Below are 282,786 nucleotides of genomic sequence, written 5' to 3' on the forward strand. Positions count from 1 at the left end.
GACAAGCTCCTGAAACTTTGTGCAATCACATATTTCTCAGGAAAATAGCAAATTGCGGCACTTCATTAATATACAATACACCCACAGTTTGCGTGCATACACCCACAGATAGCGCAAACTTTTCCACACACAGCCACTTGCACTTTGCGCCGGCACAAAATTTGCATTTAGAATTAGCACTCTAACGAAAATGGGATAAGACGTTGTGCATTGTGCTACGCTTAGCGCACACACGAAAATAGAGCCCCTTTGTATGCTTTCATGCGATTGTTTGCTTTACGAAGAAGTTAATATAGTCAATGTCATTCATTTGCATTTGATTAATGACCTAAAAGCAGAACAGAATATTTCTTCTTCATCTGATGTCATTCGAAATCCTAAAACTTAAGGATTAAATTACAAAATCTTATGTGATTTCAAACTGTATATTTCTCTGTGTCTTATGTTCTGGCAGTTTCAGGCAGGTTTTGGTATAATGTCACGCTGTCTGTGTTTTCTCATTACGCTCTCTGATCATCTCTTCACTTCTGAGGGATGCGTGACAAATTGCTAAGCCATCTTCTTTAATTGACTGATAAAGTGAGTTGTGTGTGTATTTGTTTGTGTCTTGAAAAGAACTAAAAACAAAGAAGACAGATGTAAATCTAAATGCGTTTTCATGATCCGGATAAGTAAGTAATTAATTATTTGATGAGGTTATGCAACCGTCAACCGTTGTTAAAGTGCTGTGTTGCGCATTCTTGCCTTTTTCTAGTCATGATTTGTGTGCCACTCCAATATGGTGAACAGAGCCTACATCCAAATACTGAACCACTTTTCCATGTGTATTAAAGGAGCGTGTCACTGTCATCGAAATATGACTGACATTCAACAAGGACGCAGTTAATGCACAGAATAATGTTAGTTCATATTTTTATTCTTCTAATTCATTACATACACTCGACTTACACTACCAACTTCTTATTTACATTTATGCATTTGGCAGATGCTTTTATCCAAAGTGACTTACAGTGCACTTATTACAGGGACAATCCCCCCTGAAACAACCTGGAGTTAAGTGCCTTGCTCAAGGACACAATGGTGGTGGCTGTGGGGATTGAACCAGCAACCTTTTGTTTACCAGTTCAGTGCTTTAGTCCACTATGCCACTCCATTCATTTCTTATAAATGTGCTTGACAGGGGCTGGAGTATATAATAAGACACAGACGTTGACTTTGCACATATGACTTAAAGCATAGTATTGTACCTAGCGTTAGTGCTCTTGAAAAAGGGCCTGCTAGCTTGATATTAAACTGAAGAAATAACAAGCTGATTCACAGTTGAATCAATCTATTACTCAATATACAAACAGGTATCACGCAATCTACACCAATGAGGATATTTAAAATGTAAACATATGGTTTATATTTGTGATTTATGTTTGCCATTTGAAATGGACAGCGCTGCCTTCACATTTTTACTGCCAAATTGCAGCCCAGCACGATCTGCAGCTAATTCACAACTGCTTGAACTGAACTGTTGACAGACGCACTCCCCACTGATAAACTACACTGTGTGTTTATCTCACCACATCCTACATCCCACGTCGCTCACACACACAAACAAGCCCTTGAGTCAAAAGCGTACTTATTTTTAAATACTACTGGGGGGAAAACCCCACAAATGAGATCTTGTTAATATCTCAATTACTAAATATAGACAGCTGAGGAATACACCCCAGTAATCTCACATGTGTCTCCTCTACAGTTTCAGAAGAGATCTCAATAATGTCTCAAACTGTGTTCTGCGTGGTCAAAAGTCCTCTACATGAACTCAAACATTTTCTCATCAAATTCTCCCAAGATCAAATGATCTAAACAATGCTAGTATCCACATTAATGTTTTAGCTCTTTACTCTTTACACCGTAGTAAGAGGCTAAATAAAAAGCTTCTTACTATGAGGATGGTGACCCGGGGCAGTCCTGAGAATGACAGATGACAGAGTGTTAAAAGGACAATAATTACATTTCAGAAACGTCTGTAAATCATCTACTTCCTCTTTACCATTGATGGACTGGTGTATCTGTTCAGCGTTCAGCACGTGTACCAAATGTTGCGTGTGCTTAAATGATATTTACCCCACAGCTGCTGCCCGCATTAAAAGCTGTATTGTAAACTCATAAAATACAGTCTTCAGTCTAAAAGATTGCTTTTATCTTCCAAAAAGCTGAATATAATCATATACATTTCATATGTAATGTCAATTGCTGTTTAGTTTAATATATTCTCACTGCTCCAATTAACAAACAGAACTGTAAATGAAGTGCACATACAGTATATATCAACATTTGGATGTTATTAAACCATGTCATCATCATTATTTCCTCCAAATTCAATTTTGCATTTGACGCTTGGCAAGTTTTAGTTTTGTATCCTGGTTATACCTAACTCACTTTTGTGCCATTATCTATTTAATCCTATTTTTGTGAACACAAATGGTCAGTTTTGTGAGAAAATATCAGATTTCTTTTAATAGTAGGTATTGTATTGTTTTGCAGCTATAAGGCAGCTATAGATTGCATAATGAACAACTTTGTTTATTTCAAATAATCATTACATTTCTGTTTTTTTCTGATTTTAACCTGTTATACTCATGAAAAGTAGTGATATGAGTTTATTTCACATGTGATAATGATGGTACTTTTGGATCCATTTTTCTTCTAAATAAAATATATGAAAGAAGATTTATGAAAACATTTGCCATTACAGTCAAAGTGATGAATGACAGTATAACCGCTGAGGAGAAAAATAACAGTCAAAATAATAAATGTGCCAGTTTAACCCATATTAAGTCTGCTCTTGATTTCAGGTTAAACACATCCAGTGAAATGTTTAAAACAATTTTACTCAAGTGATTTTTTAGAGCAGTGGCATAGCCAGAAATGAGGCTCTGGGTGTGTCAAGCTCAGTAAAGTGACATGTACCATTGACAACCATTGCACTGTTGTTGTTTTGTTTTGTTTTTTTGTTTTTTTGCTCTAAATACTTTTTTAGCCATGCAATTATTAATTAATTATCAATTCAGTAATTAATGTATCGAACTGTCATTTTCACGTCAATGCACCACAACTATTAAGCGTCAATAAATAAAAATGTTTGTTTAGATGTGCTGGTTTTGGGTGCCATTTGCACACCCTGGCACACCTGATGCTACGTCACTGTTCCAGAGGACAGCGTTATTGCTCAGAGATCGCTCTTTCACAACTCTGTAGAGTTAAAGGAATGTTCTGGGTTCAGTACGAGTTAAGCTCAATCGACAGCATTTGTCATGGCAACGAAGTTGTAAAATTGGCTATAACTTTACACAGAAAAGGTTAATAGGTGATTTTATCACACTAAAACACACACACATATTGTTTATGTCTTGTGGCTATACTTTTGAAACAGTATTTTAACATTTACGGATTGGCCTCACTGTAGGAAAAGGAGGGACGAGTCAAAATTAATTTTTGTGGTAATCAATATTATTACACAAATGCTTTTGATTGAGCTTAACTTGTATTGAACCCGGAATATTCCTTTTAGTGGAGCTGATGTAATTTTTGCGCCACTAGCGCCACCAAACACAATTGCAAAAATAAACGTTGTTTTCTGAATACGCCCCCATCTGCCATTGGTCAAACAAAGAGATAGTCCCGCCCCCAACTCACGCCATTGGTTGAGTAATATTGTTGGGGCACGCCTAAGCGGGTTGCTCTAAACAAACATTTTGCCACAGAAAGACAGATGCTTACAGTTTTCGAGAAAATTAACCTATGAATGGCTTATTAATAGTTGTCTCTGCATATTAAGCTTTGGATAGGAGAAGGTATTTTATATATCAGGTTTAAGTCTCAGTTTTGTTTCTGATGTTTCTCCTAAATCTCTTGGAAACAAATAAAGACAGTTGTTAACATATAGTAAGATTATAGAGCTATACAGTTAATATAGAAAGCATCGCTGTCTGACAGTGCTCCATCAAACCCGGGCCGGCTTCTCGCTCTTTGTTTCCATAGAAACACCAGTCTGTGGAAAAGTACAAGGGAAAAGATGGAGTGAAAAAAAGTATGAAAACAATAGTTGATGGACTCGCCATATTATTAGCGGAAAACACAGTGACAAAGGTTAAGCATAACAGTCAAATGCAAACATGTCTATATTTCTGTAACCATTCATTCTACTGTATGTCTTCATACTTCTCACAATATACAAAATTACAGATCACATACAGTTTTGGCCATTGCTAATAGAATATTTTACTCAAAAGTTGTGCATGCTATGTATTTTTATGCACTTTAGAGTAATATGTTGTTTGATAAATCAACATCCTACCATAAAACTCTATAGAGTGCAACAGTCTAGCTCGGAAAGTAAAAATCCAATTCATTTTTTACATAGGCGAATTGATTTTTGACGATAACTTATAAACCTTTACAGACAGACCCTACCGTGAGCTCTGAGGTAGTTAATTAATGGTATATGCTTCTGTTGAAGCCATAAGTGTGTGTTATTTCATCTTCATTTAAAAAAAACTGTGTTTCATAGCAGATCTCCTGATGAAGATCTACACTACCCATGATCCTGAGGGGGGAAATCAACCAATCAGAGAATCACAGCAAACAAAGTGCTGCAAAAGAGCTCTGCAGCGAACGCCCACTTCCATGCAACTGAGTCGGTCTCCTTGCACTTTCAAACTACTTTTATATTTGCATATATCTGAGCATTTTGCCTTAGAATTAAAATATAGTTTCTATACTTATAATTAATCATTCACAGAACTTAAAACTCTTTATTTAAGCATTTTATGAAATCCCTATGGAAGATAAGTTTTCAAATCAGTCACTTGCGATGTTCCATTTCCGTTAGGCTGCTGCCTTAGAAAGTAGCTTCATATGTAGACAATAGACAGTTAGGTAGCTCACTAGGTTTTGAAACTGAGCTACTAAAGAAAATGAGTGAGAAAATAAACTAGGTGAAAGGTAGTCAAGCAATTTATTGCCGTTGGTGACGGGACGGGCTCTGAGAAGAGCCACAAATCTCCTCTTGGCTCCGCATGTCTCGCAGCAGGTGCTGAACAGTGTGTGTGTGTGTATGAACTTTATTGGCAGATAGCTGTTATAAACACACAATCTCTCGCAAGACAGTGTGATATTTAGAGGTCAGGGATCATCTTCCTGTGTCTCAGTAGATCTCTGTCCAGATCACACATGTTCAGTGTCACGAGTTTGTCGGCTCTCTGAGATAGCCAGACGTTTGACTAGAGCGCTGTGTGAATGATTTAATTGTCCTTTGTGTGTGTATGTGTTTAGTAAGCTATACTTTGGAGACAAAACTGTCCTCGGAAGTAAGCAAAATCTGACAAAACCTACTTTTGGGGACATTCAGGGATGTTCTAAACTGGAAAATCAATTGGAAGATCATCAGACGAGTAAAGCATTGATAAGACAACTCAAAAAGTGGCTTTAGAAGTCAATATATATAGTTTATTTCCATATTACTGAACAAAAGCCTATCAATGGCAATCCATTTCACAACTGAATTCGTCAATCTGTCTGAGATAGATTTATTATAGGGCTTTTCTAAGGATGCATCAATGTACACATGTCAAGTTAAAAGTAGTTTAAAACTTAGATTAACACTTCTCGAGATCCCTGCGTTCAGATCTTGTGCACAAGATTCTTATCTTGCGCTGTTGCTTTAAGCAAGCCTGAGTGTTGTTTGTTCTCTGTACAGCTGGAGTTGCACTTACTGCCCCCTGCTGAAAACAGGTGCTATTCAAGCTTGAATTGCTCCGATGGTAGGACCTTTCCATATAACGGTCCAGCAACATTAATTGTGTTAATGCATTATTTTTTATATAATTAATCGCACTGAATTAACACGTTAAATCTTTTATTCTGAAAGAGCAAAAAGTTATCTTTTAGGGGTTGGTTTAGTGTCTGTAGTCATTGTTTAATAGCATTACATATAAAACAGTATTAGTCTATGGTATGTCCTCATATAGATAAGTAAATATGAAAAACGTCGACATATTTTATGCAACTTTTGCAAAATGCTGGATGGAAACATCAAGATGCAAATACACTTTCCAAAATGTGCATACACAAAACATCCGCTCGTTTGAGGTGCACTACATTTTTTATTCGGTAAGACAACATGTGCATAAACTACGATGGGAACACATTTAATCAAATATAATATATTCCTATAGAACTTCTATAGATGTGCATATATAGACACCTCAACAAGCCATGTGAATACATAATTCGCTTAGAGAACATCATCAATATCATCGCATAGCACCTCAAATGTTGTTCTGGTTTTTCTGAATGAATGGCTGTTACCTCCCAGAACTGTCTGAAAGGCTTTCACTCCCAGACATAAGACTTCTGCCACTGAATGCTCGAAAATATGAAGTTCGTCAGAGAGTTTTGTCTGCACGCTTGAAACAGCAAGTAATTTATCACATTAAATTAAAGAGCCACAGTGGCTTCAACTTCAATTTTCATTTGTTCATGAGTTTGTTCTCTTAAACACATGGGATGGAAGCACTGCTTTTGAATAAATTCAATTTGCAACTTGGATGGAAACATAGCTACTGATATGTTAAACCAACATGTGTGTGTGTGTGTGTGTGTGTGTGTGTGTGTGTGTGTGTGTGTGTGTGTGTGTGTGTGTGTTTGCAGCTGGATCTGATGGGGTTTTTAGAGGGCTCTTGGTTAAGCCTAATGACCTCCTCTCCTCTATCTCAATTTCCCAGCATGCACCAGGATGCCACATCACCCCCCTCTAATCCACTTCCTCCTCTTTGATCTCTAATTGGCAGCATGTGCTGCGGTTTCTCAAAAAGTTTTCAGCTGGCGGACAACAGTCAAGACATTACTGCCAACTTAGTGTACAGTGTGACTTTTTCTACTGTAAACTTGGAATAGAATACTAAATTGCTGCATACTGCACAGTATTTATGGGTGTTTCTTCAACTTTGGCACGTTTAACACGGTGGACTTTCTAGAAGTCTCGTTAAAAAAAAAATTCACACTCTCATCAATTTCTTTTCATTTTCCCAATAACAATGTCCAGTAGTGTATGTACATGCATCGCAGGAGATTTGTGTAATGTTTTTCTGAAAGTCATGAAAATTCCCCAGCACAGTGTCATTTCCAGCATATCTCAAATTCTGTATTGTGTTTAATAGAATTCTGTGCTGGAAATGACGCTGATGGAAATGACATTTTCAACATTTTTTAAATAAAGGCTATTTTCATAGCTTATAGTTTATGCATCCTTATTACACACAATTAAATAATATTTTCAGGCTTTCGGGTAATTTGGCCAAACTGCAGCTTGATTGGAAATGACAGCCATTAAAATATAGATATTTCTCTTGATTTTTCTTTGTTTTGTCTCATATTTTATCTCAAGCATGCTCTTCACTGACACTTTTGTCCACTTGGTAAACATGTACTTTTGAAAAAACTTTCTTAGGTGCAAAATTGTATGTTGTGTTGGAAATAACGCTTGCAGTTAATGATATAATCATTTCACACAGTAAGTATTGAAATGGCTTATGTTTACTTTACTCTTTGTTTACACTATCATAGTTTTAAATATGTAAAAATGTGTATTTTCGTGATGGATTTTCATAGTTTATTGTTGAAAGTCTGGGTCTGGGACAAGACTAAAGCAGTAAAAATGGATACATAAAAGGCATTTGAAAAGTACCAAAAATAAATGAAGGCCTGGTGATAAGTTTCCAAGTCAGTTTTAATGTGAGAAAAGAAGTTTAAATCTGTTCGTTTTATACAAATGAACCGATGGGACATGATATTGCCTGAAACGATACATGTTACAAGTCTTTCATTGTCAGAAATCCTTACATGTTCAATTTAGCCAATGGCATCCAGTTATCATTTTAGTAATACAGTTATGTTGTAGTTTTAATCCATATTCCTTGAAAAACATTTGGCAGATTGATTAAATAATCAGTCAAGCAGATGTTAAATTGCGGTTAATATCACTCACTGTTCATTCGTCACACTGGAAATGGAAGGTCAAGTCAGTATTCCATGTATACGTAAGGGATAATCCATGGCTAGGTGTGCGTTAAATTATTTTAAATGCACGACGTGGAGGCGAAGAACCACCCGACGCGAAGCAGCGCCTGTTCTAAATTAGACACAGAGAAAAAGTAGTGCGACACTTTGGTCAAAGTTGGTCAAAACTGTGAATTTAAATGCACAATCCAGAAATAATCATTTCCACAGAATGTAGAGGGGTTGGCACTCCAGATAAAATGTATTATTTAATTTTTATTAATTGTCATTTTCATATTAATGATGAAAAACCGACATTACAAATGTGGCAGTGACAGTAAAAGTAGCACTTACTGTATAATAAGGGGAAAACCATTCAAAACACACTCTGGAACCTGCAGATTTGGACCTCTGAGACATCGGTATGGTATCCATTAAGGCTGCAAGATTGACTGAATTAATGAAATCGCAATTTGTCCTTGCAAAGTAGCGCTTCACCGCAAACAAACAGCGCTTCTCCTTCAGCGTTTCAGTCAGAGATGTGTGAGCGTGAGGGGGCCTCTAGTGGCTATAGGCAGTGCTTCAGCACAGCAACATAACATTAAACAACACATTACAGTTAAATCGCCTTGCTGGATAGCGAAAGATGCATTTAATAGGTCCTGATTTCAATCTCTAACCCTCTGTGCAAAACAAGCTGAATTCCATTATATTACTCTGTAATATTATTTTGCTATGGTTACAAACAGCGTATTAATCTCGAACGGTGATTAAAACTGACCGGAACTACCTGTGCATTCAACGGTTTGAACTGCACACATTCCAGCCAATCCGAATCAAGTATTAGAACAGACCATGGTATAAAGTAAAGTATACAGTATTTTGTGGGAAATCGGCATGTTGTTTCCGAGAGTTCAGGTACCCTAGGATCGGTCACATTATGCCGACTCATCGACAAGTGCTATCCACTATAAGACATGTTTGCATCAGCTCCAGTGTGTTTAACTTCCCCTGTTGCATGACCGGAAGCACGTTGCATCAGCCATGTGAGAGACCCGGATTTGTATCCCGTGTTGACACCAGGAAGTATCTGCATTCGCATAATCAGTGTTGAACATGATTCAGATGTTGCATTTTTCTCCCTAACATTACATTTTTACTCACTGAGGATTAGGTTTAATTTTGGGGTTTAAGTTGGGGGGTATAGTTTATAAAATACTGCATGCATTCCTCTTCACTATATTACAGCTTATGCAGCTAAAACACTCGCTTCACCACTCGCATTTGGCACCCCTCTGTGGATATTTCACCCAGAACATGGTGCTCACATGTGCCCAAACACACAACACCATGACCACTTTGGCCACTGGGGGCAGTGTTTCACATTTCGGTAAGCACAGACCAATTCCAGCTAATGAAAAGTCAACCTACTGTTTCCCATTTCAATGTGAGATCAGTCTGGGCAAATGTTGAAGGTCATTTGGGTATTCTATGTGTACAGAAAAGCTAACATACTATGCACAGCATACATATGCAGAAATAGTAAGAGAAGCAAAACAGAATGCTACTCTGAACATAGCCACTGTCTTCTAAAATTCAGTTTTAGTCACTTCCTCACACACCTTAAAAACAAACAGCGAATTCTTATCAGGTTTATGACCATTTCCACTGTATCTCACCCCATATCTGATGATCTCTGACTCTTATTTAAACACATCTCACAGTGCTAAAGCAAACAGCACTCAATGCTTCTGTTTAAGACAGAGCAGATAATCAGAGGTCAGCTGACCCTCGACAAAAACCACATGATTCTTCCCGACGTCTCTCCTCTGAGCGCTGATCTTATTAGGAACGCTTCACAAGTCTAAACAGACAGTTTGACCAAAAACGACAATTATTGTTGAAGAAAGTCATACGTGTTTAAATTGACATGAGGCTGAGTAAATAATGTTAAGAACTGTTCCTATAATTTTTGTGATAATGGTAGCTGCTACAACCATTTTTCCAAACTATCATCTTAGTTAATCCTCTTGTCCTTTATGAATAAAGATATGAATGTATTATCTAAGGTCAGAGAGGGACTATATATATATATATAACGATTAGCATAGCCTGAGGCCAGCATTCTTTCAAAGGTGACGGTTATGAGTGGGAGACAATTGCAGAGGAAAGGGTGCGTCCATTTCATCGAGTTTACACACACCCATCATTCACAAGACTACTACTACTGTATAAACAATTATTCAACCCCGGTTGAGTCATAACCACAGCATTGCACATAAAGATCTCATTCTTTAAAACCAATGACTTAAATCTAACATCCACCAAAGTCCTGTCTTAGGGGCCAATTCAAAATTAACCGTTCTTGCGTTAAAAAAGCCAGACGCAGCGCAACAAATGGCAAAGAACCAGACTGGTCTCATGAACATAATGTGATCATGGTACCATTTTTGCAAAACAAAATTACATGCTTTGTTACACGTTTTGCTGCAGTTTCCCAGTGAAATGTCCAGCAGTGGGCGCCAATAGCGAGTAAAATGGTGTCGTAATCAGACGAAGTTTTTAAGGTGACTATTAGATGGAGGTTTTAATGAGTAAAATGTACCCCTCTTACCTAAAACTTTCACTTAATCTAACCAACAGTGATCTTAAAGCAAACGAGAGGTGAACCAAACAGACATCCTTAACCAACCCCTAAACCTAACCGACAATGTCCTAAAAGCAAATGCGACGTGAAAACACATTTTCTGAAGAAACCAAGTAATTTCTTGTTCTTCTATGCCACTTTCATGTCATGTGTCAGCTTGCATGTTTGGCTGGTCTTGAACCGAAGACTTCCGAGTCCAAAGTCCAACACTGTTTTAGGTAAGCTACCATGGAAGCTAATAGCGTTGGAATAAGTTTGTAAATTTAGGGGAGTCTGTAATACAAGCGATCAAATGTATCATTTTTCAAATTATGCATTACAGTAAAACAATTTTGATATCAAAACATAACAATGTAATAGAGCGAAAGATAAGTGTTTATAAAGTCATTATCAGCTGCTGTTTTTGTGATTTGTCTGAAATTGAACAAAATGCACAGTTGTTGTAGCACCTCTAGTGTTCATTGCACCAGGAAACTACAGTGAAGCGTAGAACGTGGCACATAAAAGTCAGCTGTTATCGTAACGTTCATTCTATGATGCAATATTGCAAAGAACACTGGTTTCTCGAGACGCGCTTTTAAAAGTTGCACTTCTTTGAACATGACACGGCTCAAAATCATTTCTGATTGTTGTGCATGTTTCATTTGGGAAGACACAGAGTTGACTTTGCTCAGCAACAGAGATGTGGCCAGTTTCCGTGCGTTCAAGGCAATGTCTGTTCTTATCAGTGACCATGAATAGTTTGCTGTGAAATATGGAGTACTCATCCATTAGGAGTGAAATAAACAGAATCACAAGTAACACCTGGACTATGCGGGTGTGTGAAAACACTGATAATGAACACACAAACACACGCTCTCTTTACAAAAGAAGCACTTAAACTAAGTTCTACTGACAACCTCAAAAATTAAAGTAAAACAAATGCTTGTTCAAGTCATTTTATGGTGACTGAACTTTGTGTGCAAAATAAACACAAAGCTCCAAGCAGGCAAATTAAGAACTTTGAATTTCAAATGAATCTTTTTTCCCCCAGCTAAAAAACATTGTTGATTTGTATGCCCATAGAAAAGAAAATTCACAATTGAAATCTCTCTAAAATCTCAACAGTTTTTCAGACATAGCAATGAGATTAAACAAAGATCAAATGGCAACTTTGCTTTGGTCTCCTGATTCTCAGATGTCTCTCCTGAAGAAGAAAGATCCAAGTAATCTCACATGTGTCTTTAGAGTTTCAGAAGAAATCTCTCCAATGTCTCAAACTGTGCTCAGATTTGGCAAGATACCTAAATATAAATATATTTATATATAAAACTATACAGTATATTTACATTTTAAAATTAAATTAAAATATAAATATAGAACATATTACATATTATTAAAAATATAAATGTACATATTTTATATTGTAATTAAATATTATTTCATTTTAAATATGTATAAATATAAATTTAAATTATAATATTATATATTGAATATTACATATAAATACAAAGTATTATATATATATATTAAATATTACAAAAAGTATTAGATTTGAATATTAAAATTAAATAATTAATGCTGAAAAATATTATTCATTAAAATCAAATATTAAAATATTTATAAATATCTAATATTTTAATATAATTTATAATACATATTATGTAACACATATATAGTATTATATACATGTACATTTATTATTACAAATATAGGTAATTATGTGTAAATTATAATATCATTTGATATTGTTATAAGAATTAAATATTGTATTTTAAAATTAAATATATATATTCAAATATATAATATTTAATTATATTAATATATAACCATATAAAAAATATTTCTATATGTATATGTTATATTCATAAACATAAATATATTTATGAATTCAAACATTTCTTACAAATCATCTGAGTTATATTATCCACATTTATTGTAGAGCTCATCCTCTCATTGTATGCCAGAAATTGTCTCATTTATTTTAGAAAAATATTATTATATTATAGTTATATATATAATTACGTTATTACATTAATTATGAATATAATTAATATTGTATGTTATAAAATTATATATATATATATATATATATATATATATATATATATATATATATATTATACATTTGTGCTCAAAAGTTTGCATACCCTTGGAGAATTGGTAATATATGTACCATTTTTAAAGAAAACATTAGTGAGCAGGCAAAACACATTTCTTTTATTTCTTATGGGATTCATATTCAACTGTAGGTTATAACAGAATGACACAATCATAAAACAAAACATGGCAACAAAGAAAAAAATGAAATGACCCCTGTTCAAAAGTCTGCATACCCTTAGTTCTTAATACTGTGTATTGCCCCCTTTAGCATCAATGACAGCGTGCAGTCTTTTGTAATAGTTGTCTATGAGGCCCCAAATTCTTGCAGGTGGTATAGCTGCCCATTCGTCTTGGCAAAATGCCTCCAGGTCATGCAAAGTCTTTGGTCGTCTTGCATGAACCGCACGTTTGAGATCTCCCCAGAGTGGCTCGATGATATTAAGGTCAGGAGACCGTGATGGCCACTCCAGAACCTTCACCTTTTTCTGCTGTAGCCACTGGAGGGTCAACTTGGCCTTGTGTTTAGGGTCATTGTCGTGCTGGAAAGTCCAAGAGCGTCCCATGCGCAGCTTTCGTGCAGAAGAATGCAAACTGTCTGCCAGTATTTTCTGATAACATGCTGCATTCATCTTGCCATCAATTTTCACAAGATTCCCCGTTCAGCTCACACACCCCCAAAACATCAGTGAGCCACCACCATGCTTCACAGTGGTGATGGTATTCTTTTCACTATAGGCCTTGTTGACCCCTCTCCAAACATAGCGCTTATGGTTGTGACCATAAAGCTCTATTTTGGTCTCGTCACTCCAAATTACAGTGTGCCAGAAGCTGTGAGGCGTGTCAAGGTGTTGTCGGGCATATTGTAACCAGGCTTTTTTGTGGCACTGGCGCAGTAAAGGCTTCTTTCTGGCAACTCGATCATGCAGCTAATTTTTGTTCAAGTATCGTCGTATTGTGCTCCTTGAAACAACCACACTGACTTTTTCCAGAGCAGCCTGTATTTCTCCTGAGGTTACCTGTGGGTTTTTCTTTGTATCCTGAACAATTCTTCTGGCAGTTGTGGCTGAAATCTTTCTTGGTCTACCTGACCTTGGCTTGGTATCAAGAGATCCCCGAATTTTCCACTTCTTAATAAGTGATTGAACAGTACTGACTGGCATTTTCAAGGCTTTGGATATCTTTTTATATCCTTTTCCATCTTTATAAAGTTCCATTACCTTGTTACGCAGGTCTTTTGACAGTTCTTTTCTGCTCCCCATGGCTCAGTATCTAGTCTGCTCAGTGCATCCACATGAGAGCTAACAAACTCATTGACTATTTATACACAGATACTAATTGCAATTTAAAAAGCCACAGTTGTGGGAAATTAAACTTTAATTGCCATTTAAACCTGTGTGTGTCACCTTGAATGTCCGTAACAAGGCTAAATTTTCAAGGGTATGTCAACTTTTGATCAGGGCCATTTAGGTGATTTCTGTTATCATTATGATTTAAAAAGGAGCCAAACAACTATGTGATAATAAATGGCTTCATATAATCACTATCCTTAAATAAAAGACCTTTTGCCTGATCAGTGCTATTTTCAAAATCAATGCCAAAATTTCACAATTTCTGCCAGAGTATGCAAACTTTTGAGCACAACTGTATATACACACACACACACATATTCATATACATAAATATATTTATGAATTCAAACATCACATCAAATTATCTGCGCTATGTTATCCACATTTATTTTATAGCTCATACTCTTATTGTGTCAAACATATACTCATTTCTTTTTTGTAAGACCATCTGAGACAAATACTTAAAAGTAAGACACCTGAGGTCTCCGAAGCTATGAAAGTGCAATCCTTCAGCAATAAAATTTTCCTTGCCTAGAAAGTCTAAAAATATTAGATTTTTTTTTTTTTTTTTTTTACAAAACCTCTAATAGAGCCGTATTTCTATATTTACTCATGAGATAAGTCTGCTGTACTGAGTGCCTCCTCACTGTTGTAAATGATCAGCGTGATGTGTCTCATTCTGACACAGTCACCAGTGCTTGATATGGGTATCTAATCTAACTTCCTGTCTGTGGGTTGAGGAGCCGCAGCAGCTGTGCTAATGAAGACTGCTGTGACTGAATCCAGCGTGGCTGGAACAGGTGCAGGCTGGGAAAGAGAGAGAAAGGGCCCTCTGTTCTCTCAGGATCATTCACCCATTACAGACTCAAAAGCTGTTAGCATGACAAAGTCAAGTTTTAGGACATGGAAGATTTAAAGAAATAGTTCACCCAGAAAATGAAAATAGTGTTATTTACTCACCCTCATGTTGTTCCAAACCTGTATGACTGACTTTCTTCTGTGGAACATGAACACATTAGCGAATAATGACTTTGAGCCTGATTTGATCAAAATGATGTTACTGTGGAGACATTCTTGTAAAATTATATTACATGGCTTCTTACACATATCGCAACAGTTCTGAGGTGAAAATGTCCACTGTGTGGCACTAAAAGAGAGGTTAATGTTCTCTCAAACAGACGAGGTTTGTAAGGTTAATGCTCTATCAAGTTTTAAATCAATGAAACCGACCTCCCTACCCTAAAGCTTAAAGGAACAGTTCACCCAAAAACTAAAATTCTCTCATCATTTACTCGCCCTCATGCCATCCCAGATGCGTATGACTTTCTTTCTTCTGCAGAACAGAAACTAAGATTTTTATAAGAATATCTCAGCTCTGTAGGTCCATACAATGCAAGTGAATGATCATCAGACCTTTGTAGCTCTAAAAATCACATAAAGGAAACATAAAAGAAAACTCTAAATCTCCACTTTCACTTTCAGATGTGAAAGTGAAACTAAACAGGCACCACATGTGCCTTTCAGATGTAAAAGTGAAAGTGGAGATTTAGAGTAAAAAAAGTACTTAAATATTGATCTGTTTCTCACCTACACCTATCATATCACTTCTGAAGACATGCATAAAAAACATGCCAGGTAAAAATAAATTTGCAAAAAATGTAGATATAGTAATGTGATTTTATGAGACCAGGTTGTAAATTTTGGGGCTGTTCCTGACTTCAAAAGGCATGGAATATAGCATACTAGTCATATGGACTACTTTTAAGTTAACTCGACAGCCCCAGTCCCCGTTAACTTTCAATATATGGAAAAAGAGATAACAAATACAAAAGAAAGTCATATGCATTTGGAACAGCATGGGGCTAAGTATATAATGAAACATTTTGGGATAAACTAAGCTATAACTAGTTGGCCACTGAAGAATAGAATATTTTTATCTGTTTCAAATAAACAGTTCAGGCTAAGTAGTTGCATATAGTTTTCAGGAACCATTTGATGTTTGTTTTTTTGCCTGTAAAAGTTAACCTAAAACACATTGACTGTGTCTCATATGACCGGCAGCTGATTTCCAACAAGCACAGGAAGAGAACATAACTGGCGTGTCTTGGTAAGCTCTTTAATCAGTCATAAAGTTAATAACAAATATCCTTTCACAACCTTCTTTGGCAAATCTCTAACTAACAGCAAACTGAATTTGGTTAATGTGATAATCATCAGCTGACACTCAGGAGGGTCATCGTAAATAGCAGTTTGGCCAGAAAAAGTATCTGGAGCTAAAACCTAATTATAGCCCTGTTCCAAACCCTAATAAGACACCTATTTAGACAGCATGTGAAGGGATCATAGCATTGCAACAAGCACAGAGAAAAATATCATCCAAGATGACGGACAAGAGAAATGAATATTTTATTCAATACAGAAAAGTATTGTTAATATATATATATATATATATATATATATATATATGTGCAATGTGTTTTTATGGTTATTAGAGTATCGCGTAGTTAGCACAACAACATGAGTTGCTGCCAGTGAAGGGCGTTAGGATGTTGCCTTAGAAGGTAACACCCTACTGTGTGTAGGCAGCAGACAACAAGGCAGCTCACTAGATTTTGGAACAGAGCTTTTTGAAATAGCTAAACTCTAAAAAGTGGACAAAGTCTAAAAAGGAAGTCAATTAAATCCTTGTTCTTTGGGTCTTTTTGGATGTTTCAGTGTTAAAGCTGCTCTGTTATGGGTCATTTTCAGAGAGTCTCTCTATCGTACACCTACTGCTCTGATAATAAGCTTCCGTTTCATTCTAAATGACCGCCATGAGGAGTAAATGATTACACTGATTAACTAGCAATTAGAAAATGACACTGATTTTGCAGCAATGCTGAAGCTCTGGCAAACTGAAAAAAGTAAAAGTAACGAACCAGCGATTTCTGCTGCAATTTTGTTAATGGACGTTTGATTGTTTTACAAACCTTTCTTTTTTTATTTATTGTAATCAAGGGGATGTGTAAACTTCCTCTAATTTTGTAAGAATGAATGATATTGCTGGATAAAGAGACACTGACCATGTTTACATGCACGACTTTACGCCGATAATGCTTAATAAGCCGACAATGTGTGCGGTCATGTAAACGTCTTAAACCGTGTTCTTTTATCAGAGTAAGGTCATAAATGGTTTAGGCATAAACCAATAGGCACAAATACGTTTTTTTTTTTTTTTTCTAATTACCCCACTTTCGCTCTGCATGTAAACACCTTTACAGGCATATCCAATGTGCCCAAGTGTTGTGCGCATGATTCGACTTTTGACATCAATTGCAGAGAATAATCTGAATATTTCAAGTCATGCAAATGCAGTTTTCTTGCATTGTCAGATTTTTTGAATAAGATGATTTTTGGTAGTTATCAGCATATTGGTGTGCATGTAAACACGCTCATGTCTTTTACCGTGTTATTCCCAAGGTTTCATTATCTGATTTTTTGGAGTATCTGATTCAAATCCATTTATTTATTTGTCTGAAAAGCAAAATAAACAAATTATAATAAAATAAATAAATAAATAAATGAAATCTTAATTTTACAAACACCATCCAAATCACATTTGTATGTACAGTAGCTTAAAATCCAAATAAATTCTGATTTTTTGGAAATGGCTTTCTGAACGGTCAGATTAGATTTCAAGTGCTACGTTCGAAATAGCATACTACTACTCTTGACAATATCCTGTCAAGAAAATATCCTGGTCATATTTAACCCTAAACCATTATAAAAAAATATGAAGTTATGTTATATAAATTGAAGCCTACATTTAGGACCATTCAGATGTATTGTAACTTTTTCCATTGTTTGTAATGATTCACATTACCGCAATAGCAATTATTTTTTAATTGTGTAACAGTTATAAAGCTGCTGCTGTACGATGATTTTTAAAACTAAGATCAGCGAAGTACTACTATGATGTGAAAATACTTTTTTCATGTTCGGTAATGAGAATATCAAAAATTATTTTATTTATTTATTTATTTATTTTGCATTGCTTTAATGAGAATTTGGGGGGGGGGGGGGTAAAATGTAAGTAACACTGGAAAAAAAAAATCTTAGTCTCCCTAAAAATAGGCGTCATTTTTTTTATATGCTAAATATAATTTATTTAATAAAAAATAACTAAATAAAAATAAATAAAAAAAATAAAACAATTCTTTTGATTTTGGAGTAAAATGGGACCAGAACATTTTCTTGACAGGTTTTGTGGAAATCAACCTCATACTATTTCTAAAATATACATTTATAGATACTGCAGAAATAGTATGAGTAATATGCTGTTCCGATCTTTGCCAGACATTGTTTTTCATCATTCAGGACGCAACGTGTATTTAACGTCATATGATATGTGCAGTTATGTTGCTAGTGGTTAGTAAACATCAGACATGATTTTTTTCAAACCCGATCCAAATGACATCTATATGGCTTAAAATCCTACTATTACAAATGCGTTTCGGTCTAATAATTGGATCAGATTTCAAGAGGGCTGTTTTTCCATCTTTTGTGATGCAAGAAGCAAGTACGTCCACAATGCACAATGCACAGTCAAGTACTGAAACCGATGTAGATATCTCATTTCATTACTTGCAAAATAACAGTGTGGACAGTCAGTCTTAAAAGAAATTCATCTTGGGAAAAAGAAAAGAAAAAAACATTGGCTGCAGTGTGAACAAAGCCATAATCCCGCTAGAAATACCACAAAGGCTGTGACTCCCATACTGCAGTAGTGTGACAAACGGATGTGGTTAATAAACATCAGCAGCCCTGGCAGAGAACTTAATGACACAGAGAAAAATAGGTGTGTATGGGCGTAAAAATAGATAATTGGGTGTGTAACTGTGTGTGTATGCAGTGAGCAGAGAGTGAGTCAGTCTGTCATTTATACACTCTTCCAAAATGCAATGCAAGGCCTTTGAAAGAATCTCAGCCATGTAAAGTGTGGCAGTCGCATACACTGCAACACAACACACAGTCGCATCTGTCAACATGACTTCATGTGTTTCTCCCACCCTACCAGTTCCTGACGGCACACATGCTCGCTGATCACAAATACATTTTCAGTTTCAACATCATCGTTTTCCGAACTATATGGCAATGGAAAGCGTTTTAGGAACGATTTGTTTTCAGTGGAGGAAAACAAATTTTTTAGTGTAAACGTTGTGAAATTAATGCATTTTCAAACGAAAATGTACTGTTCATGGCCTTAGTATCAATGTCGTCTAACCTTCATGAAGTATCAACATGCCATTTTGGAACCTGAACGCAAATGAGATTTCACAGCTTCGGCGAAGGGGAAGATTTTCAGTTAGTAACGACTTAAATTTCGGACTGTTCGTCACACAAAGTTACCGTATGACTTCAGAACACTTGGAATATAGCACATAATTCGTAAGGACTACTTTTGTGAGGTGTTTTTGCCCTTTTTGGTGATCAACAGCCGTAGTCGCTATTAATGGTTGTTGTTCGGAAAAGAGCTGCAGAGCTACATTAAGATTCTTAAAAATGCCTCTGTTTGAGTTTCACATAGAAAACTAACAGCATATGGGCTTTCCATGTCATGATTTTTCATTTTCGGGTTAACTATTCCTATGAGGTATTGAAGTCGTCCTCGTCTATAAAGGTCACGTGTATTAAGTTACACACACACACACACACACACACATATACACTCCTCCATGGTGGTCTTGCATCGGTTGCTCATTCTGATTTAGTGTCTGGGTTTTAATCAAGTTAGCCGGCTTCTGTGGGTACGTTCAGACCCATAGATGCATGTCCAGCACTTCGTCTCAGTGACAGCTCTGACGGTGAAATATTATTCTAGGACACGACTTCTTATAGCACAGGAAGATGTGTGAGCACTTCACAGAGCAAACGGCAAGAGACTCTGAAGAGGAAGAATGAAAAATAAGGTCCGAAACGCTCTATAAGTACATAACTGCAAATGTTTTTAGCTATGCAAGCTTGATTTTACACATTGTTGCAAACCGAAATCAGATAGGCCATGCATAATGCCACATGAATAATAATGCATCGGTTTAACGTCACATCACCTTGAGTACTGAGGTTTGTTACCACTATAGTAACGCAATACTGAATGTGCAACAGGACTGCACGCTTAAAATGCATTAAGACCGAAACATATCTTTGCAAGTATGCGATCGCAGGGGCTTCTAGCTACGCAAGCTCAATTTCATGCTTTGTTGCATGCCAAAATGTGACCGCAATTCCTGACACAAGTACGCGTTGCATTCTCAACGTCGCCACAAGTGGCACTACATCGAGATCACTGTGAACTGTCCGCTTCTACAGTGAGTTTCCTCTTTCAAGTCAATTACTGTCATGGCGGAGCAACAGTCTGAAGAAAATATTTCTGAGCAAGCATTTATAGCAACTTAACCAAATAACAAATTCAGTTTAATGGCACGCACATTTGAAGGCAACCATATCACCCCTTTGAGTAATGACGTTTGTTACCGCCACAGTAGCGCAAGAATGCACATTAAGATGTTCAACCGAAATGCGGGTTGGCAATGCACTGGCCAATCACTCGCATTTGCATACAAGTACATTTCTGCCCTAAGCTGAGCGTTCGCGTTTGCATACTTGCGTAGTGTTTCTGGCCTAACAGTGTGCAGCATGGTTTGATCTTCATGTAATACAAAATCTTTCAAAATCACTGAACCAAGCAAAGACAATGAGGCAGTTTTCTCTTGAAATGGAATGTGTATTTCAAAGGTATGAAAGGGGCATTTACATCAGATCAGGGAACAATACCGTTCCATCAAAAACCAAAACCAAAATCTTCACACAGCAAACAACAGCTCAGTCATTCACAGTTCTCCATAGCAGCTGTATATCGTTACAGATCATTGGGGCATTTCTGACAAATGAACAATATTTGTGTTGGTACTTTCGAGTTCATACAGTGCATGTAACAAAGAACAGTTGTATGTAACATAATATCGATCAAAATCCGTAATCAGGGCAATGCCATATTTATTTAGAAACTAATAAAAAAAGAGGCTGTGTTTGTACTGTTTTATCCCTTGCCATTGATCATTAAATCAACACATAAATGAATGTCATTTTCGTATTGTATGCAGGGCTGTTTCTAGACTTAGGTTAACCGGGCGGTTGCCTTGGGTGGGGGGGGGTGGCCAGATGAGGCGGTTGCCGCGCTAATACACCACCGCGTCTGCGCACTCCCCCGACAATTGCAGTCTCGCCTAGGTTGCCAGGACGGTCAGAAACAGCCCTGATCATATGTATCTCGTTTTCATTCACATCAAATATTTCGTCTACGCTGATTAAGGTCCGTAGCCTTCCATTATTAAAATATGCAGGCATTTGTAACCTTAACACTGTATTATTTCTAAATGATCAGAGTTATTTAATGTCAACATGGCACAGATCCACCCAGTAAAAAGATTTTACAATGATGAAATTCATTCTTTGGTTTGAACAAAAGAAATGTAGTATAGTCAATGAAATATTTCCACTATACCTTCAAGATCAGCGGTCTAAAATGTGTCTTTTTTGGGGGGGGGATTTTTCTCCCCTTTTCTCCACAATTTGGAATGCCCAATTCCCAATGCGCTCTAAGTCCTCGTGGTGGCGTAGTGACTCGCCTCAATCCGGGTGGCGGAGGACGAATCTCAGTTGCCTCCACGTCTGAGACCGTCAATCCGCGCATCTTATCACGTGGCTTGTTGAGCGTGTTACCATGGAGACGTAGCGTGCGTGGAGCCTTCACACTATAAAATGTGTCTTTCTTAAAAACAACAAAACAAATTCTGACTTTGTGGCAGTTTCATAACTAAAAAATGACATTAAATGCTAACTACATTCTAACTATTATAGCATGTGTACTTTCAGAGACACAACCCAACATTCAGATATGAAAATGACCTTATTAAAAACAAATGAACAAATAAATATAATCAAATTGAAGACTGCATGGTGATAGATCTCCATCCATTTGCAATTTTTTAAGTCGACCATCAGAGAAAAAAAAAAAGAAAAAAAGATGGACTCCTGAAGAGTGTCTCCATGGATACGTGCCAGATTGGGGCAGCTCTGGGGGTCCAAGGATTTGAGAAGAGTCCGCAAAGATCCAAAGATCATCCGGTGAATGTCCATTTTACCTCTGTTTAACACAATACACGACACCGACACACATCTTTCAGGGGTCCCGCTGAGGTGGTCTCTTTATTATCCCTGCACACACACACACACACACACACACACACAAATGCACTGAAGTATCCAATCTGGGTCCCATCAGCATTTCAGGTCTCCCTGAAGATATTGATTACATGTCCAGGGCCACAAAACTGACAAATGCAACAGCACTGAATTGGAAAATGATGGTGGCACTTCTGTTACAGCCAGAAAAATTATGCCGCACAGAAGGCAGATCACATTGCCAAGCCATAAACGTATAGGGAAGACCGGGGCTAGTTGTCATACTTTTAACTCCAGTGAATATTTCTCAGGGTTGAGTGATTTGTAAGTACATTTTTTTGGGTACAAAAAAAGTGATTGAAAATTTCCATCATAATTAGGCAGAAATAAATTATACAGTTCATTTAAAGCACATTGCCCATGGGACAACGGGCCAAGCCAAGGGGCAAGTTGTCCCAATAGGAACCTGGTCATATTTTTGTAATGATTTGAGAATACCTTTCTAAAACATTAAATATACTTTCTTACTGAGCATTTTGTCATGTTTTTTTTTGTTTGTAAAAATTTCAAAATATTCTTAAAACAAAATAGTTTACAAAGCAAAAATGACAAAGACAAAATGAAATGACGTTTAAGGAAAAACTATTTGCCAATGGGCTAAGAAAACAAAAACAAACAGAAAAGTTTATTTTCCTTACAGGATTAGCAGTTTTTGTCTTGTTATAAACATTAACATAAATAGATTTAGTTAGATTCCTCTGAAAACAAGACAAATTTGTACAAAAAGCTGACATAAAACACAGGCGACAACTTGCCCCAACCTGACAAATAAAAAATCTACTTGTCCTGAGAACCCAGTTCAACCTTTCTTTTAACAAGCAAGCATTTCTCCAATTAGACCTACTGTCCCTGTGACAACTTGCCCCACTCCCCCCATAATCTTTGAGGAGATATTCCTTGCTTGGTTGGTGGTAATTCAGCAATAAAGTCTTTAAATGCATAATTGCATGCATCTGTGTGCGCAACAAAGCGCTCCAGGCGCGTAAAGGCGTGATAACGCGCACAAGGTGACACGAAATATCCACAACCTGATCGTGCATCAAAGCTCTGCTCTGGTGTAATGCATCCAGCACCTTTTTTTACGCAAGGGATATCCCCTTTTCTCATGCTGCAAACCCCCTCCGGTAAGGCTTACCGACTCTCCGGTGTTCTATTGCGCGTTTCGGACCATCTTTTGCGCGGACACCACGAGCAGCTGCTGCTTCTGGCGGCTGGATTTGACAGCCAGGATGGCTTGTCGGTTCTTGTACTGGACCATCTGCAAAGTGATCTCCGCGTTCCAGCCCTCATCCTGCGGGCACCTGAAGTCAATCTCTCGGCCCTCCGACATCACCACCGTGAAGTACACATACTTGCCCTTTCTCTCTACGCAGTCCACGGTCTTTATGTTGGCGAAGTGGAGCTCTTTCACCTTGCAGCCCGTGTCGTGGTGGTGGTGATGATGGTGTTCCTCGTGGTGTTGCTTGAGCGGGTGAAGCATCAGTCCGTCCTCGGTGAGCACGCAGCGCTTTTTCTTCCACAGCTGCAGCAGCCCGTCGCTGCGCTTCTCCAGCACGCCCTCCTTCAGCACCTTCACGCCGCCGGAGTCCAGCATTGCCACGAATCACGCCGAAACCACGCGAGGGTGATGGGGCTCGCGCATTCAATGTGTCTGTGAGGGTCTAGAGAGACGGGTTGAGAGGGGGATGGATGCGTTTGTCCCGAGCGGTCGCTGGAAGGACTGTGAGTGCGTGTAGAGCGGGATTCATCTCGCAGGCAGTTTTTCTTGCACGAGTGGACCGCCCACTGCATGACTGAAGCACGCGCGCTGAACTCAGCAACATCAGCAGCGCGCACACGACCTCAAGAGCTGCGTACCTAGACAGCATTTTTAAGCATGGTATATTATGTTATAAAAGTAATTACATTTGTATGGTACTATAAGTGTGAATATTTAAAAATGAAATAAAGCTGATTTTTATTACAAAAATTAATATTTAACATGATAATGACAATAATAATGTTGTGAACATATGTGCAATATGACAACGATATAATGCAATATATCAAAGTGTGAATAAGACCTTTTTCAGCTTATAACTTTATAAACACTTTTTTTACTTTTAATTTTACTGTTAACCTCGTGCGACACCACGTCCACTTGTGTGGACATTGTATTTTGACTTACAATCAAAATAGGCAACGCATTTAAATGAATTCAAACCGACTGAACACTGTTCGCACTGTTCACAAGACTCTACACTGTCATTTAAGGGTTAAACTTTTGGCACACCGCATCACGTGACATAACAGCATGACGTCGATTTCCGTGAAGTGCTCCTACGTGCGCAATGCCAACAAAAGGGTGGGTGAGTGGGGCCCAGAGTGATTTTTCCAGCCCTTTTCCTCAATCTGGAAGCGTACAGTGAAGTGAGGGCAGGGGGCAACCAATAATCCTCTCAGCAGTCCGAACTGTCCTTTGTAGTCTTCTATTGTCTGATTTCGTAGCTGAACCAAACCAGACAGTTATTGAAGTGCAGAGGACAGACTCAATGACTGCTGAGTAGAACTGTATCAGCAGCACCTGTGGCAGGTTGAACTTCCTCAACTGGTGAAGGAAGTACAACTTCTGCTGGGCCTTTTTCACAATGGAGTCAATGTGGGTCTCCAACTTCAGGTCCTGTGAGATGGTAGAGCCCAGGAACCTGAATGACTCCACTGCTGCCACAGTGCTGTTCAGAATGGTGAGGGGGGTCAGTGTTGGGGTGTCCAGGTTGTTTTGACTGCACCAGACAGCCAGCTGTTCAACCTCTCTTCTGTATGCAGACTCGTCATCATCTTGGATGAGGCCGATGACAGTAGTGTTGTCTGCAAACTTCAGGAGCTTGACAGAGGGGTCCTTGGCAGTGCAGTCAATTGTGTAGAGGGAGAAGAGTAGTGGGGAGAGCACACAGCCCTGGGGGGCACCAGTGCTGATTGTACAGGTGCTGGAAATGAATTTCCCCTGTCTCACAAGCTGCTGCCTGTCTGTCAGAAAGCTGGTGATCCACTGACAGATAGAGGTGGGAACAGAGAGTTGGGTTAATTTAATCCAAAGAATAGCTGGGATAATGGTGTTGAAAGCCAAACATAAGTCCACAAAAAGGACCCTCGCATATGCCCCTGGTCTGTCCAGATGTTGCAGGATATGATGCAATCCCATGTTGAATGCATCATCCACAGACCTGTTTGCTCGATAAGCAAATTGAAGGGGATCAATAAAGAGTCCAGTGTTGTCTTTCAGTGGGCCAACACCAGTCTCTCAAATGACTTCATGACCACAGATGTCAGAGCGACGGGTCTGTGGTCATTAAAGAGACCTATTATTGCCCTTTTTACAAGATGTAATATAAGTCTCAGGTTGTCCTCAGAATGTGTCTGTGAAGTTTCATCTCAAAATAACCCACGGATCATTTATTATACCATGTTGAAAATGCCTCTTTTTAGGTGGAATTAAAAACACGCTGTTTTCGTGTGTGTCTCTTTAAATGCAAATGAGCTGCTGCTCCCCGCCCCCTATTATTATACAGACAGTTAGCATAAAAATAACGTCATAGCTCTGGTCTCCGTAAATACAATCACAGACAATGGTAACTGACAGTAAGCATTTTCGGGTTCAAAATTAAAAATAACGACATAGCTCTGTTTTCCATGAATACAATCAGAGACAATGGTAACTTTAGCTACATTAGCCATGGAATCAGCTAACAAGCACATTCGGAAAGGCGATTTGCAAACATTCACAAAATATAAAGTGAGATACTAAAGCTGGAACACGAACAGTTGGTACTGATTCATGCTTGAGAATCACATTTTTGGAAAATCCTGATTTATATTTGTGGCAGTGGGGGCATGGTCGAGCGCCCATCCGGAAAGAGAGAAAGCGGTAAGGGCGCTTACACTGGAGCTAAATTATGTCTAACACCTGTCTCTAATTCCAGTGAGCTGGGGAGAGTGACATATAAACAGCCACGCCACCGTCAGAAGCAGAGAGAGAACAACACGTCAGTCCAGTGTTGGCGTGTGTCCTGAATGTCAAAAAAAGCTGCATGTCTTTTAAGAAGTTTATGGAGAGTTTTTGTTATTGGTGAAGCTATCTGAGTGAACCCAGGAAAACACTAGAGAGAGTGTACAGGCTGTGCAGAGGGCAGAAAATAAAAGCCTTACTTTGACAGTGTCTGAGCTTCCCGACTCGTCCTTTCCCGTGCAACCTTAACAATGTTGATCCTCATTCACAAAGCAGTCCAGTGTAAAATTATTTAAACATACACAAATTTTTGTATGTTTTGGGGCACATTTGCTTCAAAAACAAAACTTGTCCACTGCGTCTTCAGTGGCTCTGATGCTGGGAGTATATGAAGACTCTTATGTTCACTTTTACAGCCAACAACAGAACACTTATGACGCTTACGAAGCTGAGACATTATTCTTCCCACCGTAGCTGCTCCAGCACGGAAAAAAATGGCGGACTGTGCATAATCACTCGGAGGAGGATCTAAAATAATAATATGGTGGAGTCCGTCACCAGTCGTGGGCGTGGCCTGCTCTAAAGTGACATCACTTTAGAGCAGAAACGAAAACCGATCATTTTGAGACTGTTTTTGATTAATAGAAATATAAAAAAGAGGAGTGGGTGGACTTTTAACATTGTAGGGTGGTTGTGTACACACACTGCCGACTCACATTTATGTTCAAACACCATGTAAAAGTGAATTTTGCATAATAGGTCCCCTTTAAGTCCTGTGATTTTGGGTTTCTTTGGGACAGGGATGATGGAGTGTTTGAAGCAGCAAGAAACTTCACACTGCTCCAGTAATCTGTTGAAGATCTGTGTGAAGATGGGGGCCAGCTGGTCAGCACAGGATTTTAGACAAGTGAGTTAAACACTGTCTGGGCCCTGTGCTTTGCTTGTCTTTTGTTTCCGGAAAACCCAGCACACATCCTCTTCAGAGATCTTAAGTACAGGTTGAGTAGCAGGAGGGGGGAGGAGGATGGTTGCAGGAGGTGTTGTGTTTTTGTGAAGTGAAGGTCAGACTGGGTGTGGGGTGTGAGAGTGGGCTTTTCAAATCTACAGTAAAACACATTCAGATCATCAGCCAGTTGTTGATTTGCCCAAGATGACCCTTGTCCACCATTGATAGCACCTACAATGGACACACAAGTGTCAGAACTGGACCTTGGAGTAGTGGAAGGTCACCTGACCTGAGTCTTGTTTTCTTTTACATAGCGTGTACGGCCGTGTACATGTGCACTGTTTACCCGGGGAAGTGATGGCACCAGGATGCACTGTGGGAAGACGACAAGCCAGTGGAGGTAGTGTGATGCTCTGGGCAATGTTCTGCTGGGAAACCCTGGGTCTGGCCACTCATGTGGATGTCAGTTTGACAAGTGCCACCTACCTAAACATAGTTGTAGACCAGGTACACCCTATCATGGCACTGGTGTTCCCTGATGGCAGTGGCCTCTTTCAGCAGGATAATGTGCCCTGCCACACTGCACACATTGTTCGGGAATGGTTTGAGGAACATGATGAAGCACTCAAGGTGTTGCTCTGGCCTCCAAATTCCCCAGATCTCAATCCAGTTATGCATCTATGGGATGTGCAGGACCAACAAGCCCGATCCACGGCGGCTCCACCTTGCAAATTACAGCACTTGAAGGATCTGCTGCTAACATCTTGGTGCTAGATACCACAGGACACCTTCATGGGTCTTGTAGAGTCCACACCTCGGTGGGTCGGCGCTGTTTTGGAGGCACGCGAAGGACCAACAGCCTATTAGGCAGGTGGTCATAATATTTTGGCTCATCAGTGATATTTACTGTGTATTTTCACATTGAAAATAAATGTATTCATGTAAAAGCTGAAAAATGCTGCTTTCAGAAGCTTTTTATGGAGTTAGAATGAAAATAAGGTGCATTTCAAACTGTTGTGAGACCAGTGCAGATAGACAGCACACTGGATGTTCAGACATTCACTAAATAGGGAGCAAGGATGTATCATTTAGCTTTCTAAGCAGCTAAGGGCATTCGCTCCTAAAATCCGACCAAAAGATCAGTTTCAGGCTGCAGATGATGACCACTGAACATGTTTGGCAGACATGGAACAATGAGAAAGTCTGACTTTCTATAGCTTGGTATTACTTAAAACTTAGTCCCGCTGTCCACAAAATTATTTGCCCTAGAATTTTTGCATTATTTATTTTTTGGCTTGTTTATTAGGTGGCTACTAGTTATAAATCAAAAAAGGAAATGGAAAATGCACACAGCAGTCCCAGGAGGTTAAAACGTGTGTATTAGAGGCGTTAAGTTGCTGAAATCGTTGTTTTAGGTTTTGTGACATACGTCATCATGGACATACATCAAGTTGACTTCAATATAAACTTGGATTAAACTTCACGCAGAATAGTTTAGTATGTGATTTTATCAAACTAAAATCATGTAAATATGGGTATTGTTTACGTCTAGTGGCTAAACATATGAAATGGTGAGTATTAAAACATTTACGGATTGGCTCCATTCACTTCCATCACCATTTCTTCTAATCACCCTTAAGCATTTGGGTACTGAAGACACACATTTGTTAAGTTCAGCAAGCAGAATTTGTCCCCATTCATCCATTATGCAGATCTTCAGCTGCGCAACTGTACAGGGCCTTTGTTGCCATATTGTTCACTTTATAATGTGCCACACATTCTCAATTCGAACCCGGTCAGGACTGCAGATAGACCAAGCTATCTAGCTTTTGTCTGCAGGAGTTCAGATTTGCATTAAAAGCCATTTTACGTGGCCTCTAATTCCCAACAATATGCATAATTTAAGTTGTTCACCCTGGCATTTCTCATATTTAAAGATATTAGAATTTCTCAAAGAAAATGGCCGGTCGATTAAAGGAAACCAAACTTAATTATTTGAGTGGTCAAATTTGAACACTTGGGGAATTGAAACGCAATGATGCCACCAAGTGGAATCATCAGGTAGCGTTCAAAACATTCACTTATTGGACCACATTTATCATGAAAATTGAGGCCAATCACCCACAGAAATATGCAACTTTTCCATTATGAAACTTATATTCCATTGCAAAAGGTAAGAATTTAAGATCCTTAAATCAGCTGTATGGTGAACAAAACTGTATAACATATTACAAAGTTAATACATTATTTTGACAATATTACACAGTGTTTACCATTGTCAGTAACTATCACAAACTCCCTGTAGTAATGGCTTGTCTAATTTAAGTCCAACTTAACACCCATTTCAATTACACAAAGACAGACAATGAGACCAAGGTTTGCACATTTTACCAATTTATTTGATGAATATACATCCACGTACAGTTATTGAGTACATTAGTATTTTTTAGCATGGCATTTTGTTTTGACAACAGCTGCTGAGGGGGAACAGAAACCCCTGCTGCTTCAACCTGCTTCAGACAGAACTAAATCGACTGCACAAACCGTCTGTGCTAGACATGTGCACAGAACATGGGAATACTGCAGTGTTTGGGAACTCGGTGGGAATATTGCTCTTTCGGCTTCATTCCTGTCCTGCTGGGCTACGAGGAAGAGACCTCTAAAGACGTTCCTCAGTGTACAAACACACACACGTACGTGCGCACGCACAAACTCAGATGCGCCCCTTCACAGTGATAGACCTGCCAAACAGAAGGTGGTATGTTGCCACAAACTACTCAACAAACATCACTCAGGGCCAAGCTCAAAATCAACCAATCACACAAAACTGGCTCCTCCAATCAGGTTCTCTCATTCCGAGCCTTATCGTCCAATGGAGGTTGTTTGGGGTTCTGTTGAATCATTCAAAGTGCATTCCAAAGAGGTGCGCTGACGTTGCGTGTACCTGACTGACAAAGAGCCAGTTTAACATTAAGGGCTTGTAAACTGGTCTTTGGGGGAATGTGGACTACTCAACAACAAGCCATTTGAAAAAGAAGCTACTGATACATGACAAACATACAAAGTGCTCATAGAAAACAAGTCATGCAACAGAACGTCTATTGAAGTACGACACTTTCCACATGGATGTGGAATGTTGGTCAGCCGTCAGTTTTCTGTCAGAAATGATCCGTTTCTACCAGATAAACAAAACTTTGCTAACAGATTGTAAATTATTCTCCAAGCACAACCATTTAGAACCGATTTTCTTAAGGAAATAAAAGCTTTTTGGAATGTTAACGGAGAATTAGTCCTGCTTTGCATCAGGGGGCAGTTATGGGCTTCAACAAACGAAAAAGCACCTTCGTGCCACCCTGCTGGGACAAACGTCAGTCTGCGTCGCAAAGATGCTGCCGCTTTGGTTGCACAAAGCATAAAGGAATCACACAGGACATGTATGGTGAACATTTTCTTGTAAACCTTACCTCTGGACAGTCTTTCCACAGCTGTTGTCTAAGAGCAATACAAAAGACTTTAAGAGAACCCAACCAGTTTAGCAGTAAAGAAACAAATGTCATGCTTTAAGGTATTTTCTGCTTTATAACTATTTATACAGAGAAAAAGAAACCGGTCTAGTAAAATTCTATGTGTCATGAGCATCAGCTCCCAATTTGAGGTTGTTTTTTTTGTAACAAAAATCTTGAAACCATTTTATTGATTTATTTTAATTATTTCTACCAAGAAAAATACAAAACATTGTAAGGCGGTAACTATGTTTGTCTGAAGCCGTTACGGTGTAGAGGATCCTGAAGGAAGTGGGCACCGCCATCACTGCTGTTTGCACTCCTCTGGGGGGTTGGCATCCTTCTGTAACGCACCAAAAGAAATTTATTAAAAAAAATGCAACTCTTACAAAAAGGGTTCAGCATTTGCACTCATTTCAAATGTGATGTATGGAAGCCTGTTTTGACCAAATGGGAATAAAAATAAATAAATAAATAAATAAACTACTTTGGTAAATCATTAAGGTACCAAGACAATGACATTTAATCTAAAAATTCAGGGGGGGAAAAAACTCAGTGACTTCTCATATTTGACTGCCATAATTATGATCATTGACTTTCAAATCTCACAATTATGATTTCATTATCTACTCAATTTTGACACAAAAGACTGAAACAGATTCAATTTAATTATTAACTCTCAAATATGATTTAAGTCATCTCCATTTCGACTATCAAAAATATGACTATGAATCAGGTTCAATCTCGTAATTGATTCAAAACTATTACTTTTAATCTAATGACTATTAAGCTTTGTCTCATAAATATGACAAAGTATCTTATAATTATGACTCAGTTTGATTTTTTTTTATTCCCCCATGTGGTGGAAACAGGCTTCCATTGTAATGTGGCACATTTCCAAATAATAAAGAATATTAAAGGGATAGTTCACCCAAAAATGAAAATTCTCTCATCATTTACTCACCCTCATGATATCCCAGATGTGTATGACTTTGTCTTCAGCAGAACACATTTGAAGAAAAACAGAAAAATCTCAGCTCAGTAGGTCCTACAAGTGGATGATCAGACCTTTGAAGCTCCAAAAATAAGTCAGCATCGTCACTGCATTCGAATCCAGTCTTCTAAAGCGACACGATCGCTTTCGGTGTGAAAAATATCAATATTCAAGTACTTAACTATAAAGAATCGCTTCCAGTCAGCAGCATGCCCATGTGACGTAATCGCATTGGCATGTTTACGCGAGAACTGACGCACGTGCATCACACCCGGAAGAGCAGTGCTGTTTACAATGGAGGAAGAACACTGTACAGAAGCTTTGCTGGTTTTGGTTTAGATCTGTATTAGGGATGTAAAGGTACGACATTTTCACGGTATGATAACAGTCACAAAAATTACCACCATTTTACGGTATCACGGTATTGAGGTGCATTGATAATATTATTAGCAGTTTAATATTTGGTTATGAAATATGTCTGATTAGGTGAAACAGAAATATTTAAGTTATAAGCAATTCTTGAACTTAATTTTGGATTTCTTCAAATTTTATCCTTTAACTTTTGATCTTGAACATCAGGACACTATCTTAATCCGACATGGTAAAGACAAACAGGTGAAAGAATAATATATGTTTTTTTAGGCAAATGTACAGTGTCAAATGATTATAACTAAAAAAAGTTTATTTTATGATTTATGAAATGTAATTGTAAAAATTTGTAATGATTATTGCCCAGATTAACACTTCAAATATGCATTTGCATGCATTCAGTAATTTGTTGCATTTGTGATTGTTTAATTCTAAACAATATCTACTAAAATATATTATTAATTTGCAGTTTATTTGTCATTTTGTCCAATACTGTCTATTTTCTGCCACAGTTTCACTGTCAATTTCCTGCATGCATATTGTCAATGTCAATTTCCTGCACACCAAAAGACAAACCTACAAACCCTATTTAAGTACTATGTTTTACAAGTAAAACATATTATTAGTAGTATCAAACACATTGTTGGCTAACTGTTGCGCTGCACTTAGGCAAATGAACAAACAGCTGGCACATCGTAATGTTGAACAAGTGCTTAAATCAGTTTGCAGCATTTGTGAATGTTAAGGTTTGAAGTGTTTCCCACATGAGCAGATACTTTTTTGCAACAAACTTTACAGACTGGGTAACCATCAACATTGATGGTGCTTCGTGGGTCTTTAACATACCCAAAGTAATCCCAGACAGCGGACTCAACTGCTTTGGTGGTGGAAATAAAGGTCGGTTCAGGGTCGGATTTGTCTGTATGATGCGCTCCGCTCATGCTGCACTCCTGATGTGCTCATGATGCACTGCGCTCGTGACACCGGCATGTCAACTTTAAAATTAAGTGACAGTCGAATGTAACAAAGAGATTTCAACGGTATGATAACCGTCTGTTTTAAAACAGAGGTATATTGTGAAACCTTGAAACCGTTACATCCCTAATCTGTATTTGTATCTGTTCGTTTACTCACAATGTTGCGTTTGTGTGCTCATTCTGGATGTCTCAAAGGAGAGAAAGATGAGATTACGTCCGTAACATGCCAACGCGAATACGTCACACAAGTGACCACGTGAACTTGCCGCTCTTGTGAATGCTCATACAGTTGCTGACCAGAAGCAATGTTAAAAAGTACTTAAATATTGATCTTTTTTCGCACCAAAAGTGATCGTGTCACTTTAGAATACGTTAGTTTAACCGCTGGAGTCGTATGGATGACTTTTATGCTGACTATCTGTGATTTTTGGAGCTTCGAAAGTCAGATCACCATCCACTTGCATTTTAAGGTCCTACTGAGTGGAAAGATTTTTCTTTCTTTTTTTTTTTTTTCCAAATGTGTTCTGGTGAAGAAAGAAAGTCATCCACACCTGGGATATCATAAGGATGAGTAAATGATGAGAAAAATGTACTTTTTGGGGTGAATTATCCCTTTAAGCAATAAATAAAGGGCAGAGCCTCATTTTACTTGTCTGGATTTGATTGTACCGTGAAGTGGCTATGATATCGTTGGGTAATATGTGTCACCGCCCATGCAGGTTATGTCAAAGAAAGGTCTTCAAAAGGCAGAGAAAATCTTTTCATTTTGATGAAAGATTATGCCAAACTTCTGTTAGAATAACGTGCACTGACGAGTCTGTCTGACCACACTGAAAAAAAATACTCAACCATGTATGAAAATAAAACTGCTAATACTCAGAAACGCAAATATTTATAAAATTTTTAGCTTGACTTAATTTGCATTAAGGTGTTCAACACAAAATCAATTATAAGGTGAACTTAAATTGGTAATATAAAGTAAATAATTTATTGTGATTAACTTCTTTGGCTTAAAATTCATACATTTAAGATTTTAAGTACTTAAGTACAGAAACTGAGGTTGTGGGGGATACCCATAAACCCTTGCACTTGAATAATTTAAGCATGTTTGTTTGGTCAAATGGAACTTATTGGGCCATTAAGCTAATTAAGTTGAATTTACTTAATATATGTAGCCTTTTTAGTAAAATATATATATATTTCAGTGCAGAAACTAAGTAAATTGGGTCAATTCTGATTTTACGCTGTATTCCGGCTTAAATACAAACCAAGCAGCTTGGTTCACACCTCAAAATGTATCCCCTTCCTTTAAAAACAGGGCTTTGAGTGCGTCAAGACCTTAAACTTTGATACAAATAAAAGCCCAACACACCTTACATATGATATTAGATGGCCTTTTAATCCAGACAATTTAACAGTCTGATAGCCTATTGAGGTCGATTTCCATCAAACACACACACACACACACAAATGCATTCATGGAAACAGGCATCAGAATATCTTCAGCCAATCAAATTAAACTGCCACACACTGCGGGATGGCACATTAATGACTGAGCTGGGTTCCACCAATGAAATTACAGAACAAGTGCAGCTGGTCTTTTCCCCCACGTCAACCAACCTGAGGCAGTGTGAAAAGACTCCAGCAGGGACAAGTAAATCAGAGTTTTAATTTGCAGAGTAAACCAGATACTTAAACAACCAAAAACAATACAGATGTTAAATGGCAATGCACTATGGTTATAGAGAAAAAAAACAACAGATGAGCATGTTAGTTATTAGTGTGGAAATGGGGTGAAATGATGGGGAGGAAACAGGATGAACGGGGAGGGATACATTAATTTATGAGCGTTACCTACCAGGGCAGGGTTACTATAGACACCATTTATACCTAGTGAGGAGAAATTTAGAGAGGAACTCACAAGGTGCCAGAGTTCTAGAAAATTAACATGAATTGCTTTCAAAAATAGTGCAACAGGCAGAAAACTATTCTTAACCGGATATCCTAAATGACTATTCACTATATTCACTGTGTACGATAGACCCTTTTCACAGACCTGTTATGACAGTGTAAATGTAGTAAGCGTTTTTATATTACCAATTCGTGTAAATTTATAACATTGTACTTTGTATTATATTACCCTGGAAGAAGTTTTAAAAAAACGAGTCAGCACAGCTGCAAGTGTCTAACAGAACTGCTGAGGGAGTGATAGAAAACTGCCCATTTCTCACTTCTTACTGCAGTTATCCAGCGCGCTCTATATTTATCTTGTTTTTCAAAGCTGTGAAAGTGTAATAGTTGATTTTTTATTTTGTGGTTGGAGCAAACGGGTAAGCAACAATGTAATTTTCTGTGGTCCCCCATTCGCCACCATTCACGTTTACCCTGCTATGCATCTACTTCCACTCTGCAAACCCGAATGTGTGAAAAGGGTCCATTAGTTATCTGCACAGGCAAAATGTTGGCATGCTAAAGAGATGTTTGTGAGAAAATCCCCTGGAATCATTGTCCAACCTGCTAAGATGCTAAACGACTTTAAGCAGTGCTGCCTTCATCACAGAGCTATATAGCTGATCCATAAAAATAAAATACAAAATATTTCCTAATCCAGTTTCTCAGTGGGATAAATATATACTTAACTTGAGGGGTTTGTTGCAACTAGGCACTACATTTTGGCACTTTGACAGTCAGTAGAATGTCAAATACAGACACCAAACTGCTGTTCATAGGTGTCAGGAATACTACATTATTTTACCTACACAGCAGCATGCAAAAACTGAAATGTATTTTCCCCATTAAAAACACCCTATACATTTTTCCCAAGAAATGGATCAAAGGCAGCAGTGAATAAAGTGTTTAAAAAATGTAAGTAGAATAATTTTCATTTGAGGGAGAGACAGAGATGCAGAGATGCATGAGTGGAGCTGAAAGAATGTGTTCTTCAGACTGACTCCTGCCACAGTGAGGAGCAGTGGAGGAGATCCATCTTACCTTGGGTTCATAGTCTGGATCATTTTCTTCATCTGCCTCCTCTTCACCCTCCTGTCAATCACAAACACACCAGTTCATATATAAACAAAGACACTACGGATGTGCACAAGTAATCGACTAATCGAGTACTCGCTCTGCACCAGCTATTCGACTATTAAAAACAGTACTCTAATATCGCAAACTGATTTTCCTTTGCGCATTCGCCTGCCGTGAGCAACACTGAATTGTTCCGTTTTCCCTTTGAATCGCTTAGCAAATTGTGCAGTTACAATTGAGTCCACTGGGGGGCGCTGTGGATATATGTCGTCGAGTTGTTTGTTGAGAGAAGATATCACGGAGTTTGGGTGAGGGCATATGTTTTTTTACTGTCATTTAAAAAAAAAAAAAACTTTTAAAATGCACAGTTCATTTAATTATTTTTTTTTTTTTGCAAAAAAGAACAGCAAAGTTAGTCTAAGTTTGCTTAATTTGAAACAGTTCTTGATAACACAGACCTGCTAACCTTAGGAAAATACTGAGTACCACAATAGTGCAATGCTTCGTTCACATGCTTTTGCACCACTTCGCTTTGCACATGGTCATTCCCCACTCACCGCCATATCAAGTTATAAATCGGCTATGAAGAAAACAATACAATCATATATTATTTAGAACTCAATCTTTTACTCACTTGCACTGCATTGGGCTATATTATAATATACAGTGAAAGTCAAAAGTTTCAGTACACCTGTTTAAAACCATTGATTAATATTTCACTGTATGATATGTGTGCTTAAACTTATAACCATAAGTGAATTGCATTTGATTATTTAATAAAAATGGAAATAATTTATTTTGTATATTGTAACGTTTTCATTTTCAAGTATTTACAGAAACTTATGTTGTGATGTAAAACACTGTCAATTATGAATAAAACCCAAGTTTCTGTTCAGGATTTCCATTTTATTTAATAATTAAATAATTGAATCCGCTTATATAGGCACACATCATATAGGCCTAATGAAAAATATTTAGCCTATTCAATTAAAAAAAAATTATCTAGGAATGTAGGCCTTTGAAACTAGAGGTTTAGCTACATTATTACCTGAAGCTCCTTGGTGGCTAACGTAAAAATCATAATTGCACAATGTGCAAAATGCATGATTTGGCAGTTTTGAGGGGTGGAGGCACAGTCATTGCTCCTGATACTTTGTGAGGAACTTCTGGGGGGCATAGACTCGCTTCTTTTTAGGTCTGCTTCTCTCTCTCTCCCTGCCAGTTCCTCCTAATCTGATGTCATGTTTATTTTAACTGCAAGGCACACATACACCTCCCAGTAAATTTCTAGGTAACGTTATTTATGCGGCATGTGCACTTGCTTTTTTTAAATCCTGCCATGATCTGCTCCTCTCATTACGGTGATGAGTTTGCCTGCAATAATAATGAATACGGTACTATGAAATGTCACGTTTAACAATCTGCGACACACCGACCATATAACTTAACGTTACTACCAACTTAAATGCCTGGTGAACAAGCAAGCTAGCTTGCAAATTATATAATGTTAGGCTAACGTTACTAACGTTAAATATTTTCCCAAGGTTGGCAGGAATGCGTTAACTCAGTTCACAATTTCAACTTTCCACATCCACCCCAGCCTGTTTACCTTTGCAAAGGAGTTAAAAGCACCGTCCTCACTTGAGGAACCAGCCAGACGGAATGAGGAGGGGGAACGAGAGGGATAAAACCTGTCTCTTGAAATGACTGGCATTACGCATTTGTCAATCATCCCCACTTGATATTCGGGGGAATGAACCCAGCGCTATGATTGGTCAAACTCTTCTTCTTCTTTTGCTTTTCGGCAGACTAGACGCAGCTGCCTCTTGCTGTAAGACTTGAGTACTGCACGTACACAATTGAACACAAAGGCATCACCAGCTTTTTGTGTAGTTTAGAGTGACAAATCGTACCAGCGTACTTTGATGTCAAAATGCGTACCTGCTACACAAAATGCGTACAGGTTGGCAAGTCTGATAACATTTGTTAATAAAACAAAATATAAGTTTCATGTACATGTCATACTTGTTATTTTTAACTTTACATGTAATCGATTACATTTTTAATGGCGGGGGTTAGAGTACTCCACCACAAAGTCCCTGTAAAATACCCATCCTTAAGACACAAATGGTCAATGAAAATCAGAGGGACTGAGGAACAGAAAGACAGAAGATCCTCACCTCATCATCAGCTTCCTCTCCCTCCTCATCATACTAAAACCAAAACAAACAGACGTCAGATCTTTGCAAATAAATCATAACAGCTCACTACCAGACAGAGGATGTGTTCCCTTTCACTCACATCATCATCGTCATCTTCGATAGCCTCCCCTGTGAAGTACAGAACCGCCCTGGGCACGATGCGCTCGCGGATGAAGTGACCGATCTCAAAGTCTGCAGCTAACACGGCCTCGGAGTCCTCATCCTGAACACAGCAAAGCAAAAACATCACATACTAATCTATAATCAACACGGGTTTCAATGCCATAATCACACTTACACAATATGTAATCAAATGTATATTAAATTGCACATTAACAAGGCTGTGTAAATACTGAAAAGCCTCAAGGGGGGACCAACATTAATGGAATAAGCTGGAAGGTTAACCAATATTCTTAAAATAGACAAATGCTGACATTCACTCACCAGTTCACCACTCTCTGGAACTGAAAGAGTAAAGAAACTATAGATTATCTTGGGTGGTCAAACCATCACAATCAGCACCAACATTTTGCAACCAGTAAATAATCTTCATGATACATATAACTTAATTGTATCTTATTGAACCGGCACTACAAAAATGTTAACACGTCACCAAACTTGCTGTGTACAGACAATAATCAGTTCAGTGGTGATTCTTGAAGGTTTTCTACCTTCAGGCGGAGAGAAGAAATTGAAGAATGAATCATTGGGGACTGTCTTGGTGACCGTCCTCACTGTACCACGACCCTTGTGCTTCTGTTTCTTTTTGATGGTTTTCAATGTGACATTTTTGCCCTTACTCCAGTCGATCGTGCACCTGAACATAAATGGAGAGGGAACCAAAAAGAGCAAATGTGTGAGCTAGTCATCAAGCTTACAGAGCACACTACTGAAGGCATCATATTAGCTCTGCAAAACTGCTTTTTGTTATTAAACGGCAGGAATTTCATAAAGATGCGAGTCAGACACACACATAGACAAACACAGAGTCTTACCCTGTGCAGCCCATGATCTCTGGCCCGTCGAAGGAGAATGGATCAGACTCATCTGGCTCAGACCTCATTTTGTAGGTCTTGGTCAGAACTGTGTTTGTGAAGAAATCGTTGGGCTCAAAGTGGAACTCTAACGTGAAACTCTAAAAGAGAGCCAAACACACAGAGCAGTGAGGGAACTGTGAGATTTAAATCATCAGACTGAAGACATCAACTTTCAGACTCACCATCGGCTGGCCTGCATCAGAGAATTTGACTTTAATATCTTGTAAGTGCTTAAGAATTGGTTCATCGTGTTCCTGGACAAAAGAAAGCATCATATTACTCCAAGAATGTTGAAGACAAAAAAATAAATAAAATTACTTAAGCGTAGCATCTTTTTATGAAAATGTAATCCAATAAAAACAACATTCCAATTAAACTATGATGTATCAAATACATTTTTGAAAACATGTCATTATGGATTTTAGATGTGAATCTTCACGTTTCCCACAACTTGAACTTTACAAGCTTTAAGGTGCTCTTCTTTACCACTAGATGGCAGCAATCACCAGCTACCATTTTTCCAAAGCACGAAATCTTGCTGCAAATACCCACATTGCATGACCTGCTTTGAACACTCATTGTCACAATCCATCCCTCATGTGCTGCTGTTTTGGTGTTCTCTCTCTACCTGCAACATTTCACTGAGTAGGTCGACGTTCTTGAAAACTGTGAGCCAGAATTCTGGGATTCCTTTAGGGTCTTCCTTCTCCTCGTCTTTCTTCTCTTCCTCAACTTTGGCCTTTTCCTTCATTTCCTCCTGAAAGAGACAAAGGGAGTCAAAATTTCAATACAAAACATTCTGCTAACTGTTAAAAAAAATCAGTGCAACAAAAGAGTTTTAGACACCAGGTAAGGACATATAAAGCCATTGGTGTGTTATATCTTGATAATGAGTTGGTATATCAAGAGCATGCAGGTATGGATCACCTGTACCTGCTTACTTACGGTCAACTCTTCCTCTTCATCTTGCTTCCACTCACACTCCTCATCTGTGGGCTCGTATGCTGCTCTCACGATATCACTCCGCTGAAAAGACAAACATTAAAAAAAATTTCTCAGCCATGTTTAGAAATCAGAAGTCTTTGCTCCCATACATTGTCTTTATAAATTAAAAAAAGAACAAAAAAAAACAAAAAAAGTCAAAAGTATTAGTCTCAGCCCGAGACACCATGCCAACGGACCACGAAGACTGATGATTATGATAAAATAAGTAACTATGCAAAAGGACTATATTCACACTGGTTACTGCCTATCAGATTCTAATAGTTTCCGCCAATTAAACCCAGTACATTTCATATGTTGAAAACGTGTGAACACAACTGGCCCTGACATTTAATCAAGTCTCGTAGACACCACAGCAGGAGCTGATCTCCACTGTGAGAGGGGGGAATAAACAGCTACAGCTCAAGTTTTATTTTCTGTAAGACGCTCATTTGGCTGCCATTTGTCTTTTGTGTCCTGGATTGACCAGTCTTTCAGCACAGAACAAAGGGTGTTCGCTGCAGTTGCAAATGCTGAAGCAGCAATTCAATACTACAGCTTAAAGATACGGCACATCCAGCTTACTACAGCTTTAGCATACGGCACCCCCTGCATGCATTTGAATGTGAAATGCAGACACTGAGGTAAACAAAAAAACAACAACAAAAAAAACAAAAAAAAACAAAAGTGATCCATCTAAAACTACACCTTTTCCAAGAATACAATTATCTTCTCATTCTGGAAAACCAAAATAAAGACCATAACTGTGTCATGAAGCACTAAATTCTCACCTTGTCAAAGAGAGGCTGATACAGCGCGGCGTATTTTCGTTCTAGTTCGTGGACTTCTTCATAGAACTTTGCTTCAATGTGGGCACATTTGACCTGGAGGTTTTTAAGGGCATTAACACGTCGCTTCACCACCTTTGGTAAGCTGGACAGACACCAAAAACACAGTCACAAAAAGTATATTGCACAGTCAGATCAAATGTGGTGAAACAATAAGTAATGAGCATGATTCATTACTGTCTCAATCATAGTGTGAGAAGAATTCAGCATTATGGTGCAATTTAGGGATGCCTAAAGGCTTTTAGGCTCTGACTGTGCCTGTTTTCATACCTCTCCATGTACCCTGAGGGAGATCCCACAAGCCCGTCCAACCTTTCCTGAAGCGCTGCGAGGATCTGAGGGTTTTGCATCATCTGCATCGTCAGCTGACGTGCTAAAACAAGAGCAAACAGAAACATCAACCAGTGTCAGACATTACTCGCACTCACAGCAGAAAATATTACAAATCAAATTGAGGACCACTAATCTGTGATTAGGGATGGAAATCAAAAGGAATTAACAATTCTAGATTTCAGTTTCTTTATGATTTCTTTGGCGATTCTTTTATATTGGTAGTTTAGGAACCAGCGAGGCCAAGGCAATAGAAATATGTGTTGTCTGTTTATTGTTTTAATTTACTGTATTATTTTGCAAGTCTTTCACGGCACATTCAATTCCCACTGTGTTCTCACTACTCGGCTAAATGTTTTTGCCATGGCTCAGTAAATCTAGTAGCAGTGCAGCACCACTGTACAGAAAAAATGAAGTACTGGTTTACAATTTCCAAACCAATGAAATTAAGAACTAGGCCTACATAACAAATTGTTTTGAAACAGAAAAGTAACAATATTAACCCATCTCCTATCAAAATAAAATCAGCTCATCATGAGCCAAAACAAAAAGCACCTTCACAGAGGACCAAAGAAGATGGTATTTGTCTCCCAAAAATAAACTGTGGCAAAGCGAGGTCAGTTGTGTGACCGAGGTTACCGCAGCCACTGAAGCCAGTAATGCTGGTATTATTCAATATTAAACAATCTTTTGCCAGCACTAATACTGGAACGCTTCCGCCTGATGGCCTCCTACTGCTCTGGCCAGCTGCTAAACACAGTTAAGGTCATGGAGGTTACGGATTAATATCGTGTTACCCAACACAAAAAGGGGTAGCACAATCTGTGACCGACTGACAGTGTGTGTGTCAGCGATAAGAATCCATGAGACAGAATGCATTTAATTCCCCTCTACAGCAGGGAATCAGACCAAAGAGACTCGAAATTTGACAACGCAAAAACAGTTTAAGCCATGATGGAGGAGGGGGGTGACATTTTAGTCCGATTAATTTAAGCAAATCAGTTCGATCAGACGTTTCAGTGAACTGGTTGAAAACGATTCATTGTGACATATGAGTAATCACCCAAAAGCATTCCCATTTGTCTCTGTGTGGCATAACATTTTGTTGGGAAAAAACTAAGATACATGAGGTTGGCATGAAATTGACAACTCATTTTAATTCTTCATATAATCATGTATGATTAAAATGGTGAAAACCTAAAAGAAATGGTAACCAATCACAGCACCTTAAATATAAAACATTTCCCTACACATTCATATACATTTTAACCTAAATTCTTGACGTTGATAACAGCTTATGGACATGGAGTCACTTTTCCATAAATATTTTAGTTGTATAATGCCGTTTATTATCATGTTTTTAATTAAGTTAAATAGACTGGATCAAACATTGCTTTTCACCATGCCACCTTTATAGCCAAACAAAGTTATTTCTTTGCAGTTAAGTACAAATGCTTTGTGAATCATTTTTGGACAAACACATTTATGAAAATCACATCAAATATTATTAGTCCATGAACTGTGCATCACTGTGACAGTTCTGTCTGGTTGTACTGATTGGTCATTCAAATTGATGAAGCAGACAGGAAACAAGAAACATTTAAGTGCAAGCAACATTCAGTGGTATGTGCCGGAATTAAGTGCAAGTTAGACACGTGTCAAAGGTGATATACCTTTACTGTTATCTTCCCCAGTCTCCTCTTCCTCCACCTCTTCAACATCTTCCATATCTGCCGGGTCCATTTCAGTCTGCTCTTTACTGCAAAATCAAAGAGAGAGAGAGAGAGGTGTGTGAGTCAGTTGGACAATCACAGACACCATAACAAGGTCATTTATAATCTCAGGTCACTTCAAAAACACACGACTTTCTCTCTTCCATGGAACACACACACACATATATATATTTTCCCCATTTTGGAGCTTAACAGCCCCAGTCCCACTTTACTTCTATTATATGGGAAAAGAGTGAAAATCCACCTTGATTTCAATAGAAGAAATAAAGTCATGCAAGGTTGGAAAAACATGACTTTATTTTTTATTTTGGGTGAACCATTGCTTTAATGTTCGGTCAGGTTTATCCAACATTCAAACATTTCTGAGAGCTTCTGTTTTCAGCATTAAAGGCTGCATGAGGCCTAGAGCTGTCACTCAAACATTTCAGCTAAATCAATCTGCAAGATCTGAGCCACATCTAGCTGTCGTCACATCACAGTTGAGATAAAAATCCAGCTCTGAAGAAACAGGAAGTGTTTGTGGTAAGCAACAGGTGTATAGTAGCCCTAGAAGCTCAAGTCAGAGAGGTGATGAATTGGCACGTTTGGCATGGCATAGATGCTTGGGATGCCACACTGAGCATGATGGCATGCAGAGCAAGTGTCGCTGACCTCAGATCAGGTTCCACAGAAAATAGAAGGGTCAGAAACACACAGATCTACAGATCATGTTGAGGTAGTAGTTCTGATCTAGAATCAGCCAAGAGATGCCTTTGTGCAGTAACCAATGCATAAAAACCCCACAAACAATAGGCATAAAGGGAACTGAGCTGGGAATGTGAATGGGCTTCAATCAAATTCACGAGTCAACAGTATAAGCTGTGAAAGAGGGGAAATAATCAAGATAAACTAACAGACAGAGTGCACAATTTTGTTCTTTAATAGGCAAACAAGCACTTACTTGTCAAGATCTGCCATTTTGTTTCACAGTTATTTCCTAAAGAGAAAGTAGAGAAAATGTTAATGTTGTCAATTACGTTCAACAACAGCATTAAAATGCCTCAAGCCAATCGCAGTCAGTAACCTAGTTTCCATCCACTTGTCACACTGTTTTGTAATGGACAAAGTGAAAATGTTTAAAAAAATAAATAAATTGCTACATTTCCCATCTTCTGCCTGTTTCCATTCAAATGGCCTTTTATCGATAAAAATGGTGTGCGTGATGACGTCATGCTTAAAAATACACTTTGTCACATACGTTTTGATTTATCGCATAAGAAATCTGCCCTTAAGCCGTTTCCATATAGAAATGCGTGTGTATTGCTAAATGTGTACCTTTCACCTCCCAGATGTCCCTAATCTCTACCCCCCCATTGCAATCAGAAGAGGAGGGATTGCAATCAAAATGGAGCTGTTGCCCTTTGGACTGTAATATTGGTCCTGATGTTGTACCTATCGCAGGTTGCCACCGGTTCCGACCCGAAAGCGAATCGTCATGGCCCTGTTCAAGCTGGCAACCTGCACCAAGTCATGGGGGAAACTTTCAGTCTTATTATAAGGACCATCCATCGATGTGTATATGCTGTGCACAACTATTAAAGAAACACTAATGCAGTTCAATATCAGGGTTTACATATATGATACATTCCTGATATTCAATAGGCTATTTAGAACAATCATCTGATCTAAAGCATTGCCATCACAACTGCATTATGGCCCGTATATTTGTCCAGCAACTTTTAATGACCAACTGAACTTGATTGTCATCTCAAATTAATTTTAGTGTCATAAAGCAATTTACATTTTCTGAAGAAGCTCAGCAAATGTGATCTGAGGTAAAGAGGGTTAGATTTAAAATATTTAAAGGTTTTAAAATGTTCAAAAGCTCATTTTCCGAATGTGAACTCAAATAGTTTGGACAAATAGTTCTGATAGTTTATAGTCTTGAAAAAAGCGTAGAACATTCTGAGAAACTCGTCTACAGATCAGGGTAAGGCTCATTTAAGTTTGTATAAAGAAAAGGCAATTAAATAGGCCTAACAATATTATTTTTTTAATTTGGTAATTCATTTTTTTTTTTTTCATTTAATGCTTTATTCGTTTGGTAATTTAATACAGGGAATTTTGCAAAAGTAAACTAAACAATAATTGTATAGAATTGGGCTATATGTTAGTGTTCCTAAAAAGCACACTGAAGCTTTTCTCTTAGTATTGTGTATTTATTTTGAATTTAAAACATCTTTGTGCACAGAAATATGTTTTTTGTATTGTGGGCTAATTCCATGACTGCCGTCTATTATTTTGAATGGTGTGGAAAATCAACTTTAATAAATAAACAGATGTCTACCACGATTAAATTAATCAAAGAGTGGCCATTCATTTGTTCCCGTGCACTTGTCGATGACAGGTGCATGATACGAGATATTTGTGTTGGCACTCCTGGAAATGTCATGATGCAGATGTGTTTGCAGCATCAGATCTGTGCAGGTATGCCGTTAATACCAATCCATAACAGTGCGAGTAATGCTTCACGTACAATAAATTGGCTTTCAAGCATGCATACCTTGTCGTCATGATTAACAGTTTAACGACTGGTGTAAATTCTATCAAATTCTCTCTCTCTCTATCAAGTGTTTCCAAACCAGTTTTTCATGACATCTGAAGTACCGACATAGTTTATGCACTAGAGTTAAACGGAAAAATATTATGTCCACACTTGTGAAATTTTAGCAATAATTTGGGTTATATATATGAGCTATATATCTGTCGCAAAAAAAAACTTGGATGGAAATGTGGTTAGTGATGTACTTCTCAGTCAGGTGACAACTTACCCACTTAACTGCGGTCATTGAGACAGTCAGTGAACAAGTTTAATTGTCCATTTAAAGGGACATTTACAACCATAAAAGTCTCACAGCAACCAAGTAAGTTTTACTTGAGAGGGAAAAAACAACGGCAAATCAGGCTTAGTTGTGTGGCACAATTGTATCAGAAACCAGACGTCCACCAAAACATAATCTTGATACTTCATATTCTATGAATACGCTCCAAAACCAGCCCCTGTGGTGTATGGCCTATTAAGTAATTTAGCTGCAAACAGGCCAAACCCAGCACCTCCAAATATAAAGTCTTTAACTCTGACACCATCACACAGACCTCCAGTACTGAGAACTGAGCAACTTCATTCAAGAGCTTCAGACTGGATGTTCTCAACCTTTTCTGCTCTTCTGTTGTAGAAGATCAATAACAAAGACATGATACCGCTGTGATGGCATCCACTGCAGTGAGATTAATCTTTTCCGCTCTCTTTCTGTATCGAGACAGACAGCTGTTTGAAATCCGTCATTGCGGAAATGGCTCAGAAGAAAGATTTAAAAGGAATATTCGTGGTTCAATACAAGTTAAGCTCAATCGACAGCATTTGTGGCATAATGTTAATTTGTCGTAATCGTTTCTATTAGTCACTCTTTCTTTACAAAAAGAAAACGCAAAAATCGAAGCACTTAAAATGGAAGTGAATGGGGCCAATTTTTTGGAGGATTTAAAAAGGCAGAAATGTGACACTTGTAATATTATAAAATCACTTACATGAATTCTTCTGGTAAAAGCTGAATTATTTGAGCTGTAAGGTTGTTTAAATTGCTGTTTTAAGGTTTATGGCATTATGTCGTCATGGCAACGAAGTTCTAGCATTGGATATAACTTCACACAGAAAAGGTTAGTAGGCGATTTTATCACTTTAAAATCACGTTAACACATTATGTCTATGTCTTGTGGCTATAGATGAAGTTACCGTTTACAAACAAACGCTCCGCCCCTTCCGGGTTCTTTTGGTTGGCCAGAAAAGAACTGCTGTCTATGGGCGCTTCGCTCAAACTGCGCTGAAACTGCCCAAAAAGTGCTGTTTGTGAGGTTGAAACACCGTTTCCAACAGATTATTGGAGATAAGCGCTTCTTTAAATTTACACCAGATCACTGCATCAGGAAAACTCAGGATTTTACATAAATGATGATGATGATAATAATTCACGGGTCACCGTCATTGTTATCACGTCTGCTCTATTAGACACAACTAGCAGCTGTTGTTGGATATTAACTTTTTTTAATGAAGAAATTACGCAAACTCTAATCACAAACTGCTGTCGCAGTGACAGATATGGAGTCAAATATGATCTAACGATTATCTTAGATGATCAAGACAACCAATATATGATATAACGGGAGGAACGGGACCCGTCTCCACCGCCGCCGTGAATAGACTTACTGTTTCGGAAAAGATACGTGAATAAAAAATAATGTCACACAGTGAAAATTATGTCTTTAATTTATTTTGAATGCAGTAAATAATATTGTTTAATCAAAACAGCTGTTATTAAGTTTTGATATGAAATATGATCACAGTATTTAAGTAAAATATTATTTACGCAGGTTAATAGTTTAAGCAGTTAAGACACATATTGCATGTCTAGTGGTAGTTTTTATTTTTATATATCACATTTCTTAGGCTTTAGAAGTGTGTTACACATGTGAGAATGTGTATTCATCAACCTGTTAACATGTCTGACATGAACATACAGGTTCATTGAATCAAGTCTAAACTTGTTTTGCTGATATTTCAGAAATCCACATAATTTCTTCACTGTAAACCATAGATATTCCTTTATAATAACTTTTATTAGCATTAAAAGGCATTATTACATTCTATAAAGGTTAAAAGATTATTAAAACTGCAGCACTGCCTATTTCCACCATTGAAATCTGTTGCATTGTGGTTTCCTGCAGTGTGACGTCAGAGTAATTTCATCCATACTTTTGAAACGGTAAGTATTTTAATATTTACAGTGGCTGGCCCCATTCACTTCCATTGTAAGAGCCTCACTGTAACCCAGATTTTTTCTTTGTTTAAGGGACAATGTGTGGTAAACAACATTATGCTTCAATTGAGCTTAACTTGTATTGAACACAAAACATCCCTTTATGACTTGCATTCATTTTCCTGGTATGGAAAGCACTATTTTAGGATTCCCTGATATTTCCATGCAGGTGGGAACAAATTAATGGTTGAACAAAGTTAAAAGGAAGTAGAATTAACCAAACACACAGTGGTATGTAAACACACCCTTCCCAATAGAAATGTGCCTGTCCTTTCAACCACGTGACACCTCTCAATACATCACTGAAAATGAATAAGCTATACAGACAAATGCAATAAACAGCTCATAATTACATTGCCTCAATGAAAAATGCCTACTTAAGAGAGGTTCACTAAATGTCAATGCTCAGTCATGTCTAAGCATTCTCAAACTCAGTGTTTAGAAGAGCTGTTTGGCGTAAAACTAGGTTAACGATCTTTGGCTGGTCCAGTGAGTCTTGCGTGGGTTCTGATCCACAGGACAGCCTAAAGTGGTGAAACCCCACCAGGCCCGGTCCCACATCACCACGTGTTTCCTCCACAGATGCATCTGCTAAAGCTGCTAACAGACCAGCATCCTTTAAACAACCCCCCCCCCCAAACAAGAGAAGACCAGGGTGTTTTATATACAGAAATCCATGTCCCTTACCACTGAAGACTTTTACAATGATTAGAATACTTTAAGACTGCAGAGTAGAATTTAAACCACCCCTAGATAGTTTAAACACGAACAGCCATTTTTATCTCCGTCATAGTGGAGTCTTTCTGAATGGCTGCTGACTGACTTAACGGTTAGCTCGCGAGCTAAATGTCCAATTCAGTCGGTTAAACCCGCCTGAAATCCCGCTCAAACCATCTAAACACGACTTCATTTTTATTGAATGTGTTATTAACCCCGGATAAAGACCCCCCTCAGAGGTGTGTGGTCTTACCGAAAGCCCGATATGTGTGGCGTTGAGTCCGAGGAGGAGATGCAGCAATGAACAGCGAGAGACTCCCGCTCTGATGGCGCTGAAAGGGAAAGAGATCCCGCCGCGTGCGCTCATATACATCTGGCGTCAGCACGTAACCCAAGACGCGCTTTTACCAATGCTACTATGGGAAAGGATTGCTTCATGAATATTAATGACGCACCGTGATGGTCGAGAACCAGAGCTATCTGATTTGCTGAAAGGCAGACGTTGGCGTTTAAGCGCTAGACCGCTGGTGACTCATTACCGAGGAACGTCAGAACGACTTCTTTAATATTTATGAGCATGAATTTGCCATAGTAGGATAACAACGAGAGCAAAGGGAGGGGTTGATGGAAGTGGTTTGGGGGGGAATGCCATTGTTCCAGAATGGGCTGGGGTGTAGGTTCCCGCTAAAGCGTTTGCCACTAAATGTTTAAGACTATGAGTTGTCAACTGCTTATTTTTGGAAGTAGAGAGATCACATGTTGATTTAGGGTGTTGTCTGTCTGTCTGTCTGTCCTCCTCACAGATGCCATTATGTGATATAGGACTTATAAACACTATGAATGTGTCCAAAAGCTAAAATACATGATATATATGATTATCAAGATGTCATTTTGCACAGTAATTTTTCCATGAACTGTGCAGCTGTGGTGTGAACTGTCTGTCTTTCCAGCCCAATGGAAAACTGCATTAGGACGCTCATTAAGATGAACTTGAAAACATTAGGTTGATTGGATTCTGGTAACGCTTTGGAACATTTCCTTGTTTGTGGTCTAATAATGCATTCCGGGACATTATCAAATCTGTAAGACTATTAATAGGGTCTTTGTTCTATGTGCTTAGAAGTAATATGCCAGAAACTCAAGCAAAAACTATACAGTTTATGATTGTTCAGTGTTGTATGAATTACTATTAAAAAAAGTGACTTCACACCAAGATTTAAATAAATAAAACAAATCTGTAAATATTATGAGTCTCTTTAACAAAATGCACAAAACCTTATCTTTTGTAATAACCATGTGTAAAAAGTTTGTTCTAGAGTTCCAACAAAACCCAGTGACCTTTGACCTGACCTTTCTGGAGACAGTGACCTCTGGCACTCACATATTGTTTCCCTCTTCATGAGGCAGATTGAACTGGAAAAAAGTGAAGACAAAATGAAAGTACTAAGAATCTAACAATGGAGAGCTTATTTTGGGTTCACGAGAGCATCATTAAAGGAATAGTTCACCCAGAAATGACAATTCTCTCATCATTTACTCATCCTCATGCCATCCCAGAAGTGAATGACTTTCTTTCTTCTGCAGAACACAAACAGAGATTTTTAGACGAATATCTCAGCTCTGTAGGTCCTCACAATGTAAGTGAATGGTGACCAGGACTTTGAAGCTTAAAAAACACATAAAGGCAGCATTAAAGTAATCCATAAGACTCTAGTGGTTTAATCCATGTCTTCTGAAGTGATATGATATGATATGTGGGTGAGAAACAGATCAATATTTAAGTCCTTTGTAACCATCAATCTCCACTTTCACTTTCACATTCTTCTTCTTTTGTTTTTGGCTATTTGGATTCTTCGTGCATGTCGCCACCTACTGGGCAGGGAGGAGAAATTATCTTACGAAAAGTACTCAAATATTGATCTGTTTCTCACCCACACCTATAATATCGCTTCTGAAGACATGGGTTTAACCACTGGAGTCGTATGGATTACTTTTATGCTCCCTTTATGTGCTTTTTGGAGGTTCAAATTTTGGTCATCATTCACTTGCATTGTATGGACCTACAGAGCTGAGATATTCTTCTAAAAATATTAATTTGTGTTCAGCAGAAAAAAAAGAGAAAGTCATACACATCTGGGATGGCATGAGGGTGAGTAAATGACAAGAGAATTTAATTGTGGGTGAACTATTCTTTTGATCATTTTAAAGACACTGTCACATTAAAAATATGATGTTAGAGATCTAAAGAGATCAAACCAATGCACAGCTATTTATATGTTTATGTATTTATTATATTCTTTTCATTATTCATCCCATTCTCATTGACCATCTTATCAGCTTATGATATGCAAATGAGCCCAGAATCTAAAATCAAGATGCTTTCTTGATGGTGAGTCAGATGCTAAAACTTATTATTTTAATTTAAAGAGAGTTAAGCGATAAGCAACACAGCGTAACTGTAATTAGTTTTACTGTATACAGATGCAGCAAAACCATCAAACCCAACATTTTAGTGTGCCAATGTGATATAACATGACATGTTGTAATAGGACTGATCAACTGATGCCACTAACAAAAAAGTACCAAGGCACTACTATCATTTTGCATGTTAGCCTCAGTTACTATTCACTTTCACTGCATGGAAAAATATGCAATAAAAGTGAATGGTGACTGAGACTAACATACTCCCTAAATTCTCCTTTTGTGTTCCAGATAAGAAAGTAAGTAACACAGGTTTAGAAGAACAGTATTAGAGTAAGTAACGAGATAATTTTCATTTTGGCAGAACTATTCCTTTAACTGAGTATATTTTAGCTCACATTGACCGAGCATTTGAAACAGAGAGGAGGAGAGCATGTGTATTTGCCCTTTCACCCTTTACTGTTCCTCTGTTACTATCATCTAGTGCTGAGACGTCAAGCCTGCCCTCTCGCCTTACAACTGACAGTAAGAAGAGATGACATAAAGATGCCCACAGTCTTTAAAAATTAATGCCCTGACAGACACAAAGTTAATTCCTCACTTGCAGCTCTGCACACATGCACACACTGATAACTTAGTGACAGGGTTACATTATCAAAAGTCATCCGTGGAGGGCAGGTGTTCAACAAAAAACACAGACTTCACAGACAGATAAATAGGCACAAAACACCTGATTAGTTTGAGCACAACAGGCTGGATCTGTGTCAACAGCTTATTTAGTTCTGATTAAGGGTGTTTAATAAGGCAAGCGTCACTATTACTGTTACTCATACTGATGGGTTTGAACAAACCCCTTACCCCATGTACAGACATGAATGGAACCTCAAATCAGTGCTATTACTTTTCTGTTGTGTGCTATTTTTAGCAAGTGGACAATAAAACAGGCAAAAAGCCAGTGAGTGACTGCCTAACAACCTCTCAGAACACCCTAGCAACTGCATGGCAACATGCTAAAAAAAAAACGTAGAAAACCGAAGCAACTGCATAGCAATGCCCTGGCAACCACCCACAAAACCCGGGCATCATGGCGGCCAATTCTGCACAGGCAAGCACTACTCTCACACACACACACACACACACACACACACACACACACACACACACACACACACACACACATATATATATATATATATATATATATATATATATATATATATATATATATATATATATATATATATAGTCACTGTTACATGAATGCAAACGAGAACAGCTGATTGGCAAAAAATATTTTATTTATATATATATATATATATATATATATATATATATATATATATATATATATATATATATACAGGTGCATCTCAATAAATTAGAATGTCGTAGAAAAGTTCATTTATTTCAGTAATTCAACTCAAATTGTGAAACTCGTGTATTAAATAAATTCAATGCACACAGACTGAAGTAGTTTAAGTCTTTGGTTCTTTTAATTGTGATGGTTTAGGCTCACATTTAACAAAAACCCACCAATTCACTATCTCAAAAAATTAGAATATGGAGACATGCCAATCAGCTAACCAACTCAAAACACCTGCAAAGGTTTCCTGAGCCTTCAAAATGGTCTCTCAGTTTGGTTCACTAGGCTACACAATCTGCTGATCTGACAGTTGTCCAGAAGACAATCATTGACACCCTTCACAAGGAGGGTAAGCCACAAACATTCATTGCCAAAGAAGCTGGCTGTTCACAGAGTGCTGTATCCAAGCATGTTAACAGAAAGTTGAGTGGAAGGAAAAAGTGTGGAAGAAAAAGATGCACAACCAACCGAGAGAACCGCAGCCTTATGATTGTCAAGCAAAATCGATTCAAGAATTTGGGTGAACTTCACAAGGAATGGACTGAGGCTGGGGTCAAGGCATCAAGAGCCACCACACACAGACGTGTCAAGGAATTTGGCTACAGTTGTCGTATTCCTCTTGTCAAGCCACTCCTGAACCACAGACAACGTCAGAGGCATCTTACCTGGGCTAAGGAGAAGAAGAACTGGACTGATGCCCAGTGGTCCAAAGTCCTCTTTTCAGATGAGAGCAAGTGTTGTATTTCATTTGGAAACCAAGGTCCTAGAGTCTGGAGGAAGGGTGGAGAAGCTCATAGCCCAAGTTGCTTGAAGTCCAGTGTTAAGTTTCCACAGTCTGTGATGATTTGGGGTGCAATGTCATCTGCTGGTGTTGGTCCATTGTGTTTTTTGAAAACCAAAGTCACTGCACCCGTTTACCAAGAAATTTTGGAGCACTTCATGCTTCCTTCTGCTGACCAGCTTTTTAAAGATGCTGATTTCATTTTCCAGCAGGATTTGGCACCTGCCCACACTGCCAAAAGCACCAAAAGTTGGTTAAATGACCATGGTGTTGGTGTGCTTGACAGGCCAGCAAACTCACCAGACCTGAACCCCATAGAGAATCTATGGGGTATTGTCAAGAGGAAAATGAGAAACAAGAGACCAAAAAATGCAGATGAGCTGAAGGCCACTGTCAAAGAAACCTGGGCTTCCATACCACCTCAGCAGTGCCACAAACTGATCACCTCCATGCCACGCCGAATTGAGGCAGTAATTAAAGCAAAAGGAGCCCCTACCAAGTATTGAGTACATATACAGTAAATGAACATACTTTCCAGAAGGCCAACAATTCACTAAAAATGATTTTTTTATTGGTCTTATGATGTATTCTAATTTTTTGAGATAGTGAATTGGTGGGTTTTTGTTAAATGTGAGCCAAAATCATCACAATTAAAAGAACCAAAGACTTAAACTACTTCAGTCTGTGTGCACTGAATTTATTTAATACACGAGTTTCACAATTTGAGTTGAATTACTGAAATAAATGAACTTTTCCACGACATTCTAATTTATTGAGATGCACCTGTATATATATAGATATATAAAATAATTTTTATATTTTATATTACATAAAAATTATATATAAGATTTTATATATATACAGTACAAGGCACAATTACAGAACATATTACACCTAATTTATTTACAAAATCGAAATTACATTTTTCATGCATTTTTTGAATAATTAAGATGTTTTGCCTTGTGGTGTTTTAATTCCACTACAGTAATGAGAATTGGGAAGGACAATTTTCTTTCATAAATATATTAATATCTTCCTTTTTTATGGGGAAGTATTATGACCAGAATAAGTTCTTGTTTGGTTTTATGACATTTAACTTTATATATCTATAACTTTGCAAAGAAAATAGAAATTACTAAGTATTCATGTGTGTAAATATCACCTGCCATCTGAAGATGATGTAGAAAGTAAACGTCAGACAGAATGATGATAATCTTAGAACATCTGGAACACTGGCAGAGTGGTACTACGCCATCCCCATGGCAACATGCCCAGCCTATCAACGGAGGACAGAGAGAGAGAGAATGAGATGTGTCATCACTGTTACATGAGTGCAAACGAGAGCAGCTGATTGGCTAAATGTACAATATTATTATGAGAGACCACAATATTTATATTTGAAATCACATTTTTTGATAGCTGGCTAAGATATATTGATCTATATTGTGTTCTGTTCTATACCACGTCTGGACACACTTCTCCGTCATTGTAACACACACCCAGTCAATGTGATGGTACCATTAAAGGAAAAAGTATGAAATCAGCTGAATTGTAATACTTTGGGTTAGAGGGTTTGTTCAAATCACTAACACTTAGTATGAGCAATGATAAAAGCGATGCTTGGTTCAGCAAGCACCACCATTACTGTAGAATACTTGAGTTTGGTGTACGATCGAACAGATTTGGTTTGCTCATGAGGGTAAAAGGGTGTTTGGTAGAACAGATTTTGGCTGATAGTGTTGGTTAGTGGAGTTGGGTGTGGGCAGGAGCTGTGTTAGTAAGTAGCACAGGTGGGTATACATCAAGGTTTGGGTGGGTGTTGTTTTATGGCATGATATTTATGCAAATGCTGATGATATCAGGTGGTTTTTCCCCGTGAAGATATGCCTGCAGATACCGTGATATGTCAAGCCCCCACTCACTGGTCGAGACCTGTTGAATTATTAATCTATTTTGCACTCTCTCTCTCTGCAGAAGTCACATTTACCACTCACACTTATATTTTCCAACTGAAGTGTGAACTTCCTTCCTCTGTATGCACACCACAATTGCTTTAGCACATAGTTCACAGTCCAGACCTCTGCATCGCTGTAACAGTCTAGCGTTGCAAATTTCAAGTCCGAACACTTGGTGACATAATGTCACACAGGTCGATTTGTTTATAGCCAGCTAACTGAAAAACAACTCTTCTGGTTTAGTGGCACAGACATTTAAAGGTAACTCTATCGGCCCCTTGAGTGCTGAGGATTGTTACCACCACAATAACGAAAGAACACCCGCTACAAAGGGATATAAAGGCCAAAACATATCTACACCCAAAGCTTAGTTTTGTGCACTGTTGCGTTCCAAACAGGGCCGTATTAACGCAAGGGCTTACCGGGGCTTAAGCCCTGGGGCCCGCAGCTGCAGGGGGTCCGGAACTCCCTGGGGGGGCCCAGTTGCTGTATTCTCCTGTTGACGTTCTCGGGAGGGCGCATATGTAAACGCGTTCTGCGGGAGACGTTGATGTAAACACAGAGGGATAGTTCACCCAAAAATTAAAATTCTCTCATTATTTACTCACCCACATGCCATCCCAGATGTGTATGACTTTTTTTCTTCTGCAGAACACAAATGAAGATTTTTAGAAGAATTTCTCAGCTCTGTAGGTCCATACAGTGCAAGTGAATGATGATCAGACCTTTGTAGCTCCAAAAATCACATATAGGAAACATAAAAGTAATCCATATAACTCCAGTGTTTAAATCCATATCTTCAGAAGCAATATAATAGGCGTGAATGAGAAACAGATCAAAATTTAAGTCCTTTTTTCCCTCTAAATCTCCACTTTCACTTTTATATCTGAAAGTGAAAGTTAAAGTGGATATTTTTCAAAAAAACTTTGTTTGTGTTCTACAGAAGAAACAAAGTCATACACATCTGGGATGGCATGAGGGTGAGTAAATGATGAGAGAATGTTCATTTTTGGGTGAACTATCCCTTTAACAAGCCCGAAATACACAGGGTACCCTTATTTTGATATGACAGAGACTTTTCCATTATAATGTTCTACATGTAAGTATTTACCAAATGAAGGTTTATTTAGCCTCTATATTCACCACATGAAGAGTTTTGAATATACAGTATATAGCCTATTTAACCAGATAAGGTTTATTAATGAGGAATAACAAAACTGAGGAATAATAAAAAATAAAAAAATCTCAAAAGAGCAACTATTGGCACCGATTAATCTGTAAAACCGATATATCAGTCTACCCCTATACACAAGTACGCTATAGTGCCTTTTGAGAATGTAACAAGTTCTTGCGCTGTGTTATGAATTGCGTCTGTCACATTTTGGAATGAAATAACGCACAAAATCAAGCTCGAGGAGCTAGAAGCATCTGCATTCATGTGCTTACATTTCAGCCTTAACTCTGAGTATTAGCAATAAAAATAGTGGTGCTTGAATTTGCAAACACCACTTCATATCCCCAAAATACACAAACAATCAATTCTTTAAATAATCTGAGATGAGCTCACAGGACCTTGTGCACAGCAGCCATAAGGAGCGTTCGCTCTCACAAATGCTGGGCTCAAAATAGCTGCCAGCATCAGCATGAACAAGCAGTTTGAACGCTGGATCACCATTCAAAAGAGCCCTTCATACCGGAGCCTGTGTGTGTGTGTTTTTCATTTTACTCATCGTGCATAATTCATTTAGCCCCAGAGTCTGCAAAGTCCATATGCCACATGAATTAACACATTACTGTGGTGTTAATTATGGACTAATTAAAGGACAAATAGTCATTCTCAGCTCAGCATGTTAATGCCAAACTGTACTGGGGCGACTAGTAAAAGAGCAATATCATACGAGGGCTTCTCAACTGGTTTTGCCATTAACTTATTCAACAGGCCATAAGGGCTTTAAAGGAATATTCCAGGTTCAATACAAGTTAAGCTTAATCAATTGCATTTGTGGCATAATGTTGATTACCACAAAAAATTATTTTGACTCGTCTGTCATTTTCTTAAAAAAAAAAAGAAGCAAAAATCGGGGGGCCTGGGTAGCTCAGTGAGTATTGACGCTGACTATCACCCCTGGAGTCGCAAGTTCAAATCCAGGGTGTGCTGAGTGACTCCAGTCAGGTCTCCTAAGCAACCAAATTGGCCCGGAAGCTAGGGAGTGTAGAGTCACATGGGGTAACCTCCTCGTGGTCGCGATTAGGGGTTCTCACTCTCAATGGGGCGTGTGGTAAGTTGTGCGTGGATTGTGGAGAGTAGCATGAGCCTCCGCATGCTGTGAGTCTCCGCGGTGTCATGCACAACGAGCCACGTGATAAGATGCGCGGATTGACGGTCTAAGAAGCAGAGGCAACTGAGACTTGTCCTCCGCCACCCGGATTGAGGTGAGTAACCACGCCACCACGAAGACCTACTAAGTAGTGGGAATTGGGCAAGCTAAAATGGGAAGAAAGGAGGATATATATATATATATATATATATATATATATATATATATATATATATATATATAGATATATATAAGAAGCAAAAATCAAGGTAACAGTGAGGCACTTACAATGAAAGTGAATGGGGCCAATTTTTGAATGTAGAATTTTATAAAAGCACTTACATTAATTCTTCGGTGTAAAACTGGATATAACTTAAACAGAAAAGGTAAGTATGTGATTTTATCAAACTAAAATCATGTTAACATGCATATTGTTACATCATGTAGCTATACTTTTGAAACAGTGAGTATTTTAACGTTTACAGATTGGCCCCATTGACTTCCATTGTAAGTGCCTCGACTGGAACCCAGATTTTTTTTATTTTGGGTTACAGTTAAAATACATTTTTATGGCATTCAACATTATGCCTCAAATGCTGTTGACTGCACTTCGCTTTTTTTTAACTTGGAATATTCTTTAACATGTTGAAGAAGTATTGAGATTCTGTAGAGTTTCTTTTTTTAATTTAGGTGGGCAGAGTTTGCAATATTGTGTTTCATCTGTGCTACCCATGGAGGTTGGCTCTCTCTCTTGCCATCTTGTCTGTGCCAACCAGAATTTTCTTTCTTTGTCATTTTGCACTCACCCACTCTCAAGCGTTCCCCTATTCCAAACCAAAAAGCGGGGGATAGACAAATGTGAAGTGACATGAGAGAACGCTTTGCTCTCCTTCGACACACAGCCTCCGTGTGGTTTTAAGAGCTGAAGGTACGAGGAGTCTCTGTCCAAAGCCACATGAGCAGACCAGGTTATTCAGTCACAGTAATTCACTTGCTCTACCGTCAGTGCACACAATACAGTACAGCACGCAGTTCAAAGAGAAAGAGAGAGAGTTTGCAACATGACTGTTCCACAAGACAGGAAAAAAACTTTATCATTATTATTTCTGTCTGGACAAACATTACAGACAGACTTTTTTTTTTTGTGAAAAATTAATTCACTTTAGAAAAAGAGTGAATCTGTTAAAAAAGGTTACATTTTTACATTTTGCAGTATACAGTATGTAATAAATCATGAGCACTCACATTGAAATGAAGACTCCAGTCATATCAGTAACCTTATAAAAGCTGTTTTATTCTACATGGAGAGGTTCCACACATGTTAGAATCACATGATCAGACGAATACTACTGGCTTAATCTCAGTTACCGTCCTGTTATTTGACACTTTCACTCATTGATTAAAGTAATCATGGCTGACTGTGAATGCTAAATCTCTATAATGGCATCTGAGACTGAAAACTATTGATTTTAAATGATGCTGCATCCAAGCTGCTACAGTAGGTGTCAGTGTAAGTCAAAGATGACACAGACAAAAAGTTACTGAGTGCACCTTTAAAGGAATATTCTGTGTTCAATACAAGTTAAGCTCAACTGACAGCATTTGTGGCATAATGTTGATTACCAAAAACTTGTTTCAACTTAAATAAATCTCAATTCCGATTTATTTAAAAAAAAAAAAACAATTCCGATTGAGGCGCTTACAATGGAAATGAATGATTCAGTCCAAGAACATTAAAATACACAATATTTCAAAAGTATATCCACAAGACATAAACATTATAAGTGTTAATATGATTTAGTGTGATAAAATCGCTTACTAAGCTTGTCTGTGTAAAGTTAATATCCAATATTACAACTTCGTCGCCTTGACAACGTAATGCTGGTAAGTTCTGTAAGTGATTTTATCACACAAAAATCATGTTAACATGAATAATGTTTACAATGTATGGCTATACTTCTGAAACAGTGATTTTAGTGTTTATTTTAGTGTTTATAAACTGGCCCCATTTACTTTTTTAAATGGACAGTTCACCCAAAAATGAAACTTCTCTCATTATTTACACACCCTCATGACATCCCAGATGTGAATGACGTTCTTTCTGCTGCAGAACACAAATGAAGATTTTTAGAAGAATATGTCAGCTCTGTAGGTCTATACAATGCAAGTGAATGGTGACCAGAACTTTGAAGCTCCTAAAAACAACATAAAGGCAGCATAAAAATAATCCATAAGACTCCAGTGGTTAAATTCATGTCTCCAGAAGTGATATGTTAGGTGTGGGTGAGAAACAGATACATTTTTAAGTCCTTTTTTTACTGTAAATCTCCACTTTCACTTCCACATTCTGGTGTGGGAGTGACTTTCACTTTCACATTCAGCCACCTACTGGTCGGGCTGGTCAAATGTGGAAATTTATTGTAAAAATAGGACTTAAATATTGATCTGTTTCTCACCCACACCTATCATATCACTTCTGAAGACATGGATTAAACCACTGGAGTTGTATGGGTTATTTTTACATTTACATTTATTCATTTGGCAGACGCTTTTATCCAAAGCGACTTACAAAAGAGGAACACATAAGCGAATCATTTTAAGGAGACCAGTGGTACGAAAAGTGCCATATTACAAAGTTTCACTAGCATCAGAATAGCATTCAAAACAGATGTAAAAACAGTGCAACAATAATTGTTTTAATTTATTTTTTTATTTTTAGTGACTGGTTAAGTGCTCATGGAAAATATGTGTTTTTAGCTGTTTTTTGAAGACAGAATGTGAGTCAGCTTCACGGATGGAGTTGGGAAGGTCATTCCACCAACGTGGTATGATGAAGCCAAAAGTTCGGGAAAGTGTTTTTGTGCTTCTTTTGTGTTGGTACAACAAGGCGACATCTCTTAGTCGACCACAGGTTTCTAGTGGGTGCATAGCTCTGCAGAAATGATTTTAGGTAGGCTGGAGCAGACCCAGTGACTGTTCTGTGTGCCAGCATCAGAGCTTTGAATTTGATACATGCATCAACCGGCAGCCAGTGAAGAGAGACAAGGAGTGGTGTAACATGCACTCTCTTTGGTTGATTAAAGACCAGACGTGCTGCTGCATTCTGTATCATTGGCAGGGGCTAATTGCACAACAGGGAGACCTGCAATGAGAGCGTTACAGTAGTCCAGTCTAATTATGACAAGTGACTGAACAAGAAGTTGTGTGGCATGTTCAGAGAGGAAGGGTCTTATCTTCCTGATATTGTAGAGTGTAAATCTACATGATCGTGCTCTCTTTGAGATGTGGTCTGTGAAATTTAGTGTTATCGATGGTTACCCCTAGATTTCTGACTGTTTTGGAAGGCGTTACTGTAGTTGCACCCAGCTGCACGGTGATGTTGTGTTCAACAGCAGGGTTGGCTGGAAAGATGAGGAGCACAGTCTTCGCTGGGTTAAGTTGCAGGTGGTGTTCCTTCATCCAGACGAGATGTCTGCCAGGCAGGCAGAGATTCAAGCATCACTGTGGTGTCGCTGGGCTGGAAAGATAAGTAGGGTTGCGTGTCATCGGCGTAGCAGTGGTAAGAGAAACCTTGTGCCTGAATGATGGGTCCCAGTGATGTTGTGTATATAAAGAAGAGAAGTGGCCCAAGCACTGAACCCTGAGGTACCCCAGTAAGTAGCTGATGTGACCTGGACACCTCACCTCTCCAGGCTACCTTGAAGGACCTACCTGAGAGATAGGAATTAAACCAGTCAAGCACAGTTCCTGTGATGCCCAGTGAAGAGAGGGTGGAGAGTAAGATCTGATGGTTGACTGTGTCGAAGGCTGCAGAAAGGTCCAGTAGAATCAGGACGGATGATCTGGATTCAGCTTTCGCCTGTCTCAGTGACTCAGTGACAGACAGCAGGGCAGTCTCGGTGGAGTGTCCACTTTTGAAGCCCAACTGATTGTCATCCAGCAGCTTGTTCTGTAAGAGATAGGCGGAGATTTGATTGAAAACTGCCCTTTCAAGTGTTTTTGCCATGAATGAGATGAGAGAGACTGGTCTGTAGTGTTCTACTTGAGTGGGGTTAAGTTTTTTCAGCAGCAGGGTTACTTGAGCCTGCTTAAATGTAGTGGGAAAAACGCCTGTAAGTAGAGATGTGTTAATTATATGAGTGAGTGCAGGTAAGATGAATGGAGAGATGGCCTGGAGAAGGTGAGAAGGAATGGGGTCAAGGGAACAGGTGGTGGGGTGGTTGGAGAGGAGGAGTTTAGAGACCTCAGTGTCAGTCAGAGGAGAGAACATACAGGAGACAGGTGTTTGACAGGGTGAGGTGCTGAGAATGTATTGCTGATGGTTGTAAACTTATTAGTAAAAAATGTGGCGAAGACATCTACTGTCAGTGATGTGTCAGGCAGTGGAGGGGGAGGACAGAGAAATGTGTTGAATGTTCTAAACAAGCTGCGAGTGTCTGTGGTGCTGTTGATCTTGTTCTTTTTTTTATCGTTATCTGAAAAAGTTGCATGCAGAGACTGATACTTACACTACCTAGATCTGCTGGATCTTTAGATTTCCACCATCTCCTCTCAGCTGCCCTGAGGTCAGTCCGATGTTCACGAAGGACGTCAGAGAGACAGGGGCTGGGTGGTATAGTACGTGCTGGCCTTGAGGAGAGAGGACAGATGTTGTCTAGACAGGTTGTTAAAGTAGAGCTTAGTGTGTCTGTGGTAGTGTTTACATCAAGGGTGGAAAATACATTTTGTGTGGGAAGAGAGGTAAAGACAGCAGTGGAAAGGCAAGAGGGTGAAAGAGAACCTAGGTTACGGTGAAAGGAAACCAAAGGTGGAGTCTGTTTTAATGTAGATGGGAGTGTCATGTTGAATTGAACAAAGTGGTGATCAGAGACATGTACAGGAGTAACAAGAATATTTGAGTTGGTACAGTTACATGTAAAAATGAGGTCCAGCTGTTGCCCGATCTGTGAGTTGCTGTGGTGCTTAGTCTTTCCAAGTCAAATGAGGCCAGAAGAGCATTCAGTTCAGTGGCCTGGGGCTTGTCTTGGTGTATGTTGAAATCACCAAGAACCACAAGTGGTTTACCATCCTCTGGGAAGGAGGACAGCAGGACATCCAACTCCTCAAGAAAGTTTGTCAGCTGACCTGGAGGGCGATAGATGACAACAACATGTATTTTTGTTGGTTGCATTGTAGTAATAGCATGGAATTCAAAAGTAGTATTGTTACATCCAGTTGTTATGAATGAGCAAACCTGTTCCCCCACCCCTACCGGTGTGTCAAGGGGTGTGAGAGAAGGAGAAGTTGTTGGAGAGAGCAGCATGTGTTGCTGTATCCTCTGGACGTATCCATGTTCCTGTCAGTGCCAGGATGCGGAGGGTGGACTGTGTGGCAAAGGCTGGAATGAAGTCAGCTTTGTTCACAGCTGATTGGCAGTTCCAGAGTCCCACTGAGAAAGAGAGCGGAGCAGGTGCTGAAGTGCAAAGTGGCCGTAGGTTGTGTGGGTTGCGTTTTGTCTTGCATCTATATCGTGTAAACGGTCTGTAACAGATAACAGGGATGTGCTTGAAGGCATATGTTATTTGTGAAGTAGACATGTTAGTATGTACAAGGAAAATAAGAAAAGAGATAAAATTAAAAGACACTTAAGTGCTATGATGAGTGAAGCCTTGTCGGTGTCCTTGCTCAGTGGACTCGCACAGGTAGAATCGCTGGTATGTCTTCACACGAGGAGGGCTTTAAACGAGGGCTACCACTTCCGCTGCCGCTTCCGCGTCAGCATTCACGCCAAATATATACATGATGCTAACGAGCCGTACAGTGAAAAAAGCAGGACACACCTTAATGCTACTTAGCACAAAGCTAGTCACTTGGGCAACCAAAACTACAGGTCGCTCGAGGTGAACAGCACGAGAACAAAGGCGACTTCAGTACACCATAAATAAATTATGCTACACTTTAGCAATAAATAATACTCTAAAACAAGTGAAGCACTGTTTATGGACTCTAAAAACAATGATGGTTTTACACACACTGGACAAACAACTCTAAATCTAGCAGTGAATACCCTGGGACAAGTCAAAACAATATAGCACACACACCAACTCACGTTTAAGCGACGTGAGTTCAAGACAGTAAACAAACAGCACAAGTCTAGCAAAGAATACCACTCTACAACAAAGTAAAACAATGAAATAAACACACTTACACGCAACTGCAGACTCCTGTAGATAAATCGCTTCTCACTTTTATGATGCCTTTATGTGCTTTTTAGGCCTTCTGAGTTTTGGTCACCATTCATTTGCATTATATGGACCTACATAGCTGAGATATTCTTCTATAAATCTTAATTGTGTTCTGCAGAAGAAAGAAAGTCATTCACATCAGGGATGGCATGATGGTGAATAAATGATGAGAGAATTTTCATTTTTAGGTGAACTATACCTTTAAATAAATTATTTAAAAACTGTGGATTCAGCTTAACTTGTACTGAACCCGGAACATTCCTTTAATGAAAATATAAAATTAAACAAATCATGAAAATTTCTAAATTGATAAAAATGTACCAAATTTGTGTCATTTAATAATTTAATACAACGGTATAAATTAAGAGTAAATTAAAAGCAGTACAACAAATACTACCATTATGTATACATTTAAATACTATATCGTTGTTGTTTTTATTTTTAGAGTAATAAAAAAAAAAAAAAATTGCATTATGGAAATTGCAAAAATAATGATTGTTTTCAAACAGGTTTCCCAAGTACTCCCCATTTGCCTTTGTTCTACAGTACAAACAGATAGACCCGCCCCCAACTCACGCCATTGGTTGAGTCACTGTTGCTGTGTCGGACTTGTTGTGTGATTTAAACAAACAAAGTAATGATCTGAAAGCACCACAGAGTCATAGTGTTTACAGTTTTTGGAGAAATCAACTTATGAATGTCTTCCTTGTAATTTTATCTGCAAATGACACTGGGATATTTGAACATATAAAGTATACACTTTACTTTTAAGCAAAATGTAATATCTTCTTTAATTTCTTTTGATTTTATCCAGACATTTCACCCCAAAAGCTAGCCGAATATTAGGTGAGGATTGCAGTAACTGTGCTTTAGTCACCCACACATACTAATGAATGAACTAAATGTACTCCAAACATGAAACAAACTTCTTTTTTGTTGAACAAAATTGAGCCAGTATGGAAGAGTGATTCTGTTTCACGTCCTGCTCATTTCAAATCGCTGTGAACTCATGAACTGAACTTGGACTATAGAGAGTACCGCAGTCTAAAGCGAATAATGACCTCATATAGCTCATCTGCTATTTATAACATCACAAGAGCTCAGCGCTGTAAAATGGAACAGTCAGAATCCATCTTTAATAAAAGATATTAAGCATGAAGTGAGATGCGCTCTAAGCATCAGTGCAGTGTTAACACTGGTCAAACGAGCACCATTGTGTGTGTGTGTGTGTGTGTGTGTGTGTGTATGACAGACGTGCATAGTAATGCTTTTTTAATCCCTGCACTGAAAGAGAGCTCGACTGCAGCACTTCTTTTATGTGTTGCGATTCCACAGTGGATAAAGCCTCTGCTGAGACAGCGCAAATTCTGCACGATATACCGTTACCCCTTTTATGTTTGTTGCGGGCATTCTTGCTTTTTAAAAAGGTATGTATGTGGGTGTTCTGTGGAGGAGAATCCCTCTGCTAAAGTGTCAGATTCAATGTCAGATAAAAAGGGAAGAACAGAAGATATGAGGTGTGGACTGTAAGATAAATGTCAGTATGGCGTATATATCGTGCAACAGTACAAGTGTGTCAACCGGTAGAGATTTGTTTGTTAACCCTGAGTGCAATTTAACTTATTAAAGTTAATTTAAGTTAACTTATCAGTGCAATGTGAAGGATGTGACAAAAGTTGCATGTTTTCTGCATTGCATTTATGACAGTATGTGATGCGTTTACATAATAACGCGGCTGCATAATCACAACTCTGCTCCATTTTCCTCCTCCAATGGGGGGTGTTCCTCTTTACCACGCGCAGGAAGCTGTGCATCGGGTGTTTCCCCAAACGCTCTCCTCTGGCATGCTCTATCAAGCTGTGTCATGTGGATTTTGTCTGGTTCAAGTCTCCATATGTCCTCCAGGATTAGACAACAGCCCCAACATCTCAAGATGCTCCCGGAGACTGTAACTTAGCAACGGTGGCACTGGAGACAATGAGCTGAGTGCTCCAAACATGGACGTGACAACCACCTACAACAATTCTAAAACCACCTATAAACCACCCACAGCACCCTAGCAACCACCTAGCATCCACCCAGAGCATCCCAGCAACCACCTTGGACACCCTAAAAACCACTAAGCAACCACCTAAAATACCCCCCAAAAACTACTCTAGCAACCACCTAGAACCCACTGAAACCACCCAGAGCATTCTAGCAACCACCTAGAATGCCCTAAAAACCACTTAGCAACCACCCAGACCAACCTAGCATCTATCTTGAACACCCTATAATACACCTAGCAACCACAACAGAGCACCCTAGCAACCACCTAGAATACCCTATAATACACCTAACCACCACCCTAGCAACCACCTAGAACACCATAAAAAACACTTAGCAACCACCCAGACCACCCTAGCATCCATCTAGAACAACCTAAAAGCGACCTACTGTAGCAACCATCCAGAGCATCCTAACAGCTACCTTGAACACTGTAAACCACCTAGAAACCACCTAGACTAGAGTATCCTAGCAACCACCAGAAGCATCCTAGAAACTACCTAGAACACCCTAAATACCCATATAGAAACTACACGGAGCACCCTTGCAACCACCTAGAACACTTTACAGAACACCCTATAAACTATCTAGCAACCACTCAGATCCGGTTGAACACCCTAAAAAACTACTCAGAACACCCTAAAAAACACCTAGAACACCCTAAAAACACATAGAACACCTTAAAGAACATCCTAAAAAACACCTAGAACACCTTAAAGAACACCCTAAAAAACACCTAGAACACTCTAAAAAAACACCCTAAAAACACCTAGAAAACCTTAAAGAACACCCTAAAAACACCCCAAAAACACCTAGAACACTTTAAAGAAATTCCTAAAAAAACACCTAGAACACCTTAAAGAACACCTTAAAAAACACATAGAACATCCTAAAAAACACCCTAAAAACACCTAGAAAACCTTAAACACCCTAAAAAACACATAGAACATCCTAAAAAAACACCTAGAAAACCTTAAAGAACACCCTAAAAAAACACCCTAAAAACACCTAGAACACCTTAAAGAACATCCTAAAAAACACCTAGAACACTAAAGAAATTCCTAAAAAAACACCTAGAACACTTTAACGAACACCCTAAAAAACACCTAGAAAACCTTAAATACCATTAAAAAAAAACACCCTAACAACAGACAGAACACCTTAAAGAACATCCTAAAAAACAGCTAGAACACCTTAAATAACACCCTGAAAAATACCAAGAACACCTTAAAGAACATCCTAACAAACACCTAGAACACCTTAAAGAACACCATAAAAACACCTAGAAAACCTTAAACACCTTAAAGAACACCCTAAAAAAAACACATAGAACACCCCAAAAAACACCCTAAAAACACATAGAACACCTTAAAGAACATCCTAAAAAACACCTATAACACCTTAAAGAACACCCTAAAAAAACACCTAGAACACCCTAAAGAACACCCTAAAAACACCTAGAAAACCTCAAAGAACACCCTAAAAAACACCCTAAAAACACCTAGAACACCTTAAAGAACATCCTAAAAAACACCTAGAACACTTTAAAGAACATCCCAAAAAAACACCTAGAACACTTTAAAGATCTTCCTAAAAAACACCCAGAACACCTTAAAGAACAGCCTAAAAAACACCAAGAAAACCTTAAACACCCTAAACAACACCCTAAAAACACATAGAACACCTTAAAGAACAACCTAAAAACACATAGAACACCTTAAAGGACATCCTAAAAACTACCTAGAACACCTTAAAGAACATCCTAAAAACACATTAAAAACACCTAGAACACCCCAAAAAACATCATAAAAACACCTAGAACACCTTAAAGAACACACTAAAAAACACCTAGAACACCCTAAAAAACACCCTAAAAACACCTAAAGAACATCCCTAAAAAACACCTAGAAAACCTTAAACACCCTAAAAAAAACACCCTAAAAACATCTAGAACACCTTAAAGAACATCCTAAAAAACAGTTAGAACACCTTAAAGAACACCCTGAATAACACCTAGAACACTTTAAAGAACTTCCTAAACAACACCCAGAACACCTTAAAGAACACCCTAAAAACACCTAGAAAACCTTAAACACCCTAAACAACACCCTAAAAACACAGAGAACACATTAAAGAACACCCTAAAATCACACAGAACACCTTAAAGAACATCCTAAAAACACCTAGAACACCTTAAAGAACATCCTAAAATATACCTAGAACACCTTAAAGAACATCCTAAAAAACACATTAAAAACACCTAGAACACCTTAAAGAACATCCTAAAAAACACCTAGAACACCTTAAAGAACATCCTAAAAACACCTAGAACACCTTAAAGAATATCCTAAAAAACACATTAAAAACACCTAGAACACCTTAAAGAACATCCTAAAAAACACCTAGAACACCTTAAAGAACATCCTAAAAACACCTAGAACACCTTAAAGAATATCCTAAAAAAACACCTAGAACACCCTAAAAAAACACCCTAAAAACACCTAGAAAACCTTAAAGAACACCCTAAAAAACAGCCTAAAAACACCTAGAACACCTTAAAGAATATCCTTAAAAACACCAACACCTTAAAGAACACTCTAAAAAAAAACACCTAGAAAACCATAAAGAACACCCTAAAAAACACCAACACCTTAAAGAACACTCTAAAAAAACATCTAGAAAACCTTAAAGAACACCCTAAAAACACCTAGAAAACCTTAAACACCCTAAAAAACAGCCTAAAAACACCTAGAACACCTTAAAGAACATCCTAAAAAAACACCTAGAACACCTTAAAGAACATCCTAAAAAACACCTAGAACACCTTAAAGAACACTAAAAAAACACACCTAGAAAACACCCTAAAAGAACCTAGAACACCTTAAAGAACATCCTAAAAACACCCAGAACACCTTAAAGAACGTCCTAAAAAACACATATAAAACTTTAAAGAATATCCTAAAAAAAACACCTACAAAACCTTAAAAAAAACCCTAAAAGAACCTAGAACAGCTTAAAGAATATCCTAAAAAACACCTAGAACACCTTAAAGAACATCCTAAAAAACACCTAGAACACCTTAAAGAACACTAAAAAAAACACACCTAGAAAACACCCTAAAACAACCTAGAACACCTTAAAGAACATCCTAAAAACACCCAGAACACCTTAAAGAACGTCCTAAAAAACACATATAAAACTTTAAAGAATATCCTAAAAAAAACACCTACAAAACCTTAAAAAATACCCTAAAAGAACCTAGAACAGCTTAAAGAATATCCTAAAAAACACCTAGAAAACCATAAAGAACACCCTAAAAAACACCTAGAAAACCTTAAAGAATATCCTAATAAATGCCTAGAACACCTTAAAAACATCTAGAAAACCTTAAAGAACACCCTAAAAAACACCCTAAAAACACCTAGAAAACCTTAAAGAACATCCTAAAAAACACCTAGAACACCTTAAAGAACATCCTAAAAAACACATAGAAAACCTTAAAGAACATCCTAAAAAACACCTAGAACACCTAAAAGAACACTAAAAAAACACACCTAGAAAACACCCTAAAAGAACCTAGAACACCTTAAAGAACATCCTAAAAAACACCTAGAACACCTTAAAGAACACCCTAAAAAAACACCTAGAACACTCTAAAAAACAGCACCTAGACACTAAAAAACACCTAGAAACACCTTAAAGAACACCCTTAAAGAACACCCCAAAAAACACCTAGAACACTTGACCTAAAGAAATTCCTAAAACAGCCAAACACCTAGAACACCTTAAAGAACTACACCCTTAAAAGAACCGACACCTAAGAACATCCTAAAAACACCGACCCTAAGAACACAGCACCTTTAGAACACCCTAAAAAACACAGCTAAAGAACATCCTAAAAAACACCTAGAAAACCTTAAAGAACACCCTAAAAAAACACCCTAAAAACACCTAGAACACCTTAAAGAACATCCTAAAAAACACCTAGAACACTAAAGAAATTCCTAAAAAAACACCTAGAACACTTTAAAGAACACCCTAAAAAACACCTAGAAAACCTTAAATACCATTAAAAAAAACACCCTAACAACAGACAGAACACCTTAAAGAACATCCTAAAAAACAGCTAGAACACCTTAAATAACACCCTGAAAAATACCAAGAACACCTTAAAGAACATCCTAACAAACACCTAGAACACCTTAAAGAACACCATAAAAACACCTAGAAAACCTTAAACACCTTAAAGAACACCCTAAAAAAAACACATAGAACACCCCAAAAAACACCCTAAAAACACATAGAACACCTTAAAGAACATCCTAAAAAACACCTATAACACCTTAAAGAACACCCTAAAAAAACACCTAGAACACCCTAAAGAACACCCTAAAAACACCTAGAAAACCTCAAAGAACACCCTAAAAAACACCCTAAAAACACCTAGAACACCTTAAAGAACATCCTAAAAAACACCTAGAACACTTTAAAGAACATCCCAAAAAAACACCTAGAACACTTTAAAGATCTTCCTAAAAAACACCCAGAACACCTTAAAGAACAGCCTAAAAAACACCAAGAAAACCTTAAACACCCTAAACAACACCCTAAAAACACATAGAACACCTTAAAGAACAACCTAAAAACACATAGAACACCTTAAAGGACATCCTAAAAACTACCTAGAACACCTTAAAGAACATCCTAAAAACACATTAAAAACACCTAGAACACCCCAAAAAACATCATAAAAACACCTAGAACACCTTAAAGAACACACTAAAAAACACCTAGAACACCTTAAAGAACATCCTAAAAACACCTAGAACACCTTAAAGAATATCCTAAAAAAACACCTAGAACACCCTAAAAAAACACCCTAAAAACACCTAGAAAACCTTAAAGAACACCCTAAAAAACAGCCTAAAAACACCTAGAACACCTTAAAGAATATCCTTAAAAACACCAACACCTTAAAGAACACTCTAAAAAAAAACACCTAGAAAACCATAAAGAACACCCTAAAAAACACCAACACCTTAAAGAACACTCTAAAAAAACATCTAGAAAACCTTAAAGAACACCCTAAAAACACCTAGAAAACCTTAAACACCCTAAAAAACAGCCTAAAAACACCTAGAACACCTTAAAGAACATCCTAAAAAAACACCTAGAACACCTTAAAGAACATCCCAAAAAACATCTAGAAAACCTTAAAGAACACCCTAAAAACACCTAGAACACCTTAAAGAACATCCAAAAAAACCCATCTAGAACACCTTAAAGAACATCCAAAAAAAACACCTAGAACACCTTAAAGAACATCCCAAAAACCCCACCTAGAACACCTTAAAGAACACCCTAAAAACACCTAGAACACCTTAAAGAACATCCAAAAAAAACACCTAGAACACCTTAAAGAACATCCAAAAAAACCCATCTAGAACACCTTAAAGAACATCCAAAAAAAACACCTAGAACACCTTAAAGAACATCCTAAAAAAACATCTAGAACACCTTAAAGAACATCCCAAAAACCCCACCTAGAACACCTTAAAGAACACCCTAAAAACACCTAGAACACCTTAAAGAACATCCAAAAAAACCCATCTAGAACACCTTAAAGAACATCCAAAAAAAACACCTAGAACACCTTAAAGAACATCCAAAAAAAAAAAACACCTAGAACACCTTAAAGAACATCCCAAAAACCCCACCTAGAACACCTTAAAGAACACCCTAAAAACACCTAGAACACCTTAAAGAACATCCAAAAAACCCATCTAGAACACCTTAAAGAACATCCAAAAAAAACACCTAGAACACCTTAAAGAACATCCAAAAAAACCCATCTAGAACACCTTAAAGAACATCCTAAAAAAAACATCTAGAACACCTTAAAGAACATCCTAAAAAAAACATCTAGAACACCTTAAAGAACATCCTAAATAGCACCTAGCAACCACTCAGATCACCCTAAAAACTAAAAATCTCCAAGCAACCACCAAGAGCACCCTAGCAACCACCTACTGCTAAAATATTCAAACTACACAAGGCATATACAGTATAACCTATAAGCCTAGATGTAAACATCAACCTGTTTTAAACCTCAAGGCAAAGATTTTTCAAGCCAACTCTGAAGGTTTGTCTTGCCAAACTTTCCTTTTCTAGTTAGTTTATAATCGAAATGGATACAACACTTATTCTACGCCTTTTGCTAAAGCAGTTTGTTTGCCAAATCCGAAAAGAAATGGCAGATGTCTCATCCCAAGTGCCACATCAAGATTTAAACCAGGCAGTTTAGAGTTTTCTTTTGATGGAATGCTCCAAATTTCCAGAAGACGAGATGATGTTTCCAAACCCAAAATAAATGACTAATTAATGTCTTTTAACAGGATGGAAAGCTAGCTGTTTGATCTCAGCATCCATTATGGCTTTCATCTCTGTTAGGCTGCAGATATAAGTCGCCGTGTGTGTGTTTCTGTATGCAAGCAGTTTCTGCTGCAATCAAAAGCAGAGAGGCAATTAACTGCGTACATTCTCTTTCTGGTCCTCTCAGCACTAAAGCCATTCACACACTCATCTCATTACAGACAAACTGACTGTACACTTCAAATATATGCAGTAAACAATGGCATTGTTCTCACAGTCCATCTATATTCTGCTCTAAATTAGGAATCCACTTCACTTTGAATCCACAGTCCTTGTGGCAACATTACACTCAGAAACATGATTCATTATTGGTGGTGGTCACTTTTCAAAAGCCATTACTTAAGCAATGCTCTTAAAAGAGTTACAGTTCAGAAAACATCTAAATAACTGTTGTTGGGTGACATACCATAGAAAACATTACCATGGTAACCATGTGGTATTAGCCAAAATACTATTGTTTTATGTTTATTAGTAGTATCTGCTAAGACAAACATCATTATTACTATGTTTTTTTGGTGAGACCTACTAGATATGTTAGTTAAAATTGTATTTAGCGTAAAATAAACCTGGCATGAAAAGTAGCTAGTTTAAACACATTGCATGTCTATATGGCCTGTCCTAGAAGGTCTTGACCCTCTCGACTGTATTCAACAATTAACATCATACAACACATAATCTATTAGTTTGAACTGATATTCATTGTAGTAAAAAATAATAATAATAATAATAACACAATTTTTTTAAAGGCGCTACTTTGTACCCTAAAAGTGACATCAGCACACTCTAGCGGTGAATATGAGAACTACACTTTAGAGTGCATCAGTGCAGCGCCGGTCGTCATAATACCACATTATACAACAAAAATAATTAATCAAAAAAGATAATTAATTTAAAAGAGATCAGAATAATGTATGTAACGAGCTTTGGTTTAGATCAGTGGTTTTCAGTCTGTCCTAGTCCTGCTTCACATCCAGGTCAGCCAGTTCATGGAGTGTCTGACGAGTGGAATCAGATGTGGAATCAGGGAGTTCATTTTTTTCTTTGACACGAATCACTAATTAATACTGATTAATATTATTTAATCAAGGGAAGTATCTTGGCAAATGAGGTAAATGCTTTTTGTTGTATGATTTAGGAATCTTTCATAATTACAGGCGATTTTTTTTTGCCGTGTAATTCTAATAATCACCACTAGAGTGTGCTAATGCTGCATGTTTCAACAAAACAATCATACCCGTAGAGTACACTGAAGTTTACATGTCTTCTACCGCCCTCTTCAGGCTGTTTGAGTAAATCAGAGATTATTTAGCAGAGACGGGCCACTTCTATTAAAATGAATGGGAGAAATTGGAACGCTCAACCAAGAAGCTCTGAGCACCCAACGGTCAACGGATGTAGAAAGGAAGTCCCGCCTTATTGGTAAAAGAGCCAATCACCTTTTAGATACAGACATCACCTGTCAATCAACTCTAGAACGCGCATGCGCATTAGCTATACAAGCCGGGAAAATTGCGTTTTTTTCTTTTACGTAATATGAGGTAAAGAAGCACAATTAATGATTCCAGTGTTGTCAGATTTTATTGCTGATTTGAAATATGTTCTTTGATCGAAATCTTGACCAACCGTCAAAAGAAAGACGTGTTGTCTATTTATTGTCTTTTTATTATTTCATGGCACCTTTCTTTCTCATCACAAACTCCAACTCAAGTAAAATATATTTTTGCGTGCCGCTAATAGTGATGCCCGATTCGCGAAAGAAGCTTTCTTTTGTACCGATTCTTTTTAATAACTCGATCGAACCGATTCGCAAAACTTTGGAATCACCCATGACTTTGTTTAGGAGTAAAACCAAAGATTCTTTTAATATGTTAAATAATAAAGCGTAACGGTCAACTAGTGTCTTACGACAGTAATTAACCGTTTGCGGATACCTTACAAATGAATGGGGAGAGCCGTAAAGTGACGCCTACCTGCCGCAAAACCGTCTGTGACTTCTCTTATAAAACATAAATGTATCATTGTAAACTCCACAAGTGGTTAATTCCAAAAGGATTGTTTAGTGTAAAACACGTTGAAGATTAGTTTAAAAGCAGTCAATTCATTAAGTGATGAGCTGTTTCCTCACAAAAGCAGTTTATTCAGCACACTGAAGCATCTCCTCCATAGACATCCATTCAAAAGAACGGCCTCTTGTCTCCTCGACAGTACCGCCATAGAATGTCTCTCTTAAGCGTTATGCTATTTTAGGCTAAGCTTAGAAGCTACACTAGAAGGGCTCTGGTAAAACTGTAAAATGGGAACAATTGTCACCATTAAAGTTATTATTAATATTGGCAACACTATGGTTGTTAACAATGTTGGAACAATAAACAGCATATTCTGAAGAAAAAAACCCTGATAAACACCAATTACATAAAATTCAGCGCAAGGACATGGTTGCAAATCATTTGTTTTAAACCGTTTTAATACAAATGAACCGTCCGATTTAACTAATTAGCTAAAATTAATCCCAATGAAAACAGGAACTTGATAACACATTAATTAATGTTCACATATGCAAAAGACAAAGAGAGGCCAGAAAGACAGTTTTCCATTTATTTGGTGATGTGTCACAGGTGACAAACTCACAGGAAGTTATTGTAATACAAATAAAGCATCATCTGTACATAGACAAAGGTGTAGGAGATGCTCTCTGGTGTGACAGTTATCCACAACAAAAACCACTCGGATCACCTGGAGTAAAAACGGTTCTCAAATGAGAACACATGTTGAACAATGAAAGAACAAAATGAACAATGAACAAAACTAGAAGCTTAAAGTGTGCAACATGGTGAAGAACAGATATCACATCTGACGTTGATCCCTGGTTTGGTGCCTTGTTTGGGATATAAACAGAGACGACATCCATGGCAGGTTTTAGCTCTCGGACGAAAACTAAAAAGTGTGTTTGTGGACACAATTCACAGTGGGCGACACTATGATACACCGAGCTCGAAACAGACTCAATATGGCACATTTGTATTCGAAAAGAGAAAACAACAAACAAGAAATATGGTAGAAATTAAACAGTCAGGCTCAATCCCTTAAACTCCGGCCCGTCTTTCACTTCAAGACCTGCTTATAAAGGCACATTGTTTTTTAGTAGTTATTATTCACATGAGCACATTCAAACATCTGACCAGGCATGTGCAAGTTATCAGGTGACCAAACAAACACCCACAGAACAAAGACACGTGGGCTATGAAACACACATTTCTCTAGATATAAAAAAGGATATCGATTATTTACTATGTACAGATGTGAAGTTAATACTCTATTCTACTCTTAGACTATTTGGCTTTGTAAATGTACATCTAGTCTGGCGTAATAGTGGCAGACGAGGTCTAGCAACTACAAAAGTACGCAACAGTATTTCCTGCTACATGCCTACATCTACTACTTTCTTCATAGTAATATTGAATGCGATGAATGATGCTCTGCATACTGTACACGCCTCGTTATCATAAACAGTTCAAATAAATTAAACAATCACGACTTAAGAACGTGTGAAATGTTGAATCCACGAACTGGTATTAAAATTAAGATTCCTAGTTCATGAAATTGTTCCCAAAATGCTTTTAAATAATACAAAATTGACCTCAGCTCACAACGTCCCTCATTCATTTAATAAAGTTGCAATAAAATATCAGTAACATCCGCGATGCTGAACCCTTTTTAAGCTTTATATTTGGGCGAATCTCACCAAAAAAAAATAAAATAAAAAAATAATAAAAAAGAAAATGTTCGGGTCACATTTCACCCCAAAAATCATCAAAGATTTTTTGCAATGTGAAACTATTTTCATGGCAACCAAGCACATTTTTGAGAAAATACTCACTGCTGAAATACGTTGAAATTAGTTTTTTGTAATTAACGTTATTTTACAATGGTGATTCTAATTAGATTCTCATTAGTACAATAATTTTTTATTTTATTTAAATTAGCATAAATTAAAGGCAGTAAAACAAATACTGCTATAATGTATAAATACTTTACACTTTAAATAATAATAATTATTTTATTTGTATTTTATTTAAATAATTTTTTTTTTTTTGCGTAATGAGAATGCGATTTGGTGGTAAAATGCGCTTAATTATATTAAAAAAATGGCTTAAATTTTTTTTACATTTTGGGATGAAATATAACCCGAACATGTTCTTAACAGATGAGATTCATCCATAAGGTTTGTAGCTTTACTGATATCCTCCAATACATCTGTGGGTGCTCAAAGAGGGTGAAAAATATAAAATAAACATTTTAAAACAATGATTTGGGGGGCTACTGTGATTGTCCTCTTTTTGAACAATAAAAGTAAACAGTTGTTTCCTAAACATCCCACAGTGCATTTCTCCTCAAGATGAGCCAGCATGGCTGTCCTTTTGCAGCGATCACAACACAAATTCATATAAAAACAACAAATAAAAACCGAATATGTTGTGAGGATGAGGGGAAGGACTGGAGTGATAAAAGGATGGAGAGTTTGTTTCCGGGTAGATTTCCTCGACTGTCGAGCCGAAGGTTTGAAGACAGCTGGACTAGGGAGGGTCTCGGCAGTTTGTGGCGTTATTTAAAGATGAAGTTGAGGAAAACCTGGAGGACGATGAGGAAGAGGATGATGGCGAAGTCTCTGTGCGTGAGAAACGAGCTTTCCGCCGCTGACTGACTCGCCACTCGACTCCTCAGAGCAGTCACACTCCTGAACGATCACATGGATCACAGACATGTTAATAATAATTTTGAAATTTAGTTTGTCGTTATGAAAAGAGAAATGAGTATTTTCACATGCAGTGTGTTAAAAACCTGTTAATATCCTCCTGGGTTTGTCTGATCGACTCAATGGCACTTTGGATTTCACTTAAATCTGTTGTTTTCTTTCTCAGGCGGCTGTTGTGTTTGCTTTTGTGCCCTGAAACAAAGATGATGTAACAAAACATTGTTAAATACATTATATATTTAGAATAAAATGTGAGTGGTGCTTGAGTGTAAAAACTCACAAACTTCACACGGAACACATGTGCAACTGATTTTCAATGTAAACATGCACTAGACAGATGTCTTTGTTTTTCAGCATCTAGCACAAGAGCACCGTGTTTTTTAGACATCGGGTCTATTTTAAGAACGCTAAGCACATCGCTATGCCCTAAGTCATACGTGCAAAGTCAGTGTGCATGGCCATTAAGTTTGGTATTTTCATGCAAGCATGCGCTAAGTCTAGGCGCAAGTGGATTTGGCGAAATTGCAACAGGTGGAAAAATACCAATACAAATTGTATAATAAATACAACTGTAAATATAAACACAAAATTATGATAATAACTGAAAAATAAACCATGACCTCTAGAAAGTTTTACACAAATCTTATACATTTTAGTTTCATAAAATGGCTACAACTGTGATTGTCATAATTTGATGTTCCACTATATTTTCAGAGTTTGGACATGAACTTTATCACCACCTGCTGGTGGAATCTCCAAACTGCAAATGCAGAACTGAGTTTAAACTTTGCGCTGAGATTAGACGTGCTTCTGAAATGTCTTAGCCAGTGACCAATTTCTCAGGAAAATAGCAAATTGCACTTTGCATCACTTCATTAACACACAATACACCCACAGTCTGCGTGCATACACCCACAGATAGCGCAAACACTCATGGCCACTTGCGCTCTGTTCTGGTACGAAAATTGCGCTTAGAATTAGCACTCTCATGAAAATAGAGCCCATCAACTTTTAACGCAACGACGTGTTTGGTGTAAGCAGCCCCTTTTGCACTAAATTGTAATACTAATACAAACTAATTTTATTTTGAATACAGTGTGCGTGACGTACTCTCGCTGCCAGACGAGTCCTGTTGGTCCGGTTCTGGAGACGAGCAGCCACTTTCTGGACTTTTTGGTTTGTCGCTCTTATGTTTTCGTTTTGGTCCCGTCACCTAAACACACACACGCAAACAAAAGCAGAACATTTTATACATCTTCACTTTTAAAATGCAGCTATGATATTTTTAATTATAAATACATTTTTCAGTAATTTCTGAAAAGTACATGCACACACAAATAGGTCAGGCATGCAAGTGTGTCAGCTGCCAAAGAGCACATCAAAACCAAAAAAGGAAGTTGAAGATGAGGCAGAGTGGTCATGTGACCAGTTCAGACAGCCAGATGATTGGTTGCTTGGCAGTATGGTGATTGGGCGTTTGGAGAATGGACAGAGCGCAGGCGGCGATGATAAGATGGAAGCAGAGAGAAGGACTGTGGGTAGGTGGGAGGGTTTGAGAGGTGGGAACGTACCTGGCTCAGGTAATTGTCCCTCCGGGAGCCCTGCTGGGTACTGAGACTAACTACACTGGCTGAACGTACCATAGGCGTCCTGTGGCGCACTTTGGTCTGAATGCAGCCATCTTTCTCGAACTGAATCAGATCGTTGAGCGGGTCCCATGGACGCGTGCTAGAACACAGAAACACACCAGCCTCACAGTAAACAGGCTATGGCGCAATGCACTTCCTGTCCAGGAGGTCGCAGTACAACACAACTGTCTGTGTGAGAGTCAGTTGAAGGCATACAGCATCAAAACAAATTGTTTTCAGTACATAAAGCATAAAATAAAAAGGTATGTTTTATTTTGAAAATATTAAGTTTTAAAAGCCTCTTCTGATACTGATACACACACAGACACACACACACACAAAGCTTCTGTACACCCTCTTATATAAGGGAGGATGTTTTAAAAAAGATATCTAGACACATTTCAATTAGATGACAAATTTCCATCAAACTGAATTGAGTAATCATTAAATAATCAACATTATTATGTGAAGTATTTAAGTATTTCACATTATGCTTAATTCATAATATGTAAAACATTTTTTAAATACAATTTCTTTATATAAGAGGGTGTGTAGAAGAGGATCTATATTATCTCAAAGTTTCTCGTTAGATTTACTGAATAAACATAGTCTGATCATTCATTATGAAGTGTCACTTCTTAACAACATATTTCATCTCCTGAACTTTTAGGGCTGTCATGATTATGAAATTTGGCTGACGATTAATTCTCAAAAAATAATTGCGACAATGACGATTAATTGTCATACATATTCTATTTGATTTTTTTTCCCCTTTTCTCCCCAATTTGGAATGCCCAAACGCTCTAAGTCCTCGTGGTGGCGTAGTGACTCGCCTCAATCCGGGTGGCGGAGGACAAATCTCAGTTGCCTCCGCGTCTGAGATCGTCAACCCGTGCATCTTATCACGTGACTTGAGCACGTTACCGTGGAGAAATATCACGTGTGGAGGCTTCACGCTATTCTCCGCGGCATCCACACACAACTCACCGATAATGTGCGCACATTATAGTGACCACGAGGAGGTTACCCCATGTGACTCTACCCTCTCTAGCAACCGGGCCAATTTGGTTGCTTAGGAGACCTGGCTGGAGTCACTCAGCACACCCTGGATTCGAACTCACGACTCCAGGGGTGATAGTCAGTGTCTTTACTTGCTGAGCTACCCAGGCTCCCAAATGTTCATACTTTTTAAGCTGTATTCACCTTAAGACATCTATTCATATTTATGTCAAAATAATATAAAAAATAGGGATATAGGATTTAGGAAAAATAATATTTGAAATATCAGAATATTTCCAAATACTTAAAATGTTTTTAGTCTTGGTCCATTTTACAGTACATTTACACCCAGAAAACCTGAAAAGCTATTATATTAAATTATATTATATTATATTATATTATACTTAGGGTTGGGAAATTTATAGCATTAATTTCTGCGATTAAGAGTTGACTGTTTCAAGCATAAAAAAAAATAACACAATCAATGCAGTATCCGTTTTTTTCACTTACTGAAAATTCACTAATGTTTTTCCCCACTTTCTGTGGCTAAAATTGCCATATATACATTTTCAGGAGGTGCACGCTCGACTCGACTGCACATCCTAGCACAGAAACTGATTTTGTAGAGCAGTGCATGCCTATTCATTACGCATGACGCATGTCCTGGGCATAATAAACACGAGAGCGGGTTTACTGTACGGAGAATGGAGACTTCACCCGCAAGCAGTGAACCAGGAGTGGAAGCAATATGGGCAAGCTGCTGAATTTCTTTGCATTGCCCAAAAACGCTCATTTACGGTCAACTAACTGAAGGTTTTAAAAGTGAAACCGTGCGAGAGAGACCCAGAGTGTGCGCAAAAGAGACTAAACAGCGGAAAGACAAAATAATAGTTTTATGATATTACACTTCAGCATTCAGCTTGTTTTATATCTGTATAGTGTCTAATAATGCATTGGCAGTGTACACTTAAGTTTCTCTTGCCAATAAAGTTTGATATGAGTTGAATCTGCCCATTTGACCATATTATTAAAAAAAAGTCCACTGGGAAATGGCAGAAGATTTTGCCCAACTTTTAATTACAGCATGTCCACTGATTTTATGGCATGTAATCACATACTTGCATCAAAGATTTAGACCTGTAAAATGTGTCTAATTAACTCTAATTGCAAAAAACACTGAACATTTTAACATGCACATTTTTAATTAATTAAAATAAAGATGAGTAACCCATTTCTTGCAAGTTCTTTGACACAAAGTATAAAGTACGTTTATTTATGTGTTTGATTTAATCACAGAAAAATCTATTTTTATTTATATCATATAATATTACAATAACATTAATCACAGACGCCACATAAAAACTTCTATTTGTTGAGTGATCTGATGTCGTATCAGAGTGTTTGACTTACTCAGCGTATCGGTAATGCCACTCTCCGGTGGCAGGGTCTTGTTCGAACAAAAGGGGCGTCCACTCCTCACATTTCATCTTGCGCTCGCGAGCCGCCTTCCTCTGAGCCTCCTCCAGGATGAACTTCTCATTGGTCGCCTCCGTTTGGTCCTTGTTATTTATGGCCCGTGTCACATGCTGCCACAACCTGAAGATTGACCGAAAGAGAGAGTGTTTTGGTCAATAATTTTCATATTTTGCTTAATTTGCAGCATGCAGATCAGACAACGGCGTAAATGCACCCACAAAATCGCTTTTGAACGCAATTTGCATGCGCAATTCTGATTTAAATGCCTATCTAGATATATGCTAGGTAATAACGCTCTTCACCATCATTTGATCATTATTTGATGAACTACTGCTGATATGACTGATAGAAAATGTACACAAACATCTATTTTAAATTGAATTCTTATTACCGCCTGCTTTAATCTGGAGGTAATAGCACGATGTAAATTGCACGGGGCAATTTTTGAATCTATAAGCCCAATGTACATAGAAAGGAGGCGTGTTTGCGTGGAATGACAACGACTTATTTTAAAAACTCAAGATGAAGAGCAATTTCAGCACTGATTGCGCCTGTTTAAACTAGATTGTGTAAATAAGACGCAGGTATTTGTGCTGAAATACCATGCGCAAAAGTGGCACAACTTTTGAATCTCGATCTCAAACCTGTGACATTTTGGTAACCAGCTTAGATCAGGATTTCCACACATTTTGACTAGCGAAATTCCATTATTTTTCCTGGTGCTCGCAAAAACTGAATAAGGATTTTTAAATGTAATTTTACAGAGATTGCATGCACACAGAGCTCACAAAATCAATTTCTAGGCACTGAAATATTTCAGCTGAGCATAACTAGAAAAACCTACATTCATTATGTTTTTCAGGCCTGTAAATCATAATTTTCTAATTCCCTGATATTTTCAGGTTCTCCATGACTGTGGGAAACCTCTCCAATCTTCAACAATGACATCTCCAGTTTGCCTGACATCAACATGCAGTGACACAGATCACATGACGCATACACATTTTATTTTGAGAGGTTATTTCTCATGTAAGTGATCATGTAATGAGTTGCGTTACCTTTCGGACTCAAACTTGCCCTGTTCCTCTGACGGTACAGTACAGCAGGTCAGTCTGCTCTGTCTCAGCTCGGGCGTCGGGTTCCAAAACATCTCCACCTCGCCCGTCTTCTTATCGTTAATGAAGATTTCACTGTCCTATAAACAAAACACACGCCTAAACAATACTGATGACACTCTGACATATCAAAGAGATAAAAGTTAACTTTCCTTCATGCATAATCATATTGCCAAACTTTCGACTATTCATTACAAACCTGATCCACTTTGCAGTTTACTGTGACCAAGAACCACCCACTTAGACAGGAAGAGACCGTCCGACTTGCATTTAAAGTGACCAAACACTTTGCCTTTTTTAATGTAACCTTTACAGGCAACTTCAGACAGCCTGTGGGCGATCTGTCTGCGGTTATGACTATAATAAACACAGACATGCAGAACTCACCCAATGCCCCTCCAGTGTGGCCAGCACCTCTTTCCCAAGTTTGATCTTTCCGCTGATCTGATTCACGCTGTCACTGCTGCCGAGAAACGGCTAAGAGAGAAGACAGAAACATCACAATCATACAAATGAAAAATACAAAAATAATGAGACAAAAGAGTGTTATTTCACCAGATGAGTTTTTTTATTATTATTCATATGAAGTTGGAGACACGATGTATGTGCTGACGGGGCACGTACCCACATAGTCAAATTTGTCTTTGCATGCTCTCACTTCAATTAAGAACACTTGATTTATGTAAACAAAATAACAAAGTATGCATTGAAGTGAGGATAAAAATATGGATTAATACTGTCAGTGAACTGAGGAACACAGAGGAATAATAAAAAAATAAAAAACATCAGCAAAAAGATTTTTGCTGATTACGATAGTTCAAAAAAGCAACAATCGGCACAGATTAATCGGTCAAACTGATATATCGGTCTACCTCTACAAGGCATCCTTCCCGAGATGCTTTTTGTTTGGTACAGTCAGAGTGCAGTTATCAGTTTGGCATTTGGTTAGATGTGTTGTGGCCTTTCTCTCTGACTCCCACTGTTGTTCTAAATGTCACAACAGCTTAAATAAACTTATATTAGCACAAAACACACAGACCTTGAGTTTGAACTCCAGTTGAGCGCTGTAGCCCGTCTTCTCACAGGCGATGGTGATCTGACCGCCCAACTCTAGAGTCATAGTACCATACAGAATACCTGCACACAGGGAGACAGAGAAAATGTGTCTGTTTATTTGGATGAGCGAATATTGTATCTAAATGTGTGTTTGTGTATGCATGGATGATTTTTTACCAAAGTGACCAAAAACCCCCCAAAAAAACAGTGCACAAATCACGTTACTTGACAGACAGCCGAGAATACACAACGCTTGCTAAGCTAGACCTTGGCTGCACGGTAAAGGGTGATAAATAGGGCTGTCAATCGATTAAAGTTTTTAATCGAATTAATTACATAATATGCCGATTGATTAAACAAATTAATCGCAATTAATCGGTTATAATAAACATTTGCTGAGAAAGCCCCTCAAATAACAATAATTTAATATATAATTATTAAATAGTTATTTTTTAGATTAATATAGATATAATATATATTATAAAAATAATATTTCAGATCATTAATATTTCATTTTAATTCAAATTAATAAGCATTACATTATTGTGGCAGACGAGTAAAGCTTTGATTTATAAGTCAATATAATGTTTATTTCCATATTATTGAACATCAGCCTATCATTGGCCTACAGTCCACAGCAATCCATTTTGCAACTGAATTTGTCAATCTGTCCGAGACAGATTTATTATAAGGGCTTTTCTAAGGAGGCATCAATGTGCACATGCATCAGACGGATGCTTTTAGAATGTCTCACTTTGGTTGCATTGTGTCATGAAGTTTTTATGTCGGTTTGTCAAGTTAAACGAAGTCTGAAACAGAAATACAAGTCATGAGATTCCTGCATTCAGAATTGCGCTCTGTTCAGCTGTGTTTGAATGCAGGAGCACGTCCTCATCTTGTGCTGCCGCTGCTGTCAAGCCTGAGTGTGGTTTGTTCTCTGTACAACTGGAGTTGCGCTTACTGTCCCCTGCTGAAAACAGGTGGTACTTCAAGCTTAAATTGCTCTGATGGAAGGAATATTCCTTATTATGGTTCAGCGACATGATTAATTGTGTTATTTTTAATATAATTAATAACACTGAATTAACGTGCTAAATCGACAGCCCTAGTGCTAACAAAACTTTGGTAACACTTTATATACATAATTTACAAATATCATATTATGTTTATCAGATCAGTAGATCATGTACAGTATATTCAATATGTAGGAATGTATAAATCACTTTCATATTTATAATGTACATCAAAGTGCCAGTCCACCCGAAAATTTAAAAATAATTCATTTTTTTACTCACCATCATGTCATTCCAAATGCATTTGACTTTCTTTATTCAGTGGAATACAAAATTAGATGTTAAACAGAATGACAGCCTTAGTCACCATTTTCACTGAATGGAAATAAAATGCAATGAAAGTAAATGGTGACTGAGACTAACATTCTGCTTAACATCTCCTCCTGTGTTTGGAACAACATCAGGGTGGGTAAATGATGACAGAATTGTAAAATTTGGGGGTGGGGGGAATGGGGGTTACATTATGACCTGTTAAGCATTATATGCTTTTTTAATGTTATAATATATTATTAATGTTATCTATTTAAGATTGATTCTTATAAAGTGCTACCAAAATGTCATATGCTAACTATATTCAAATTCTAAATGGGATACTGCACATAACTAGTCCTTAAATATTACTAGACGAAAGCAAACATACCTAGATGTGTTCCTACAGAAGACAATGAGGACAGGGTGTTAGTTGTGCAGTATGAGGGTGTTTGAGTTTTAATAGTGTGTGTGTGTGTGTGTATGTTTGTGTGAGCAGACAAACCTTTGCAGTGAGCGTAGGGCATGTTCATCACATAGTCTTCTCCTCTGTTGAGAAATGTCAGTCTGGCTTCACCGTCCAAGATTGCCGACAGAGAGTTTCCTGAAACACACAAACACAATTCTTGTTCATGTGTGCATGTGCTGACAGTTTAAACAAAATGTATTTATGGTTATACTGTATTTATTGTCACTGCATCTCATGTCTCACCGTAAAACTTGGACTTGGCCAGAATGCTGCCACTGAGACAAAAGCCGTCCTTCCTGTTACTGACATAAAACGCTGAGACAGGGGGATGATGGGACACCTAGAGGAAAACAGACACATTGAGTCCATTATCCTAAAGTTGCAAGGTTTAAGACAAAATACATAGAATAAAAATGAATAATATTGCCGCACCTGTTCTGCGATGTAGAAGGTTTTGCTGTTTGTCTTGTTGTGGAGCCACACACAACGAAATGTTTCTCCAATAATGGGGTTGTACGGTTTCTTTAAACCCTGACATTGACATACGAAAATATGACGTCAAATGATAGATTCAGGACATGTCAGTCACACTTGAAAGAAATGTGTGTTTTTACCTTTGGCTTCTTGTAGAATCCGGAAATGTACCATTTGACCACTTTCTTCAAACGGTTGTAGGCGTTCTCCTCCACAGCAGCTCTGAGCAAGCCAACAAAACACAATGGAAAATTCTAGTTTTTTTCCCATTACAAAGCATTTACTCACAAATAGTAAATTATAAAACGAATAATTCCAGTTCCTATAATCTGACTGGATTTGCTATATTTAAAGCCACTGTAAAAAAGCTGTTATAAAAAGGATAGTTACAACTTCTGATTTGCCACTTCCTTTCACAGTTGTTGCAAAATGCAGATAAGTGCACACACTTTATAATAACAATGAACCAATGTCAGAATTTGGTTAAATTTAAGTATTTGATATAATTATATATATATATACATATAATTATATCAAATACTTAAATTTAACCACATTATTAACATTAATTATTTGAGTAATTATATCTCGGGTTATATTTTCCTGACCGTGCTAAGCACAGCGCCACATGCAATGACTGTGCGCTAGGTGTTATCCGATTTTTGTGAGAGCGCTAATTCTAAATGCAATTTTTGTCCAGCGCAAAGCGCAAGTGGGCGTGGGTGGGAGTGTTTGTGCTATCTGTGGGTGTACGCACGTGAACTGTGGGAGTATTGTATGTTAATGAATACAATATCGGTCATTGCGATAAGACATTTCAGTAGAGTCACGTCTAATCTCGGCGCAAAGTCTAAACTCAGTTCCTGTATTTGCAGTATGGAGATTACACCAGCAGGTGGTGATAAAGTTCATGTCCAAACTCTGAAAATATAGTGGAACATCAAATTAAGTCCCTGACAATCACTGTTGTAGCTGATCAATGAAACTTTCTATCGGTCACGGTTTATTTTTCAATTATTATTATAATTATGTGATTCCAGTCAGGCTCCCTAAGCAACGTATTGGCCCGGTTGCTAGGGTGGGTAGAGTCATGTTGGGGTAATCTCCATGTGGTCACTATAATGTGGTTCTCGCTCTCGGTGGGGCGCGTGGTGAGTTGTGTGAAGAATAGCGTGAGCCTCCACATGCGCTAGGTCTCCGCGATAACGCGCTCAACAAGCCACATGATAAGATGCGCGGATTGACGGTCTCAGACGCGGAGGCAACTGAGATTTGTCCTCCGCCACCCGGATTGAGGCAAATCACTTCGCCACCATGAGGACTTAGAGCGCATTGGGAATTGGGCATTCCAAATTGGGGAGAAAAGGGGAAAAAAAATCAAAAAAAAAAAAAAAAAAAACTTACATTTTCTATTATTTAACGTGCATAAATTCAAATCCTGAAGCACATTTTTCATGCATATTAAAGAAGCACATCACTGTCATAGAAATATACCTGATATTCAACAAGGACGCAGTTAATGCACAAAAGAATGTAAGTCCATATTTCTATTCTTCTAATTCACTGCATTCAGTCCACTTACACTACCAACTTCTTATAAATGTGCTGTCTTTTTTTATATCACTGGTGCTTGACAGGGAATGGACTATATAATCGGACTCTGTCATTGAAATAACTAGAGAAGAACCTCAGAATTAAATTGGACTTGACACAGCCCACTTGCACCTAGTCTTAGTGCATACTTGCATGGAAATATCAAAACTTAATGGCCATGTCCACTGATATTGCGCTTATTACTTAAAGCATAGCGTTGCGCTTAGTGCTCTTAAAATAGGGCCCCTTATGTTTTATGCAATATGTACAGTATATCCAGGCCTAGTATACAATATGAAGAAAGATATTAGGTGTTACAAATAAAACAGAAGAATTCATTATTTTTGAATTTCGGGGGCATTTTTGTCCAGAGCCCCTGTTAATTTCTGACCCTGCAATGAACCATTTACGAACATCAGCTTAAAGCTTAAGCTTTTCTTTTTCTAAATAATAACTCTAAATAAAAATTTCTAAATCTAAGTTATTGTCTCCATGTCGTAGCTTCTACTAAGTGAATAAATCTAAATGTAATATTGGCTACAATTTGGTCATTTGCCATAACTTAAAAATCTTTAGCAATTATCGGTACTTGCCAAAATTTTTATAGAAACAGAAGTGCAAACTACATTATTTGGCAACTGTAAACTGCTGGTTGCAAAGCTTTCCTTGGTGGAAGAACAGGTTTTTTTTTTGTTGTTGTGATAATTAGAAAGAATTCCCTGAGATTGGTGGACGATCTGCTTATTGTGTTTGATTATTTGTATTATTTATTATTATTGCAAGTTTTTACAGTATTGCTGTTGGTTCACATTGTGCCTAACGACACAACCTTGGTAAAATCACTCGGCCTCTCAAAGCTTATTGCTTTATTGAAAGCTAAAAGCATTACTCTGTGTGTACGTGTCTGTGTTGTCTTACTCTGACAGGAAGTCAGCGTGGTAGTAGTAATCGGACAGTTTGTCCAGGAAGGAGCGGGGCTCCAAAATAAAGGTGGGCAGCACCACTTTGGACAGATCCATACCAGGTCGAACCTGCTTCAGTAGAGTCCAGATCAGAGATTTATTCTCTTCTGATACCGTCTCTGTCTGTGACGCCTCGCCAGCCTGAAACACACACAAAGACTGAATGAGCAGATGGTGTCATATCCATCACAGATTTCACACACATTCATCTCACCAGTTGTCTGCGTTAAAAATAGACATTTGAATATTGTGTATCTGCATTTGTGCTTCAACAAAACTCCCCTACAGCCAAATGTGTGTGCAGAGAGGACTTTAATAATTCATTATGATAGTTCTATTATTTACAAAACACTAATACTGCACTACATGACTCTTCTGTTTTGTTTTGTTTTTTATCCCCTTTTCTCCCAATTTGTAATGCCCAATTCCCACTACTTGGTAGGTCCTCGTGGTGGCGCGGTTATTCACCTCAATCTTATCACGTGGCTCGTTGTGCATGACACTGCGGAGACTCACAGCATGTGGAGGCTCATGCTACTCTCCACGATCCACGCACAACTTACCACGCGCCCCATTGTGAGCGAGAACCACTAATCACGACCACAAGGAGGTTACCCCATGTGACTCTACCTTCCCTTGCAACCAGGCCAATTTGGTTGCTTAGGAGACCTGGCTGGAGTCACTCAGCACACCCTGGATTCGAACTCACGACTCCAGGGGTGGTAGTCAGCGTCAATAGACGCTAAGCTACCCAGGCCCCCTCTACTGTGCATATTTAACAATTTCCTTGTTATATATACTGCTCAAATTTTCAGTTGCAATTAGTCAATGATTTTAAACTTTTGAGTATAAAATCATTTACACACACACCTCTCCGAGTTCCTCGTGGCTCTGCTCTATGTACGGCGTCTCCCGCAGCGTCTCGTTCGGGTCCAGGTCGATGTACGAGTCTTCCTGGCGCTCTGACGTGTCACTGTCGCTCTCTTCGCTCTTCTCCATCACTTCATTCTCCCATTCCTCCGGCTCCTGCTCATTCTCACGGTCAGACTTATCCGAGTACAGATCAGGATCCTTAAACTGATCACTGTCATTAAACCTGATAAATCATACAAACTCTGTTATTATGCCCACAGAGGGCAACTAGTGATGCAAATGTACAAATTTACTTGACTTTATATGACATACATGTTCATATGCGATCATACAAGTATTTTTAATATACAGTATATACTGTATATGCATATATATTTTATTTATGCATTATATATGCATTAATATATATATATATATAGACCTGAACCCCATTGAAAACCTCTGGAATGTGATCAAGAGGAAGATGAACGGCCACAAGCCATCAAATAAAGCAGAGCAGCTTGAATTTTTGCACCAGGAGTGGCATAAAGTCACTCATCAGTAATGTGAAAGACTGGTATAGAGCATGCCAAGATGCATGAAAGCTGTGATTGAAAATCAGGATTATTCCAACAAATATTGATTTCTGAACTCTTCCTAAGTTAAAACATTAGTATTGTGTTGTTTCAAAATGAATATGAACTTGTATTCTTTGCATTATTCAAGGTCTGAAAACACTGCATCTTTTTTGTTATTTTGACCAGTTGTCATTTTCTGCAAATAAATGCTCTAAATGACAATATTTTTATTTGGAATTTGGGAGAAATGTTGTCAGTACTTTATAGAATAAAACTAAAATGTTAATTTTACTCAAACGTATACCTATAAATAGTAAATCCAGAGAAACTGATAATTTTGCAGTGGTCTCTTAATTTTTTCCAGAGCTGTATATACAGTATATATATATATATATATATATATATATATGCATGCTCCCAGAGGTAGGGTGTTGATTTTGTTAAAAAGGGAGGTGCCGCACAAGGCACAGCACAGATCAAGCTTGGTGCCTGGAAGTGATTGGTCAATGATGATCGACCTTGGCCAGCAGCTAAAATTTCCTACCGAGGTTGCCATTTCCTCCTTGAGGCCAGATGTAATGTTGTGGTCGACTTCAGCTAGGAAAACAGTAATTATTTTTTTATCCACTTTTCTCCCAATTTGGAATGCCCAATTCCCACTACTTAGCAGGTCCTCGTGGTGGCGCGATTACTCACCTCAACCCGCGGGGCAGAGGACAAGTCCCAGTTGCCTCCACTTCTGAGACTGTCAATCCGCGCATCTTATCACGTGGCTCGTTGCGCATGACACCGTGGAGACTCACAGCATGTGGAGGCTCATGCTACTCTCCTCGATCCACGCACAACTTTCCACACGCCCCATTGAGAGCGAGAACCACTAATCATGACCACGAGGAGGTTATCCCATGTGACTCTACCCTCCCTAGCAACCAGGCCAATTTGGTTGCTTAGGAGACCTGGCTGGAGTCACTCAGCATGCCCTGGATACAAACTCACGACTCCAGGGGTGGTAGTCAGCGTCAATACTCGCTGAGCTACCCAGGCCCCGGAAAATAGTAATTATTGAGCTTACTGTTCCATGGGAAGAGGGTCTGGAGACAGCCTATGAGAGGAAGAAGCTAAAATATGCTGATCTGGACACAGAGTGCAGGAAAAATGGATGGAGGACTGCCATCTACCCTGTGGAGGTTGGGTGCCGAGGATTTATGGGAACATCAATGAGCACCTATTTAGAGACATTGGCATCATAGGAGCAGCAAACTACTTTTAAAAAAAGTCTTTGAAGGAACTGACAGAGGAAGCTGAGAAAGGGAGTTTCTGGCTATGGTTAAGAAGGAAGGACAAAAAGTGGTGGGTTCAGAAGTAGGAAACTGAGGAATAGGGAACCTGGGTGATATGTGGTGAGGGCTTGTGCTGAGGCAGTATGCCATACGGAACCGGTGGCACTGAGTTACCGCGAGATACAGTGCCAGTGCCAGTAGGGCACTGAGTACGCATCTAGGTGCCAGTTGGCCAACAGGTTGGCTCATATGGTCATGTTGAGGTATTATGACATATAGAAACCTGGTTGCAAGTAATTTGTAAAGGAAGGATGTCTGGATGGGAAGACAAGGATGAGAGGCATTGGAGGGGATCTGGTGTCCAGCTGCAGGGGGTGGCAGGGAGACGTCCCTGACCGCTGCCCCACCACCAGGAGACATTTCGGGATTAATGGGGTGAAACACTGAAGACAGGTGGCTCCCGGCTGATTACCCAGCAGCTGGGCTGAAGGCATTGGTGGAGGTGCGACAAGCAATAATGCCCGGCAGGTTATTACAGCTGCATGTGCATCTGTTTATATATATATATATATATATACACACACACACATACTGTATGTTGAAAGCGATAATATGAGAGCTTATTTTGCTAAAGCCAACAGTAAACAATTTTTCTGTCATGTTTCAAGACCTTGTTATTTGTCTTTTCTACTGTACATTATTATATTTTGATGGCTGATTTCACATTAAACATAAAGGAATATTCTGGGTTCAATGCAAGTTTAGCTCAACCGACAGCATTTGTGGTATAATGTTAATTACCACAATTTTGTTTTTTTAGCTCATCCCTCATTTTCTTTAAAAAGCAAAAATATAGGTTACAATGGAAGTAAATGGGGCCATTTTTGGAGTGTTTAAAGGCAGAAATGTGAAGTGTATAATTTTATTAAAGCACTTACATTAATTCTTTTGTTAAAACTTGTGTATTATCTGAGCTGTAAAGTTGTTCAAATCGTAATTTTTACAGTCATTTGAGAGTTTACGGCTTTATGTTGCCATGGCAACAAAGCTGTAAAATTGAATATAACTTTACACTGATAAGATTAGCATGTGATTTTATCACACTAAAATCATGTTTACATGCATATTGTTTACGTCTTGTGTCTATACTTTTAAAAATTTAGTATTTTAAAGTTTACTGATTGGCCCCATTAACTTCCATTGTAAATGCCTCATTGTAACCCAGATTTTTGCTTTTTTTAAAGGAAAAGGAGGGAAGAGTCAAAATACAATTTTGTGGCAGTCAGCATGCCACAAATGCTGTGTATTGAACCCGGAATATTCCTTTAAAACTTTAAATTAGAGCTTAAGTGTAAATGATGTTCTTTTTCTTTATAGTGAAAAAGTTAGATTTGTAATATTTGCCATATAATTTTGAGTCCATATAATAAATCGCTTATGTTGTGGCTTCTACTATGTGAAAAAAATCTAAAAGTTATAAAATAAAAATAATGATCAGCTATCAGTACTGGCCAAAATGTCTATAAAACCAGAAGTGTATGCTAATCTGAACCTCAGCTACGAGTACAAGAAAACATCATAGTGCTCACTTGCCGTACGTTCTACATTAAAAATGCATTTGAAGTGTATGAACTGTCACTTTTGATCAACACGGAATCAAATATTCATGTGAAGAACATAAACATGACAAGATTTTAAGATACTTAAACTCTTACTGAAAGCCCTGCATGTTGTGCGCTCTCAGCAGACTGTAGAAGTTGATGTGCGAATGTTCTGTGGTCTGAGTCGTCTCCTCTTTGCCATCTCTGATCATCGTTCTCTTCAACAAACTCGAGCATTTCAGGGCCAATTCAAGAGCATCCATCCAACAGCGACCTACACACACAGTTTTATTAAAGGCTGCACCATCAAAAGATACACTTGATAATATACATGGTTTTACAGTGTATGTGATCGCATTTAAGTCTATCTTACCATCTGATTCTGAAGCTGCTCTGAATATCAGGTGGCTGCTGGGTAACGGCTGAGTGATGGACCCCACCGCTTCGCCTTTAGGACCCTGAATCAAACACAAGCACATAAAAGATTAAATCCATCGATGCAAACCAGAATAATATTAAGAACTGTTATGATTGGCTACCCTACTATGTTTACCTAGTTATAATTGTAAATAATTACTAGATAATAAAGTTTGTAGAGACAAACTTTAATGTTGGCTTATAAAAACTTTGTCTGAAAGTTTAAACTAATTTTAAAAGTTTGAAGTTTATACAGACATTACAGTAAGACAAACAACCAGCTAGCTAGAGGAACCATCAGATAGACAGATATATACAGGTGCATCTCAATAAATTAGAATATCGTGGAAAAGTTCATTTATTTCAGTAATTCAACTCAAACTGTGAAACTTGTGTATTAAATAAATTCAATGCACACAGACTGAAGTAGTTTAAGTCTTTGGTTCTTTTAATTGTGATGATTTTGGCTCACATTTAACAAAAACCCACCAATTCACTATCTCAAAAAATTAGAATACATCATAAGACCAATAAAAAAAACATTTTTAGTGAATTGTTGGCCTTCTGGAAAGGATGTTCATTTACTGTATATGTACTCAATACTTGGTAGGGGCTCCTTTTGCTTTAATTACTGCCTCAATTTGGCGTGGCATGGAGGTGGTCAGTTTGTGGCACTGCTGAGGTGGTATGGAAGCCCAGGTTTCTTTGACAGTGGCCTTCAGCTCATCTGCATTTTTTGGTCTCTTGTTTCTCATTTTCCTCTTGACAGTACCCCATAGATTCTCTATGGGGTTCAGGTCTGGTGAGTTTGCTGGCCAGTCAAGCACACCAACACCATGGTCATTTAACCAACTTTTGGTGCTTTTGGCAGTGTGGGCAGGTGCCAAATCCTGCTGGAAAATGAAATCAGCATCTTTAAAAAGCTGGTCAGCAGAAGGAAGCATGAAGTGCTCCAAAATATATTGGTAAACGGGTGCAGTGACTTTGGTTTTCAAAAAACACAATGGACCAACACCAGCAGATGACATTGCACCTCAAATCATCACAGACTGTGGAAACTTAACACTGGACTTCAAGCAACTTGGGCTATGAGCTTCTCCACCCTTCCTCCAGACTCTAGGACCTTGGTTTCCAAATGAAATACAAAACTTGCTCTCATCTGAAAAGAGGACTTTGGAACACTGGGTAACAGTCCAGTTCTTCTTCTCCTTAGCCCAGGTAAGACGCCTCTGACGTTGTCTGTGGTTCAGGAGTGGCTTAACAAGAGGAATACGACAACTGTAGTGTCTGTGTGTGGTGGCTCTTGATGCCTTGACCCCAGCCTCAGTCCATTCCTTGTGAAGTTCACCCAAATTCTTGAATCGATTTTGCTTGACAATCATAAGGCTGAGGTTCTCTTGGTTGGTTGTGCATCTTTTTCTTCCACATTTTTTCCTTCCACTCAACTTTCTGTTAACATGCTTGGATACAGCACTCTGTGAACAGCCAGCTTCTTTGGCAATGAATGTTTGTGGCTTACCCTCCTTGTGAAGGGTGTCAATGATTGTCTTCTGGACAACTGTCAGATCAGCAGTCTTCCCCATGATTGTGTAGCCTAGTGAACCAAACTGAGAGACCATTTTGAAGGCTCAGGAAACCTTTGCAGGTGTTTTGAGTGGATTAGCTGATTGGCATGTCACCATATTCTAATTTGTTGAGATAGTGAATTGGTGGGTTTTTGTTAAATGTGAGCCAAAATCATCACAATTAAAAGAACCAAAGACTTAAACTACTTCAGTCTGTGTGCACTGAATTTATTTAATACACGAGTTTCACAATTTGAGTTGAATTACTGAAATAAATGAACTTTTCCACGACATTCTAATTTATTGAGATGCACCTGTAGATAGACAGATAGATGGATAGATAGATAGATAGATAGATAGATGCTAGCATGTTTTAACATGTAGCTAGTCGTTTCTAACATGTTTTAGCATGTTGCTAGGCATTGCTAGCATGTTTTAGCACATAGCTAGGTGTTGCTAGCATGTAGCAAACGTCAACACAGAGCTGTCGTTCTCTCTCCGGTACCTTGACGGCCCATATGGACTGTTCTAGCGGGTGGAAGAGCTTGAAGCAGAACCCGTCCTTTTTAGATGGTCTTTCGATGAGCTCGCAGGCATTGAGCAACACGGTACCGACCCACTGTCCGTTCTTATTGGTCTTATAGATAAGCAGAACACCTGGCTTCAGCACACACCACAGCTTGGTCCAACTCTTCAACGTGCCACGGATCTGAAAGAGAGAATCAACAGGATTCATCCGGGTCCTTTCATGAGCACACACCAAATTAAATGCGTTTATGTGAACACACCTTGAGCCAGTCGGCCATGACGATGACAGATGGATCAGTGATCGTGCTGAGCAGCTCTTTAGCAGCCCGTTTCTTCTCTTCCCTGTAGTTCTTCTTTTGTACCTGAATGAACACACATGCAAAACATTGTAAATGATCATCATTACCATGAGGCTGTTTCTCTACATATTCAAAACTGTAAAGAATACGTACAAGGAAAAACTGCACTGAAAGTTTCTGTTGATTTGTCTGTACCTTGAGTGATTCCTTCTTGGTGAGTTTGTTTCCAGATGCTGATACATCCTTATCTGAGCCATTATAAAGCTTGGTTTCCGACTGCAAAACAGAAATGTGTTAGTAATATATACTGTACAGCATACTGTACACTGGGTGTTTCTTCAACTTCGGGCATATTCATGTCCCACAGTCCCACCAAACTTTTTTGGCCCTAATACATTATGGGAAGATGAAATATAAGTGAAGTGATGTTTGAAGAAAACAAAGAAAAATCAAGGTAAATATCACTTGTGAGCAGAATATTTTTATTGGCCGTCATTTTAAGTCAATCTGTTATTCTGCCAAATTATGCGAAATGTGTGGAAATATGATTTAATAGTGTGTATTAAGAATACCAAATACGTTAGCTATGAAATTAGCCTTAGCAAGACAAAAGGGTTTGTGATGAGGAGGAGGTCATGGCCGGGTCGTGAGGATGCACGTCCGGCACTGAGTTGCCCAATCAGTGGGAGAGAGATAAGGGAGGAGCCGGGGACGCCAGAGAGAGACAGAGAGAGAGAGAGACGCACGCGGCTGTTGTGTGTGTGCGTGGCTATGTGTTTTATGTTATGTTTAAGTTCCTTTGTATCACTAAATTTACGTTGACTACTCAGCCGGTTCCCACCTCCTCCTTTCCCATCCTTGAACCGCGTTAAATTGATGCCGAAACCCAGGAAAGGAGGGGGAGGCACGTTGTCCAGGAGAACTTGCCGCTGCCGTCCGCCAGGGGATGGAGGAGTTGCTGTCGTCCGCCGGGAGGAGGAGGAACCGCTGCCACCCGCCGGGAGGTGGAGGAACCGCTGCCGTCTGTCAGGGGACGGAGGAGCAGCTGCCGGCCGCCAGGAGGCAGAGGAGCCTGCTGCTATCCGCCAGGGGGCGGAGGAGTGGCTGAGGACCAGGTGGGCGGTGTGCCCGTGGGAGCAGAAGAGTGTTTTCTCTATCTCTCTCTCTCCCACTCGCTCTTTCTCTCTCCCCTCTCCCTCCCCTCCCCTCTCTCAGATTCTCAGGAGGTGGGGAGGACCATCCAGTGGCGAAACGGCCGGAAGGGCAGCGTCTCCCCTCCAGAGAAGGGGGGGTGGGGGGTAAGCCAGTCCAGATGGCCTGAATCGAGCAGTGGAGGAGTGTGATGAGGAGGAGAGCGTGGTCGGGTCATGAGGATGCAAATCTGGCACTGAGTTGCCCAATCAGTGGGAGAGAGATAAGGGAGGAGCCAGGGATGCCAGAGAGAGAGAGAGAGAGACGCATTATCCGAGGGAACGACTTTAGACCCATGGTACTCAACAGGCGGCCCGCGGGCAGCATCCGGCCCGCAAACCATCTTTTTGTGGCCTGTGTGATGTGGTTATGACATAAAATTATTAACGTGCATGAATTTTGAGGTGTCGATTTTTTAGAGCCTTTATGGTAATTCTCAATATTGTTAGGTAACGTTAGCGTACACTTCACTGGCACAGTGCAAGTCAACGAGACGAGTGTCAGGTGACAAACCCGTTTGAAGTGCTCAACAGAGATATATGCTCATCGTGAACAGTAAAAGGTTTATCCTGCAATAACTGTGTTATTCATCTTTTCCCAAATGCTTTGTTATTAGTTATTTGTGTTAGTAACCTAAAAATAACTCTATAAAGCGAGTAATCACAGATGGTATTGATCTCTCGTTGAAGCACTTTTGGAGCTAGTGTTGGATTTATCTGTCTTGGTTTGAGGGTACTGTGTGTTCACAAGGTAGCCAGTGCATAAAGCCAGAATGATCTCATAAAGAATATATTTACAAAATACAATTCATAAATGCACAGCACAATACACATTCACAAAATCCGATTCATGAATCCAAAAAACAATTTATATATATTCAAGTGAGGGCACAACAATTCCCCACACATATACTTTACTTAAATAAATTCAAAACATTTTTACAAATACATATGTATCAAGTTCTTGAATTAATTTGCATGAAAACATTTGTGAATGTTGTTACATTTATTTATGGATCATTGAATCTGCATTTTTTACATATTTAAACAACAAAAAACATGATGAAAGCAGATTGTGTAGCTTTTTGCACTTCAGACAAAGCCTAAAAACCCGGAAATGATTATTTATCGCCTTCCAACCTACAAAATAGAGGCCTAAAGAAGAGCGCAAGCTTAAACACGTGTGCTCCGGTCTGGAACTGGACCACAGATTGCACGTACCGCTGAGTTTTGTGCAGAGAACGCTCGGATGTTTAGACAGTGACGCAATTTTATCAAAATCCATCAGTGGGTCAGATAAATTGGCGGACTGCATCAAATCATCCAGTGTATTACATTAAATAAACAAATCACATCATCCCGGGAGACTCTGAGAAGTGGTGGTATGCGAGAAAAACTGCCGGTACTCTGCTGCCTAATTTAGAGAAGTGCAGGAACTGCGTACCAGTGAGTACACGCCCACTTCAAGCACTGGTAAATCTGATTCTCTGCTAATCAACACACATCCCCTGGTTCTCCTATCACCTTTCAGATGTTCTTCACTATGTTTAATTAACGACCGCTGGGCTGAAGATGCTGGCGGAACGGCCAACTCGCATCGATCTGATTCCAGTGCCAGAGGAAATAAACCAGAGACTTTGTGTGTATATTTACTTTGCTATAGTTTGGGGACAAATTTGTACCCAGAAGTAAGCAAAATCAGACAAAACCTCCCTTTGGAGACATTCTGGAATACATGTATTAAATAATGATTTTTAAAAATTCTAATAATGCACCATTCATAGTTGGCTATATATACAAACAATAGAAGTCTATGGTTTGTCCCCATTTAGCTGAGCAAACATCTCTGTGTTTGTGTGTTTACCTTGCTCTTTGATATAGAGTGTGACGAGTCCTCTTTCAGAGGCAGGATTTCCTCTTTGCCACGATCAAAACCTGTAAAAACAAGAAAAATCAACATTATCACTGAACTAGACTGTCAAGGTAGGAGCTGTTAAGAAGGGATAATCTACAGTCAGTCAGTATTTACCGCAAAATAAACTCCTGATGGGGTGGTTAGGTCTTGTATCGCCCTGAACGGGTTTATCTGTGATAATAAGTGGCTGACTGTACATTATTCTGCTTATTACAGGGCTACTTACCAAATAAATAATTAAATGCACATTAAATAATGATTTGAGCTGAAATTCCATTATTATGTGAGAAGAAAGAGACCACAGAGTCTCCAGAAACAATTAATTCTACCTCGGGTTTGTGTCATATTGTTGATTTTTATGTGAAAATTACCGTCTGACTGCTCATTATCTGGCTTATTACACTACTATTGGCAAAATACATAATCGAATGGACATGAAATAGTGATTTGAGGAAATAATATTTGATTTGCTTACTTAAAGAGATCGCACAGTGATACAAGAAGTTGGAAAGATGACTCGCAATACCCGGATGACCAGTCTGATATTACTTGATATTACCAGAAGTGTGGTCATTTCTCAGAAAAATCAGACCACTCGATGGCGCGAGTGACCAATCAGAATCTAATTTTCCAGAGAGCCATGTAATTAGCAGATATATCAGCCTGGCCGATCAATCGCACAATATTTTGGGCATTTTAAAATTGTAAGCATCGACTGATAACCATGTCCACGTGTGATTTACAAAAAGTTTTAGCTTTCCTTTTATGTCAGTTCCTAATTATAATGGTCACTGACAAACAATTTTGCCCGGGGTGATAAAAATGAGAAATCTAGTAAACTTTTTGTTTAAAACAGTAGAAATTTTGTACAAAAAATTTATTTAATGACTTAAACTTAAAATGCAATTAGTTTAACGTGGTGTAACCTTCAATTAAAATGTACTAAAGTAGTTTCCTTAACTTGATCATTCATTTCAAAAGTTTTTAAATCATTTTTGAGTTATGAGAATATCAATAAGTTTTCTCAGGGTTACATCAAATGACCTGAACAAAATATGCCATTTCAAAACAAAAACAAAAAAATATCAAATTTTTTATCCATATTATTTGGTGGACAAAATTTGTTCAAATATTAATTATATTTCGAAACGCAATCGTTTCACTGCTTACTTTTATTAATAAAAGATTATTCTGCACTACTCATGCTAACATTTCTTTTCTCAAGAATTCCAGCTTTTATCAGATTTCTCTGTCTCTGGATGGTTACACCAAATGATATTTTTGACTTTGTAATTTAAAATACGGTGCATCTCAATAAATTAGAATGTCGTGGAAAAGTTCATTTATTTCAGTAATTCAACTCAAATTGTGAAACTCGTGTATTAAATAAATTCAATGCACACAGACTGAAGTAGTTTAAGTCTTTGGTTCTTTTAATTGTGATGATTTTGGCTCACATTTAACAAAAACCCACCAATTCACTATCTCAAAAAATTATAATACATCATAAGACCAAATTAAAAAAATCGTTTTAATGAATTGTTGGCCTTCTGGAAAGTATGTTAATTTACTATACATGTACTCAATACTTGGTAGGGGCCCCTTTTGCTTTAATTACTGCCTCAATTCGGTGTGGCATGGAGGTGATCAGTTTGTGGCACTGCTGAGGTGGTATGGAAGCCCAGGTTTCTTTGACAGTGGCCTTCAGCTCATCTGCATTTTTTGGTCTCTTGTTTCTCATTTTCCTCTTGACAATATCCCATAGATTCTCTATGGGGTTCAGGTCTGGTGAGTTTGCTGGCCAGTCAAGCACACCAACACCATGGTCATTTAACCAACTTTTGGTGCTTTTGGCAGTGTGGGCAGGTGCCAAATCCTGCTGGAAAATGAAATCAGCATCTTTAAAAAGCTGGTCAGCAGAAGGAAGCATGAAGTGCTCCAAAATGTATTGGTAAACGGGTGCAGTGACTTTGGTTTTCAAAAAACACAATGGACCAACACCAGCAGATGACATTGCACCCCAAATCATCACAGACTGTGGAAACTTAACACTGGACTTCAAGCAACTTGGGCTATGAGCTTCTCCACCCTTCCTCCAGACTCTAGGACCTTGGTTTCCAAATGAAATACAACACTTGCTCTCATCTGAAAAGAGGATTTTGGACCACTGGGCAACAGTCCAGTTCTTCTTCTCCTTAGCCCAGGTAAGACGCCTCTGACGTTGTCTGTGGTTCAGGAGTGGCTTAACAAGAGGAATACGACAACTGTAGCCAAATTCCTTGACACGTCTGTGTGTGGTGGCTCTTGATGCCTTGACCCCAGCCTCAGTCCATTCCTTGTGAAGTTCACCCAAATTCTTGAATCGATTTTGCTTGACAATCACAAGGCTGCGGTTCTCTCGGTTGGTTGTGCATCTTTTTCTTCCACACTTTTTCCTTCCACTCAACTTTCTGTTAACATGCTTGGATACAGCACTCTGTGAACAACCAGCTTCTTTGGCAATGAATGTCTGTGACTTACCCTCCTTGTGAAGGGTGTCAATGATTGTCTTCTGGACAACTGTCAGATCAGCAGTCTTCCCCATGATTGTGTAGCCTAGTGAACCAAACTGAGAGACCATTTTGAAGGCTCAGGAAACCTTTGCAGATGTTTTGAGTTGATTAGCTGATTGGCATGTCACCATATTCTAATTTTTTGAGATAGTGAATTGGTGGGTTTTTGTTAAATGTGAGCCAAAATCATCACAATTAAAAGAACCAAAGACTTAAACTACTTCAGTCTGTGTGCACTGAATTTATTTAATACACGAGTTTCACAATTTGAGTTGAATTACTGAAATAAATGAACTTTTCCACAATATTCTAATTTATTGAGATGCACCTGTATGTTCATCATGTCTTTTTTAATAACTGAATAGATCTGGACAAAAATGTGAGTGTTATGTCACTGACCTATAAAACAGAAAGTGCAGACTGTAATTTATGATTGGATGAGCCACATCTGAAGCTAAAAGAGCATACAGTTATGATGCGTTCACATTATATCAGAATTACATCATAGAATTAATCATTTTAAGTTGTAAACTCAGAATTCCATGAAAGCTCCGACTTGATCGATGGTTAAAAGAACCAAAATGGCAGCGGTTAAAGGTAGTTTACATATATTTATGTATGTTTGATATTACATTTTATTGTAGTCACTTTCTTTGTTCATAAACGTTTTGCAAGAACATACAGAATTAATTAATTAAATGTTTTGATTAAATATTTTCCTGTCATCAACAACAAAGGAAAACATCAGTTTTTGAATTACTAGTGTTGCCATAGAAACAAATAATTCCTCAGTCTGAGAACTTGAGCAGAATCTCTGAGTTGTCATGCCACAATTACAACAAGATGTGAACGCAGCATTCAGAGTCTTTGTACTGAGGCCAAGCAACATAAAACTTTAACAATTACAATGATTATTTCCCACAAAGTGAGAGGAATATGTACATGTGCGTGCCACAGATAGACGCGTTTGGAGCGTCTCACTGGTTTTCAGTGTCATAAACGCTGCATTTTTAGGACACTGTGTCAGGTTAAAAGTAGTGGAAACTTTGAAAAGTGCGTCCTGTATTCTGTTGTGCTTCCTGCTAAGTGTTGGTGAGCGGTTCTCATTCTGTGGCTGCACTGATTGTGAAGTTTGTTGAGGCACGCTGCCACCTATTGACACGGCTCATAAAAACAGATGTACTTCAAGCTGGAATTGCTCGTTTGGTAGGCAAATCTGTATTTTTATTACTGAATTTACAAGGGTCATGATTAGTTGCGTTCATTTTTTTAACGTGTTCATTTAGTACGAATAATTATATAAAATATAACGTGTTACAAAGAATGTATGCAATTAGTAATGCCTCCTGACACATACGTTAAACTTTAAAATCTTATTGCACAAAACTATCAAAGTAAGAGAAGCAATAAGAAAAGTTCCAATACGGATCACCACCAAACTGCTTATGCGCATCCTGGATGCAAAATAAAGAGCTATAATGTAACCGGAGTGTTTCAGGGCGATCCTCGCCGCACATTCAAAAGCGCAGAACTGCAAGATAATAATGCAAGTGCACATCAAGTTCACAACATTAAGCAGTTTAAACCTTTTTTTCTAAAACGATTTATTTAAGCAGTGTCAGACAGAATCAGCAAAAGACTTAACTAACCCATCTCTCCAAAGCACCTCACGAGTATGGGAACATCACTCACAGCGAACAAATTTAACATCCGACAGTGATCGACTTGAAATGTATTGTTGATGCGGCGCTTTGATGGCTGAAACAGCAGCGGTGTATAAATGGACTAAACTTAAGCAATAAAGAGACGAAACGTCTTGCAGAAGGTTTTACTGTTCTGACTATTATTCAGTTAAGCGCAGCTAGCTATAATCATGCAAAAACGCTCTCCAAGAAATTGTATCTCTAAATTAATTTGAGAACTGTCTCCCATTATAACCACCATCACTAAAAATATTAATGCTAGAAGTCGACCCAACTAATCGACTAGTCAGTTGTTCGACGACTAGCTGATTAGTCGACCACCATGGCATATTCCTACAGTAGTTGCTATCCTTTTGAAACTGTGTGAATTTTAATATTTATTGACTAGCCCCATTCACTTCCACTGTAAGTGCCTTAATCCCAAAGTATACTTCGGTTAGATGCGTGACACAAATTTGGGCATCAGCATAGTGCTCAAACACTGAACGCATGCGGCCCGATTTTTGTAACCTCACCTCGCTGAACGTGTAGAATGCGCATGCGTCTGGAACTATTTGCCCTAATTAGTGGGTTCACAAGGTGGCAACACTCACATTTGAGCCATTGCTTTCACAAAAAAGAGCTAGAAGAAGATGTAATCACTACTAAACATCAAGAGACAAAGGTAGAAACAACAACAGTGGATGTGCACGTCAAGAGCGCGTGTTGAGGAGGTCAGGAGACACCTGCATTTGCATAACTCGAGTCTGAAGGAATTTAAAGACATCTTTATGGGTCTAAACTCCAAAAGAGAAATAATCCAATATCTCAGTTGTAGTGCTCATGCGCCAACTGCCTGTTTATGCGCACAGTCAAATGAAGAATACTTTGAAAGGGTGGCGTTCAGCTGTACGCAGACGCTCAGCGTTCACGTCAAAACTGAAGTATAATTTGTTCTTTATAGTGAAAATTTTTCTTTTACAGGTGTGTCGAAAATGTGGATTCACTCCCATCAAAACATAAGGTAGCCACTTAAAATGCCTTTCGATTTCACACTATATGGATTTCTCTATCACCCATTGCTCCTGGGTTTTTCATTAAAAAAAAACCAACATCTACTGGTGCAGCTTAGCACTGATACAAAAAAGCAAGCAGCCAGTAAACATATTCCCTTGGGAAATAAGCTCCAGTTTTGGATGAGTCACATATTTAAAATGCTTTAATTAAGAGTGTTTGCGCAAAATGTGCCAAAACCAGACCGTTTCTGATCTGTTCCAGCATGTATAGGAGGATATGACAAACAGAAAACAAAAAAAATTATATTCTCAAACTCATCTCATCAAATCACAGTGGATGCAAATGACCCATTAATTCAGTAATCGGGTCTTTTGTCTAATGCCTCTCATATCTGTGTGTGCGTGTGTTTGTAAAAGACAGATCAACACTCCGTGATCTGGGCTCAGAATTGCATTCATCTCACAAAAACAACCCTCTCCAAGAGCCCTTCAAAATGATAATCATAAATAGAAAGGCCTAAACATCTTCAATCTGATGAAGGCATCAGCATAACATGTCTATTAGCATATAAGCGACCTATTCTGTCGCTGCATTTATCTGCATTAACCACCGGAAAAGATCTTCATTTACAAGAGGTACACGTGCTTCTAGCATGTGATGCTGTTTGTAAAATGAATTATATTAACTACAGACTCACATTTGGTCAAAACCAACCCCTATATGAAAACTTATCTACAAAACCAATTTTTCATAATTTGTGAATCCCTTTTACCTCTGAGGAAGTGTCAAAGGGAGGATTTGGGATGGGAATTGTAATGATTCTGGTTCCTATTCCTCTTAATGATTAAGATTCCTTAACGGTTCCATTTATGATTGTTTTAGCACTTTTGAGGAAGAAATCTTTTCAAAGAAGTAATCCAATTCTTGCATTATACTGATGTATAAGTGTTTTGATTCACTTAAAAAAAACAGTTCTTTAGATTTATTTGCATGGGAACCACACAGCACTGGTCACACTGCAAATTTTTGATTCACTAAAAAGAACCAGCTTCTAAAAGTCATTTGTTTGGGCACTGGACAACACTGGTTGCACTATAGGTTTCGCTCTGTGAATTCAAAAGAACCAATTCCTTAGTCATTTGTTCAGGAATCAGACTACACTGGCCGCGCTGTGTTTTGTGCTGTGGATTTAAAAGAACCGGTTTGTAAGAGTCATTCTTTCAGGATTCGGTCTACACTGGTCACGCCATATATATTTTGACCTGTAGATTGAAAAGAACAACTTCATTAGAGTCATTCATTTGGTAATCGGTCTACACTGGTAGCACTGTATGTTTTGTGCTGTAGATTCAAAAGAACCAGTTCGTAAGAGTCATTCGTTCGTGAATCGGACTACACTGGTAGCGCTGAATGTTTTGCGCTGTAGATTCAAAAGAACCAGTTCATAAGAGTCATTCGTTCGTGAATCGGACTACACTGGTAGCGCTGAATGTTTTGCGCTGTAGATTCAAAAGAACCAGTACGTAAGAGTCATTCGTTCGTGAATCGGACTACACTGGTAGCGCTGAATGTTTTGCGCTGTAGATTCAAAAGAACCAGTTCGTAAGAGTCATTCGTTCGTGAATCGGACTACACTGGTAGCGCTGAATGTTTTGCGCTGTAGATTCAAAAGAACCAGCTCGTAAGAGTCATTCGTTCGTGAATCGGACTACACTGGTAGCGCTGAATGTTTTGCGCTGTAGATTCAAAAGAACCAGTTCATAAGAGTCATTCGTTCGTGAATCGGACTACACTGGTAGCGCTAAATGTTTTGTGCTGTAGATTCAAAAGAACCGGTTTGTAAGTGTCATTAGTTCGTGAATCGGACTACACTGGTAGCGCTGAATGTTTTGCACTGTAGAATCAAAAGAACCGGTTCGTAAGAGTCATTAGTTCGTGAATCGGACTACACTGGTAGGGCTGAATGTTTTGCGCTGTAGATTCAAAAGAACCAGTTTATAAGAGTCATTAGTTCGTGAATCAGACTACACTGGTAGCGCTAAATGTTTTGTGCTGTAGATTCAAAAGAACCGGTTTGTAAGTGTCATTAGTTCGTGAATCGGACTACACTGGTAGCGCTGAATGTTTTGCACTGTAGAATCAAAAGAACCGGTTCGTAAGAGTCATTAGTTCGTGAATCGGACTACACTGGTAGGGCTGAATGTTTTGCATTGTAGAATCAAAAGAACCAGTTCATAAGAGTCATTAGTTCATGAATCGGACTACACTGGTAGCACTGAATGTTTTGTGCTGTAGATTCAAAAGAACCAGTTCGTAAGAGTCATTAGTTCGTGAATCGGACTACACTGGTAGCGCTGAATGTTTTGCATTGTAGAATCAAAAGAACCGGTTCATAAGAGTCATTAGTTCGTGAATCGGACTACACTGGTAGCGCTGTATGTTTCAAGCTCTTGATTCAAAAGAACCGGTACATAAAAGTCATTCGTTCGTGAATCAGACTACACTGCTTGCGCTGTGTTTCACATTGTATATACAGCATAGTAGCGGGGCAGTGCTGCTGATGAATAGCACAGCAGGAAACACTGTCAAAGTATTTTAAAATAGTGTTCTGTCAGCATGAGCGGTATTTTTTAATAGAACCAAAGCGATGTAAAACCAAACACAAACGCGCAAACACATATACCGTAAACATACCATAATCTGGGTCTTATCCAAGATACAGAACTGCTGACTACAGCACCAGCTGTAAGAGGATACACACACACACTGATCTTGTGCTTCAAGTCAATATTTATGTCCACAGTCTCCATTACTTTGTCCTTCCCTAAAATATAAACAAGTATGAGTGACCTTTAAATTGTTCTGTGGTATCACTTTAGATATCTTTATTAATTCTGATAGTAGAGAAACCGGAAATCAGTGTCTGAAACTCACAAAACGTTTAAGATGATTAAAACATTGTGATAGGACAAGGACAAAAAGAACAAATAGATCACAGAATTTTAGTGTAGTTATTATGAGTAATTGCTATCATAACACAGACCGTTACCACTGAGCTACGGAAACACAGCGAGACAGCAGCTCACTTTATACAGGCAGGGATCTGTGTGTGTGTGTGTGTGTGTGTGTGTGTGTGTGTGTGTGTGTGTGTGTGTGTGTGTTATAATCCGACTCATAATCCACGCATCAAGACTAACTTGACAGAGACAGAGAGACTGGGTTGTGATAGATACAAAAAATGAACCTAAACCATGCAACTGACTGAAAACTATTGACAGATTCACAGAAACACTGCGGTTTCCCTGGCCTGCATATCAACATTCAACACACGTGCATACAGACAGACAGACAGACATGCAAAGAGTCCAAGCATAGATAAAAACTATACATGCAGAAAATAGAAAACGAGATAACAGGTGTCTGCCAAATAATAGTGGCTCCTGTTTCTTTCTTTATTATAGTCAATTAAGGGATAATGTACAAAAATAAACCAAGTGAGGGTGAAACTGATATTTCTACTCTCCTGCAGCATCCTTGACAATTGCAAAACAGCAGCAGAGAGTGTAATTCCACCCCAGCTGCCCTCACTGAAGGGCAGAGAGTATCGACTAGATGCGAGACTGTGAGCAGAGACAAACTTTCAGTTTAACACTTAAATGTCATTAACATTAACAACTAACTAAAATGGCATATACATTAAAGGGATAGTTCACCCAATAATGAAAATTCTCTCATCATTTATTCACCCTCATGCCATCCCAGATGTGTATTACTTTCTTTCTTCTGCTGAACACAAATGAAGATTTTTAGAAGAATATGTCAGCTCTGTAGGTCCATATAATGCAAGTGAATGGTGACTAGAACTTTGAAGCTACATAAAGGCAGCATAAAAAGTAATCCATAAGACTCCAGTGGTTTAATCCATGTCTTATGAAGCGATCCAATCTATTTTGGGTGTGAAACAGACCAAAATATAAGTATTTCTTCACTGTAAATCTTGCTACTGCAGTCTCTAGGCACGATCATGATTTTATGCTCGATTACACTTCCTTGTGCTTGATACAAACGCAGACCGCTAGATGGAATCATGATCGCCAAGGAGACTACTGATGTCAAGATTCATTGTGAAAAAGGAGTAATATTTTGGTATGTTTTCCAAAAACGATTGGATCGCTTCTGAAGTCATGGATTACTTTTATGTTGCCTTTATGTGCTTTTTGAAGCTTGGAAGTTTTGGTCACCATTCACTTGCATTATATGGACCTACAGAGCTGAAATATTCTTCTAAAATCTTCATTTGTGTTCAGCAGAAGACAGAAAGTCATACACATCTGGGTTGGCATGAGGGTGAGTAAATGATGAGAACTTTTATTTTTGGGTGATCTATCCCTTTAAGTCAACAAAAACGACATTATAGTAGGCTAATATTTAATAATGTACAGTATGACAAAAAGTGACAAACTGTAACAGTCAAATCTAAACCTAATATAAAAAAAAATGTAAGACTGGGGGCCTGGGTAGCTCAGCGAGTATTGACGCTGACTAACACCCCTGGAGTCGCGAGTTCGAATCCAGGGCATGCTGAATGACTCCAGCCAGGTCTCCTAAGCAACCAAATTGGCCCGGTTGCTAGGGAGGGTAGAGTCACATGGGGTAACCTCCTCGTGGTCGCTATTAAGTGGTTCTCGTTCTCAATGGGGTGCGTGGTAAGTTGTGTGTGGATCGCAGAGAGTAGCATGAGCCTCCACATGCTGCGAGTCTCCGCGGTGTCATGCACAACGAGCCACGTGATAAGATGCATGGATTGACGGTCTCAGAAGCGGAGGCAACTGAGACTTATCCTTGCCACCCGGATTGAGGTGAGTAACCGCGCCACCACAAGGACCTACTAAAGTAGTGGGAATTGGGCATTCCAATAAATTTTTAATTTAAGACAAACATTTATTAATGTAAAAATATATTAACTTATATAAGACCTACTGAAAAGCTGAAATAGGAATAAGTTCCTGTGATAACAGATAATGAGGGAGTAACGTTTTAGCTACTTTGTGTGGATTCAAATCCTAAAAGTTGATAAAATGAACATTTAGCATATATACACATTGAAAATGTATAGACTTTCTTTTCTGGGAAAACTATGACATACATAGTACATTAAAGGCTATTGGATATTTACAAAATGGCCCAAACTTCCTGTTTCAACTGCAAATTGTCAAGTCATTTCATGGTGACTTTAAAAACCAGAGTAATACGTGGCGGCATGAACGTGCACGAAGACAAGCAAATGCACCTGTTTTTGCACACACGCTCTATCAATAGTCACACTCCTGTGCTTATCCGCCACCTCATTGAGTAAAGTGCAGGTGATCCTCAGAGCGAGGATCAGTTGTGTACCCTTTAAACACTCAGAAGTGTGTGCTGAAATTAATCTGTCGGATAATAAAGCACAATAGGTTTCGGAAGTAAAAATGTCATTTTAAATCACCAGAACTAAATTAATTTTTAGCAATAACGTGTAAATCTTTCAAGACAGGCTTATCATGAGCTCTGATGTTGTTATGCAATGATATATGCTTCTGTAGATGCAACAAGTCACTGAGATTTCAACTTCATTTAAAAACAAAAACAAAAGACAATTGTTTAATGGCAGAATTCTCTGGGAAGAACTACACTACCCATAATTCCGAAGTAAAATCAGCCAATCAGAAGTTGCTGTTACCATAAAAACAAGAACTGCAGCAAGCTGGGTTGTGGTGAGCCTTTGCAGGCAAGTGGAGGCCAACTTTACCAGGGTTGCTGCAGAGTTTTTAAAATCAAATTTAAGACTTTTTAAGACCTCTTTCAAGACATGAACTAATATAATGATTACTGTATCCCCATTCCAAAGCAAACCCACCTTATCTCAAAATATATCATGTATCACAGACTCTTACTTAAACAGACTGTGGCACACATTCAACATGGCCTTAACATTGCTTATCAGTAAAACACAGTAGGCTATATGCAAGTTTAAAATACTCAAGACATGTTTTCCACATATATATCACATTAAAATTGGTTTATGCACCATTATAAAAATAAATACAAATTAGAGGTCGACCGATATTGGATGGTTGCTGATACGATAATATGTTGAAATAAAGGCAATTAATCTGCCAATAGTTTTTAAAACTTGTAGCCTAAATTTAACCCTCATGTTGTGTTCCGGTCATTTTGACCTGTAGAGGATTTTCTTTAGCCTGAAAATTCTAGTTAATGTTATCATATTGGACTAAAACTTTCTGACTTTGCTCACACAGGGTATCACAACTTCCCAATTTTTTTTATTTTTTATAATTTGTTTATTTTTTGGGCCATTTTCAATGACCGGTCATTTTTGACTGAGAACACCACAAGAGTGACCTTGTGCCATTTTGTACAAAATAAAAGCATTTCAAAACAAACTTCCTGGTGAAACATTGAAGCACACTAGTGTGATAAATAGTACAGAATGTTTTCATATTTTATTTAATATTGGCAAAATTATCCACAAATAATGTTTTTTTTTCACTCAAAAACGGAGGTGCATAAGCTCGGGTCAATGAGGCCTACGATCAATAAGTTCCAAAAAGAAATACAAAACCCGTGCTAACTGAAAGAAAACAAGTTGGCAAAAAGATATTATACAATATTTGGTGATAATATAGCATAATCAGAGATTTATAAACGATTTTTATAGGCCGGTCATTTTTGACCGGGAACACCACAAGTGTGACTTTGTGCCATTTTGTACAAAATAAAAGCATTTCAAAACAAACTTCCTGGTGAAACATTGAAGCACACTAGTGTGCTAAATAGTACAGAATGTATTCATATTTTATTTAATTTTGGCAAAATTATCCACAAATAATGTTTGTTTGTTTTTTTTTTCACTCAAAAATGGAGGTGCATAAGCTCAGGTCAATGAGGCCTACGATCAATAAGTTCCAAAAAGAAATAAAAAAACCTGTGCTAACTGAAAGAAAACAAGTTGGCAAAAAAGATATAATACAATATTTGGTGATAATATAGCATAAAGACAGATTTATAAGCGATTTTTATAGGCCGGTCATTTTTGACCGGGAACACCACAAGTGTGACTTTGTGCCATTTTGTACAAAATAAAAGCATTTCAAAACAAACTTCCTGGTGAAACATTGAAGCACACTAGTGTGCTAAATAGTACAGAATGTATTCATATTTTATTTAATTTTGGCAAAATTATCCACAAATAATGTTTTTTTTTTTTTTTTTCACTCAAAAACGGAGGTGCATAAGCTCAGGTCAATGAGGCCTACGATCAATAAGTTCCAAAAAGAAATAAAAAAACCTGTGCTAACTGAAAGAAAACAAGTTGGCAAAAAAGATATAATACAATATTTGGTGATAATATAGCATAAAGACAGATTTATAAGCGATTTTTATAGGCCGGTCATTTTTGACCGGGAACACCACAAGTGTGACTTTGTGCCATTTTGTACAAAATAAAAGCATTTCAAAACAAACTTCCTGGTTAAACACTGAAGCACACTAGTGTGCTAAATAGTACAGAATGTTTTCATATTTTATTTAATATTGCCAAAATTAACCACAAATAATGTTTTTTTTTTTTTTTTCACTCAAAAACAGAGGTGCATAAGCTCAGGTCAATGAGGCCTACGATCAATAAGTTCCAAAAAGAAATACAAAACCTGTGCTAATTGAAAGAAAACAAGTTGGCAAAAAGATATAATACAATATTTGGTGATAATATAGCACAAAGACAGATTTATAAGCAATTTTTATTAGGCCAGACATTTTTGACCAGGAACACCAAATTAGGTGAAAAATTTCAACACAGCACAAGGGTTAATGTTCTTAGTCTTTCCTTCCTGTGATGGGGAGGGCCAGACAGAGGCTACAAGAGTCCAAATTAAATTAAATTAGATGCAGTATATGGTGCAACTAAATATAACAATAACCAGGGGAAAAAATAAAGATCAGATTCATAGCATGGAACTTTTCACTTTAAAGGCTGAAATTCACCGGGGACTCTTATTTTGAATTGTATGTGCTTCACTGCTTCCAGCTGCTCATTCAAACAAACAAGGGAAATAAAATGTGCACTCCCCTACAATAATCTACAATGTATTACAATATAAACAATTAAAAGTAAACATTGTCATATTTCATCAATACTATATCATCATCAACAGTTGATCATTAGTGATCGCTTGTCATAAATTTCCGATATGGCTAATGATTGTGAACTGCTCTGCAACAGCAAAAAACTCACGAGCCCCCGTGTGCTTGTAGAAATACAGCAGAGCCAAGTTTTCAATCTGAAGGATGCAGCGCATGCATTAAGGTCATATCACGATTCCTGTCTTTCCGCCCCCAAATTTAAGACCTCTTTAAAAGATAATTAAGACATTTGTTGCATCTTTTAAGATATTTTTATGACCTTAACATTTTGAAAACTGAATTTAAGACATTTTAAGGCTTTTTAAGGATCCGTGGGAACCCTGTTTAGGTTACATTAGATAGCTACCTAGTTAGCGGTGTGATGTGGTGTTTTCTGATGAGGAAAAATGATGCAGATACATAATTCGCAATGCATCATGGGATGAGTAGTTTGTTCATTCCCCCAGAAAAGATGTGCACAGATGTTTCTCTGATGTTAAAATACTTTTTTTTTGCTTCGAATCAAATTAAATTACATTGAGATTCATATTTGGAACTGGTTAATTTGCTCTTAAAACTTCTTATCGAAGAATTTTCTGAAATGATTGTGGAGAAAATGAACGGTGAAAAATCCTTACAAATGCAGTAACCTAGGCAGCTGAAAAAGTGGGCGGACACATCTCAAATTCTTTATTCATTATAATGGCAAAACAAACCAGATTTGATTGCTTCAGCATTACATGAAACCCATTTCTATTTGAGTGTCAAAACAACGCTGTGTTTCACACAGGTGAACGTGACTCAGACATGATTTGTGCAAATGCAATACTCACTCAGTCCATTAGTTAATCTCTGCTTAACGATCACCATTAAAATGCAAAAGGATAATGATAATGAAAATGCTTTCTAAGTGTGCAGATGTGAGTATTAAAATAAAAATGAGAGCCCTGAGGCACATTACATTTAGACAACCATCTGCCATAACTGGGCAAAACCAGAGAACAGCAAGTGACCCATTCGTGTAAATAAGTGTGTTTAATGCATCCCACTCTTTTCAGAATAATAATCATGAGGGATAAATGGAGTGGCGGCCGTACAAAACACATGAGTCAAAATCACTATGAAAGCTAGTGAGAGCTTTAACTATTCAACAACTGCGGCAACACCATCTCAGTCCATCGATTTACTGTCATTGAACAGATAAGAAACAAAAAACCTTCCTTATTGACCTTCAGTTTACATCAAACGTTTAGGATATTTCAGGGAACATATCGACTTGGGTTGGGAGCCGCGAACCGCGTTACATTTAAAGAATTTTGAACCCCGTTACATAAAAAAAATGAAATGAATACTCGGTTAAAAACATTCACGATTCACAAATCAATCGGTCAGAGCGATTCAACTCGAAATCACCTGAAAAATGTGTTATAAGAATCCTCGATAAATTACTCATGAATCAGTCTCCAACTGATACGTTTTCAGTCTGAATCAGTCTAATGACTCACTCTTTGAGTGAATCGGTCAGAATTGTCCACTCAACTCTAAATGAACTGAGAATTGTTAATGCGTTATGAGAATCCTTATTAAATCACTCACAAATCAGTCTCCAAGTCATGAGTTCAGTTTGAATCGGTTGACTCAATCTCTGAGTGAATCGTTCAGAGCAATTCTACTCGAAATGAACCAAGAATTGTGTAGTGTGGAGGAGGGCGGGGCCGGGCTGGAATGACGCACGCCCGGACCTCAATCAGCCTGATGAGGCGAGCGAGGGACTGGAGACGGCAGTTCGAGAGACAGAGAGAACTATGGGCAGCTGCCCTGTATGTGTTTATGTTTAAGTTTATCATGAAACTATTATTTATATTGTCAAGCCGGTTCTCGCCTCCTCCCTTCCCTTTAACCCCTTTACATTGGTGCCGAAACACGGGAGGGAGGAGGGATGCCTGTCGTAGAGTCCTCGACACTGCTGTCCACCCAGGGGAGCGCCGCTGCCTTCCGCCGGGGAACGGCCGCCGTCTGCGAGGCGAGTGGGGACTGGAATCTCCAACCGCCTGGAGCGATGGAGCCACTGCCAGGAGCGGAGGAGTGCCCTGCCGTCCACCAGAAACGCGGAGGGGTCGAGGGAAGACCGCCGTCCACGAGGGGAGGAGGGAACAGACTCCCCGACCGCCTGGAGAGGTAGGGCCGCTGCCAGGGGCAGAGGAGTGTCCCCGCGGGCCGCCAGTAACGCGGAGGGTTGGAGGTTTGACTCCGGTCTGCCCGGGGAGGAGCGGCTGTCGTCCGTCTGAGAGGATGAAGGAGTGATCGAGGACCACGCGACGGCGCATCAGAGAACCGGTGAGTGAGTTTCATTTTTCTCTCCCTCCTCTCTCTCTCTCTCGCTCCGTGTTGGCCTTTCCCTCGCCTGTTTTTTTTTTTTGTTGTTGTTGTTTTTTCCCCACCTGTCTCCTCCCAGGTCGAAGAAAGCGGGGATGACCCGCCGGCAGGTGGGGCGCAAGGCACGCCCCCCCCTCCCATTACAAATTATTAATGTGTTATGAGAATCCTCGTTAAATCACTCACGAATCAGTCTCCAACTCATGAGTTATTAGTTTGAATCAGTTGACTCAATCACTGAGTGAAACGGTCAGAGCAATTCTACTCGAAATGAACTGAAAACTGTTTATGTACTTAAGATCCGTAAGACTTAAGTTAATGTAATTACTGATTGGTTGTTCATACTTTATACACATATAGGAAACAGAACATTCTGACAATGCTCCATTACCGCACACTTTGGAAAACAATGACGTTGGAACCTGAAAACGCTGGAAATGGTGTTTTCAAACGAAAATGGATTAGTATAGATGTGGCCTAAATTACGTACTCATCCCATCTCTAGTATCAGCTCCTGAAAAAGGTGCATTTTAGTTGCAGGAAGTGCAACTTAAGGTCGAACTGGATGTGACACATCAAACAAAGGATGTGATAAACAGTGGTAAACAGATGCCAAAGAGCTGTCAATTAATGGATGCACTTTAGTTTCGAAGGGCACTCAAGTCAAACGCACACATTCTCCTGAACACAAGCTGCTAAAACAATAAAACCTAATAGACTGCTGCTACACTAGGGTTTGCAGATATTTTGAATATTTAAATACATATGCGATGATTTTGCTACAAAATTAAGCTATATTGTGAATAGGATTTTGTATGCCCTTTTTAATCCAACTATTACTTTAAATAAAAGCATGTATTTTTATAAATTAACATTAACAAAGATTAAAAAATCCTGTAAAAATCATTATTGTCAGTTCATGATTCCTAATGCATTAACTAATTAACAAATGACCTTTTCATAAGGTCAAAAGGCAGAACATTTTTAAAATATAACTTTTGTACAGTAATTATATCGCCGAGCCCATTGCTACGCCACTCGTTTCAATACACGTAACACATCCTGGTTTATGTAGCATAAATGTATATACACTAACAAGTAACGTGATGTTCAACTTGATCTAAACTTACTGATCAGCCAATCAGAAACATGAAACTTTCTTTCTAGCGTTGATTTGTGCATGAACCCTCATAGACAAACACCACAGACGTACCCACCTGGAAGGCAAACTGAAAGTTCGTTGTACCCCCCAAACGAGGCATTGCGTATGAGTTTTCGTCCATTCGGATGGGGCGGCCGGGCCGAGATGGTTCCCCCACAGGTGGAGAACCGGCGGCGACCCAGAATCCCTTCTTCCTTCATCATGAGGGCGGCTGTGGGGGGTCTCACCCTGAAGAGGGCGAGTGTTAGCGGCTACAGCGTAATTCAGTACTCACCCCACACAAACACACCCGCGCAGGTCTGCTCTGGAGCCACGCTCTGAAATACTCACTCACGCTCTCTCCCTGTTACTCACTGCAGCTCGCCCTCCCCTCACTCTAGCATGTCTGTGTGTGAAGGGAGAAAGAGAGAGAGAGATTCTCTCTCGTCACAGATTCTTGGATGCACCAACCGTCAGTGGAAATAGAAACGGCTTCAAGCTGCGTCTTCATTAAACACACCTGTATGCCATTCTGTTTCTCTGTGTCTATTCATTGTGACACTTGTGGGGGAATCTCAGGAAACATTTAAAAAGAATATCTTTATATTTTGCATAGACAAAAATGAAGCCTATTTTAAGATCAAGATTTCTGTGAAATTATTTTCATGACAATTAAGACAAATTTTCAGCACATTTTCATTCAAGTGTCCAAAAGTTTTGCTTTTGGGTGTTTAAAAAAAAAAAAAAAAAATTATTCTTATTATTCTAAATGGCAATTCAGAAATATATATATTTATTTATTTTTATAAAAATATGATTTTCAATGATATAAATATATAATTACGTATATATATATATACAGTATTAGGGGTGTAACGGTTCAAATTTCTCATGGTTCGGTTTGTATCACGGTTTTAGGGTCACAGTTTCGGTACGGTTCGGTATTTGCAATGTTCAGAAATTTTTTTTTTTATATTACTGACAAATCCAAAGTAAGAGTACTCTATTTGGTAACAAACACTTCAACAGGTTTGCCCTTAATAAAAATCATTGTTTTACAGTAACACTAGTTTAAATACGGTATTTGTAGTAAAAACATAGTAACTACAAAATCAACATGGTTACTGTCATGTTTACAAACTATAGTACAATCATGGTTACTATATGGAAACTACAGTATTACTGTTGTAAAGCTATGGTTAATTGTATCAAAACCATGATTTCTGCAAAGAAAACCATGGTGACAGCAGTCATGATTACTACAATATTACTATAGTAAAACCATGGTTAATTTTCGTTAGGGTCTTTAACTAAAAAACCCTTTTCTCTAATTACTAAATCAACATTTTAAATTAATACCTGCACTATTACACTACATGCATCGACATAAAATGCATTTCAAACTCTACTGCACATATATTCACTATTCAGAAGTTGTACATCACTATAGAAGGAACTTTGCTATTAAAATGGATATGAGGGATGTTGTGACAGATGCGGCTTTGTGCACGCCGCATGGCATCTTTCTGATGAGCTGTGAGCACTGGCATCGAGCGATGTCTGCAAACAGTGCTTGTTTTGTAAATGTTTTTTGACCATCGCTGTTTTAATTGACTGCAAAAAGAAAATGTTTCCAGACAGGAGACCAGAATAACGCAGGGGGCTTCTCTATCAGCGGCTCGTTTTCTCCACTTGCCAATTTCAATTACACACAACACCTGCAGAACAGTGATGTCATCAAGTTGACCCACGTGAAACACAGGCGGAGCACAGTATAACTCACAAATGTAAATAAATACATTTATATATCTATATCAATATACTTCTACATACATTTTATAAATATATTTATATATATTTATATAATTTACAAATGTAAAAAAATAAAATAAATAAAACTAATATATATATATATATATATATATATATATATATATATAGTAAAAATTTACATTAATCGCACAGTTTTCGGTGATTAATCACGATTAATTGTGATTAATTGCGATTAATTGTGATTAATCGCGATTAATTGTGATACATGATACATTACAACAAACATTAAAAAAAATATCATAAATATTTTTACTTTATACTTTGTCTCAAAGAACTTGCAAGAAATTGATGTCATTTATTTTAATTATTTAAATATGAACATGTCTGCAGCTTGCTGAATTCCCAGATCCTTCTCAGTCTCTATCACGCATTCGCTGGGTCTCACTCGGGCAGTTTAGCTTTTGACAGTTGTTCAGACGACAGCATTTGCACATTTACAGGCAATGCGAAGAGATACAGCAGCTTGCGTCTTGCCCGTATCTCTCGCACACCTGGTTCACCGCTTGCGGGTGAAGTCTCCATTCTCCATACAGTAAATCCACTCCCGTGTTTATTATGCCCGGGACATGCGACGCGCGTAATGAATAAGCATGCACTGCTCCACACAAGCAGTTTCTGTGCTAGACTCAAGTCAACTACACTTGACTGCTGTCAAATCAAGTGTGTACCTCCTGAAAATGTATATATGCCAATTTTAGCCACAGAGATTGGGGAAATTAAGGGGTCAGTCCATCTCAAGTGGTCCAATACAGGTTGCTTAACCATTTTTTTATTTTTTTGAGTGATTACCTCTATGTATTGGTATTGCAAAACCACCAGTTTTTTATTTTACTTTGTTTAACCACGACGGCCATCTTTGTGTCACTGCACACGACAAATTTTGGTTTGGTTATACAGCAGTTTACGGAAACCTCAATATACCGGCTCAGGATGGTCCTAGCTCCCTGGAATAAAAACTGATCTCTAGAGCACATTACAATGTACATGTACATATATAAAGATTTTGCACATTCTTGTTCCTTAGACTTAGAACTTAAGTCCTAATGTAATGCTCAAGATTGCTCAAAGTTCCACTTTTAGGGTCAATTTATAATGGGAAGAGTTCGAGTCTCAGTCTTAATTTTTTTTTTTTTTAGGGGGTACCTAGGTAAGTATAGTGTGCATGCAGAACATTTCAGGTTTAAGACTTGTCTTATTTATTTTTTATGGGGGCGAGAAAGTGCAATTTTTAAAAATTCCCCTCACTTTGGGGTTGAATATCTCTGGTGGGGGCTCAGATAGGAACCTGAAATTTTACAGAAATAAGTCCTCTTATAGTAGCATTATGCTGTAAAAATGTTGAGTTGGAGATTCCACTGGTTACAGAGCTAGGGCTAGAAGAAATCTGGGGAAAAGCCTACTTTATTCATGCATTTTTAGAAATGAACAGATCACTAAAAAAAAATTAGGAAAATTAAAAATGGTCAAACAACCAACTTTACAAATATTTGGACCACTTGAGATGGACTGACCCAAAACATTAGTGAAGTTTCGCCCATTGTACAAAGCTGCCTGGGTTTGTTCCTGGCAGGCAGCATATGCCCTAAAACTGCCCCCACCCTTGGAGCCTGTAAGGCTGAGTAGCCTGCCAGGAACAACTCGGGACACCTTTCTCCTATCGCGTAAAGTTTCAGGAAGTAAAAAAAAAGGATATTGCATTTATTGCGTATGTTTTTAACTTGTTAAACCAAAAATATGAATCCCAGAAATTAAGGTGTTAAATTTCCCAGCCCTAATATATATACTTTTTTGCATTACTGTTATGACATTTGGTGGAAAATGTGCTTCACTGTCATATTAATGTCACATTGAAAAAAGTTTTGATAATTCTAAAATAGCTGTCTTTAAACAAAAAATATATGACCTGGATGTTTTCGACAGGTTTCGTAAGATTCACCATGACTTTTTGTATCTTCTTGTATCTGTCTGTTTTTGTGACTGTCTCTCATTTCATTCAGATGTGATTTTCTCTCTTTCTCTCCTTCTTTCCCAAAGATCTGCAGCTCATTCAGAGAGACTGCTATATGAAGGATACTGTAGTTCTATATCTACTGCAAGCTCTTTGAATATTTATATCACAACACACATATACAGTACTGGTGAGAACAGAATCAAAGCATCGGCCAATCAGTATTTCTGCATACAGACAGGCGTTCATTTAATCGCTGTCTCTACTTGTAAATATATGAACCGTGCATTGTCAAACCTGACACTACAAAGCCTTACTGGGAAATTATGGGTGTTATGAGCCCTTCATAAAAACTCAATTCTACAACAACCAGGTTTGCACTGTATTTACACAAAAGATACAAACCAAATACATACAAACATATGCAAGTTTTTAGACTTTTTCCGCTGTTTAATCATCCACCAGGTGGAAAGCACAAGTCTGATCACTTTGGAAAATAGTAACACACCTCTCCTCAACAAGCTGCACAATTTACTACTCCAGTTCATTTAAATACTCCACATCTTTAATTTTCCATCCAAGCTGACAGTGTTTAGATTCTCCATTTGACCTGATCAGATTTCAAACTGGCCATCCAATCAGAATTCAGTCTGAACATCATAGCCATTCAGAGCAGACTGGTGCTCCTTAACTACTATCTTACCAGCCAATCACATCAGAGCCTCCATCCTTGAGTCTACTGATGTCACTGTGGTGTTGCTAAGCAACAGCCTCACCAAAAAGAACCAAGAGCACCAAACTGATGAAACTGAAGGATGGCTGTGAATGATAGCCTAATTAACATAGCTAATAAAGACGCTCTGGTGTATGTATAATTCAAACCCTATTACTCATTATCCTGTGCTGAATGGAAGTTATGCTTAATTTCACATTTAACGACTCAAGAACACAATTTTCACAACTCATAACCAGACTCAACTCTCATGGAGCATGAAAAACTATAATGGTGATTTAATATGATTTACCATTGGGAAACTTGTAATTTTGCACAAAGCAATAATGACGCAGTTAGCGTACAATCAAAACACACAGGGTCATGTAACCTAAACAAATGAAAAGGGCAAGACAATATTACATTAACTAACAGTCAGGAGTCTGTGGCTGGTATTGATCACAGTGGTATAGATGTGGTACTTAAAGGATGAAATCAATCTTGATGGATGTATGGATGGATGGAATACACTGTATACAATGTATACACTGTACACTGATTGTTGTATATTATCTATCTGTCTGTCTGTCTGTCTGTCTGACTACCTACCTAACTAAATTTCTACCTACATAACTAATTAACTTTATTTCTAAATAACTACCTACCTTTCGTAAGTTACTAACTAACTACCTACCTTACATAAGTAACTAACTAACTACCTACTTTACATAACAAACAAACAAACTAACTACCTACCTTACATAACAAACAAACTAACTAACTACATTTCTATCTATATAACTACTTAACTTTCCATCTAAATAACTACCTACCTTACATAAGTAATTAACTACCTACCTACCTTACATAACAAACAAACTAACTAACTAACTATGTACCTTACATAACAAACTAACTAACTACCTACCTACCTACCTTACATAACAAACAAACAAACTAACTAACTAACTACCTTACATAAACTAACTACTTACCTACCTACCTTACATAACAAACAAACAAACTAACTAACTAACTACCTACCTTACATAACAAACAAACAAACTAACTAACCACCTACCTTACATAACAAACAAACAAACAAACTAACTAACTACATTTATATCTACATAACTACTAAATTTTCCATCATAAGTAACTAATTATCTACCTACCTTACATAGATAACTAACTAACTACCTACCTTACATAAACAAACAAACTAACTAACTAACTACCTTACATAACAAACTAACCAACTAACTACCTACCTACCTTACATAACAAACTAACTAACTAACTAACTAACTAACTAACTACCTACCTACCTTACATTACAAACTAACTAACTAACTACCTACCTACCTTACATAACAAACAAACTAACTAACTAACTAACTAACTACCTACCTTACATAACAAACTAACTAATTACCTACCTACCTACCTACCTTACATAAACTAACTAACTAACTAACTAACTACCTACCTTACATAACAAACTAACTAACTACCTACCTTACATAACAAACAAACAAACAAACTTACTAACTACATTTCTATCTACATAACTACTTAACTTTCCATCTAAATAACTACCTACCTTACATAAGTAACTAATTATCTACCTACCTTACATAGGTAACTAACTAACTAACTAACAAACTACCTTACATAACAAACAAACAAGCTAACTAACTACCTACCTTACATAACAAACAAACTAACTAACTAACTACCTACCTTACATAACAAACAAACAAACTTACTAACTACATTTCTATCTACATAACTACTTAACTTTCCATCTAAATAACTATCTACCTTACATAAGTAACTAACTAACTATCTACCTTACATAAACAAACAAACTAACTAACTACCTACCTTACATAACAAACTAACCAACTAACTAACTACCTACCTACCTACCTTACATAACAAACTTACTAACTAACTACCTACCTACCTTACATAACAAACTAACTAACTAACTAACTACCTACCTACCTTACATAACAAACAAACAAACTAACTAACTACCTACCTTATATAACAAACTAACTAACTACCTACCTTACATAACAAACTACCTTACATAACAAACAAACAAGCTAACTAACTACCTACCTTACATAACAAACAAATTAACTAACTAACTACCTACCTTACATAACAAACTAACTAACTACCTACCTACCTTACATAACTAACTAACTAACTACCTACCTACTTTACATAACAAACAAACAAACTAACTAACTAACTACCTACCTTACATAACAAACAAACAAACTTACTAACTACATAAGTAACTAATTATCTACCTACCTTGCATAGGTAACTAACTAACTAACTAACAAACTACCTTACATAACAAACAAACAAGCTAACTACCTACCTTACATAACAAACTAACTAATTAACTAACTACCTACCTTACATAACAAACTAACTAACTAACTACCTACCTACCTTACATAACAAACAAACTAACTAACTACCTACCTTACATAACAAACAAACAAACAAACTAACTAACTACATTTCTATCTACATAACAACTTAACTTTCCATCTAAATTACTACCTACCTTACATAAGTAACTAATTATCTACCTACCTTACATAGGTAACTAACTAACTAACTAACTAACTAACTACCTTACATAACAAACAAACAAACAAGCAAACTAACTACCTACCTTACATAACACACAAACAAACCATCTGACCGAAGCACACACAAAGCTATGAAATCACCCAAAATCACCCAAGGTCAACAACATGTTAATCATTCCTTTCTTATAGTCTTTGCCATAAAAATACCCCTGATGTCTGTTTTGTACTTTACATTTTCGGGAAACACCAAATCATTGAACTATATTATTTTCAGTAATTAAAAATGACAATTTGTAACAAGTCTGAGTATGCTGACACAGGTAGGCTAAGTTCTATTTTGGTCAAGTCATTTTTATTTGTATAGCACTTTTTACAACACATATCGTTTTCAGAAAATCTGGCTTTAACAGAAAATGAAACCGTAATATCTGTAATGTTTTAGATTTAACACTGTGCATTTTGATAAAACGTGATTATAAGCTGTGCCTTAAAATAAAAAAAATTAACAAATAAGTTAATAATAACTGTATTTAGACCCTCAGTGAGCAAGATAAAGGTGACTGTGCCAAGGAACACAAATCTCCATAAGATGTAGTTAATGGAGAAAAATAACCTTGAGGGAAACATAACTGTGTCACTGATAACTAAATATAGAATAAATAATTATGTCTCATCATTACTTTGTATGGGAAGTAGTCCGGTGGTTACTTTTGCATTATCTTTGCATTGAAACATGCCTTATTCTCACGGTAATTCTTTTGAAAGAGTGCAAGCTTGCTCTCTCACTCACACACACACACAGAGAGTTAATCCATGTAATGATGATTAAAATGAAAACTGATGCACAAGTTTAAATGGTCTCTAAATGACGGAGAGCATTTGGAATTGACAGAAAAATGTTAGCTAACGCAATCCCCGGTTGAAGCCCAGCATGGAGAGATTCTATACATTTTAGCCAGTGCAACAGCACTTCATTGTATGCGTGTATGATTGTAGTAACCTGAGCGGGTGTGGGCATTCCTCGTGTGAAACTCCACAAAGAAAACCGAAGTTACAGTTTGAACAGTTTCCCACTTAACTAAATAAGTAACTCAACTTGTTTAATTCAACAGTGAAATGTTAGTAGCCAAGCAGTTAAAGGTCTACTGTACTATTCAACTTGATTTTTACATTTTCTATAAAGCACGCAAGTGTTGCTTCTCCAATCTAAAGTCACCGCCACTGTGCTAGGGTGTTGAGGGTGGTGGCTCATATGTATCAGGCAGGTGCATCTACTTTGGAAGCCACTAGCATGCAATTGCCTTATGCAACCTGACAATGATGCTGGATTACCAGCCTGACAAATAAGCTTTCCAGACATCAGAACACCTTAAACTGTACTGTACAAACCATCAAAACAACCAGTATCCTCAAGAAAGAGATGCATCTTATCTTCGATCTTAAATAATCCATTTGCACTCCTGAAAAGCACTTTAAATTCCACAGTTCCACACTTATTTTAACAAAACAACACTGTCCTTTGTACATTGAGGGCACAATTCATCCAAAAATAAAAATTAAACCCGTATGACTTTCTTCCGTGGAAACACAATAGGAGATGCATTGCAGAATGTTCGCCTCAGTCACCATTCACTTTCATTGTATGGAATAAAACACGTGTTCCATGGAAGACAGAAATGCATACATATTTTGCATGACAAATGACAGAATTTAAATGTTTGGTTGAACTATTCCTTCAATTTGCAAACTTTCAAATCCACACTGAAACTTTGCTCGTATGCTGTTCTCACCAGGTACTGTTGCACGCGAATATAAAAATATGAATATGACGCAATTCATTTCATAAGCCTAAACAAAGTCATGCTAAACACATACTACATAAAGAACTGCAATGTTACAGTACTTGCCTTTTGTGCAGGAAATACGACAGTTGCTTATTAAATCAAACAAATGCAAGACTCATGCATTCACAAACACACAACATACGGATCTTACGTCCAACCCATTCCGTCCAACCCACAGAGCGCCCATAATATTCCCAGACAGTTGGTTAATATGTGAAATGTACACTCACACCGAGCCAACCGTGTGCAAACTGCTCTGCTCCTGATTGGTCAAAATGACTGCAGATGTAGGTAAAGCAACTTCTGATTGGTGGATGTGCATGCTGTGCATTTTAACCCCAATTGCTGATGGGATGTAATCCGTTAAATCCAGGTCAACCGGGTCAAGCTCGCTGTCAGACACGCAGAAAGAGAGAGGGCCAGTAAAGAGGATTAGCATGCTCATGTCAGTCAGGTTACTGCTACCGGCACTGAATAATTGAGGGAAATGTGGCCCTGCAAGATGAACTTACAATCAAACTTTCTTTTATACATTTCCAGGTAGAGGAAACTACTACAGACACACCCAAAGGCCTGTGGTTTATATGAGACTCTAAAGGAGAGGCTGAATGAACAGTGAATAGGCACTGAAAAGGAACACATCTCCCTCCGAGTATAATGAAGGAAATTTGATGTTGCCATGGAGATCTGACAAGGTGCAACGGGTCTGATGTCACTGAGTGGCTTTGTGTATGTATAATATTGTGCAGAAGTGAGTGTGTGAGTGTATAGCCTTACAACAGAACAACAAAAACAACTCATTTGCCACACATGCGACACTTACAATGTGAACACTTGAATCAAAAACCAATGAAAGCTCCACGTGCAGAAACGTGCTGCATTTATTCAGGTTATAAAAGGTTTTCACAATCCTCATCATTATAAAAGCTTAAAAGAGGTACACTGTAAAACATCTAGTTGCATCAATGTGCTTTTTTGAGTTGACACAACTAAACTGTCCAGTCAACTTGACATATTAAGCTGTGATTCTCTCAACTTATACTTTAGTTGAATCAACAAGTGTATTTGTCATGTCAACTCACTTAACAAAAGATTTGTCAGCTCCCAGCATGCATTGCAGCATGAATAAATAATGAGGTTAGTATTGTGGGCTTATTTTCTTTGCTATTTGCAGACTTTAATTTATGCTGCTGTTGTTGTTTTTGTCATTAATGTTGATTAATAGCTGTGTGGTGATGTTAAAGGTGCACTCAATAACTTTCTGTTCGTGTCGTTGTGGACTTACAGTGACACCTAGTGGTGTGGATGCAGCATCATTCAAAATCAATAGTTTTCAGTGACAGATGCCATTGTAGAAATTCACTATTCACAATCAGCCATGATTAACTGCGTGAAAGTGTCCAAAAACAGGGCATATACTGAGATTAAGCGAGCAGTATTCAGCTGGTCATGTGATTCTAAAATGGCAGCCCCCGCATGAGGGCGCCCCTCCCCCATGTAGAGTCCTCAACTCATGTGAGAGATCATGATTTTATACATGTGTTTCAAAATTACAATTCATTTCTTTAGGAGTAAACATTTTTTAATTGGGGAGAAAATTACTGAGTGCTCTTTTAAGAGCTCATCTTATACTTGATGTTTGTTGAGTATCACCATTACTGAGGTTTGTGTGTCAAGTGTTGACATCTATGTGCCTCCATATCAAACTATTATGCATGTAGCCTGTGTCTCTCAATAAGAGACCATCCTGCAGTGTAAAACAAGCTAGGTTAACTTGACAATTAAAGTTAGGTTCACTGAACACTAACTTAAAAGCGGCACGCCTTGAAGTTCAGTAAACTAAAGTTAAGTTGTTATAACTACATCAAATTTAAATTCAGCTTAATAAACTGTAGTTTTTACAACTATATTCAATCAGTTCAGATTACTTTTTCATTTGTGAGTAAAACTTATTCAATTAAGTCAGTTAAATTAAAAACAACAACAACAGGGGCCTGGGTATCTCAGCGAGTATTGACGCTGTCTACCACCCCTGGAGTCGCGAGTTCGAATCCAGGGTGTGCTGAGTGACTCCAGCTAGGTCTCCTAAGCAACCAAATTGGCCTGGTTGCTAGGGAGGGTAGAGCCACATGGGGTAACCTCCTCGTGGTCACGATTAGGGGTTCTTGCTCTCAATGGGGCGCGTGGTAAGTTGTGCATGGATCGCAAAGAGTAGCATGAGCCTCCACATGCTGTGAGTCTCTGTGGTGTCATGCACAACAAGTCACGTGATAAGATGCGCGGTTTGACGGTCTCAGAAGCGGAGGCAACTGAGGCTTGTCCTCCGCCACTTGGATTGAGGTGAGTAACCGCGCCACCACGAGGACCTACTAAGTAGTGGGAATTGGGCATTCCAAATTGGGGAGAAAAGGGGAGAAAATGAAATATATAAAAAAGAAAAGAAAAAGAAACAACAACAAAACATGCAAAAAATGGCACTAAAAATAAATAGTTCAAACATTTTTTATAGCGTAAAACAAGCGTGTGCTTCTTCAACGCTGGGCAATTTTAGCATTGTGGACTTCTAGAAAGTAAAGTCTTGCTAAAAAACAATTTCACACTCTCACTAGTTTTTTTTTTATTTGTCTACTAACAATTTGTCCAACAGTGTCTGTACATGCATTACCGGAGATTTATGTCTTTTTGTGAAATTTATGAAAATTCCCACCAGAGTGTCATTTCCAGCACATCTCAAATTCTGTTTTGTGTTTAATAGAATTCTGTGCTGGAATGACATTTTTAAAGTTTTTGAATTTAAAAAAGGAAACTTTGTATAGTTAGCAAAGGCTAATATCACATTTTATGTATTCTAAATAAATAAAAAAAATTCACACTTTTTGCATAATTTGTCAAAATGACAGCTTGATTGGAAACGATGCCCATTAAAAATATTCTGCTCACCAGTGATATTTCCCTTATTTTTTGTTGTTTTCTTTAAACATCACTTGTCTCATATTTCATCTCAAGCGTGCTCTTCACTGACACTTAAACAAGTACAGTAACTTTTGTAAAAACTTTATTAGAGGCAAAATTGTTTGGTGTGGTTGAAATGATGCCAGAACTGTGAGGCGTCGTAATTTTTGAAGAATCGATAGAAATCACTTTCACACAATAAATACTGAAATAGTTTGTTTATTTGAATCTATGTTTAGACTATCATAGTTTTAAACGTAATTGTAATTTTCAAATAGATTTTTATAGTTTGTATTCGTAGTTTCATCGGGACAAGGTTAAAAAATCAAATCTATACACAAAGAAAGGCATCTGAAAAGTACCAAAAATAAGTGATGAAAGCTTGGTTAATTTTGTTGTTGTTGTTGTTAAAAGTCTGTTTCAATGAGACCCTCATATAACATATTAAAAAAAGTTGTTATCTCTTTGTTTGAATAAAAATCAACCCCTGGGACATGAAAGTGCCTAAAGTTGAAGGAACACTTAAATATGAGACAAGATTTACGGATGTCACAGAATGTTTTTATGAAGAATCAAGTGACTCTGAATAATGAACAACAAGTGTAATCTTTCACTTTAAATGACAGTGTGACTCGAAATGATTACTAAGGTAGAAACTATATTAAAAAAAAAAACATTTCAATTATGAATTCTAGGACACAACATCTAGAGGAGTTTGATAAACTATTAGATATACAATGATAGTAAAATAGTAAGATAGTACAATCAGGCCAAGAACACACTGAATAAGGGAATCAGAGTGGCTAAAAGAAGATACTCTGAGAAGCTGAAAAACAAGTTTTCAGCTAACGACCCTGCATCAGTGTGGAGCGGCCTGAAAGACATTAACCTCAAGATACCATCTCCCAACACTGTAGGGAACCAACAACTGGCTGATGACTTGAATGTGTTCTACTGCAGATTTGAAAGGCCCAATCTCACACCCCACACCCGCTCTGACCTTCACTTCACACAAACACCTCCTGCAACCCCCCTCCTCCCCCTCCTGCTACTCAACCTGCACTTAAGATCTGTGAAGAAGAGGTGTGCCGTGTCTTCCAAAAAAAAAGACAAGGAAAGCACAGGGCCCAGATGTTGTTTCACCCACGTGTCTTAGATCCTGTGCTGACCAGCTGGCCCCCATCTTCACACAGATCTTCAATAGATCACTGGAGCAGTGTGAAGTCCCATGCTGCTTCAAACGCTCAATCATCATTCCTGTCCCAAAGAAACCAAAAATCACAGGACCTAATGACTACAGACCTGCCGCCCTGACGTCTGTGGTCATGAAATCATTTGAGAGACTGGCGTTGGCCCACCTGAAGAACATCACTGGACCCTTTCTGGATCCCCTTCAAATTGCTTATCGAGCAAACAGGTCTGTGGATGATGCAGTCAACATGGGATTGCATCATATCCTGCAACATCTGGACAGACCAGGGACATATGCAAGGATCCTTTTTGTGGACTTCAGTTCAGCTTTCAACACCATCATCCCAGCTATTCTCCGGACTAAATTACACCAACTCTCTGTTCCCATGTCTATCTGTCAGCGGATCACCAGATTTCTGACGGACAGGCAGCAGCTTGTGAGACGGGGAAACTCATTTCTAGCACCTGTACAATCAGCACTGGTGCCCCCCAGGGATGTGTGCTCTCCCCACTACTCTTCTCCCTCTACACCAATGACTGCATCGCCAAGGACCCCTCTGTCAAGCTCCTGAAATTTGCAGACGACACCACTGTCATCGGCCTTATCTGAGATGACGATGAGTCTGCATACAGAAGGGAGGTTGAACAGCTGTCTGGTGCAGTCAAAACAACCTTGAGCTGAACACACTCAAAACAGTGGAGATGATTGTGGACTTCAGGAGGAACACCCCAACACTGACCCCCCTCACCATTCTGAACAGCACTGTGGCAGCAGTGGAGTCATTCAGGTTCCTGGGCTCTCCCATCTCACTGGACCTGAAGTGGGAGACCCACATTGACTCCATTGTGAAAAAGGCCCAGCAGAGGTTGTACTTCCTTCACCAGTTCAACCTGCCACAGACGCTGCAGATACAGTTTTACTCAGCAGTCATTGAGTCTGTCCTCTGCACTTCTATAACTGTCTGGTTTGGTTCAGCTACAAAATCAGACATCAGAAGACTACAAAGGACAGGTCGGACTGCTGAGAGGATTATTGGTTGCCCCCTGCCCCCCTTCAAGAACTAATCACTTCCAGAGTGAGGAAAAAGGCTGGAAAATTCACTCTGGACCCCACTCACCCAGCCCACTACCTTTTTGATTATATATATATATATATATATATATATATATATATATATATATACTTTATTTTCTATTCAATTTTTATTTTATTCTATTATTATTTATTTTGTAATTATAATCTTGTTGTTGTATTGTATTGTTGTGTACTGGAAGCTCCTGTCACCTGGCAATAAAGCGGATTCTGATTCTGAAAAGGGTCAAAATGATGGTAGTGAATTCATATAAACTGCTAACTGTCTAAAGAAGCTATTTACACTGTAAGATCTGTTACAAAATCTCTGGAGTACAAGAATGTTACGGTATCAACTGATGTAAGTGTTCTGGTCCATTTCCTCTAGACTTTAGGGACCTCTAGTGGAAAACACCAAAACTACACAGGGAAAATTGGTAAGAATTATCACCATGACATCAAAATTGATCATGTTTACTTTTTAAAATACACATTCCTTGTCCTGTTGTGCATTATGTAACAGTGCATGTAGGAAAAACAAAATAAAATATGCATGCCTCTAAAATTATTTTCAGCTGTTGTTACCTAGGCTACCCAAAACATAATTTCTTAAAATAAATGATCCAATCAAATCCTTATGAAACCAATCCCACCCTGAATTATTTAATGCTGAATGTCCTGTTTCACTCGGAAATGTGTCACACTGTGGAAGTAAAATGCGGCGCAAATGCCATGTCATGTTGTTTTTAAAGTAAACAACAGCTGATCAGGTTGATTATTTTCATAAAAAAATACTTCACCATAAACAACAGTCCAAAACTTGCGGCTGAAGATGACAGATCAGCCCAGAGAAGTAATATTTCTTTGTATATATCTTTACTATCCTCATCATAAAAACATAAATGACTCGGAAATGAATCACACAATGTCATGTTGCTCTCTGGCAATAGAGTTTCTGTCTGTATAGGCCTGGGAACAGTTTTCTTTCAACTTTGGGACAAAAGAGTAGATACTTTGGGAGAATTTCACGTGTTGTCCGTTGTTTTACCGTGACTGTAGCTGACGCCTGGGCTGAGGGAGGGGCTTGTGAGTAGGTCTTTACTGGGCGTGTGCAGCCCCGCCTCCTTCCCACGCTGACTCATCCTCCCTGGGGTCAAAAGTGCCGCATCATCACCAGGCATTAAGGCAGCTATGGCAAAATAAGAGACACAAGACATTTAAAAAATGAACACTGAATCAATACAGAAAACACACCAGCGCCACAATCAGAATCTGTTTAAGCGTAAGTGCAGTTCTCCCTCTTGTGGGTGACACACATGGTTATAAAAATGGGCAACATGATAAGAGTAAGAAGTACAGGGTAAAGTATAATGGTATAATACATTGTTATTACTACTATTTAGAAGTTGACCGATAACTAAGCTGGTAGAAAAGGCCGATAACAGATTAATCAGCCAATAGTTTTTAAAAATCAACTTACTGACTGTTGAAAATTTTTTCTACACCTTTCCTTACTGTGACAGGCACAGATAAAGAGGCTACAAGAGTCTACAGTTAATAAAATCCCAGATGCAGTTTATTGCGCATCCAAAATCCAAATACAAACTAGCAAACTGGGGACTCTTATTTTGAAATGTCTGTGCTGCCAGCTCACACAAACATGGGAAACAAAACATGCACTTTTAAAATCATCTACATTCTAAAACAATATAAACACTATAAAGTAAACACTGTCATATCAATGACATTTATCAACAGTAGACGATCATTCATCAATAGTAGTCGTCACGTGACACAACAAACTCCACGTGGAGTCAGTGATTGTTTTTATTTCACCTCTAGATGCCGCTGTTACGCTGTTTTCTAACTGTTAAACCTTCCAGCGCCGTAAGCAGAGGAAAAATAATAAAAAGAACCACTGGCAACTATCTGCATTCATTTTGCCGCTAACCGATCATTCCAAAAAGTAACTATCGGTGCCGATATATCGGCAAAACCGATATTGGTAAAACCGATATATCAGTGGACCTCTACTTATTTTACTTATTTTTTTTATTGTTGAAAGTGTCATAACTAAGTAAAAAATTAAGTAGTACAGACTGCTGTCACAGTCTGTCTCCCTCATTCTTCTTCAAGGACTCTTATTTTGAAGTTTTCCCCTGGACTCCATTTCCCATGATTCTCTGTCCTAATCACTTCTATCAGTTCTTCATCATCTGCACCTGACTTCTATTCCCTCATTAGTTTCTCAATGTATAAATACCCTCTAGTTTTGTTAAGTCTTTGTCAGTCCTTGAAGTGTTTCGTTATGAGGTGTTATGTTGAGCTTAGTTTGAATGTTAAAGATTAGTGTTTGTTCCACTCCAACGTTTATAATTAAAAGATTTAAAAGGAATCTACTCCTGCGTCTCCTCTCTTCCTCTTCCACTCCTAGACACCCAATGTTACAACTGCCAGGGTGGTTCACATGCTTCAGCATCACCTCATGTCTTTTAATGATACAAAAATGTTTTTTTAACCAATCAGTCTTCGTGACTTTGCTGGATGACATTCTATCAAAGATCTCATAAATGTTTTGTGACTTTTCCAGGTAAATGTTAAATTACGCTAATATTTCCAGCTTTTGATAATGTATTAAAATCTGCGCAATTCAAGCAACGATGCAATGGAAAAAGTGTTAGGAGGAAATTAAACACAAGTGTCTAATAATTATATGCATGTGTACATGTGTTTGCGTACCATTTGTGTTATACAACACAGTGTTATACAAAACGACGCACACAGGTTGATGAAAGCTAAAAGAACAGAGCTTAATCACTTCATGCTAATCATTAATTAGAGATGCTCGTTTAAGATGCAGTCTGAATATTAACTCATACCACTGTGACAGTAAAGCGTCTAATTACTAATGAGGCAATTAGCCAAACAGCCACATTATAAAAATGAAATGAGAAAACACATCTCAGATTTGAATACTGTTAACACTATTTTCAGAAAACTTACAGTATATGTGCCTTATGTAAAAGGAATGTTCCAGGTTCAATAGAAGTTAAGCTCAATCGAGAGCATTTGTGCCATTATGTTAATTACCACAAAAATTAATTTCAACTCGTCCCTCGTTTATTTAAAAAAAAAAAATGGTGGTTACACCGAAGCGTTTACAATGGAAGTGAATGTGGTAAAATACAGCGTTTCAAAAGTATCACTACAAATAGACATATATTATAAGTGTTAATATGATTTTATTGTGATGAAATCGATTACTAACCTTATCTGTGTTATCCAATTTTAAAACTTTGTTGCCATAATGATGCAATGCCATAAACACGATCTTCTCAAACGAAAATCATGTTAACACATGTATAATGTTTTCATCTTGTGGCTATACCTTTGAAACAGTGTGCATTTTAATGTTCATGGGTTGTCGTTGGAGCTTAACTTAGCTTAACTTTTTTGGAGCTCAAAAATATAACTGCATTGTACAAGTATTCCATTCCAAACACAGCCATACTCACACTTTTAATGTCTATACAGACTATGGCACACAAGCGCATTTGTAGAAAAGGCACATGTAACATCAAACACACACAGGTGAATGTCAGCCTCTTACCTGGGGTGGCAGGGTGTTCTCTGTTCTCTGCATGATGCTGAACACACACACACACACACACACACACACACACAACACAAAGGGGGTCCGCCAGGCAGTGGTGTGTGTTGGTAGGGTTTTGGACACATGTTGGCAGCAGACAGACAGACCGCATGAAAAGAGACAAAATAAAGACAAACAGGGAGAAAAGAAATGCAGCATTAGTTAAGAATGACAAGAACATAATGACAAAAAACAGTGGCAACAAAATTACAACTGAACAGCAAAAAAGACTGAACTGAGCAAAACCAGAGAGGGTTAAACCCATACAAACATCACAGTCCAGACAATGTGGATTAGCAACAATTACAATGCCATTACAATAACAGGCTGCAGTGATTAGCTGTGAGAGACAGTAGATTCTGATTGGCTTGCACATCTGTCAATCACAAGGTAAACCAAATACACTTGAGTGTTTATTGGCACCCACATTAAGTTCCATTTAATCAAACAAAACAGGTTTATAAAACCATGTTTGAGGTCATGTAGGTTATTGTCTGATTAATAAAGCTTTAAGGGCTCCTGTTGTCAGATGTAATCTAATTACATCTGCAAAAATCTGTTTGTACAATGCCTGTACAACTCAGCAACCCAAAAAGTATTACAATATATATAATAAAAAATATATATATTTTAATATATAATACATTATATTTAAATATTTAACAAAATGTAATAGTTTCTGTATTATAAATAATTATAATAAATATTATTTTACTTTATTATATTATTATTTTATGTCTTATTATGTGCATAATTATTACATTATGCACAGGCAAGCACCACTCATATTGTCTTTAACAAAATCTAATAAAATAGTATCACATTTGCTTATACAGTCATTCTAGTTTAATCCTGACCATCTGTCATTACCATATAATCTCTGTGAAAATATTGTAGGTCTATAAAAGAATCATTTAATAACAGTCACAGTGGATTAAAAAGCAAAAAGATTTGTAATTTTTGGCCACTCAACATGGTATCAAACCTGTTTTCGGCATTACTGGAATTAAATACAAAAAACACAAATATGTTTAAACAGAATCAATCCAAAAGCCTTCACAGAAGTTGAGCACATCGCATTGTACATGAAGTATACATCCCCTATTGTGTATACCGTACTGTAGCATATTGTAGCACATGCAGCTGGTCATTCATGCATTTCATGCAAATAAATACTGCAAAAATAGTACAAGTAGTATGGTTGCAAGCAATTTCGAGCCAAGTACTCCCTCTCCAGGTCAGCCAATCAGAAGCCATTGTAATTAAAACATGAATCAATCTTTGGGTTTTCACAACATTTGTTTCTGTCAAGGATAATGGCATGCTTTCATAAGTTTAGCCGAGCAGACAGAAGAGCATCTGTTTAATGATCCTAAAACATATCAAAAAGTCTGCTCCATTTCCTCTCACATTCTGCAGGGAGGAGCAGCATTAGTGTTATCATTACTGTCCATGTTTATCTACGCCATTTCCTGTCAACATACCAAAGGGCCTTCCGATAAAACTGACAAATACAACATGGTTTTCTTCCGCCCATTTCTTTCTAAAGGCTTCAGACCTACATCTGTATTATCCCTGATGATTAATTCAATCATCTGAGCTGTTTAACCGAAACCTAAACTACTACTCCTAGCCTCTGTTTACTCACACACATAACATAAAGTATAAGATTAATTTCAATGTGCATTTTACACCATTCCACATTTACGTTACATTACGCTTACTCCTAAAATAACTTTTTTTGGTAATTAGCACTTTGATAATATTGTGTGGTTCTGTATGAAAAATTGTACGTCACTTTGGATAAAAGCGTCTGCTAAATGATTAAATGTAATACAGTATTGTTGGATACACACTTTTGTTTTGTTTTCTGCAATCTAAAAGGAGTGCTCAGTAAACTTTGTGTTGTGTCACGCTGACTTCTAGCGGCATAGATGCAGCATCACGCAACAACAAACGTTCTCAGTTACCGATTTCATCGTAAAAATGCGCTATTTGCAGTCAGCCATGAGTAATCTATTTGGCGAGTGAAAACATTCAATGATAAGGGATTATTGAGATAAAGCCAGTTATATTTGTCTGATCATGGGATCTCAACATGGCAGCACTCATGAATGGTCACCCAGCAGCATAGGTAGAATAAAGCAGCTTTTTCTCTAAGACGGAGAGTCTTCATTTTCAAAATTACTATTACCAATTCTTACTGTTTAAAAGTTTAGCAATTAGCATAAAAATATTGAGTGCACCTTTAAGCATAAACTTTTTGTCTCCTTTTTTTTTGGCATATTTTGTGTATAGTTAACAGTGCAATAGGGGCACTGTGGTAGCTCAGCGGTTAAGGCTCTGGGTTACTGATCAGAAGGTTGGGGGTTCAAGCCCCAGCACTGCCAAGATGCCACTGTTGGGCCCTTGAGCAAGGCCCTTGACCCTATCTGCTCCAGGGGCGCCGTATCATGGCTGACCCTGCACTCTGACCCCAGCCTAGCTGGGATATGTGAAAAAGAAGAATTTCACTGTATATGTGCAAAATGTATAATGTGTGATAAATAAAGAAAATTATAATTATTATAAAAAAACAGATCAGCTCTCTGTGATTCATATGTAGTCATGCAGTGCTAACTAAAGTCAATCAGTGACAGCTCTGGTTAGCTTGAGCATTCACGTGTACAGTGGACGGTCTGAGATTATAGAACAAAACAAAACAATCTACAATGTTGACATTGGGGAAAGTGAGTAACTTTGTGAATAATGTGCGCTTGAATTCTGCAGATTCCGAAGAGGCACAGATTTCAAATCACTACCAATCAGACAGTGCAAATGATCTTTCAGATGCTGTCTTGCAATCGATCCTTTCTATCCCATGGTGCCCTGTAACAGCATGGTTTCTGCTGAGCTTCCTCATGCTTTGACTCCGCCAGTCAATGTCAACATACTCACACAGTGGCCACAATCAGCACACACAAAAACACCTTCAGAGGATGTTAGGGTATATTTTTACACTACCAGTCAAAAGTTTGGACACACCTACTCACTCTTTATTATTACTAGCCTATTTTCCATACTTTTTAAAGGGGTCATGATATAAGGAATCAAATTTCCTTGATTTTTTGACATAAGCGGTCATTTTACTATTAAAACATACTGTAAGTTTTAGAACTCATTTATTTAAACCAACCTCCAGAAACGTTTGGAATTTGTTGAACTTGTGACATCACAAGGACCAAATACATCTGCATATGACTGCCTCTTCAGCAAGAAAATCAACACCTATTTTTCGTCTGTTTCTTGCTGTTTTGAAGGCGTCCTGGACTGTTTTTAATTGTTGGTCTTTTGTAAACTTTTTGTAAAGCACTAGCGGTACAAGTGCAACTCTTTAAAACGTGTCTCATTCTGCTGCAGCCACTGACTGGGAGAAACACATGCCATTCAGTGTGTAAACAAACACGGAAGATGTGAGATGTGAAGACCAGCGTCTCTGCTTTGGCCTGCTGAAGTTGGCTGAAGCACCCAACATCACAAAACATTTCAGTGTGGATTGTATGTTTTTTTGGCTGATATCAGCATGCATTGCTTGTGAACCAGCCAATACGTGATTCAAGCTTTGCAGAGGAACTGTTATTGAATGAGCATTATTAAAGATGGGGCAGTTAAAAACTACATCGGACCCGACGCAAAACCATAAGTAAACAGTTTCATTTCCAAATATTTAAATGTCATGACTGTCTTATAGTTAAGGTGCCACTGTGCTTAATGTATTTGGATGCAATGTATTGGGTGTACATTATGTGTAAACCCTGAAATGTAATTTTATAATGTTGTGGAGCTTGTTGTTCATTTTCTTCCGACTGAGTTTCAAATATGGCTGATTTGGAGGGGCTGCACAATGTTAGCCAATCATAACAGTGGGCGTTTACACTGATGTCTTCAAGGGCCAGAGAGCTGAAAACCGAGTGTTTCAGACAGAGGGCCAGAGACAGACTTATATATATATATATATATATATTTGTCTACAAAACTAATTAGAAGCTTTTTAGAATAAGCCTGTATATCTAAAGGTTTTTAAGATCATGGGAAACATTTCAGTCAAGAGCAAACTTTTGGCTTGTAGTGAATAAATATATTCTGTAATTCAGGGTGCATTTGGCCTTGAATAACTCAAAGAACAATATTTGACAGACACACATTTTCCTTACTGATTAACCTAAACAGCCAACAAGTGTTCAAGTGCTCAGCAATCTTGTTTAATGTTTATCCAAGTCTCCTTCCCTTCAGCCCTAGCTGCCAACCTCAGCAAAAGCACTTTTATTTACAGTCCCGTACGACCCTGCATCAAAAATAATTACTGCTTAAGCATCTTCTAATGGGCCAAATCTTTCCTGAAGTGAATTCAGATGAGTCAAGTGTCCTACAAAATAAAGAGGATGTACTTATACAGATCGCAGCTGATATTTTAAACCTTGAGTGTTCAGGTGATTTCCTTCAAATCCACTGGGAAGATTAATGTGAAACACTCAAGAGCATTCACACAAGCATGTCAGCATCAGTCACAGCTGACGGCCGGTACGTGACTGTATCAGCCAAGTCTTACCTTCAATACTCACTAAAGTTACAAAACAAAAGAAGAAAGACAGTGTGGTCAGAAATGTGCAGCTAGTATCTTTTCTTAAAGCCCTTATATAAATTGTGACAAAAAATACCATAACGTTGCCTAAATCTTTTTTTGATGGAGGAACTTCTGGTTACCTCTTTCCATCTTTGCTGCTCCATCGGAGGTGTGAAAATGTCAATGAACTGTGTGAAACAAAACGCATCTCTGATCAGCAGGAATGAGTGATGCTAATCACTTCTGTCAGCCGGTAAGAAGTCAGCAAACACCCGCTCATGACAGCTGCTTAACATCACACACAGTTGACGAGGAAGAGGTGGGGAGGTGACAACCGTACGAGATGCCGTGAGAAGACCAAACCAGAGGTGCTCAAGACAGAGAGGGATGGAGGACAGGCCATGTTTTACTAGCAAAAAAACAGAGCAATAAAAACAAGCAGGCGCAGGTAGGACGGATGACGATGGAAAATAAACAAATCACGTTTTGCATGCACATTAGCCAATCAGCTGAGTGTAAAAACACTCTATTCAGAACTTCTGTTCACATGCTTGATACTGTAACAAAAATGTAGAGTATTAATACAGTATATGCAATGATGGAATTTTATTATGTAATTAAAATGCGTACATTTTAAAATTAAGTTTTGAGTGTATTTTGCATTCTCAAATCTAATATTATATCAATTCTCATATAGCCTAAATATAGAATTTGCAAACGTATATAAAATGATATATTTAAATAGATAATATTTAAATTCTCGAATAAATAAATAGATATAGCCTACTGAACTATCAAATGCATACAGAATAAAAAAATACTGAATTCTCAAATACTAAAGATATATAAAATTCACACATAACACAAACATCACCCTAGCTTACCCTAACCCATCAAATTCTCAAATATATATACAATTATATATTTAATTCTCAAATGGACAAAAATATATACTGAATTCTCCAACACAAAAATATATATAAAATAATATATATATATATATATATATATATATATATATAATAATTTAAATAGATATAGCCTTTTGAATTCTCAACTATATCTAAAATAATATATTGAATTCTCAAATAACTTCAATAGATAAATCCATATTAAATTCTTAAATAGCCTATATGTAAAATTATAAATTTAATTCTTAAATATATGACAAAAAAGTATATTTAATTCTCAAAAATATAAAAGATATATTTACAAATTAAGATATTAAGATTAGATACACTACTAAACTAAAAGTTTTGAAACACTTACTCATTCTTTATTATAATTTATTTTTTCACATTTTAGAATAATAGTAAAGTCATCAAAACTATGGAATAACATAAATGGAACTATGGGAATTCTGTTGTGACTAAACAAAATCCAAAATAAATCAAAACTGTGTTATATTTTAACATCTTCAAAGTAGTCACCCTTTGCCTAGAATTTGCAGACATGTACTCTTGACATTTTCTCAACCAACTTCTTGAGGAATCACCCTGGGATGCTTTTTAAACAGTATTGAAGGAGTTCACATCTATGTTGGGCACTTATTGGCTGCTTTTCTTTATTATTCAGTCCAAGTCATCAATTTCAAAAACGTATTTTTATTATTAAATTTTAGATTTATAATTAATTAAATTAATATGGTGGCACAATTATATTTTTTCTACAAAACTAATTTAAAACATTTAAGCATACGCCTTCAGATCAAAAGATTTTTAAGATCATGAGAAACATTTCAGTCGTGTTTCAAAACATTTGACCGGTAGTGTATATCTCATATAAAATATTTACAATATACAATATATACAATATTTTAGATTTTTTAATTTTAATTATGAGACAGCATGAGATGGGACTTTCCACAGTGAAGATATCCTGATACGGACGGACGGACGGGGACACACACACACACACACACACACACACACACACACACACACACACGCACACTGGTGCGGCTATCCTTATGAGGACTTTCCATAGACATAATTATTTTTATACTGTGTGAACTATAGATTCTATCCCCTAAACCTAACCCTCACAAAAAACTTTCTGCATTTTTACATTTTCTTTTTTTTTTTCACCCAATTTGGAATGCCCAATTCCCAATGCGCTTTTAAGTCCTCGTGGTCACGTAGTGATTCTGAGACCGCGTCTGAGACCGCCAACCCGCGCATCTTATCACGTGGCTTATTGAGCGCGTTGCCACGGAGACATAGCGTGTGTGGAGGCTTCACGCCACCCACCGCGGCATCCATGCTCAACTCACCACGTGCCCCACCGAGAATGAACCACATTATGTCGACCACGAGGAGGTTACCCCATGTGACTCTACCTTCCCTAGCAACCGGGCCAATTTGGTTGCTTAGCAGACCTGGCTGGAGTCACTCAGCACACCCTGGGATTTGAACTAGTGAACTTCAGGGGTGGTAGCCAGCGTCTTTTACCACTGAGCTACCCAAAAAAAACATTTGGTTTAGTATGTTTTTTAAGCAATTGGAATTATGGGAACACTAGAAATGTCCTCATAAACCACATGTATAGCATAATACCCTTGTAATTACCAGTTTGTAACCTAAAATAAATTCCTCGTAAACCACTTAAACCTGCCCACACACACACACACAAACTGAGAGAGGCCTGCTGTCTGAAGAGAGTGATCATGCTTTGGCCGACTCTCCGCAGAGAAACTACTCACACAGATTATATCTGAAGCAGTCACAACAAACACTGACTCACACACACATTTACCAACTTCTTAAAACTAATCACATAATTGCAACTAGATTTTTACATTTTTTAAAGAAAAAAAAAAGTGCTTGTCCATGCAAAAACTCGCAGCTATTATACTAGGGTGTTGTGGGTGGTTGCCAGTGTGTTGCTAAGCGGTTGCTATAGTGTTCTGGGTGGTGTTTACAGGCCAAAACAAGTCAAAACAACCGAAAGTTGAAAAGTAATAACACATCTTTCCTCAAGAAGCCGCAAGATTTGAGGAATCATTCTTGACTGTAGCACAAACGTTCAGGGAGTGTTTAAATCAGTAACCATAAGTAAACCCAAAGTGAGAGAGAGAGAAATAATGAGATATCCTACCATTTGTGTGCTGCTGTTGGTCAGTGTGGCATATCTGTCGTCTGTGACACTGACATCACACAAACACACACAAACACTCACTCACACTCAGAGCATGCAGGACAGCACGAATCTTTCAATTCTCACACACACACTGTACTGGACTAACTCTCTCTTGCACACCTTCCATCTAGCATCGCTCCTCCCTTTTTCTTCTCTCTCTCTCTACGTCTGTTTGTTGGTAATTAGTTGAATGTCTGTTTGTGCTGGTCTTTCTGACTGCTGGTCATCCACTGTATTCCACTGGCCATAACACACAATATCCTACACTTTTCACACACACATGCACGCACACACAGAAACATGCAGTCCTTACAGCAGCTGTCTATTAAGAATCTAATGGCTTTCTATTTTTCCCTACCTGTGCTTGATCATCTGAATCGTACAGGTCACTTTGGTTTAAACTGTATAATTTGTCTGCCATGGCAATAACTGTTGGGTCTCAATGTTGATGACAACGTATAAGCAGTTTATCCTTATAGACGTGACCCTAAAATACCTTATTTTAAAATAAAGAATGATTTCACATTGACCAAAAGTTTGTTTCAGGCTTAAGGCCGAAGTATACTTCATTTTTCCATGTATCGGTACATCTAATGCACAGTGTGCATGACGCAAATTTCGTCATCAGCACAGTGTGTATGGACTGTCCGCATGCAGCCAAATTGTTGCACGTTACCGGTGCATACGACTGCGGTTGACTGTGCTAAAAGAGTATCACAAAGCAGTTGTAGTGCAATTGTATGGAGCAACTTAGAGGACAGGGAGAGAATTATTTTCTGAAATAGTTTTGTGTTCACTTACAATAGTTTGTGTTCACTCACAATAAGTTTTTCTTTGTCTTATTATAGTTTGTTCCCCCGCTATAAGTTATGTATTCCCTTACAACAAGTTTTGCGTTCCCTCGCAAAGTTGAGCGATCCCTTGCTGTAAGCTTTGCATTTCCTCACAATAGTTTGCGTTCCCCCGCAATAAGTTGTGTGTTCCCTTGCAGTAAGTTTTTCGTTTCCTCACAATAGTTTGCATTAACTTGCAATAAGTTCTACATTCCCTTGGAATAATTTATGTTCCCTCTTAATAAGTTATGCTTTCGCTCAAAATAGTTTGGGTTCCCTCGCAATAAGGGTGTGTTCACACTTTTAGTTCGGTTCTCTTGGTTCGGACCAAAAAAGAAAATGATACATTAAGTCTTGGTTCGCTTTGCGTTCACACTGGCATTTTTAACATCGAACCTAAAGATACGAAACAAAAGGCATAAGGAAAAAGTCACAACCTGATTGGACATCTTTTATGACGTATATTTTGTGACGGAACTTGCCGAATATCCAAAGCAATGCTGGCTGCTGGGCGAAATGCACTCGTTAGATATATATACACTATATTGCCAAAAGTATTCGCTCATCTGCCTTTAGATGCATATGAATTTAAGTGACATCCCATTCTTAATCCATAGGGTTTAATATGACGTCGGCCCACCCTTTGCAGCTATAACAGCTTCAACTCTTCTGGGAAGGCTTTCCACAAGGTTTAGGAGTGTGTTTATGGGAATTTTTGACCATTCTTCCAGAAGCGCATTTGTGAGGTCAGACACTGATGTTGGACGAGAAGGCCTGGCTCACAGTCTTCGCTCAAATTCATCCCAAAGGTGCTCTATCGGGTTGAGGTCAGGACTCTGTGCAGGCCAGTCAAGTTCTTCCACACCAAACTCGCTCATCCATGTCTTTATGGACCTTGCTTTGTGCACTGGTGCGCAGTCATGTTGGAACAGGAAGGGGCCATCCCCAAACTGTTCCCACAAAGTTGGGAGCATGGAATTGTCCAAAATCTCTTGGTATGCTGAAGCATTCAGAGTTCCTTTCACTGGAACTAAGGGGCCAAGCCCAGCTCCTGAAAAACAACCCCACACCATAATCCCCCCTCCACCAAACTTCACAGTTGGCACAATGCAGTCAGACAAGTACTGTTCTCCTGGCAACCACCAAACCCAGACTCGTCCATCAGATTGCCAAATGGAGAAGCGTGATTTGTCACTCCAGAGAACACGTCTCCACTGCTCTAGAGTCCAGTGGCGGCGTGCTTTACACCACTGCATCCGACGCTTTGCATTGCACTTGGTGATGTATGGCTTGGATGCAGCTGCTCGGCCATGGAAACCCATTCCATGAAGCTCTCTACGCACTGTTCTTGAGCTAATCTGAAGGCCACATGAACTTTGGAGGTCTGTAGCGATTGACTCTGCAGAAAGTTGGCGACCTCTGCGCACTATGCGCCTCAGCATCCGCTGACCCCGCTCTGTCATTTTACGTGGCCTACCACTTCGTGGCTGAGTTGCTGTCATTCCCAATCGCTTCCACTTTGTTATAATACCACTGACAGTTGACTGTGGAATATTTAGTAGCGAGGAAATTTCACGACTGGACTTGCACAGGTGGCATCCTATCACAGTACCACACTGGAATTCACTGAGCTCCTGAGAGTGGCCCATTCTTTCACAAATGTTTGTAGAAGCAGTCTGCATGCCTAGGTGCTTCATTTTATACACCTGTGGCCATGGAAGTGATTGGAACACCTGAATTCAATTATTTGGATGGGTGAGCGAATACTTTTGGCAATATAGTGTATGTATATATGGTGGTATTTTTACCAGCTGAGAACAAACGAAGAGCTAATAAAATGTGTAAAAGGAGTCAAAACAGTGCCAGGAATTCCTCCGTTGCACACACAAATGAAGATATGCTGCAAGGTCGGCTGACGGCGGTTCCGACGCCTGTACCGAACTGTAATGGGCAACACAGCTCCTATGATGAGAAGAACCAGGTATGCTTGAGGTCAGTATTAGGCAAATTACATCCTGTTTTTGGTCCGTTTAGACATCTTTGGTCCATGTTGCATTCATATATCAATCGAACCGCACCAGAGTTTGTTTGGAAGCGGACCGAGACCCACTATTCAGGCGGTCTCGGTCCGCTTGTCTGGTGCGCACCAAGGTTCGGATGGCAGCGTTCACACTTGTTCAGATGAACCGCACTAACAGAGCAATCGCACCAGAGTTTGTTTTAATCGAACCAAACCTGCCAAGTGTGAACACTCCGCATAAGTTGTGTTCCCTCAAAATAAGTTGTGTTAACTCACAGTAAGTTTTGCGTTTCCTCACAACAGTTTGTTCTCTCGCAATAAGTTCTGCATTCCCTCTCAACAGTTTTCGTTCCCCCGCAATAAGTTCTACATTCCCTTGTAATAAGTTTTGCGTTACCTTGCAATAAGTTTTGTGTTCACACAAAATACATTTTACGTTCACTGGCAGTAGTTTGTGTTTCCACACAATATTCATTAGGGATGGATAAAGCTTTGTGAAGGAATGCAAACAATGGCGAGGAAACACAAAACTCTTTTAGAAAAATATACCCTAGACTTTAATGTGGTCAAGTTTCATAGTTGTCTGTATGAATTTACAGAGTCAACACCTTGATAATTACCAGCAACACATCATGGCTCATATCTATTTTCCATGATCCAAGCATTAATAATTCATCATTCATTCATCCCAAAACACACTATTTGACCTAAGTGGAACATGAAATAATACAGAGCTTTTTAAGTATCAGAGCAAACATAGATGGTATTTGTGAAATTTGTGGTCCCTGAAAACCCTAAACTTCAGTAAATGTAATTACCTACAATCCATACGGTAATAAAAAACTAATGAATTCACATAAACAAGAGACTGTTTAAAGAGTTTTCATTGGGTCATGCAGACTCACTGTCCATTTCTCTGCTGCCTGCAGAATTTGTAAATCAAACACTAATTTTCCATCACTAGTGTGCTTATGTTTTTTTTAGCTCTCTGTACTACATTTAATTGAAACATCCTGTTCATGGCCTCACATCATTGACATTTGCTGTCAGATATGAGCTGCATAGGGTTTGTGTAGTCTACCCACCTGCAAAGACAGGAAACTAGTGGTAGAAGTTTCCTGTCAAACAACCCTCTGTCTTTTTCCTCCATCATATTAAAATTAAAATTATCATCGGCGTTATATTGCATTTCCTTATCAGTGTACTTACATAACCACAGATGAGTTGACTCGGTCAATTTCATGCCACAATCTTTGCCAGTGAATTGTGAAAGATTACACACTTCACAAAAACAGGCTGTGAATATGTGTGTGCCTGAATTGCAGAAAAAGTAATAATAAATAAAATGTACACACACACAAATGTGAACTTTTCTCTGAGCTCAACTTATTGTGAAGTGCATCTTGGGATAGAGCTCAGAGTGAAAGTATGACAAACGGTCTCCTGTAATGAAAGTCTGGCTCTCTGGTCAAGGTTTACGGATTTTTCCAGAGGAGTCATAAACTGTGGCAGTATGTTATATTACTGCAAAATCTATTACTCCACTTCCCCTTCTCTCCTGCCTCTCTCTGTTCAGATGATTCAGACAGGAAGGGTGTGAGGGTTACTCTCTCTCAGAGAGCTTCATAACACTCGGCAGTGAAGAAATAGCGTCAGTCGATTATTATTTTGGAAACAATTTAGGTCTCTTGGGTTATCAATTATGGTTTCATTACATGCTAAATAAAAGTATATAACAGTGGACAGTGGAGAACTAAGTAATAGAGAGTCAATAAAGCTGAACTGTGGTATAATTCGACACTTGTGTGCAATCCATGGGCATATCTCATGAAGGCTTAACCCCCAAATCAAAATAAAAGAATAATATTTTGCATAAAGACAATGAAGCATATATTAGTTAATTAACATTTGTGCATAGTGACATTATTTTAGTGTCAAGTGACCCTTCGCTAAGCCCCGCCTTAAAAGGGTTTCTGACCAATCCTGTCCTAGCAACAGTTGCCCCGCCGCCGTTACCCTACGTTTGCCTTTTTACAATGAGAGTCATTTTAATCTGGATTTTATGTTGCTGGATTACTTGTAATAGTGAAACGAGGTACCTAGAGAGGATAAACGCAATGTTTTTTTCTTTCTTTTAAAAAAAATCTTTGAATAAATATTGAGAAGCGCATGCTATGGATTAAAATGTGTCATTCCTCATTCCCAAATGAGCATGTATAACATCAGTGAGGACACCTACATTTCCTTCAAGGTAAATTAAAGCTAACAACTTAGTACAGGTGATAGTAAATAAAGAGTTCGCAGCATCAAACAGTGTGTTATGAGACGTTATAAGCACTTCTTTTCACTTAAACTAATGTTATGAGGTTTGTAATCGCTATCAAGTGACGCTCTTCTCTTTTTATGTGACTGTGATAATCGTTTGCCTCAATTCTGATTCACAGTCTCCACAGTTTTCAATCAAAATACTGTGTAATTTAACCATTTCTTTTACAAAAAATGTCAGCTACATTTGCTTTACAATGTCACTCTTTATTCCAGCCCATGTAATAATATTATCCATTCGTTTATGAGAATATTTGCCAAAAACTGCGCCATTCACAGCAATCTCTCATTCATTCCTGTGGGGAGATCTGCAGAGCTTGTCAGAGCGACTGACCGTAACCAAGGGAGCTTAGCGAAGGGTCAATTAAACACATTTCACCACCTCATTCCCCCCAAATAAAAAAAAAAAAGGTACCAAATCTAACCTAAAATTCAGTACAGCAAATATTACCATGCATACCATATACAATGGTACTTTACAATTTAAACAACACATTTTTTTTGTTTTTAATTACAGTAGTAAGAATAAGATTTATTCATTTAGTTTTTGCATTACAACAGGCAACTGCTAAAAATCTTAATGGCCCTAAAATAGACATAATTTCCTTTATGCAAATTAATCATAATAATAATAATATCACCATGCACTTTTTATTTGTATAGCACCATTTATACATCAAGTGCAGCTTAAAGCACTTCACATATCAGAAATTAGTAAAAAAAAAAAAAGTAAAACTTAAAAGTAAAATATACAGTACCTTCACATTTCTTTCTATTGATGTTAGGGTGAACACGAACATGTAGATGTAGTGGGAGACCTTAAGCCACTGATTAAGGACTGATCGCACTATAATTAGCTAACAACTCGATGCACACAATTTTATGAAGAAATGCTGAGCAATGGTACAATTACAATTAATTTACACAGAGCCAAATGCCAAAACAAGCCCTTCTCCAATGCCAGAGAGCTGAAAATATGATCACAGTGCAACTACTAAATCTTTTACAGAGGGAGTAAAGTAATGGAGTTGTTCTCTTACGCATTTGAGGCAATCGGAGCTCTGGTGTTGCCTGCAAATAATTGATGTCTTATTGAAATAAACAAAACAATAAAACAAACAACCCCCACCTATTATTTCTGCAAGCAACTTCAATGGCTCGTGAACAAGGAAAACACTTATCAACACCTACGCAGCCTCTGCTCGACAGAGATGCACACATTTATTTACATTAAGGAAAGAGAAAGTAAGAGACAGTTTGTTTATGTGGTTCACAGGTGCATGCTGGGAAACATCAGAGGCTTGCTCCAAGTGTGTGTGTGTGTGTGTGTACAGGTTTGGCTATACATGTGAGAGCCATATTTTTGCATATGTCCCCAATAACATAGTAAAATATGTCAAAGACCAACTTGTATAGCAAATAAAATGTATAGCAAATGTCCTCAGCTCTGAATAAAAAAACATTTCAACAGCATGTGTGTGTGTGTGTGTTGACTCACTGACTGTTCATACACAAGGAAACAATCAGAGACACAAATACAAACACAAATATGTAACTGTCGACACTTCAGCTGCTGTATATCACAATAAGAGCTAATCATCAATGAGATGAACAGTGTTGACATGTTCTCGTTGTTCAGGACTGATCTGACATGTATCATTTCTACAGCAAATCTTCAGGTGAATGAGAATGAGATATTTTGGGAATTACAGCAATTTGATTGGGGGGTAAAAAGGGGGCTTATTTGTCATGAAGTTAATGTTACACTGCATAAAATCCAAAAACATGCATCTTGTTTGTTTCGAAAAAATCTTTTGATTTTGGGATGAAATGTGACCTGGACATGTTCTTGAGATGTTTCATGAGATGCATGCCTATTATGGTATTAGGGATGGGCATTTTGGACATTTCGTCTACTCGAGTCCTCTGAATATTTTCTACTAATCACTCATCGAGTACTCGAGGGGCAATGACATGTACATAACTGTATACATAATAACATATAATAACGTCTGACAAACATCTTTGGTTGCTGCATTGCGTCTTGTTGTTCCAGTGTATCGTCTATTCATTATTATAGACTGTTATAAAATAATCTGTTACAAAAATATTGATAATAATCACATTTTGTCATTATGTGAAGACTCACTGCCCAACTCAATGAAAGAATGGGCACAACGCACGTCTGTCTGTTCTTCCTTCAGGTTACCGTAGTAATCTTAGTAAGCGCATACCAGTTGTTTTTTTAGTCTTTTTTCTCCCAATTTGGAATGTCCAATTCCCAATGCGCTCTAAGTCCTCATGGTGGCGTAGTGACTCGCCTCAATCCAGCTGCCTCCGCGTCTGAGACCGTCAACCCGCGCATCTTATCATGTGGCTTGTTGAGCGTGTTACCGCGGAGACATAGTGCGTGTGGAGGCTTCACGGCATCCACCGCGGCATCCACGCACAACTCACCACGCGCCCCACCGAGAGCAAACCACATTATAGCGATCACGAGGAGGTTACCCCGTGTGACTCTACCCTCCCTAGCAACCGGGCCAATTTGGTTGCCTGGAGTCACTCAGCACACCCTGGGATTCAAACTCGCGAACTCCATGGGTGGTAGCAAGCGTCTTTACCACTAAGCTACCCAAGCCCAACCAGTTTCTTTAGTGTCTGAACAGTCTATTTTCAAATCGCGGTTGGCTTAACAGGAGACACCATAACCTTCGTGTTTTTAATATGCGTGTTAAGTTGAAGTTCAGTTTTGTTCTATTTTGCTGCACTCTGTCTAGCTGTTTGAAACACTCGCCTGCTGTATATGCGCTTCTTCAGCACGTTAGCCCACTGCCACATGCCTGGTGTGTGTGTGTGTGTGTGTGTGTGTGTGTGTCCAAGTGTTCGCTTCTGTGGGGAAAGCCGCGATGCTCCATACTGTTGTTGCTGTGATGATTCATGAAGCGTTCCATTAAACTCGGAGAGTCGGAATTTCCACCTTTCAACTGGGGAAAGTGCAACAGAATGACACTTTGTGTCAGACTTCTAACTTGGAAACTCGTGCGGAAATCTTCAACTCCCATTTTGTCGAGATGCAGGTGTGTGTTACATCACGCAAACATTTTGGCACCCAGGGCTTGGAAGTTTACAGTCAGTGACAAACATTCACTTTTATTAGATAATATCCATTAACGAGTCAAAGTTCTTACATTAAATGCCAATAAAATGTGTTTAGCAAATGTTTTGCAGAGACAGGTGTTCAAAACAAGGTTAATTACACTCTCTTTTGATTATCTCAACGATAGAATTGCAGCGTCGTATATCAGTTTGGTTGCTATGAGACGTCTCTGACAATCAATGTACCCCTCAAAATCACAATGTAATCAATCTCAAAATTAAAAATAAGCTCTCTCTTTGACATGTTTGTGTTTAGTTGTCAGGTAATTGTCACTGAATTTCGAATTAAGTGAAAAGTCACATCATGCATGATCAACATCGATCATCGTTTTCATGATTGATAATTGCTGCCACGTCCGAGTACCCGAGTACTCGTGCCCATCCCTAAAAAGTATCCCATCATGATGTAGTCTTCAGACCTCAAACGTTTTACATTGCATTAGTCTCTTTTGCGCTGACAGCAGAGGTGTGCTTCTGCTCTATGTAGTCATTAATGGAGAGAGAGTGTGTGAGTGTCATGAATTTAGAAAGTGTTTTAGCGTTAGCTCTGTTCTTGTCATTGTGAGGTCAGATACAGGTCAGTGTGAGCGCTAATGGCTCATTATATTATCATAACGCATATGTGTGTGTGTGTGTGCTCACCAGAAATCTCTCAGGATCACCCTGAGATTCGGCACAAGGCTCCATGTTTCTCCAGAAGCCGCTGGTCAGCGATGTTCAAAGTTCAGCATGTCTGTAGAAAAACAAACACACACTTTTAACATCATTTACATTTACAATTAGAGTTTATGCACAAATTCCTCTGAGATTATGGTTGCACATGACAACTGATTAGGCAATAAACATGTAGCCAAATGTCACACCAAATGCCACACACACACACATGCATACACACTCACAAAACAGAAAGTTCTGCAGCAATTATTCACTTCCTCTGGGAACTGAGTGATTTGTGATGTCTTATGTGTAGCTTGCTGGTTGATCTGAAAATACCACGCATGAAATGCATAAACAGTGGAGAGGTCAGTTTCTGTGTTTTACTTTTGTAAATGTCTAAATTATATACTATTTACAGTTCCTTATTAGCAAAGTTTTTTTGTCGGAAAAACAGTCATATTCATCGCTTCCAGTAAGCTTCACGAGAGTGTTGAGTTCAACCGGTCTCTCGTGTGATGTATTCGCGTTACCATGTTACGGATGTAATGTCACGGTCTCTTCTTGGTTGAGACATCCCGGACAAGCACACAAATGCATCATTGTGAGTAAACAAACACATACAAATACAGATCTAAACCAAAACCAACTAAGCTTCTGTACAGTGTTTGTAACTGTACATACTCACTTGTAAACAGCGCTGCTCCTCCGGGTGTGTTGCACATGTGTCAGTTCTCAAGTGAGCATGCCAAGGTGATTACGTCACACGCGCATACCACTGCTGACCGAAAGCGATGATTAAAAAATATTTAAATATTGCTCTTTGTTCGCACTAAAAGCGTTGTGTCGCTTTAGACATTAATTTAACAGCTGGTGTCATATGGATGACGTTTATGCTGACTATCTGTTCTTTTTGGAGCTTCAAAAGTCGGATCACCATCCACGTGGATTTTAAGGACCTAATAAGCAAAGATATTTTTCTATTTTTCTTCAAATGTGTTCTGCTGAAGAATGAAAGTCATACACACCTGGGATATCATGGGGGTGAGTAAATGATGAGAGAATTTTCATTTTTGGGTGAACTATCCCTTTAAGACTTGACAGTAAACGCCCACTGTTATGATTGGCTCTCTGCTCTTGATTGACCTGCTCTCTCACTGCTCACCGCTGCTGGGCGGGGCTACAGAAGTGATAACATAAAGTAGGTGTTGATGTGTTGTTGTGGCAGCTTGGTTTCAACAAATGATCTTTTTGCAATGACAAGGAAGTTTCAAGTTCTGAAACAGGGAACTCTTATGTTAAATGAACTCTTTTATGTTAAAAGATCAATGAAAATGTGATTCCTCATGCCATGACACCTTTAACAGACTGAATTAATATTTGTCTCTTTTCTGCCCACTAAATAAGATTCAAGAACCTCATACAGGCAAATGTGTATTCACTGGCATTGTCAAGAAAACACTAATCAACATGCGATCATTGGCAACAGCTGCTAGGGACCAAAATAGATCAAAGAAACTCTTTTATTTAGCACTTTTTTCAAACTTTTTCTGAACATAAAGCTCACTTGATGCAAACTGCATTTAATACACCAGATGTGAAGGCACAAACCTGGTGAACTTGGACAAATCCAGTTATTAACTCATTGTACCAAACTGGTACCTTGTAAACATGACTTTGTTTCCAGGTGGAATGATACAAATCTGTCAACCCTGACTCCTGTAAGTTGTATAAAGCTACATGAAAATTGTATGTACCAGTGTGATCTATCTACTCCACAAAATGAACAAACCAGAATTCCCCTATTCTCTCACATCTCTGGCCATTTTTGTTTTTTCCACAATTACCCTCACTTTCCTGCACATCCAACATTAAAAAAATAGCATTGCCGTTTTGACACAGATGGCTCTATTTGAAGCTCAAACATCGAAAGCGCTGTCACACAGGTGCTTCCGATCATTTGCTTTTCTCCTTCCTTAAAAAGGCCTCTTTATATCCGCCATCTCTCTGTCAGTCAAAACGGCCCACACTCGCCCAGAAACAGCAACGCTTGGCCTGTCAACTGCACCGACCAAAGCTTCACTGACGGAAACTTCTGATCTATAATTAGACAAGTAGGTCATGAAGTTTCTGTCTGTTTGTCTGTCTGTCTATCTAGAAGGTTTTTTTTATAATCAACTCAATTCAAAGCAGGGTGTGACACAGCTGAGTAACTAGTCAACACAATGTGTATGTGACTTCTAGAGAGACCTTGTCATATTAACACATACACACAAGTCTACCAGTGGGAAACAAACCATCTGGAGTTTGACCTGCACACTTTGCACTGAGACAAACAGTTTCTAAACCTTTGTGTGTTTATATACACATCAATAAAGCCCGTAAATCTGAATATGAATCATACAACATATTTCTCTCAGCCTGCAGATGAAACATATCAGCCTGAAACAATGGTGCTTACACACGCTGGACACCAAAGGCAATGGAAACAGTTCCAGGTGCGACATCAAAGGAAACTTCAATGCGTTCAGTGAATGTACTTACTCTACAAGTACAAAGAGTGTGCAGGTGAAAGCTGGTCTGAGAACAGATATTGAAGCTGCAGGCAGTGCAGCTAACATGGCGAGCAATATTTAACTCAAGAAACACCCCTTTGTTCATTTAATACCTACCCTATGTTCCAAACGGTATAAATGATGCCTTCAGATGGCAATTCAAATGGGAGAACAATCATACTGTAAGGTTGACCCAAACAGAATTTCCAATTAAAATGACTTAAAAAGTGAGTTTCGAATGAATGCTATTTTTGATCCCCACACTTTTCAGTCCTCCAAAGCTCTCACCGTGGATGATAAAGTCTTCCAAGGGAATAGGGCATAGGGATTAGCACTTCTGAATGGAACGCACCCTTAGTCTACCCACTTAACATGCTAGAGTCTTCTCGTTACTGTAGACTGTAACCTTCAGCTATGCGAGATATAGTTTGGGGTGATATAGCGGAGAAAAAACAAACATTTTATTTAGCCTTTTGTCGAAAATTTTAACGCTCCAAAATCCATATAAAGGCAGCAGAAAAGCAATCCATACGACTCCAGTGATTTAATCCATATCTTCAGAAGTGATATGATAGGTGTGGGTGAGAAACAGATCAATATTTAAAGGGGTCATGTCATGAGGAATACAATTTTCCTTGATATTTTGACAAATAAGAGGTCTTTCTACCATAAAAACATACTGTGAATTTCAGAACTCAAAACTTAACCCCCAATGCAATAAAAGCATTTATTTAAACCAAGCTGCCAAAACGACTCTGTAAAACTTTGTAGAAAGGAGGAAGCTGGGGCCGGCTTGACAAAACACAAACATTTATTGTTGCACTTTTCAGCCGCACGCAATAAGGCCGCATCTCAGCGTAACACAAAAGGTCTGCTTTTCAGCAACACCACACTGACACACACAGACAGCTTCGTGCGTCTCTCTCACTCATCTGACGCTGTCTCCTCTCCTTAAATACTCACGCCACCCCTCATTGGAACACGAGACCAGTGTGGCACACAGGTGGACCTCGCTCTACCCAGACGCCGCTCGGCCCCGCCCTGCTCGCCACAGCCTCATTCTCTACTTCCGTAATATTGTGACGTCACAAAGGGTATTCATTAATTCATGACCGCCTCTACAGCAACAACATCAATGCCTACTTTACATCATCATACCCTTGGCCCCGCCCACTGGGGCTCAGTTTGTACTCAGAGAAAGAGCAGGACAAACAGGCTTAATCCATTTAACACATTTTATTGATTCTCACAAATGAAACAGAACAAAGTAAAACATATATACACAGAATCAACTTTTAACCCCATTATTCCCTTTCCCACTCCCAATCCCCAACCTGACCCTCAACAAATATCCCCGTGGTCAAAGCCTGAGTTACACACGTATATATACCATATATATGCCGGTTCAGCGCCGTATCATTATCAGCTCTGTGTTCCCATGAAAGAGAGGAGGAGGAGTGGAGGAGAATCTAGATGAAGAACATCTCACAGGGGTCAAGTTGACCAGACTGATGAGTTGATTGTGATGTCATAGAGATCATTCATTCAGAAGCCAATGAGAACAGGCGGTTCTAGCAGCATCCGAACAGGTGTCTACATGGGAGGCTCCTTCTTTAAAATCAAACATCTTTCACTTTCAGTTCTGATACCCTAACTGATAGTGTCAGAGTAGCACGGAGGAGGGCGGGGCCAGGCCGGAATAACGCACGCCTGGACCCCAATCAGCCTGTAGTTCTCTCAATCTCTGGAACTGCCGTCTCCGGTCGCCTTTATCCTTCGCTCGCCTCATCAGGCTGATTGGGGTCCAGGCGTGCGTCATTCCAGCCTGGCCCCGCCCTCGTCTGCGCTACAGTCAGAAAAAGGAAATAAGACATGCAAAACGTAATTGCTGAAGCAACATCATGAAGGACATACCACCTGTCCTTGGTATCACAAGTACAAAGCTCAATCAGTACTATTAGTGCTTGTGTGAAATTTTATTGCACTTGAACAAGCTTGTAATGGTTGGTTGGTTGGTTATGCAATACAATGCAAACGTAAAAATGCATATCGCATTATACGTGGTTTTCAAAGATTTCATAGCGGTTTGCGCGCATTGTGAAAGTTCACACATTCACGCAATTAGTGATTATACAAATCTAAAAACAGGACACATTATCACAGAAAAGATGGAAATGACAGCGTCTCACCAGCTTTGTAATGAGAGACACTGTAAAATGTCAAATACAAACACTGACACTTCAACGCACTTTCAGTGTTCTGCCAAAATAAAAGCTCCAGGTGTAATAAATATGACAGAAACACATCACTATTGTATATGTAAAATCTGATCCTTAAAATAACAGTAATACTTACTCAGTATTATATTATAATAATGAACTTGACTGGGTCCCACAATAATAATTCAGCATTATATAATATTCAACTGGGTTCCAAACAATAAGAGAAGTTCACTCACAAAAACGTTTTAATACAAATAAGTGTTTATATACTGCTTTATTAGGCTATGTATCATTGTATAATATGGGTGCATATAAATAAAAACAATTAAATATTATTCTTCCTTGTGTTCATTTATGGGGCTTTTCCACTGCACGGTACGGCTCGACTCGACTCTGCTTGCTTTTTGGGGGTTTTCCACTGTGGATAGTACCTGGTACCTGGTACTTTTTTTAGTACCACCTCGGTCGAGGTTCCAAGCGAGCCGAGCCGATATTAAATGTGACGTCAAAACCCTGCAGATCACGAGAGAATCGTCACTACCAGCGTCATTGCTATAAGCTAGATGGCAGGTTAGCTTACCCTCGTACGTCGTCTTTGAGCTAACACAGTGATGTCCTCGTTTGCACTTTGGTGTGTGATTTCCCAAACTCTCCTGGTTTTTTTTAGTGGTATTTTGTCTTGCTGCCGTCAGCCTCTTTTGAAACAAAGTTTGTCGTCTTGCTGTGAAAAACAGCCACATGCCGAGAATCAAGAACACCATTCCTTCGATATCCTCCATTGCTCCTTTGTTGTGTGTTTGTGTCACCTTTAAGATGATGTCACGGCAGTAGAGGCGGAGCAACTATGACGATCAGCCTATAATCCCACCCACGTTGAGGCGGCACTAAACTGCAGTGGAAAAGCAAGCTCAGAAAAGTAAAGCGAGCAGAGTTGAGTCGAACCTAACCCTGCCATTAGTTTAAAAATATGGAAAATATGCCTTCATTATTTTGAACTAGATTTTTACTTCATGCATTAAAAATGTTGAATCTACTTGACACTAAGGGTGAGCGATATGACCAAAATCTTTATATCATGATAACGAGAAATATCACGATACAGTATTTTTTTCTGGAAAATCAATAAAAATGGGTTTACAAATTAAATAACCATATTTTAATGTCAACATCTTCTCAAAGCAATGCAACGAAGAAAATAATCCAATGATTTAAGTCATCTCTTTAGAGAATATATGAATATCTGAAGGCAAACATGGCAGGCTTGTTTCCTAATATCTAATATAATTCGAACAGAATTTTAGTAAAGATGGTAATGTTTATCACCCTATATTTTAACGCATGCTGTAGCTGTTTTCCTCGTCAGTGGTGGTTAGACTGTTGGGCTGTCTAACTGTTTGACTTCCTCCGTAGCGCTTTAAGGTAAAATAAAAAACCTTTCAAATGGGTTACGTAAGTTTTGTGGTCAGTGCCATGATTAAGTAGGGCGAGGGATCCCACTGTGCACATTCCTGTCTCTGTAGCACAAATATCGGAGAGCTTGTTGCACTCGTGCACACTTGTGTGCTTCAGAGAAAGCGAGCGCAACACTCATGTGAAACACAGATGTGCGTGTCAGATGAGAAGCTAACTTAGCGCTTATGAAGCAACATGTACAGTATGTAATTGAATTTGCTGAATTTCATTGAAATTTTCAATGTCTGAAAAACCCTATCAGTGGCTGTGTTTCCCGAAGCACTAAGTAGGACGTTAGTAGCACTTAAGTAGTACTTAATCTCTAAGGCGCGTTTCACAAAAGCATCGTTTTCTAAGTACTTTTGTAAATTAACTAGAGCTTTGAACCGCTCTTAAGTCCATTAAGTGCAACTTAAACATATCTGGCATCTTTCAGAGATTATCCAAGACAATGGGACATTTAATACATTGTATTAACATATTTTGATCATTGGAAAGCCATTGTCAACTACTTCAGAGGATAAAAAAGTGTCGACAAAATCGCTAAGAAATCAATAGGCAGTCTCCGCAGTCTACAAGTAGCCTACACAGTGCCTCACACTCTAACCAGATGATTTATTAATATTTAGACAGGTCTATGAGTAGTTCAATACTGATGGCCGTCATTTGAATCCTGTTCTGTGTGCATTTGTTCAGTTTCCAGCCGAAGAAACAAAACTTTAGGCTACGTGAAAGCCCCTTATGATTCACATCGTGTACACTACTGGCCAAAGTGATCAGCACCAATTTGGACTGGACAGCTCCCGTAACGAAGCACTTAAGTTCAACTTTATAATGAGCAATCTACATGCTGGTTTGGGAAACAGGCGTTACTCTGAAACCCAGCCAATGTCTCTTCAGTTCTCTCAGTCTCCTGACGCTGATGTATACGCACAAACCACGCACATGTACATTTACATATAGTGATATACATGATATAGCAAAATCTCTATTGATTGACATTTCTATCGTCGCCGTGATACATGCCGTCATATTGACACAATGGCTGTTTTAGTTGAAATGATGGTTCCTCTGAAAACATTTTAAATCCATTTCAGAGCAAATACATAATTATTGAGAGATATATAGAATACTGTCAATTGGCTAGAAATCATTATCGAGATATCATTTTTGTAGCCATTTCGCCCAGTCCTAATCTGTACTAACATTTTGTGAGAAAAGCACAGATGACTTGGTTGGATCCGGATTGCAAATTAAGTCTGTAGAACAAATTTATATAAACTGCTGAGGGAAAACCACTCCTGTGAGAACAGGGCTTATGATAGAGGTTTGGAGGAGTTTCCTTCGGCCCTTTTCCTAGAACCACACTTACAGAGAGAGAGAGAGAGTGTGTGTGTGAGTGTGTGTGTGTGTGTGTATGAGTGTGTGTGTGAGTGTGTGTGTGTGTGTGAGTGTGTATGTGAGTGTGTGTGTGAGTGTGTGTGTGTGTGTGTGTGTGTGAGTGTGTGTGAGTGTGTGTGTATGTGAGTGTGTGTGTGAGTGTGTGTGTGTGAGTGTGAGTGTGTGTGTGTGAGTGTGTATGAGTGTATGTGTGTGTGTGTGTGTGTGTGTGAGAGTGTGTATGAGTGTGTGTGTGTGTGTGTGTGTGTGTGTGTGTGTGAGTACCAACCATACGCTTTTGGAATCTCAGTGACATACAGACAAATGCATGACATTCCCAACAGCTGCACACACACAGTCAATGTGTGCCACTGACAATATTACTGCTCCAAACAAATCATATCAAGGCACTGTTTTATTTGAGTGTTTGATTAGTAAAACACATTTTATTATTAAGCCTGCCAGCTCTATAACACAATTTCTCCTTTGGGTTCTTCCATTAATTTTGCTCTTCTGGTTTTATTACACACTTCTGTGTTCCGTGTCACTACAGTGTTCAATGAAAAGTAACTTCTTTTTCACACTTCTCTAGCCAGACTGCCTGTGTGAGCTAAAGCGACTGTTGTCACTGAACAAACCCCGTATTGCTTCATTCAATTACCACAGCGGATTACACAATCATTTAGAACAGAGTCTGACAATAAATCATCATAAAGCGGACATGTTTTACACTTTTGATCAGCTCTGCCTTGGGTCGAAACTACAACCTTTCAGTTTGAGCCACTGCTCACTCAACAGGGCAGAGCTGATGATATGTGGCTACTATAGCCTGTCAGCACGCCACCATCACTCTCGCTACCTCTCTTTCGCATTCTCTTACTCTTTTCAGCACCAGGGCTTAGACAGATTAGCAGGTCAGCTCTGTGTTTTCTAGACAAGAGTCTCTGCTCATATCCGAGACATAAGCTTATCAGTTAGACACCCTGATTGTTTATCAAAAATTGTTCTTCAAAATCTATTGTACTAGCATCTGCTGAAGCATTTATAGCCACCATGAGCACACAAAACCGTTAATCTGAGGGATAAACAAGTGTCGACTTCATCTAATTCAATCTTGCAATGAACATCAACCACTACATGACTGCTATATGACAATAAGTGGCTTAACCTTTTAGACATTCTAATGTTTTTGTCCTAAGAGACAACTGACTAACGTAATTTGTCCCAACAAAGATTGAACCAAAATGTTTTAGCTCATTAAAATTCTGCAACAGAGTTTGTTAGAGCTAAAGGGAAATGAATTGCGATCTTTATATGAGGGTTGTCAAACTACCAACATTTTTGTTGTTGGTGCCAATACCAGTAAAATTTCACGATTCTCGATCCCAATTTCGACACAGAAAGTTCAATGCTGACGTACTGACAGCATCTAAAACGCAATACTTTTACGTATTAACACCTTTAGAAATGTACAAATGTTTACACATACTGATTGAATTAATCAGTTTATTTCATTGCATTTACAATCAATGAGATTAGTTAAATGTTAAATGCCATTACATTTATTTAACGGAGTTGATGCATTTACCTATTTTGACATTATAATGGTTTCATTTGGTTCAGTGTGATTTCTGCTGCCCTATTCAACGTTTTAAAAGGATTATGGACCCTATTTTAAGAGCGCTAGTGTTAAGTGCAAGGCTATGCCAAAAGTCATAAGTGCAAAGTCAGTGGGCATGGCCATGAAAGTTTGGTATTTTCGTGCAAGCATTCACCAAGTCTAGGCGGAAGTACTGTAGGTTTGGCGAAATCGCACGCGTAACGCGCAAATGGGCGGGATTACGTGCAATTTAATTCTGAGGTTTTCTCCGGTTATTATTCCACTGTCTGCATCTTATTATTTCGTTCATTCCCTCAAGCACCAGTGATTAAACTTACAAATTAGACCATAAATACAACTGTAAATTTAAACATAATAATAATAATAATAATTGAAAAATAAACCATGACCTATAGAGAGTTTAACACAAATGTCATACTTTTTTTTTTTCTCCTATAAGACTCATATAAAACTCTGATTTTCAGGGACATAATTTGATGTTCCACTATATTTTCGGAGTTTGGACATGAACTTTATTTCCAACTGCTGGTGGAATCTCCAAACTGCAAATGCAGAACTGAGTTTAGACTTTGCGCTGAGTTAAGATGTGGTTTTCAAACGGCTTAGCGCAACGATCTATTTCTCGGGAAAATAGCAAATTACGCTTTGCACCACCTCATTAACATACAACAAACACACACAGTTTGCGCGCATATACCCACAATAGCGCAAACACTCCCACCCATGCCCACTTGTGCTTTGCACTGGCACGAAAATTGCGATTAGGATTAGCGCTCTCACGAAAATTGAATAAGACGTTGCGCACGGTTGTTGCGAGTAAAGCTGTACTTTACGCGCTTACGAAAATAGAGCCCTATATCACTTTAACCAAGACTAAACTTTAAAATGTTAACATTTAAATAATTAATTAAGCATTTCATTTTTATTTTGTTTCCCATGGAACACAAAAGGAGTTTTCAGAATATCAAAAAACAAAAACAAAATAACCACAAAAGCACAATAAATCAATAATAAAAGTTATCCATTTTATTAGCTCTCTATATTCCAAATCTTCAGATAGATTTGTGTGAGGAATAGACCCATTTTCAAGCCTTTTATTCAATAATCTCTGTCTCCATCCTCTGTAGCACCCACCGTAACTCTCCATCTGCATTGATTTTTGTTTTATAATTCAAAAATTGCTGCCTCAAGAACCATTATGATGCAGGATTTACAGCAGTGATGTCGAATATTCATTGGCTGCACCATTACGGAGTGTATCAGAAGTTTTTTCAGCGACTAATAACTTAAATTCCACTCTCTACCTCACACAAAGATATTGTATGCTGTCAGGAAGCACACTGGATTTAGCTCATTATCCTTTAGACTACTTTTGTACTGAATTTTGCCATTTTTCAGAATAAATTATTGTGATTAAATGTAGCCTATCTGCCTGTTGTTTTCTTTTAAATGTTTTTTTAATGGTTTAAGGGTAGGTGTGGGATTAGCATCTGTAATATATATATATATATATAAATTAATATTTTGTAACTACATTTATTATCACTGTAAATTAATCTGCCTGGTACATCCTTTTATAATGTTTAAAAGTTTAGGGGTTGGGGTAGGGTTAAGGGATCTAAAATATACAGGTGCATCTCAATAAATTAGAATGTCGTGGAAAAGTTCATTTTCAGTAATTCAACTCAAATTATGAAACTCGTGTATTAAATAAATTCAATGCACACAGACTGAAGTAGTTTAAGTCTTTGGTTCTTTTAATTGTGATGATTTTGGCTCACATTTAACAAAAACCCACCAATTCACTATCTCAAAAAATTAGAATACATCATAAGACCAATAAAAAAAACATTTTTAGTGAATTGTTGGCCTTCTGGAAAGTATGTTCATTTACTGTATATGTACTCAATACTTGGTAGGGGCTCCTTTTGCTTTAATTACTGCCTCAATTCGGCGTGGCATGGAGGTGATCAGTTTGTGGCACTGCTGAGGTGGTATGGAAGCCCAGGTTTCTTTGACAGTGGCCTTCAGCTCATCTGCATTTTTTGGTCTCTTGTTTCTCATTTTCCTCTTGACAATACCCCATAGATTCTCTATGGGGTTCAGGTCTGGTGAGTTTGCTGGCCAGTCAAGCACACCAACACCATGGTCATTTAACCAACTTTTGGTGCTTTTGGCAGTGTGGGCAGGTGCCAAATCCTGCTGGGAAATGAAATCAGTATCTTTAAAAAGCTGGTCAGTAGAAGGAAGCATGAAGTGCTCCAAAATTTCTTGGTAAACGGGTGCAGTGACTTTGGTTTTCAAAAAACACAATGGACCAACACCAGCAGATGACATTGCACCCCAAATCATCACAGACTGTGGAAACTTAACACTGAACTTCAAGCAACTTGGGCTATGAGCTTCTCCACCCTTCCTCCAGACTCTAGGACCTTGGTTTCCAAATGAAATACAAAACTTGCTCTCATCTGAAAAGAGGACTTTGGACCACTGGGCAACAGTCCAGTTCTTCTTCTCCTTAGCCCTGGTAAGACGCCTCTGACGTTGTCTGTGGTTCAGGAGTGGCTTAACAAGAGGAATACGACAACTGTAGCCAAATTCCTTGACATGTCTGTGTGTGGTGGCTCTTGATGCCTTGACCCCAGCCTCAGTCCATTCCTTGTGAAGTTCACCCAAATTCTTGAATCGATTTTGCTTGACAATCATAAGGCTGCGGTTCTCTCGGTTGGTTGTGCATCTTTTTCTTCCACACTTTTTCCTTCCACTCAACTTTCTGTTAACATGCTTGGATACAGCACTCTGTGAACAGCCAGCTTCTTTGGCAATGAATGTTTGTGGCTTACCCTCCTTGTGAAGGGTGTCAATGATTGTCTTCTGGACAACTGTCAGATCAGCAGTCTTCCCCATGATTGTGTAGCCTAGTGAACCAAACTGAGAGACCATTTTGAAGGCTCAGGAAACCTTTGCAGGTGTTTTGAGTTGATTAGCTGATTGGCATGTCACCATATTCTAATTTTTTGAGATAGTGAATTGGTGGGTTTTTGTTAAATGTGAGCCAAAATCATCACAATTAAAAGAACCAAAGACTTAAACTACTTCAGTCTGTGTGCATTGAATTTATTTAATACACGAGTTTCACAATTTGAGTTGAATTACTGAAATAAATGAACTTTTCCATGACATTCTAATTTATTGAGATGCACCTGTATATATAAAAAATCTCTAAAAATGTAAAAATATTTTTATTTAGTTCAAATATATAATACATTATTTATGCAAATATATTTATAATGGATTTGTGTATTTGTCATGGATTCGTAAATATTATAAGCTTCTTAAGCTGTAAATATGTAAAAATTTACATTTAAATGGTACAAATATTAATGAACAAATAGCTACGTATAATAATGAGATTGGGCTGCGATACCAAAAAAAAAAAAAAAAAAAGGTAATATGCTATTGAACACACTCCTTTAGCCTGTTTAACAAAGTTAAATGTATCAATGTAAATGATCAATGCAAATAATTGCATGTTTCCTTGAAGAGACCGTGCAAAGCTCACCGGCATAATGCTTGGGAGTTGTGGGTGGTTGCCAGGGCATTGTTATGTAGTTGCTAAGGTGTTCTGGGTGGTTGCTTGCTGACCCAAGTTAAAAGAGTCCTGCCCCTTGTAGGCCTGTCGCGATAAAATAATTGTCTGATCGTGGTTATTTGAGACAACCGTGATTATGGTGCACTTCAAATTCCAATCTCATTTAAATGCCCAAATAAGGGAATTTTATGTCATCAATGGTGCATTTGTGTGTCATTAATTTGATCTCCGAGTGTCACTGAGCTGCACCGCAGATGTCAACCAGCAGCTCCTGTCCGGAAGAGCATGTAAGAGAAGCGGTTCATGCGCTATTCCGGACGGGATGCACGCACCGTCAGCAGACTCGCGCCAAACTCCAACAATTACGGAGGAGGAGGAGCTTGGCGAGGAAATTAAGGCCTTGCCTACAGGCAAGGCTCCGGGGCCAGATGGATTTGCCGCTGAGTTTTTTTGTGGGCAGGTGGGCGGGTGGGCTTCATTACATCCATCTATGATTGGGAAGGTTAATGTTATTAAAATGAATTGTATTCCAAAATTCAACTACCTACTACAATCTCTCCCTGTAGATGTCCCCCTCTAGCGGAGTTAGTGAGATCGTGGAACATGTCCTGCACTATGAAGATGGTACATGGTGTGTTGAAGATGTTGCACTTCAGCATCAGGCAGAAAAGATTTCTTGCTGCCAGCCTGGTAGTTTTTACCACCCAGCATGTGTCACTGCACCTTGTTTGGGCCTTAAACAATATCCCTCAGTTAAGGCAAGCAATGGAAGATGGCACCTGCTATTTTGGGACCATGGACACCTGGTTGCTATACAAACTCACTAAAGGCACAGTTCATGCGACAGACTACTCTAATGCCAGTGTAACAGCAATATTTGATTCTTATCAGTTGTGCTGGAGTGGATTTCTTTGCTCACTCCTCTCTATACCTCTCTCCATCCTCCCCAGGCTGCAAAACATAAGTCACAATTTTGGCTCTTCTGATCTGTCCATATTCTGGGTGCCCATCCCAATCATGTCCATTATGGCCGACCAACAGGCAGCCATGTTTGGAGAATCACAATGGGCACAGGGACCTTCATGGACATCAATACAGGGAATAAGCCACACACCTCTGTGGCTGGTATGTGCCTTCCAAAACAGTATTTATCTTGACATAACTCATCTCACACCTGCCAAAATGTAATGAACCATACTGTTGTGTAGGGGCAAAATGCAGTTACTACACACTTTTTTTAAAAGGAGTTTTAGATATTATTTTGGAAAACAAGCCAAAAAAGACTAATCAAAAATGTATTTTGTTCCAGTGTATAATGGTTTAGACTACACTTTCTCATTTTTCTGTTCACTTCGATCCATCTTTAACTCACAAAAAACAATCGTATCGCCGATTTTCTTCATGATAAGATTCACACAGTGAACGTGACACATATATTATGATTCACTTCGTTATAATCTAGCTGCAGCAAACGTAGAGTGTGCATCAACTGGGAGAAGATTCAATCTCTTCCCCGGTCACTTCACGCAACTCATAGACGCGGCACTGACTGCACAGAGAAATGCCAGTTTCGGAGTAAATTTTCATTACCCGCTTCCTTATTATTTGAACTTTAACAAAGGATGTTTTAAAGATATAATGCTGGGTTGTTTCATTGCAAAATGGAATGCGGCACAATAATCGTTTTATCTCCATTATCTTGTTTTCATAATCGTTGGAAGCCAACATCGGAATTGAAAATAAAATTTGATTAATCGCAATACACAGCCCTAATATATACCATTGTTTATGCATATTTTTACATACACTACCGGTCAAAAGTTCTGAAACACTTACTCATTCTTTATTATAATTTATTTTTTCACATTTTAGAATAATAGTAAAGTCATCAAAACTATGGAATAACATAAATGGAACTATGGGAATTCTGTTGTGACTAAACAAAATCCAAAATAAATCATAACTGTGTTATTTTAGCATCTTCAAAGTAGTCACCCTTTGCCTAGAATTTGCAGACATGCACTCTTGACATTTTCTCAACCAACTTCTTGAGGTATCACCCTGGGATGCTTTTTAAACAGTATTGAAGGAGTTCCCATCTATGTTGGGCACTTATTGGCTGCTTTTCTTTATTATTTGGTCCAAGTCATCAATTTCAAAAACCTTTATTTTTTTATTAAATTTTAGATTTATAATGAATTAAATTAATATGGTGGCACAATTATATTTTTGTCTACAAAACTAATTTCAAACATTTAAGCATACGCCTTCAGATCAAAAGATTTTTAAGATCGTGAGAAACATTTCAGTCAAGTGTTTCAAAACTTTTGAACGGTAGTGTACTTAACCCTTTTGTCTTTTTCATTTTTGTTTTTTTTTCGATCATTTTGGCTGTGTTAATGTCAACAGCATTCATTTTGCCAAAGGTGTGTATTTTTGGGGGAATTTAGCTATTTCAACCTCAGTTCCTAAAATACATCTATAATACACTGTGAACACAAAATAGTTACTTCTGACAAAAATGTCCCCGCTGAAACCCATTAAAACTGCAATATTTGATCCCAGTGCCATTAAAGCATAAAATCATGAATTCTATGATATTATGCTTTCATTCCGGAGCCCTGGCTTCAAAATTTAAATGTTTTATATTTTCCACCACATGGCGCCATTTTTCTCATGTTTAGCCTATGGAGCAAATACAAGCTTTTTCCCTATTCTCTGTGTGCTGTATTATAGAGCACTGCAGGCCAATTGAATAAATGATGCAGCTAAAATTGTGTGGGTGTGTTAGTATGGATGTCAGAGTGTGTTTTGTATGTGTGTATTGAGAAATGAGTGTGTGTGTGTGTGTGTGTGTGTCTGTGTGGGCATGTTTATGTGGTTTACGAGGACAATTTTTTAAGTTACAAACTGATAATTACAAGGGTATTATTATGCTATAAATGTGGTTTATGAGGACATTTCTAGTGTCCCCATAATTTAAATCGCTTAAAAAAATATATATATATACTAAACGATGTTTTATTGAAAATGTAAAAATGCAGAAAGTTTTTTGTGAGGGTTAGGTTTAGGGGTAGGCTTAGGGAGGATAGAATCTATAGTTCATACAGTATTAAAATCATTATGTCTATGGAAAGTCCTCATAATGATAGCTGCACCAACATGTGTGTGTGTGTGTGTGTGTGTGTGTGTGTGTGTGTGTATATAAAACAACAGTGGCATTATGTAAACAAACTGGCATTTAAAGAGTTAAAATCCTGAAAATGAATGAATATTTGGTCAGTGAAAGTGGAAAATAATATTAATATATAATTTTTTTGTTTTTTGACATGGATATTTTTGTCCTTGAAGGACCTCTGAGTAACTTTTTTTTATTGACGCACAAGGGTTAAAATATTTAAAATATGTATATTTACCAATCTGACTGATTCACATGGCAAGGAAAATACCTGTAGGTCAGATGGGGCTTCAGAAAGATGGAGATGACAGATTTAAGTATTTAAGTGGTTCTCTTTACCCAGAGTAGATCTGATAGCATTTTACACAAAGCATTTTTGCTATTTCTGTCTTTCTTGTCAACGGTTCTGTAATATGAGGGAGCGATATTGAAATGCGGCGATAAGAAAGGCGGAAAAACTAAATTGTTCTGACATAGCGTGCTTATATGTTAACAGCTTTGCTTTGTTGATTATAACAGGAGCGATTATCGCATCACTTGCTTATCGAGACGCGGTACAACGCCATTTGCATGTCGAATCTTAAGCTCAGTGAATATGCGACATACTTGTGACTTTCTCTCTGCGTGCACTTACACTAAACTCATCAAGCATTCAATGAGCTGCACGAGAGAGGGAGAGAGGGATGCGGAAGAGCTGATTTACTCATGCAAATTCTGGAATTTCAATCGATTTTCAGCTAAATGTTTAAGTGAATAAAAGTGTGTAGGAATTCACCCGCATTATGAACATGGAACATGCAGGGATTATTAAATTTGTGCACAGTACAGACAATCCTGAGCCGAATTTGTTGGTTATCTTCTCCGTTGTGCACATACACTCACAAACAGCCTTTGTTGAACTGCTAAACGGTGACGACACTGTGAGTACGTGCATGTAATTGTGTTTCCTGTCGCTTCAAATCACCATTCAACAGCGTGCAGTGTAGAAAGCGCACAGCTGAAAGGAACTAACAAGTGTTACGTTGCGTAAAGAATATTAATGAACCATGTGAAACTTCAACAGCGGCGCTCATAATTTAGCGGTGGTGCACCGCTGCGAAATGCATATAGGGGAAACACTGTGTTCATTTTTTCATAATTAATCACACTGAATTTATTAGTTATATCGACTACCCTAAAGAAATGTAATGAAATGTAACATAACACTACTTAAGCCCTCTAGTAGATCTTTTCTTTCAGTATTTCTTAACCTCCTCTCCTCACAGCTGGTCGTGTTCCCTGCTGTCCTCCTTTTGTGAGGGATCTATATTTAGTTCGGCCCCCAGCACCAATACTGGAACACTTAACAACAGCTCTCAGCTGGGAATCTGCGCCATGCGGGCGAGCAGGATTCCTTCAGTCAAACAAAACTTCATTACCATGACAATTAAGAAACAACAGAAAGACCCTCAACCACAGCAGAGGAGACCAGAGCTATTGAGCTGAGCTCTTAACCAAATAATTTTAATTTTTGGGTGAAATATTCCTTTAAGGCACATTCATTAAGGTCTGATTATGTAAATAAGCATGAATTTAAAACTGCTGGATTGCTATGGTCATAATTATCAGTGGTGTTTGACAAGACAAACCAATAATTGCAAAGAAAACAACGCCTAAGCGTGTGTTCACACTTGGCAGGTTTGGTTCGATTAAAACAAACTCTGGTGCGATTGCTCTGTTAGTGCGGTTCATTTGAACAAGTGTGAACGCTGCCATCCGAACCTTGGGTGCACCAAACAAGCGGACCGAGACCGCCGGAATAGTGGGTCTCGGTCCGCTTCCAAACGAACTCTGGTGCGGTTCGATTGATATATGAACGCAACATGGACCAAAGACGTCTAAACGGACCAAAAACACGAAGTAATTTGGCTAATACTGACCTCAAGCATACCTGGTTCTTCTCATCATAGGAGCTATGTTGCCCATTACAGTTCAGAACAGGCGTCGGAACCGCCGTCAGCCGACCTTACAGCATATCTTCATTTGTGTGTGCAACGGAGGAATTCCTGCCGCTGTTATAACTCCTTTACACATTTTATTAGCTCTTCGTTTGTTCTCAGCTGGTAAAAATTCCACCATATATACATATATATATCTAACGAGCGCATTTCGCCCAGCAGCCAGCATTGCTTTGGATGTTCGGCAAGTTCCGTCGCAAAATATACGTCATAAAAGCTGTCCAATCAGGTTGTGACCTTATCGTGATGCCTTTTGTTTTAAATCTTTAAGTTCGGTGTTAAAAATGCCAGTGTGAACGCTAAGCGAACCAAGACTAAATGTATCATTTTCTTTTTTGGTCTGGACCAAGAGAACCGAACTACAAGTGTGAACACACCCTAAAGTGAAGTGTGGTACATCTAGAGTGTTTCTATACATAGTAAGCAATAGAGATTCCCATAGCAATCAACACAAGAGAGGGAACTTTGTTAATGAGATTCCTCTGTACCGCTGACGCAGACAGCTGTTCTATCATTTTTTTAATAATAAACTAAATACCAGAACTACAGTCACGTGCATTATTCAGTCATCTTGACATTGACTTCCTCTGTTCTATTCACACAAGCTCAGTTTAAAAGTCCATTATCTACATTAACCTTAACTCAAACCACAGCACCACACCACAGAATCTTTACAAGACTCAAGAAGAGGCGTGTCGTGTGGTTTAATCACAGCCCAATGTGAGCAACACAATCCAGAGTTTTTTCTCTACTAATAGTATTTGGACACTTAAGTCACATTAAACATTTGCTCTAGGTAAAAACATTTAAAAGCAAGTGGCATTTATTGTTCAGAATTATCATAAGCACCCTTTGCAAGCCAAATATTTCACAGTCTTTATACTTTTTCTCAGAAGTGCAGTATCAGATTAAACATTTCCGGTAAAGTATTTGTAAGAGTTTGTAAGGCTCACACAGGACACAGTTCTCATGTGAGCTGTTACATCCATTACAGCTAAGTATTAAGAGTGTTCTGAAGATATCTTTGTGAATCTAGCCAGCACACAATACAGGGCTCCAGACTAAAAAATGACTTAGAAGCCATTGGCTCCTAAACTGAAACATTAAGGAGTCAAATGGCTGTTTTTAGTCGCCAAATCACAGAATTGCTCGATTTAGATTGTTGTTCAGAAACAAGATAGAAAGCAGAAGAAAAGACAGCTGATAACCCATTAATCGAAGGTTTAATAAACTGTATACAGCTGAGTTTGCATTCCCTTTTGTCTCATAAATGTTCACACCCCTTTCAAAATGTATACAAATATATATGTATATATAGATATATGAGATATAAGTCGGATGGCACGAGGGCGAGTAAATGATGAAAGAATTTTCATTTTTGGGTGAACCATCCCTTTAACTTTGAGTTTATTTATATTTTTGAATGCAGTTATCTTGGGATGCACAGCACGAGCACGTGTTTTCCTTTTATATTTAGTGTATTGGGATTCAAAATGTTAAAATATGGTTATCTTTCACTCACTAGTTTTTCAACAGCTACAGCCTCTTCGTAAGCAAAGACCGCGATGTGCTCGTGCGTTTTTGTTTTCAGTTTGATCATAAATGTGTTGAGATTGAGCACGGTGGTAAGGGTGTGTGTGTCCACGGCACACTCGCATTCAGATCTGCCTCCGTTCCGCTATACAACACCCATATTTTCATAATCCAATCAACAACCAATGGATAAACTCAAATCCCCGCCCTATATTTTTTTCTTGTTCAATAAGCCGTCTCACTCGGAAATACTTCACAATACGGAAGTAAACTCAGTCGCAACTTCCGTTTCATGCAGACTTTCATGTCATTCATACGTTTTTAAATCTTTTTTTTTTTGGGGGGGGATTTTTCCCCTTTTTCTCCCAATTTGGAATGCCCAATTCCCAATGCGCTCTAAGTCCTCGTGGTCACATATTGATTCGCCTCAGTCCGGGTGGCGGAGGATGAATCCCAGTTGCCTCCGCGTCTAAGACAGTCAACCCGCGCATCTTATCACGTGGCTTGTTGAGCGCGTTGCCACGGAGACATAGCGCGTGTGGAGGCTTCATGCCATCCACCGCGGCAACCACGCTCAATTCACCATGTGCCCCACCGAGAACAAACCACATTATAGCCACCACGAGGAGGTTACCCCATGTGTCTCTACCCTCCCTAGCAACCGGGCCAATTTGGTTGCTTACGAGACCTGGCTGGAGTCACTCAGCACACCCTGGGATTCGAACTAGCGAGCTAACGAACTCCAGGGGTGGTAGCCAGCGTATTTTACCACTGAGGGAATTCACAAATCCCTATTTTATTATTTCATTTATATTAAGGTGTATGAAGCACACATGCAGAAAAAAGCGCAATTTATATGACAGTTAATCATGAAAGTCTTTAAATAGACAATTAATCATCATAATCGCAATTATTTCTTTTTCCAAAATTTGTAATCGTGACAGCCCTAAATAGGAGACGGTATTTGAACATCAAACACTGAATCTTCAACAACAACATTTTCAGCCAGGCTAAGTTTTCCGATCATTATAGTCGTCCGAAGTGTTCAAGCCAGTTTTCAACCCCTTTTACCCTCTCAAATTACGAGGAACGGGATTCAGACCTCAGAAACCCATCACAGGTTTGACATTCACAGTCTTATGAAGGACAACACAGAAACACTGGCATAATGAAGGTGATGGATTTAATGAGGATTAAAACTCCATTTGATTTGAAATGCAGGGAAAGTGAAGGCAGCGTCGGGAGATTAAGGCTGCTGACTTGAGAGCTTCCATGTTAGCGGGGCTCATCATTAATATAAATGAATCTGCTGGGGTGCTGAGGCTACAACCAGGTGAAAATAGCTAGGGTTTTGTACGCTGGCCATCACCATCTAGGAGTGGCGGTGGCGTAGTGGACTAAAGCACTGACCAGGTAAGAAGAAGGTTGCCAGTTCGATCCCCACAGCCACCACCATTGTGTGCTTGAGCAAGGCACTTAACTCCAGGTTGCTCCAGGGGGATTGTCCCTGTAATAAGTGCACTGTAAGTCGCTTTGGATAAAAGCATCTGCCAAATGCATAAATGTAAATCTTGTACAATGACAATCAAATAATTAATCGTTAACAAACTCGTTAAACTAAGCATTGCTGTCCATGTATCTAGTCGATCACCAAATTGAAAAGTATAATAAAATGTCAATTAACAAAGTTTTATTCAACTTTGAATGTTTAGACTTTCCTTTCAGCCTTTGATATTTTTCCATAAAATGTTAGCGGTTTATTTTTATCCAGCCACAGAATAATTTGGATTGAAACTTGACGTACAGGTTTGAGGAAAGCTTTTCCGCAGGGCTGAAGGAAATAAACGTATTTATCAAGTGAATTAGTTGAATGAAATATTTCGTCATTTTGACAAGAGATAGGAGCAATGATAAGCTGTATTTCGATTCCATCCTCTTGGTGTTTCAGCTACTAATACTATGCAAAATAAGATGACAAATGCACCATCAGCGTCAGTAACATAAAACAACGTGGGAATGGAAACTCCATTTGACAGGCAAATGACGACCACTGTCTCTAGTCTCTCGTAATGTTTTGTTTGAGTTGAACACGTGCAATGTAGTATAAACTTTTATGTTCCTCTGAATTTTGGATCTTGTATCTAGAAGATCTATGCAGACGGAGCTGGAGTTGTGATGTATTGAACAATGTTGTGAATTCTGCTGATTTAAACATGTCACCAAGGTAAACTGTATGCAGTCTCGTTTTCCAAAAAAAGTGTTTATCGATTTAAAGCTATCTTGTACTATAATGTTTAATAGTGCAAATTATATTGTAACTTACTTGCTTTGTAAACAAACAAACAAATTTCATGAGAAATATAAATAATATATCACATACTGTAGATTTCTTTTTGACATATTAAATATGTTGCTAAAAACAAGATTTGATATTTTGTGGTGGGGCAAAAATATTGGCAGAGCAAGAACAAATCGGCCCAGCAGAAAAGTGAGCTCTGAATTTATTTTAATGGGTTAGGACTATATGTTAAGATAGTAGTTGTACTGTTACTAATATTATTAAATATAACACAGATGCTACACCTTTTATTTCACAATGAGACTTAAACATGGCAGCATAGAAAGTAATGTGGAAGTGTGTGGTCAGGTTTCTGAACAACTATCAGCTTCAGAGAGATAGTGAAAACATGAACCTTTACGCAAAGATTAGAGATACACACCGGTATTGTGCAATACGAGTATGTTCACAGTATCACAACAAGAATCTAGAAGGGTTATGTATCCGTTCATGTCTTATGGGATCAGAGACTAAAACTAAAATAAAGGGTCCTTCCTTGACAGGCATCAAATGCTTAAAGGAATACCACGTGTTCAAAATAAGCAAAGCTCAATCGAAATCATTTGTGGCATAATGTTTTTTTTTTTCTTAAAAAATAAGAAGCAAATATCTGGGATACAGTGAGGCACTGACAATGGATGTAAACGGGGCCAATCTGTAAACATAAAAATACTCACTGTTTTAAAAATATAGCCACAATACGTAAACAACATGCTTGTTAACATGATTTTAGTGTGATAAAATTGAATAACTAACCTTTTCTGTGACATAAGGCTATATCCAATTTTTCAACTTTGTTGCCATGACGACATAGCAACGTTTTTCCAGAAGAATTCCTGTGATTTTATAAAATTATAAGCTTCACATTTCTGTCTTCAAATCCTCCAAAAATTGGCCCCATTTACTTCCATTTTAAGTGTCTCACTGTAACCCAGATTTTTGCTTTTTTTAAATAAAATGAGTGGCAAAATAAGTCATAAATTTTTTTTGTGGTAATCAACATTATGCCACAATTGATGTTGATTGAGCTAAAAGGGATAGTTCACCCAAAAATGAAAATTCCCTCATCATTTACTCACCCTCATGCCATCCCAGATGTGTATGACTTTCTTTCTTGTGCAGAACAGAAAATAAGATTTTTAGAAGAATATCTCAGCATCTGTAGGTCAATACAATACAAGTGAATGGGTACCAAAACTTTGAAGCTCCAAAATCCACATAAAGGGGGCTTAAAAGTAATCCATAAGACTCCAGTAGTTAGATCCATGTCTTCAGACACAATATGATAGGTGTGGATGAGAAACATCAATTTTTAAGTCATTTTTTATCATAATAAATCACCCAGCAGGGGGCGATATGCACGAAGAATGTGAATCACCAAAAACAGAAGAAGAAGAAAAAAGACCTGATCTGTTTCACACCCACACCTATCATATCACTTCTGAAGACATGGATTTAACCACCAGCGTCATCTGGATTACTTTTATGTTGCCCCTATGTGGATTTTGGGGCTGCAAACGTTTGGCACCCATTCACCTCTATGTACAATGATTTTTTTAAGTTGTTTTTTGTTTGTTTTGTACTCTCCCTATTCAAATAAATAAATAAACTCATTCAGAATACAATATGTAAAGCTGATTTGCAGATGGAAAAGGACTGGGCATATTATTCAGAAAATAAGCTACAGTTCATGGAAATAGACATGAAGAGTATATAATGAATTCAAACAATTATATCAATAATTGTATTATGTAAAAATTCAACATATTTACTTATTCTGTCTCTGAGCAATTTTGAGATGAAGGTACCATTTTAAATAATACAGTGTTTCCCCTATATGCATTCAACAGCGATAAATCTATCACTCCTGTTTATAATCAAAAAAGCAAAACTGTCGGGGCCTGGGTAGCTCAGTGGTAAAATACGCTGGCTACCACCCCTGGAGTTTGCTAGTTCGCTAGTTCGAACTACATCCCAGGGTGTGCTGAGTGACTCCAGCCAGGTCTCCTAAGCAACCAAATTGGCCCAGTTGCTAGGGAGGGTAGAGTCACATGGGGTAACCTCCTCGTGGTCGCTATAATGTGGTTCGCGTGGTGAGTTGAGCGTGGATGCCGCGGTGGATGGCGTGAAGCCTCCACACGTGCTATGTCTCCGTGGCAACGCACTCAACAAGCCACGTGATAAGATGCGCAGGTTGATGGTCTCAGACACGGAGGCAACTGGGATTCATCCTCTGCCACCTGGATTGAGGCGAGTCACTACACTACTTAAAAGTGCACTGGGAATTGGGCATTCCAAATTGGGTGAAAAAGGGGAAAAAAATCCCCCCCCCCAAAAAAAGCAAACGCTGCAAGCACGGGATGTCGCAGCGATTTAGTTTTGATGCCTGTATAACGTGGCGCTCCCTCACAAAGTCACAAAACAGCACATTTGACAACAAAAGCAGAAACAGCAAAAATGCTTTGTGTAAAATGCTACCAGAACTACTCTGGGTGAAGAGAAACTCTCACCTCCATCTCTATACAGCTCCATCTGACGTTTACAGGTATTTTCTCTGTCATGTGAATCAGTTCATTTTAATAAGTATGTAAAACAATTTGTCAACATTAAATGACCATTTTTAATGTAACTGGTGAGTACTGACTGGTACTCTTAAAGTGATAGTAGTTAAGGAGAATGTTAGTTTCAGTCACCATTCACTTTCACTGTATGGAGAAAAAAATGTAGTGACAGTGCATAGTGACTGAAACTAACGTTGCGTCAAGTCTTCCTGGGAAACAAGTGACTGAAACGAAGGACCATAATTAGGCTATATACATTAAAAACCATTCCATCTGGAAAAAACTAGAGGTCTGGGTTTTTCCCTAGAAAAAAATAAAATAAATAAATAAAACTAAACAAAAGTAAAACAAGACACTGAGACGCCTGACTTTCTATTCATACAGGAAGACATTAAAGGGATAGTACACCCAAAAATGAAAATTCTCTCATCTTTTACTCACCCTCATGACATCCCAGATGTGTGTGACTTTGTGTCTTCTGCTGAACACAAAATATGATTTGTAAAAGAATATTTGAGCTCTGTAGGTCCAAATATCACAAAGGCATCATAAAAGTTATCCATAGGACTCCAGTGGTTTAATCCATGTCTTCTGAAGCGATCCAGTCGGTTTTGGGTGAGAACAAACGAAAATATAACTCCTTTTTCCCTGTACATCTTGCCATTGCAGTCTCAAGGCACGATCATGATTTCAAGGTCGATTACACTTCCTAGTGCTTGACGCATGCACAGAGCGCTAGACGGCGCTATAGGATGCATTAGCGAGCTTGAAATCACAATCGCCAGGACACTGCTGTCAAGATGTACAGTGAAAAAGGAATTACATTTTAGTCCATTCTGTTCTCACCCAAAACCGATTGGATCTGATGGATTAGGTTTATGCTGAATTTATCTGTGTTTTGGAGCTTCAAAGTTCTGATCACCATTCACTTGCATTGTATGGACCTACAGAGCTGAGATATTCTTCTGAAAAATCTAAATCTTCATTTGTGTTCTGCAGAAGAAAGTAATACACATCTGGGATGGCATGAGGGTTAGTAAATGATGAGAGAATTTCCATTTTTGGGTGAACTATCCCTTTAAATATAAAAGTTAATATTTATTGTTTCCAGTATGATTAATTTGAGACTCAATTATATGGCTTTAAAAATAACATATCACATTTGGGTCGTATTTTTAAAGATGAACGGATTTGAATTTGTAGTACTTTTACTTTTTGATACACTGGCGGCCAGAAGTTTGTAATAATGTACAGATTTTCAGTTTCAGTTTCAGAAGGAAATTGGTTCTTTAATTCACCAAAGTGGCATTCAACTGATAGTATAGTCAGGACATTACTGATGTAAAAAACAGCACCATCACTATTTGAAAAAAGTCATTTTTGATCAAATCTAGACAGCAGCCATCACTCCAACACCTTATCCTTGAGTAATCATGCTAAATTGATCATTTAGTACTAGAAAATCACTTGCCATTATATCAAACACAGCTGAAAGATATTTGGTTTGTTAAACGAAGCTTAACATTGTCTTTGTGTTTGTTTTTGAGTTGCCACAGTATGCAATAGACTGGCATGTCTTAAGGTCAATATTAGGTCAAAAATGGCAAAAAAGAAACAGCTTTCTCTAGACACTCATCAGTCAATCATTGTTTTGAGGAATGAAGGCTCTACAATGCTTGAAATTGCCAAAAAACTGAAGATTTCATACAAAGGTGTTCACTACAGTCTTCAAAGACAAAGGACAACTGACTCTAACAAGGACAGAAAGAGATGTGGAAGACCAGATGTACAACTAAACAAGAGGATAAGTACATCAGAGTCTCTAGTTTGAGAAATAGACGCCTCACATGTCCTCAGCTGACAGCTTCATTGAATTCTACCCGCTCAACACCAGTTTCATGTACAACAGTAAAGAGAAGACTCAGGGGTGCAGGCCTTATGGGAAGAATTGCAAAGAAAAAGCCACTTTTGAAACAGAAAAACAAAAAGAAAAGATTAGAGTGGACAAAGAAACACAGACATTGAACAACAGATAATTGGAAAAGAGTGTTATGGATCTTAACCCCATTGAGCTTTTGTGGGATCAGCTAGACTGTAAGGTGTGTGAGAAGTGCCCGACAAGACAGACACATCTATGGCAAGTGCTACAGGAAGTGTGGGGTGAAATGTCACCTGAGTATCTGGACAAACTGACAGCTAGAATAACAAGGATCTGCAAAGCTGTCATTGCTGCTCGTGGAGGATTTTTTGATGAGAACTCTTTGAAGTAGTTTAAGAAGTTCTGAAAAAATGTTGTGTCCTGATGTGCTGACTATACATTGTGATCAGTTGAATGCCACTTTGCTGAATAAAAGTACCAATTTCTTTCCATAAGAGCAAAATCTGTACATTATTCCAAACTTTTGGCCACCAGTGTAAGTGTTTTTTAAACCAGGTACTTTTTACTTTTACTGAAGTAGTTTTTCAATGGATTACTTTTACTTAAGTATGGAAATTGAGTACTTTTTCCACCACTGCTTCAAAGAATACCATGGTATTACCATCATGATACCATACACCATATGGTATATTTGTTTAGTAATACATGGTACTTTTAATGATTATACTGCAGTAACAACGATTGTAGTAAGCAACTATGGTATTTTCACAGAAACTATGGGTACCATGGTAAATATTTCTAAAGTATATTTGCATTGAAGAGTCGGTCACTGCAGCTTTTCTATAACAATATAAATGCTTTGGCGCCTGGGTAGCTCAGCGAGTAAAGACGCTGACTACCACCCTTGGAGTTCGCTAGTTCGAATCCCAGGGCGTGCTGAGTGACTCCAGCCAGATCTCCTAAGCAACAAAATTGGCCCGGTTGCTAGGGAGGGTAGAGTCACATGGGGTAACCTCCTCGTGGTCGCTATAATTGTGGTTCTCGCTCTTAGTGGGGCGCGTGGTGAGTTGTGCATGGATGCCGCGGAGAATAGTGTGAAGCCTCCACATGCGCTATGTCTCCATGGTAACACGCTCAACAAGCCAGGTGATAAAATGCGCGGATTGACGGTCTCAGACGCGGAGGCAACTGAGATTCGTCCTCCGCCACCCAGATTGAGGCGAGTCACTACGCCAGCATGAAGACTTAGAGGGCATTGGGAACTAGGCATTACAAATTGGGGAGAAAAGGGGAAAAAATAAAATTAAAATTAAATAATCATAAATGCTCTCAGCATTGAATCACTGAATTATATCTTTGTATGATCTATACATGCAGACATGCAGATATACAGACAAGAAAATCCGATTTAAATGTATGCAGGATGATCCATGCACATGTGTAGAAACATCATCTGCAAAATAGGCTCTGTCTCAAAACCTAGTGAGCTGTCTACCTAGACAGCAGAGGTGTATGCTACTTTTATTTATTTTTGTATTTTTTTTTCTGAACGGTATTTTAAAAATATATATCAAGGTCATTTCATCATGGTAGAGTCCAAAAACATTGGTTTTCCATATTATATTTACATAGTGCTGTTCCTTCACGCGCATGTGGTGACCAAAACTGCTGACTAGTTAGGCAGCTCACTAGACGCAGCCTAGGTAGGGTGCAACGCCTGTGGCTGTGAACGTGCCTCCAGAATAGTGCCTTTATATGCTGTCTAGATAGGCAGCACACTATATTTTGACACACAGCTAGTGGAGTACAGCTTACTGGTTATTCATATGGTCATACAGAATTATAAATATGAACACAAACCTTATTTGTCCACGTTGAAGTCTTCCTGAGGGAAAAACGGGCTTTAAAATAGCAGAAAGATGTAAAATGTGAATTTTGTAGATTATGTCGTCTGAAGAGAATCCGTGTGTCAGTCCATCAGTAAATGGGTTAAAACTTCTCAGACGTATTTTAACGGTCACGGTCCAGTATCCACAAGGGAAATATATAACACTGTAATTGTAAACTAGAATTGCGTTTTGTCGCGATTTAAAAGCCCTGAATTGCGATATTACGGCACGTCTGTCTTTTCCTTCCTCTGCGCGACTGTTTATCGTCGATCGTTCAGTTATGTCTCTCGTGCTCGATGAATCGACGTTTGACTGGGCTAAAAATAAAACACCCGCCAGAACAGGTCTGGGATCAGTTGTTGTAGATGACCAATGGGTTCGTGGCTGTTAGGTGTCAATGTTTAGACAGATCGCAGATCAGTACACTGTGAATTCGGTTTCTGTTACGCATCCAAGATGTTTTTTTTTTTTACACGTCATATTAAAAGTCACTGGGGTGTAAACGAATAAGATATTTTTGTAGATGGCCTACATATGCTTATGCATCGTATGTAGCGTTTAAAAATATTTGAGGTTTTTGTTTATGACTGTTAATAGAAATAGAAAAAGACAGACAGACAGATAGATAGATGAACAGGTAGCTGTAATAACCTGCCAGGCATTATTGCCTGCCGCATCTCTACCTGTGCCTTCAACCCGGGTCATCAGCCGGGAGCCACCTATCTTCAGTGTTTCACCCCATTAATACCGGAACATCTCCTGGTGGTGGGGCAGCGGTCAGGGACGTCTCCCTTCCACCACCCGCTGCTGGACACCAGATCCCCTCCAACACCTCTCATCCTTGTCTTCCCACCAGACATCCTTCCTTCACAAATTACTTGCAACCAGGGTTCTATATGTTATAATACCTCGACATGACCATACGAGCCAGCCCATTGGCCAACTGGCACCTAGATGCGTGCTCAGTGCCCTACTGGCACTGGCACCATATAACGCAGTGCCACCGGTTCCATATGGTATACTACCTCAGCACAAGCCCTCACCACATATCACCCAAGTTCCCTATTCCTCAGTTTCCTGCTTCTGAACCCACCACTTTTTGTCCTTCCTTGTTAACCATAGCCAGAAACTCCCTATGCCAATTCCTTCAAAGACTTTTTTAAAGCTGCTCCTATGATGCCAATGTCTCTAAATAGGTGCTGCATTGATGTTCCCATAAATCCTTGGCACCCAACCTGGCACCCAACCTCCACAGGGTAGGTGGCAGTCCTCTATCCATTTCCCCTGCACTCTGCGGCCAGATCAGCATATTTTATCTTCTTCCTCTCATAGGCTGTCTCCAGACCCTCTTCCCATGGAACAGTAAGCTCAATAATTACTATTTTCCTAGCTGAAGTCGACCACAACACTACATCCAGCCTCAAGGAGGTAATGGCAACCTTGGTAGGAAATTTTAGCTGCTGGACAAGGTCGACCATCATTGACCGATCACTTCTAGGTGCCAAGCTTGATCTGGCTTCCCTCCGTGCTGTGCCACCTCCCTTTTTAACAAAATCAAAACCCTGCCTCTGGGGAGCATGGTTGCCTTTGTTTGCCTTTACTCTGTGCACCTCTAGGATCTCTGCCAGCTTCTGCAGGACCTGATCATGCCACCACATGTACCGTCCTTGTGCCAAGGCAGTCTTGCACCCAACCAATATGTGCTGCAATTTTGCTCTTGGGGCCTCACAGAGGGGGCAACTCTCCTCTTTGCCATACCACAGAGACAAATTCCCAAGGCTTGGAAGGGTATCGTAGGTGGATCTTTTTAGAAAACTTAGCTTGGCCTGGGGTATCTTCCACAGGTCAGCCCATTCTAACACTCTATCAGACGTCCTTTGCTGCTGCTGGCTGACTGCCCTAACCTTATACCCTTCCTCTTCCATCCTATAGTTACTTCTGTAACTACCATTGCTTTCCTCTGTTTTCGGGAGGCTGCTGACCACAGTTTGGGAGCCACCCCCTATCCAAGGCCTTTTTTGTTCCTGACTGTGATCTTCCAAAAATCTCTTGATGCATCAGGCTTGAAACTGCCTGGTTTACGTCCTCCTCTGCCTTCCAAGTTCTGCCTGTTAGGACTTAGACTTGACCTGCCCTCACTGCCTGGTCTGCCGATTCCCATAGCTCCAAAATAAGCCTGGTATTTTCCTGCTTGTAGCACAGAGTGAGTGATTTTGAGGCAGTTGTAAAGCATTTCTTCCAAACAATGCTACATCAGAGAGACAACGTGGCAGGCCTAGACACGTCCTGATATAACTGTTGGCCTTGGTGTCCATCCTTGCCACTGTCACTGCAGAAATCTTACACATTTTTAGTGGCCACATCAGGCGATGGTAAAGTGTAAATTGGTTACACCAGTTTAAATCGAATTAATTAAATAGATTCAATTAATTAGATAGAAGTTAAGACATTTTACAATAAAAAAAACTTTAATATAAGAAATAAATCATATTTAAGTAGAAATAACTGATAAATATGAGATGCACAGACAAACAGACAGGCAGACAGGCAGATGACAAATAGATAGATAGATAGATAGATAGCACACAGACAGACAGACAGACAGACAGATAGATAGATAGATAGATAGATAGCACACAGACAGACAGACAGACAGATAGATAGACAGATAGATAGATAGATAGACAGATAGATAGATAGATAGATAGACAGATAGATAGATAGATAGATAGATAGATAGATAGATAGATAGACAGACAGACAGATAGACAGACAGACAGATAGATAGATAGATAGATAGATAGATAGATAGCACACAGACAGACCGACAGACAGACAGACAGACAGACAGACAGATAGATAGATAGATAGATAGCACACAGACAGACAGACAGACAGACAGACAGATAGATAGATAGATAGATAGATAGATAGATAGATAGATAGCACACAGACAGACAGACAGACAGACAGACAGATAGATAGATAGATAGATAGATAGATAATAGGTCATATAATAATCTTCATAATATTATAAATATTTATGATAAAAACTTCAATATAAGAAATGTATCATTAATAAATTAATATTTAGTGATATAACCAAGAAATATAAAATATAAACATCAACCAAACACATTGTTTGAGTTTGAAGCTTAATGAAAAAGTGCAGAAAATCCAAAACATCTTTGAAAGACATTTAAAAGAATGGCATTTGAACAAGAAAAACTGCACCATTCAGAACAGTGTGTCGCAACAGGTTCTCTTAAAGCAGACAGACTGCTGGAAATCCAAATCTGCAAAATCTGACATACAAGAATGCATGGATTTTATTAGAAGTCAGGTCAATATATATATATATATATATATATATATATATATATATATATATATATATATATATATATATATATATATATATTGATACTTTTATTTTGATAGGCTAAAATTGCCTTCTATTAAGTATGAAATGTATGGAAAAATATAATCTAAGGCTGCCATCTTGTGGTAGTGAGTGGTCCAAACACATTCAAACCATTGACGACAGAACTATGACATTATATAAGGCACACATAAATAAATAAATAAATACATTGGTGCAGAAATGTTAGGCCTAAATACAATGCATTTTGACTGACAGTTGGGGGCGCACATATAGAACACATCTCTCTACTGTATTTATTAAATAAATCACAAAGTAGGTCGATGACGTAATGCATCAACAGTACAGTTAGATCAGAGCCATTCATTCATTCTATATCAATGTATTCTAGTCATTATTGGCACGTTCAAAGCTCTCGTACTGCAATCACTGGGTTAAGCAGTTTATTGAGAGTGAATAATATAATTACACTGAAATTTTAAATAGAACCTCACTTGACCCTAATCAATATTTCATTGTAGTTAATGCAATTTTTAAGGGAATTTTAACGCTTTTAGAATGCAGTAATAGTATTCCATTAGAATCGATTGAATAATTTACTACCTGTATAAGGCTACATTAAAAGAACTAGTTTTTAGTATATTAATAAAATTGTTAGTAATTTATTATTATTATTATTATTATTATTATTATTATTATCATTTATTATTATTATTATTATTATTTGTAGTAGTAGCAGTATTATAATTTATGTTTTCTTTAGTATGCAGAGCTAATGGATGATACCTCATGTAAGTATTGTATATATATATATATATTAAAGAAATAGATGTTTGGACTATGGTATGTTAACATACAAATGGCAAATTTTCTGTTTTGTGTTATTTAAATATTTTAATGGCTCGATAATACACACAAAGTCAAAAAAATCTTCTTTATGAATAATTTAAAACAAATGTTTTATTCTGTCTATGTTAAATATAGTTGCAATATATTTTCGTTTAACATTTTCAATTATTAACTGCTATATCTTTTTACATTGCAGTTAGTTATGCTATCTAATTGATAGTTATGGACACTTTTCCTTTTTTTCTGTCTTTTCCATTTGTCAGTTTGCGTTCTTTTATTTATTTTGTACTTTCTGTCGCTATGTGTAATGCAATGTACAGTATGTGAGACCTGTTTTATTCGTGCGCGTGTGTTATTCGTTCATGACAGATTTGTATTAGATTGCACTACGTATGTGTATGTGTGTATGTATATATGTATGTATTTTTTATTATTATCTATGTCTTGCTGCTGTTTTTGTATTGTTGTACACTGGAAGCTCCTGTCACCAAGACAAATTCCTTGTATTCCGATAAAGTATCTCAGGCACGCGCGTTGATTTCCCGTGCACGCGCATCTCTCATGTTTATCGCCCGCTGGATGTTTTTCCCGTGATGCTCCGCGCGGTCGAGCAGCAAGATGGAAGCGCTGGATGAATTTGAGAAAGAAGCTGGATGCGTCCCGATTCTGCATCCTGAGGTAAATATTCACCAGTTACACTCCTGCATCACAGCGGACATCCTAAATAAAGCTGAGCGATCCTTAGAAGTGATTTCAAATCCAGTAAAAGCGTTATTTGTGCTGATAAATCTGCATAATGAAGGAGAGGTGCTGAATCCCCCCCACTGCTGCGTAATAGCATCGCTGCTAACGCTAGCTTTTCAAATTCATAGATTTTATATTTGCTTTTCGTCTTATTGCATTTGCTGAAGTTCATAGTTTAGGACTGGGACATGTCTTTAATGTTATATTGCGCAGTGACACATGTAATTAGGGTCTTCATGGGAGAATTCATAGTGTGTTGTGCTGCGTTTGCATTTACATGACAGTCACCATTCACAAACATCACTTTTATTATATTATTTCATGGTGTATATTTGTATAAATGTTGTTCTGCTGTAGTAGTGTATATACGACTGTCTGATTGCATCTGAATTAGAGGTCGACCGATTGTGAATTTTGCCGATACCGATAACAAAGATGGTGGGAAAGGCAGATAACCGATTAATCGGCCGATAGTTTTTAAAATCATCCACAAAAAAAAAAAAAAAAAATCTTATTCTTTCTTTACTATGGTGGGCAAAGACAGATTACAAAATGAATAAAATCCCAGAAGCAGTTTGTTCAACCAAAATCCCAATAATAAATGAAGATTTGGTGCATATTTTCGGACTTTTAAGAATAAACAAGCCCGAAACACTCTTATTCTTATAATAAGAATATTCTTATTCTTACTTTTATTTTGAAATGATGAAAAAAACTGTTGACAACTATCGACATAGATGTTTGCCGATAACCGATAGTTCCAAAAAGCAACTATCGGCACGTTTAATCAGTAAAACCGATATATATCGATCTACCTCTAGTCTGAATGCGTTTGGGTTTTTTGGTTGTTGTTCAGTCAGTGTGAAATTACAGGATGTCTTGTCCAGCTTCATATCTGTCATTGGTGTCAATAATCTACCAGATTCAAAGTTCATACTTTTCCAACTTTGCATGTACTGGTCAGGTGGATTTGGTGTTGGATTTGTAAAGTGAAACATCTCATTTGAAAAAGATGCAAATTCTGTCGAATGTTTATACGATTAGAAGTTGGATTACTCGCGTATTAAGACTAATAGTTTTACTTTGACAATGACTGGATTTGTGAAAATGTGTGTAATGAGTTGTTATTGTTGCAACTGCTGCAGATATAATGCATTAGGGCTGTCAGTTGGGCAGAGATACTAAATTCGAATTTTTACCTAAAAAATGTTCTAAATTCGAATTTTAAAGTCAGCTGATTTTTTTAAATTGCCGTTATTTCCACTAGAGGGTGCATTGAATACATATAACCATACAGCACCAAGTGTTATATTATTGCAAAGAACATTCCTGGCTGTTAAATATATATAAATATATAAATATTAAACTAAAGTGCATAAAATAATAAAAAGTTTCAATCGGTTCAAATTCTCAAATTTTAAGTCAAAAGTAAAACGAGGGGGGAAACGCTTCAATCGGCAGTTCTGTGTTAACATGGTGATACACTTGCACTGGTGCGCCACAGACTCAAACTTCATAATAACAGAGATATACCGCAGTGTTTTTCATTCATTACAGCTGCATGTAGGGTGGTATTCAACTGAACTTGGTGGTTAAGTGGCTCATGATCCCTGGTCAGGGGCTGTTCAAACAGACGGAAATAAACAGAACGTGAGGATCTCGAGACAGTTCCACTTTGAACTTCTTTACAGACAAACCCATTGCTTAATCTGAGAAATGCTGATAAGAGAGCAAGACGCAACGCCCGAAGACCTCCACCTACTGTAAAGGGCTGTTCACACCGAAGGCTTTTGCAACCAATCAGTTTACCATTTGTTTTTCTATGTAAACGCACTAGACGAATGTCTTTGTTTTCTTTGTTTTTGTTTATTCAGCATCTCATGCAGGAGCACTGTTTTTTATATGCTGTGTCAAGTTAAAATGTACTTTAAAATGCATCTCGAAACATCTGGTTTCTGTTAAACTGTATTGTGTTGCGCTTCATCTAGCCTTTTTTAGCGCAAAAATGAGATAGGTCTGAAGTGATCGCCAGTGCTCGGCACACAGCCAAAATTCGAATGCACAGTCTGAGCATTCAAATGTGTGTATTTTTCTTAAATTCAATGAATTTTCAAATTTTAATTTGACAGCCCTATAATGCATGGACCCTTTTCACAGACAGTGATTTTGTGTTTCCGCCTCTAACTTTTTTTATATTTGCAATTTTTATATTATTTAGTGTAAATTTATAACAATATTATACAACCCTGAATATATATATATATATAAACTACTTTGTCTGGATGCCTTTATTAATATTGCATATGATGAGGACATATTAACATGACACAGCTTTTGAGGTTAATAGGGTTTACTAAAGCATCCTCAAACTTTAAAAGTAAAACCTCAGAAATGAAATGAAAGAAAAGTAAACTGACAGTTTTCGATTTGTAATACCTGCAAGTCAGGTTTGTTGCCTTTTGCACATGTCTTCTCTCTAAACCCAGAATTTAGCTCTGTTTTTGTGCATGTGAAGAGACAGCTTGCTCATACGGGACCTCCTGCAGTAAATTATTTATGCTCAGGCTGACTGACCATAGAGGTGCACACATACAAGACTGATCTCACAGTGAAATCGGACACAGTAGGTTGACTTTTCTTTAGCTAAAAAAATCGACCTGTGCTTACCGAAATTCAAAACACTGCCCCCAGTGGCCGAAGTAAGTGTTGTTGGGCGTATGGGCACGAGTAAGCGCCATTTTCCGGGTGAAATATCCGAGGGGTGCCGAAATCGAGTTGTGAAGCGAGTATTTATTCAAACTGAATATTTTCTAAACTGTACCCCCAAACCTAAATATAACCATCTGTGAAAAAATAAACCTGAATGTTAAAGGGTAAAATGCAACCTGAATCGCGCTCGACACTGATTATACGAACGTAATTACTTCCTGGTTTGAATGCGGGGTCTGAACCCGGGTCTCCCACACTGCTGATGCAACACGCTTCTGGTTGCGCCACAGGGGAAGGTAAATGCAGTGGAGCCGATACAGAAATGTCTGATGTGAGATGCCGCTTGTCGGTGAGTCAGCATAATGTGGCTGATCCTAGAGTACCAGAACTCTCGGAAACAACATGCCGACTTCCCATGAGATCATGTTGTACATGAACTCTTATTGAATGGGGGCTGTTACCATTGGCTTACAGTCATACTAACATACACTGACCTGTTGGTCTGACAGGAAGTACCCAGCAGGCTTGTTTTATGATGCACATGGTCGTATGTTTGCACCGGCATTGCTTGCGTAGACATATAAAGATAAGTATAAGTTCTGTTTTACTGGCTCAAATAGTTAGTCTTTTTTTGCGAATTGAATCGAGATTTAATGCTCGCTATGTTGCAGTCTTGGGCCATAATTTCTAGCTATTGTAAAAATAAAGTCAGAATTATCCAGTGTAGGTTTAGAGGTTGAAGGGGAGAGCACTAGTCTATTCCCTTGACTATTCTAGCTTTGGAATGTGTTTCCGGGACCCTAGATGTAGCTATTGATTGAGAACCCTGCTGATGATAATGTTATCTTATGTAAATGACTATTGTGGGTTCACTGTCTGCTATGTCCCCTAGTGTTTAGAAAGATTTAGCAGATGGTTTAGAGGGTAGACTGTGAAACCATGATAGGGACGGTGTTTTGCATGTAGCCCCTTGATAGTAGGCTGAATAGTTTAGTTGGCCTCAGAATTTGGCGTGTGGTACATCATTAAAAACATAAATGAAACTTTGAGCTATTGATTCAGTTCCTGTCTTGCTGGTTGTTAAAAAGTGGGATTTAAAATGAAACCCAATGTAAATCTTGATTGGTGTACTGCTGTGGCAGTTTACAGCATTCATTTGATCCTCTAAAAAGAATAATTAATGAACAGTAGAAATCCACTCTTATCTGAAACAATTTGTGCATCAGTGCTGTTAACTAGAGGAAAGTAGGGATGTTAATGATTAATCGATTAATCTTCATTAATAATTTGATCGATTAAGCTTATCGATCGTCGATTAATTAATTTCAGGACAAATGTGTTTAATAACCATGCCAGCAAGATGTTGATAAGGCTGTCTATACCATCACCCGTCATTAGAGGGTGCTTGCACGCTGCATGATGTCATGTCTTCTGGGCACAGATGTAGATGAAGCAGGCTCAATGTAATCAGTGTTGGAGTGTTTCTCTATAAATTAAAATTACGTTGTTTTGTTTTTTTTATCCCCTTTTCTCCCAATTTGGAATGCCCAATTCCCACTACTTAGTAGGTCCTCGTGGTGGCGTGGTTACTCACCTCAATCCGGGTGGCGGAGGACAAGTCTCAGTTGCCTCCTAGCTGGAGTCACACAGCACGCCCTGGATTCGAATTCGCGACTCCGGGGGTGTCGGTCAGCGTCAATACTCGCTGAGCTACCCAGGCCCCGCTCAGCGAGTACTGACGCTAACTGCCACCCCTGGAGTCCCGAATTCGAATCCAGGGCGTGCTGTGTGACTCCAGCTAGGTCTCCTAAGCAACCAAATTAGCCATGTGATAAGATGCGCGGATTGACGGTCTCAGAAGCGGAGGCAACTGAGACTTGTCCTCCCCCACCCAGACTGAGGTGAGTAACCGCGCCACCACGAGGACCTAATAAGTAGTAGGAATTGGGCATTCCAAATTGGGAGAAAAGGGGATAAAAAAAAACAACAACAAAAACAACAACGTCCAGGGCGTGCTGAGTGACTCCAGCCAGGTCTCCTAAGCAACCAAACTGGCCCGGTTGCTAGGGAGGGTAGAGTAACATGGGGTAACCTCCTCGTGGTCACGATTGAGTGGTTCTCACTCTCAATGGGGCGTGTGGTAAGTTGTGCGTGGATCGCGGAGAGTAGCATGAGCCTCCACATGCTGTGAGTCTCCGCGGTGTCATGCACAACGAGCCACGTGGTAAGATGCACGGATTGACGGTGTCAGAAGTGGAGGCAACTGAGACTTGTCCTCTGCCACCCGGATTGAGGTGAGTAACCGCGCCACCACGAGGACCTACTAAGTAGTGGGAATTGGGCATTCCAAATTGGGAGAAAAAAATAAATAAATTAATAAATACTCGCTGAAGTACCCAGACCCCCGAAAATTATGTTTTCTACATACACTGTGAAAGTGTGTTAAAGTACAACATGAAAACAAGCACAGTTGATCTGCTGGTCTCCTTGTTTCATCCCAATTTACAGTTACATCAGCGATCGCCGGGAAAGCACATTCAGCTGACGTCTCACCAGCACACACGGTATGTTATGTAGGCTACTCTGTTTACACAGCGTGTTATAGTTTGACTTGATTTCAAATAAAAGAAAATTGACCAAAGGTCCGAAATATCCCACGATCCACAATGTGAAGTTTTAATGAACTTGTATGTATACAAGTACTACAGTATATCTTCTTACTACTAGCCAAGGGCGTAGCCAGGAAATTACTTTTGGGTGGGCCTCAAAATTTTCCTTAACAACAGAGAAGCGGCACATTTCAAAAAGTTCTTTCACACTTTCAGAAATCAGAATTTATGCATTTTTTAAAATTATTTTATAAATATATATTTGAAGTCAAAGAATAATCTTAAATATTCTGGGTGGGCCTGGGTCTAATTTGGGTGGGCCCAGGCCTTCTAATTTGGCTACGCCACTGCTACTAACAGTAATTCATTAACAGTAATTCACAATAACAGATAATTCACAAATTCATAGTAAACATGGTCTAAATGTGTTAAAATACACTGAACTAAGAATATTTTTTACGATGAAAATGCCAATACTTTAATTTCTTAAGTGTAATAATTTAAATTATATTTAAACAGTATGCTACATGCACATATTTTCTGGAATCCTCCACGTGCGTTTTGCGGTATTAACGTTAACAATTAATCGGTTAATTGATCGTTAATTTCCACGACGAACGGTTATGAAAGTTGACATCCCTAGTCGACAAGATTCCCTGCAGATGCTTAGGGCCCTTGTCACCGGGGGATTGGGGGGCAGGTTTGAGAGCCTTCTGTTCCCTCTCACACCTCTGAGATCAGGCCCGTCTGGTCATCTCTGTGAGTTCCTCTTCGGACGATGCTATGAGTTCCACAGAGTGTAAAAAAAGCTGTCTGCTGTAGTGACCAGAGATTTAAACAGCTTTTTGAGCCGACCATGGCATCCTGAGAGCCATCATTATGCTGACCTCTTGGAGAAAAGGTCATTTTTTGCATGCAAACATTTGTTTTGCATGGAAAAGCAGTGGTTTTGTGTGGCATTGTATTTTTGTTTTCTTTTTCTGTGTGATAGACTGTGATTTCCTTGAACAGTAAATTCTGTTGTATTTCTCTTTTGGGGATTTTAAATTTGACAACTGAGCAAACAACCTTAACTGCCTAGGAGGGCTGGGTATTGATACAGATTTCCCGATTCGATTATGATTCACAAGCTCTTGATTCTATTCCGATTTAGATTTGATCTCTATTAATTTGGATATAATTCAGTTATAATGTCCCTTTTGCTTATATATAAAAGGAATTATTTTCCAGCTAATGCTGTTAATTATACAAGGGACCTACTAGGTACAATGCGAAAATATACATTTTATATAACTTTTTTTTTTTAATATTATTTATTTTGTTGTTTTTGATCAACAGCTGACTGTAGAGAACAGAAAGGGGATTAAAAGAGGCATTATTCAATGACAACTTGTTAGCGTGGATTGGGTTGTGTGGTCGCCAGTTGCCAAATATATCAGTTGCCGATTTAATAATCAATATCGAGATTGTTCAAATGAAGATCACTATGCATCGGATAATCATTACTTTTACCCATCCCTAGTCAGAGGCTAATCACAAAGGCATTTAATAAGCCGTCTATTTGCATGTTGCATGTCACATGAAGCAATCCAAAACTGCCAATTTCCCTAGTACAGCTCCCAAAATGTATCTCAGAAGGCAGAATCATGGCAAAAAGTGTGCATCCTGCTTTTCTTGAATAAATGTCAGTTGTGTCGTTGTTGATGGCCAATCCGGACATGCAATAATGGATGTTGATTTGAGTTACTTACATAATTAATGACACAATTAGGGCTGCAACTAACTATTTTGATAAACGATTAATCTTCGATTATTTCTACAATTAATCAATTAATCGGATAAAGAATTAAATTTTATTTCCTGTATTTTATTAAAATATAATTTTTCGGGGCCTGGGTAGCTCAGCGGGTATTGACGCTGACTACCACCCCTGGAGTCGCGAGTTCGAATCCAGGGCGTGCTGAGTGACTCCTAAGCAACCAAATTGGCCCGGTTGCTAGGGAGGGTAGAGTCACATGGGTTAACATCCTCGCGGTCGTGAATAGTGGTTCTTGCTCTCAATGGGGCGTGTGGTAAGTTGTGCGTGGATCGCAGAGAGTAGCGTGAGCCTCCACATGCTGCGAGTCTCCGCGGTGTCATGCACAACGAGTCACGTGATAAGATGCGCGGATTGACGGTGTCAGAAGCGGAGGCAACTGAGACTTGTCCTCCGCCACCCAGATTGAGGTGAGTAACCGCGCCACCACGAGGACCAACTAAGTACGTGGGAATTGGGCATTCCAAATTGGGTAAAAAGGGGATAAAATAAATAATAATAAAATATATAATTTTTCAAAAAGCTGATATGATAAAGGCCGTGAGGATTTGGTTTGATTTACATTACTGAATTCACGATTCTATACTCTCACAAAACTTTGAACAAAGCCTGAATCATGAAAAGTTAAGTTTGAATTTATTATTATTATTACTTTCAGGACATATGTGAAACAGTTCCTTGACTTGTAAATCTTAACAAAAAGTGCTCGCCAGTAAAATGATCCATCGGGTATGGAGTGGGACAAAAAAATCAGCTTAGCAGAGGGCAATAGTGACATGAAAATAGAAATATTATTTATTCTGCCCAGCTGAAAAATGCGTAATTACGTTAGATACATATGCTTGTACACTGTCACTGATAACATTTTAAGTATTTTAATATTATAGTTTTTACAATAGTATTTTCACTGATTACATGTTTCTAATCTATTCCTTTAAAAAAATTCTACATGCTGATCCAGTAAAATAATGTTTGCCATAGTATAAATTTACTAGTGAAATCAGACATTACATGTGGCAATACACAGCTTTATTAATAAGAGAGAGTTTTTTTTTTTTTGTGAGTTTAAGATGGATTGAAGTGAACAGAAAGGTGAGAGAGGGCTGTCTTCGCCCCTTTATACACTGCAACAAAATACGTTTTTGATTTGTTTTTGTTTTGGCCTCTAATATAAATATCTAAATCTCATTTAAAACAATGTACATTTACTTTAGCAGCTATACGGCAGTAAAAATACAAATATTTTAAAATATCTAAAAATCCTTTAAAAAAAGATGCATTCACCTGAGCAGCAGCATATACGATATTTAGACTTGCTTTTAGAGAATAGATCATGAATATAAGTATATTTAGTCTTTACTGCACTCGCAGAAGTATAACCAAGTGAAAAAATACACTTATATTTAAGAAAATATCTTATATGTTGCTTCACAAGTAAATGTATCTTGTTTTAAGGATTTTTAGACTATTTTAAATGGAAAACAAGACAAAAACACTTAATGATAACAGGATTTTTTGCAGTGAATTTTTTACTGAAATAAACTTAAGTATTTTTTCCCTTTAATTCAGTTAATGTCATTTAGAGGTATTTTTAAAAGATGATTTTGTCCTCTTTATTGTTAGCAAGCATGTTTAATACAACCTTGTAACTTGGGGCACAAGCTGAATAATCGGTTTAGAGCTAATGATTAATTGTCGCAATAATCGCCTAATAATCGTTAGATTAATCGATTATAAAAATAATCGTTAGTTGCAACCCTAATTAAAATCGTAGTATGATATTGTACAGTTTAATCAAAATGATTGCGCTCCCTTTCTCCATTGTGATCGGTTTGATAGACGCAGATGCATGCACTCGCTTGATAATTAGAGTTTAACAGAGACTCGCTTGTGGTAAGAACACACTTTTGCAAAATACGCAGCTGGTTTTGAATTCATAACATGTTCACATTATAAAGCAGAGAAAATAGCAGTAAAATGTAAGTGATGCGCTTACATTTTACTAATATAAATAAGTTTTATTTAAAATATAAAGTCATACACACCCCAGATGTGTATGACTTTCTTTCTTTTGTTGGACACAAATGAAGATTTTTAGGAGAATATTTCAGCTCTGTAGGTCCATACATTGCAAGTGAATGGTGACCAGAACTTTGAAGCACCAAAAAGCACAAAGGCAGCATAAAAGACTCTGGTGGTTTAATCAATATCTTCAGAAGAGATGATAGGTGTTGGTGAGAAACAGACCAATATTTAAGTCCTTTTTTACTATAAATCTCCACCTTTGACCATCCCAAACCAGTAGGTGGCTGAATGTGAAAGTGAAAGTGACTTCCACACCACAATGTGAAAGTGAAATTGTAGATTTTCAGTCAAAAATGACTTAAACATTGATCTGTTTCTCACCCACACCTATCATATCTCTTCAGAAGAAAGTGATTTAACCACTGAAGTCTTATAGATTACTTTTATGCTGCCTTTATGTCCTTTTTGGACCTTCTGAGTTCTGGTCACCATTCACTTGCATTGTATGGACCTACAGAGCTGAGATATTCTTCTAAAAATCTTAATTCTTGTTCTGCAGAAGAAAGAAAGTCACACACATCTGGGATGGCATGAGGGTGAGTAAATGATGAGAGAATTTTCATGTTTGGGTGAACAATCCCTTTAATGTCTTCCTGTATGAATAGAAAGTCAGGCATCTCAGTGTCTGTCACTGATGATGTAACAGGTCTTTTCCTCACAGGCAGTGGAACATTAGATAAGTATTGAATTAGCCCGGCTCAATCAGCGCTGCTTTGAGATCAGATGCTCTAGTACAGCCAGATTTGATGCCCTTTTGTGTTTCCTGCTGTAGAAGTGGAGGGAAACTATTGAATAAAAACCAAGCACCTTTATAAAGCCCTGCCAGAGACGTCTACTTCTATAAGGAAGCTTCATTCTGCACTGTGATACCAAGGTAGTGTGTCAGGCATAAAGTTGTTTATGTTATATATCTGACATAACACATCTGAGCATGTTTTGTGATTCATCACCATGAATTAGGCCTAAGAGAGATCTGCAGTGTGTGTTTAGCTCTGGAATGCTGATGTGATCTGTTCCTCTGAGCACTGACATGGTTTGTATAATAACCTGCATTAACACTTGTGCGATGCATACATGCATTCTATATGTGGGTTAAGTGGACATCTGCTACTAGAGAGCTGAAAATGGAATACTAGCTTACTGCATACTACGCTGGTTGAACTCTGCAAGTGGTGTCTTAATATTGCTGTTTTGCATTGTAATGAAATTTTGTGTAAAATGTTTTAACTTTGGACAGTCTGATCAAGTAATGGGTTGAGAAACAGTTAAAAATTGCTGCTGATTCACTTCAGTTTGTTCCTTACTTGAGCGTATTGCATTGTGGGATACGATAGATTTATGGTGTGTTATGGATGTGACATTTGCAGTGAAAATGTGAATTCTTTTTTTTTGGGGGGGGATTTTTCCCCTTTTTCTCCCAATATGGAATGCCCAATTCCCAATGCACTCTAAGTCCTTGTGGTTGCATAGTGATTCGCTTCAGTCCGGGTGGCGGAGGACGAATCCCAGTTGCCTCTGCATCTGAGACAGTCAACCCGCGCATCTTATCACATGGCTTGTTGAGCGCGTTGCCACGGAGACATAGCATGCGTGGAGGCTTCATGCCATCCACCGCCGCAACCATGCTCAATTCACCATGCGCCCCACCGAGAACAAACCACATTATAGCAACCACGAGGAAGTTACCCCATGTGACTCTACCCTCCCTAGCAACCGGGCCAATTTGGTTGCTTAGGAGACCTGGCTGGAGTCACTCAGCACGCCCTGGGATTCGAACTAGCGAACTCCAGGGGTGGTAGCCAGCATATTTTTACCACTGAGCTACCCAGGCCCCCTGAAAATGTGAAATTTTACTTCATATATGAAGTACTCATGACCTGTTTATCAAACAATTTTGGGATTTTCTCCCAATTTGGAATGCCCAATTCCCAATGTGCTCTTAAGTCCTCGTAGTGGCAAATCTGGGCTGCCTCCGCGTCCGAGACCGTCAACCCGCGCATCTTATCATGTGGCTTTTTGAGCGTGTTACCGCAGAGATATAGCTCATGTGGAGGCTTCACGCCATCCACCGCGGCATCCACACACAACTCACCACACGCCCCACCGAGAACGAACCACATTATAGCGACCACGAGGAGGTTACCCCATGTGACTCTACCCTCCCTAGCAACCAAGCCAATTTGGTTGCTTAGGAGACCTGGCTGGAGTCAGTCAGCACGCCCTGGGATTCGAACTAGCGAACTCCATGGGTGGTAGCCAGCATCTTTACCACTGAGCTACCCAAGCCCCTATCAAACAATTTATATGTATAATCATAGACCCCTGCAGATAGAATCCAGACATCAGAAAAGTTTCAGTCTAGACAAGTATTTTTCCAGTTTAGATCGAGAAATGAGCTTGCGTTATGGATGTGATTAAAAATTTAAGTTTTTGAAGTTTTTAGGGTGCACTTTGTAAATCTCTGTGAATTGAAATGCACAATCCAGAAATAATACTAGCCACAGAATGTAGAAGGGTTGGCACTCCTAAGAACATGTAATTATATATAATAATTTTTTATTCATTGTTGTTTTCACATAAATGGGGAAAAACTGGCGTTACAGACATGACATCTCTTCATTAAGGACGTGACGGTTGTGAAAGCGGCGCTTACATCATGAGGATAAACTATCCAAACACTTTGAAGCCTGAAGACTTTGACCTCTGAGACATATTATATTATGTTATAATACCCATCAAGGCTGTGTGATGAATTGAAATAAGATTGAAATCACCATTTTACCATGGTATGGTTGACATTTTCGTGGAATTGCCCAGCTGCAGATTTTTGCAAATGTAGTAGGTCATGCTGGTATTTCATGCATGCAGAAATTTTGCATGTCATCTTTCAAAACTAGCTTGCATGCCATTTCAAACAGATCCCATGTTTGTGTAAGGTTTATAAGACTGAGTTGGTCCAAATATACATTTAAAGTTACAGTAAATTAAGGTTTTTGGATAAATCTTTACATATTTTGTTTTATTATTAATTTGCTTGTACAGTGCCTGCTTTATTATGCGATGTGTTATGTAGGCCTATCATATTCTGTGTACACTCTTGTGCGGGGGCATTATGTTTTCACTGGGAGACACCAGCTCAATGCATTTGAACATAATTTGGGTTGTTGATAAATAAGGGTGTCCAAGATGATAAAAATGAGAAGTCTTCTAAAAGTCTAGTTTAAAACACATGTATGAAGTTGGTAGAAGTGTAATATTTGTGTTCATGATGGCTTCATATATTTTTGAAAAATATTTATAGCATTTTCTAAAATAAAAAATAAGGATTTTAAAAGTGTCGTGGTGTAACCATTGAGGAAAAGGTATTCAAATACTTCCTTAATCGTTACTTTTATCATGATTAAAAAAAGCATTTTAATATTTTTTAAGATAATCAATGAATTGGGGCCTGGGTTGCTCAGTGGTAAAATACGCTGGCTACCACTTCTGGAGTTTGCTAGTTCGAATCCCAGGGCGTGCTGAGTGACTCCAGTCAGGTCTCCTAAGCAACCAAATTGGCCCGGTTGCTAGGGAGGATAGAGTCACATGGGGTAACCTCCTCGTGGTCGCTATAATGTGGTTTGTTCTCGGTGGGGCACATGGTGAATTGAGCGTGGTTGCCGTGGTGGATGGCGTGAAGCCTCCACACGCGCTATGTCTCCGTGGCAACGCGCTCAACAAGCCACGTGATAAGATGCGCAGGTTGACTGTCTCAGACACGGAGGCAACTGGGATTCGTCCTCCGCCACCCGGACTGAGGCGAATCACTATGCGACCACGAGGACTTACAGCGCATTGGGAATTGGGCATTCCAAATTGGGAGAAAAAGGGGGAAAATCCCCCCCCCCCCAAAAAAAAAGAAATATCATGAATTTGAATCACTGTAATGTTTTCTTAGGGTTACTCAATTTGACGTGAACAAAAAAATGTCACTTTACTTCACACACACAGTCATGAGGGTTTAAAGGGGTACTCTGTGTTTTATTTTATTATTATTATTATCAGGCTCTCTGAATGTTGGTTACACCACCTGATTTTCATTTGGTACACAAAGGTTTTTCAATGATGGATATTCCACTATTCATTATATGAAAAAAAAATTCATATCAAAAATCCTTTTTTTTTTTTAAAAGAAATAATAATAAAAGATTATTCCAAACTACTTAACACACACACACACACACACACACACACACAAAAAAACAATCGAGAATTTCAGCTTTAATAAAACTTTACATCCCCCCCCCAAAACAAATAAAAATACTGTCTCCAGATGGTTACACCACTTAGATATTTTTTTACTTAAAGCCCCAGAAATGAATGTTTTGTGTCATTTACATTTTTAATGTGTAAGTTAATAGTTTTGTTAATAGACCCACTTACCATTGGACAGACCTTTGCTTTTGTGACAGCACAGCCCTTTAAAATGAATCACATATTTATGTATGCTCTCCATCTCCATGTAGATATTCACTTTCAGAGTGTTTGCTTCAGAATTGTCTAATTGTGCGTGACTAAAACACTAAAGACTAAAGCGTGACTGTGCTTATAAAGTAGCTCTCGGCGCTAGTACTGACCCTTGTTATCCATATTCAGCCTTTAACTGTTCTCTAATGAACACAAGACTCTTGACAAATTATATGAAATAGTCTCTTGATTATTAATGCATTCTGTGTTTGCATGAGTTATGATCTTTATCTGTGGATCTCCAGGGCCAGTGGATGTGTTCTGTTTTACGCTTTTACTAGAAGGTACCCATCTCCTCTTTATTGTAATCTACAGTATGTGTTGCTGGAGGAGCCAAAGGATTGTAATGCCTGTAGTTTAATTAATACTATTCGCAAGGCCAAGATTTGGTCATTTTCGCATTGGACCTTTGTCACTAATTTGGTTGATTACAAGTGTGACTTTTGCATATTCTTCCCATGTTTTCATTGGGTTATTTGATGGTTAAAACATGGCAAAAAAAATGTGTTTAAAGAACAAATATTCTGCTTTCAATACAAGTTAAGCTCAATGAACAGCATTTGTGACATGGGACTTTTACCTGTAAACAAGCCCAAAGTACACCAGGGTCTCTTATTTTGAAATGACAGAGACTTGGCTCTGTTACAATGCTATATATGGAAGTATTTAACAAATTCAACTTTTTAAAGCCAATATATTCAGCAGATGAAGAGCTTTGTATATAATATTCAAGGAGAGGGGGATATGAGGGATATGTAGAACTTTGTAAATGACAGGCGTAGTTGTGCATGCACAGATTACACAACAGCCTGGTTATTGGACAAATAAAGAAAAGAAAAAGTAATTGCAGTGAAAAGGGTTAGTTGTACAGGGTACAGCTGGAGGTTCAGGTCTCAATGGGTCAGGCCTTTTGGGGGGAGTCAACTGGACATGAGCATCCCTTGAGTATTGAGCCTTTAATATAATAGACACACACCCCCTATAATCAATAGAGAAGAAGCTTTTGGACATATGGTGGTCTCTCCCATTCCCTCCACCCCCACCCTCTCTCCCCCTGACCTGAGTAACAACATCAATAGCACATGCGGAAACATTTTTGTCTTTAAAGGGACTATCTATCTGAAGTAGAGGTAGGCCAGTGTATCAGTTTTACCAATTAATCATGCCGATAGTTGCTTTTTGAAACTATCAATATCTATATTTTACAGTTTAGATTACACAGTTAGAACAGCTTGGTTCTGTAATATAATAGTGGCCTCTAGAGGTGAAATAGGTATTTCCTGTATCTAAATCTTTCATGTGGAAGTATATTAATGAGAAATGTCTTTTTATACAAAAAAAGCATGCTGAATTGCACTAATTGAAAAATAAACATTGCATTAACATTGGTTGCATTTTTTTGGGCTGCAGTTTAACATGAGTGTATGTTTAATCTGTGAATATTTCAATTGAAAACATTTTGCATCATTAAAAATTCAATAATAAATAATCACTTTCCAAAATATTCATTTTTTATTATTACTTATTATTTTATAGTTTCTTTATCATTAGAAAGGATGTGTTCGGTGCATTATAATTCCCTTCACAAATTCGCCTCTAAAATTTTAGTGGTTCAAATTCGATTACAAATTCAACCTTGCACATCCTGGCATTAAAATTTTAGAGGCGAATTTGTAAGTGAATAATAATGGGCCGAATGTAACCTGTCAAATACATTTATGTTTTATATATTATTATTGCATTTTTCATGATGAAATTTTGTTTGAAATGATTTCAGTTGAAATATTCAGTTTAAATATACAACAATTATAATTGCAGCCCCCCAAAAATGCAGTCACTGTTAATGCAATGTGTTTATTTCTCAATTAATGCAAATCGGCAAGCTTTTTTTGTCATTTAATATATTTCCATACTTTCATCGTATAGAAACGTGCCCCATCAGTGCATGCATGCATGCTTATATATATATATATATATATAGATATACACACACACACACACACACACACACACACACACACACACACACACACACAGAGCTCTGGAAATAATTAACTAGTTATACATATCTGTTTGAGTAAAACAAAATATTCTATAAATAAAAATATTGTCATTTAGAGCATTTATTTGCAGAAAATACTAATGTTTTAACTTAGGAAGAGTTCAGAAATCAATATTTGTTGGAATAATCCTGATTTTCAATCACAGCTTTCATGTGTCTTGGCATGCTCTATACCAGTCTTTCACATTACTGATGGGTGACTTTATGCCACTCCTGGCGCAAAAATTCAAGCAGCTCGGCTTTATTTGATGGCTTGTGGCCGTTCGTCTTCCTCTTGATCACATTCCAAAAATTCAGCATTTTTTCAGGTTATTATTGGGATTTGTGTTGACTAATAAGCTTGGGGGATTTTATTTATTTTGGACTCTTGTAGCCTGCCTGTACCTGTCACAGTATGTAAAGACTAAAAACATTGTTTAAAAACTATTGGCAGATTTCTCGGTTATCTGCCTTTTCCACCACCTTAGTTATCGGTTTCGACAAAATCCGCTGTTGGTTGACCTCTAATCTTTAGCTTTTTTACCCTATAAGACCACTTGTAATTTTGGCTAGTGTTTCTTGCACCAAAACAGTTTGCTACTGTACCTTTAAGACATCTGTGTAAATGACCTCTGTTATGATCGGATTATCTCTGTGTGCCAGTTTTCCTCTGATTTTCAGTTGTAATGTGGGAAACTTTAAGTTGTAAAAATGTTTTTTTCTACATAGTACATAAAAGAGCTAGAAAAATCCTGTTTTCCATAATATGACCCTTTTAAATGCTTCTTTCAGTATCTCTTAAGTCTTGAACAGTGTGTTTGAGTGAGATATCAGGGTTCTTTGTCACCATGGTGACTGACCGTATATGTCACACGTCTTCTGTGTCTGACAACATCAGTCCTTTCATCCCTCTTCTTCTATGGTGATGAACTGACTGTCTGTCTCTCTGTCCTGCAGGAAATTAAACCCCAGAGTCACTATAACCATGGCTACAGCGAGAGCGTTAGCCGCAAGAGCCATGTGGACGATTACAGCACCTGGGACATCGTCAAAGCCACCCAGTGAGTGTACTTACATTTATTAATCATGATGATGTAATCAAAACCACGTCAAACTAATAGCCCATGTCTGTCCATGCGCTGTATTGTGTATCTGTGAGTGAAAGTGACTTTCTGGAGCTTTTAGTCAACATTACATTTGACTATTTGTCTTTTTTGCATATGTTGGCAAAATGGATTAAAGCTGTTGAGTAAACAAACTCTAGCAACTGAGCCTGGTCAGTTCTCTGAATGTGCAGCGTGGTAGTAAGCAAAACTGTGTTTTATGATGAATTCTGGTGACATAAAATGACTCTGTCACCCCTATCCACCATCCATTGTCATATAAATAAAGGATAATGTTCAGTCAGCAGACTTCTTCAGGTTGAGACAAGACCCCTCCACTTTCCTGGGAAGATTTATTTTGCAATAATGTACATTATGGTACATATTACATGGCTACTTACCAAATAATAGGGATGAGACAAAATGGTTATCTCACGATTCGGTTCAAGATACAATTAAATGACAAAGTATGACTGAAAATTGTTTATTTTCTGAAAAATGTTTGAGCGAAATGCACATTATAATTTCTCATCAAGATACTGTTATTTAATACACAGTATAAATAATCAACGTTTAAATAATAGAGGTTCTCATATGCCTTTCTCTATAAGAAAAGGTCACAAACAAATAAGCCTTCAAAAATAGTGGGCTACATTCAGGCTTATCAGATGCAGAACAAGCAATAGAACTGAACAGAACATGTCCTGAAAAAGTATGTGAACGTGTATATTTTATAATAATTTGTATGTCATCATTATTATAATCACATTTTAAAACAATACAATTCTACATTCTATCATTTAATTTTAAATAATGACATTGGATATATAATAATGATGATGATATGAGCTGTCAGTGTTGGAAATAATGTGTACAATTTACAAGTAACAACATTGAGTTTACATTCATTTGTGTAACAAGTACTGAAATGGTACTGTCACTTTAAGAGTTCAACGTGCATCTCGGTTTGTTCATTGCATCTGTGAAAATTAATATTCCTTTTTACTTTTTTATCTGACTGTAAAGAGCAGAAGGGATATTTAAAGACACATTATCCAATGAAGGTTGAATGTGGAATCTCATCTTTAATGGACACACATTACATGGAAAAAAATGGTCTGTTTTAATTTCAAGCACTTTCAACAAAACAAGGCGATTTTTTTTTTTTTTTTTTTTAATTTTTTTTTATTTTATTTTTTTATAGGTATTCCAGTAGTTCGATTTCTAAAAGCTAAATTCAAGCACTTCAAGGACCTTGTGCGAACCCTGTAAACAGAGTAGAAAAAAGCGCAGTAGGGGTAAAATCAAGCGATTATAAAAATTATGATATTTTATGGGTCATTACATGTATGATCACATGGACAGAAAACAATGTTGCAATTCGGAATATCGAGTTTTGCCTCGATATGGTTCAACATTTTGGGGGTTTGCGATTTTGAAATTTGGTATATCATCCCATCCCTACCAAATAAATTTATTGAAATATTGATTTGAGTTGAAATTATTGTACTACGTGAGTATACACCGATCAGCCACAACATTAAAACCACCTGCCAAATATTGTGTAGGTCCCCCTCGTGCCGCCAAAACAGCGGCAATCATTCTGAGATGATTCTCTTCTCACCACGATTGTACAGAGTGGTTATCCGAGTTACCGTAGACTTTATCAGTTCAAACCAGTCTGGACATTCTCTGTTGACCTCTCTCATCAACAAGACATTTCCGTCCACAAAACTGATGCTCACTGGATGAACTGACAAAGTCTACGGTAACTCAGATAACTGCTCTGTACAATCGTGGTGAGAAGAATAGCATCTCAGAATGATTGCCGCTGTTTTGGCGGCACGAGGGGGACCTAGACTATATTAGGCAGGTGGTTTTAATGTTGTGGCTGATCGGTGTAAAGAGAGTGTGGAGTGATCTTAGAGACATGAAACTAGCACTGCTACTATGCAGTATGTAGGAAATCGGTTGCCATGGACAATGGTCAATTATACAGTATTTAATTGCAGAATGCCACAATCAACCTATCAGCGTGTGTTTAGTATGTCTCATGGCATTTTTCCATTTGCAAATGGGACTTTATCTCTCTCTTATTGTGACCTAGGTGTTTACCCTAGAGTACTAGGTTTTTGAAGTGTCATTTGAACTGTGTGTGTGTTTGTGCAGGTACGGGATATTCGAGCGGTGTCGTGAGCTGGTGGAGGCCGGGTATGACGTGCGTCAACCGGATAAAGAAAACGTCACACTTCTACACTGGGCGGCAATTAACAACCGTGTAGACCTGGTCAAGTATGTCTGTCTCTCTTTCTGGTGTTCTTTCACCTTTCACACATTTCCCCTCTCTATTGGATCTGACAGTTTTCCCAGTTAGATTTGTTTTTCTGTGGTTACAATTAAGAGACACAGAGGAAAAGAGAGGGGAATTACGATCTTAGAGTGCAAAAAAAGGACCACAACCGGAATTGTTGTGTGTGTGTGTGTGTGTGTCCGTCCATCCGTCCGTCCACACATATCCAAATCTTAATAAGTTGGGAGAGGTGATGTGCAACACACACTCTGTAGTTGTGCATTTTACGTTCTCTTTTGCAACTGACGATTAACTGTAAGCAGTGTTAATTTTCAGTTTTATTAGTCATAGTTTTTGTCTTTTGATGGAAATGTCCTATTAATTTAGCAAATACTTTATCATGTCATATTTGTTCATTTTAATCAACTTTAATCCAACTAAAATGGCATATAATTCAAGTCGACAAAAGAAAAAAATTGATCGACGATAATGTGCAAAATGACAAACATTCATCAAATTATAATAGCCCAAACTTTAACCAAATATTTCGAAAAATGTATGAACTACTAAAAATTATTTAAAAATGTTTCAAACATATCAAAGATTCGTATGTTTTATATGTAAGATAAACAACTTACAAGCCTACAACTTCTTAGTGATACTCTTTTAGTAGAATCAGTGGCCGGCGCATGTGCCGATGATGCGCACAGATGATGACCATGTCTGCGAGTTGACAAAATCTGTCCGGCATGTGGTCAGGCGGACTGGATTATGACGAAATTTACGTCACACATACTGTGCGTGGAGCGATCAGTAACGCGGATGCGCCAAGTATACTTTGACCTTAAGGCACATTTTGCAGGCTTTGTTGGCCGTGGTTCTCTGATTGGTGAAGCTTTCTCTGCTGGACCATGGGTAATGTAGTTGTTTACCAGGAATTCTGCTATCAAACATGGTTTTTAAACAATGAAGTTGAAATAACGCAGCTGGATGGCTTCAACAGAAGCACATACCATCGATGAACAACCTCGTAGCTCACGGTATGTCTGTCTTTAAAGCAGTGGTTCACACCCCCCTTTGAAATAAGAAAAGACAGGGGGCGCTTAGCCGCTCAGAAAACCGAATCCTCCATTCATTTGCATTTAACGATCAGAACGTTAAATATCTTTCTAATGATAAATACGAAATAAGCCTCAGCAGTCTCTATAAAAGTATTTTTTAAATCCTCATCCAGTAATATATCATGACTGTGATTGGCCCATCCTGGCCAGTGCTGAAAAAAGTAACAAGTATCACGTGACAGTGCCATCTACGAGCTGTTTCTGTAGTGGTTAGCGCCTCTGGACAATAGTTTACACTTGATTAATGACACTGACAAATATTAATAACCACTGAAATAAAACCTGAACTTTCCGCCATCGTTTACTCACCCTCGTCATTCAAAAGCAGTATGACGTTTTTCATATGCTATCCATGTTTACAGGTACTACACATCTAAAGGTGCTATAGTGGACCAGCTGGGAGGAGATCTCAATTCAACACCACTCCACTGGGCTACAAGGTGACACATGTGATAGATTGTGTGCTAGTTTTTGTGTGAGTGTGTGTGTGAGATTCTTTAATGCTGCATTCAATAGGAGGTGTGTGTGTGGTGACTTTCTCCTCTGAGATCAGTCTGCTTCTCTCTCTCTCTCTCTCTCTCTCACACTCTCTCAGACAGGGCCACCTCTCCATGGTGGTGCAGTTAATGAAGTACGGCGCAGATCCATCTCTGATTGACGGCGAAGGCTGCAGTTGCGTTCACCTGGCCGCTCAGTTTGGACACACCTCCATAGTGGCTTATCTCATTGCTAAGGGACAGGTACAACAACATCTGTGACAATCAGAGCATATTTACAATTGTGACACAGTAGAAACTAAGCAGCTAACAAAATAAAACCATATGCGGCTGAATTAGACAAACACTCAATTTGTCACAGCATGTCTGGTTAGGACACATTGCATGACATTTCTAAATGTATTTCGGCACTGATGAAGTTTGTTTCCCACACTGTTCTTGATGTGTATTGTAAGTTTTCAAACTGCAGGGGGCGTATGTGACATTTCTATCCACAGACTCTTGACACCTACAATGGCACAGTTCCACAAACTATAGAAAAGACACATTACATGTAGTATTTGATCTCAGTCTGTTCTTGATTTGAAATCTTTCTCCTCCTCCAGGATGTTGATATGATGGATCAGAACGGCATGACCCCTTTGATGTGGGCAGCTTATCGGACACACAGGTGTGTGCGTGTGTGTGTGTGTGCGTGCACGTTGTCAGTGAATGTATTCTTTCACTGTTGTGAAATGTAAAATTAATATGTCTTGTGTCACACTGCAGTGTTGACCCGACACGGCTGCTGCTGACGTTTAATGTGTCTGTGAATCTGGGTGATAAATATCATAAGAACACGGCTCTGCACTGGGCAGTACTGGCAGGAAACACCACAGTCATCAGTCTTCTGCTGGATGCCAACGCTAATGTAGACGCACAGAACATCAAGGTAAAGTCAGGCGATTGCTGTGAGGAGGGACACTTTGATGTGACGTGTACAGTAGATGTTTAATTAAACATGTCAATTGTGTCAGGGGGAGACGCCGCTGGATTTGGCCAAACAGAGGAAGAATGTGTGGATGATCAACCATTTACAGGAGGCCAGACAGGCCAAAGGTTACGACAGCCCGTCGTACCTGAAGCGACTCAAAATGGACAAGGTAAGCAGCTGAAAAAGTGTCCTGAAAGCTGGATCAAAACTATACATGACGTGAAATCAAAATATACTTTTTTTTTTTTCTTCCTCCCCAATTTGGAATTCCCAATGCGCTTTAAGTCCTCGTGGTGGCGTAGTGACTCACCTCAATCCGGGTGGCGGAGGACGAATCTCAGTTGCCTCCGGGTCTGGGACCGTCAGTCCGTGCATCTTATCATGTGGCTTGTTGAGCGCGTTACCGCGGAGACGTAGCGCGCGTGGAGGCTTCACACTGTTCTCCGCGGCATCCACGCGCTACTCACTACGCTCCCTACAGAGAGCGAGAACCACATTATAGTGACCACGAGGAGGTTACCCCATGTGACTCTACCCTCCCTAGCAACCGGGCCAATTTGGCTGCTTAGCAGACCTGGCTGGAGTCACTCTGGATTCGAACTCGTGACTCCAGGGGTGGTGACTATTTGCTTTCTTAATAAATGTTCTATTATTTCAACGATCACAGAGGAAAAAAATCTAATTAACTATTAAATAAAATTGGAATAAAATAGTATATGGAGAGACAATTAATAAAATTAAAGTCATGATATGTCCTAGTATGATTATTAAACAGCAGAAGACAGGGATTTATGTTAAAGTGCACAGTAGGGATGCACCAATGCCACTTTTTGTCTCCAGATCCGATACCAGTGTTGTTTTTTCCTTAACCAGTTCATAATATCTGTACCTCATTGTGTAAAACCAATTGGGGGTACTCTTGTTACAATATTGTTGTAATTTGAAAACAAATAAAAATAATAATATTGTTGTTATTGTAATTATGATTAACTTTTAGAATTTTACAATACAATAGGAATATATTTCAGTCATGCACCTTTAACTTTAAAATTCTCTAGCTTTTATTTTGATGGTCAGAACACTCCGGGAAGTCCTGTAAGTGTCTGTGTGTGGGCTAGTTCACAGTAGTTTAATTAGCTTCTTATTCAAAATCTGGTGAATTGCTTCTCTGGTGCTATCCTCAGTGCATGTTATAAGCGAACTGAACTATTGAGCATCAACATCTGAGATGTAGTTTATGGCGAGGGCTCACGTATTGCATATCTTCACACCGTTTTCCGTGACACGTGAAATTGCAGCAGTTACGACAGAAATATATTACAATTGTATAGTAAAATGGAATATGCAATGTAATAATAACTGTTCTTATATTTAAGCAATATCTCACAAAAAAGAGTGCTGTTATGTAGAGGTTGATCGAGATTGGATTTTGCCAATACCGATATCGAAGGTGGTGGAAAGGGCTGATAACCGATTAATCAACCAAGGTTTTTTAAAATCGATTAATAGGATGTTAAAAAACGTTCTTAGTCTTTCCTTACTGTGATGGGCACGAACAGGTTGCAAGAGTCCAAAATGAATAAAATCCCTGATGCAGTTTATTGTTCAGCCTAAATTCCAATAATAACCAGAAAAAGATTTGAAGCATAACACGGGACTATGAACAAATCCGAAATACACTGTTATTTTGGGACTTTTTTGTTTGTATATATTTAATCCGATGAGGCTTTTTATTATTAATCACAAGATATGAAATTGGAGACGTGATGTATGTGCTGACAGGGCACGTTTCCATAGACACATTTTCTTTTTATGCCCTCTCTTTAACTTAGAACACTTTATTTATATTATCAAAATAACCAAATTTGCATTGAAGTAATGATAAAAATATGTCAGTCAGTGATTGTTTTATTTCACCTTTAAAGGCCGCTGTTATACTGCAGAACTAATTGGTCTAACTGTAGAATCCTCTGGAGAAGGAACATAGAGGAATAAAAAAATAATTTAAAAAAATGGGCATAGATTTTTTAATTTATTTTTTATCCCCTTTTCTCCCAATTTGGAATGCCCAGTTTCCACTACTTAGTTGGTCCTCGTGGTGGCGCGGTTACTCACCTCAATCCGGGTGGCGGAGGACAAATCTCAGTTGCCTCCGCTTCTGAGACCGTCAATCTGCGTGACTCGTTGTGCATGACATCGCGGAGACTCATAGCATGTGGAGGCTCATGCTACTCTCTGCGATCCACGCACAACTTACCACACGCCCCATTGAGTGCGAGAACCACTAATTGCGACCACGAGGAGGTTACCCCATGTGACTCTACCCTCCCTAGCAACTGGGCCAATTTGGTTGCTTAGGAGACCTGGCTGGAGTCACTCAGCACGCCCTGGATTCAAACTCAAGACTCCAGGGGTGGTAGTCAGCGTCAATACTCGCTCAGCTACCCAGGCCCCATCGGCATAGATTTTTGCCAATAACCGATAGATCCAAAATGCATCTATCGGCACCGATTAATCGGTAAAACCGATATATCGTCTAACTCTACTGTTATGCTGGACATTAGTTTTCATCAGTGTTTTCATACTGTTATATTCTGTTGTACAGCACTTCATTTGACAAAAAAATAAATAAATAACTACATTGTTGTGTTTTGGATTGTGCTGTGAGGATCTGTAAAAAAGCTCTCTATTTGATAAAAATAATGCAAACATAATGCAGTGATTTTGATAAAATGTAATTAACCTCAGAAAAAGTAAAATGGAAAAAGAATTTAGAAAAAAAATAAAGCTTTAAAAATATTTGTTTTCTTCAATCTCATAAGAAAATACGATTTCTAAGGCCATAGCTTATTGTGCACGATTCATCGGTGCACATTATTGTAAACCAAAAAATGTTGCTTTGAAAATCTCTCATTAAAGTATAAAAATTTTCACCACCTCCGAAGTGACTTTCCTGTTTTTCAGTAAAACTGTTATCCAATAATATGAAAGTCTAACTTTGTACGATCCAATCAAATGCTGATTGATGAATAAGATCAAGTCCCACCTCTCATTACTTTCCGTGACTGTTCGGTTTAATTCAGAAAATGTCATATTGCTGAAGTTAAATACGTACCTGTGTGTGCAGGAGTTCCGGCAGAAGGTGATGTTGGGAACTCCATTCCTGGTGATTTGGTTGGTGGGATTCATTGCTGATCTGGACATTGACTCGTGGCTCATCAAGGGTGTTATGTATGCAGCTGTGTGGCTTGTCGTACAGTTCCTCTCAAAGTACGTCACACACACACACCATTATATCCATGTGATTGTGCTACTCTGGCTGTAAATGGGGAAAGTCATCACTAAAATGAGATCTCTTTTCTCTCTCTGTAGGTCTTTCTTCGATCACTCCATGCATAGTGCTCTTCCTCTGGGCATCTATTTGGCCACCAAGTTCTGGATGTACGTCACCTGGTTTTATTGGTTTTGGAACGATATCCTTTTCGTGTGTACCTGTGCTCTAATTTTGATGATTAATGTAATTGATTAAGTTAAGAACAGGAAAATCAGACTGCCCCTTTCATCCAAGACCAAAACAATTATCACTCTAGCCCGACCTTTCTGTAAATATCTGACTTCCTCAATTTTCAAAGGGCTGTAAATTATAAGACCCGCGAGCCATCTGTTTGAACAAATGCTGGGTGTGATGGCCGTAATGAATGGGGCTGAGGATGGAGTGATTATATGAACAGGCATGTTGGAGATGCAGCAGAAAACGTATACAGTCCAGATGTACTCAGTTTGATATTTCAGACTTATTCATTTGTTATAGATGACCTAAAGTACCTTCAATTTTAACTATTTCATTCACTGGGGCCTGGGTAGCTCGGTGAGTATTGTCGCGAGTTCGAATCCAGGACGTGCTGAGTGACTCCAGCCAGGTCTCCTAAGCAACCAAATTGGCCCGGTTGCTAGGGAGGGTAGAGTCACATGGCGTAACCTCCTCGTGATCGCGATTAGTGGTTCTCGCTCTCAATGGGGTGTGTAGTAAGTTGTGCGTGGATCGCGGACATTAGCATGAGCCTCCACATGCGGAGTCTCCGCAGTGTCATGCACACCGAGCCATGTGATAAAATGCGTGGATTGATGGTCTCAGAAGTGGAGGCAACTGAGACTTGTCCTCCGCCACCCGGATTGAGGTAACCGCGCCACCACGAGGACCTACTAAGTACGTGGGAATTGGGCATTCCAAATTGGGAGAAAAAGGAAAATAAATAAATAAATTCTTTCATTCACTGGAGTATGCTAAATGGGTATTACAACCATCTGTTGTTGAATTTCATTGTAAAAATTACAATAGCTGCAGTATATCATGATCTATACGGTTACCATGTTAGGAATGATTGTACAGATTTGGTCCGCTCAACTTTAGTCTGTCTTTGTTGGCCGATTTGCCACAAGTTGAGAGAAAGGTGTTGTAATATTACAACCCCAATTCTGAAAAAGTTGACAGTATGAAAAATGCTAATTAAAAACAAAAAGGAGTGATTTATAAATTATATTCACCCTTTGCTATATTGAAAGCACTACAGCTACACATATATATGATGTTTTACCTTGTGAATGTTTTTTTGTTTTTTTAAATGTACAGTAAGTTTAAATCAGATGATTGCAACACGCTCCAAAAAAGTTGAGACGGGCAATTTAAGACTAATAACAATTTGACGAGTTGAAATAACAAGGCATTGTGAAACAGGAGATGTTAAACAGGTGAGGCAATTGTGTCATAGTACTGTATACTGTATAAGGAGCCTCTAAAAACAGTCTAGTCCTTCAAGAGCAAGGATCGTTCAAGACTTGTCAATTTGCCAACAGATGCTTTAGCAAATAATCCAGCAGTTTGAGAACAATGTTCCCCAAAGACTAATTGGAAGGATTTTGGGCATTTCACCCTCTACAGTGCACAATATAGTTAAAAGATTCAAGGAATCTGGTAAAAGTTTGGTGCGTAAAGGGCAACACGAAAACCACTTCTGAATGCGCGTGATCTCTGATCCCTCAGACATCACTGTCTTAAAAACATCATTCATCTGTAATAGATATCATGAACATGGGTTTGGGATTACTTTAGTAAACCTTTGTTAGTCAACACCACTCGCTGCTGCATCCACAGACGCAAGTTAAGACTTTACTATGTAAAGGAGAAGCCATACATCAACACTGTCCAGAAGCGCTGCTGACTTCTCTGGGCTCAGTCTCATCTTAGATGGAAAGTGGAACAGTGGAACCATGTTTTTGGTCTGAAGAGTCCACATTTCAAAAAGTTTTTTTAAAAACACAGCCGTCGTATTCTCCGGGCCAAAAAGGAAAAGGACCATCCAAGCTGTTATTAGCGTCAGGTGCAAAAGCCAGTGTCCATATGGGTCAGGGGTGTGTCAGTGCCCATGGTATGGGTAACTCGCACATCTGTGAGAACACCATGAATGCAGACAGATATGTACAAATTTTGGAGCAACATATACTGCCATCCAGCACAGTCTTTTCCAAGGATGTCCTGGCATTTTCAGCAGAACAACTTCAAACCACATACTGCCTGGATTTTAAGTGCATGACTGTGTAAGCAGAGAGTGTGGGTGTTAGATTGGCCTGCCCACAGTCCTGACCTGTCTCCAATTGAGAATGTGTGGTGCATTATGAAGCGCATTAGATGGCAACGAAGACCCCGTACAATTGTGCAGCTAAAGACCTACATAATGGATGATTGGGGGACAATTCACTTTCTAAACTTAACAAATTTGTGTCTTCAGTGCCTAAATGCTTAACAAGTATTATTAGAAGAAATGGTGATATTTCAGTGGTAAACTGTCCCAACTTTTTTGGAGTGTGTTGCAATCATCTGATTTGAAATTACTGTAAAAAAAAAAAAAAAAAAAAAAAATTTAAATAATGAAATTTACATGGTAAAACATCATATAATGTGTAGTTGTAGAGCTTTAAATATAGCAAAGGGTGAATATAATTTACAAATCACGTCTTTTTTTTTATTAGCATTTTTCATACTGTCCCAACTTTTTTGGAATTGGGGTTGTAGATTGGTGCTTTGTACTATAAAACTCTGGGCAGATATATAATCTATAACAGGCTTTGTCTGGCTTGACGTGTATATGGCTAATATTCCATGGGAAATTTTATCAGTAGTGACTAAGACAATAAATATAGTGAAATTGACACCTTGAGACATAATATGTGGGTGAGAGTGAGAGAAACGTGTGCAAATACACAGATCTGTAGCATTATTTGCTCTGTAACAGCACATTTCGGTGTTTATGGCTCTTGTCAAACAGCGGAAAATAGGATTTCTTCCCAAAAGCTGAAGCGTTTCCTTCTATCTTAAACACACCACACCACATGTCTGGAGCTGTCTTTGGAGTGCAGTTGTCGAAATGTGGTTTGTGCGGCTTTCTGCTCTTATAAGAGGTTTTGGGTTGATGGTTGTTTGTGTTTAGCATGCACAGAACAGCCATCTGTCCAGGTGTGTTTCAGCAGATTTCAGGAATAGAAACAAACACTGCAGCTGAAATCGGATCAAGCGCTCTGGGTGGGTCCATCTCCCCATCGTCCTCATCAACCAACAATAGAGCATTTCCTTTGGGGATTCAGTTTCAGCTTGAGCACAGATGTTTTCTGCTGTAATTGTTGCCCGTGCAGTTTTGGAATAGCCCAGCTTTGTCGCGTGGTAGCAAAACCACCAGCCCATTTATATTTAAGAGATTATTAGCTTTTGTGGCCATCTGTTTTGTGTCTTACTTGAAGAAAGACACTTTTGCTACATCTCAGATTTGTTATAGCCACAAGTCAAACAAGGAAACGTTACATTATTGCAAGAATACTTAAAACTTACCGGTACGGTTCGATTACAAACTTTTCCCATCCTGGAATTCACAGCACAGTTAGTTAACAACTTGGGACAGAGAACCGTGCTGGTGGAACGCCTGTGATGTGGCAACTCATGATTGGTCAATTGCCCAGTCAGTCTGTTCTAATCCTGGTTTGCAGTACCACAGTGTCAGAAGAAAACCATGCCAGCAAGCCCAGATTGGTACGGAACGGCACGGTTCCGCAACTAGAACTGTTTGGCCGGATGGTCGAAAAGCAACTTGTTTCCCCAAATTTACTTCTTTTGTCTCGTAATCACCTGCAAAACTTTAAGAAGTTTGAAGTCTTGAGATTTAGAAGCTTTATATCTGTAAAGATCCAGATATAAGATTCTGGGATAATGTAACCACTGTTTCCACTATCTACTGTATATGACTGTTTTTGTACTGGAAACTCAGGTATTGGGACAGTATTTGCTCTCTAGCTGAATTTAGTCAGTTGAGCCTGAGACCACATCCACACCAGTTCCTTTTGTTTTGGAAACTCACGTCATCATTTTCCAAAGTATGCGGTAATGGAGAGCATTTTCCGAACGCTCCGTTTTCGGGTGGAGAAAAATGCCGTTCTAGAGGACATGGATAGCATCTAAGCCATCATGGGACAGTTCTACAGTCATTGAATCGCTGAAAATGAGTTTTTACCAGGGCTGGAAAAGTCATGGGAATTAATAAAATCTTTCAAAAGTGAAAATTTATTAAAAGTTTTATAGTGAATATATATTTCTTTAGTTATGCTCTGCTCTAACATATTTAATTGGCTACATATTGGTGTTTTGTAGAGATTTGTGAGCAAATTATTTTGAATCATTTTGAAATTATTTCACTGATTCAGTCGACCATTTTTTTTATTTTATTTTTTGGATTTTCTCCCCAATTTGGAATGTCCAAATTCCCAATGTGCTCTAGGTCCTCATGGTGGTGTAGTGACTCTCAGTTGCCTCCGCGTCTGAGACCGTCAATCCGCGCATCTTATCACATGGCTTGTTGAGCGCGTTACCGTGGAGACATAGCGCGTATTCTCTGCGGCATCCACGCACAACTCACCACGCGCCCCACTGAGAGCAAGAACCACACATTATAGCGACCACGAAGAGGTTACCCCATGTAACACTACCCTCCCTAGCAACCGGGCCAATTTGGTTGCTTAGGAGACCTTGCTGAAGTCACTCAGCACGCCCTGGATTCAAACTGGCAACTCCATAGTCAGCGTCTTTACTCACTGAGCTACCCAGGCCCCCGGTCGACCAGTTTGAATCGATTCCTAAAAATCCTTATCCACTTCTTACAAATGAATGGAAAGGTAATTGGAAATGTAATGGAAATTCATTGGTCCAAAAGTGTTTTGCATTGTTGGAGGTTACATAACAAGTTTCCTTAACTCTCCACACATCTGTCATTCGTCACCATTCACCTGCCCTTCCTGCTAAACAGTCTGGCTCTCTTCTACAACTTTGGAAAGTCTTGGAAATCCGACCCTGGCATTATCAAAGCCTCTGAGGAGCAGAAAAAGAAGGTAAAATCTCAAACAGAAGAGTCCATCTGTAATTACACCATGTGTTTTGCAGGCCTGATTCTGACAGACCATATTGTGATTGTGTAAATATCATAGACTGCGTTAACACTGCAGCTGAATGTGGACCAAATCTGATTTTTTCACTCACATTTGACACAAATCTGTTAATTAGATGATCATGTGAACAGCCCAAAGCACTTTGACATTTTCAAATCCGGTCTGGGCCACTTTCATATGTGGAAATAAATCGGATATGTATCAGATTTTTTCCAATCTGTCTTCGGTGTGAACAGCCAGGTCAGATTAAATGTGATTTTTACATTAATCTACCTCATCATTCGTCATTTGCATGCTTGATTTCCAGCGTATTTACGATTGTTATATTTTAAAACTTTTAAGTGCGAGTCATATCTGTCTAGTTAATGCATTCAGTTTATTTTTAAGGAAAGAAAATAAAAGTATAGGCTTCAACATGGGTTCAGCAATCCGTTTGGATTGCACGTTAAATATGCGAATGAAAAGATATAGATTTATATAACGGCGCTCTTAGCTTGTGTCACTCGCTCAGAAAACAGTTGCTATATTTCTCAAACTGTATCAAAATACGAATGCAAGCCAGTCAATGGAAATATGAAATAAAGATAACTCTTCTTACCTTACATATATGTAATGCCGTTTTTCAATTTTATGGTGTGTTTCGCTCGTAGGTAATACACTTTAACTTCGATGATTATTTAAATTCCATCATACAAAGGCAAATGATGACATAGACCGTTGATAGATAAAAATACTCTTTCTCCATCACTCGTGGACATATTATCAGATAGGCATGTGTCCTATCTGCGTTAAAAACGGATATTTTTTTAATTCTTTTTTTTATTTTATCCCCTTTTCTCCCAATTTGGCATGCCCAATTCCCACTGCTTACTAGGTCCTCATGGTGGCGCGGTTACTCACCTCAATCCGGGTGGCGGAGGACAAGTCTCAGTTGCCTCCGCTTCTGAGACCGTCAATCCGTGCATCTTATCACGTGGCTCGCTGTGCATGACACCGCGGAGACTCACAGCATGTGGAGGCTCATGCTACTCTCCGCGATCCACGCACAACTTACCACGCGCCCCATTGAGAGCAAGAACCACTAATCGTGACCACGAGGAGGTCACCCCATGTGACTCTACCCTACCTAGCAACCGGGCCAATTTGGTTGCTTAGGAGACCTGCCTGGAGTCACTCAGCATGCCCTGGATTCGAACTCGTGACTCCAGGGGTGGTAGTCAGCATCAATACTCGCTGAGCTACCCAGATCCCGGATAATTAAATTTGTAATTATAATGTAATTCATTATTCATACTATAATGATGAACATGCTGGAGTTGCATACTCAAGGAGTGCTACACGCATGCGGGTCAGTTCAGGAGTGACGGATGTTCAGACCAGTGTCTGATATGAGCTACATTTAAAATGTCATGTGAACAACCTAACAAAAAAATCTGATTTGAGCAACACATTCAGCTGCGGTGTGAACGTAGCCATAGGCACTTTTTGAGCCAGCCCTGCGTTTTGTTATTGATTTATACACTAAATTGGGTCAGTTTTCATTTTCAGGAATATTTGACAGGCAGTTGGCTGGGCGTGAACTTTTTAACACGTTACAGATGATTCTAAACAGTTTCTTCTCTTAATCTCTGCCTCTTTTTCTCTTCCTCTAGACTATAGTTGAATTAGCAGAAACAGGTTGTCTGGATCTCAGTATATTCTGTAGCACCTGTTTGGTAATTATTACTCTTTTCCCATTATAAAAACAAATGCTTTAACACTGAACATGTTCCACACAAGTGTCGTCCTCGAAAGTGTGCCAACCGATAACCAAAAAGTCTTATTTGAATTGCAATTTGCATTGAAGTGCTCTCACATAAAACACAGTTTAATGGCCTGTTCTCCACAGATACGGAAACCCATCAGATCAAAACACTGCGCCGTGTGCAATCGATGCATTGCCAAGTTTGATCACCACTGCCCGTGGGTAGGCAACTGCGTAGGTGAGTCTCCCATTGACAAATAATCTGTCACACAACAGCACATGCTCTTCCTAAAAAGAGCCTTTTCATCTGATATTATTAACATGAAGAGACAGAGGCTTTTCTCTGGTCAGATGTTTGGCCAGCAAATGCAGATTTATCTGGTTTTGTTGAAGCAGGTCACCAGAAAATTGCCTCTCACAATTTCATTAAGTTTTTAACACACAAAGGCCTCAATTCTTGGTCAAAAAATTAGGTTTTCTTGTTTCAGCACTAAACTAAAAGCTTGGCTTCGGAGACAAGTCAAGTCAAAAGTAATTTCGCACACATAAACACAAACACTTGCTCTCAAACGATCCAGATAGATCTGTCTGATATGGGAAACCCTTGGCATCACTTAATCCAAATCACATTTATTTCTCCCTCCCTTTGTTCTGGACTGGTTTGGACCAAAGTATGATTGTTGTGCATGAAAAAGGTGTATGTAAGAGAGAGATCTGTCTCATTCCTCACATCTATCTGATGTTTTTATTCTCTTTATCTCTGGACAGGAAGTGGAAACCACCGTTACTTTATGGGTTATTTATTCTTCCTGTTGTGTATGATCTGCTGGATGATATACGGCTGCATTTGCTGTGAGTTACACACATACATACACGCTTCTGTATCTGTCTGTCTATCTAGCTGTCTGTCATTCTAACTATTTGTTGTCTGTCATTCTGTCTGTCTGTCTATCGTTCTATCCATCTATCTGTTTGTCATTCTGTCTGTCTGTCTATCTGTCTGTCTGTCATTCTATCGTTCATTCCGTCTGTCGTTCTATCTGTCTGTCTATCGTTCTATGGCTGGATCATTCTGTCTATCTGTCTGTCTGTCGTTCTATCTGTCTGTCTGTCATTCTATCTGTCATTCTGTTTATCTGTTTGTCATTCTGTCAGTCTGTCTATCTCTGTCAATCTGTTGTTCTGTCTGTCTGTCTATCGTTCTATCCATCTATCTGTTTGTCATTCTGTCTGTTGTTCTATCTGTCATTCTATTTATCTGTCTGTCTGTCATTCTATCGTTCATTCTGTCTGTCGTTCTATCTGTCTGTCTATTGTTCTATGGCTGGATCATTCTGTCTGTCTGTCTGTCTGTTGTTCTATCTGTCTGTCTGTCATTCTGTCTGTCTGTTTGTCTGTCATTCTGTCTATCTATCCATCCTTCTATCTGTCTGTCTGTCATTCTATCATTCATTCTATCTGTCGTTCTATCTGTCTGTCTGTTGTTCTATGGCTGGATCATTCTGTCTGTCTGTCATTCTGTCTGTGTCGTTCTATCTATCTGTTTGTCTGTCTGTCTGTCATTATATCTGTCTATCTATCCATCCTTCTATCTGTCTGTCTGTCATTCTATCATTCTATCTGTCTGTCGTTCTATCTGTCTGTCTATCGTTCTATGGCTGTATCATTCTGTCTGTCTGTCATTCGATCTGTCTGTCTGTCTGTCATTATATCTGTCTGTCTGTGGTTCGTTCTGTCTATCTATCTAGCTATCATTCAATCTGTCTATCATTCAATCTATCTGTCTGTCGTTCTGTCTGTCTGTCTGTCATTATGTCTGTCTGTCATTATATCTGTCTGTCTGTCTATATATCTGTCTTTCTGTCTGTATTCTGTCATTCGGTATATCTGTCATTCTATCTATCTGTCTGTGGTTCGTTCTGTCTGTCTATCTAGCTATCATTCAATCTGTCTATCATTCTATCTATCTGTCTGTCGTTCTGTCTATCTATCTGTTTGTCATTCTATCTGTCTTTATGTCTGTATTCTATCGTTCAGTCTGTCTGTCATTCTGTCTGTCTATCATTCTATCTGTCTATAGTTCAAATCTATCTGTTTTTTGTTCTATCTCTGTCATTCTATCTATCTGGTTTTGTCTGTCTGTCTAGCTATCGTTCAATCTCTATCATTCAATCTGTCTGTCATTCTATCTGTCTGTCTATCTATCTATCTGTCTATTTATCTATCTGTCTATTTATCTATCTATCATTCTATCTGTCTATAGTTCAAATCTATCTCTCTGTCGTTCAATCTCACTGTCTGTCATTCTATCTGTTGTTCGGTCTGTCTGTTGGTCTGTCTGTCTGATAATATCACTGTCTGTCTCTGTAGACTGGAGGATCCACTGTGTGACCAGCTACACTAAAGACGGCTTCTGGATGTACCTCACTCAGATCGCCACCTGCTCGCCGTGGATGTTCTGGATGTTCCTCAACAGTGTGTTTCACCTCATGTGGGTCGCTGTGCTCATTATGTGCCAGCTCTACCAGGTGAGACACACACAAACACGTTATAAGTCCTAATGTGTTCTGGAACTTAGTGACATGCCTACCTAGTTAACATCTTTGTGCATCATGGTTCTAATGAAGCAAAATTATATTGCTGTAAAGATACCTTGTTTTTGACAAATCTAAGGAAAAATGCTTTGACAAACTACATTTCCAGATTTTGTGCTATATGACTAAAAATGTCTGTGATTAGCCACTGGCTGGTAACATTTTAGCTTTTTTAAAATGTACAGATCTATGTAATCTTGAAATTGCATATACAGTGCGTGTGTGTGTGTGTGTGTGTGTGTGTGTGTGTGTGTGTATATATATATATATATATATATATGTATGCAATTGATAGAATACATAGATCTGTACATTTAAAAAAAGCTAAAATGTGACCAATATGATAAACTAATGATAATATAACATTTGTAAAATTAATATTTTTGTAATGTACCAATTAAGAAGTTCCCATGTAATAAGTCTTTCTAATTTAAGATTTAATTGAATTAAAAATGAAGTATTTAAATATGATAGCAGCATGCTAGCATTAGACATGTGAGTGTTAGTGAAGTCTCTAGTGTGCTTCACTCGTGGAGTGTTATTTGAGCCGTGTGTTTCAGTTCATTCGCTTATAAGATTTCATGCCAGTTAATTTGCTGCCTATGTAGACAGAAAGGCAGCTCACTAAGGTCTGGAACAGAGTTTTTGTTGATTGATGTGTTCGTTTAACTCTCTTTGCTCTCTCTATAGATTGCTGTTCTGGGCATCACAACAAATGAGCGAATGAACGCCAGAAGATATAAGCACTTTAAAATCACAGCCACGTCCATCGAGAGCCCTTTCAAGTGAGTCATTTAAATTCACTGAGACTTGCTGAGAACACTAATAGACTAGATAGGGTAAAGTTTGTCAAGAAAAACTTTGATGTTGCCTTGTCTGAACTTAAAGCATATCAAAGGCTTTTTGTGTGTTTGTTTACATTTATACATTACATTAAATACAAATTTCCTCGTTTTTTTTTTTGCTTGTAGTCACGGCTGTATGCGGAACCTTATAGATTTCTTCGAGTTGCGTTGCTGTGGTCTGCTGCGACCAGTGGGGGTAGACTGGACCTCCCAGTACACAATAGAGTACGACCAGACGTCCGGCTCAGGATACCAGCTGGTGTAGCGCGGTGAATGAACGACAGAGCGTCAGAAGAAGAGAGAGAGAAGTGCTGCTCACCGGGACCATCTTCACCGAGAGACTACAAACCTCACCCAGTCAGGATTTGCATGCTGTTATTGGTTACCGTCACCAACTGACCTGACCCGACTCCACCTGACCACTGCACCCGCCCCCCTGCCATAGACAGCATTATGAGACGCAGGGTCGAGAGGAACAGGAAGAGGAGGAGTTTAATGACATCAGCGGCATGCAGCGCACTCTCCTCATTTGGTCGGAAGAGTTTTTTGGGATTGTTTTGCACATCGAGTGCTTTTCCGTTGCGTTCGTTTTACAGTTTTCGTCTTGTGGCCTCTTTTCTGTTGCTTTTTTTAAAAGTGATATCAAGTCTTCATTTAAATCCTGGTTCAACCTGGAACTCTGTATAGAATTGAGATTCAGCATAGCAGAAGTGGAAGTTGTGTGGCATTTTGACAGCTGTTAAAGGGATAGTTCACTCAAAAATGACAATTCTGTCGTCATCATGTTGTTTCAAACCCATATGACTTTCTTCTGTGGAACACAAAGCAAGATGTGGTGAAGAATGTTCAAGCTGCTCTTTTCCATACAATGAAAGCATATAGTGACCATAAGCTGTCAAGCTCCAAAAAGTATCAAAAATGTAGTCCATATGACTCATGAACTACTTTTGTGGTACTTTTAGAAGAAAAATAACAGCATGTGGTTTTGAAATGACGTGAATGTGAGTAAATAATGATTGAATTTTCATTTTTGGGTGAATTATTCCTTTAAGCTGCCTTGATTCACCTAATCATGATTCTATATGATTGCCTGAATTTACTGATATTTTGGAATGAATCTGATCAAAACAGACATCATATAGTCACATGACTAGAGAGATGCCCTCTTAAATAATGTGACGTAAAACATATTTATTTTAACCTATTTATAAAGTATTTTTCAAAGAGTTAAGTATGGTACCATGTGGTCATTTTACATGTTTTCATCATTGCAATTTATACATTACAGCATATATGTACATATGCAGCATGTTTAATAGTTTAGGTGGGTGACAAATCTCACAGAACCTGTCAAGAATATGCCCAGGTCACATTTCACTCGAAAATCAGAAGTATGAAACAAAAATATATATTTTGCGTTAAGAAATGTACACTATTTTAAGGAGCGTTAAGATTTTTTTTTTTGCATTGACATTTTTTGTCATGACAATTCAGCACATTTTCCCATAATTCTCTTTACCCTAATGCAAAAAAAAATACATATAAAGTTTTTCATTTTTAAAGTATTTATAAATTATAGTGGTATTTGTTGTACTACCCTTATGCTGATTTAAATAATAAATGATTGACTTATACATTTTAAAAATACTGTATTACAGTAATGAGAATCACCATATCGGTAAAGAGAATTTTGAGGGGAAAGTTGATTGTTGCAAAAAGAAATGTTACAATGCAAAACGTCTTAATGGTCCCAAAATGGGCTTAAATTGTTTTGTTTTTTACTTCGGATTTTGTGAAATTTGACCTGGCCTTATTCTTGGCGGATTTTGTAGGATTCACCCTGGTGCCCATAGATTTGACAAGAAATAACACACTTATATGTGAAACTCATATTTATTATGTATGTGTAGTTTTAGAAAGTTTATGCATTTAAAATGCTGTGTTGGGAACGCCATTAAGTGGACCTGATAGCTGTATAAACTTAATGGAAGACGTTGTTTAATATGAGAGCCTGCGATGGGGGTGACTTCCAGTTGTTTTATAGTTTTTTTTTATTTTTGGTGGTGGCGACATTTTTGTCTGCCTAAAACAATGCACTGATATTATTTTTAGTTTTGTTGTAACTGCTGAATCAAGCTTGATATTCCACCTTTCCGAGGAATCTACGCATTTATGTAACGAGGAAGCTCCTCCCCCTTTTGCTCTTCTACGTTTCCTCTTCCTGTTGGTGGAACGTTGTCATAGCAGCAGCAGCCGACTGGATGAACTTGATGTAAAGAATGTGCATCTGTACATAAACGAACTAGATTTATTTCTGTGAGTGACTTTTGTTCGTTTTTATTTTGTCCTTGTTAGTTGAAGCTGCTCTTATTTTTTTTTATTTTTTTTTTTAATCTTACCAAAAAGCAGAAAAAAAAAAAATCAACTATTATCCAAGTGTATGACTGTAGCTTTTAGTGGCGTCTGGCACTGCTGTGTATAATAGACCTTTTACCCTGCAAGTCTTCACTGCATGTGTAAAACCTGGACATGGGGCTGTTACCATAGTGACCATCCCTCCCATCCGAGAAACCACCCCACGAGCCATGCATCTGTAAATATGAATGTTCAGTATTTGCAAGTATGTTTTATGTTGTTTTTTACATTTTATATCCAATTCACAAAACGCGAGCAGAATGAATTTGTGTAAATAATTCGTAAAACCATTTTTTGCGTAATTTACGTAAGAAAATGTTTAGGAATATTATTGCGTAAATGATCGCATTCAAATCGATGTGATAAAATATGTAAGAATGGTTTTACAAATGTTCTTGTGTAAATTATCGCATTTAATTCGATGTGACAATTCACGTAAGAACGGTTTTGCAAACGTTCTTGCGTAAATTTTCATGTTCAATTCAATGCAACAAAATACGAAAACGATTTTACGAATGTTGTTGCGTAAATTAAGTATGGACAGTTCTACGAACACGTAAATATTTGCATTCAATTCAATGTGACAAAATACGAAAGAACAGTTTTACGTATGCTCTTACATAAAATATCACATTAAATTCAATGCAGCAATTTACATAAGAACGGTTTTACGATTGCTCTTGTTTTATAAATGATCTCGAGGAAATTGGTGCATTTAATTCAATGCAACAATTTACATAAGAACAGTTACAATACGAATGTTCTCACGAAATTATCACATTGAATTCAACACAACAGTTTTCACAATAATTTACACGAACACTCGTGAAACCGTTCTTATGTAAATTATTTATTTCAAAGCGAAAATTTACTTAGGAATGGTTTTACTTACATTCTCGTTTAAATTAGCGTATTGTATTCAATATGACAATTTTCACGATAAACTGCTCTTGCGCAAATTATTGCATTCAATTCATAGCAACAATTTACGTAAGAACGGTTTTACGAATGTTCTTGGGGAAATTGTTGCATCGAATTCAATATGACAATTTACATAAGAACAGATTTATGAATGTTCTCACAAATTATTTCATTCAATGCGATGCAACAATTTTCGCGATAATTTACGCAAACTTTCCTTAAACTGCTCTTGCGTAAATTATCGCATTCAATTCAAAGCGACAATTTAAGTAAGAACATTTCTATGAACGCTTTCACGTAAATAATCACATTCAATTCAGCAATTTACATAAGAAATGTTTTATGAACCTTCTCGTGTAAATTATCGCATTCAATGCAACAATTTTCGCGCTAATTTACACAAACTTTCCTAAAACTGCTCTTGCGTAAATTATCGCATTCAATTCAAAGCGACAATTTATGTAAGAACAGTTCTATGAACGCTTTCACGTAAATAATCACATTCAATTCAACAATTTACATAAATGTTTTACGAACCTTCTCGCGTAAATTATCGCATTCAATTCAATGCAACAATTTTCACGCTAATTTACACAAACTTTCCTAAAACTGCTCTTGCGTAAATTATCGCATTCAATTCAAAGCGACAATTTATGTAAGAACGGTTTTACGAACTATTTACGCACATTCGTTCTGCACGTTTTGTGAATCAGACCTGATGTGTGTATCGTTATTGCGTGTCCCTCATGGTCAGTGGTCGCTCGCTATTGATCGATCAGATCTTTGCAGATGTTTTATGTCTGAGTGTTCCATTCTCGTTAATTAATATTAAAATCTAAAGGGTTTCTTTTTGTATGTTACATCACTGGGTTTGTTGTACCACTGGATGTACAAATGGTAAAGCAAATGCCAGAGAAGTAGACGTAAGAAACGCAGAACTCTCATGCTGTAATTGAAGACGGTGCATCGTGATGACATTGTCTGAAGTGGATGCAACGCATCACCAGTAATGGACGTAATCGGTGGCCCGTACTGTAATATCTTAATTAGGCACAGTAACAGTCATTTATTAGGATGAAAATACATGTGACACTGTTTTTAGAATATATTCACTCTGTTGTTCTTATGCCTTTAAGATTTGGCTGTTTTCTCACCCTGTGAAAGCACATGCTCATCTCCAGTGCCTCAGCGGAAATCAGGACGTCACCCTACTCTGCTTCAGATGTTAACTTATTGGGCATGGTTCAATTTTAATGGCTTTATTAATAAAACATTGAAAGGTGAAAGTCCGGTGTGTATTTTTTAATGTGACGGTCATACTCTGCGTAATGAAACATGGTTTGTCTTTTAATAACAACTTCAGTAACAGCTACAATGTAACTTTTTAGAGCAGGACCCTGCAAAAACGAGTACTTTAAAGTGTTTATTGCTTTGACATATATATATGCTCGTAACATGTACTACTCTTGATTCATTAACCCAACCCCTTAAAGGGTGAATCTTATGAAAACTGTGACGTCCAGATCTAATTTCCCACCAAAACCAAAAATGCATAAAGACAGTGAAGCTTATTTTTATGGAACATTTAGATTTTTTGCATTGACACATTTTGACTTCATCATCTGTTTTAATGTTACAGTAACGCAAGTATTTTTTGCATCACAGTAATGAGAATTGGTGGTGAAGATGTGCGTCATTAGCCCACAAATCTTAATGGTCCTCAAGTAGGCATTATATACTGTATATATTACTTTCTTTTAATTCTGGAGGGAAATTTGGCCCACGCTTCATAAGATTCACCATAAAAAGTTTTGGAATGAATAAAAACTATTTCTAGTAAAAGAAATATCATGACTATCATTGAGCGTGGACCAGAGCCCCTGCGCCCTGACCATAGCCAAATCCTTTGGGTCCAAAGTTCTTTGCATAACACGCTAAAAAAGAAGAAAGAGTTAGTGGCATTTCAAAAGACCGGAGTGCTGAGTTTTGCCTTTCACGTATGATAAGATTATCTTTCTATAGCTTTCACAAAGAGGTCAGAAAGTGCATTGAAAGTTACTTGGTTATTTCAAGATTTTCACGTTAATGTAGATGCTCAGCTTTAGCTTTGATGCAATCCCTGTTATGACCAACTCATCCAGAACATATGATCCATTCACAACCGTGTTGCTTTAAGGCATATTCTGGTTTATTGTCAGCTCGGTGCTCATGTATAAAATGTGTGACATGCTGTCGATTGTCAATAACTTTGATGCATCGATCAGTGTGTATAAACGAATGGAAAAAGCATTTACAGTAAGGCCTTAACTATGGATGCCAAGCAGGCCAGATGGTTTAGAAAAGTGAATTTAATTGTATTATTATTGAATATGAACATGAATTATTAAGAAGAAAATAATTATTCGAGCTATCGTGTCTAAATGATCTTTTTTGAGGTGGGACTACTTTGAACTTCTGGTTATGCATTACTATTGTAATTGTAATTTCTGTGAGTGGGGTTTAATGCATGTAAACAGTCTCTTTCTGGTGTCCGTGGAAGTGAATGGGGGTCAATTTCTGAATGTTAAAATACTCACTGTTTCAAAAGTATAGCCACAAGATGTAAACAATGTGTGTGTAAACATGATTTTAATGTGATAAAATGGCTTATTAACCTTTTCTGTGTAAATTTATCGCCAGTTTTACAACTTCGTTACTATGACGATGTAATGTCAGCAAACCCTTAAACCTTAAAATGACTAAAAATTACCATTTAAACCACATTACTGCCCAAGTAATAGTTTTAAAATAAGAATTAATATAAGTTATTAATATAACTTTTATAAAATTATAAGCTTCACATTTCTCTGTTTAAACCCTCCAAAAATTGTCCCCATTGACTTCTATTGTGTCTCACTGTAACCTCGATCTTTGCTTTTTTTTTAAAGAAATTGACTGACGAGTCTAAATTAATTAATTCATTTTTGTGGTAATAAACATTATGCCACAAATGCTCTTAATTGAGCCTAAATTGTCATGAACCCTGAATATTTCTTTAATGCCTAATTTTAACACGCTCAATTATTTTAGCCTATATTCAAATTTACACATTTCAGTTTCATAGCAAAATTCCATTAAATTGAATTGTGTAATTTTGAACAAAATGACATTAATAAAACTTTAAATATTTAGCTTGTTTTCGTTTGATAAATAAAATTAAACAATTCAATTTGATGGAATTGAAATACATAAATCTTAACATAATTTTTTGAGTGCATTTATAATATTTTAAAAAATCTTGTGGTGATTCTCTTTGAAAAAAGTGTATTTTAATGTTTATTGTCCGGGCCCTGTAAACAAAAATTCCTCAGTAAAAAAAACAAATAATAATAATAATAATTTTTTACTAATTGAGCTGTAAAGTCGTCTTTTTTTTTAAGTGAGAAAATGTAAAAAAAATATATATATATATATATATATAATTTTTCTTTTTTTTTTTTTTTTTTTACATTTTCTCACACATATATATATATATATATATATATATATATATATATATATATTTATTATTTTTTTTATTTTTTTATTTTTTTACATTTTCTCATATATATATATATATATATATATATATATATATATATATATATATATATATATATATATATTTTATTATTTTTTTTATTTTTTTATTTTTTTTACATTTTCTCACATATATATATATATATATATATATATATATATATATTATTATTATTATTTTTTTATTTTTTTTATTTTTTTCAGAATACTTTCAGTTCTTGACTTCCATTCTGTTTGAGGGACAAGTTCAAGTTATTCCTGGTAGTAATCGACTGGGTGTCACAGATTTGAAAATAGCCTGGAATATTCCTGAATTTCTTGAAATGACCCGTGAAATGAAATGAACTGGTTTAGCCACAAGTTGGGGCACAAAATTTGGACCATTGTTGGACAAAATCGCCAGTAATAGCCGACTGCAGACGTCTGGTCTAATAAAGATAAACTACAGACAATGAACACCCTGCAGACATCTGGAAACTCAAGTCAAAACATAGCGGGACCACCAAGAGCTATAAGACAATAGAGAGTCAAACAGAGCCAAGTGATTCTTTTGATTCACCACATTGTTAAAAGGACTATGTAATCTATATTTACCACAATAAAGTGGGTTTAAAACAATACTATTCAAGCTTAGACAATTTAAAGGACAATTTCATACATATACTCACTTAATTTGTTGCTTCTGAGATCCAGGCAAATATGAGCAGTTCTCTGTAAAATGGCATCGCAGCTATATAAATGTGTTGTTATTACAGAGTTATTACAGACTGAACACAAGCCCAGACATGAGACAGTTAAAAAAAAAACAGTCAGTTCATCTCACAGCCTCAGGGTTTAATCGTGCAATGAGGCGTCTGTCCGTAAAGACAAGTCATGCCAACATAAACTCCAGTATGCATGTATGCAAGTGTATTAAAAAGTATTAAAGTTGGTATAATTATAATAACATTATTACACAGAGCCATTTCATATGAGCCTTTTAGGTTGTATTCGTTAACATTAGTTGACTACATTAGTTAATGTAAACTAACAATGAACTATACTTTTATAATGTTACTTTCAACAAATAGGCCTACTAATACATTGTTAAATGAAAAGTTGTATATATTAACATTAGTTAATGCACTATGAGCATGAACTAATAATGAAACCAAGATTTATAAATGTTGTAAAAATCACGATACCTACACTCAAAAATTTTATCTATCTATCATATCTCTTCAGCAGACATGGATTAAACCACTGGAGTCGTATGGATTACGTTATGCTGCATTGAAGTGCTTTTTTGAGCTTCAAAATTCTGGCCAACATTCACTAGCACTGAATGGACCTACAGAGCTGAGATATTCTTTTAACGGTACACTGGCAAGGAGTCTAGATGCCATTCTTTTTGAATGGATGTCTATGGACAAGATGCTTCAGCATGCTTAATAAACTGCTTTTGTGACTACCCAACCCTGGAGTCGTGAGTTTGAATCCAGGGCATGCTGAGTGACTCCAGCCAGGTCTCCTAAGCAACCAAATTGGCCCAGTTGCTAGGGAGGGTAGAGTCACATGGGGTAACCTCCTCGTGGTTGCTATAATGTGGTTCTCGCTCTCGGTGGGGTGCGTGGTGAGTTGAGCGTGGATGCCGCGGAGAATAGCGTGAAGCCTCCACACGTGCTATGTCTCCGTGGTAACGCACTCAACAAGCCACGTGATAAGATGCACGGATTGACGGTCTCAGACGTGGAGGCAACTGAGATTCGTCCTCCGCCACCCGGATTGAGGCGAGTCACTACGCCACCACGAGCACCTAGAGCTCATTGGGAATTGGGCATTCCAAATTGGGGAGAAAAAGAAAACAATTATTATTAAAACTTAAAATATTTAGTTTTTAAAATGTTGTTAAAGAATACTCAATTAAATTTAATGGAATTCAATTTTGTTATGAAACTGAAATGCGTAAAAAAAAAGTGTTAACAAATACAACCTTTATATAAACTGGTACAGTATTTAATTACTCAGGAATTATATAAATATTAGGCTTAATATGTAGACTAAATATTTTAAGTGTTTATTGGAGTGTTTATTTAATGAGGGTTTTGACATATTTCACAAATAGTGGCCATATATTACAAGGCCAACTCTGATTAAATTATTCATTATTACATGACATTTAAAAACTTGGTAAAGCATCCAAAATAGTATTTGGATTCGGCCTCTTAAATGTGACTCTTCCTCATTAATTGTTCATTTTGTCACTTGTTCAGTTTGTTAACTTGCCATTAGAAAGATTTCAGCACTCTGAACCTTTCAAGTGACAGAGCCGTTGAATTAGCCACGCCCCCTCATTCCAAAACCCCGCCCTCTAAAGATAATTTTGAGACCAAAATCGAGCAAAAGAGCTGCTTTGTTTGTTTATGGCTGTCAAATTCAATAGTGGCACAATAGCGACAAACATTATGAATCATAGCCTCAATGGTCCGCTTCAAATACAACACTATGAGAACAAGCAAAATGATTGACAGGTGAAAAGCGTCAATCTCCATGGTCCGCAGACACATTTTTGTGTACAGCTGTCATAGAGACCATCGAGATATCTCAGGACACTTATTTCATTAATATCTTTAAGGGGGTAGGAACATACTCCCTTTTTGCATATTTTTCCATGATAAAAAAATCACCTCGCACCTTTAAACCAGTGGCCGTTTAGAAAACATCTTCAAGGGGCCGTTCACACCGAACTGTTTTTGCATCTGCATTGATTTTCAATTGTTTTTCTATGTAAACATTCGCTACTAGACGGACGTCTTTGACTGTTGCGCCACAACGCGGTCCTCCATACACAAGATGTCACTGTGGCCTTCAAGCTTCACTCTGGAGCACTCTGAGCTTGATTGCTATGCCTGAAGTGGAAACCACGCCCCTCTCATTACCATACGGACACAGAAATGAATGAATAAATAAATGTGAAAATATAGTGTATAAATGTGGGAAACAAAATTGAAAATATATGTATAAATTCATAAATGAGGAAATAAATATCCTACATGTGGAAATAAATTGATGTGGAAATTAATAAATAAGAAATGAAAGTATAAATAGCCTACTCATTTATGCCAGATTTTAAAATGTATATATTTATATGTACACTATTTTGCGAATATATATTTATTCGTTTATTTATTTTTAATACTGTCAGATTTGGTGATCTGCATACCTCCATAGCGCAGGAGCAATGCGTTTTTTAGACGCCGTGTCAACTTAAATAGAACGTCAGCTTTTGAAAACGCGTCTCGAGACACATGCGTTCTATTTTTTTTAGCGCAAAAACGTTTTGGTCTGAACGGCCCCTTGCGCGTTACTTCTATGTTTGGAGCTCAACAAATTCCGAAAAACTTGGATTATCCTACCTGAGTTTCAGATGTCCTTCTGTATAAAGCTCCCAGTAGATTCCCACAACGCTCCAGTATGGACGCGTGTATTTCTGCAGAATGCAGACAGGTTGGAATGAGCTTTATGACGTCACGCAGGAACATTACGCAATCCATCATATTTTCTCACCCTTGACGTCATGACACCAGAGCTGCTGCATAATAGCACGTTTTTCACTCGAACTTTCTTTTCCAAATATTTCTATATATTTATATTACTTTGTATTCTCAGAATTAACTTCATATTTTAGTGTTTTGGGATTTATAATCACTTAAATATGATATTTTACCATTTTATTTAAATATATTACTATATTTTAAAGTAAGTATGTTATATAAATATCAAACTTTCAGATTTGTTCAGTTATGTTTCACTTTTAAAATGTATGTTTTGTTGGGAATCTCCATGGTTCTTGATTTATGCTTCCTATAATGTGTTTATGAGAAAAACATTCCATAGAAAAATGGTAATGAACTGTAAAAACAGTAAAGGTTTCCCATTTTAAACATATGTTGTAAAATCTTATGAGGTGAAGGAGGACAGAACATCTTCCATTTCAGCCTTTGCTGTTCAATCATACATCATGTTGGCATGAAGGGAGTGTGTAGAATAATCTCATTTAACAGCAGATTTACACAAAACTTCCTAAAGGTCTCCCTGTAAAACATAAAAGTGGCCCCTAAAAGTATTTTTGACACTTTAGTCACACTTAAAAATGTTTGAATGTCTTTCCTTTTGATATGTTATAATGCAAAGAAATAACATTCAAAAAAATTTCAGTGTGACTGAAAAGGAATAGTTCACCCAAAAATGCTAATCCTCATCATTTACTCACCCTCATGCCATCCCAGATGTGTATGACTTTCTTTCTTCTGCTGAACACAAATTAAGATTTTTAGAAGAATATCTCAGCTGTGTAGGTCCATACAATGCAAGCGAATGGTGACCAGAACTTTGACTCTCAAAAAAGCACATAAAGGCAGCATAAAAGTAATCCATATGACTCCATTGGTTTAATCCATGTCATTTGAAGTGATATGATAGGTGTGGGTGAGCAACAGACCAAAATATAACTCTTTTTTCACTATAAATCATGACATCAGCAGTCTCTTTGGGGATCATGATTTCAAGCTTGATTACACTTCCTAGTGGTTGATGCATGCGCAGAGCAAGTGGTGCTAGGAAGTGTATTTGAGCTTGGTTTTGTTTGTCTAAACTTAGATTATATATAATTATGGAATGCTATAATACAGACAACACACACTTCTAATTAAATATGTTTGCTAAGACAAGCTTCACTCCTACTATTGCTCATACTTAGGGTCATGGATTTGAACAAACCTGCAAACCCTAAGCAGTGAACTCCGCCATGTAAAACCAGAACCGCTCTACCAAGGCAGAGCTTTCAAGGTTAGCAAAACATAGCGTAACACGGCGGTACACTAGCGTGGAGACTAGATGGAATTCTTTTTGAATGGATGTCTTTGGAGATGCTTCAGTATGCCGAATAAACTGCTTTTGTGAGTAAGCAGCCTAAGTCCATTTCAAGGCAAGTCAGTCAACCCGGCAGCCATCTTTGGAACGCTCCCGAGCAGCTATTTCTTTGAATACAAGCAGCATGTAAGTTTAGCTCCTATCTACTTAAATGGGGAATGACCGAAAACTCCTAAACAGTTGGTCAAGATTAGGATCAAAGAACATATTTCAACTCAGCAGTAAAATCTGACAACTACTGTATCATAAATAGAACTTCTTTAACTCAGATCACGCTAAAAAAACCCCACGTTTTTCAGGCTGGTTCAGCAATAGCACATGCGCGTTCTCAAAGTTCACTGACAGGCTATAATTGTTTCTAAAAGGTGATTGGCTCTTTTACCCATCGGGACTTCCTTTTCTATATCCATTGGCTGTTCCAATTTCTCCCATTCATTTTAAAACCAGTAGTCCGTCTCTGCAAAACAGCTCATCACTTGATGAATTGACCTGCTGTCTGCGAATGTTTAACATGTTAACTAAAACAATCCTTTGGGAGTGAACTACGTAAGTGTGAAGATTACAAACAATATGTGGTGATACTATGATGAAATTGCTTTTATTTTATTTTTAATAAGAGATGTTAATGACAATTTTATGACAAGTAGGAGTCAGTTTACGGCTTTCTTTATTCATTCGTATGCTACTATCCACAAACGGTGATTTACTATCATAACATGCTAGTGGACTACGCTCAGAGATTATTTAGCAGAGACAGGCCACTTCTATCAAAATGAATAGGAGAAATTGGAACGCCCAACGGCAGCCAGCGGATGTAGAAAGGAAGTCCCGCCTTACAGTTAAAAGAGCCAATCACCTTTTAGATACAGACATCACCTGTCAATCAACTCTAAAACGCACATGCACATTGGTTATACAATGCGTTTTTTAACGTAATATGAGGTAAAGAATCACAATTTATGATTCCAGTATTGTCCGATTTTATTGCTGATTTGAAATATGTTCTTTGATCGTAATCTTGACCAACCGTTTTTGAGATTTTGGTCTTTCTCCATTCAAGTAGATAGGAGCTGCACTGGCATGACTGGAAATAGCCTCACATAGTTCAATCGAAAAGGATTTAGTTGAATATTAGCATGTTGAATATTAGCGGACAGGCTAAGTGATGAGCTGTTTTGTCACAAAAGCAGTTTATTTATTTTTTTATTTTTCTCCCCAATTTGGAATGTGCTTTAAGTCCTCGTGGTGGCGTAGTGACACGCCTCAGTCCGGGAGGCGGAGGTGCCTCCGCGTCTGAGACCGTCAATCCACGCATCTTATCATGTGGCTTGTTGAGCAAGAGACGTAGCGCGTGTGGAGGCTTCACGCTATTCTCCGCGGCATCCACGCACAACTCACCACGTGCCCCACCGAGAGCGAGAACCACTTTATAGCGACCACGAGGAGGTTACCCCATGTGACTCTACTCTCCCTAGCAACCAGGCCAATTTGGTTGCTTAGGAGACCTGGCTGGAGTCACTCAGCACACCCTGGATTCAAACTCACGACTCCAGGGGTGGTAGTCACAAAAGCAGTTTATTAAGTATGCTGAAGCATCTCGTCCATAGACATCCATTCAAAAAGAATGGCATCTAGACTCCTTGCCAGTGTACCGTTAAAAGAATATCTCAGCTCTGTAGGTCCATTCAGTGCTAGTGAATGTTGGCCAGAACTCTGAAGCTCAAAAAAGCACTTCAATGCAGCATAAAGTAATCCATATGACTCCAGTGGTTTAATCCATGTCTGCTGAAGAGATATGATAGATAAAGTTTTAAGTTTTTATATATATATATATATATATATACACAGGTGCATCTCAATAAATTAGAATGTCATGGAAAAGTTCATTTATTTCAGTAATTCAACTCAAATTGTGAAACTCGTGTATTAAATAAATTCAATGCACACAGACTGAAGTAGTTTAAGTCTTTGGTTCTTTTAATTGTGATGATTTTGGCTCACATTTAACAAAAACCCACCAATTCACTATCTCAAAAAATTAGAATACATCATAAGACCAATAAAAAAAACATTTTTAGTGAATTGTTGGCCTTCTGGAAAGTATGTTCATTTACTGTATATGTACTCAATACTTGGTAGGGGCTCCTTTTGCTTTAATTACTGCCTCAATTCGGCGTGGCATGGAGGTGATCAGTTTGTGGCACTGCTGAGGTGGTATGGAAGCCCAGGTTTCTTTGACAGTGGCCTTCAGCTCATCTGCATTTTTTGGTCTCTTGTTTCTCATTTTCCTCTTGACAATACCCCATAGATTCTCTATGGGGTTCAGGTCTGGTGAGTTTGCTGGCCATTCAAGCCCACCAACACCATGGTCATTTAACCAACTTTTGGTGCTTTTGGCAGTGTGGGCAGGTGCCAAATCCTGCTGGAAAATTAAATCAGCGTCTTTAAAAAGCTGGTCAGCAGAAGGAAGCATGAAGTGCTCCGAAATTTCTTGGTAAACGGGTGCAGTGACTTTGGTTTTCAAAAAACACAATGGACCAACACCAGCAGATGACATTGCACCCCAAATCATCACAGACTGTGGAAACTTAACACTGGACTTCAAGCAACTTGGGCTATGAGCTTCTCCACCCTTCCTCCAGACTCTAGGACCTTGGTTTCCAAATGAAATATGAAACTTGCTCTCATCTGAAAAGAGGACTTTGGACCACTGGGCAACAGTCCAGTTCTTCTTCTCCTTAGCCCAGGTAAGACGCTTCTGACGTTGTCTGTGGTTCAGGAGTGGCTTAACAAGAGGAATACGACAACTGTAGCCAAATTCCTTGACACGTCTGTGTGTGGTGGCTCTTGATGCCTTGACCCCAGCCTCAGTCCATTCCTTGTGAAGTTCACCCAAATTCTTGAATCGATTTTGCTTGACAATCCTCATAAGGCTGCGGTTCTCTCGGTTGGTTGTGCATCTTTTTCTTCCACACTTTTTCCTTCCACTCAACTTTCTGTTAACATGCTTGGATACAGCACTCTGTGAACAGCCAGCTTCTTTGGCAATGAATGTTTGTGGCTTACCCTCCTTGTGAAGGGTGTCAATGATTGTCTTCTGGACAACTGTCAGATCAGCAGTCTTCCCCATGATTGTGTAGCCTAGTGAACCAAACTGAGAGACCATTTTGAAGGCTCAGGAAACCTTTGCAGATGTTTTGAGTTGATTAGCTGATTGGCATGTCACCATATTCTAATTTTTTGAGATAGTGAATTGGTGGGTTTTTGTTAAATGTGAGCCAAAATCATCACAATTAAAAGAACCAAAGACTTAAACTACTTCAGTCTGTGTGCACTGAATTTATTTAATACACGAGTTTCACAATTTGATTTGAATTACTGAAATAAATGAACTTTTCCACAACATTCTAATTTATTGAGATGCACCTGTATATATATATGTATAAATATAAAAATTGTCCTCCCTGCCCAGTAGTGAAGTATATGAAAAAATAATGTGAAAGTGAAGATTTATAGTAGAAAAGGACCTAAATATTGATCTGTTTATGACCCACACCATTCTGAAGACATGAATTAAACCACTGTATCACTTTTATGCTGCCTTTATGTGCTTTTTGGAGCTTCAAAGTTTTGGTCACCATTCGCTTGCATTGTATGGACCTTCAGAGCTGAGATATTCTTCTAAAAATCTTTATCTGGGCTTTTTATATGGGATGGTATGAGGGTGAGAAAGTTATTTAATGTAAAATAACTGTAAATACTGTACAGCCGTAATGATTACACCATGTGGTGTAAAATTAAATCCAAATGCCACTTGTTACATTTGAAAAAATAATTTATTACTAGTCTACTCTGCTTTAAATGTTACAGTACTGTGATAATTCTGCATTGTCTCCAGTGATCATATTCACTGATTATTCAAGTATGTTTTTTTTTTTTTTAGGTTTCCCATTTGCGCCACAGATGTAGCATCTCAAAATTAAACAGTGTCCAAAGTTAAAACCATTATTTTGTTCTGAATCTCCAAATATACTTTTCTGCAACCCTCAGACTTCATGTACAGTACTAAACTGTTCAAGCTACACATCTCTGTCTTTACCTCTTACAAAAGACATTTCATCTCATGTCCTCGTATTTGTTTCAAGTCAAACTTAAAAAATTGTTCTCTCTGCTGTGAAGGCACCATCTTAACACAAAATCATTTTCAAGACATGTAGGTTCCAGAGACAATACGGCACTTTCTGGAAGGTGTTTTTACCTTAGTGAAAAATTCAAGCACATAAATGCACTATAATGCAGATTTCATACAATCAGAATATGCAAAGAGCTTTCTGCACAAATAAATGACTCTCAGAGACTGATCCAGTCTAAATCATGTTCACATTTTTAAATACGTAGTGCTAGAGCTGAGAAATGTAACAAAGACTGGCTTGTTGATGATTGTAGCCTCTGGAATGAATACTTTAATAAATAATAATGGTAAACCTTCAGGCAATACCCTATCAAATATACTCCAAATTCCACAGTACTCCAAGAAGCGGTGAAATTTAAATAAGAAAATAAAAAAAATCTACCATCCATCAATTAAATTATTCAAGCTTTTCTTTGTTGTGCAATGCAATTTATCTCTCCTGCAGCACCAAAGATGCCTGAACATTCAATGACACCTATAGCTGTGATTTTATTTGGCTGTGGGTTGACCAATGTCCAGCCTCCTCTGGGCAGAGCCTCTCTTGCGTGCTGCTGGTGCAGTTGTGAGTGATCCAAAAGCTCCCGGGGTTTCGAAGAAAGACTTGGATCCCAGAGCTGCTTCCTTTGGTGTCAAAGGAGTCTGGAAGTGCTGAGGGAGAGAGACCCAACCATGTTAGAGAATCATATCAAAGGTCTTAACCCTTACAAAGGGTTAACCTTTTGGTTACAAGGGGTTTGCAAACCCTTACAAAGGGTTAACCTTTTGGTTACAAAGGGTTTACAAAACCTTAAAAAGGGTTAACCCTTACTTTAATTCTAAGGGTCAGAGAGGGTGGAAAATAGGTCCCATCGAAGACAAAAAGCCTATAAAAATAACTTAACATTGTTTAAGCACACTGACCTGTGTTTGTTTTAGCGGTGGGCTTTCTTGTCTTGGTTCCTGTGGTGAAAGTGTAGGCGGTGATGCTCTGTACCCATGATGCTCTGGGCTGTTCATTGTTTCTAAAACTCCAGTCACACCGAATGCCCCTCCTGCCATCACAAACCTTGCCGACGACAGCATGGTGGGCACGCTGAAACTCAAACCGCTGCTGGTGCCCCCATCAGCGTTGGAAGCGGACCATGTGCCTGCTATGAGCGGGGAGGGTACCAAAAAGTATGGCACAGCTACAGCTGGCACGACACCCTGAGTGTGCCCTGCTGGCATGAGGAAGTTCAAACCATTCAGTCCTTTAGAAAAGAGTGAAATATCACATTAGAATTACAGTGCTGTGTGAAAGATCTTGCAGGAGCAGAGATGCATGTAGATTAGGACTGGGCGATACATATTAAATGTTCATGATGAATTTCTGTGAATCAGTTCTATGAATTGATTCAACGATTAATTTGTGTCACTAAAAAATCTTCGATGAAGTCTGTGTGCAGCATTTTCTATATTTGAAAATTTGTTAGTAAAACATTCAATATGTGTAAGTACAATAGTGCTGTTTAATACTATAGACTGTTATAGGAATTTCCAAATGTAAATTCAGGAGGAGCTTGTTCGTCTAGGCCTGCCAATCATATCCCAAGGATATACTAATTTAATACAAAGTTCCCACTTTTGACCAATTAATTTCCATGCCATTTCCAGGCGTTTGTGATTACTGCATAAGGATTTTTTTTTTAAAATCATTCAGATTTAGACCGATTTGCTAACAATTTGTGACTTATTTCGACTAATGAATTGAATATAACTGACTCAAAATGACAATTCACTGACAAAATGCACATAATTGTGACTTGTGAGAAAGTTTCAATACACACAAGATCAACATCCAGCTCATTACATTTTTTAGAGCAAAAGCACTATAAAAAAATATCTATTCACTATGGAAATTTCCATGACTTTTAAGATTGTACTAATTTCAATGACTTTTCCAGGCCTGGAAAACACAATTTTAAAATTCCCTGATATTTTCTGGTTTTCCATAACTTTGGGAACACTTTTAGATTAACACTGTATTTTAGTTATTGCACTGAACATTTTGAATCTAAGGCAATAATGGCTGATTGGTGGTTCCTTTGATGTAAACAAAATGGACTCTTTTAAGCCATTTCAGAGCAAATAGATTTCAATAAATGTATTTAATATCTTCAAAAGCGAAAATGTTTGTTATATTTAAATTTCGTCAACGAATATAAGATGAAAAAGACGTATGATGGCGATAATTAAACAATTTTACTAAAGCATACTGTTGACGAAAATATGACAAGAAAAAAAATTATACTGCAAGATATAAACAGAAGAAATATGTAAAGAAACACTTGTTTATAGAAGATATTAGATATGGCTTCATCTTATCCAATAATTCAGTATGTTGGAGATTACCCCGCTTGAGTTGTGCGAGTAGTTGAACGCGCTGAATAATTATAAACCACTTTAGAACTTAAAACCTATCCACAACATGCATGTAACATTAGAACTTAAATTTTTTCTAAATGTTTGAATATCTGATTAAGGTTTGGTCTTTTACAATTTGACATGTTTTTGTCATTTTGCACATTATCATCAACTAAAAGATATTATTCTCATTGACATAATTACATGCCATTTGAGTCAGAGTAAAACAGAATAAAATCAATAAATATGACATGCCGAAATATTAACTAAATTGAAAGGACATAGTCATCAAAAGCTGAAATATATCGATATATATTTTTTAGCTATATCGCCCAGCTGTAATCTAGATTGGCATTATTTCTTTATGTACCTGCTGTGTTTGGAACATAGAGGTAATGAGAAGACAGGAGGGGGTCTTTAGGACTGTGTGTCCCCGTGTCGCCCTCATTTAGTGGCCCAAACGCGGTCTCGTCCCACGGAGAACCTTCTCTGGAGCAGAACGGAGATATTTGCTCACTGGAGCTCAGACTCTCACTCTGAGACACAAAGACAAAATAATATTCTAAAAACTGTAATAAAAAACTACAAATTTTTGTTTTTATTAATATGCATTATGGTAGTATGTGTTGTACACCCTTTCAGCTGGGCCTTCAAACATACCGTTTCACTTTCTATGGATGTGGCACGTTTGATTCTTTTCTCCGGGGGATCTTCCTCCTCCTCTTTTTCTCTCTTCTTCAGATCTGAGACGGGTGACGTCTGACCCTGTGTGATGCCATCGGGCATGTGCCCGCTGTACACCATGAGCAGGGGTGTCTGTGGAAGGCCGGGCAGGTATGCTAACGGGTGCTGGGTGAACTGGGCAGGTACGGGCAGAGATGCATACGGGACGTCGGCTTGAAGAGGCACTGCCAGTGATGCACTGCTGTTCACGGTCTTCCTGGAATAATCAACCGGCTCATCTGATAATACAAACACAAACCATCGTGTTAAACTTCAAATTCTTTATGTAGCATTAATGCTACAGCGTTCATTTCACCTCTCACCTGTGGGATCTCTGTGAGGTGTGCTGGGGGCGGAGTTTATCAGTCTTTGATTGACAGGAGGGGTGGGAAGGACCTGAAACGAGGCGTGACGTGCCATCTTCACTCGCCGTTCTCCAGAAGCGCTTATCTGAGTATCTGACATAAAAGTGTCAGTCATACCGCTGCTGCTGTAGAAATCGGCGGGTCCGATCCACTTAAAGACGGGTTTACGGCTTTTCTCTTCTCTCACGTGAAGTTTCTCTATCAGATTCAGGCTGGTGAGGATGTTGGCGATGTCATACAAGCGGCGTACCTTCGCTAAACAAAACAAAGAGCAAAAATGACTGTGTTCAATCAATGAAGAAACCAATAATGTCATATAATATGCTCTTGGTAATAATGTTTAATGTCTTACTTTTATATTTGCTGTGACTGGACTCATCCTGACCCTCCTCGATCAGTATCTTAGCAGCCGTATCCAGGGTAACGGTCTGTGTTTTGGACACCAGGAACAGCATGACAAACTTCTGGCTCATGATGCGGAGAGATTTATCTTTCCTTCGGCTGGATGCTGCTGTATGAGAGAGAAACAAACCATGTTCTTTAGATGTCAGTCTGTCAGTCTATGTATTGATGCTTTAAGGAACCCAGAAACCTATACACTGCTATAAAGAACCTTAAATGTCCAAAGAACCATATAGTCAAATCAAATAGTGTTCTTGATAAGAAGCTGCACAGAACCACTGAAGAATTCTTATTTTTAAGAGTGAAAGTTAAACCTTTGCCGTTAAATGACTATTTTAAAGTTTTGATTGCACTCGTACAAAGAGAGAGCGAGAGAGAGAGACAGAGAGAGAGAGACAGAGAGAGAGAGACAGAGAGAGAGAGACAGACAGAGAGACAGAGACAGAGAGAGAGAGACAGAGAAAGAGAGAGAGAGAGAGACAGAGAGAGAGAGAGAGAGAGAGAGAGAGAGAGAGAGAATGAATAAAGAAAGAATGAATGCTTAATTTGACTGGCAGAAGATAATCAGAGCGCCTGGTTAAAAAGGAAAGAAATCATCGGATGGTAAATTGTGTGGTCGAGCGACTCTTGCCCTCCTGTCAGGGCAGAAATATGCTTTCATTAGGACAGAAAGCCGTTGCTTAGCGACACCGGTCACATGGGAAAAGAAAACAGCAAACACAATAACCACATTGGAGGAGGACCGCAGAGCATAAAAAAAAAAAAACGTCGTTTCTTAATCAAGTCATCAAATCTCATAGGATATACAATGATAATATTTTCATATTCACTTTCAGTATAACAAAGCAATATCCATGAAATCAAACAAATATTGATCAGATGATAATTAATTCAGTTATAGTCCGCATTAAAAAATAGTGAACAGACACCATTTTCTCCATAATAGGAATGCACAAATTTTTGCCCAGTACTGATTAATTGAATTATTTAAGATTATTTTATCTGATTTAATTGAATAATTTGTATGTTATATGTTATGGACGAAAAATCAACACTTTGTTTTTTTTTTGTTTTTTAAGTGAATTGAATTATTTAATTTACTACCTGATTAAATGAATTTATCTGATTTAATTGAATTACTCGTATGATATGTTCAAAAATGTTTTTCTTTATTGTTTGTTAAAAAAAGGTGAATTTAATCATTTACTTTAACTCCTGATTTATTAAATTATTTAAGATGTAAAAAAATAAAATAACAAAAATATGATTTAATTAAATTATTTGTATGTTATTTTATTGCAAAAAAAATTAATAAAAAAATTATAATAATTTAAAAGAAAATATTGTTAATTATATATATTTTTTAAGGGAATTTAATTATTTAATTTAATACCTGATTAATTGACTTATTTAAGCTGATTTAATTGAATGGCAGAAAATTCTACACTTCATTGTTTATTTTTTAAGTTAATTAATTTTTTTTTTATTTAATACCTCATTAATTAAATTATGTAAACTGGTGTAATCTGATTTAATTTAATTATTTGTGTTATATTGTGGCAGAAAAAAAAAACCCTACACATTTTTTTTTTTTTTTTTTTAAGTAAAAGCGCTTTGAATTACCGGTGACCATGAAATGTGCTGTATAGTAATACACTTGCCTAACATGGTTCACTTTTTATTTGAATTTATATATATATATGCTTCAAAACATTAAAATATACAGCATAAATTATGAATAGTATCTGCTTAGTACCTTTTACTCTAGTGCTATCTCCTTAAATAGGGAAAAATACATCCTGATATTACATCCTTCTAATGTCGACCTTATTCAAAATTGCAGATAAAATACTGCCGATGAGAAATAATAAAATACTGATGAGAAATAAGTAAAGATGATTTACATCATCATGCCACTCCTACAAAACTTTAATGGATTATAAACATGTGCCCTGCATGCTCCTTACTGAATGAGCTTCACTCCTCAATGTGCGAGATCTTGGCACTCCTCAAACAAAGAGTCTGTGTTCTGCGATGGGATTAACCTGTGATAAGCACAAAGACCAGCGAACAAAGTCCTAGTAACCAGTGTTGTGATGCTCACGCTGTTAACGCCTCACCTATTAGTGGAGCACATGGCATCCCCGCGTGAGACGCTAATACGGTTGTTAACAGGGCAACTGTCACTATATTGTTAACCTATCGAGAGGTACATAAATATTTTAAGGCTCTGCGTAATAAGGCGAATCATCCAAATGAGAGTATATGCAATATAGGCAGATGTTCACACTCTTAATAAACTCTTATAACTGTAGAAATATAAAAGGTACCATGCGTGTTCTGTGTATGGTGGGCAGCGTGTGGGCTGGTTCCACCACTTGGATCCATCTGCAGATGGTAGCCCTGTTCTCGGCCCTCCCGGTGGAGTTCCTGCAGGGTTTGGGGCAGCAGTGATCGCCCGTGCCAGACGTACAGGTTCTTGGCCATTCTGCTTACCAGCATCAGGGACTCCAGCACATTCACAATGTCGTAGATACGCCGCCTCTCCACACCTGTGTCGCACCAGAGAGTTTACACCCCAACATCAGTCATTGATTGAGAATTTTTTTTTTTTTTTGGCTAAATCTGCAGGAACATGTGTTCAGGGTTCTGGTCTCTTACCCAAGTGTGTGGCGACCTCATCCAGAGAGATGTTGATGCTTTCAGAGGCTTTGGGGTAATCGGGGTACAAGGCCAGAAATTTCTGACACAGAAGCCCCAAACTCTTCTGCTTGCGACTGGGTCTTCTCTCACAATCATCTCCACCGTCATCTAACGTTTCAAACTGAGAAAGAGAGTTTTATTACAATTAAAACTAAAACTAGATTGGTTAAGTTTGTCAACACTTTTCTAAGCCTAGCACTGCAGTTTAAAATCATTTTACAAGCTTGATGTTTAAAAGTTTTACAGGCCCAAAAGACACATAGCAGCTTAACTATCTTGTGTTTACATTTGTATGGTTTGATATTTGAGAGTTTGAAATCACGACCATTCTTTGGCCTGAATGAACAGTCCTTCAGTGTACTTCTATGGGATTTTTAGGGATATTTGATCCTCCGTTACGGAAAAATCGTGAGTCGGATTGGTTAGAAAATTCAGAGGAACCTGAGTTAGAACAGTCTGTAGGTCTGTGCCAAATTTGGTGGACGTAGCTTGAAAGCATTATGAGTTACAATTGGAAATGTTGGTATTGGTTTAGGGATTTATTTTGCTTAAAGTTAATACTTGAAAAAGCCATCATGGATGGAGGTCACTGGACGCATGTAACTGTTGAGGAAGTTTCCAAACATTAAACTAATTTAAATGTATTTTCCTCATACCTGACACGAGTCGTCAAGTTCTTCCTCATTCTCTACAATTTTCTCTTCATTTTCGATGGGCCTGAAGAGGGACTTTTTCATCTCTCTGTCATGAATGTCTGGGCTGGCGGCGCTGATCAGCACCTTCAGGTTTGCTGTGGGGGTCAAGAGGTCCGTATGGGCCCTCTCAGGGTGTTTGATGGGGGTGATATGAGTGATATCCGGACTTGAGGCTCTTCTGTGTCCAATAAAGGCTGTTGTCATAGAATCTGACTTCAGTGGGGTCATTTTTCTTCTGTCCACACAGAAGTTCTCCTGCAAAATAAAGGTAAATATAGTAAAAGTGTAAATATGTGCACAAATGATTAAAAAATATAACATGCTGTAATTACATTTAGATCATCTTACTTTCTGGTCATTTATGTTGTCACTTTCATATTTGCCTGTCTTAATCTTCCTCACACTAACCAGATCCTTCAGAGATAAACACTTCATCTCCATCTACAAACAAACAATAAATCATAATCAGCATTTATTTGTCTTGAATATTACTATTATTATTTTAGCTAATACTTCACTGATCATTTATTATGCATATTACTATGTATGAATTAATAATAAAGTGAATAACAATTTATAACAACTAATAACATTAACAAAAAAGCTGATCATTAGTTAATGTACATTAAAATAGGTAAATGCACTAGAATAGGTAAGACACTTTGATTCATATAATTCATTTTTTTTAATATAAATTAACTTATCTATGAAGCACTATATGATGTTTTTTTATTATTATTATTAAATAAATTACTAATTCAAGTTATTTTAAAATGTTAAAAAAGTTATTAGATATTATTAGTTTTACTACCCTACAGACCCTAGTGTATTACATATTATATTAGATATTATACTAATACATTATTAATGAGGATATTCCTACATATGAATAATAATGATCTGATTTGATGATGGTGTAAAGATTTTGGCGCAAAGTTCTTTTACCAAACCAGTCCGATCCTCAGAAGATCAAACACTATAATTAAACATTTTACACTCATATTCAGATATATATTATTGGAACAATCCTGTATGAGTTGATATTTTATTTTAGATTATATTGTAGATGTTCAGCAGCAAATGTTTCTATAATATATACTAACTAACCTTTGTAAATCCTGTTATTTATTTTCTTTTTTCAGATTATTTGAATGCCATTAGAAAGCCATATCATGGTAAAATCGTTAAAGTAACCAGTGAGTTTAAATAAATACATTTAATTAATTTAAATTACATCATGACGTCAGTCAGATAGACCGACATATCTCTATATTCTTACCTTAGACTCCCCTTCTTGAAATAAAATACACTAAAAACCGTAAACAAATCCAGTGCAGTGTGATCCTCCTTAAATAAGCATAATTTCCCTTGTGAATAAGAAAAACTGCGTTAATAATCTTCTTATTTCAGCTGGTTAGTGCTGAAACAGCCGCTGTGCTGTTTGAACTCACGAATCACCCGCTAAAGCTTGTTTTCTGGCGCTCTGAAGAAGTTCCCACTAGCTCAGCCAATCACGACGGCGCTATGCAAATATATCGACGGTGGTTGGCTAAACGAGGATAAGAGCGCCGCGTGTAGCCAATCAGAGGAGTGCTGTGACTACGCCTCTGAGTTGTTGTTGGCGGGGCTGTAGGCGCGCTCGAGATGTGCCCTTGGTCTGTGGTTTATTCCAGGCGCGCGTAACTCTCGAAGGCTTAGTCAGCAGACATCATTAACTGACATCATATAGATGCCGAACGCCTCGTGACAGCTTTACATGACAAGCTCAGACAAGAACAAAGGTGAGAAATACACCCCAGGTGGGGTTTTGGCGCGACTGAGGGTGTTCTCGCGGGAAGGAGTGTAATATGAGAGGACCTGCCCTCAGGATATACCCCCACACCCTCAAACTACCCCCAGATAAGGGTACTTTGAACGCCATAGTTATAAAATAATACCTAGTTAATTTAATATATTTCACAGTCTAACCAACTATCACGGTATAAACACCTTTTTAAATATTCAACGGACAACATTTTTATAGTGAATTCTATGGAGTTATATATGTGCCACAATTCTGCCAAAAAAATTCTGCGCGTGCAAGATGAAATTTTGAACATACAAAAAGTTATTTTGCACACGTAAGATGAATGAGTGCACCAAAAATGTTCTGCACTGGCAAGATGAAACTGAGCGCACAAAAAGTTATTTTGCACACGTAAGACGACATTTTGAGGGCAAAAAAACGTTCTGCACGCACAAGATGATATTTTGAGTGCACAAAAAAACGTTTTGCACGCACAAGATGATATTTTGAGTGCACAAAAAGTAATTTTGCATGTGCTTGAACTTAGTTTTGTAAAGCAATGTATCTTCTTGCAAAGATACATGTATTTTGAGCAAATGAAAATCAATTTTACGCTTGAATAAAGTTTATTTGAATGTGAATTTGCTCATAATTCTTACATTTTGCTTTCTCCTCCTACCCTCTCTGCATGCAAAATACCTTTTTGCATGCTCAAAATATCATCTTGCCCACGCAGAACATTTTTTGTGCGCTCAAAATAAACTTTTGTGCACGCAGAATTGTGACACAAGTATAACTCCATAGAATACAGGTAAAGTGGGACAAGTGATTAATCATCGTTTTGTGTGTTCTGCCATTACAAAAACTGCATTACGCTCATCCTAAACTCAATAGATTTATTTATTGAATTGATCTACTTGCCAAAAAATTAATAAATAAATAATAATAAAAAAAAAAATAGATATATAATATTTTGAGAATAGTAGGCTCAACAGCCTCTTCTCTCCCTTATTTCTAGACTAAAATATTATTTTATTTCACATATTGGGATTTATAACGTGTGTTGTTGTGAATGACTCAGCGGCATAAATCTTGGACCTATGTGTGTTTAAACTAGCAAGAAAATCTTTAACAGTTAGTCAAAAGATGATAACAGTTATCTGTTTTTAATTAATACAGCCTGCATCTTTATTTTTAGATATTTTGCATTTTGTCTCTTTATGTTGTCCCATAACAATATCATTTATAATGTCTTTGTAAAGTGTTTAGTTTTCAAAGGAGGGGTCGAATAAATGCTTTTTAGTTATTACAGATGATTTCAAGTCTCTTTTTTATTTGTTTGTTTGTCATTTTCAAGACCTTGACCTTCTCACCTGTTTTCATGAGAGCTGAGGTTCAACTAAAGTGTTGTAACCAGATTTTAGGTAAGACTTTACTTCATTTATCTTAACTTCATCTTGTTTTCCAAACCCAAGAAAGATAGCACAAGCAAACCCTTCAAGCTATGGTAAAGAATCTTGTTAGGTTTTAAATGATAAACCAATAGATATACTGTTCAAAATAAAGAAACATTTGAGCGCAGATGTCAGGTGATGTTCAGATCTGTCCCACCAGGATTTCTCAGCACTTTTGTCTTGATTATTGCGGCCCAAAATAACGAATATGCTGCGACTTTTCTCAAAAATTGCGATGCCATTTGCAACGTTTTTTTGTGTTGTTTTGCAGTGAAATGTACAAATAATCATAGTATTCTTGTGTAATTTGTGTCAATGATGGTATGTGTAATTACCTGTAAATACTGTATTTTAGTGCATAATAACAGAATATGCAGTTGGCAAGCAAAAATAATAAATACACACAAAAAATACCATACACCTCTGCCAAGTAAACTTTGGTAAGGTTAAAATAATAGACCTACAATAAAACTGTGAGATATAAACACAAATGAGGATCCCATAATTTGGCATCACCTGATCGCGAATATTTCTAACCACGATTATTTGAAGTAACTGCGATTATTGAGCACTTTTGTTTTATTTATTTTTATCCCCTTTTCTCCCAATTTGGAATGCCCAATTCCCACTACTTAGTAGGTCCTCGTGGTGGCGCGGTTACTCACCTCAATCCGAGTGGCGGAGGACAAGTCTCAGTTGCCTCCGCTTCTGAGACCGTCAATCCGCGCATCTTATCACGTGACTCACAGCATGTGGAGGCTCATGCTACTCTCCACGATCCACACACAACTTACCACATGCCCCATTGAGAGCGAGAACCACTAATCGCGACCACGAGGAGGTTACCCCATGTGACTCTACCCTCCCTAGCAACCGGGCCAATTTGGTTGCTTAGGAGACCTGGCTGGAGTCACTCAGCACACCCTGGATTCGAACTCGCGACTCCAGGGGTGGTAGTCAGCATCAATATTCGCTGAGCTACCCAGGCCTCGATTATTGAGCACTTTAAATTTCTTATCACATTTCAGTATGTGAAGATTGAACGCTAGATGTGATGCACACTCGCCTTCTGCAGTTTTGCGAAAGTTAAGACAAAGATTTTGATAGTAAACGCAATGGGATCCCTTCTTGAGTGTCTTGGCTTTAAAGTATGGGACGTCATAATTTCGACCAAAATACAGTACGAGCTAATACGGGACTGTTGGCAACTCTGTGTAGAGATGGTAGAATGGCGGCAGAATGATTGGAGGCGCCAAGCTTTCCGAGCATTTGATTTGCCACTGTCAAACATGGAGAAACGTGATCGGATTACATTAGATTGACGGTTTATGTGAAAAAATGGTGGAAATTATACAAAATTGCAAGCGACCATTAATGCTGAAAGTAGTTGAATTTGCATTAATTCTTCGCCAAAATCCGAAGGACTGATTTATATGTCCAAATACATTTAGGGGCCACTGTATGTCTTTGCTATGGGTTTTAATTATCAAAGCTGATGTAACACAGTGTTCCCTGGTGATAACGTAGAAGAGAGAGTGAGAGAGTTTGAGCTTTCAAAGACAGGCAGAGGAACTCAAGCCAGAACCAAATTTGAATATTAAGAGACTTTTTCACATCCTGCTTTTAGCAATACAGCTGAAAGCCTGTAATTTACCTTTAATCAGAGTGATCGCTCCCATCCCAACATTTACATATGCTCCTTTTTCTATAGGACCTCACAAAATGATCAAATGTTATTTCAAAACTATTTGATTGTGATAAACACAGTTCTTTTCTTGATCAGAGTATCTGCAAGAAGTGGTGGTGTAAATATATGCTCAAAGCATCGAATCTATCCTGTTTGATACGATTATTTTGGAACGATTCATAATTATCCTAAAAAAATGCTGAAAAAGATAAAAATTTTTTTACTAAATATTCTTAATTTACATGCACCAGACTTGAGCATTAGAGTCACAGATGCATTTAGGACCAAGGAGGTTTGGCTTATATGTGTGGTTACATATATAAACAGAATATGTTTTTACATGCATTATAAATATATGTTACATTAATTATAGATATCCGATATGAATAAAGGATAACATAATGTCTGATGCAACATAATGACTTAAAGCAAACACACACACAAACGTGGAATAAGCATAATAGATTTACATATCATGTAACGTTTACATTAATTGCACCAATAATTACGAATGAAATATATTGTGTGCAGGCACAGTAGAGTAGACTCTTAGTAGAGTGTAAAGATGGTTTTACATGGGATGTGGTAGCCGCAAGTTCCCTATTCATTTTGGCATAGGGAAAGAGGCTTTTTGCATTTGCCGCGTGTCATTGACCAATCACAGGTGTAGGGCTGTCAATTGTCAATTAGAACAATTCTAATTTTTACCTTAAATATTTTCAAAATTCAGATAATATTCGAATTTTAAAGTCAGCTAATTCTTAAACTGATATTATTTCCTTAGTCCACAAGAGGGCGCAATAAATACATAAACCATAAAGCGCCGTTATATTATTGCAAAGAACATTCCTGGCTGTTAAAAAGAGCATTTCATTTTCAATTAATGTGCATAAAATAAATAAATAAAAATTTTTAGTCAGTCCATATCCTCAAATGTCAAAAGTAAAATGGGGGGGTTGGTGACACGCTTCAACAGGCAGTCCACATGGTGTTATACTTGCACTGATTCCTACTACTCCAGACACACAAGCCTTATAATAACAGCGAAATACCACATTGTTTTTTATTCAGTACAGTCGTATGTAGAGTAGCAATATTCCCAGATAGCAGTGGTATTCGGCTGAACTTGGTGGTGAAGCGGCTCAGACTATGAGCACAGGCCAGGGGCTGTTCAAACAGACGAAACACATCAGACTGGAACCAAACACGAGGATCTCGAGAGACACATTTCCAAGTTGAACATCTTTCCTGACAGCATTTAAACCACTCATTGCTTAATCTGAGAAATGCTTATAAGAGAGCAAGATGCAACGGCTTAGCACCTCCACCTACTGTAAGGGGCTGTTCACCGAAAGCGTCTCTAGCCAACAGACCTTTAGCTAACTACTTGGTTCCCATCATAACTGTCTGAAATCGCTCCCTATTCCCTATATTCTATGGCATTCACTATAAAGAGGATGAATGAAGTGAGTACTTTCGTTCACAGCCACATGTCTGCCCACCAATTATATTAATTTAAGCTGAATTCTATATAACTGATTAATGGAAAAATAACATTTTATGGAGATATAAAAGCAATATAAACATAATGCATCATAACTGGAGAAGAAAGCAACAACAATTAACTTAGTTTGGTCACACGGGTGCAAACAGATATGAATAATGACACAGAAAGTTGAACTCGGCAGCATCCATACATTAACCTGCTTAGGGCCCCAGCACACACACTCACAGAGAAGTTCTTCTTCATTCTTCGCTCAGAGCCAAAAAGAAATTCGAAACAGCTGAGCAATGACATACTGTTTGCACACGCTATCCGTGGCCATAATATGCGCTGATTATACTCTGTTATTGTAATTTTTGATGACACTGATACTACTGCAAAGATGGGTGTATAAAAGAGTGTTAATGGGTAGGATACAGACAGTAATGATGAAAGGCATATCTCGCTATGGGCAGATGTGTGAATGGCTTTCTGCTGTAGATGGCACATGAGTGAATGGGCACTTAAGGGTATTTGAGTAGATTTGATTCCTTTTCTAGACTAATTAAAGAAAAAAGGTTGCATGACATGGTCTTTGAAAATGTCTCTACATGACCAATTGTACAGACATAGGTAGATTTGCTCCAGCTAGCTAATAACACTACACGTCAGTGTGTTCATGCTGACTGATCTTAAAGGGATAGTTCACCAAAAAATGAAAATTCTCTCATCATTTACTCACCCTTATGCCATCCCAGAAGTGTGTGACTTTCTTTCTTCAGGAGAACACAAATGAAAATGTTTAGAAGAACTTACAATGCAAATGAAAGGGTGCCACAATTTTGAAGCTCCAAAAATCACACAAGTCAGCATAAAAGTAGTCCATATGACTCCAGTGGTTGATTCAATGTCTCCAGAAGCGATTTGATAGGCGTGGGTGAGAAACAGTTCAAGATTTAAGTCATAAATTCTCCTCCCTGCTCAGTCAGTCTCCACTTTAAAGCTGTTTCTCAATGTGCGTTCTTTGGTGTTCTTACGTTCTCGTGGACTTGTTCTACGTCATCATCCACTGCCAAAGATCGATTCCAATCCTCAAGAACGCAAGTACCGAGAACGCAGGAAATTACCCGGATGTGTCCTTGAGATCGAGGATGCATCGGATGGTGACTTGTGGGCAAGAACTCGCTACTACGGTGGCAGACGAAGGACTGTTATCGTTTTGTTTAGTTTTTGCTCAAGAGTTGCCCGCTGTAAGCTCGCAAAATCTGATGGCTCGTGAGAGTTGTTATACTCAGTCAACATTTTTTTGGGGCATCATTTTAATACAGTAATACAGTAATAAACATGGAGAAAATGAGTGTTTACAGACTTTATTCTTTTAACGCGTCACTAGTCCTGCAAAATCTCACTGGTGTGATAATGCCAGCAGTTCTCACACTGGACTCAAATATGCTGTGACGGTTAATTGTGCAACAGGAAGATCGCACTGCGAGTGTGCATCTCAAAGCTCGCAATAGATGCGTTCTATGTCCTCCTATCCTTCCAGGTTCATTCTTCCAAGGTAGCTTGGAAAGACTGTTCTTCATAAAAACACAAGTCCGTTCTCTGCGTTCTTAGAATTGAGAAACACCCTAACTTTCACTTACACATTCTTCTTGTGCAGGGAGAAGAATTTCTAGCAAAAATGTACTTAAACATTTTTGAATTTTTCCCCTTTTTCTCCCAATTTGGAATGCCCAATTCCCAATGTGCTTTTAAGTCCTCATGGTCACGTAGTGATTCGCCTCAGTCCGGGTGGCGGAGGACGAATCCCAGTTGCCTCAGCGTCTGAGATCATCAACCCGCGCATCTTATCACGTGGCTTGTTGAGCGCGTTGCCACGGAGACATAGCACGTGTGGAGGCTTCACGCCAACCACCGCGACATCCACGCTCAATTCACCACGTGCCCCACTGAGAAGGAACCACATTATAGCGATCATGAGGAGGTTACCCCATGTGACTCTACCCTCCCTAGCAACCGGGCCAGTTTGGTTGCTTAGGAGACCTGGCTGGAGTCACTCAGCACACCCTGGGATTCAAACTAGCGAACTAGCAAACTATAGGGGTGGTAGCCAGCGTCTTTACCACTGAGCTACCCAGGCCCCCTACCTATCATATCACTTTAGAAAATATGGATTTAACCACTAGAGTCCTATGGAGTACCTCTATGCTGCCTTTATGTGATATTTGGAGTGTAAAAATGTTGGCACCCATTGTATGAACCTTCAGAGCTGAAGTATTGATCTAAAAATCTTAATTTATGTTGTGCAGAAGAAAGAAAGTTATACACATCTGGGATGGTATGAGGGCAAGTAAATTATGAGAGAATTTAAAGTTTTGGGTGAACTTTCCCTTTAAACTGACTAAACTGAAATTAGTTGTCACCTCAAAGTAGGAGGAGTTCCAGGTCACACCTACCGATGATGTGGACCAATGGCAGTAAGTAGGTGTTTAGCAGCTGGTATGAAGTTTTCCTGCAAGTTCGACCTTGCAAGCTGTTATGAACCACCGAAACAAATGCAAAACACATTTTTACGCTATATTAAGTGTCCAAATACTGTTTATCTTCATTGTCAACAGTATATCTATTGTTTTATGATTTTAAACTTAACTAAAATCTTATCGTGAAATGTTTTGCTTGCAAAGTGTGCTTGTGCCATCTTTCTAAAGTAAAAGCCACTTGGTTTGATATTTTGTTATCTAATATCATTAACACATTTCAAACATAAGTCTGGCTTAAGTGTCCAAATACTTTATAGGGCAAATGTACATAGGTGGTGTTGCTGGTTGGTTACACATTTTGAACCAAATATGGAAACTGGAAAAAATAAGTGAATCAGTCATTTGGGGTTGACCAATTTGTTTTTCAATAGTTGTGTCGATTGCATTTGGTCCCTCCCAATCCTGAATATGTGTTTACATTACTTGGCAGTCTTTGTGGGCATTTACACAGAGGACAGATCAAACAGATATGAACTTGTGAAAGTCTCTTTTATTAACAAAACTCATTTCATAATTCAGAGTTGTAATGAAGCCATACAACATTCTTTAATCAGCATTTACACCTTTAACTAATGTGTTGAGTAATTAATTTCATTCTGCATTGCAACACAAAACTTAGGAATCCTATTTAAAGCCTTACTAGTGCCAGTAACAACCCATGAAACAAACCCATTTGACTTTGACAAGCAGCCATAATAACAGATAATTATTATATGTTGGTAATGATGAGTGTTTATAGTCATGATCAATCATCTCTCCATCACTCTGCAGTTATGGTGCGATGAGGCTATCAGTCCTATGATGCGCATGTGGCCTTCTGTAACAGCTGAATCATGATGGGATACACAGGCGCAAACTCCTTCCCCTGTCTGGCTCGCACAGACTGCACGTATGCCTCCAACGCACCCCTACAACAAAGGCAAGATGCACACATTTGAGTAGAGCTTTCGCTGAAAACACAAGCAGCTGTAGTCTCTCCAGATCACCATTAGAGGGTACTGATGTTGCACTGAGAAATGCAATTCAGGTCTGAACAGCAAGATGTGCAGACCCCAGCTATGCATGGTGCATTTCAGGTTTTACAGACCTTTTGACCAAGTCGTTGGTGACTATTGGTCATTTTATAGGGATTGCACTCATAAAAAAGCAATGTCTTGCAAATGAAACAAACAACAAACTAAACCAGTAAAAAGTTAAAGCAAAAGACCATTAGTGGGTAAATCTCAAGAAAGGGGCAGTCATTGACATTGAAAATAGACACATAAAGTGTTGGGTCTTAACCAGTGTCATGATCGTCAGACAGATCATTTTAAGGGGCTGGAGTTCAGCTGGAGCACCATCCTTTCAGGAGTGGTGTTCGGAGATGGGAAGGGTGGCGGCCTTTGAGGAGGGGTCGTTTAGAAGAATGGGGAAATACAACAGGTTCGTGGAGAAATGGGGAGGGTATGTATAATTTATGGATGGGTGATTATTATTATTTTTTTTAATTTTATTTATATTTTTGTGTCCACAGGATGTTGTTGGTGGCCAGGGTGGGGTTGGGGATTGGGAGGGGTAATAGTGGGGGTTAAGACTGATTCTGTGTATATATGTTTTGTTTTTCTATGTTCATTTATGAGAATCAATAAAAATGGTTAATCTGAAAAATAAAAGAAAAACTATTCTATTAAGTTTGACAACCAGAATGCAGGACTTTTTTGTCTTCATTCAGACGAACATCTTTGTTGTTATATGATTTGCAACTTAAACTTCTTTTTGTGAAATATTTTGCTTTTCAGGCATTTTTAAGTGTGGCTTAAGTGTCCAAATACTCTTTTGGGGCCACTGTATGTCTCAATGTCTCTGTAAAAATAAAAGGAGCTAACACTCCTATTTTAGAAAAAAATAAAAATAAATTACGGGTCATATTTCACCCCAAAAAGGAAGAAACAAGAGATTGTATATTTCATAAAGAAAAATGAAGCCTAGTTTAGGACCATTGAGATTTTGTTTGCATTGTGACATTATTTTCATGACAATTAAGCACATTTGCCCCCAAATGCCCCCCAAACTCATATTCATTACATTAATGTGGAAAAAAGAAAAAGAAAAACAGTTTATTAGTCAGTTTACTAGAAGTATTTTATTACAGAGTTTCACCATAGAAAATATGGACACATGCTATATGGACACATGCGCTTTATTGTCAGGAATAGGCTTCATTTTCTTTATGCAAAATATAATTTACTACTTTTTTTTTTCCAATTTGGAATGCCCAATGTGCTCTAAGTCCTCGTCGTGGCGTAGTGACTCGTCTCAATCCGGGTGGCGGAGGACGAATCTCAGTTGCCTCCGCGTCTGAGACCGTCAATCCGCGCATCTTATCATGTGGCTTGTTGAGCGCGTTACCACGGAGACATAGCACATCCCCCCACAACTCGCCACGCACCCCACCGAGAGCGAGAACCACACATTATAGCGACCACGAGGAGGTTACCCCATGTGACTCTACCCTCCCTAGCAACCGGGCCAATTTGGTTGCTTAGGAGACCTGGATGGAGTCACTCAGCACGCCCTGGATTCGAACTCGTGACTCCAGGGGTGGTAGTCAGCGTCAGTACTCGCTGAGCTACCCAGGCGCCCCATAATTTACTTCTTTTGATTTGTGGGTCAAATGTGACATGTTTTCATCAGATTCCCCCTTTTATTCCACTCGAGGGTGAACGCTGGTGTTTTCAAGCTGCAGTTTTGAACCATGAATCTTACCTAATAAGTGTGAGACGGTCCTTCTCAGATGGGTGGTCATCCAACCACTGAGAATAACGTGAGATTGACCACTCCGCTCTCTGTGTTTACAAGAGAAAGCCGTATTAGTGTGCTGCATAAAAGCTCGACAAATCCACCCATGCTGAAGCTATTTTAGGGAAGCCTCATTTCACAAATATGTCCCAAAATATCTTTTCCTGTCCGAGTGCTCACAATGAAATGTGTCATTTAGTAGATGCTTTCATCTAAAGCTGCTTACAGTAGGTCAATCATAGAGACAGTTGGGATGGGGCAACTTGAGGTGAACTGCCCCGCTCAAGGGCATAATAAACTGGATGTGACCTCAAAACCTCCTGCTTGCTAACACCTGAATCTAAAACATCAATCCCGGAGGCTCTTTAACCGATCGCTCTGCATTAGCGTGTGTGTGTGTGTGTGAGTACCTGGTGTGGTGATTTGAGTTCAGCCGGGGCGCGAGTGAACAGGAAATGCAATATGGTGCTGTATGGAATCAGATCTCCCAGCGCCTGACTGCTAGCAATGTGCTCACTCGTTTGGAACAGCAACGGCCTGAAACACAGACAGAATAACATTCGTATTCTATTAACAGGAAATCATAATTCAGAGTGTAATTTAAAGCCTGAATGAATGCCTTGAACATTGAACAGCAGTTCATGGAATATACTACACTACCAGTCTAGAGTTTGGACAAACTTGAACTAACAAGCGTTTTGTTCTAAAGGCTTATGCTTAAATGCTTGAAATTAGTTTTGTAGACAAACAATGTATATTCTGCCTACGTATTTGTGTCATCCACAAATTTCCATACACATACACTCATTCAGTAAAATACAGTTGTGGTAGTGGGTAACCAGCGCCCACTCATGAGAAATTCAGGCATGGCAGCCGCTCCCTGAGCTGGCATAGATGGCAGGGGTTTAATTTGATTAGCCGTCCTGTGAGATCTCACTAGTGTTTATTACACTGCCTGGAGGAAGTACAGAGAATGCAGACCGTCTGAATCAGACCTTTCTATAAACTTGAATGTTAAAGGGGTCATATCATGAAGTAAAATAATCTTTCAGTAACTTTCAGAATTCAAAAATATCTATTTATTAATGCATCGAGCTGCAAAACGAGCTCATTCCTAAATGGTTGAATTTTGGATGTCAGAATGGGACATGATTTTATACATCATGGAAAGGATTGGATGGTGAAAAGTGTCTCTATAGCTGCTTTTCCACCATTGGGTGAGACAGTTGCCATTGCAAAACCGCACCATTACGATCCGGGCCAGTTGGCGTGGTTACAGTTTCTTTTTCCACTGTTGTGTGTTGAAATCAGGAGAATGTCCATAACGGATAGGTCTTTGGCGACGGCGTAAGAGGAAAACATTGGAGCGAGTGCGCTATTAAGGATGATCTCATGTTTCAGTTTTTAGGACTGCTTTTTTTCCCTGGTTTTACTATGTTAATACACAGAAAAGACACGGCCCATATCGCATAATGGAAATCAAAGAGAAAAAAGCGAGAGGTTTATCATCATGAGGGCTCGTGTATGCCACCGGACACGAACATGCAGAAAGGTAAAAGTTCCCAGACTAGCTAAAAAGGATATTTATTGACAAAACATTTGATAAGTATTACATGAAAATAGTATATGAGAATATATTAATATATTTTGAGTTTTAATGTGCTAGTAATCTACTTCCTTGACGAAAAAGGCGTGTAGAAAAATAAATGTAGGCTACAATACTAGTTAAACCATCATCATAAAATCATGGACTAAACAGAGACTATTTTTCATTAACTTCACCCAAATATTAGCAAACTTGGCAAGCTAGAAACAACTAATAGTGCTATAAGTTACCTTGCTGTAAAGAAAGTCGGCACATACTAAAGCCATTCCACCAGCACAGTTGAGTACAGTTAGCTAACCGTGCTAAGTATTTGGGTCCAAGAACGGTTTATGATCGTGCCGTGCCGAACTGTGCTCAAGTGGAAATGCTACCGTGCTCAGAACCGTTCAGCCGGATGGTGGAAAAGCGGCTTATGAAAGGTGGTTGAAAAATAAAAGGGCTTGGTGACGTCAGCCGATCAGGATAGTTGTTTCAAAGGTAGAGCAAGTTTATGAAGTAGACACATGCTGTTATTTGGTAATACAGAATATCGTGATAATTGACATGCATGGTTATGTCATCGTGGACACTTCAAAATAAAAATTCGAAAACGATGACGTAGATGTAGTGGCCACTTAATTTAATACTTATTTTTAAATATTTAACTCAACCTTTTTATTTAAAATACCAATTTGGTGTTTAACAAAAAGCAATTAAACTACAAAGTCACCCCTGGAGTCGTGAGTTTGAATCCAGGGTGTGCTGAGTGACTCCAGTCAGGTCTCCTAAGCAACCAAATTGGCCCGGTTGCTAGGGAGGGTAGAGTCCCATGGGGTGACCTCCTCGTGGTCGCGATTAGTGGTTCTTGCTCTCGGTGGGGTGCGTGGTGAGTTGTGCGTGGATGCTGTGGAGAATAGCGTGAAGCCTCCACACGTGCTACGTTTCCGCGGTAACGCGCACAACAAGCCCCGTGATAAGATGCGTGGACTGACGGTCTCAGACGCGGAGACAACTGAGATTCGTCCTCCACCACCCGGATTGAGTAGAGTCACTATGCCACCACGAGGACTTAGAGCGCATTGGGAATTGGGCATTCCGAATTGGGGAGAAATGGTTGTTTAACAGCACCATGATAATACCACATACTACAATAAAAGCTTTAGCAATTATCACAATATGAATTTTTTTTTACCGGCACGTTCCTGTTACATGCACTGATGAATCATGCACAATAAGACCAGGAACATCTACCTATCATAAGTGAGCTTAAACGCAAAAACAAAAGAGCAAGGGAAGGTGAAGATTAGAGTATTATCCAGACAGAATATTTGACACTGACTGCTCCCCAGCTAATCAGACGAACATCTCAGTTAATAACCTTCCTTTCATTCTCGTCTCGCCTCTCTTGCCGTTAATTAGCAGTAATTTTCAGTGGGAACACTCCAGGTGACCTCTTTGTCTCAGAGGGTAGAGGACGAGAACAAAAGGAGAACAAATCAAGAGGGTTTGTGTGAGAAATAGACACACAAACCCGATAACGTGAATTCAGGAGATGTATGCAGTCACCCTGGGACAGGAAATCACCTGCCATCATCCAGACTGTAAAATACTCACCTGAAAGATCGCAGCAGACGGTATGCCTTCCCCAGATCTGACACCCGTCTGCAGAGAGGAGCAACGGCCAACTCCATCTGAAACACAAACAACACGCTCATGTTAGTGCTGGACATGTCAACAGGCAGAAAGGCCGTTCTTTTGGCCACAATCTAAGGAAGCATGGCAAAAATCCATCCAAGATGGCGAGAGAAGGGTCAAGTTGAGATTTCAAAGGGTTCTGGTCTTCTAACTGGATTTTAATTAAGAATAAACATCAACCCAAGCATGAAAAGATGACGAGGCATGGAGAAAGATGGGTACTGTACATAAGGAGTAAGCCAGAAAATAGCCGACCTGAGCGAAGTCAGCCGCCAACCTCATCTTCCCTCCTTCCCCGAGCGGGCGCAAGAGGCTGGCGTGGCGGATGAAGAGGGCGATGGCACGCTGGGCGATGTTCTCTGTGCTGTCGTACAGGAAGTCCAGACACTGCAGCGGGCGGAAGTAGTCATTCATGACACGGGCGATGAATCCCTGCAGCTCGCGCATGTACAGAGAGCATGGCACGTCTGGACGGCCGCCCGCCGGGAGAGGACTATACACACACACAGAGGGAAACAGTAGTGTACTGAAATGTTTTAATGTGAGAGTGGACCACCGCTACAAGCATCATCGATTTCCTTTGTCACATAATCAATATCATAGATGTGTGGAACTGCAGAAATACACACACAACGTGAGAGAAACGGAAGGCCGTGCTGATGCCTTATTAGAAAGTGACAGTTTTCCAGACGTCTTTTATCACACACAAAGTGAAAAACAAGTCATATTTCGCCTCAAAATCAAGAAAGCAATTGGGAATTATATTTAGCCAGAAGAAAATAAAGCCTAATTTTAGAACTGCTAATATTTGTAGCATTGTGACATTATTTTCATGTCACTAAAGTACATTTCCCCGCACATTGCTGTAACACTGTGTCCTAACAGAGACTATTTAGCCTGAGATGGAGCACTTGTAGTAAAGTCTTGCCTTACAGGTAAAAGAGCCAATCACCTTTCAGATCCAAACAATACCTGTTGGTCAACTCGAGAACGTGCATGCACATTAGCTGTACCAACCTGAAAAATAGCTTTTTTTTTTTTGGTGTGTGATCTGAGCTAAAGAAGCACAATTTATGATACCATTGTTGTCAGATTTTACTGCTGATTTGAAATATGTTCTTTGATCGTAATCTTGACCAACCATTTTGGAGATTTCGGCCTTTCCCCTTTCAAGTAGATAAGAGCTGTACATTTATGCAGATTGTATTCATAGAAAATAGCTGCCCGGTAGAGTTTCAAAGATGGCTGCCGAGTGGACTGACGTGTCTTGAAAAGGACTTTCGTCCTAATCAGACGCAATACGAATATGTTTCCAGCGGCAAGCAATTTGTCCGAGAGCTGATTCTTATTCAGAGCCAACTCCATTCTTTAAAATACTGGAACCAATGATTTGTTACATAGTATCTGTTCCGTAGAAATCCTAAATGATCATTTAGCAACATGCTACTTGGGGCATTTAATGCATTGTGGGTTGAATTTGTAATTTCCCCAAATTTCGTATTTCGTTCAAATTACGAGAGGTTTATTTATGGAATCGTTAGGGAACCAGAATCATTGAGAGGAATCGGAACCAAACTGGTTAAATTCCTTAAGATTCCGATCCCTAGTACACTACATGCTGAACTGCTACGTGACACAATCGCAGCCAATCAGAATATACTTAATGTTGAAATGTACAGTGACGTGGGCCAATGAGATTTCACAAAGGGCGGGACTATCCTGCAGAGCACAAATGGAAACCAAGCGACCAACTAAATGTCTTGTTGCTTGTTACGTCTGGTTAGGACAAAAACATTGTTTGGACAATCATTTTAAGGAAGAGGCTTCATGTGACCCAATTTTAGCCCTTCTCCAAAGGAGGAAAAACTCCCCAAAGTCTTCGTCTGAGCAGCTGCTGTTGACAGGGTGGATACGGGAGCATTTATGGACAAAAGTGTTTATTTCTCAGCTGTCTTCCCTCAGGAGTGCCCAACAGAAGGGACAGAAATAAAACAAGTCCACCAAGCTTGACTCAGAGCCTGAGGACACCATCGGTCCTGAGGGGACGAGAGACGTGGACAATAGAAGCTGTGCTGAATCACTGGGGTGACTGTTTAAATATTATCAAACGCTGGCACAGCCCTTCCTGTCCTATTCACTAGACAACCCCGACCACCGAAAAATGGAGAAAGAAAATAGAGAAAACAAGACTAGAATGAAGGACAGGGTCTACTGGGAAATGTGTCCTTTATAGTTGTCAGACACACACACTCCATGTTGGCAGTCTGATATAATTGCAGTATAAGCCCATGGCATCACAAATTAATTTGTTCAGCACGAAGAGGCAAACAAAACGGTTTATAACATGTTTTGTAGTTTAATAGAAAAAAAAATGCATTTAATAACAAACATGCAACTGGCAAGATTGGTCAGTGTAAATATAAAGAGACTACCTGTGGGCTGTTTCTCTGAAAACTGAACACCAAGGAACAAAATGAATTGAGCAGCTAGTGTTGCATGGTAAACTCAAAATACTGGCAGTGCCACAGTATTTTCTAACCGTTAGGACAGGGGTATGTTATGCCCTATGGGCGTTTTGCGGGTGATTTACTAAGAAAAATCACGCAAATAACTACACGTGCAAATATGTTGCGTGTGGTACTTGCACCAAATGCAATTACAGTACAGCTCTCAATATTTACATGTTTATATATAGGATTGTATGATATCATCGTAAAATCCCTGCTATTTAACAAGTGTAAGAGTAGTTCATAAGATGCACATGGCACTCTTCACTTGAAATGTTCATAATTCACAAAGAAAATACAATATTAAGTACGTTAAGCCATCGCACCCCTGATGTATACTTAAATGAAATCTGAATTTCAAATCGCTATATTGACCATAGCAAAGTTAGCTGCGCACGAAAGAGACACGGGAAGCTACACGGTACAGAACTTACGCTCCATGCTCGTTTCGCGGGATCAAGACGAAACCTGTTCGGCGTACAGGTGCATATCCGCCACTTAAAGTATTTTGCAATATTTCTGCAATTAAAAACAATGTTTAAAACATTAAATTACTACATAATTTGGGCATAAATTGTTAGTAGGCTTATGATGTGTTCTGTTATGATATCGAGTTTTAAAATAATCGAATAAAACAGATTTTTCATGAGTATAAATGTATTTTCACATTAATGTGTGTCAATAAAGTGTGCTCTAAGTATTATATGTTCTCAAAGTCTCCTTTTTGTCACAATGACAGCATGATGCACAGTGCAAATCAGATTAATACTTACCTTTCATTTGTATTAATTTGTTCTCTTAGTTTACAATTCTGAAATTACTTTCAGTCTTGATAAATCACTTTGCGGGTGCAATTTGATACATTTGCAGCTACACCGCCCTTTACTATATGCATTTGGAGGCACGCCTCTAAATTGAATATTAATTTCAGGGAAACCTGCAAAAATAGCCAAGCCGTGCTATTATGCACATCTGAAAAGACTATGTTAGTTGATCAGCTCTGACCTTTTTTTGGCGTGCTATCAAGTTTGCACATGTTTTTCTACATGCAAACTTATGGTAAATCTGGGCCTGTGTGTATTAGCTACTGTTTGTTTAACTTCTATTATTTGCTTCGGCAAAAAAAAAAAAATTACGTCTGCAATAAGTCTGCGGAATTTTTGCCTGTTTTGCTGTCCGCCAGGCAAACATCCTAAGTCTGATTGCTTAGACAGTAATAGCATACATCTCCTTAAGAAGCCAAATAATTTGAGGTATAATTAATGTCCGTGATAGGGGGCCTGGGTAGCTCAGTGGTAAAGACACTGGCTACCACCCCTGCAGTTCGCTAGTTCGAATCCCAGGGCGTGCTGAGTGACTCCAGCCAGGTCTCCTAAGCAACCAAATTGGCCCGGTTGCTAGGGAGGTTAGAGTCACATGGGGTAACCTCCTCGTGGTCGCTATAATGTGGTTCTCGCTCTCGGTGGGGCGTGTGGTGAGTTGTGCGTGGATGCCGCGGTGGATGGCGTGAAGCCTCCACACGCACTATGTCTCCGCGGTAACGCGCTCAACAAGCCACGTGATAAGATGCGCGGGTTGACGGTCTCAGACACGGAGGCAACTGAGATTCGTCCTCCACCACCCGGATTGAGGCGAGTCACTACGCCACCACAAGGACTTAGAGCGCATTGGGAATTGGGCATTCCAAATTGGGGAGAAAAGGGGAGCAAAAAAAAACTACTTTTATGTCCCTGATACATACGTTACAGGGCGAGTTACACACCAAAATTTAATCCAACAATCTGTAACCCTCTGTATATGAGCAATATTCTTTAATGCGCCTCCAAAATTGTTGCATTTATTATATAAACTGTAAATAGTAGGGATGCAATGATTCACAGTTTTTTCCTAAGCATTGATTGCTTATCCTGCCGATCTATATGCATCGATCTTGAAATATGATTTTTGAATCGAGAATCGTTAGTGTTGGTCAATCAATTTAAAATGCTAAAAATCGAATGAGTGGTGATTCTAAAAAAAATAAAAAATAAAAATAAAAAAGTGTACAATATTTAAAAATATTTATATATTTAAGTTGTTACATGTGCGATTTAATGGAGAAAGGTGCGGCGTCATTCTCTAGCGCTTCTCAGAATGCGCACCCTCATAGCTTTAATTAATAAATTAAAAAAAAAATGTTTTTATAAATCAAATCTTTTTAAAAATCATGGTATTTTTGTAGTGAAATTTTATAGTTTTCAAGCTGCTTTTGGTGCAATAAACATTCTTAAGTATTTTGTCTTTTTCTTGCATAGGACACATTAGGGGGAGTATTTAAAGAATCCTATAAATGCATTTAAAAAAATGCATAATTGAATCATTAATAAAATGAATCGAATTTCATTGTGAATCTAATTAAAAACCTATGAATCGTGAATCAAATTGATTCGCTTTCAACCCAAAGATTCACACCCCTACGGAATACCCATCAAACCATTCCTGCTATAAGAAACAAACATGTATATGGTAAGATAACAACACTAAACAGCGCTTACAATCACAAATGTCACGTTAATGTTTGTGAAAAAGCCCATGAGGGGAGAACACACACTCTCTTTGTAGACACATAGACCTAAACTTCCGCATACATGCATGCCGCTATACATGACCGTCAGAAAATAGACGTAGCACCAGTGGACATACGAGTGACTCTATCATGAGTTAGTCAGACGATCTACTTGTGTATGAAGATAATGTAAAAAAATACATATAGGCCTATATACTGATGGAGTTGGATCAAGATGAGAGGCCGGTCTAAGCGTGTTTATGATCGGAATAGAATTTTACCCAACTTTGCATTCTCTTATGTAGTACACAGTAGGTTTATTGTACACAGTATGCACATTTTCTGAATACATTTGATAAAATTTGCATGATATCAACTTTAAATGAACAATCAATATCAACTGTGGTTTGTAACATCTCCTTTTTGACTCCATATTTGATAGGACTGCCAAAAGTTTAAACATTATTGCACAAAAAATTGGATAAAAGAATTAATTTTATTTTCAGCATAGATATGCAGACACCACTTGATGATTTGAACATACGGAGGACATGTGACAACAATGTGGCGTACTACTCTTTAAAATGTTTATCATTGCATACTGCAATGTGTATACTGCACATTATGCATTAAGCTGTACACTAGTATTCAGTTTCGACCATAGCTTATGTATGTTGTTTGCTTACCCAGAGAAATCCTCCTGGTGCATGGTAATGAGTATGGCTTCAACAGAGTCGGTGACAGAACTGAGCAGAGGCTGAACGGCACTACTCATCAGTGCCAGGACTGACTGCAAGAGACAAACACAATACAAGATAAACAGAGAATGGTCAAAAACAACACAGACTAAAGCAATAGAGTACAACAGTCCCCATCTACTTTTTCAGTCGTCTTGGTTCCGAAAGTAATTGGCCCATTAATGTTTTCCCTAGGGATTTCATAAAGTACTTTATAAAAGAGTTCTGAGCCATGAACCAAACCAACCAGCTCTGAGGTGATTAACAAGATTGCAAACTTTGACTTGACAAAGTATTTGGATATTGGACAAAAACAAAAAAAAAACTAAGACACAAAACTGTGTACTTAATGTCTTTAATGAGGGAATGAGCGACAGTTCCACAAAGCATTGCAAATGACGTTACTGAATTAAACACAACAGAAAGATATAAACTATTCCTTTAAAGGTGTTTTTTATAAGTTTAGAAAGAATACATTTTAAGTTAACTGCAAATTATTCAGATATACAGTAATATGTAAGTAGAGTAACTAGAGCGTAGAATGAATCCATTGCGTCATTCACAGTGCGTCACGGGAATGTCCAGTCGCCGCACAACTCTATTGGCCACGATGGGAGAAAGGTGCCTCAAGTTGTTCCTGGCAGGCTACTCAGCCATACAGGCTCCATACGGTTAGGTTTAGGGATGGGGGCGAGATTAGGGCATCTGCTACCTGCCAGGAACAAACCCTGGTACTTCTATACAGTGGGCTATTTTGGCGCGCCTTGTTTTCCACGATTCCTCAGGATCATGGGTAGTGTAGTTCTTCACCAGAAAGTCTACTATTGAATGTAAATTTTGTATGTTTATTTAAATTTATTTTTTTAATCCCCTTTTCTCCCAATTTGGAATCCCAATTCCCACTACCTGAGTAGGTCCTCGTGGTGGCGTGGTTACTCACCTCAATCCGGGTGGCGGAGGACAAGTCTCAGTTGCCTCCACTTCTGAGACCGTCAATCCATGCATCTTATCACGTGGCTCGTTGTGCATGACACCGCGGAGACTCACAGCATGTGGAGGCTCATGCTACTCTCCGCGATCCACGCACAACTTACCACACGCCCCATTGAGAGTGAGAACCACTAATCGCGACCACGAGGTGGTTACCCCATGTGACTCTACCCTCCCTAGCAACCGGGCCAATTTGGTTGCTTAGGAGGCCTGGCTGGAGTCACTCAGCATACCCTTGATTTGAACTCGCGACTCCATGGGTGGTAGTCAGTGTCAATACTCGCTGAGCTACCCTGGCCCTGAGTATAATTTTTTAAATATGAAGTTGAAATAATGTGGACTGATAGCTTCAACAGAAGCATATTCTATCGATTAACAACCTCGTAGCTCACGGTAGGTGTGTCTTTAAAGGTTTATAGGTTAAAATCGTTAAATGTCTATATACACAACTTGCCTGTGGTAAAATCATTAACAAATGTCTTTGAGTGGCTTACTTTTTTTTTTTACAACAAGTTTGAACATGGCAATCAGATTTTAGAGACTGAATTAGAACAGTCAGTCAGAAGTTACTGTAAGTTTGCGTAATAGAGTTCATGCTCTCTTGAAGGGCATTGGCTCTTTTATCATCATCTCCTTTCACGGTCGCATGGCGACTTCAGCTAATGCCTGCTCTCTCTTCCCTTGTGATTGGCTGACATTTGCTGATGGGACATCAGTCTGACCATCGCATGTGCTCGGCGCTCCCTCTCCGTGTCCTTGCCTCTTATCTGACTCTCCATCTCTGAGCAACATCAGTGGAAACCCATGGGAGCAAGCAGGGTCGGACATCGGCAAAACCCTCTGCAAGCAGGAGATAAAGAACGAATCTCCAGCGCTCATCTCTTGCTCCTAAACTCCTTCACAACAAAGTTAGTCACATCCTTGGTAGGCTCAACGTTTACCCACATTCCTTGCCCAATGTGGCAACTGGGTAGCAGTGGTGCACACGTCTGTTTACGTTTTGACATCACAAGCAGAGAATAACCCGATTATTTCAAGTCTCGCGTAAACGCGGTTTTCTTGTGTTCTTTTGAATAAGTAGATTTTTGGTAGTTATCAGTGTATTGGTGTGCATGTACATGCCCTACGTATGCATCAGACGTGCCTCTGTGAACTCACTGGTCACATGATTTTCAAAAAACACTTGCGTTTTTGCTCTACATATTTGCCGATTGTTCAAGATTGGTCAAATGAATTTTGCATGCGACTGTTGGGCGGTAGACCGCTGTGAAGTCCACATCTATCAGCCTTCGCCAATTGGTGCATTGAGGGCACAAGACAGTATGTCCACATCAAGTGACCTATTTTAAGCCAGGCCAGTGATACGAAGTATCCAATGGTGGAGGAGTGAACCGTCACAGTTCTCGGAGGATGCTGAGTGGTAAAGTGTGGTAGTATGTTTACAACTTGGACTATTTTTTTTGTGTTTACACTTAAACATCAGGGGTTAAAGTGTGTGTGCTTCGCTCTGTACAGCTGGCAGGTTTTGTTAAAAAGGGATGAAGGGGAACAGAATGAACAGTTTACTCATCTGATAGCCAATTTAACTCCAGGGAGAAAGAGAGCTGAATTCAGAGCAGCTCAATGTTTACCCAATTACTTTTCAAAACCACCTCCAGACTGTGTGTGTGTGTGTGTGTGTGTCTGCAGCATCTATATCAGACTTCTGTACCTCTGTTCAATGTCCCTTGCGCTTTCCTGTTAAACTCTGTCTCTCTATCACAAACAAAAACTAAAAACCTTGTGTTGTATATGGAGGATATTACCTGCTGCGACCTGACATTTACATAGGGACAAAATACATAAAAATAAATAAATAAATATTCAAACAAATCCTGAAATACATAATGTAACCCCCATCTGCTGTTGTTCGAACAAACAGATAGTCCCGTTTTGTGTAGAGATAGATGGGTCGCTCAAAACAAACAGGGAAATGTTCATAGTGTTCACAGTTTTCGAGAAAATTAAGCTAGGAATGGCTTACTTGTATTTGTCTTCGCATAACTGTAAGCTGGGATAGGAGAAAGTATTTTAATATAGAAAAAATTACATTCTTCAGCTTTAACCATGAGCTTTGTGTCTTTTCATTTTCAGGGTCATGGCTATCGGCAGATCACTCAACAACAGTGCAATTAATTTAATGACAGTTCATTCATTACAATAATCAATTTGATTTATTTAAATATTTATTCAATTATTTAATATTGAGTAATTTGGCCCTTCACAGATAATGAAACCAAAAACAAGTATTTAAAAAAAAAAACGAAGCTGGTTTGCTGTTCTTAGCTGCCCTCCCAGCCTGGTCTGGTTGGTGGTTTTAGTAGAGGGTTTTTTTTTTTTCTTTTTCACCCAATTTGGAATGCCCAATTCCCAATGCGCTCTTAAGTCCTCGAGGTCACGTAGTGATTCACCTCATTCCGGGTGGTGGAGGACGAATCCCAGCTGCCTCCGCGTCTGAGACAGTCAACCCGCGCATCTTATCACGTGGCTTGTTGAGCGCGTTGCCATGGAGATATAGCACGTGTGGAGGCTTCACGCCATCCACCGCGGCATCCACGCACAACTCACCACACGCCCCACCGAGAGCGAGAACCACATTATAGCGACCACGAGGAGGTTACCCCATGTGACTCTACCCTCCCTAGCAACCGGGCCAATTTGGTTGCTTAGGAGACCTGGCTGGAGTCACTCAGCATGCCCTGGGATTCAAACTAGCGAACTCCAGGGGTGGTAGTCAGCGCCTTTACCACTGAGCTACCCAGGCCCCCCTTAGTAGGGGTTTGGGCTGAACACCAGCTTGGCCAGGCTGGGAGTCCAGCTAGACCAGCTTAAACCAGCTAAGACCAGCAAACAATGTGTGATATGTGGTTGTATGTGTGCAGCTTTGAATGAGGCTCATTCAATCAGAATTTATATTTAGTACCGTCCATTTAATAATGTTCGTTTTACTGTTTTATGTCGGTTTTAAAACATGGATATTAAATGATTCATTATTTTGGTAGAATCTTTAGCAAAAACAACTGTTTCATGATATATACTGCTCCCCTGACCAGAGCATGTGAGTGGAGTGATCAGAATTTCACCGGAGTGCATTTCACAAGATTGCGCTCAGCCCCGCTCCGGCCGCTCTCGAGGCGCTCGACTTCCGCTCCTCCCAGAATGCGCTACATTCTCGTCTACAAATATCTGATGTTGGAGGCTATATTAGATCCAAGACTTTAAACGGAGTGGATTATCAGAGATGAGGCATTGATTAAACTCTGTAAATTTTGTGAGCTGCTGGTGACCAAGGCCAAATCCAACAACAGACCACAGTAAGGTGAGAGCGCAGAGGCAGTTCAAAACACAGATTAGTTTCCCGGACATACAGTACTGTGCAAAAGTCTTAGGCACATAAGATGTTTCACAAAAGCATTTGTCTTAAGATGGTTATTTATATCTTCAGCTTTAGTGTGTCAATAGGAAATATAAATGTTAGACTCCCAAACATTACTTTTGCAAATAGAACAGATTAGATTAGAATAGAAGAACAGGGAGCCCTGCAACAGATGTCATGGCCCCCACAAAGCCCCCCCACTGAGCATCGTGTCAGTCTGAGATTACATAAAGAGACAGAAGCAACTGAGACAGCCTAAATAAATAGAAGACCTCTGGTGAATTCTCCAAGAAGCTTGAAACATCCTATCTGCCAACAACCAAGAAAAACTGTGTCCAGGTGTACCTAGGAGAATTGGTGCTGTTTTAAAGGCAAAGGTGGTCACACCAAATATTGATTTAGCTTTTTTATGTTTACTAGACTTTGTATGACATTAAGTGATACATGTCATTATATTTGAAGACATCCTCACTATGCATCATTTTACACAAGTGCCTAAAACTTTTGCACAGTACTGTACGTCTTTAAAGTAATTATTACTGTGGACGTCTGTAACCTGTAACGTATAAATCGCAGAGACGTGAGTGTCGACTGCATTTACACACTGCTGTCATGCGTAACTGTGCTGATTAATTAAGCAGGGAATAATAAACATGCACATACTGTATCTGGAAATGGATTGGAATACCTGTCAAATTACAACAGAACTAGTGACATTAGCCAGCAAGTAATCCGACATTACACTCTTGAATTAAAAATACAGGCAATCCATTCACATTTAAGCAGAGTGAATGGTAGAAAATTGTTTTGAGTCCTGCGCTTCGCAATATATTTTTTTATATAGGGACAATTTTACCCATTCACTCTGCTCAAATCACAAAATTAGGTGCTTGTGTAGGCTACTTTTCAAATTTCCCAAATCAAAAGAAATCATGCTCGTTTCTTTCTTGTAAAAAAGCATGCATCAGTCCAAACGAAACAGTCAGCTTTAGGTGAAGTTGTGAAGCGTGTCTTATTCTGGTGTCTCATTTCACTTCAGACACATGGTGGACTTTAGAAACAACGATAGGTAAAGTGTTTACAGGCTGGACAATGCAGATTCACTGATTCACTAAATTCGCATTCGGGATTAGTATAACCAGGGTTTCTTTTTACTGGCTGTTTTAAAGGTAGAAAAAGCACAACGGCGTGCTGTTTCTCCCTTTATCTTTACCGGCATGGGAACGCGCAGCCCGTAGAGAACGAGGCTATTTTTTTAGCATACAAGGCATTTTTTGCGCCATGTTGTTTGCCTATATGACGAGTTTTTTGTACCTGATGCAAACAAAATATAATAATAATAAACAAGAATGTTAACAAAGAAATAATGTCTCATTTCTTTCTCATTTCATGCCGCTCCACTCCAAAATCGCTCTCGCTCATGAGCGTGGACTGATGACTTTTGAACTTGAGCGTTGGAGTTGAGCGATCACACGAGTGAATATTTGAGTGGCGCTACAATTCACATGCTCTGCCCCTGACATAAAATTACTCATACCATGATATTTGTCTTTTACCTCTAAAGATGCAGTGAGCGATTGTTCTGCGGCTGGAGGGAAGTTGCCCAACCCAGATATTACCTGAAAAAAATAAACAATTTAAAGTTAGCGTATTTAAACCATCATCAAACATCAAGAACACTTGAACGGCCATTTCTGTTCTCACTCACAGTACAGGCCCTAAAAAAAAAACTTTTCACCAAAAAAAACCTTGAGTTTGAATATTTAATCATAGACTAATCTCTTTTTATTACCATATGAATCACACAGGCACAGGGAAAGCATTGACTGGCATGTTTTTTTAATGGGGTGATCGGGAACTACATCAACCGGTGCTAAAAAAGCCAAATGATCGGCGATGAGTCTGCAGTTTCCCAAAATCTTCTCCTGAGGAAAACCCCTTTCCTTTTTGGAGCTTGAAAGCCCATTGTCACTGTAGGTTTTCATTTTTTGTAACAAGAGCAGCATGAAAATTGTCCAAAATTAATTGTTTTGTGTTCCAAGGATAAAAAGAAAGTCATACTGTAGAGGTTTGGAATGACATGGGGGTGAGTAAATAATGACAGAATTGTAAAATGTAGGTTGGCTATTCCTTTAATTTACAAAAGATGAAAATTAAGTGAGATTTCCCAATTTTTCATACTAAGATGGCCACGGCATGTACAGTACATTCAAAACTAATTGCTGTGCATCATTCTGGGATTATTATGTACAATTTTAGCCCACACCACACATTTTAAGAACTATAATGTCTTGAATGGGAGGTGGCATTCTTACTTTAGCGACGGCCTGTTGCAAGCGGTAAAGAGAGTTAACCACCGCGATATTCCTCCTCTGGCCCTCTGTCAGGGGCCCGATCACCTGACTGGCATCACCCTGCGTACACAGCTGAGAGAAAGGGAGAAAAAGAAGAGATTAAACAAGATTAAAGGGATAGTTCACCGCAAAATGACGGTACTTATACTCATGTTGTTCTAAACCGCAAAAAAGCCAGTGGACCAACATGAATGTGAGTCAAAAAAAAAAATCTGAATTTTCATCTCTTTAAGACTCAATGCGAAAGACTAGATTAAATAGTTGCAGGGTAAACATCAAAAGCGCGGCAACCACAGGCGGCCTCTAATTTCCTCAGATCTCCTGGTGTTCGTTTGAGGTCAGAGGCGCTGGGCTCAGTGGTGGCACAGCGGTCAGCGTGCTGGGACACGACCGTCGCCATGGAGCTCCGAACCAGAGGCAGCTGGCATTGTGGGCAGGAGGGTGAGCGACGGGGAGAGGAGAAATGGGGTGGATTTGACAAGCTCAGTGCCAAACCACAGGAATTAACGAGCAGAGAGTTGTCTCAGTCACGAGCCGACCGCAGCACACAAACACGTATTCATGCAGCACTGCTGCCTACTGACATAAACCAGCAACACTGCCGACAAAACAGACTAAACAACTCCAACTAAACTTGGTATTGTAAAGAAGTGGTACAGCTGGAGAAATAAAATTGGACATGTCAAGAGTATGTCTGGTCATTTCACCCAAAAATCAAAAGAAAGAAATAAGGAATTACAGTACAGTTTGCATTAAGAAAATTAAGCCTTCTTTAGGACCACTAAGATTTTTTGCATTGTGACCACTGTGCAGTGAGAACAGGCTCACCGAAACCGATTTCTGCTGAGGTAGACAGATGGTAGACCCACTGCAGCCTCAGCTTTATGTTCTTGGCTGACAGAAGTGGAACCCGACGTGGTCTTCTACTGTTGTAGCCCATCCGCCTCAACGTTCGACGTGTTGTGCATTCTGAGATGCTATTCTGCTCACTACAATTGTACAGAGCGGTTATCTGAGTTACTGTAGCCTTTCTGTCAGGTCGAACCAGTCAGACCATCAACAAGGCGTTTCCGTCCTTAGAACTGCAGCTCACTGGATGTTTTCTGTAGGGGTGCACCGATTGATCCACCACTGATCTTTTTTGCAGCATGCATACACCGTTACTCTAATGAATGAACACTTTCTCAGCCCTTGAAACATACAGTGTGGCCACTGGAGGGTGAGTTGTGGCAGTTCTAAGCATTCATGAATTTAAACTTTCAGACATGCTGAAATTTAGATGAATATGCCGGTTTGTTTTAAAACATGTGAAAGAATAACATGTATGGATATTAAGCTGCCCATTTTCTAGAGTCAATACGGTAGACTTACTGCACTGTGAGCACGCAGAGGATAAAGAGACCGCAAACAGGCATAAAAACGAATTAAACAACAAATAAACATGCAAATACAAATCTGAGTATAGGTGATGTTACATGAGTCGTGACAATCAGATGGTGTGTGGAGCGATATAGACTGTTTGAGCGATCATGAGTGCTGTTAGTTTTCTTCCCCTTCAACATGAACACTCTCAGTGTCAATCAAACATGCGGCTCTCCAGGTGCTCTCAATATCTCATCAGAGCATTATTTTGTGAGAATCCCAATTTAAATCAGACTGATGTTGTTCGCAATGCCACTAATAACAGATGTAACTGTTTAACCTTAAATAACGGCACCGCGTCTTCATGCATTTGCTTAATAATTAGTGATTTGTATTGCAACAAAATGCCAAAGGTGGTAAACAAATCATAAATACTAATGATTCCTCACAGGAGCAGTTTTGGAGCTAGTAATAACTGCAGAATATAACTTACAAAAGTGTGGCTAAGGGCACTTTTAAAAAAAAATCTGTATCGACTTCGGCCGATCTTAGTGTTAAAAAAAATTGGTGATCGGTATCGGCCTCAAATTTCCTGATTGGTGCACCACTAGTTTTTTGTTTTTGGCACCATTCGGAGTAAGCTCTAGAGACTGTTGTGCGTGAAAATCCCAGGAGATCAGCAGTTACAGTAATACTCAAACCAGCCCGTCTGGCACATCAATCATCCATGTGATTATCTAATCAGCCAATCGTGTGGCTGCAGTGCATAAAAACATGCAGATGTGGGTCAGGAGCTTCAGTTAATGTTCACATCAACCATCAGAATGAGGAAAAAATTAGATCTCAATGATTTTGACTGTGGCATGATTGTTGGTGCCAGATGGGCTGGTTTGAGTATTTCTGTAACTGCTGATCTCCTGGGAGTTTCACACACGACAGTCTCTAGAATTTACTCCGAATGAGGCCAGAAACAAAAAACATCCAGTGAGCGGCAGTTCTGTGGACGGAAACGCCTTGTTGATGAGAGAGGTCAACAGAGAATGGCCAGACTGGTTCGAACTGACAAAGTTTACAGTAACTCAGATAACCACTCTGTACAACTGTGGTGAGAAGAATATCATCTCAGAATGCTGTTCTGAGATGCGAGTTGGCGCTGTTTTGGCGGCACATGAGGGACCTACACAATATTAGGCAGGTGGTTTTAAAGTTGTGACTGATCGGTGTGTATATATACACACACTGTATATATATTGTGACATTATTTTAAAAATAATATATTATTTAAAATCTCAAATATGCATTATAATATTTATTGTACTGCCTTTTGTTAATTTTAATTTAAAATGTATTACATTACAGTATTTTTTTCTGTAATACTGCCTTCATGCTTTCAAATTACATGAATGAATGAAAGAATGTTACATTTATATAGCACTTTTCTGACACTACACTCAAAGCACTTTACACAGTGAACAGGGGACTCTCCTCAACCAGAGGAGAGAGAGTAGGGTTACAGAGCCAATTAGTGGATGGGAATTATTAGGAGGCCATGATTGAGAAGGGCCAATGGAGGGAATTTAGCCAGGGTGCCGGGGTTACACCCCTACTCTTTACGAGAAGTGCTCTAGGATTTTTAATGACCACAGAGAGTCAGGACCTCGGTCTCATTCGAAGGACGGTGCCTTTTTACAGTATAGTGTCCTCGTCACTATACTGGGGCATTAGGACCCACAGAGACCGCAGGGTGAGCACCCCCTGCTGGCCTCCCTAATACCTCTTCCAGCAGCAACCTTAGTTTTCCCCATGAGGTCTCCCATCCAGCTACTGACCAGGCTCAATCCTGCTTAGCATCAGTGGGCAACCGGTCTTGAGCTACAGGGTGATATGGCTGCTGTATAAGTGCTTTACAGTTAAATTACAGTATTTTTTGACTTCATTACTGATGAGAAATATATGAGAAATACAAAAACTCAACAAAATGTCGAAACGCATTATGATAATGATACTTTTTTGGGGTAATTGTGCTTATTATATGCCACAATGCAAAAAAGAAGTTTAAAGCCTGTGTACTCTTAAAAGTTGATAAAACCATCTTTTACCAGATTAAGCATTTAAAATGTACAGTTTTTCTCTTGCGTAAAAGCAGACCAAAAATATTCATAACTCATGTTGCACAACACAGATTATTGTCCAATCAATCGCTCTCTAGAATGAGAATGTCCCTCCCCATCCAACTTCAGCAAGTAGTAAATCCTGGATTATGGCTGTGATGTAATTAAAGCCTATTGGCTATGAAACCTGTCCTATGTCCTGTTTCAATAAGAAATACGGCAACATATGACGAAAAACTATGACTAAGTTCCAAATAACGAACTACTATATTACTCTTACTATTCCTGCTGTATCTATATACTTCAAAGTTAGCATGAGTTGTATGCCGTACATAGCATGTCCATGTCAAGTGATTTAACGGGGTCTTTAATGGTCCTAAAAACAGGCATCATAAAATATCTTATATTATAGATTTTGCCGTGAATGCACCGCTCTCTGCCTAAACAGTGCAGTACACTTGTTGCTAAAAAAAACATCACAATCAATGTACTCATAATAAGTATTATGAATGCCCATGCTGCAACAGACAACTTAAAAGAACACAAAACTGAAACTTGAAACTGTAAAAAAAAAAAACAAAAACATTCTGCAAGAGATCGCACCTCTTATCATAGGTGGTGGAGGGCCTGGGGAAATAAAATTGGGGGAGAATCACACACTGTCTGCGAGGAAAAGCTAGCTAGGATAGTGGCAGCAGGGGTGCCATGGCAACGGTCTAAAAATGGCAAGGCAACGGTTAATTAACGTTTCCAGTGTCAGGTATGGAAATAGCAAGCGAGGTGAAGTAATGCTTGCGATGCACAGTCGGCTTCGTAGTGGGCTGCTGTCAAACCTGATGGTTAAATAAAGCATTGCCTCTTGTGTATAACAGTAGTCGCCACCTACACAATACAGTAATAAAGTACTGTAAGATTAACTGTGCAGTGCGACCCGAGGCTTGCGGTAATCCTGCCTGACGACCTAAACATTCTCAACACTTTCTAATTCTTGGAGAACAGCATTATCTTCAAATAATTCCCCTACAGCTAAACCTGCTTCTTTGAAACAGTGGCTTGCTAAGCTAATATGGAAATGGGAGTTTTGTGGATTTTAGTTCATTTTATTTGCTTTGAAACCATCTATATACTAGTGTTCTACTAAAAGCAGACAAAAATCAACCAGAAATCTTTCCTGAAGGGAAACGATCCACCAATCAAACAATCAGGGTGAACAAAGCGCAGCAAATGAGCTCTGCAGGGACCGCCCACTTCCATGACACATGGTGAATGAAGCACTGAAGTCGCTCTCCCTACACTCTCAAACTACTTAAATATTTGCATATATCTCAATATTTTGCAATAAAATTTAAATATTGTTTATATACTTATAGTCAACAACTTTAAATCAGTAGTTTTATATATATATATAAAAAAAAAATTTTTTTTTTTTTTTTATTTTTTTTTTCTCCCCAGTTTGGAATGTCCAATTCCCAATTTGCTCTAAGTCCTCGTGGTGGCGTAGTGACTCGCCTCAATCCGGGTGGCGGAGGACGAATCTCAGATGCCTCCGCGTCTGAGACCATCAACCCGCGCATCTTATCATGTGGCTCATTGAGCACGTTACCACGGAGACATAGCACGTGTGGAGACTCACGCCATTCACCGCGGCATCTACGCACAACTCACCACGCGCCCCACCGAGAGCGAACCACATTATAGCGATCACGTGGAGGTTACCCCGTGACTCTACCCTCCCTAGCAACCGGGCCAATTTGGTTGCTTAGGAGACCTGGCTGGAGTCACTCAGCACGCCCTGGGATTCGAACTAGCGAACTCCAGGGGTGGTAGCCAGCGTCTTTACCACTGAGCTACCCAGGCCCCCAGTATTTTTATATTTTTTGATCGTTTTTAATTCAGTTATGTCATTCACAATACTATTTTGCCATTGTAACATTGTGATTCACCTCGAAGCTCACTGATTTGGTTAATGGCTTAGAACTTTTTCATTAAGGATTTTCATGTACTCCCTATGGAAGAAATGAATGGGAAAAATAACCAAGATCACTTAAAAAGTGGACGGGCACTGTTGCGCTCTATGGTTTCCATGCGGCCATCTGATTGATCAAGTGAATCAGCTCAAATGAATCATACGGGGAAGTTCTGTAAAGTAAGCAGCCCTTTCACAGCTGATCTCCTGCATCCATGTGCATATTCATGTCAGCAATTCCATCTATGATTCTTATCATTCTCCCTGCAAGTGCACTCTGCGTGAATCTGCGGTTCGGAGAAGTTCCCTTTCCATTATCACAGCTGGAAGGATATGAGAGGTCAATAGATATAGTTCATCACTTTGCATTCATTTAAATTCATCCACTAACCAGTGGAGTCTATTGGCTGCCTGTGTTAAAGATGTAAAGCTGGGTTTAAAGGAATAGTTTATCCAAAAATGAAAATGTTGTCATCATTTACTCACACTTGTATCTTTCGAACAACGAACAATTTGTTTCTGTAAACATAAGTGGAGTTATTTATAGCAGAATGTCTGAGTTGCTTTCTTTCATATCAATGAAAGTTATTGGTGCCCATGCACTAGGAGTTGTATGACCACTGATTTTTACTCGAGCTGAATTTGACTAGTCGTGACATCATTCCACCACCAAACAACCGCACACATAGCCTATGGAATGTTCTCAACATCATCTGTGTTGATGCAATGCTATGCGCATGTGCAGTACTGATATGGAGAATGCATAAGACTGTGGTTGATATGAAAATGCATTGTGTTGTTGAGCAGAGCGACACATTAAACAAACACCACGCTTATGTGTTTTTTAATGCGAGTCTGACAGAACATAACAGCCAATATTTGAGCCACTGTGCCTTTTCAGTGCAGAGCCCGAACGCATTTTATAAATCATGTGGTGCACGACTAGTCGACTTTAGGCAACCCTTAAGCCTGATTTATACTATGGAAGAAGCCGAAATATTTCTTCTGGACAAACTAAAGCACCCTAGGCGAACAAAGCTGGCGTTTAAAAGTCGCTGTGTTTAACTTACTGTTCCAGCCACGGAAGTAATGCCAATAAGGCAGGGTTTTTCTCTCCGTGGATCACAGCTTTTAGCGCTGTATCGCTTCTTTGCCTTATTAAACTTGTTACGAAGCCCCTCCCACTTTTGCCGACAAGTTATTTGATCTGAGTTCATAAAAACTCTAATCTCTCTCTGCTTTGTCGTGGCCATGCTTTCTTTGTAGAGTTTGCTAGGGAGGGTAGAGTCACATGGGGTAACCTTCTCATGGTCGCTATAATGTGGTTCTCGCTCACGGTGGGGCACGTGGCGAGTTGTACATGGTTGCCGCGGAGAAGAGCATGGGCCTCCACATGCGCTATGTCTCCGCGGTAACGCGCTCAACAAACCACGTCATAAGACGCGCGGATTGATGGACTCAGACGCAGAGGCAAATGAGATTCATCCTCCGCCACCCGGATTGAGGTGAGTCACTACACCATCACGAGGACTTCGAGCGCTTTTGGAATTGGGCATTCCAAATTGGGCAGAAAAGGGGAGAAAATCCAAAACAAAAGCAGTATTTTAAAATTGGTCAGATCAGCTATATGCATTGGAAAGATAAGAGTCTAAGCTTTAAACTGACACCTATTTTGTGCAGATCAAGCTAGTGGTTGTTGAGTATTACTGTAAAGAAAAAGCGTGTTGATCAGTGCACCCTAGAGGGCCAGGTTACCGGGTCACTCCGGGTTTAAGAGGTCAAAGCTTCATTATCTTTCTATATGTTTCAAGGGACTTTGTGCTCTGACATCAAGATTCGCAAGTGCCTTCTCCCTCGTGACAAATACAATCTATTGTGAGCAAATAGAAAATTCCTTATGACGAAATGCAACAGTCATATGCAAATGACGAAGACAGCCTTCCAAACACCGCTAATAATATCATATACTTTTTGTTATGAGCCAGATTGTCTGCCAACTCAATTTTGAGCAGCTACCAACCAACCACTGCATTCTGATGCAACCTCACTCCTTATCCTCGTCTTCGCCTGATTGGTTGACCTGCTATTTTTCATCCAGAACAACTAGTAACTCTAACAAGCTAGGTTTGGTTCCTTTCCTCTCGTCCAGGTCACGACTCTCAGCAGGTGCTCTGATTATCTTGTGCTCACTGAGACAAGCCCATCCCTTCCCCTGCTCTCATAACGAGCTCAGTTGCTGGTCGTTTTTATGTGTCACATGCACGTGGGGTTGAGGGCCATGAGAGCCGACAGCGTCTCGAGTTCAGCCCAGCTCATTATCTGTGTGTGTGTGTCTTACCAACTGCTCTGACTTCACGCAAAAGAGCTGCACTGTCTTGGCGGCGTTCTTGGCCACCGCGATCGTCAGGCCGGGGTCCACTGATGCAACGTTCAGCTCGCTGATGGGCAGACAACACACTGGATCAACTCAACAAATAACAGTCAAAAATAACAGTATACGAGTAGTTAAAGAGGTACTTTATACAAATATGACCCTTACATTTCCAAACCAGTTTGATTTTCTTTCTTGTGTTGAACACAAAGGAAACACTTTGAAGAATGTACAAGCCGATATTTTCCATAAAACGAAAGTGGACTGAGATTTTCCTGCCAAGTTCTATACAGCGAAATAAAAGTATAAAAACTACTTTCATTTATATTTTACAGTGCACTAGGTACTCTGAAGTCAATAATCTGATTAAAGTTTTAGAGAAATAATTAATAATTTGTATTGAATTGCTGTTTTGAGGAACTTACCCAACACTGAATGAGATCAATCACATTGCACCAAACTTTGAATATTCAGAAGTGCAAATGAGATTTGAGAGCCATCAATGAAGGAACATTTTCAGTGTAAAACGACTTAAATTTCCTCATACAAAGCTATCTTATGGCTTCTGAAGACTTGGAATATAGCGCATATGGACTACTTTTACGGTACTAGTATGGTTTTTGGCAGCAAAACTCACTGTCCATTTTAATTTGTGGCAAACATTCATCTGCAAATTATCACGCGTGTTCTATGTTAAAAAGTAATTCGTATTGGTTTGGAACGACATGAGGGTGAATAAATGATGACAGAATTTTCATTAATGAATGAAGTATTAATTTATAGTTAATAGCATATTTAATAATCATACAGTTAACAAAATAAAATCGTTTGTTTGTTTGTTTGTTTTGAAACACCATGCCAGCTTTTATGGCTATTTTCATGGCAAAATCCAGGTTAATGTATAAAAACTGTTAAAACAATTCAACAATTATTCATGTCATGTTTTATGTATAAGTGGAGGTGTACCTGGCTATGGTCTTTATGATGCTGTCCAGTTCGTCATTAGAGGGCGGGTTTCGCCCCCCTTGAGGGAACACAAGGTTGATGGGGTCAAAGAGGCGTGACAGAGATTTGGACAGGTACGCTGCTTCGTAAGGCTGCAGGGAATCCTTAAGATCTTTCTCTGGACTGGAACAAAACAAGTCCAAAATTGTTCTTCTATTGTTACTGTTATTCTGTATTATCATTCAGCAAAATGCTATAGTAGACTTTTTAATGTTTTACAGTCAACTTGTTAATCTTTTTTTCTTCCCAATTTGGAATGCCCAATTCCCAATGTGCTGTTAAGTCCTCGTGGTGGCGTAGTGACTCTCCTCAATCCGGATGGCAGAGGAGGAATCTCAGTTGCCTCATCTGAGACCATCAATCCACGCATCTTGTCATGTGGCTTGTTGAGCGCGTTACCACGGAGACATGGCGCTTGTGGAGGCTTCATGCACAACTCACCACGCGCCCCACCGAGAGCGAACCACATTATAGTGACCACGAGGAGGTTACCCCATGTGACTCTACCCTCCCTAGAGGGTAGAATTCAATGAAGCTGGCAGCGGAGGACATGTGAGGCGTCTATTTCTCAAACTAGAGACTCTGATGTACTTATCCTCTTGTTTAGTTGTACATCTGGTCTTCCACATCTCTTTCTGTCCTTGTTAGAGACAGTTGTCCTTTGTCTTTGAAGACTGTAGTGTAAACCTTTGTATGAAATCTTCAGTTTTTTGGCAATTTCAAGCATTGTAGAGCCTTCATTCCTCAAAACAATGATTGACTGGCGAGTTTCTAGAGAAAGCTGTTTCTTTTTTGCCATTTTTGACCTAATATTGACCTTAAGACATGCCAGTCTATTGCATACTGTGGCAACTCAAAAACAAACACAAAGACAATGTTAAGATTCATTTAATGAACCAAATATCTTTCAACTGTGTTTGATATAATGGCAAGTGATTTTCTAGTACTAAATGATCAATTTATCATGATTACTCAAGGATAAGGTGTTGGAGTGATGGCTGCTGTCTAGATTTGATCAAAAATGACTTTTTTCAAATAATGATGGTGCTGTTTTTTACATCAGTAATGTCCTGACTATACTTTGTGATCAGTTGAATGCCACTTTGGTGAATTTAAGTACCAATTTCCTTCCAAAACAGCAAAATCTGTACATTATTCCAAACGTTTGGACGCCAGTGTACATCACAAAATATATAATATATAAAATGACTCCATATGAAATGATAAAATATCAAATTATATTCTAAAAAAAAAAAAACCCTGACTTTTCTTGACTGCTGAAACTACTGTTATTATGGCAAATTTCTGTAAATGTCTAAATTTAATCAGATTGTTAGTAATGTTTCAGATTGCTCGAAAATTTATAATCATTACAACAGAATTATAAAACCTGACACAATAAGAGATTATGTACATATAAACCTATGTATTTATCCTGTTAGTACTCACTCATAGTCTGGTTTAGTCCTGATGAACAGGTCATCTGTATCATTCTCTGATGCTGGCAGCTCCATATCCAGACCTGCACTGCTGCTCACTAGCGCCCCCTGTATACTGGCACTGTACTGCTGCAGTCGCTTCCACAACTCATTATACAGCCTCAGGAGTTTAGGGTACTCTCCCTCCAGAGCCTGTTTCAGGAAGTTTGATGCTGGGAACAAATAAATATAACGAGAGTATAGAATGTGCCTCAGAGGTTTAGAGATGGACACGTGCACAAATGTATGTGCTGTCTCTTTGTGCAGATGATGAATGACCCATTTGATGCTATTTGAATCAGAACGGGCACAAGCCTGGATTGGGTCACTTTTTTTTCCCTTTTTTGGGGGGGGGGGATTTTCTCCCCTTTTCTCCCCAATTTGGAATGCCCAATTCCCAATGCGCTCTAAGTCCTCATGGTGGCGTAGTGACTCGCCTCAATCCGGGTGGCGGGGGACGAATCCCAGTTGCCTCCGCGTCTGAGACCGTCAATCCGCGCATCTTATCACGTGGCTTGTTGAGCGCGTTACCGCGGAGACATAGCGCATGTGGAGGCTCACGCTATTCTCCCTGCGGCATCCACGCACAACTCACCACGCGCCCCACTGAGAGCAAGAACCATACATTATAGCGACCACGAGGAGGTTACACCATATGACTCTACCCTCCCTAGCAACGGGCCAATTGGTTGCTTAGGAAGCCTGACTGGAGTCACTCAGCACGCCCTCACATTCGAACTTGCGACTACAGGTGTGGTAGTCAGCACCTTTACTTGCTGAGCTACCCAGGCATCCCTGGATTGGGTCACTTTGATTTCATGTTGACTTTAGTACTCTTATTTTCATTCCAAAATATGTCACATTACTGAAATGTAATGCAGTGTTAATGCCATTTCAAAATGTCTTGGTAACACTTTACAATAAGGTTCCATTCTATTAATGCATTAGGTATCATGAACAAACAAACAAAGAACAATTGATTTTTTACAGCATTTATTAATCTTAGTTAATGTTAGTTAATAAAAATAAAATTGTTAATTGGTAGTTTGTTAGTTCACAGTGCATTAATATATTAACAAGTAAATAAAAGTATTTAAAAAAATTATTTTTAAATTTTTAAATTAACATTAACCAAGAATAATAAATGCTGTAATAGTACTGTTCACTGTTAGTTCATGTTAACTAATATTATTTTAACAAACGTAATCTTACTTTAAAGTGTTACCAATGCCTTTAAAGGGAAACTGGCCATATTTTAGAAATAAGACGTTGTATTAAATAATGAATAAAAAAATCTGTATTGCAAAAGCAGTGAGCAAAGTTGTTAAACTACAAATCCTCTTGTTGTGCCTCAGTGAGTTTAAAAACCACAAATCCATTATCTGACAATAACATATTCATAGTCAAATAAAGATAATACAAGCGGCAAAATGACAGAGCTAAATGGGTGGAACTTCATAAAAATGCCTTTTCATTAATATGGTAATAACCCAACTTTACAGGTGATTAAATGTTAATTACGAATATTATGCAGATTGTTCCCTATGCAGATGATTTGATGAATGCATAATTAAGCAGTTCAGCACAAAGGCCTCTTAAAATAGGTTTCAACCTTTGTTTCACCATAACCCAAATGGAAGGTGAGCCTCGTCATTCAACCCAGAGTTTAAGGTTTTTTTTTTTGTTTTTTGTTTTTTCAGTTTGGAATGCCGAATTCCCAATGTGCTTTTAAGCCCTCGTGGTCACGTAGTGATTCGCCTCAGTCCGGGTGGTGGAGGACGAATCCCAGTTGCCTCTGCGTCTGAGACCGTCAACCCGCGCATCTTATCACGTGGCTTGTTGCCACGGAGACATAGCGCGTGTGGAGGCTTCACGCCATCCAACGCAGCAACCATGCTCAACTCACCACGTGCCCCACCGAGAACGAACCACATTATAGCGACCACGAGGAGGTTACCCAATGTGACTCTACCCTCCCTAGCAACCGGGCCAATTTGGTTGCTTAGGAGACCTGGCTGGAGTCACTCGGCATGCCCTGGGATTCGAACTAGCGAGCTAGCAAACCCCAGGGGTGGTAGACAGCATATTTTACCACTGAGCTACCCAGGCCCCCCTTAAATTTCCTTTACAAAACTGCCATGCAGCATTTTCTTTTTTTAAACAGCTCCGTTCAAACACAACTGTTAGGAAATTTTTCCTCAGGGAACGGGGGTAAGGAGCATATGAGATGCAGAAAGGAGAAAAATCTAGATCTCTAGATATGGCTCGCGTCCCCTCCTTCAGTGTAAAAGTATGGGATGTTTTTGTCAGGTGATAATGAGTCTGATCACTTAGAAAGTAAGATTTGATCATTCATGTCCATAGCACAAAGAGTGCTAAATGTGCTACGCTCTGAAGTTTGAAGAACATAAGGCTAAAAATAAAGACAAAAAAATAAAATAAACCTTAACTGACGGTTACTGACTTCATTCATATGCATCCCAGGGGTTCAAGCAATGCTACAGGCAAAGACAGGAGCTTAAAATCGAACATTCAGAGAGACTTTGGCTTCAGCCTCTGACCTGCTCTTTGAAAGGCAAACAGCTCAGGAACGGATTCTAGGAAGAGGCAAGGAAGCTCTGAGCAGTTGCAAAGTATTTTAGGACAAAGAGGGAGAGATAAATCATTTATAAACAGACCTTTGAAGGCAATTGATGTCTCAAAAACCGAGTCCATAACAATCGACCGAAAACTAAAATGTTTTCTGGCGGCCTCTAGGAGCCGTAAAGGTTTGCGAGAGCATCTTTGGCTCCAATGTTCTCATTTCTTGAGAGTAGTTTGGGAAACATGAATAGGAACAGTGCACCAAAACTTTACAATGCTGTCATTATTTACTCATCCTCATTTTGTTACAAGCCTGTATGCTTGTAGTCATATATGGGCTACTTTTAAGGCACTTTTTAGGTGTTTTTAAGAGCATTATAAACATTCTTCCAAATTTCTCCCTCTGTGCTCCATGGAAAAAAACAACGGCATACAGATTTGGAAAAACTTTTCACTTTTGGGTACA

The 282,786-nt window shown here is 38.5% G+C and overlaps 6 protein-coding genes across 20 annotated transcripts in view; 1 reads left to right on the forward strand and 5 right to left on the reverse strand.

Annotated features, from left to right (window-relative positions):
* Nucleotides 1-20,878: 20,878 nt before the first annotated feature.
* Nucleotides 20,879-24,173, reverse strand: LOC127436545 (pleckstrin homology-like domain family A member 1). Its single transcript, XM_051690811.1, has 2 exons — nucleotides 23,549-24,173; nucleotides 20,879-22,386 (listed from the first exon to the last, which is right to left on the reverse strand). Exon 1 carries the CDS (start codon nucleotides 24,005-24,007, stop codon nucleotides 23,564-23,566), a length of 444 nt encoding a protein of 147 aa, XP_051546771.1. The 5' UTR covers nucleotides 24,008-24,173; the 3' UTR covers nucleotides 20,879-22,386; nucleotides 23,549-23,563.
* Nucleotides 24,174-29,721: 5,548 nt separating this feature from the next.
* On the reverse strand, nucleotides 29,722-49,298 carry LOC127436534 (nucleosome assembly protein 1-like 1). Of its 3 annotated transcripts, XM_051690801.1 has the most exons (16): nucleotides 49,168-49,298; nucleotides 44,285-44,320; nucleotides 43,285-43,370; nucleotides 41,552-41,654; nucleotides 41,225-41,366; nucleotides 40,386-40,478; nucleotides 40,081-40,209; nucleotides 39,635-39,706; nucleotides 39,411-39,550; nucleotides 39,087-39,232; nucleotides 38,860-38,879; nucleotides 38,516-38,638; nucleotides 38,395-38,427; nucleotides 36,179-36,229; nucleotides 35,046-35,077; nucleotides 29,722-31,190 (listed from the first exon to the last, which is right to left on the reverse strand). In XM_051690801.1, exons 2-15 carry the CDS (start codon nucleotides 44,299-44,301, stop codon nucleotides 35,072-35,074), a joined length of 1,161 nt encoding a protein of 386 aa, XP_051546761.1. In that variant the 5' UTR covers nucleotides 44,302-44,320; nucleotides 49,168-49,298; the 3' UTR covers nucleotides 29,722-31,190; nucleotides 35,046-35,071. The 3 variants fall into 3 exon arrangements, with proteins under 3 accessions (XP_051546761.1, XP_051546760.1, XP_051546759.1); XM_051690800.1 differs by lacking the exon at nucleotides 35,046-35,077 and having other exon boundaries at nucleotides 40,398-40,478; XM_051690799.1 differs by lacking the exon at nucleotides 35,046-35,077.
* A 25,737-nt stretch (nucleotides 49,299-75,035) lies between these two features.
* On the reverse strand, nucleotides 75,036-178,491 carry LOC127436512 (oxysterol-binding protein-related protein 8-like). Of its 11 annotated transcripts, none has more exons than XM_051690749.1 (24): nucleotides 178,198-178,491; nucleotides 150,018-150,108; nucleotides 133,259-133,295; nucleotides 130,697-130,837; nucleotides 98,476-98,546; nucleotides 95,617-95,697; nucleotides 95,383-95,484; nucleotides 95,100-95,303; nucleotides 92,986-93,070; nucleotides 92,727-92,886; nucleotides 89,172-89,397; nucleotides 88,258-88,442; nucleotides 85,887-85,968; nucleotides 85,705-85,803; nucleotides 85,516-85,612; nucleotides 85,309-85,407; nucleotides 83,465-83,562; nucleotides 82,813-82,902; nucleotides 82,369-82,505; nucleotides 81,245-81,430; nucleotides 78,848-78,935; nucleotides 78,318-78,420; nucleotides 77,294-77,399; nucleotides 75,036-77,189 (listed from the first exon to the last, which is right to left on the reverse strand). In XM_051690749.1, exons 2-24 carry the CDS (start codon nucleotides 150,060-150,062, stop codon nucleotides 77,057-77,059), a joined length of 2,655 nt encoding a protein of 884 aa, XP_051546709.1. In that variant the 5' UTR covers nucleotides 150,063-150,108; nucleotides 178,198-178,491; the 3' UTR covers nucleotides 75,036-77,056. The 11 variants fall into 11 exon arrangements, with proteins under 11 accessions (XP_051546709.1, XP_051546704.1, XP_051546706.1 ...); XM_051690744.1 differs by having other exon boundaries at nucleotides 78,779-78,935; XM_051690746.1 differs by lacking the exon at nucleotides 178,198-178,491 and adding an exon at nucleotides 153,975-154,261 and having other exon boundaries at nucleotides 78,779-78,935.
* Nucleotides 178,492-183,055: 4,564 nt separating this feature from the next.
* On the forward strand, nucleotides 183,056-223,240 carry LOC127436519 (palmitoyltransferase ZDHHC17-like). Its single transcript, XM_051690773.1, has 17 exons — nucleotides 183,056-183,135; nucleotides 199,925-200,028; nucleotides 202,240-202,362; nucleotides 203,844-203,921; nucleotides 204,077-204,221; nucleotides 204,584-204,648; nucleotides 204,747-204,909; nucleotides 204,995-205,120; nucleotides 208,079-208,221; nucleotides 208,324-208,424; nucleotides 213,254-213,378; nucleotides 215,088-215,150; nucleotides 215,324-215,417; nucleotides 215,948-216,031; nucleotides 217,550-217,707; nucleotides 218,464-218,558; nucleotides 218,745-223,240. The coding sequence occupies exons 1-17, from the start codon at nucleotides 183,076-183,078 to the stop codon at nucleotides 218,881-218,883; spliced, it is 1,866 nt and encodes a 621-aa protein (XP_051546733.1). The 5' UTR covers nucleotides 183,056-183,075; the 3' UTR covers nucleotides 218,884-223,240.
* Nucleotides 223,241-233,755: 10,515 nt separating this feature from the next.
* LOC127436516 (transcription factor E2F7-like) lies at nucleotides 233,756-243,331 on the reverse strand. 3 transcript variants are annotated; one of them, XM_051690766.1, is made up of 11 exons: nucleotides 243,165-243,331; nucleotides 242,234-242,326; nucleotides 241,847-242,140; nucleotides 241,149-241,311; nucleotides 240,818-241,039; nucleotides 238,438-238,596; nucleotides 238,044-238,340; nucleotides 237,658-237,959; nucleotides 237,368-237,533; nucleotides 235,516-235,844; nucleotides 233,756-235,254 (listed from the first exon to the last, which is right to left on the reverse strand). In XM_051690766.1, the coding sequence occupies exons 2-11, from the start codon at nucleotides 242,324-242,326 to the stop codon at nucleotides 235,105-235,107; spliced, it is 2,175 nt and encodes a 724-aa protein (XP_051546726.1). In that variant the 5' UTR covers nucleotides 243,165-243,331; the 3' UTR covers nucleotides 233,756-235,104. The 3 variants fall into 3 exon arrangements, with proteins under 3 accessions (XP_051546726.1, XP_051546725.1, XP_051546727.1); XM_051690765.1 differs by having other exon boundaries at nucleotides 233,756-235,263; XM_051690767.1 differs by lacking the exon at nucleotides 242,234-242,326 and having other exon boundaries at nucleotides 233,756-235,263.
* Nucleotides 243,332-251,308: 7,977 nt separating this feature from the next.
* Nucleotides 251,309-282,786, reverse strand: part of LOC127436515 (conserved oligomeric Golgi complex subunit 5-like) — a 104,929-nt gene continuing 73,451 nt past the window's right edge. The window contains exons 12-22 of the mRNA XM_051690764.1: nucleotides 279,709-279,910; nucleotides 278,221-278,382; nucleotides 277,222-277,321; nucleotides 269,406-269,516; nucleotides 268,647-268,709; nucleotides 262,635-262,738; nucleotides 257,152-257,389; nucleotides 256,816-256,892; nucleotides 254,027-254,153; nucleotides 253,584-253,663; nucleotides 251,309-251,746 (exon numbers count right to left, since the gene is read on the reverse strand). Coding sequence (XP_051546724.1) covers nucleotides 251,635-251,746; nucleotides 253,584-253,663; nucleotides 254,027-254,153; nucleotides 256,816-256,892; nucleotides 257,152-257,389; nucleotides 262,635-262,738; nucleotides 268,647-268,709; nucleotides 269,406-269,516; nucleotides 277,222-277,321; nucleotides 278,221-278,382; nucleotides 279,709-279,910 — 1,376 coding nt within the window. The 3' untranslated portion in view covers nucleotides 251,309-251,634. The remainder of the gene's footprint in view (nucleotides 251,747-253,583; nucleotides 253,664-254,026; nucleotides 254,154-256,815; nucleotides 256,893-257,151; nucleotides 257,390-262,634; nucleotides 262,739-268,646; nucleotides 268,710-269,405; nucleotides 269,517-277,221; nucleotides 277,322-278,220; nucleotides 278,383-279,708; nucleotides 279,911-282,786) is intronic.

This window comes from Myxocyprinus asiaticus, chromosome 47 (assembly GCF_019703515.2).
Source record: "Myxocyprinus asiaticus isolate MX2 ecotype Aquarium Trade chromosome 47, UBuf_Myxa_2, whole genome shotgun sequence".
NCBI lineage: Eukaryota > Metazoa > Chordata > Actinopteri > Cypriniformes > Catostomidae > Myxocyprinus > Myxocyprinus asiaticus.

What these genes read in the sequence shown, in the direction of transcription:
- LOC127436534 (XM_051690799.1), bottom strand. An exon ending in TCGAAGATGACGATGATGAT is followed by an intron (nt 38,428 to 38,515) that starts GTGAGTGAAAGG and finishes TTTTGGTTTTAG; the next exon opens with TATGATGAGGAGGGAGAGGA. An exon ending in GAGAGGAAGCTGATGATGAG is followed by an intron (nt 36,230 to 38,394) that starts GTGAGGATCTTC and finishes TGTGATTGACAG; the next exon opens with GAGGGTGAAGAGGAGGCAGA.
- LOC127436516 (XM_051690765.1), bottom strand. Translation starts at nt 242,326, where the DNA reads ATGGAGATGAAGTGTTTATCTCTGAAGGATCTGGTTAGTGTGAGGAAG. An exon ending in TGAGGTCGCCACACACTTGG is followed by an intron (nt 241,040 to 241,148) that starts GTAAGAGACCAG and finishes GGTGCGACACAG; the next exon opens with GTGTGGAGAGGCGGCGTATC. An exon ending in CACCGCTAAAACAAACACAG is followed by an intron (nt 235,264 to 235,515) that starts GTCAGTGTGCTT and finishes TCTCTCCCTCAG; the next exon opens with CACTTCCAGACTCCTTTGAC.
- LOC127436545 (XM_051690811.1), bottom strand. Translation starts at nt 24,007, where the DNA reads ATGCTGGACTCCGGCGGCGTGAAGGTGCTGAAGGAGGGCGTGCTGGAG.
- LOC127436519 (XM_051690773.1), top strand. Translation starts at nt 183,076, where the DNA reads ATGGAAGCGCTGGATGAATTTGAGAAAGAAGCTGGATGCGTCCCGATT. An exon ending in ATCTCATTGCTAAGGGACAG is followed by an intron (nt 204,222 to 204,583) that starts GTACAACAACAT and finishes CTCCTCCTCCAG; the next exon opens with GATGTTGATATGATGGATCA. An exon ending in TTATGTGCCAGCTCTACCAG is followed by an intron (nt 217,708 to 218,463) that starts GTGAGACACACA and finishes CTCTCTCTATAG; the next exon opens with ATTGCTGTTCTGGGCATCAC.
- LOC127436512 (XM_051690744.1), bottom strand. Translation starts at nt 150,062, where the DNA reads ATGGAGCCTTGTGCCGAATCTCAGGGTGATCCTGAGAGATTTCTG. An exon ending in AGAACACCCTGCCACCCCAG is followed by an intron (nt 130,838 to 133,258) that starts GTAAGAGGCTGA and finishes ATTTTGCCATAG; the next exon opens with CTGCCTTAATGCCTGGTGAT. An exon ending in GGGACAATTACCTGAGCCAG is followed by an intron (nt 78,421 to 78,778) that starts GTACGTTCCCAC and finishes GTGTGTGTTTAG; the next exon opens with GTGACGGGACCAAAACGAAA.